At 58.4% G+C, this 269878-nt stretch overlaps 19 protein-coding genes, 4 long non-coding RNA genes and 1 other non-coding gene across 56 annotated transcripts in view; 11 read left to right on the forward strand and 13 right to left on the reverse strand.

Moving 5' to 3' along the window:
- Positions 1-817: 817 nt before the first annotated feature.
- On the reverse strand, positions 818-2463 carry Gdf15 (growth differentiation factor 15). Its single transcript, XM_005086122.4, has 2 exons — positions 2184-2463; positions 818-1592 (listed from the first exon to the last, which is right to left on the reverse strand). Exons 1-2 carry the CDS (start codon positions 2461-2463, stop codon positions 961-963), a joined length of 912 nt encoding a protein of 303 aa, XP_005086179.2. The 3' UTR covers positions 818-960.
- Positions 2464-29069: 26606 nt separating this feature from the next.
- Pgpep1 (pyroglutamyl-peptidase I) lies at positions 29070-37919 on the reverse strand. Of its 4 annotated transcripts, none has more exons than XM_040742088.1 (5): positions 37876-37919; positions 35623-35675; positions 31677-31793; positions 30142-30374; positions 29070-29733 (listed from the first exon to the last, which is right to left on the reverse strand). In XM_040742088.1, the coding sequence occupies exons 4-5, from the start codon at positions 30345-30347 to the stop codon at positions 29541-29543; spliced, it is 399 nt and encodes a 132-aa protein (XP_040598022.1). In that variant the 5' UTR covers positions 30348-30374; positions 31677-31793; positions 35623-35675; positions 37876-37919; the 3' UTR covers positions 29070-29540. The 4 variants fall into 4 exon arrangements, with proteins under 4 accessions (XP_040598022.1, XP_040598021.1, XP_040598020.1 ...); XM_040742087.1 differs by lacking the exon at positions 37876-37919 and adding an exon at positions 37771-37867; XM_040742086.1 differs by lacking the exon at positions 37876-37919 and adding an exon at positions 37342-37452 and having other exon boundaries at positions 30142-30260.
- Positions 37920-45609: 7690 nt separating this feature from the next.
- Lsm4 (LSM4 homolog, U6 small nuclear RNA and mRNA degradation associated) lies at positions 45610-49973 on the forward strand. 2 transcript variants are annotated; one of them, XM_040742089.1, is made up of 5 exons: positions 45610-46052; positions 47902-47943; positions 49153-49251; positions 49323-49503; positions 49710-49973. In XM_040742089.1, the coding sequence occupies exons 1-5, from the start codon at positions 45900-45902 to the stop codon at positions 49799-49801; spliced, it is 567 nt and encodes a 188-aa protein (XP_040598023.1). In that variant the 5' UTR covers positions 45610-45899; the 3' UTR covers positions 49802-49973. The 2 variants fall into 2 exon arrangements, with proteins under 2 accessions (XP_040598023.1, XP_040598024.1); XM_040742090.1 differs by lacking the exon at positions 45610-46052 and adding an exon at positions 47738-47761.
- A 19516-nt stretch (positions 49974-69489) lies between these two features.
- Jund (JunD proto-oncogene, AP-1 transcription factor subunit) lies at positions 69490-71474 on the forward strand. Its single transcript, XM_040742091.1, has one exon. The coding sequence runs from the start codon at positions 69913-69915 to the stop codon at positions 70936-70938; it is 1026 nt and encodes a 341-aa protein (XP_040598025.1). The 5' UTR covers positions 69490-69912; the 3' UTR covers positions 70939-71474.
- Positions 71475-75143: 3669 nt separating this feature from the next.
- Positions 75144-90924, forward strand: Iqcn (IQ motif containing N). Its single transcript, XM_005086176.2, is given in 5 exon segments — positions 75144-75349; positions 80697-80817; positions 81130-83061; positions 83064-84560; positions 89889-90924. Coding segments are annotated over 3 exon segments (4374 nt in total). The 5' UTR covers positions 75144-75349; positions 80697-80817; positions 81130-81150; the 3' UTR covers positions 90855-90924.
- A 932-nt stretch (positions 90925-91856) lies between these two features.
- Positions 91857-95956, forward strand: LOC110339312 (proline-rich receptor-like protein kinase PERK1). The gene is made up of 4 exons (XM_040742092.1): positions 91857-91982; positions 93536-93973; positions 95118-95278; positions 95373-95956. The coding sequence occupies exons 1-4, from the start codon at positions 91898-91900 to the stop codon at positions 95418-95420; spliced, it is 732 nt and encodes a 243-aa protein (XP_040598026.1). The 5' UTR covers positions 91857-91897; the 3' UTR covers positions 95421-95956.
- A 7271-nt stretch (positions 95957-103227) lies between these two features.
- On the forward strand, positions 103228-115578 carry Pde4c (phosphodiesterase 4C). Its single transcript, XM_040742274.1, is given in 18 exon segments — positions 103228-104218; positions 107699-108244; positions 108359-108606; positions 109309-109516; positions 109930-109966; positions 110055-110116; positions 110245-110294; positions 110296-110582; positions 110680-110840; positions 110993-111242; positions 111338-111436; positions 111754-111918; positions 111997-112096; positions 112284-112437; positions 112990-113113; positions 113441-113566; positions 113569-113625; positions 114139-115578. Coding segments are annotated over 18 exon segments (3084 nt in total). The 5' UTR covers positions 103228-104060; the 3' UTR covers positions 114391-115578.
- Positions 115579-119073: 3495 nt separating this feature from the next.
- On the forward strand, positions 119074-123256 carry Rab3a (RAB3A, member RAS oncogene family). Its single transcript, XM_005086118.3, is given in 6 exon segments — positions 119074-119225; positions 120136-120363; positions 121265-121315; positions 121317-121384; positions 121952-122076; positions 122583-123256. Coding segments are annotated over 5 exon segments (663 nt in total). The 5' UTR covers positions 119074-119225; the 3' UTR covers positions 122774-123256.
- Positions 123257-123303: 47 nt separating this feature from the next.
- Mpv17l2 (MPV17 mitochondrial inner membrane protein like 2) lies at positions 123304-125400 on the reverse strand. Its single transcript, XM_040742093.1, has 5 exons — positions 125181-125400; positions 124930-125100; positions 123975-124051; positions 123737-123865; positions 123304-123651 (listed from the first exon to the last, which is right to left on the reverse strand). Exons 1-5 carry the CDS (start codon positions 125365-125367, stop codon positions 123613-123615), a joined length of 603 nt encoding a protein of 200 aa, XP_040598027.1. The 5' UTR covers positions 125368-125400; the 3' UTR covers positions 123304-123612.
- A 1809-nt stretch (positions 125401-127209) lies between these two features.
- Ifi30 (IFI30 lysosomal thiol reductase) lies at positions 127210-131746 on the reverse strand. Its single transcript, XM_005086117.4, has 8 exons — positions 131644-131746; positions 130973-131131; positions 129686-129868; positions 129490-129564; positions 129314-129406; positions 128641-128793; positions 127568-127621; positions 127210-127483 (listed from the first exon to the last, which is right to left on the reverse strand). Exons 1-8 carry the CDS (start codon positions 131695-131697, stop codon positions 127418-127420), a joined length of 837 nt encoding a protein of 278 aa, XP_005086174.2. The 5' UTR covers positions 131698-131746; the 3' UTR covers positions 127210-127417.
- On the forward strand, positions 131198-132816 carry LOC121139124. The gene is made up of 2 exons (XR_005875978.1): positions 131198-131290; positions 131668-132816. It is a non-coding gene; the product is annotated as an uncharacterized LOC121139124 (long non-coding RNA).
- Pik3r2 (phosphoinositide-3-kinase regulatory subunit 2) lies at positions 132773-141985 on the reverse strand. Of its 3 annotated transcripts, XM_013125326.3 has the most exons (17): positions 141224-141985; positions 139252-139949; positions 138288-138353; positions 137156-137248; positions 136911-136961; positions 136700-136831; positions 136427-136628; positions 135869-135954; positions 135649-135757; positions 135384-135482; positions 135128-135308; positions 134923-135048; positions 134571-134713; positions 134159-134335; positions 133904-133975; positions 133592-133762; positions 132773-133448 (listed from the first exon to the last, which is right to left on the reverse strand). In XM_013125326.3, exons 2-17 carry the CDS (start codon positions 139571-139573, stop codon positions 133244-133246), a joined length of 2235 nt encoding a protein of 744 aa, XP_012980780.1. In that variant the 5' UTR covers positions 139574-139949; positions 141224-141985; the 3' UTR covers positions 132773-133243. The 3 variants fall into 3 exon arrangements, with proteins under 3 accessions (XP_012980780.1, XP_005086173.1, XP_012980781.1); XM_005086116.4 differs by lacking the exon at positions 138288-138353 and having other exon boundaries at positions 141224-141984; XM_013125327.3 differs by lacking the exons at positions 138288-138353; positions 139252-139949; positions 141224-141985 and adding an exon at positions 137975-138190.
- A 1286-nt stretch (positions 141986-143271) lies between these two features.
- Mast3 (microtubule associated serine/threonine kinase 3) lies at positions 143272-168874 on the reverse strand. Of its 10 annotated transcripts, none has more exons than XM_040742097.1 (27): positions 161702-161849; positions 161516-161605; positions 153830-153918; positions 153687-153756; positions 153182-153260; positions 152854-153014; positions 152710-152785; positions 152190-152399; positions 151935-152036; positions 151727-151859; positions 151385-151443; positions 150958-151043; positions 150677-150885; positions 150287-150425; positions 149181-149313; positions 148641-148806; positions 148363-148464; positions 148001-148123; positions 147780-147889; positions 147505-147641; positions 146940-147175; positions 146522-146740; positions 146207-146424; positions 145894-146016; positions 145637-145773; positions 145355-145536; positions 143272-144992 (listed from the first exon to the last, which is right to left on the reverse strand). In XM_040742097.1, the coding sequence occupies exons 1-27, from the start codon at positions 161746-161748 to the stop codon at positions 144469-144471; spliced, it is 3960 nt and encodes a 1319-aa protein (XP_040598031.1). In that variant the 5' UTR covers positions 161749-161849; the 3' UTR covers positions 143272-144468. The 10 variants fall into 10 exon arrangements, with proteins under 10 accessions (XP_040598031.1, XP_040598029.1, XP_040598032.1 ...); XM_040742095.1 differs by having other exon boundaries at positions 153687-153759; XM_040742098.1 differs by lacking the exons at positions 161516-161605; positions 161702-161849 and adding an exon at positions 156470-156666.
- Positions 149313-153519, forward strand: LOC121139123. The gene is made up of 4 exons (XR_005875977.1): positions 149313-150067; positions 150558-150762; positions 151183-152414; positions 152765-153519. It is a non-coding gene; the product is annotated as an uncharacterized LOC121139123 (long non-coding RNA).
- Positions 162092-185295, forward strand: Il12rb1 (interleukin 12 receptor subunit beta 1). Of its 9 annotated transcripts, XM_040742100.1 has the most exons (20): positions 162092-162550; positions 163026-163091; positions 165628-165712; positions 171895-172067; positions 173073-173221; positions 174823-174885; positions 175748-175859; positions 176211-176401; positions 177344-177480; positions 178385-178451; positions 178839-178964; positions 179380-179462; positions 179769-180006; positions 180724-180903; positions 181460-181594; positions 181919-182074; positions 182807-182941; positions 183349-183445; positions 183647-183728; positions 184367-185295. In XM_040742100.1, the coding sequence occupies exons 4-20, from the start codon at positions 172021-172023 to the stop codon at positions 184718-184720; spliced, it is 2352 nt and encodes a 783-aa protein (XP_040598034.1). In that variant the 5' UTR covers positions 162092-162550; positions 163026-163091; positions 165628-165712; positions 171895-172020; the 3' UTR covers positions 184721-185295. The 9 variants fall into 9 exon arrangements, with proteins under 9 accessions (XP_040598034.1, XP_040598035.1, XP_040598036.1 ...); XM_040742101.1 differs by lacking the exon at positions 165628-165712; XM_040742102.1 differs by lacking the exons at positions 162092-162550; positions 163026-163091 and having other exon boundaries at positions 164033-165712; positions 175748-175853.
- A 12629-nt stretch (positions 185296-197924) lies between these two features.
- On the reverse strand, positions 197925-201495 carry Arrdc2 (arrestin domain containing 2). Its single transcript, XM_013125270.3, has 8 exons — positions 201098-201495; positions 200955-201021; positions 200715-200862; positions 200104-200206; positions 199768-200024; positions 199536-199692; positions 198911-199068; positions 197925-198662 (listed from the first exon to the last, which is right to left on the reverse strand). Exons 1-8 carry the CDS (start codon positions 201369-201371, stop codon positions 198609-198611), a joined length of 1218 nt encoding a protein of 405 aa, XP_012980724.2. The 5' UTR covers positions 201372-201495; the 3' UTR covers positions 197925-198608.
- Positions 201496-202036: 541 nt separating this feature from the next.
- LOC106022526 lies at positions 202037-205282 on the forward strand. Of its 2 annotated transcripts, XR_001197483.3 has the most exons (3): positions 202045-202790; positions 203212-203407; positions 204879-205282. It is a non-coding gene; the product is annotated as an uncharacterized LOC106022526 (long non-coding RNA). The 2 variants fall into 2 exon arrangements; XR_005875979.1 differs by having other exon boundaries at positions 202037-203407.
- Positions 204431-223323, reverse strand: Kcnn1 (potassium calcium-activated channel subfamily N member 1). 5 transcript variants are annotated; one of them, XM_013125295.3, is made up of 11 exons: positions 222858-223323; positions 221373-221452; positions 215458-215927; positions 215029-215124; positions 213615-214033; positions 212419-212560; positions 210456-210566; positions 208923-209050; positions 207719-207727; positions 207479-207548; positions 204431-204911 (listed from the first exon to the last, which is right to left on the reverse strand). In XM_013125295.3, exons 3-11 carry the CDS (start codon positions 215845-215847, stop codon positions 204666-204668), a joined length of 1611 nt encoding a protein of 536 aa, XP_012980749.1. In that variant the 5' UTR covers positions 215848-215927; positions 221373-221452; positions 222858-223323; the 3' UTR covers positions 204431-204665. The 5 variants fall into 5 exon arrangements, with proteins under 5 accessions (XP_012980749.1, XP_012980748.1, XP_005086171.1 ...); XM_013125294.3 differs by lacking the exons at positions 221373-221452; positions 222858-223323 and adding an exon at positions 217013-217165; XM_005086114.3 differs by lacking the exons at positions 221373-221452; positions 222858-223323 and adding an exon at positions 216872-217000.
- A 3563-nt stretch (positions 223324-226886) lies between these two features.
- Ccdc124 (coiled-coil domain containing 124) lies at positions 226887-231758 on the reverse strand. 2 transcript variants are annotated; one of them, XM_040742111.1, is made up of 5 exons: positions 231706-231758; positions 228523-228692; positions 227579-227753; positions 227381-227495; positions 226887-227279 (listed from the first exon to the last, which is right to left on the reverse strand). In XM_040742111.1, the coding sequence occupies exons 2-5, from the start codon at positions 228679-228681 to the stop codon at positions 227075-227077; spliced, it is 654 nt and encodes a 217-aa protein (XP_040598045.1). In that variant the 5' UTR covers positions 228682-228692; positions 231706-231758; the 3' UTR covers positions 226887-227074. The 2 variants fall into 2 exon arrangements, with proteins under 2 accessions (XP_040598045.1, XP_040598044.1); XM_040742110.1 differs by lacking the exon at positions 231706-231758 and adding an exon at positions 231374-231393.
- Positions 231759-241253: 9495 nt separating this feature from the next.
- Slc5a5 (solute carrier family 5 member 5) lies at positions 241254-250221 on the reverse strand. 3 transcript variants are annotated; one of them, XM_040742113.1, is made up of 15 exons: positions 249785-250221; positions 249163-249228; positions 248822-248873; positions 248645-248712; positions 247797-247951; positions 247377-247517; positions 247163-247208; positions 246722-246810; positions 246403-246515; positions 246261-246331; positions 245832-245918; positions 245572-245753; positions 244268-244392; positions 243220-243335; positions 241254-242425 (listed from the first exon to the last, which is right to left on the reverse strand). In XM_040742113.1, the coding sequence occupies exons 1-15, from the start codon at positions 250139-250141 to the stop codon at positions 242321-242323; spliced, it is 1773 nt and encodes a 590-aa protein (XP_040598047.1). In that variant the 5' UTR covers positions 250142-250221; the 3' UTR covers positions 241254-242320. The 3 variants fall into 3 exon arrangements, with proteins under 3 accessions (XP_040598047.1, XP_005086170.1, XP_040598046.1); XM_005086113.4 differs by having other exon boundaries at positions 247163-247292; XM_040742112.1 differs by having other exon boundaries at positions 241254-242947; positions 247163-247292.
- A 2893-nt stretch (positions 250222-253114) lies between these two features.
- Rpl18a (ribosomal protein L18a) lies at positions 253115-254782 on the reverse strand. Its single transcript, XM_040742114.1, has 4 exons — positions 254632-254782; positions 253671-253980; positions 253334-253443; positions 253115-253244 (listed from the first exon to the last, which is right to left on the reverse strand). Exons 1-4 carry the CDS (start codon positions 254647-254649, stop codon positions 253152-253154), a joined length of 531 nt encoding a protein of 176 aa, XP_040598048.1. The 5' UTR covers positions 254650-254782; the 3' UTR covers positions 253115-253151.
- On the reverse strand, positions 253499-253629 carry LOC121139176. Its single transcript, XR_005876022.1, has one exon. It is a non-coding gene; the product is annotated as a small nucleolar RNA SNORA68 (small nucleolar RNA).
- A 5599-nt stretch (positions 254783-260381) lies between the features above and the next one.
- On the reverse strand, positions 260382-263635 carry LOC121139125. Its single transcript, XR_005875980.1, has 2 exons — positions 263312-263635; positions 260382-262942 (listed from the first exon to the last, which is right to left on the reverse strand). It is a non-coding gene; the product is annotated as an uncharacterized LOC121139125 (long non-coding RNA).
- Map1s (microtubule associated protein 1S) overlaps positions 263570-269878 on the forward strand; it is an 8293-nt gene continuing 1984 nt past the window's right edge. For both annotated transcript variants that reach the window (XM_021223091.2, XM_005086112.4), the window contains exons 1-5: positions 263570-263727; positions 265443-265547; positions 266313-266395; positions 266976-267116; positions 267313-269419. In XM_021223091.2, the coding sequence (XP_021078750.1) occupies positions 263604-263727; positions 265443-265547; positions 266313-266395; positions 266976-267116; positions 267313-269419 (2560 nt within the window). In that variant the 5' untranslated portion in view covers positions 263570-263603. The remainder of the gene's footprint in view (positions 263728-265442; positions 265548-266312; positions 266396-266975; positions 267117-267312; positions 269420-269878) is intronic.

Below are 269878 nucleotides of genomic sequence, written 5' to 3' on the forward strand. Positions count from 1 at the left end.
GTTTGAAAAGGTAACACCTCCCACCCTGCTATACCGGAAGGGTCACTGGGAGAGTGACTAAGGTGGAGCCAGGTACTGTCCCTGTGACAAATACATGGACAATTACAGAGCACAGTCCAAGACATGCCACAACTCTTTTAAAAGATTTTTAAAAGCTGGGCAGTGGTGGCCACGCCTTTAGTCCCAGCACTCAGGAGGCAGAGGCAGGCAGATCTCTGTGAGTCCAAAGCCACACAGAGAAACCCTGTTTCAGAAAAAAAGATAAAAAACCCTTTATTTTATAAGCTTTGGTGTGGAGGTGTCAGAATCCTTGAAACCAGAGTTACAGACAGTTGTGAACTGCCATGTGGGTGCTGGGAATTGAACCCGAGTCTTCTGGAAGAACAGTCAGTGCTCTTAACCACTGAGCCATCTCTCCAGCCCTTAAAAGGTTTTTTTTATTGCATTGTATGTGTGCCTGTGTTTGAGAGAGAGAGAAAGAAACAGAGAGACACAGAAAGAGAAACACAGAGAGACAGAGACATAGAGACAGAGACAGAGAGAGAGACAGAGACAGACAGAGAGAGAGAGAGAGAGACCGCGCATACGGAGATCAGAGGACAACAGCTTTCAGGATTCATTTCCACTATGTGACCAAGTGAGTCCCTGGAATTGAACACAGGTCATCAGGATTGGGTGCAGACCCCTTTACTCATGGAGTTATTTCAGGAGCCTGACACCTCATCCATCTCACGCACTCATCCCTTCAGCGGCTGTCTTGGGGAAACCGAAGCTAGGGATGGGGGCATCTTTCCAAGGTCACCGTCTCAGACCCCCATAGAAACCAGTCTCACGTTTATTACAGAGCTTTAAATAAATACACAATCCACCCACCCAGCCATACCCCAATAAATTAATAATATTAATAAATACAAATATAAATAGCAGGGTGGAGTGCAGGTGAGGGGCGCAGCCCGGCGCTCAGGCGCAGTGACAGCCCCGGGCCACCAGGTCGTCGTAGGTCTGCAATGACACGCCGCTATCCGTCTGGTGCATGAGAACCACCGGGGTGTAGCTGGAGGGAACGCAGCAGGGGGCGGGCACCCGGTCGGGCTGCAGGCCGTGGAGGCGCGCCTTGATCTGCGCGTGCGTGCTGGCCGAGCGGTAGAGGTGCGGACACTCGCCCACGCACATGCTCAGTTGCAGCTGGCGCGGGGACAGAACCCAATCGCTCCAGCCCAGGTCCTCGAGGGTCGCCTGCACAGTCTGCAGGTGACAGCAGCGCCCGGGACCCAGCGGGCAGGAGTCTCGGAGGCGCGCGTGCGCGCTGCGGCGCCCCCTGGCGGCGGCCGGCCGCAGGTGCAGTTCCAGGCGCGCGCCGCTAGAGGGCGTCGCGGCCAGGTCGGGGGGCAGCGCCAGGCGCAGGCGCAGTGTGCGGTTGCCGGGTCCCCCGAGGATTAGCGCGCGCTGCAGGGTCGCGGTGACGTCCCAGGGCCGCGCCGACGGCGTCAGCAGGAGCAGCGCTCGGTGCACGCGGTAGGCTTCGGGGAGACCCCGGGCCAGCGACGCCCGGCGCACGCGGAGCAGCAGGTGGCCGCGCGGCCCCAGTCGCACTGCAGAAGGAAGGAAAAGCCGTGAGCCCTGGCGCTCGCCGTGTAGACCAGGCTGGCCGCCCTCGCCCCGCCCGGCTAGAGCCGACGAGACTCGGTGGCTGACACCTGTCATCTCTGCACTTGGGAAGCGGAGGCAGGAGGATTGCCCCGAGCTTGAGGATCATCCGCCTTGCTGCAAAAGTCTTTATCTCAGAAAGAAAAATTCAAACTTGGGGCAGGTTCTCACTACGTGGCCCCAGCGGGCTCTGAACTCATGGCAAGCCTCCTGCCTCGACCTCTGGGGTGGCCGGCGCGCGCCGCCGCCGCGGTAACCAGGGAGACGCGGCTGGGGAGGGCGTGGCCCAGCCTGCCCGGCCCCGCCCCCGCCGCCGGGGCGACTCTCCCGTGTGACGGTCGGGATTGCATCAGATGCCCGTGTGGTCCCCGCAGGTTCTGCCCGTGGCCCCGTCCCGGCCGCCCCCTCCCCCGCCCGCGGGGCCCCGACCCCAGCCCCGCCCGAGCGCTGTGGCTCCGGGGGCGGCCCCGACGTCTCTGCAGGGCGCGGCGGGGAAGCGGGGAGACGGGGAGCGCGGCCCAGGTGCGCCCGCTCACCTTCTGGAGTGAGGACGCGGACGGTCGGGCCCCGGGCGAGCCCCGAGCTCTCGCCCTCCCGGCTCCGGTTGGCGTGCAGCCGGCTCAGCAGGTCCTGGACGCGACCCCGCAGCTCGCGGGCGTCCAGCCGGGGCTCGGCGTCGGGGCTTCGGGGCTCGGGCAGCGCCAGCGCGTCCCCGGGCGACGGCCACGACACGAGCAGGAGCAGTAGCAGCAGGAGCAGCAGGAACCTCAGCTGCGAGCCGCCTGGAGGCTGCGCCCCGGGCGCGGGCGGGGCCATGGCGCGGAAGCCTGCGAGCGGTCCCGAGCGCGCGCCTCCACCGCCTTTATAGCCCCGGACCCGGCCGCCCCGCCCCGCCCCGCGCCCCCCCCCCGTGACCCGAGCGGGAGCCCCGAGAGCTGGGCGGGGGTGGCCGTCCCACAGGGCACGTGACGCGGCCACACTCGGGTCCAAGTGGACTCTTCCCTCCGGTGCCCCGCGCTCCCGCCCCGCCCCCTCGAAGGAGCCCGACGGGCAAGTTCGGGCAAGCCGCCCTTCGCCTGCCTCAGTGTCCCCGAGCTGCCGCCCACAGATCGGCCTGGGTGCGCGCGCCCGGGTCCCCGCGGGGTCCGCCCCGTTACGCTGCGTCCACGCCGGAGGCTGCAGCCCTGGGGACCTGGGGGCCAGGGCGGCGGCGGCACCAGCGCACCCGCCGGGCTCGGGGCGCCCGGGGCCCCCGCTGCCGTATGCACACGCTACCCGCCCCCCCCCGCTGACCGGGACCCAGATGCCCAGGCCCCAAGGCCGCCCGTACCCCAGGGCCCTTTCCCCAAACGTGGATCAGTGTGGACGGAGTCTTGAGGTCACTGCATCCGTGGGAGGGGCGGCCTGGGGTCTCCCTGCGAGGGGCGCTCTGGGATTGTTTCCACCCCTGACGTCTGCCCCTCTGGAGGAGCCGGCCTGGCCACACTGCGGCCCTCCGCTCCCCGACGGCGGAGCCTCAGTTTCCCTTTCTGAGAGGCTGCAAGCCTGCTCCCTGGGCCTCGAGCGTGCGCACCCACCAAGGAGGCACGGTCCCCGCGTGACAGCTTCCGCAGCCCGCGTCCCAGCAGAGGCCCGCGGGTGTGGGCGGCCGTGGGAGGAGGGCCCGCGGGGCTCGCGGGGCCTGGAGACGCCTCCCCGCCTTAGGTGGCGGCTGTGGGGGGGTCGAGACGCCGCTTGCCATGCTCTCCTCGGCTGCTCGGCCGCTCCCCGCAGCTCAACCCGACTTGGGTTGCCGGGCGCCACCTGGCGGCCGCGGCCGGAACGTCAGCAGAGCGGCCGCTGGGATCCGCGGGGACAGGCCCGGGCGGCGGCTCCGGAGCGGGGACAGGCCCGGGCGGCCATTCTCGGCGCCTCCGTACCCAGCCTGACCCTGCAGCATCCCCAGGTAGCCCAGGCTGCCTGTCTGGCTCAGCGGCACACGGCTTCCCTAACAACTTCGGCCCTGGGTTCCATCTCACCCTTTCGGAAAAAGACGGGGTGCCAGCAACGGTTCCCCAGGCTACCCCCCCCCCCCCCCGCTCTGATGCGTGTGACCAGCTAAGCCTCCAGCTTCCTCCCGGGGTTACCACAGGCTGGGTGACCCGCGTACACAGTAGGCACTCAGCAAAGGCACCGGGGCACTCTGATGCCATCCAAACTGGAGCAGGTGCAGGCTGTCGTCCCCAGAGAAACACGCCTGTCACAGGCCAGCCCAAGGGAAGTTCCTCCAGCCCCAGTGCCCTCTCTGGGTGACTCCAAAGCCACAATCCTCCTGCCTCGCTCCTGAGTGCGAGCCACCCGCCCTCTTCCGTGCTGTATACTATCCCATCCTCCCGACCCAGAGTGGCGCCCTCCCGAGAACGAGCCCTGTCTCTTTAAGACCAGGATCAGTCAGCCGTTCACTGTGTTCATGGAATGTTCTCCAAGGGCTCCGGAGCAGCAGGGCTCCGTGGGGTCCCCCGTCCCCCGATAAGCATCGTCACGACTCCCCACCCCCAAGAGATTTCTGGTTCAGGAAACTCTGGAACGTGGCATCCTGCCAACTTGGCTTCCCTTCCCCAAAATCCTGAGTCGATGACCTCATCACCGGTTCCGGGGCCATGCAGAGGAGCAGGGTGGCCCGTTTATGGGCAGCCGGCCAGCCATTACCTCAGCGGGGTAGGACCCTGACTTCCTCGCCAGAAAAGCGTCGCTGGGTCCCGAGGCCGCACACTGGGGCAGAGGTGAGCTGCCCACGCCAGGCAGCCCCACCTGTGTCAACACATGAAAGCACCGGCCCTCTCGTGATCCACCAGATCATTGCAAATGTCATCACCAGAGGACAGGGTGACCCGCTGTCCCCAGTCCTTGATGACCTTGGGGAGTCAGGGTGGCCCTGGGTCACCTGGGACATCGCTTTAGTGGAGCCGCAAACCAATGCTCACTAAGACACAATCAAATTCTCAGCGATGATGTCAGCTTCAGCCAGTCAGAACTCAGAAATGCTCCGGCAAACTTCAGGTTGAGCTCCTCTGCATCTCTTAAACCCCACATTCGAGCAGGGCGGTGGTGGTGCCCACCTTTAATCCCAGCACTCGGGAGGCAGAGGCAGGCAGATCTCGTGGGTTCGAGGCCAGCTTGGTCTACAAAGCTACACAGAGAAACCCTGTCTCAAAAAATTAAAAAACAAAACCCCCACTTTCAGGGCTGGAGAGATGGTTCAGAGGTTAAGAGAGCACTGGCTGCTCTTCCAGAGGTCCTGAGTTCAGTTCCCAGCACCCCCACACAGCTCACAACCGTCTGTAATGAGATCTGTCTGGTGCCCTCTTTCAGTCTGCAGGCAGAACACTATACATAAAATAAATAGATCTTTAAAAAAAAAAAACCTTTCAGCCCCGTATTTCCTATATAAGCCTTGAGAGCCTGTTCCATGAATCCTGACCTCTCAGATGTGGGGTGTCTGGGGTTCCAGGGCAGCACTTTTTCTAGGAGTTTGAGACAGGTCTGCCTAACCCTCGTCAGCCTGATTGCTGGAGGACCGGATGCCTGTCCCATATAACATTTATAGCCCCATCATGTGAGCTTTGCAGAACGCAATCTGAGCCTGCAGAAGCAGCCTTGTCAAGGTCACCACCAGGAACCAGTGGGACAAAGGCTGCTGCAACCCCTTGCTGTCTTCCCCAGGGTGGGGACAGGAAGCCAGACCTCCCCTTGCTGGCTGTCACAGTCTGATCGGTGAGCAAAGACCGTTGAGGATCACAGGGCCTTCTGTAACTGGCCGTCTGTCCGTTGTCCAGTCATTCATCCATGAGCTCCCCAGTCTGCTTCTGTGCTGGAATGGCACCCAGACGCCCCTCTGCTCCTGACCCCATCCCTCTAACACCCTGAGCCTCCACATGTTGAACTGTATTTACTTATGGAAATGGTTTTATTTCTAAAGCACACACGACATAAATGTACTATTTTATGTAATACAAATATCTCCGCTCCTGGGTTCTAGAGCATTCTTTTTTCAATTTTTTTATTTTTTAACAATCATGAGTTTGGGGAGTTTTCTTTTTTTTTCTTTTATTATTTTTTCTTTTTTTATTTCTTGGTTTTTCGAGACAGGGTTTCTCTGTGGCTTTGGAGGGTGTCCTGGAACTCGCTCTGTAGACCAGGCTGGCCTCGAACTCACAGAGATCCGCCTGCCTCTGCCTCCCGAGTGCTGGGATTAAAGGCGTGCACCACCAACGCCCGGCTCTTTTTTTTTTTTTAAGATTTTATTTATTCATTATGACTACAACATCCTGCCTCCATGTATGTCTGCACACCAGAAGAGGGCACCAGATCTCATTATGGATGGTTGTGAGCCACCGTGTGGTTGCTGGGAATTGAACTCAGGACCTGTGGAAGAGCAGCCAGTGCTCTCAACCTCTGAGCCATCTCTCCAGCCCGGGGAGTTTTCTTTTGGGGTGGTTGTTTGTTTTTTTGGTTTTGATTCTTGTTATTACATTTCTAGATTTTCTTTTTTAATTTATTTATCTTTACGTTATGTACAATGGTGTTTTGCCATGGGTGTCAGGTCCCCTAGAGCTGGAGTTACAGACAGTTGTGAGCTGCCACGTGGATGCTGGGAATTGGACCCCGATGCTCTGGAAGACCAGCCACTGCTCTTATCCACTGAGTCATTACCATTCTATTCCAAAGAAAATGCAAACATTGTCACCATGGCGGCCCCCACTCCAGGCCAGGCTCTTCCAGAGCCTGTGTCCTCATCCTGCGATGTGTGCAGGTCCCCAGAGGGGTGTGGAACACTAGCTTGGCCTTTCTCCAGACACTTCCACAAGTGTGAGCCTGCTCCATAAGTGTGAGCCTTCTACCTGAGTGTGAGCCCGCCCCATGAGTGTGAGCCTGCTCCGTGAGTGTGAGCCCGCCCCATGAGTGTGAGCCTGCTCCCTGAGTGTGAGCCTGCTCCCTGAGTGTGAGCCTTCTCCATGAGTGTGAGCCTGCTCCAGAGTGTGAGCCCGCTCCAGAGTGTGAGCCTGCTCCAGAGTGTGAGCCTGCTCCATGAGTGTGAGCCTGCTCCGTGAGTGTGAGCCTTCTCCATGAGTGTGAGCCTGCTCCATGAGTGTGAGCCTGCTCCGTGAGTGTGAGCCTTCTCCCATGAGTGTGAGCCCGCTCCATGAGTGTGAGCCCGCTCCATGAGTGTGAGCCTGCTCCAGAGTGTGAGCCCGCTCCATGAGTGTGAGCCCGCTCCATGAGTGTGAGCCCGCCCCATGAGTGTGAGCCTGCTCCGTGAGTGTGGGCCTGCTCCGTGAGTGTGAGCCTGCTCCAGAGTGTGAGCCTGCTCCAGAGTATGAGCCTGCTCCCTGAGTGTGAGCCTGCTCCAGAGTGTGAGCCCGCTCCAGAGTGTGAGCCTGCTCCAGAGTGTGAGCCTGCTCCATGAGTGTGAGCCTGCTCCATGAGTGTGAGCCCGCTCCATGAGAGTGGGCCTGCTCCAGAGTGTGAGCCTGCTCCATGAGAGTGAGCCTGCTCCCTGAGTGTGAGCCCGCTCCCTGAGTGTGAGCCTGCTCCATGAGTGTGAGCCCGCTCCCTGAGTGTGAGCCTGCTCCATGAGTGTGAGCCCGCTCCCTGAGTGTGAGCCTGCTCCCTGAGTGTGAGCCTGCTCCATGAGTGTGAGCCCGCTCCATGAGTGTGAGCCTGCTCCATGAGAGTGGGCCTGCTCCCTGAGTGTGAGCCCGCTCCCTGAGTGTGAGCCTGCTCCATGAGTGTGAGCCCGCTCCCTGAGTGTGAGCCTGCTCCCTGAGTGTGAGCCTGCTCCGTGAGTGTGAGCCTGCTCCATGAGTGTGAGCCCGCTCCTGCTATGTTGGATGCAGTAAGGGGGAAAATGCTGTGTCATGATGTGACTGAGGAATTTCTGCTGCTATTGAGTAAGCGCCCAGGCATGCAGAAAAGAACAGTGACTGAGAAACAGCCCCTAGGAAGTGAGCCAGGAGGACGGGGCTCAGTCAGGGTCTCCCAATGTTGGGCAAGTCACAACATCCTGGCTCAAAAGGGAGACTGGGAGACTGGAGCTGGCTCCATTGGTAGTGAGCCTAGAGCTCAGGTGGTAGTGTGATTGTAGCTCAGTGTGATTGTAGCTCAGTGTGATTGTAGCTCAGTGTGATTGTAGCTCAGTGTGATTGTAGCTCAGTGTGATTGTAGCTCAGTGTGATTGTAACTCAGTGTGATTGTAGCTCAGTGTGATTGTAACTCAGTGTGATTGTGACTCAGTGTGATTGTGACTCAGTGTGATTGTAACTCAGTGTGATTGTAGCTCAGTGTGATTGTGACTCAGTGTGATTGTAACTCAGTGTGATTGTGACTCAGTGTGATTGTAACTCAGTGTGATTGTGACTCAGTGTGATTGTGACTCAGTGTGATTGTAACTCAGTGTGATTGTGACTCAGTGTGATTGTGACTCAGTGTGATTGTAGCTCAGTGTGATTGTCACTCAGTGTGATTGTGACTCAGTGTGATTGTAGCTCAGTGTGATTGTGACTCAGTGTGATTGTGACTCAGTGATTGTAACTCAGTGTGATTGTGACTCAGTGTGATTGTAACTCAGTGTGATTGTAGCTCAGTGTGATTGTGACTCAGTGTGATTGTAGCTCAGTGTGATTGTGACTCAGTGTGATTGTAGCTCAGTGTGATTGTGACTCAGTGTGATTGTGACTCAGTGTGATTGTGACTCAGTGTGATTGTAGCTCAGTGTGATTGTGACTCAGTGTGATTGTAGCTCAGTGTGATTGTGACTCAGTGTGATTGTGACTCAGTGTGATTGTAACTCAGTGTGATTGTAGCTCAGTGTGATTGTGACTCAGTGTGATTGTGACTCAGTGTGATTGTGACTCAGTGTGATTGTGACTCAGTGTGATTGTAACTCAGTGTGATTGTGACTCAGTGTGATTGTAACTCAGTGTGATTGTAGCTCAGTGTGATTGTGACTCAGTGTGATTGTAGCTCAGTGTGATTGTGGCTCAGTGTGATTGTAACTCAGTGTGATTGTAGCTCAGTGTGATTGTGACTCAGTGTGATTGTAGCTCAGTGTGATTGTGACTCAGTGTGATTGTAGCTCAGTGTGATTGTGACTCAGTGTGATTGTGACTCAGTGTGATTGTAGCTCAGTGTGATTGTGACTCAGTGTGATTGTAGCTCAGTGTGATTGTGACTCAGTGTGATTGTGACTCAGTGTGATTGTAACTCAGTGTGATTGTAGCTCAGTGTGATTGTGACTCAGTGTGATTGTGACTCAGTGTGATTGTGACTCAGTGTGATTGTGACTCAGTGTGATTGTAACTCAGTGTGATTGTGACTCAGTGTGATTGTAACTCAGTGTGATTGTAGCTCAGTGTGATTGTGACTCAGTGTGATTGTAGCTCAGTGTGATTGTGGCTCAGTGTGATTGTAGCTCAGTGTGATTGTGACTCAGTGTGATTGTGACTCAGTGTGATTGTGACTCAGTGTGATTGTGACTCAGTGTGATTGTGACTCAGTGTGATTGTGACTCAGTGTGATTGTGACTCAGTGTGATTGTGACTCAGTGTGATTGTGACTCAGTGTGATTGTGACTCAGTGTGATTGTGACTCAGTGTGATTGTGACTCAGTGTGATTGTGACTCAGTGTGATTGTGACTCAGTGTGATTGTAGCTCAGTGTGATTGTGACTCAGTGTGATTGTGACTCAGTGTGATTGTGACTCAGTGTGATTGTGACTCAGTGTGATTGTGACTCAGTGTGATTGTGACTCAGTGTGATTGTGGCTCAGTGTGATTGTGACTCAGTGTGATTGTAACTCAGTGTGATTGTAGCTCAGTGTGATTGTGACTCAGTGTGATTGTAGCTCAGTGTGATTGTAACTCAGTGTGATTGTAACTCAGTGTGATTGTAACTCAGTGTTATTGTGACTCAGTGTGATTGTAACTCAGTGTGATTGTAGCTCAGTGTGATTGTAACTCAGTGTGATTGTAGCTCAGTGTGATTGTGACTCAGTGTGATTGTAGCTCAGTGTGATTGTAACTCAGTGTGATTGTAGCTCAGTGTGATTGTAGCTCAGTGTGATTGTAACTCAGTGTGATTGTAGCTCAGTGTGATTGTGACTCAGTGTGATTGTGACTCAGTGTGATTGTGACTCAGTGTGATTGTGACTCAGTGTGATTGTGACTCAGTGTGATTGTAGCTCAGTGTGATTGTGACTCAGTGTGATTGTAACTCAGTGTGATTGTGACTCAGTGTGATTGTGACTCAGTGTGATTGTAACTCAGTGTGGTTGTGACTCAGTGTGATTGTAACTCAGTGTGATTGTAGCTCAGTGTGATTGTAACTCAGTGTGATTGTAGCTCAGTGTGATTGTGACTCAGTGTGATTGTGACTCAGTGTGATTGTAACTCAGTGTGATTGTAGCTCAGTGTGATTGTAGCTCAGCAGTGTGGTTGTAACTCAGTGTGGTTGTAACTCAGGGAGATTGTAGCTCAGGAAGATTGTAGCTCAGGGTGATTGTAGCTCAGGGAGAATGTAACTCAGTGTGATTGTAGCTCAGTGTGATTGTAGCTCAGTGTGGTTGTAGCTCAGTGTGATTGTAGCTCAGGGAGATTGTAACTCAGGGAGATTGCGACTCAGTGTGGTTGTAGCTCAGTGTGGTTGTAGCTCAGTGTGGTTGTAGCTCAGTGTAGTTGTAACTCAGTGTGGTTGTAACTCAGTGTGATTGTAGCTCATGGTGATTGTAGCTCAGGGAGATTGTAACTTAGGCTGATTGTAGCTCAGGGAGATTGGAACTCAGAGTGGTTGTAGCTCAGGGAGATTGGAACTCCGGGAGATTGTAGCTCAGGGTGATTGTAGCTCAGTGAGACTGTAGCTCAGCATGATTATAGCTCAGGGTGATTGTAGCTCAGGGTAATTGTAGCTCAGGGGGATTGCAGGTCAGGGTAATTGTAGCTCAGGGTGATGATTGTAGCTCAGGGTGATTGTAGCTCAGGGTGATGATTGTAGTTCAGGGAGATTGTAAATCAGGGAGATTGTAACTCAGTGTGATTGTAACTCAGGGAGATTGTAACTCAGGGAGATTGTAACTTAGGCTGATTGTAGCTCAGGGTGATTGTAGCTCAGGGAGATTGGAACTCAGAGTGGTTGTAGCTCAGGGAGAGTGTAACTCAGGGAGATTGGAACTCAGGGTGATTGTAGCTCAGGGTAATTGCAGCTCAGGGTGATTGCAGCTCAGGGTGATTGCAGCTCAGGGAGACTGTAGTTCAGCATGATTGTAGCTCAGGGTGATTGTAGCTCAGGGTGATGATTGTAGCTCAGGGAGATTGTAAATCAGGGAGATTGTAACTCAGTGTGATTGTAACTCAGGGAGATTGTAACTCAGGGAGATTGTAGCTCAGGGAGACTGTAACTCAGGGAGATTGTAGCTCAGGGTGATTGTAGCTCAGGGTGATTGTAGCTCAGGGAGATTGTAGCTCAGGGAGACTGTAACTCAGGGTGATTGTAGCTCAGGGAGATTGTAGCTCAGGGAGACTGTAACTCAGGGAGATTGTAGCTCAGGTGGCTGGGATTAAAGGTATGCACCACCCCCTCCCGGCTTTGTTTTTCTTTTTATAGCATCTGGCATTTGAGGAAATTTTCTATGAAAACATTAACAGACCCAGAGAAAGGGCAGAGTTCCAAAGACAGCCAGGCAGGACCTCTTCTGTCCTGGAAGTGTGTCTGCAAAATTGGACATCACATCTTGGAAACAACAGAGCAAACAGAAGGCTCACCTGGACTGCACCTCACAGCTAGGCTCAGCCTGGGGCCTGCATGGTGGAAAGAAAGGCAGATCTCTGCAAGTAGTTCTCTGACCCCTTACCCATGGTGGGTTTACCCCAGACCAAACAAAGGTAAGGAAAAGTTTTTAAGTTGTAAGTAGTGTGCACACTGTCATCCAAAGGACCCCAGAGAGACGGAGGGCAGGGACAAGGGGACAAAGACAGGAGACAGAGGACAAGGGAGAAGGGGAAGGAGGGACAGAGGACTGCCTCTGGGTAGAGGGGGACAGATGTGGCCCATAGAAAAATGGAGGTTTATAAAGGGAAAGGGGGAGACCCTGTTTTAGGATGAGGTATTTAATTTTAATTAGACATGTTAATTACGGTAGCCAAAGGGGCCTTCTGATTGCTGGACCTTGGGAGAAAACCTCAGGAGGAAGAAGTGGCCAGATATGGGACAGACTTTGGTGGCGACTTTAGGAGTGTAATCTAACAGTTTTTAGCACACAAGGTCTGTCAGAGCCACGTTTGCCTTGCCCAGCCTGCCAGAGTCCTTCAGTCATCCAGCAGGATCACGGGACATGCTAAGGGCTGGAGCAGTTAAGGGAACTGGTTGTTCCTACAGAGGACAAAAACTCAGTTCCCAGCTCCCATGTCAAGCGACTCAGAACCCCCAGGAACTCCAGCTCCAGGAGATCCCACATCTCTGGCCTCTGAGGACACCTGATCTCATGCCTCAGGTGCTGTGGAATATTCCTGTGTGAAGATATGTCACTGAGACTGGTTTAATAAAAAGCCAAACAGCCAATGGCTAGGCAGGATTTTCAGGGCAGAAGGGTAGAGACTCAGAGTCACCAGACATACAGAGAGGAAGCAGCACAGATACACAGACTGAAGGTAACCGACCACATAAAAGAGCGCAGATGAAAAGACATGGGTTAGTTTAAGTTATAAGAACTAGTCAGGAACAAGCCTAAGCTATTGGCTGAGCTTTCCTAATGAATAGTAAGTCTCTGTGTGGTTATTTGGGAGCTGGCAGGTAGGACAGAGAAAGACTGAGCTACACTTATGTGTACAAGTCTACACAAACAAAACAAATCCACAGAATTAAAATAAACAAATTAAACAGGCAGGCGTGATCAACATGCCCTTCTACAGACAGCACACAGCCCTGAAGACAGAACGGGACTGCACTCACGCCACGGGCGCCACTTCTAAACTGACATGGGTCTCACTCTGTGGACCAGGCTCAGTCTCACAGAGATCTGCCTGCCTCCGCTCCAGGTGCTAGAATGCACCTTGATGCCTGGTTTTTCTGTTGTTTGGGGTTTATTATTGTTTTTGTTTTTCTGAGACAAGATTCTCAATATACAGTCCAAGCTGGGTTCAAGTTCACCATCCTCCTGCCTCAGCATCTTGGGATGACAGGTGTGCCTCCATGCTCAACAGTGAATCAGTTGCTTTTTTAACCTTTATGTATCTGCTGTGTGTTTACTCCACACACCCCAGGGCACGTGTGTGGTGTCAGAGGACGCCCTGAAGGCCTTGGTTCCTTCCCTGCACCACAGGGCTCAGAGCTGGGCTGGGGTGGTCACAGCCTTGCCCAGCAGCCTGAAGCCCTGGACTCTACTCTCAGTGGTGAAGAGGAGACCATGGACACCCAGTCGGAAGCAGGAGGCACAGATGGTCCTGTACTCAGGGCAAGCACTAGGGGACTGGGAATGCTAAACACACAGGCTGGTTCCTTCAAAGAAAGGGATGTGGAACCTGCCCAGAAGGGTGGGAGCAGATGTAGTTAATATCCTGGTGATCTTTGCAATATCTGTGTGGCTGAGACCACAGTGAATCCTCCCCTAGACCCTTACTGTGTGTTTCTCTGCTGATCTGTAGAACCCAGACCCTTACTGTGTGTTTCTCTGTCGATCTGTAGAACCCAGACCCTTACTGTGTGTTTCTCTGTCGATCTGTAGAACCCAGACCCTTACTGTGTGTTTCTCTGCTGATCTGTAGAACCTAGACCCTTACTGTGTGTTTCTCTGCTGATCTGTAGAACCCAGACCCTTACTGTGTGTTTCTCTGCTGATCTGTAGAACCCAGACCCTTACTGTGTGTTTCTCTGCTGATCTGTAGAACCCAGACCCTTACTGTGTGTTTCTCTGTCGATCTGCAGAACCCAGACCCTTACTGTGTGTTTCTCTGCTGATCTGTAGAACCTAGACCCTTACTGTGTGTTTCTCTGCTGATCTGTAGAACCCAGACCCTTACTGTGTGTTTCTCTGCTGATCTGTAGAACCCAGACCCTTACTGTGTGTTTCTCTGCTGATCTGTAGAACCCAGACCCTTACTGTGTGTTTCTCTGTCGATCTGCAGAACCCAGACCCTTACTGTGTGTTTCTCTGCTGATCTGCAGAACCCAGACCCTTACTGTGTGTTTCTCTGCTGATCTGTAGAACCCAGACCCTTACTGTGTGTTTCTCTGCTGATCTGTAGAACCCAGACCCTTACTGTGTGTTTCTCTGCTGATCTGTAGAACCCAGACCCTTACTGTGTGTTTCTCTGCTGATCTGTAGAACCCAGACCCTTACTGTGTGTTTCTCTGCTGATCTGCAGAACCCAGACCCTTACTGTGTGTTTCTCTGCTGATCTGTAGAACCCAGACCCTTACTGTGTGTTTCTCTGCTGATCTGTAGAACCCAGACCCTTACTGTGTGTTTCTCTGCTGATCTGTAGAACCCAGACCCTTACTGTGTGTTTCTCTGCTGATCTGTAGAACCCAGACCCTTACTGTGTGTTTCTCTGCTGATCTGTAGAACCCAGACCCTTACTGTGTGTTTCTCTGCTGATCTGTAGAACCCAGACCCTTACTGTGTGTTTCTCTGCTGATCTGCAGAACCCAGACCCTTACTGTGTGTTTCTCTGCTGATCTGTAGAACCCAGACCCTTACTGTGTGTTTCTCTGCTGATCTGTAGAACCCAGACCCTTACTGCTGTTTCTCTGTCAATCTGTAGAACCCAGACCCTTACTGTGTGTTTCTCTGTCGATCTGTAGAACCCAGACCCTTACTGTGTGTTTCTCTGTCGATCTGTAGAACCCAGACCCTTACTGTGTGTTTCTCTGCTGATCTGTAGAACCCAGACCCTTACTGTGTGTTTCTCTGCTGATCTGTAGAACCCAGACCCTTACTGTGTGTTTCTCTGCTGATCTGTAGAACCCAGACCCTTACTGTGTGTTTCTCTGCTGATCTGCAGAACCCAGACCCTTACTGTGTGTTTCTCTGCTGATCTGTAGAACCCAGACCCTTACTGTGTGTTTCTCTGCTGATCTGTAGAACCCAGACCCTTACTGTGTGTTTCTCTGCTGATCTGTAGAACCCAGACCCTTACTGTGTGTTTCTCTGTCGATCTCTAGAACCCAGACCCTTACTGTGTGTTTCTCTGTCGATCTGTAGAACCCAGACCCTTACTGTGTGTTTCTCTGTCGATCTCTAGAACCCAGACCCTTACTGTGTGTTTCTCTGTCGATCTGTAGAACCCAGACCCTTACTGTGTGTTTCTCTGTCGATCTCTAGAACCCAGACCCTTACTGTGTGTTTCTCTGTCGATCTCTAGAACCCAGACCCTTACTGTGTGTTTCTCTGTCGATCTGTAGAACCCAGACCCTTACTGCTGTTTCTCTGTCAATCTGTAGAACCTAGACCCTTACTGTGTGTTTCTCTGTCGATCTGTAGAACCCAGACCCTTACTGTGTGTTTCTCTGCTGATCTGTAGAACCTAGACCCTTACTGCTGTTTCTCTGCTCTGCGATTTGTGTCCACACAGGATTGAGTTATTATCGCCAGGAAAGATTTCACCAAATTGGCCTGTTCTTAAATATGCCCAAAATAAACTACTTGGGGCCAGACTCCCCAAGTTTGAACCAACATTGGCTACTGAGTTCTTTGAACCACACTGCCTTCTTGCCTCCTGAAGATTGTCACTGTGCTGGCTATGGTGGCTGGAGACCCCCTCCCCAACCAGTTAGCAAGATGAGAGTTGACACGCCTCCAGAATGTTCCGTCTGGCAACGAGGAACACTTTACCAGGGCATACAGGACACTATGCAGGGGCAACCATGAGTTAGGCCACAAAACAAGTCCTAATAAATAAAATAGCAAAACCACAGGAAACACAACCTTCAGTTTCAACTGAACGAAACTAGCAACAGGCGTGAGGGCACACGCACTTCCGGGTGAAGGCAGATCTGGTCTTCCTCAGCTACATAAGGAGTTTGAAGCCAGCCTGGGCTACATGAGAACCTGTCTCAGCAAAAGTAACATTGCACAAACCTGCGTCACATGTGACATCTGAACAGCAGATCTACAGACATCACTCGGTGAATTGGAAAGGTCTTAGCCATGAATGAAAACAAAACCAGTCCAGGTGTGGTGGTGCACACCTTTAGCCTTTAGTCCTTGGAGAGGCAGAGGCGGGAGGGTCTGTGAGAGTCCTTGGAGAGGCAGGAGGGTCTGTGAGTTTGAGGCCAGCCTGGTGTACGTAGGAAGTTTCAGGACAGCCAGGCTACACAGAGAGACCCTGTTTCAAAAATGGCAGCAACAAACTAGTAAACCACCAAAGATGGGTGTCATTAGGTGTCATGAGTGTCGTCAGTGTCACGGGTGTCACAGGTGTCTTGGGTGTCACAGGGCATACATGGCTCCCATGCAGACTGCAGGGCAGACATCAAAGATCTGAAGTCTGTAGCCTGACCTGCCATATAGAGGAAGCAGGAGGAGAGGAGTGAGGAGGGGAGCTGTAAAGATAAGATACAGCCCCACCAAGCCCACAGTCAAGGCTATAAATGCCCAGGAGTCAGCTCCTGGGACTCCAGGCTCAGAAGGTGACTCTCATATCCATAGTGACAGGGGCCAATCTGGGCTTCATCAGACCCTAGCTCAAACAAACAAACAAAAACCCAAACAGCAAACAGTAAATACTGAGGAAAAGGAGAATTTGCAATATAAACGACAACTAGAATCAACAGGCCGTGAACCAGCGCTACTGACACTACAGTAAGAACAGCCTGAGGGAACCCTAAGCCGCCAGGAGACACCCAGGGAAACACCGTTGTTAGCTAACAGGACTCAGGGAAACCTCTCAAGAAACCTCTAACCAGTGAAGATCTGGGATCACAAACCAAGATTCTAAAGTCACTCAGGGCCACACAGCCCAGCACCGGGAGGCAGAAGCAGGTGGATGGAGGGATGTCAGCCTGGTCTACAGAGCATTCCAGGCCAGTGAGGGCTACACAGAGAGCCTCCAAACAAACAAAACTTAAATCTCAAGATCTATGTAGACCTACAACAAATAAAGCCTGGCACTGCTGATCAAGACCCTGAACTCTGGGCTGGGAATAACGAAGCCGGTGAGGGACCAAGTCCAGTCCCCAGCCCTGCCCGCCTGAGTGCAGTGCTCTGTTAGCTACACAGCAAGTTCAAGTCCTGTGCTACGGGAGACCCTGTCTCAGAAAACAAAACGTCAATTTTAAAAAGGGGGTATTTGCCAGGCGGTGGTGGTGCACACCTTTAATCCCAGCACTTGGGAGGCAGAGGCAGGCGGATATCTGTGAGTTCAAGACCAGCCTGGTCTACAGAGAGAGATCCAGGACAGCCTCCAAAGCAATACAGAGAAACCCTGTCTCGAAAAACCAAAAAAGAAAAAAGAAAAACAAGAAAGAAAAAAAAAAGGATACATTCAGCAGGAAAAAGAAGAAATCCCGTCCACAGCAGAAAGGCCATTTATGTCACCTGGTGATATTAACAGTGATTCTCCACGGCAGTCAGGGAAAGGGAATTGGGATTGGGGCTGAGCTCACTTAGCAGAGTGCTTGTAGCTCTGTGGGAAGGGTGTGGTAGCTCAGTTATCACAGTGCCGATGACTCGGGGTAGAGTGATTGTCTGCACTAAGCCCTGAGTTGTAATTGAACTTTCCTTTGGACAGCCAGCTCCCAAATAATGACATGGAGACTTACTAATTATGAAAGCTTGGCCTTCGCTTAGGCCTTTTCACAACTATAACTTAACCTGTCTCTGTTAATCCACGTCCCGCCACAAGGCTGAGTCACGGCTCCTTTCTACCGTGTGGCAGACTTATTCGGTGTCTTGCTGGCATCTCCCAAGCACCTAGATTTACCCTGAGTTCCTCTCTCTGCCCAGAAGTCCCACCTATACCTCCTACCTAGCGATTGGCCGCCTAGTTCTTTATTAACCCAGTCACAGCGACACACCTTCGCACAATGTAAACGAATATTCCGCAACACTGGATTCCATCCCTATCTGAGAAACCTGTCATGCTGAGCATACTTGTCACCCCAGCACTTGAAAGGTGGGGTGACAGGAGGGTCAGCAGCTCCCGGTCACCCTCAGCAACAGAGTGTGGCCATCTAGGGTGACATGAGACCCTGTCAGAAGGAAAACAGACTCAGGGAGGCCATAAAGGACAAGCAGGGCTGCTTCCCACTTGATGGAGGAGGGCGGGTCGTGACTCTCCTCTTCCCACTCACATAGAGGTTGCTGACGAAGCACCTGCAAAGGAAGACTCAACAGAAGCGAGCAGACTGGAAGGGGCGGCTCAGGCTCCACCCCAGACTGGAAACCCCAGAGAACCCTCAATGGAAGCAGAGATTACTTACAAGTCACAGGCTGGGAAGGTTTAGATTATGGATTACTTGAACGTGCAGCTCCGGAGGGCAAAAGACACCCACGGTCCAGCCTGCCTGAAACACCCAGGTGACTGCCAGCACCCTAAGGCACCAGACAGCTGGTGCCAATATGATGAGCAACTCTATGGTGAGGAAACGGGAAAAAGAGGCGGAAATGGACCCGGGTGATAGTGGCGCAGCCTTTAATCCCAGCACTGGGGAGGCAGAGGCAGGCCGATCTCTGTGAGTTTGAGGCCAGCCTGGTCTACAGAGAGAGTGCCAGGACAGCCAAGGCTACGCAGAGAAACCCTGTATGAAGAAAACGTGGAATGGTCTGTGCTGTGGAGGAAACTCTGAAGGAGCGAGTGAGGGCGGTGAGGGATGAGCTGATGTTGGGCCTGCTGGCCTCCAGGGGGATGTCCAGGCCTGGGTGTGGGACAGCCAGGGCCATGTTGATCTTAGTAGCCTGTGCTGCCACCCAGGGGCCATGACGACATCGGGCCTGGGCTGCTGTCTGAGACTCGGCCTGAGACCATGTTCCCACCAGAGTCAGGGTCTGCGATTGCTCCAGCCTGTGGTGCCACCAAAGGCCACACAGACGCCTGGGATCTAGGTGCATTCTGTGGCCATTTTGGTCTCCAAGGGCTGTGCTGCCACTGGGGCCATGGTGTCCTCTGTCCAGGGCTGCTGCCGCGTCTGGGTCTGTGGTCCCTCCACAGCCAGGGTCGGTGTTGATGTCCATGGTTCCTTTTTTTTTTTTTTTTTTTTTTTTTTTTTTTTGGTTTTTCAAGACAGGGTTTCTCTGTGGCTTTGGAGGCTGTCCTGGAACTCGCTCTGTAGACCAGGCTGGCCTCGAACTCACAGAGATCCGCCTGCCTCCGCCTCCCGAGTGCTGGGATTGCAGGCGGCTCTGCTGATGTCCGTCTTATCTGTCCCTCTTGTCCGTTTGTCTTGCTGTTGTCTCGCTGTTTCATTCGTCTTCATCTGGCGTCTCTCTTGTGCCATTCTTTTCCCGTCAGCTTTGTTTCCTGTGTTGGTCTCTGACTTGTTTTGTGCTTTGAGATTGTGGCACAAATTCCCTCACCATCTCTCACACCACAGCGCTTCAAAAGGAAGAGAAAAAGAAATGGGTTGCTCCCGAAGGACAGCACCTTGCTTCCTGGAAGAGGAGGCTGGTGCCCATGACTTGGGGCCGGTGGGCATCCACTCCACTACAACACTGTGGGGATTGGAATCTGAAGCCCCCCTCCCCCAACTACAGCTGGAGGAAGTGGGGAAGGTCTTTCTGTCTGTTGGATGCATGTCTGTGCTGGCTGGTCTTGAGTGTGAGTTTCCTGTGCTCTGCGTGACTTGGCTACAGCTCAGCTCCTGTCCAGACTCAGACCATCGGCTCTGATGTAATAGGGATGCAATGCCAGCTGGGTATGGTGACATTGAAGCTGTTTGTGCTGCTCCGCTCTGGAGCTGGGTTGGGGCCCCACCCCTTGTTAGACCCAGACTTTTATGTCTCCGCATCCGGGGTCAAAAATTGAAGGGCAGAAGAGGCGAGAGCAGCGCAGATGAGAAATTTCGGCTGCACAGTATGGATAAAAATCTGTACATTTGTATCATAATTGAGTTAACCCTTTAGCACTGGGTTAATAATACATAGGTAATCGTAAAACTAAGACCTAATCCAGCCATCGATGTCTGCAGTTCTGGGAAACTGTCAAATGTGCTAACCTTGCCTCTAACCCCTTTAGGTCTGCCTCAGACTGTTTTTGTTAATTAACTTATGTCAACCCCAAGACATGCTTTTGTTTTGTTTTGTTTCTCAAGACAGAGTTTCTCTGTATTGCTTTGGAGGCTGTCCTGGAACTCACTCTGTAAACCAGGCTGGTCTCGAACTCACAAAGATCTGCCTGCCTTTGCCTCCCGAGTGCTGGGATTAAAGGCGTGGGCCACCAACGCCCTGCTCAAAACAAGGTTTTTATGCTTAAAAGTTCACCTTGAGAGAAGCTCGGTTACACTGGAACCCTGAACACCCGGAGTGGTCACTGGCCAACAAAGTTAGTTCCCCAACTACTAAGCAACAGATACTGGGATATTTCTGTCTTCTGGTGTAATAAGATAATGACCTTAAACAGTCTGGTAAAGAATTTGGAGCTGTTTCTCAACCTCAAGACCCTTTGGGGGTCAAAAGACGTTTCTTACAGGAGTAATCTAGGGTTGCCTGAAAGAATAGGAAAGTTCCCAGTGTCTTTGTACACTAGGTTTATGAGTTAAAAGTCTTATTTGATACTGAAAGTCCTTGGATTCAGAATGGTTACTTCTATTATGAACTGTTAAAGATGATTAAGCCACCCTGTCTCGAAAAAAACAAACAAACAAAAAAGATGATTAAGCCTTGAGATGTTCAGAACTATTCTTATAAATCTAGCCTCTTATGTTTTCAAGGGTTAACATAACATAAATAACTAAAAAACAAACAAGTTGAGCAGTGATGGAGCACGTTTTTAATCCCAGCACTCAGGAGGCAGAGGCAGGCAGATCTCTGTGAGTTCGAAGTCAACCTGGTCTACAAAACTACACAGAGAAACTCTGCCTCAAAAAACCAAAATAAATAAATAAATCAAATAAATACAAACAAGAGTTGTTTGACTTAAGTCCTCAAACTGTCAGAGATTTTAAGAAACTTACTCGACAGAGACTCTTAGATTCTAACAGTGACTCCCAAGTTCTCTCAGAAGACAATGGGCACGGCAAAGGACACCTCCACCTGACTGTGTACTGCTGAGCAGCTGACCCCTGGACAAGACCGCCCAATGCCTTGCCTCCCGCCATCGCTCAGGCCAAACTGTGGGCAAGCAGGACACCAGGGAGATGATGCCCACTTTGCCTGGGCAAGGTGAGGCCAGCCTCCCCACGTCCTCCACGGGACAGCCCAGGCACGTTTCTGCCTCGCTCCTAAGTTCACCTGTTTCTCCGTATCTACCGTTAACCTTGGGGCTTTTCGCCTTTCTTCTGTCTGTCTTACTTCTGCTTCTCTGGTCTGCCTGGCAGCTCCGGGCGTCTCCCCCATTCTCTCCTCCTCTCCCTGGAGCGTGGACTCCTCCTCCTGTTTGTTCTCCCCCTGGCAGCCCCACCTGTCCCTCCTCTGCCGAGCTCTGGGTCATTCAGCTTCTCATTAGAGCAGTCAGGTGCCTTAGGCAGGGGAGGTGAACCGAAGGCTTTCTTTACATAGTTAAACAAATGCGGCACACACGGAAGCAACACACCTTCACACACTCATCTGCAGCACAAGCAGAGGTGAAATAGTGTTCCACAGTACTTGACAGGACAGCTGGTCTTAGACATCAATCTTACACACGCTGTATGACTTGCAAACTTCACTTAAAGTTATTGATACACTGTTTTCAGAAGTTCAGAGTTTTAACATTAATAAATGAAATCTGAGTAAACTGAGGGAGCACTGAGTACTCACTATTCAGTCATAAGCTCAAGATTTTTAGTTTCCTCTGGTTGTCTTCTAAGTACAGACTTAAAAGATGTTTTCCATCAGGCTAACCCAAAGCCATAGCTTTTGCTGTGTCTCCTTGGTGTAAATCTACCCCAACTGCTTAACAGACAAAGAAACTGCTTCTTCTACAATATGGGTTTCAATACAGTGGGAGTGCTAATATATTTAGAACTCTTGTCTCCTCCTGGCGCACAGCCCTGTCCCGAGTCTGATAGGTCCCCTCACGGATCTGCTCCTTGTTCTCCTCTTTGCCCGTTATCAAGGCCACTGCACACTTTTTCAAGATGGGGTAGGTGCTAAGATTCTAAGGGTGGGACTGGAGAGACAGCTCAGCGGTGGTTAAGAGCTGCTCTTACAGAGGTCCTGAGTTCAATTCCCCGCAACCACTTAGTGGCTCACAGCCATCTGTAATGGGATCTGGCGCCCTCTTGTGGTGTGATTGAAAACAAAGCATTCATATACATAAAATAAACATTCATATACATAAAATATTTTTAAAAAAGATTCTAAGGACACAGCACAACCCCTTATTCGAGCCCCTAGAAGATTTGTCTCATTAGTCACAGACAGGAGGAATGAAGGGAGCAGGCAGTAGCATCCTGCGATAGAGCCATGCCCCAGCCCCTCACTGGGGACCTCTAGGCAGGGCTCCACCTCTGAGCCACGCCCCAGCCCCATTTTTGGAAGATTTGTTTTGTTTTTAGAGACAACGTTTCTCTGTGTAGTCTTGGCTGTCCCAGAAATTGTTCTGTAGACCAGGCTGGCCTGGAACTCACAGAGATCCGCCTGCCTCTGCCTCCCGAGTGCTGGGATTAAAGGCGAGCGCCACCCCACCCAGCTCCATTTTCGGCAAATACACTATTTATCCCCATCTCTATATTTTGTTTATTCCCCTTTTTTAAGGATTTTAAGGATTTATTTATTTTGTTTACAGTGTTCTACATGTATGTCTGCGGGCCAGAAGAAGGCACCAGGTCTCATTATAGATTGTTGTGAGCCACCATGTGGTTGCTGGGAATCAAACTCTGGACCTCTGGAAGAGCAGCCAGTGCTTTTAACCTCTGAGCCATCTCTCCATCCCCCCCTTTGTTCTAATAAATTCCTTGAAGACTGTGTTCTGGGGTCTTCCTGGGCATTCGGCAGCTTGCTTTGTCCAGGGCTGTATGTGCTTATCAAGGGTGCAAACACTCAACTCTATCGGAGTCTGGGTGGGACTGAGTTCTCCAGCAGGAAGGGCACTGCGGGGGTGGCGGCTGCGGGTGACTCAGCCAGGACTCTGGGAAGAAAGTGTTAGCTGCACCCTTGTGGGGGAGGCCATGAGGGGGCTGATCAGCTGACCCTGCCGGTCGTGTGTGCCTCCTGCGGGCTCTCTCATCAAAGCTGCTCCCAGCGACGGGGAGGGGGGGCGGCGGGGGGGGGCTGCTGCTTCCCAAGCTCACCCAGGACTCTTGCTGGGAAGGGCCGGCTGGATGTTGAGCTCTGGCTGCACCCAGATATGTAATGCAACAGGCAGCGTGTGTTCAGCCCTTCCCCGGGGAAACTGAGGCCCACAGCAGTACAGACCCTTACCTGGGTCACCCAACATCCCACATCCAAGGTTGACTAGCCAGGGCTCTCTCTGCCCCATGGTGCCCTCATGTTTAAATAATCAGGCTGGGTGGTGATGGTGCATGCCTTTAATCCCAGCACTCAAGAGGCAGAGGCAGGCGGATCTCTGTGAGTTCGAGACCAGCCTGATCTACAGAGTAAATTCCTGGACAGCTAGGGCTACACAGAGAAACCCTGTCTCTAAAACCAAAATATACAAATAAATAAATAGACCAGGAGCTGGAGAGATGACTCGGTGTCGCCCCCTTTGGCCTCTAAGGTTACTGCATGTACACAATGCATATACCTATGCAGGCAAAACACCAGTACACATAAAATAAAGTCAATTTAAAAAAGAATGATGAGCCGGGCAGTGGTGGCGCACGCCTTTAATCCCAGCACTCAAGAGGCAGAGGCAGGCGGATCTTTGTGCGTTCGAGGCCAGGCTGGACCGATAGCCTCCGAAACAATACAGAGAAACCCTGACTCGTAAAAACCAAAAAAAAAAAAAAAAAGAATGATGAAACCCAGAAGATAAACGTCTAGAACTTCCCACTTCCTCCCTCCACGTCCCCTCCTCTGACTCCGTCTCTATCGTGGTTCCCCATTCCCTTATCAGTTCCACACAGGGAGAAGCCAGGGCTGTCTGCACCCTTCCTGGTTCTGGGGAACCTGGGACATGTCCGGGCAGGTCTGAGGCACCTGTAAAACAGGCTGCCAGAGCCAGCGGGAGACCTGAAAGTGGGCAGCACAGAGGAGAAGCTGTTCAAGCTGAGGGAGCAATGTTTGGCCCCCTCAACCCATTCAACCCCATCACACCAAGCAAGTTCCCGGTGGGACCCTTTCCGTCCTAAACTCGGGCTTTTGAGTGACATATAGAATTTTTTTTGTTTTTTTTTTTGTTTTTTTTTTTTTTTTTGAGACAGGGTTTCTCTGTGGCTTTGGAGGCTGTCCTGGAACTCGCTTGGTAGTCCAGGCTGGTCTCGAACTCACAGAGATCCGCCTGCCTCTGCCTCCCGAGTGCTGGGATTAAAAGCGTGGCCACCAACACCCGGCTCACTTTTCTCCTTCTACCTGTGAGTCACCAGGGATTGAACTCAAGAGTCTCAGGCTTGGCAGCAGTCTCCATTACTGCTGAGCCATCTCACTGGCCCAAGATTTATTCCATAATTAAACAAAGAGGTCCAGGGCACCCCAAGACTTAGGGTTCAACACAGATGGAGCGTGCGGGACCACCCACACCTCAGCTCCAGTGGCCCCGCAAGGTGGTCTGACAGGAAGTTGGAACTGTGGGATCTTTGTCAGAGGTAAAGTGAAGTTCCAGTTTGGCTGCTCCAGGGATTCAGACTTCTCCTCGCAGCATGAGAACCCGGGGAAGTTCTGATGTGTTGGGGTCCCTTGATTAAATATTCTGATAGACAGGGGGGTGTCCTTTAGAACTGCGTTTCTAGCCAGGTGCTACCCCGTTGGGTTTTAGTTTTGGCCTGTGCCTGCTGGCCCGCAGGTGGGAAGGTCACCAGGGCCCCTGGGAACCCATCACTGGAACCACATCCTGTGTCCCCACCACTGTACTTTATGATTTTCTGTGACTATAAAAGTTTGTGGCTCGTGACAGTCAGGGTGACAGGCGTTCCCAGGCCAGAGTCACATGCCCTGGCTTGGCAGGGATCCCACACCCATCTCTTCCTCCTTGCCAAACTGGCTTCTTATTTGACCAGAGAAATTGTTGACCAAGCAACCAACCGCAGAGCTGTGGGCAGTGAGTGGGGGGCGTGGGGGCCCCTAGGAGAGAGAAAAGCTGAGCCCTGGACTCTCCAGACCCTCAGAATGTTCACGGCCCTGGGCGAGGCTGGTGGTCCTATAAGAAACTGCATGTCTGCTTCAAACCTTTGGCCCCAGACCCAGAAAGGCTGAGGCAGGAGGTTGGCGTCAGCCTGGAAGCTGAAGGCTGGCCCCAGTGCCATAGCAAGCCCCCAGCTGTTTGAGCCCGGTGACATCAGACACACAATGACATGTTTCAACAACTTTATTGGTTTCTGGGTAAAATGTGTGAGGCCTCCCAGAGCACAGCCTGGCAGACCGTTCTCTTCTGGATCCCAGACACTGGGGCGAGGAGCTCTAGGGTCAAAGAGAAGGCACACTGGGCTAGAGGCTGGAGGACAGAAGAGCCCCCAGGGGATAAGGAAGCCGTGAGATATCTTCCCACAAACAAGCCAGGGCCCTCGGGCAGGCCAAAGGGAAGCACTTTACAAGGTGTGGCCGAGGCCTCCCTGGGCAAAGCCACCCCAAGCCTTGGGTGTGAGTGGCCTCATGCCACCCAGCGTCAGTTCAACCTCTTAGAAGTAAAAGACAAACTAACAGGGCACAGCGCTCAGGCCTGCCCTCCCGCCACTCCAGAGGCACAAACCAGGAGCTCACAGAGGCTTCAAGGGCTACAGACTAGAACCACGAAAACACAGCTCTCTGAGTCCCAGACATGGCTGGGGTGTGAAATCCTGAACCCGTGTGACAGGGAGCTGGCCGCAGCGAGGCAGGTCCCAGTGCCAAGCCATGCACGCCGGTGTCCCACCAGCGGGAGAGCTGGGCACCTGTGAGCTTCCCACAGCAGCTGAGGGAGCAGTGTTCTGGAAACACCTGTCTCTCTTGTTACTTTTCAAGATGATTTTACTTTTGACTCTGTCTGTGAGAGTCCGGTGTCTCAGGACCAAATGGAAGCGTTTCGGTGAGACAGTACTGACTTCACTCATGAACATCCTGCCGGCCCCTTCTGCCCTCTCTGCTTTCAGACAAAGTCTCATGCAGCCTCTGACGGACTGCACTGGGGAGGCGACCTTGAAATCCTCATTCTCCTCCTCACCCCCACTGCCTGGATGATGAAACCCTTACAGCCTGGAAATCCCAAGTCTGAGCTTGTGACTAACACTCCGGAAACCAGGCACAGGCGCCACTGACAGGCGTGTTCAGCAGCCACTCAGGGAGGTTTTGACTTTTCAAACCCATTGAGTTGGGTTCATTCCATACTACTTGATAAACACGTGAGAGACATGTGCCCCCCTCCTGCCAACGCTGCTTTGGGGGGACATTTTACCTGACCCAGAATAAAGCCCCCCTTTCGCTCCCTTCAGCCTGTGGATGCAGAGGGGGGTGGGTTGTAGGAGCCAACCCCGTCTGTATTGGGGATGCCATCAGCACCCCACAGGGACTGTGCTCTCTTAGGCTGAGACTGAAGAAACCAGGCTTTGTCTTTTCATTCCCGGAGGGCACCTCTGGACTCAGACTCTCCAAGGGGTAGGGAGATCAAAGGTGAGCTGTCTGGGGGGGCAGCGTGGAGGCACTTTCCTTGCACACACTGAGGTCACCCACCGGGCGAGGGCACAAGCAGCCTGTTGTGGAAACTAGAAAACGACACATACACTCTCGGGTTGACCAGGCCTGTCTCTGAGAGGTGCATGGTGCTCCCAGCACATGACACTGAAGGGTGGAGACATGGGTTTATGGGTTTGGGTGCAAAGGCCAAAGCCTCCCCATCCCTCCTGCCTCTACCTCCTCACACACACACACTCACACCACACACACACACCACATACACACACACTCACACCACACACACTCACACCACACACACTCACACCACACACACTCACACCACACACACACCACACACACACTCACACCACACACACACTCACACCCACACCACATACACACACTCACACCACACACACACCACACACTCACCACACACACACACTCACACCACACACACTCACCACATACACACACACCACACACACTCACACCACACACACCACACACACACACCACGCACTCACACCACACACACACACCACACACTCACCACACACACACTCACACCACACACACCACACACACTCACCACACACACACACACCACAGACACTCACACCACACACACACTCACACCACACACACCACATACACACACACCACACACACTCACACCACACACACACTCACACACTCATACCACACACACTCACCACATACACACACACACCACACACACCACACACACCACATACACACACACCACACACACACACCACACATACACTCACACCACACACACTCACCACATACACACCACACACACTCACACCACACACACCACATACACACACACCACACACACTCACCACATACACACACACCACACACACTCACACCACATACACACATACCACACACACTCACACCACATACACACACACACCACACACACCACACACACACACCACACACACTCACCACATACACACACACCACACACACACACCACACACACACACCACAGACACTCACACCACACACACTCACCACATACACACACACCACACACACTCACACCACACACACTCACACCACACACACTCACACCACACACACCACATACACACACCACACACACACACTCACACACCACACACACAGATACACACCACACACACAGATACACACCACACACACATACCACACACACACCACACACACACACCACACACACACATACCACACACACACTCACACACCCACAGACACACCACACACACACTCACACACCCAGACACACCACACACCACCCCTATCCAGGGTCCTGCCTGAACCTTTGAGGAATCTGAGAGTGGAATGCAGCCTGGAGCCCAGCTGAAGACTTGACAGGAGCTGGGTACATCTGAGGCAGGATTGCCACAGTTGGAGGGCCAGGCTGAGCTACAGAGTTCAGGTAGAAAAAACATGCTTCAAAATACAAAAAGTCACTGGGCACAGAAACCAGAGGCAGTGGTGTCTCTGTCACCTCAGGGGGGGGGGCTGAGGCAGGAGGCTCAGAAGTCCGAGGCCAGCATGGTCTATACGGTGCCCCAAAGTGTCCTGAGGGGATCCTTGCTTATGATTCCCCCGGGAGAGAGTGCGACACAGGGCAGGCAGGCAGCAGAGCCAGGACCGTCTAAATCCACGGCTGTCTTTGTGGGGACAGCAAGTCTCCCAGGGTTCTCCCCGAGACTTGAAGGAGAGCCTGGTGCCCCGATCTCTGCCTGGGGACGGGAGGCTCGAGAGGCAGCCTGAGGAAACGACACTGGACCGTGACGTCTGAGTGAGAGGTAGCCAGGCCTAGCGTGCACGCCATCAGCCCAGCTCAGGGCAGGCTGAGGCAGCGGGCCAGTTCCAGGTCAGCCTGTTATCCATCTAAGTTGGAGGCAGCCTCAGTGACCTGTCCCAAACCACAGTAAAAAGGCACAGGGGTCCAGACCCAACCAATCACACCAGGAGGCAGCGAGCGCCCCCACCCGTTCCTCCATAAAACGGCAGGCAGAAACCAAAATGCCTGCGGCCTCTGGTGGCAGGAACTCCACTTTGTCACGAGTCACATCCAGCCCCTCCTCCAGGCTGGAAATGTAGTCAGCGGAAGACAGCTGCTGGCTGGAGTCCCAGGAACACTTCCAGTGTTCACCGATGTCCCTGTGCATGGCAGAACATGCAGGGCCATGCCTGGGCACCGAGGCCTCTGGTCCCAGGGGACACTAGAAGCCATCCATCTCAAGACAGAGAAAATCCCCAGTCAGCCACTGTTCTGGTCCCCGCTGAGGCAGGAGGATCGGGAGTCCAACTGAGACTAGCTTGAATTACACTGTAAATTCAAATGGGCAGCCTGGGCTACCTGAGACCCTGACTCAAAAAAAAAAAAGACAACAAACAAACACCCTCTAAAAAATGAAATAAGAAAGGTCATGGCAGGGTCAGTGTGACCCAGGCCCTTGGTGTCGGCAGCCTGATCTGAGCGGAGGGGACAACTATGGGAACCCAAATTATGACGCCATTTTCAGGCCTCACGCCCCAGGGGAAGAAAAGACACGTGTTGGTCTATTTATTAACAACGGGATATAAATTACTCTGCTCCCTAATCTAGCACTGGAGAAGTGGGGGAGAAGAGAGCAGGAAGAGAGGGTGGGGTGTGGGGTAGGGGTGACAGGACAGAAAAGGCAGCCAAGTTCCAGGTGGCTTTGCCGGGAACCATCGAGGGTTTGGGATGCTGTCGTGAGACCCAGGCGGACACAGGGCTCTGACTCTCGGCCCGTGGCCCTGGCGCTGCGAGCGGAGTGTTTCGGGTCAAGGCAGTGGCATGGCAGGTGTGCAGGCCACCAGCCTGTGGCCATCTCACCCTGGCCTCGGCCTCTGAGCACAGCCGTGTCCCGGGCACAGGACAATGCCAGAAAGAGGTCTCTCCATCCACCAAGAGGGGCAGACACGACCAGGGCCTCCCATGGGCCCAGCTGTGTCTCCTCTCACGGCATTTGGGGGTGCGTGGCCGTCAGTGCTGGTGGCAACAACCGATGTCCCCCTCCGCCTGCTCCAGGACACCCAGCATCTCCTCGATGATGGCCCGCAGTGCCCGGCCTAGCTGGTCGGCATTGTAGGGCTTGCCCAGCGGGGGCACATGGACGAAGGCTGACCGGCCGCGGCCCTGGTAGAGTGAGGTATAATAGGTGAAGTCACACAGGTACCTGAGTCGGGCGAAGGAGACACCAGGGTTACAGAGTAGTCAGCTCCAGGCCAAGGCCACACCCACCCCCTGGGACGTCCCCATGAGTCGGGAGGTAGTGGACAGTCAGGGGTCAGAAGAATTTGGGGGACCTTGGCAGCCTTCTCTCCATTTTCTAAAACTTTTATTCTGCTGGGCATTGGTGGCGCACACCTTTAATCCCAGCCCTCGGGAGGCAGGGGCAGGCGGATCTCTAAGTTTAGGCCAGCCTGGTCTACAGGGAGAGTTTTAGGCCAGCCTGGTGTACAGAGTGAGAGAGACCCTGTCTCAGAAACTGCGGTGGAGAGGAAGAGGACACTTGCTGTCGGCCCCCAGGCTCACCGCTGGAGGGGAAACCCTGCCGCCCACCCCTCCGGTACCCAGACCCCACCTTCCAGCATCCTGGGAGATGGTGACAGACACATCAAGCCCCAGCGTGGTCACCCTTTTGCACACGGCGTCCATGTCGATGATGGAATCGATGCTCTCAGGACCGTCCTCCACACAGCACTGGGAGCCAGGGCAGAAGCGGCAATTATCCAGGCCCCTGTAGCCCTTGTTGTGGCCACACTTCTCCAGTGTCACCGCGGTAGCCATGCCCGACACCCCGACGTGCACCACAAGCTGGGACAGAAGGGTGGGGCTTAACAGGGGCACACCCACCCACACAGAGGGAAGGAAGCAGTAAAATTGCTTATCATGTAGCTTTTTTTAAGTGGCTTTATCCTGTCGGGGTTTCTCTGTGTAGTCCTGGTTGTCCTGGAACTATGTAGACCAAGTTAGCCTTGAACTCACAGAGATCCACCTGCCTCTGCCTCCTGAGTACTGGGATTAAAGGCGTGCACCACCACTGCCTGGCATATTATGTAACTGTTTAAAAAGCCCAGGGCAGCAGGGCATGGTGGCACACTCGGGAGGCAGAGGCAGGAGGACCTGAGTTCTAGGCCAGCCTGGCCTACAGAGGGAGCTCCAGGACAGCCAGGGCTGCACAGAGAAGTCCTGTGGGGCGCTAAGAGGGAAGCCCAAGGCAGGCTTTTGTCTTGCTTTTGAGACAAGGTCTGATACAGCCTAGGCCGGTCTCAGTCTCTTATGTAGTTAGTCCAGGTGCTCCCTGAATCCGACTGTAACGTGAGTTCTAATAGATCTTAATAATAAAAACCCAGAGTCAGATACAGGGGAAATGCCGAGGGATCAGAGAGAAGGAGCAAGGCAAAGCTGTCTTTGCCTCACTAGCTTCCTAGTGGAGAAGAGAGCAAGTTCCTGTTTCCTCCCGCCCATACTCCTTCCTCTGCCTGGCTACCTCACTTCCTGTCTGTCTGTACAGTTCTCCAGACCTCTATGGTTAGCTAGTGGCGAGCTCCACCCTCTGATCTTCAGATAGGCTTTATTTGTACAAACGGGATACCACCACACCTGACTGCCAAGGTGACAAGTGTCGGCCATCCCTGTGCCTGGCTTGTGGTGTGTTTTGCAAGTCATTAATTTATTAATTCCTTTGGTGGTGCTGGGGGGAAGCCAGGGCCTGGCACTCATATTTAACTGTAACTTGCTCAAACCCTTCCTGGCTGTCACACAGAGGGCAGCAAGGCCCTGTGAGGACCCCAGTTGCTGCCTTCCGCCTCCCTTCCATGGAGTTCAAGGTGGTGCTGGGGTTTGAATACGAGTGGCCCCCCACAGGTTCAAATGTTTAGTCACCAGGACAAGGCACTGTTTGGGAAGGACTGGGAGGTGTGGTCTCGATGGAGGAGGTATCACTGGGTGTGGCTGCTGCCCCATGTTGGCCCTGGAGAAACCCTCTGGAGTTGTGAGCTTGCCTCCAGTTGGATGCTGGCTTTTGTGAGCCGTCTGGTCATGGTGTGCCTCCTCACGGGACAGAACAGTGACTGCGGCGGGGGACTTTCGGGGGTGCCCCTGCGCACCACTCACCTGGGGACTGTGTTTCTCCCACAGTGCAGGGATGAGTCTTTGTACAGTCTGGTATTCCACAGGGATCTCATACACATGCAGGTCCACGCTGTCCCCGAGGCCCAGCTTCTCCAGTTCCTGGGAGAGAGGACGCCTGTGAGGAGGGGGGCGCTGCAAGGAGGCTTCCTGTCTTCAGACACTAGGCAGCTGAACTGCGGGCGAGGCAGGCCTGCCATCCTAGCACTTGGAGGATGGAGGCAGGATCAAGAGTTCAAGGCCACCCTCCTATACACAGAAGACTGGAGGCAGCCTGGTCTACAGGGGAACTTGCTCCCCTCAGGAAAAGCAGGGGCCAGAGCAGCAGCTCCCCCTTGTGACCATGACTCCCTCGGAGCTGCCTGGAAAAGCCTGGCTGCTGGAGCCCAGAAAAAATCAGGAACTGGAGTCAGATATCACTGTCACATTGCTGAGGACTGTCTTCTGTCTTGAGAAGCGGAGGCAGGAGGATGGTTGCTAGACTAATTTCAGCCTCCTCCAGGGCTACATGGTGAACCTGTCTCTCACAACAAACTGAACAACAAGGGTTGGGGCTGTTGAGAGTCCTGGCAGCTCAGCTGCTCCTGGGCTTGGAGCTCGTTAGACCGCTCAGCTAGCATGCGGGGAGGCCTGGGGTCCACCCCCAGCTCCAGGTATGGCGTCACCCCGTCAGCCCAAACACTTGGGGGGCAGGTAGGGGGTCCAGGAGTTCGAGGAGACCCTGTCTCAACAAACACCCTAAACTCAAACAAAAAACCTGAAAGAATGAAAAACTCAACTGTGCTGGGACAGGGGTGTGTGACACCTACTGGGCAAGCTGCAGGGGAAAGCAAAGGGCAAGCATCACCATGGCAACTGGATTTGATGGCCTTTCAACTTCACTGGTTAACAAAATAGAAAAGCAAAATAAACCACCCATAGTTGGCGGAGCAAGACGTGTACCTGTCCCTCAGCACTCAGAGGCTGAGGCAGGAGGATTACAGTGAGTTTCGGGAAAACCTAGGCTACACTGAGCCCCTGTCCTGAAGCCTGAACCGGGCTGGAGAGGGCTCAGAAGGTAGGAGTCCTTGATTGCTCCTCTTCCGGGGGCTGAGCTCAGGGCCCACACCCACATCAGGTGCTCACATCTGCAAGGGACCCCAGGCTTCGGGCATCTGGAGGCATCTGCACACACACGTGATTAAAATAAATCTATCTTTAAAAATTCAAAACAAAAGGACAGGCTTGGTGTCACATGTCTGTCACCCTCTCTCCCCTACCCCCCACTAAGGAGGTGGAGGCAGGAGGATCAGGAGTTCAAGGTCAGCCTGGGACACCTAGTAGTGAACTGAAGGCCATCCTAAGCTACATGAGCCTGTCTCAAAAAAAAGAAAAAGTCAGATGTGGTGGTGCACGCCTTTGATATCAGGACTCGGGAGGCAGAAGCAGGAGGAATCTCTGAGTTCAGAGCCAGCTTGGTCTACAGAGTGAGTTCCAGGACCGTCAGGGCAACACAGAGAAACCCTGTCTCAAAAAAACCAGACTAAAGAAACCCCACACAAGCTGGGGGCTGGTGACGAACGTTTATAATCCCAGCACTCAGGAGGCAGAGGCAGGCGGATCTCTGTGAGTTCAAGACCAGCCTGGTCTACAAAGGGAAGTCCAGGACAGCCTCCAAAACAATACAGTCTCAAAACAACAACAACAAAAAAAAGAAACCCCACACACACAAAAATGAATGGCTGGTGTTTGCCTACGCGCCTGTCCTCGCTTCCTTCCCAACCTCTTGGGTGGCAAGGACTCATATATGGCCGGGATAAGCAGTCTGCAGCAGAAAGCTTCACCTAGGAAATCTGTGGGTACAAGCAGGTGTTCAAAGTCCCTATGAAAGCTGTGAGCCCCCATCCCTCAGTAATGACACTCTGTCTGGCTTGACAAAGGACAACATACTGTCACAGATACGTAGTGTCACTCTTCATCCGACTCTTGCCTTTTGCCCCTGACACCTGGCTCCAGTCCTCCTGGAAGAAGGAGCCATGAACCCCAAATCCCACCCCTGTATCTTGGCTACATGCTCAGCACCCTGGAAAGCACCAGGTAGGTGGGTGCAGTTGTGGCATTGTCCCTGGTCGGCTGCCTGAAAAGACCCTGTCATAAAATCAGACAAGGCTGCAGGGTGCATCTGACTGAGTCTTTGGACCTCGTCACAAAGCCCCTCTTTGTTTGCTGGTACTATTCCTCAGAGGGTCTGTCTAGATTCTGGTGGCAGCAATTATCCCAGGATGCCACCGAGTACCGTGGCCCGCTCAGGAACAGACTTGGAAGTAACAAGTCAGAGGCTTCCTGGCTCTTGACAGTCACCTGCGTCTCCAGGAACATGTGCAGCCTGCCACCCCAGACCTGAGGGGAGAAGGAAGCAAAAGCTGGCAGTGAGGGTGTCCCCACACTTGGGAAACGGAGGCAAGAGAATCACCTTGAGTTTGAGGCTAGACAAGACTGCAGAGTGAGGTCCTGCCTGAAAATCGATCAATTAATCAATCAGTCAAAAGAGCCAGGCATGACGGCACACACATGCCGTTCCAGCACTGGGGAGACTGAGGCAGGAGTTTGGAGTTAGCCAGGATGAGACCTTGTCTCAAAGCTTAAGAAGAGAAAGGGCAGTGTGTCTGGGAGGGTGACTCAACAGGTGACAGGGCTTGTCACCCAGGTTCAGTCCCGAGGACCTATGCAGTGCCCTCTGACCTCCTGTGTGCCTTTCCACCCGCACAATAGACAAATGCATAAATAAATGAATTCTTTCAAGGAATAAGATGAGAAACAGTCTGGGTTTCTGTACAAATGGAAGTTTCCCCTCGGAGCCCCAAAGCTCCAAGGGAATTCCCAAAGATTGTTTACTTGATTTTCCTTCCTATTTACATGCAGATGGTGGCGTCTGGGGCCCAGGAATCCAGACACTGGCTTTGTGTCCACTCAGCCCGTGAAGCCTCCTGTCTGCAATTCACACAAAGCCAGACACACAAGTCTTCAGAGACACACTGGTTCTTTTTGTCTGGGGCTCTGGGGAGTGGGCATGCACGCAGGGACCCCGGCCACACTCCCATCTACAAGGTCCTGGAAATCCGGGGTCCTCCGTGTGCTTGCGGAGTGCAGGTGGCAGAGGAGGGGTGGTGGCAAGGCAGCCGAGACGTCTGAGGTGGGAGGGACGACAAGCTGTTGGCAGGGGTCGCGGCAGTCTTGGGTGGGGAGAGGGAGCCCTTAAATCACACAGCTAATGGGCTAAGATTAATCCGCGTCCGGCGGCCGTCTCTGCCAGCTGATTTATCTAAGAATCAAACGTCTGTCTGTCTCCACTCAATTGTTCTAGCCTGTCTGTCTGAATGCCCCATCTGGCAAGGAAACACAAGTTAGTGGAGTCGCTCCTTGGATGGACTCTGGGAAGAGACACCCTCCTGAGGGTCCCAGTGCAGACACTGAGGGTCACCGCCCTCCTTCCCAAGGGGTTAAGCTCTTGCCCAAATCCCATCTGTTGTCCACCAGCACAGACCGGGGCAGACCCAGCCTTCTCAAGTCAGGTTTTGTTTTGTTTGCCAGGTTCTTGCTATGTAGCCCTGGCTGTTCTGGAACTCACTCTGTAAACCAGGCTGGCCTCGAACTCAGAGATCTGTCAGCCTCTGCCTCCCAAGTGCTGGGATTAAAGGTGTGCTCCACAGCCCCAGGCCAATGGAAAAGGTTTTCAATCGATCAGGTTCTAGTACTTAGGAGGCTGAGGCAGGAGGATCATGACTTAGCCTGGGCTATACAATTAATAAAAAACCAAACCAAAAAACCAAGTGAAAATAAGCGCTCAAGACACATGAGCTGGATTGAGTGCCATCGGGAGATTTACACCGTACTTAAAGGCACAGAAAGACACTCAGCTCTGGACTAGGCTCCTCCCCCAGTCCAGAGTTACCTGGACAGCAATCCAGCTGGCGTTCACAGTGTGCTCCCCAAAAGGGCCAAACCCTGAAAACAGGAAAAGCAATGTTACTCTCTCTTCCCACCTAAGAGTTCTGAGGTCTCCTCTCCCCCTCCTCGACACACCCCCAAACTACTTTATCACCCAGCCAACCCTTCCCAGTACAGCCCACCCATGGGCGGGGCCCCATGGATGCCAGGCTGCAGTCCTGTTTCCTCCGCCTGCTGAGCGCTGGGACCACAGGCACGGGCTGGCTCCCTTGTCCCTGTCAGGACCTGCCACCTGGGAGGAGTAGGCCTTTCCTGTACTGCCTTCTCCAGGCAGGATGTAACCGTGGCTACTTTCTGATTGTGTGTGTCTGGCTGTCTTCCCTGGGAGCCCAGGGCTGTGTGTCCCCACTAATCAGGTCACCCTCTACTTGAGGATTTGCTCAGGGGCTGTGGGGTCTCTGCAGACCAGGCTACGGACACCCACCACTGCTGATCACTTCCCCTCCAGGCCCGTCTCTGACCAACACAGACTGAGGTGTTGTCACATTGGGTGTCTCCCCCTCTCCATGGGTTTCCCTAATCACCGTGAGCAAGGGTTGGAGCAGAGAGACACTAACTCACTGAAGTCACCCTGCTGCAGAGTGAAATGGGGGATTCAGATCTACACTGGTGAGCGGGCCTGAGTGCCTCCCAAATGAGAGACACTTTCTCAAAACCCCAACGGGATAGAGCCCGAGGAGTCACACCACTGCATGCTCCAGCAAGCACATGCACGCACACAAACACAAGCTCCTCCCAAGAACCTGGGTTAGTGTAACTCGGGTGGTAAGGTGCCTACCCGCTGCCATCGTTAAGAGATGGCCACCATACCTCAGGAGGGCATGTAGAGGCTACGCTCTGGGGGCACTTCCAAATGGTGGCATGCCCTGCTCATCTCATCATTTGTGAGGTTAAACGCCCACCCAGAGTTTGTAGCCAGCCTGGGTCACAGAGTAAGTTCCAGGCCCATGGGCCAGAGCAATAGAATCTCTCAATAAATCAACCAGTCAAATAAACCACACACACACACACACACACACACACACACACACACACACACACACACACACGCCCGCCCACCAGAATGCTCCAAGTGATCGGGACACAGCCACTGACACCTGTCCAGCAGGGAAGTAGCTCCCTCCGCTTTCGAGGAATTACAGCCATAACCTTCCTCAGTCACCAAACACCTGTGGAGTTTTCCCTGCTGAGTGCCCTCCTCCACGGCCCGCGGAGCTGACTCCACCGAGAGGCCCCAGGCTGAGTTTCAGGAAATAAGTACAGTTAGCTTCCGGGGGTGTTGGAGACAGTAGGAACTGTGCTCAGGAGTCCCTGGGTCATTCTGGGGCCAGGTTGACTCAGGCCCTCAACTGCCCCAACCCGGGTCGCAGGGCCCCAAACAACGCGGGGTGTTGAGCGGACCGTGTGTCACCTGGGCCTTTCCTGGCTGTAAACCCGCCTTTGTCCCCAGGCCAGGGAGTGGGGACAGGCCGGGGCTCCGAGGGGCTGCAGCGCGCGAGGGTCCTGGCTGCACGCCGTCGCCACGCACCCCGGCCCCGGCCGCAGGACCTCGGGACTCTTCAGGTCACCAGGGCCGAACGGTGCTGTCGCGGGCGGCGACAACTGCAAAGCTGTGGCAACCGCGAGCAGCACCTGCCCCGCCGCCCCCGGCCCGGCCACCTACCGGTCACCACCACCGCCTTCCGCGGCTGCTCCATGGCGGGACAACCTCACGGGAGCCGCAGCGGCGGAGACTGGAGCGAACGCGGCCCCGCGAGCCCCGCCCGGCCGCCCGGCCCCGCCCCCGAGCGCTGGGCTTGCGCGGCCACGCCCCGGCCACGCCCCCAGTCAGCTGTGCGCGGCCCCGCGGGTGCCGCCGAGCCCCTAGCTACTCCCTTGACCCAGAGCCCGGGTCAAGCCTTTCCCTGACCACGCCCCTTAGAAGCCACACCCCTACCCAACCCCGCCCCCGAGCCTTCCAAAGCCCCACCTCCAAATCCTGCCTGGGATCCGGCACGCCCCCAGCCTCGCCCCCTTCCCCAGCACCACCACGCCCCGAGCCGAGCAAAGCTTCTCTCCAGCCGCCCCGACTCCCAAGCCACACCCTACCCACCCTTGCGCCCGCCAGGCTCAGGTCACGTGCCCTCGTGTCCACCCCAGCGCAGCTCCGCCTGAGCCCCAAAGGCCCTAGGTTCAGCGCTGTCCCTGCCGCACGCACCTACGACCCCGGCTCTCCCGGGCTCAGGCCACGCCCACGCTCTTCACGCCTCTGAATTCTAGACTCCGCCCTGAGCCCCGCCCTAAGCCCGCCCTCGCTCTTTCAGCCGCCGAAATGTAGGCGGGGCTACCTGGTCCCCATCTAGGCCCCGCCCCAAGCACCGCCCGGCCCTGCCCAGCCCAACGCTTCCCCGTGCCTGGCCACGCCCATCGTCTTGAGCCAGCTCCGCCCCAAGCCCCGCCTCCAACGCTTAAGGGGGCAATGGGAAGGAGCCCCTCTCACTTCCCTGCCTCAGTTTCCTGTCCTGTAAGAAGGGGACGTTTACTTCGTAGGGTGTAGCCCCTTGCAAGCTCCCCCTAGGGCCACCTCGCGGACGGCGGGGCTGATCCTTTATCTTGTCCCCGTTCCTTAAGCGTGGACTGTGAGCGGACGTCTCAGACGGGCCTGGGCATGGGGAGCCGGGAAACCCTTAGATTCTGTTCTCACCACAGTTTACCAGCACTGGCGTGGATCAGCGCTCTCTCGGCGAGGCCACTCCGGCGAGGCTGAGGGAGGTGCAGCAGGAAGACCCACCAGGGCCTCGGCTCACTACCTGCCCGGGACAGCTACCTCCCCTGCGGCTCTGGGGCACGGGCCACCCAGGGCCTTGGCGCAGCCGACGCCTGGCTGTTCTCAGTCTAGCCTGCCTCCTCCTTCTCCCACCGTCACCTCCATTAAAGAAAGCTTCCTTCCCACCCCACCCCACCCAGACCTCCCCTGGCTGTCGCCTCCCGCAGAGTTCCTGTTCCTCTATTGTCTGCCCACCGGTTCTCTCCCAGAAGCCCCAATTCAACAGCTTTTTTTTTTTTAAATCTTATTCGTTACTGTGGTGGTCCACTTCTTCTGTCTCACGGGTTAGCCTGGTTTGCACGGACGTCCTGCTGGAGGGTAGTTTGACCACACCACCATCACTGGGCACACAGGGCTGTCCTCCCTGCCAGCCCTTGTCTATTGTGATTTCTTCAAAAACAGCCAGAAAAGGAAAACAGGGCCCCCTAGCGGTGTCCCGAGAGGCAAGGCTGTGCCTTGTGAGCACAAACATCAAATTCCAAGCAGTTGTGACCCCCACATCCCAGGACCCTGGAGAGGGAGCTGGGCCCACATCCCAGGACCCTGGAGGGGGAGCTGGGCCCACATCCCAGGACCCTGGAGGGGGAGCTGGGCCCACATCCCAGGACCCTGGAGGGGGAGCTGGGCCCACATCCCAGGACCCTGGAGGGGGAGCTGGGCCCACATCCCAGGACCCACGCATGCTTTCCCTGTCATATCTACTGACAGCACTGCTGCTCCACGGTATGTCCTCGGAGGGAGGGAGGGGAGAGGGAGGGAGGCAGGCAGGGAGGGAGGCAGGCAGGGAGGGAGGGAGGAAGGATGGACTTGAATGAGGGAGCCAGCAGGTAGCCATATGTCCCTACTGCTAGCCTTAGGGAAAAGACTCTTTTTGGTAGAGGGCCTCCAGCTTCACAAGTTCCCAAGGGACTTTGCTTTTATCTAACTTCCAGAAACCCTCCTTTTCTGGACATTTGGAAGGCTGTTGGCATTTGGAGAGTTTCCCGTGGGGCTGACGTGGGGGAGTCCACTGTGCAAGCCCAAGCCGGAGGCCCCACGACACACAGCTATTTGGGCTCTGGCAGCCTCAGGGGCACTCAGAACACTCGAAAGCTCACCCAAGGCCTGGGCCAAGCATACCTTACCCTAAAGACGTGGGGGGGTCCTCATAACCCTGGGGTACTCAGAGGGCCTCCAACCAACAGTGGAGCAAAACTCCCCAAGGGGCAGGTATGAGAGAGATAGCTCAGGTAAGTGCCCCCCAGGTGAGGGCCTGAGTTTGAATTCCCAGAACTTACATAAACAGCCATGTGTGGCTGTGCACAGCTGTAACACCAGCACCAGGGGTGGGTACCAGAGGATCCCTGGGACTTGCCAGCCAGCCAGCCCAGACACTTGGAGAGCTCTGCACTCACAGAGACTGTGCCTCAAAAACTGAGGTGGGGACCATAAGGAAGACCCTGTATGGTTTCTGGCCTCCTTGTGCACACGCGCAAAATTACCCTACCAGGGGGAGCGCAAAGAGAGGGTCCACGGAGGCCCAGGGACCTGAGGGTCTGCAGGCAGTTTGTGGCTGCTGGGGTAGAGGCTTACCCTCAGGGTGACAGCCACAGGACCAGTGCCTGTGCTCCCACACAGACCTGATTAACTAGCGGGTCACGGAAGAACAAACAAAAGGAGAAAAGGAAAGAGAGACGAGGAGGGAGGGAAGGCAGCCAGCATAGGTGGGTGCCGGCACACCCAGCGGGGACAGCCCTGGAGGACTGGGGAAGGGGAGCTCCTCCCCAGCATCCCACTGCTTGCCCAGGCCCTGGGCTCCAACAAGCCAAAGAAAGAAAGACCGGGCTGCGGCTCAGTGTCGCTATATGAGACCTCATCTCAAAGCAGCAACAACAATAAAAACAATTTTGTGAATTGTTATATCTGATTTGTAAATCCAGGTGCCAAGGGGTGGGAATGAGAAACTGTGACTTACGCTGGCCTGAGTGGCACCCTGTCCCATCGTCCGCTGATGACAGACTACCCTGTCCAGCGTGGGGTTGCTTGGTGACTCTGAGCCCCCTCTCCTAGTCTGGCCTGCTTGCTTGGTGTGTCACCCTCTTGGAAACACTCAGTGGAGACCGGGACCACACAGAAGCATCAGGTGAGGTTTTCTGGAGGCCCCTATGGCCTCCTGGTCAAAGGCCCCCTGATGCAGCCAGCCCCGGGGCCACCTGTGCCGTTCTGAGCCTTTGCCCTCCATACTAAACCTGAGAAATTCATGCCTAGGACAGCACATTCCTCGGGCAGGGGCCAAAGGACACTTGTCTGGGGGTGGAGCAGACTGCAGCTAAGGCTCCTGTGTTTTCTTTTTTGTTTGATTGTTTTTACTGAGATAGGATTTCATGTAGCCCAGGCTAGCCTCAAGCTCATCTTCCTGAATCTGAGATGAGAGGTGCATCGCCATGCCCAGGGCACCCTGCATGCCAGGTCACACCTCTCCAGTGCTCTCCCCCGTAGCTGTACTCCAAGCTCCATGATGCGTGACCTTTTAGCAGGTTCCTCTGTCCCCACCTCCCATCTCAGCACACGGTGCTGGGGTTACAGATGAGCGATTCCGGATCTGGCTTTTACATGTGTCCTGGGATTTGAACTCAGGTCTTCAGACTTTCACGTCTGTCCTCTGAGCCATCCCCGTCTGCCCGTGTCCCCCGACACACACTTCTAAACAATGCTGGCATGGACCTTTAATTATATATCTGTGGGAGAGTTCCTGCAGATGCCTGAGGCCAAAACATGGCATCGACTCTCACCCCCAAGTGAAGTTAGCACAGGTGGCTGTGAGCCATCATGCGGGTGCTGGGAATCGAACCCACATCCTGTAGAAGAGCATCCAGTGCTCTAAACCCCTGAACCATCTCTCCTCCCCAAGTAGGTTTAGGGGTGTTCTGTGTGCAGCTGTCCAACACCCTGTTTTCAACACCTGGGTGTGGAGTAGACATAGGTGTCCTGGTGGGTTGATAGCACATGCTTTAAGTTCATCATCTCCCTGGAAACAAGCATCGAGTTGGGGCTGTTTGACATCCTGCTTGGCATCAGTGAGACCCTCCCTGGAGGCCTGGAGCAAAAGGAACGCCAGGCCACACCCCCACCATCACCCACCATGCGGAACACTCTGAACACCCTGAGGAAACAGCCTGTAGCTCCGGCCTGAGACAGTCTGTGACAGATCACAAGCCTTGTTGAGAACCAAGGCCACACCTTCACTCCCTCCGTTCCTGGCTGGCCCAGAGGGCCTTTACCCTCTCGGCCACCTCACAGGCTGGCCTCGAACTCAGAACTCACAGATCCACCCAGCTCTGCCTCTCAAGTGTTGGTATTAAAGCGGCAGCCACCACTCCCCTCCCCTCCCCTCCCCTTCCCTTTCTTCCTCCCTTCCCTCTCTGTTTTCAGAACTATACAGCCCAGGTTAGCCCCTTGGAGCGATGCCCCTGCCCTGCTTCAAAGGCTGGGTAACAGGAATGCGCCCCCACCCAGGCATCCAGACCTGTTGGTTGGTTTGTTACTTTTGGCTCTGGTAATGCTGAGGCACTCTCGCCTATGAGACTGCCTCTCTCCTGTGCGCTGGGATTAGGTGTGTTAGCATGTGTTCACCGAAGATGGGACCTTTCTGACACTCCTCTGACACACGCCCGCCCGCAGGCTCCTTCTCTTCCCCACTCCCTCTCCCCTGTCTCCTCCCAGGCCAACCTGTCCTCTTATATTCATGTCATTCATGTGCCTCCTCCCCCTCCCTCCCTCCCTCCCTCCCTCTCTTACCCCTCCCCTCCCTCCCTCTCTTCCCCTCCCCTCCCCTCCCTCTTACCCCTCCTCTCCCTCCCTCTCCTCCCCTCCCTCTCTTCCCCTCCCCTCCCTCCCTCTTTTCCCCTCCCCTCCCTCCCTCTCTTACCCCTCTCCTCCCTCTCTTCCCCTCCCCTCCCTCCCTCTCTTCCCCTCCCCTTCCCTCCCTCCCTCTCCCCCTCTCCTTGCCTCCTTCCTTTTTTTCTTTCCTGGGATTCACTGAGTATACGCCTCCATAAATCTTAATGTAAGGCACTTTCCTTCCTTCCTTCCTTTCTTCCTTCCTTCCTTCCTTTTTCTTGAGACAGAGTTTCTATGTGCAGCCCTGGCAGTCATAGAACTCGCTTTGTAGACCAGGCTGGCCTCGAACTCACAGAGATCCACCTGCCTCTGCCTCCCGAATGTCGGGATTAAAGGCGTGCGCCACCAACGCCCGGCCAGTTCTCCTTTTATTTCGTGGTGCACTCGGAGTGTGGAACCCTCCCTCTCCCCTCAGAAGAAGCGAAGTGAACCTCGTCATCTGCAGCAGCCAGGCGCACTTGGAGTGTCCTCGGCACTCTCTTCTGATGCTCTTTCCCGTCTGTGAGCTGCAGGTGCATAGAGGTGGGGTGTGCGGAGCGTTTATTGAGGCTGTGGCTAGGTTCTCCTGATCATCAGGTGCACAGGCCCCAGGTCAGAGAACGCCCCTGTGGCCTCTCTAAAGGCAACTTGTGAGAAACTCAAGAGGTCAGGACAGGGGCTGGGGGCGTGGCTCGGGAGTAGAGTGACAGCTTAGAATCCCCTTAGGAAAGGGCTGGGGGCCTGCCTTCGTGAGGCCCTCGGTTTCATCCAGGTTGTCAAGGAAAAAACAGAACAGAAAAAAGGGGAATTATGCCGGGCATTGGTGGTGCAGCCTTTAATCCCAGCACTCAGGAGGCAGAGGCAGGTGGATCTCTGTGAGTTCGAGGCCAGCCTGGTCTACAGAGCGAGTTCCAGGACAGTCAAGGCTACAGAGAGAAACCCTGTCTAGAAAAACAAAACAACAAAAAGGGGGGATTATCTAACCAAAGCTGAAGTGACGCAGTTACGCCACACGGGGCGCCCAAGCCGAGGTTTCAAGTTTGAAAGAAAGGGAGTTTTGGAAATGGGCAAAGAAGACTGCTCAGAGAAAAGTCTAGAATGGGCTCAAGGAGAGGCACAGCCCGCGACTCCCTCCCCACTTCCTCCGCCACACCGAGGCGCTGTCCTTTGTAGCCATCGGGCAGCTTCCCAGCGGCGCCTCCGGTTCAAGGCTCACTCTGAGGAGCTTGGGCTCGCCGAGCTCCCCGCCAACGCTGACGTCAACATTGCGGGGATTCGCCCGTCTTGCTGTTGGGGGTGCTCGGCCCCCATCGTGGGCGTTCCTCCCCTGGGTGTCTCGGATCCTCAGCCCACAGGCGACGTCTCAGAGCAGGAATCTGGGCTGCCAGGGCACCCACACCCTAAGACACGCTTCTGCGCACAGTCACGGAGACCAGGCGATTCGTGAGCGCCGTGTGTAGCCCAGGATGGCCTCCATCACCTCCTCAGTGCCGAGATCCTGCACCACGGTGCTGTCTTCTCCAGTATTTGCTGGGTTTATTTACTTTATGGCGGTGCGCGGTCCCGGTGCAGGCTGACGTCATCACAGAGCCCTGGGTAGGGGTCGGCGGGGGATGCCATCACTCAGATGCTGCACTGGAGCCTTTCATCAGCTTGGTAAAGCAGCTGCCCTGGTCGGAAGCTCAGGGGGAGCCCCACTTCATCCCAGCAGCCAGAAAATGAAAACAGGCAACAGAGGGCTGCGGGGGGGGGGACAACGCGGGGGGGCTCGCTGGCAAGCCCGAGAACCTGAGTTCCCAAGAAGACTCAAGGTGCGGTGTGCTGGGCCTGCGGGCGCATGTCTCCAATCCCAGCGCTCCTGAGGTAGAGGCAGGGGGATGTCTGTGAGTTCCCAGCCAGCCTGGACAGCCAGGGCTGCACAGGGAAACCTGTCTGCAAAACCCAAAGGCAACAGCAGTGGCCTGGGCAGGAAGGTAGATACGATATACACACACGTAGACACACGCACGCACACACTTACATACATACATACACACACGCACACACATTTACATACATACATGCACACAGACACACACGCACACACACACTTACATACATACATACACGCACGTGCTGAGGGCCGTCACACAAGGCCCACAATCTACCCTAACCTAGGTCTCCGAGGCCGCTCTCTTGGGCCTGGAGTCTCGGCTGCATCCTGCAGGGTCAGGACCTGGGGAGGCGCTGTGGCCACAGGGAGTCGAGGTCGCCGTCTGGGTGCAGAGCCGAGCACTGCCCAGCGGCTGTCATGGGGGCTGAGCTGGCCTGCGGGGCGCCCCTGCTTCCTGCACTACTTTGCGCGTCTGAAAGACGTTTCTACCGTGCTCATTGCAAGCAGCTGACGCAGAGCGGCTGAGCGTTCATGCCGAGCCCGGCCCGTCTCAAAGCACAGCTGCAGCCATTTCAGTCTGCGCCCCTGCGGCGGGGGGCAGCCGCACCCGCCGTCCGCGCTCAAGGACCGCTTCCGGCGTAGCACAGGCCGGGAGAGGCGGAGGGGAGGCGGAGGCCAGGAGCGCCAAGGTGGGCAGCCGGCGGCGGCCCCGCCCCACGCGCCTCACGCGCACTCACCGCCTTCGCCCACGGGGTGGCGCCGCACCACACTCAGCGGCGCACGTCTGCGCAGGCGCCATCTCCCAGCAGGCACCGGGAGCCGGCACGAGGCTCGCCGCGGCCTTTTGCGTCTCTCCAGCCGCACTTTACGGCCGCCCCGTCACTCCCACGGTGCGCCCGGCCGTCGCGCTGCACAGGCTCCGCCCTACTCCACGCCAATTGGGTGAGCGTCCCTCGAGCCCCTCTCTGATTGGTCGCAGTCCCTGTCGGTCCCGTCAGGCCAGTGGCGCGCGGCGGGCCGCCGGGGGAGCGCAAGAGGCTGCGCGGCGGCGGAAGTGTCTCCAAAGCAAGATGGTGAGGGCCGCGGGGCGGGTGGGCGCGCGCGCTGCGGCGGGAGACACTGAGGCCGCGGCGCCCGGGGCCTCTCCGGGGCCCCGGCCCGTGGCCGCTGGGGACGTGTCTCGGGATGGACACGTTTTTCCCGAACGGAAGAGGGACAGCGATCGCTTCCGGGATCCGTCGGCGTCATTGCTGGGAACGCCGCACTTCCGGGGGCGGGCGGGGCTGAGCTGCCGCCGGCTCCTGCGGCCGGCCTGTCGCCCGCCGGGTGTCTGTGCCCCCGCCACCCAGAGCGACGCCCTGCAGGGCGGCCGGGGGCGGGCGGGGCGGCCAGGGGCGGGCGGGTCTCCCATCCCCCCAGTTCTTGACGCTCGCACGTTCGGTTCTGTCTTCTATGGGTGCGCATCATGTAGCCCAGGCTAGCCTCAAACTCACGCTCCTCCGTCGTCAGGGTCTGGGGTGTGGGGAAGACACGTGCACACCGCCACACCCGTCTCAGGAGGGGAGGCAGGGTCTCCCCTCGCCCACACTGGCCCTGAGCCCCCTGTGTAGGCGAGGCTGGCCGACCCCGAGTTTCTGATCCCGCTGCCCTCCAGAGTGCGGAGTTGGCAGGTGGAGGGGGCACCATGCCTGGTCTGTGTGCTGCGGGACCCAGAGGCTCGGCCTGTGCCCACCACGTAGCACCCATCCAGCCGAGCCCTGGCCTTCCTGGAAGGGTTGCCACCCACCGCTCCAGTCAGACGGCCTGGGACGGGGTGCTCCCGCTGAGCATCGCTGAGGTCAGCCCTGGGCTTTGGGCCCCCACCCACCTCATCTGCACAGGGCCCGGGGTCTGGAGGACGGCCAGGCTGGGGCTTCCTTTGCTGAAGCACCCTGCCGTCTCACTGTGAGCTGTGTGGGGTGTCCTTGCCCAGGCCTTCCCAGCCACAACACTGACTCATCGCGAGCCCCACTCTTACCCCTGTCTCCCCAGGGTCCCCGCAGCCTTTCAGGGTGGAGGCTGAGGGCGGCGTCCTGCACACCTCGCTTACCTGTGGGGTGCACCCGTGTGTTTACTGCCCCTCAGCCACAGCAGAGCCCACGCCCACGCTCATCTCCTGTCTAGCCGGGGAGACTGGTGGTAATCACCCGGTAATTACAGAGCGGCCTCTGCTGTGCCGGGTGGAAACAGGGTGGCCATTAGGGCCCGGCCAGAGGAAGGGACATGCTCAGCATCACTCGGCAAGGACAGTCTGAGGAAGCGCTCCTAGGAGGTAGTGGGCGCCCTGGCTGGCGGGACAAGAGTTCAACAACAGAAGGATGGGCTTCACGAGCAGCCAGCTCCCAGCCTGAACTGGGCCACAGCATCTCCAAGAGAGCTGTGTGTGTGTCTGTGAGTGTGGGTGGTGTGTGTGTGTCTGTGTCTGTGGTGTGTGTGTGTGTGTGTGTCTGTGAGTGTGGGTGGTGTGTGTGTGTGTGTGTCTGTGAGTGTGGGTGGTGTGTGTGTCGCAGTGTTGGCCCCTGAGCCCCTGCCATCCCTTGTATTTGGGGATTTGACTGTTCTGTGTGCCCTTTATTGAGACAGAGTCCTCATAAGTCCCAGGCTGGCTTCACACTGTAGCCAGGAATGACGGTGCCTGTCTCCTTGGAGCCTATCCACAGGCTGCCATGCTGCAGCTCTTGTATATTTATGTGAGGATCAGCCTGGACACCCTTGTCACTGACTGCCAAAGCCTCTTGCCCTTCCAGGAAGTGGGCTCCAGTCTCACTTCCTACTACCAGGCCTCCCCAGCTCTTCTCAAGGGCCGTGGGCTGCAGGGTCCACAGTCCTCTCATGACCCAAAGTTACTGTGCTGGACATGGTGGCTCCTGAGGGGTCTGGGGCTCTTGTCTGTTTTTGTTTGTTTTGAGCCGAGGACTCGGTATATAGCCCTGGCCGGCCTTGAGCTCATAGAGATCCACCTGCCTCTGCTTCTCAATGCTAGAATTAAGCATATGTACCCCCGTGTGTTTTGGTTTAGTTTTGGAGACAGGTTTCATGTAGCCCAGACTGACCTCAAACTGTGTCTGAGGATAATTCAGACACACTGATCCTCCTGCCTCAGCCCTCTTGGTGCTAAGGGTGACAAGTGTATAGTATAGCTCCTGGTTTATGTTGGTTTTTGTGGGGTTAGCTGCTCTGTCACAATGTCCTTCCCCAGCCCTCAGCCCTTCTACCTGGGCCCCAGCCCATCCCTTCTAGAAGCACAGGGACAGGGCGTCCTTTGTCTTTTCAGGGATTCCTTCCCCACTGGCCTTATTCCCAGCACCATGGAAGCAGAAATCCCAGGCACTAGTGCAGCCCTGGGGTTCAGAAGGCTGCAGCCTACCCACACTGTGTAGTAAGACTTTCCCAAGAATCTGGCTAGTTAAATCACGTTCTCGGGTGCTCCCTCTAGATGTGGAGGACCACACTCCATCCTGTGGTTTAGGTGGCAGGAGTCGTGGAGAAATGACCAACATGGTCCAGGCAAGTCTGGGTGGTTGCCACCTGCAGGAGGGGACAGTGTGAGGTGCCTGGTGACTTCACAGAGTCATGTGCGATGGGTAGCTTTGCCCATGGAATCGCCCCTGCTTCAGGGGACACTGACACTGATGTTTGCCTTCTAGCTTCCCTTGTCGCTGCTCAAGACAGCACAGAATCACCCCATGGTAAGCACGCCCACACCGGGCCACCTCCCTTCATGTGTCCACACCCCAGTCCCTTGCAATTCGTGCTGGGAGGACTGGAGATCCTCAGTGCTTAAAGGTGCTTGTTGCCCAGCGTAAAGACCTGAGTTCAATCCCCACATAGTCTGTCTCTCTCTCTCTCTCTCTCTCTCTCTCTCTCTCTCTCTCTCTCTCTCTCTCTCTCTCTCTCTCTCTCTCTCTCACACACACACACACACCAGAATTGTTCTCAGCCCTCCACACTCACCATCCCTGAACACAGACAAAATGACAAAAAATGACAAATGTAATAAGATGAATAAAAGCCAGGCGGTGGTGGCGCACGCCTTCAACCCCAGCATTTGGGAGGCAGAGGCAGGATGATCTCTGTGAGTTCCAGGCCAGTCTGGTCTACAAAGTGAGTTCCAGGACCAGCTCCAAAAACAATACAGAGAAACCCTGTCTCGGAAAAAAAAAAAAGGTAAAAGGCATTGGGCATGCATGTGCCTGGCGTGGCTCTGCCCTCAGTGTCACAGCACAGAGTAGCACAGCACCTGTCATGCCAGCTGCCAGGGAGGCTACAGCAGGGGGATTGCCATGGGTGAAGGCCAACATGGGCGCATGTGAGACTCAGTTTGTTGAAAAAGAGAGGAATGTGACTGCATGGACTGTGGCCCAGCATGGTACAGACCTGGGTTCTGTCCCCAGTACCCTAAGAGGAATGCTGCCTCTGACCTGTGGTTTACAGGTTTTCACAGCCAGAGCTCAGCCTGTCTCATTGCAGAGCACTCACCTCAGCATTGGTCCTGAGTTCTCCCCACCCCTGCCCGCCTTTGCACCCTGAGGGCATTTCTGAGTGAGCAACAGTTCTGAGGGCATCCCCTTTTCTTGGCTGTGTGATACTCCTTGTTCAGATGACCAGACTGGGCTTGTCTGTTGTCTCCTTACTGTCCTCCTGCCTCAGCCTCCGAAGTCCTGGGACGACAGGTGTGTGCCACCATGCCCAGCTAGTAAGGAATTTTAATTTGTCCACTCTGCACGGTGGGAGACCCTGGGGCTCCTCTTGGTCGTCACAGCACTTCCAGTGAGGGATGCCCCAGCCCCTGAGGGCTAAGCTTAGCTGTGCAGAAGGCTAGCTTGAGAACAAGAAGGCCTGCGGGCAGGGCTGCGGGGGCGGGGCTGCCGGGCCGGGCTGAGCTGAGTCTCCTGCAGCTGGTGGAGCTGAAGAATGGGGAGACGTACAACGGGCACCTGGTGAGCTGTGACAACTGGATGAACATCAACCTTCGAGAGGTGATCTGTACATCCAGGGTGAGTGGCCGTACGGGAGGGTGCACCGCTGGCCTGGAGGACTGTGCAGTCTGTGACAGCTCTCTCCGCAGGACGGCGACAAGTTCTGGCGAATGCCCGAGTGCTACATCCGGGGCAGCACCATCAAGTACCTGCGCATCCCTGATGAGATCATCGACATGGTGCGGGAAGAGGCTGCCAAGGGCCGTGGGCGAGGGGGACCACAGCAGCAAAAGCAGCAGAAAGGCAGAGGCATGGGCGGCGCTGGCCGAGGTGGGATCCTGATGAGGTCTGAGGGACTCCTTGGAGAGCCGCTCTCTGCACCCTGCCTAGTTTCCATGAGGCTGTGGGCTCCCGTGGGAAGATGGGGACATGGGGATCCCAGCCTGGGGCCTTCCTCCGCCTGTCGTGGCCTCTGTGTCAGGACGCTCGTGACCCTGCAGGGAAGCTGTTGTCTCAGCCTCTTCTCTCACCCGCAGGTGTGTTTGGTGGCCGGGGCCGGGGTGGCATCCCAGGTGCGGGCCGAGGTCAGCCCGAGAAGAAGCCAGGACGGCAAGCAGGCAAGCAGTGAGGGGCATGGCCTGAGCCCTGGATGGTGGGCTAGCCTCCGCCGCCTTCTCCTGACTCCCACGGACTCGGTTTCATGTTGGAGCTGCAGGCTCAGCACACGTTGGGTTGGCCTGTCCCTCCCCAGCCTACCCCGTCCCTCTTGTGTTACGAAAATAAAGGAAGTGTCACTGACAGAGCCAGCCCTGCCCTCCATCAGAGCAGCAATTCCATGAGCACGTGGTGTGTGCTATCTGTCCGTCTGTCTCCTGGCCCTGCTAGCAGACCCCGCCCTTACCAGGATTAAGTAGGAGGAACAGGAGTTCCAGGCCAGCCTGGACTACATGACACTCAAAAGAGCCGGGTCCATGACTGCAGCACTGTGAAAGCTGAGGCAGGGGCATGATGAGGTCAGGGCTGGCAAGTTGCTCACATGTTGAAACAGAAGCCTGTAACCCAAGCTCATGCCCCAGAGCAGAACACACTAGGGGTTAAACATTCCTTTTCTTACATTTATTTTTCTCTCTGTGTGGTATCTATATGTATACGTACCACACGCATGCCAGTGCCCATGAAGACCAGAAGATGTTGGAGCCCCAGGAAATGGTGTTCCAGCCTGGGGTGCTGGGGATGGAGCTCAGGGCTCCGTGAACACTTGGCAAGTGCCTACTGACCAGTGGGCTCTGTCTTCAGCTCCCACAGCCGTGCTCAGGACCCATTGGTCCACAGTGATGACAAACATGTTAGCACGCCTTTAATCCCAGCACTCGGGAGGCAGGGGCAGGAGGATCTCTGTGAGTTGGAGGCCAGCCTGGTCTACAGAGCGAGTTCCAGGACAGCCAGGGCTGCACAGAGAAGTCCTGTTTTGAAAAAAAATCTTTTTTTCAAGCCAAATAACTGTGAAGGTCTGTGCTGTCCTGTGCCCCCTCCCAGCTAGAGCCCGAGTGCCAAGCTGCAAGGCAGTGCCATTGTGGCTTGGTCTTGATGCAATCTTACCACAGCTCCCCCCCCCCCCAGCCCTTAGCTGGGTCCCCTGAGATACCCTGCCTAGACAGCGCTCTGAGGGCGTGCATTGTGGCAGGCGGGTCACCACGTTGAGACCTGCCCAGAGGTAAGGACTGGCAGGGATAGCTCAGCCCATGGGTCCTTTCTGTCTTCACACTTTAGATCTGTGAGTCTGGCCTGGTATGGCACGGGCAGGAGGACTGCTGAGTTTCAGACTGTCCTTAGCAGCTGAGTAAGGCCATGCCTCAGACACTACAGAGAATCTAGTGTGGGGTTGCCTCACTGTGTAGACCAGGCTGGCCTAGAGCTCAGATCTGCCTGCGTCTGATTCCTTGGTGCTGGGATTGCAGGCCTGCGCTGCTTACTATGCAGGGCTATGATGTGTGCCCTAGCCCCGCCCCCGAAGCCTCTCTTGCTCCAGTGTCTCAGTTTACTGACCTTAAGGGCCACAGTCCTCCCTGTCCTGGCCCTGCGGCCGAAGCCCTGGGCCCTGTGTCCATCACATTCCTGTCGTGTGTGTCAGCCCCCCCCCTCCATTACCCCTCAGCCGCCCTGCTCTGTAGCCATGAGCCCTGCCTCAGGTGCGCCAGGGCTCTGTTCTTCCCAGTGAGTTCCAGGAACCGCTGGCCTCAGCCCCTCCGCCGAAAAAAGGAAACCAGAAGCCAGGCCTAGTTCCTGAAGTCTGGCTTCCAGATCTTTCTGTCTAAACCAAGCCTGCTGGGCTGGTGTCCACACCCATCACCTGACCTCAGCTGCTCTCCTGTGGGCGGTCCCTCCCACAGCACTCTGCCTGCGGTCCCCTTTGTTGCTGGGGCCTGAGCCACAGGATGACTCACCCAGGTCCAGGGACTGCAGAGGGGCCACCTTGCATGACAGGTGGCTTCCCACTGTGTTGTCCCCATCACCCTCCTGGCTCCTCACGGGCAGACCTCAGTATTGTGCAGCTCAGGGGCACCGGGTGCATGGCCACACACCTTGTGGTCACAAGGACGTCCCACAGTGGCCCCAAGGCTGGCCAAGCGTGCGGGGACTGGCCCCCAGCCAACACGGTGACTCCTGGGCCCTGCAGCCCTGCCCTTCCCCAGGGGAAACGGGTGAGAGGCCAGCCAGCTGAAGAGGCCACCAGGGTAGGGGTCAGGTGACATTCAAGACTAGAAAAAGGGGTGCCCCGCCAAGCCTGACACCCTGAGTCTGATTTCCAGGACCCACTCGGGCAATGGGAGAATCAGTTACCAAGTCGAACTCTGACCCCCAGGTGCCATGAAGAGTCCTGCACACTTCGGGTGCACAAAGTCCTGGGTTTGATCCTGAGCACTAGGACTTGGGGATAGGAGACAGGCCTGCAGGGCCAGTCACCTAGAGTTAGTGTTTCAGGCCCCATGACCAGCAAAACTGCGCTGAGGAGGAGAGGCTGGGGCTCCACTAGGGTGGAGGCTGGGGAGTCCCCGCCCCCCAGTAGGAAGGAAGAGTGAGCCAGCTGCCCTGCACCTGTTGGCGTGCCCGAGGGTGGGAGCCAGAGAGAAGCGGGTGCTTCAAGCTGCTGCTGGCCGCCCAGGGGCTCTTCCCTGGCCACTGTCCCTCATGAGGGACCTAGGCTGGGCCGGTCCTGCCTGCGTTCCAGGCCCGCTCAGCTCCATAGCTGATTCCAACTCCACTCCTCCCTGGGACTGCAGATGGACAGGTGACTCCAGGGTGACAGCCATGTGTCCCCAGCACATTGCCCAGGCTTCCAGGACCACCCCCAGAGGGCTCCTTGTTTACCGTCCAGAAGCAGACATGGACAGGCACATGCTTTAATCCCAGCCCTGCAGGCAGGCAGATTTCTGTGAGTACAAGGCGAGCCTGGGCTACACACAGACGCTGTCTCCAGAAAAATAACAACCACACACACACACACACACTGCCACCATCACCACCAACAAAAACCAGAGTGGGTGGTGACCTGGCTTCCCTCTCTTGCCTCCCAGAACTTGAGGTTCCCGGTGACCTCTGGGCTCAGCTTCAAGGGCCAAACACAGAGCCAAGAGCTGGTGAGGCCCAGGTCTCCCAAGCTTCCATTCCTCAGAGCTCCGCCTGCATGGGGGCTGCTGGGCTTCTCAGGGACACATTTGCAAAAAATAAAATCCTCCCCTGGGAAGGGGTGTGGCTCCCTCAGCCTGTGGGGAGGCCTGGGGTTCCCTCCCCTGCAATGCACAACAAAACAAGCCCTCTTGGCCTAGCAACTGAAGCCACACAGGCCTGGAGGCATTGGGTAAGGTGCCTGGGCCACTTCAACCTAGTAAGTGTTCAATAAATATATACATGATGTTTCAATCATCCTGCGGTCAGCCTGGTATGCAGCAGGTGACCAGTAAGTGCACAGTGAGGGTAAACCACTGGCCTAGTATCCAGAAATTGTGTGGCACAATGGCCATCACCCCTAGTACCCGCCTGGTATGCAGCAAGTGCTGAGTAATTGTGTGGTGGGAATAAATGCACAGCACAGTGATCGCCCTACAGTCAGCCTGGCATGAAGTGGGCACTAAGCAGTCAATAAACGCAGAGTGGCGTCTTCGGGAACATTCCTGCTATCTAGATCTTACTTCTTTTTTTTAACCCCTGGCTGTCCTGGAACTCGCACTGTAGACCAGGCTGGCCTTGAACTCAGAGATGCACCTGTCTCTGCCTCCCGAGTGCTGGGGTTCAAGGCGTGCGCCACACTGCCCAGACCTTACTTTCTACAAGCTATGGAGTGGGTGGAGACAACTTGTGGTCCACTGGTGACCCAGAAAATTTTCCCATTAGGCTGAGCCTCACTGGGGGCAGCACCAGGCATTGCTTCCCCGTGAGGCTCACACAGCAAGCTCCCTCCTGGCCCGGCCGCCTCCAAAGCCACCAGGCAGTGACTCATGGCCTCCATCCCATCCCGCCTCTGCTGGAACCAGGCTCCAAAACAGCCGCCCAGCCTGCTCTGGGAGGGGCCATGGACATGCTTCAGAGCTTCGTTCAGTGCCTAAAAATACTGGTGTCCTGCAGCCTCTCCATGAGCTGCTCTCCCTGCCCCAGAGCCTCTCCATCCCCTGGAGCAGCCCTGTGTGATGGGGCTCTTCTGAACCCCGTGACCTTGTTCTTAGAGACCTCTCAGAGCCAGCTGAGGCAGGAGGGCTGGCAGTGTTCAGCCTTCTGGGGTCAATGGAGCCCCAAGAATCCCCGAAATGGGCCTGTCTGTTCTCACTAGTTAAGCCCTGGATCTTTCTGGCGGCCTAAGAAAGGCACACAGGGTTGGGGGTAGAGTGGGGACAGTGCAGAGACTCTGTGCTCTGCTCTATGGTGGGTCCCGGCAGGCACAGACCCAGGCGCTCCTGCCAGCCAGAGCAGCACGTGCAAAGGCCCCGGGGCCAACACCAGCCAGCTGGGTGCTGGCCTCAGCCACCACTCAGCAGGTGCTCCATCGGGGCAGGCAATGCCCTGCCCCACCTGCTTCTCCCTGAGGGAGGGTGAATCACCCCAGACAGTCTAGTTCAAGGAGCTGGCCTCCCTGACCCCAGGTTCTTAGCAGGTACAGGTTTGTTTCGCTTGCTTTCTGTACTCAGTGAATCTTGTTCCTTGATACGTCTTTTTCTGTGTATCACTGTGTGCGCGTGCATACTGAAGTCACGGGCAGTCTCTGGTTCATGCCTCAGGAGGCATCCACCTTAGGTTTTCAAAAGTTGTTTATTTCCCTATCCACTTATTTATTTATTTATCTATTTATTTATTTATGGGATTTGTGCCCACAAGCATAGTGTACATGTGTGGAGGTCAGAGGACACCTGTGTGCAAGCATGCATGCATGTGTGTGCCTGTGCATGTGCGTGTGTGTGTGTGTGTGTGTGTGTGTGTGTGTGTGTGATCAGAAGACAGTTTGCAGGAGTCCATTCACTCCCTCCACCATGTGGGCACCGGGGGACTGAACCCATGTTGTCAGGCTTGGTGGCAGTCACCTCTAACTCCTAAGCCATATCTCCTCTCCACTAGCTTGTTTTTCTTTGATGGACATTCTCCTACTGCTCTATGGTTTCCCAAGTAGGGTGGCCTGGCCGAAGTCCTGAGGACTCATCTGTCTCCCCTTCCCCATTGCTGGGGTAACCCAGCAGGTTAGGATCAAATTCAGTTACGAAAGGGTCTCTCTGTAGCCCTGGCTGGTCTTGAACTCATGGAGATACCCCTGCCTCCACCTCCTGAGCGCTGGGACTAATAGGTGTGCACTGCCAGGTCTGCTCACATTTTTATGCATTGACCCTCTTGTTTCGGGCTGTTGTTTTGAGACAGTGTCACTGTGGAGCCCAGGGTGCTAGGCCTCAGCCTGCCGGACACCATCTCCTAGGACGATGCTCTGAAGTGAGGAGAAGACAGACAAAGCCAAGGACGACACCCAGAAGAAGAACTGGAGAACTGGGGTGCAAAGGCCCTGGGTGACATGGCTGCTGCGCGGGTGGAGCTGGATGAGGAGCAGGCGCTATCTTAGCCAGACCCTCGTCCTCAGGGTGACGACCGTGTGCCCAGGCATTAGTGCACAGTTGCGCTCTGCAAAACGTGAGATGAGCTGGGCGGTGGTGGCACACGCCTTTAATCCCAGCACTTGGGAGGCAGAGGCAGGCGGATCTCTGTGAGTTCGAGGCAGGGCTAGACCGATAGCCTCCAAAACAATACAGAGAAACCCTGTCTCGAAAAACCAAAAAAAAAAAAAATGTGAGGGATGGACAGAGAGGACAGGTGGGTGCGTCTGTGTGCACCCCAGTCACGGGTCGTAGAAACCACACATGTATCATCTTCCTGCTGTGACGGCAGTGTCTGTCCTGCAGCCTGCAGCCTGCCTGTGTGTTCCTGTGTGTTCTCCTGGCCCCCACAGCCACTAGCAACCCTGGTCCCAGCAGAGGCTGCAGGGTGGGTGCTGGGCAGGATGCCAGCTGCTGGCCAGGCAGAGGCGGGTAGCCGGGTACCAGACACTGCTACCTGCCTCTGCCTCTGAGTCAGCATCACCATGGCAACCGGCTCTGCCGGATGCTCCCGGGGCTCAACATCGTCACTGCAACCCAGCCACCGTCATAGCTGCCTCCCTGGCAGGGGGCACAGATATTTTTAGCAGATTTCGGGCATCACCGGAGACAGGAAGTCTAACTTCTCAACTGCCGCGTCCAGCTCAGGCCTTCAGCCTCCTGGGCAGGGGCATGTTTCCGGGGCTGGGTGACCACGTTAGCACAACTGACCCTGATGGGTTACAACCGGAGGTGATCCCAGGCCTTTCTCGGGGAATGCGCTGGTGGGGAAACTGAGGAAAGAAGTTATGGGTTGGTAAAGAATCAACCTCTTGCCGGGCGGTGGTGGCGCACGCCTTTAATCCCAGCACTTGGGAGGCAGAGGCAGGAGGATCTCTGTGAGTTCGAGGCCAGCCTGGTCTACAGAGTGAGCTCCAGGACAGCTTCCAAAGCCACAGAGAAACCCTGTCTGGAAAAACAAACAAACAACAGCAACAAAAAATCAACCTCACACCCTGGCCGATGAGGCTCTGGGGACCCCCAAGGGTCAGTCACCTTTCCCCTCATTGAAAGCTGTACCATTCCTCATGCTCTGACCCCATGACCTTCGCTCAGGAATACCTTTCCTTGAGACTTCTGGAACCATCTATCCAACAATGAATGTTATGAACCCCGGAAAGCTCCGTCCCATGCTGTGATTTTCACCACCCAACTCTATGGCCCCCGTTTGTCTGCTAACTATTTCTCCTCCCAGGGTGTGAGGCCCCTGGCTGAGCTTTCCAGGACCTAGCCAGCACCCTGCTCTGCCCTTGCCCCCCGGGAGCTTTAGCCAAGGCCAGGAGAGGAGGCAGGAGCCCCAGAGGCCCTGGCCAGTCAGAGGCTTAATGACAGCAGGCACACGGGTAAGAAGTAACTCCCTGGGCAGAGTTTCACTGGGTGGTCCTGGCACTCGCTCTGTAGACCAGGCTGGACCCAAACTCACAGAGATCCGCCTGCCTCTGCCTCCCGGGTGCTGGGATTAAAGGCTACGCCACCACTGCCTGGCTCCCTGAGCAGAATTTTGCTGAAGCTTCCTCCACGGTGTGTCCAGCTCTGAAATGACCTATAAGGACAGATGGCCACACATGCTGAGCATCTCAGGAAAGTGGAGTCCCTGCCTGCCCCCCCACACCCATACAAGCCTGTCCATCTTTTAAAGACAAGAGAGCCCCTTGTGGAGAGACAGCTTAGCAGTTAAAAGCACTTGCTACTCTCTCAAGGACCCAGGTTCGATTCCCAGCACCGACATGGAGGTTCACAACTGTTTGTAACTCAAGTTCCAGGGGATTCAGCACCCTCTTCTAACATCAAAGGACACCAAGAACACACATGGTGCCATGGTGCACAGGCATGCATACCGCACACGCACACACATACGCGCGCACACACACACACACACACACACACACACACACACACACACACACACACGTAGTTGTTTATCACCAGATGATGGTCTCAGGTTTTGAGCAAGGCATCGGTGTCATGGTTGCCGGTGAATCAGCACAGGGCCATGGCCACTGCCTCCACCTTACCCTTCTCTCTGGCTGAGAGTGGGCACCAAAGGACAAAGAAAGGGTCCAGGAGGCAGCGGCCGCTGACAGCCCGGATCCCAGAGAAGCTTTAGAACGTGTGTTGCGTTTGGCCGGACAGGCACACGCACATCACACCTACCTGGCAGTAGAGACTGGCGTCCCCACTCACCTGGTTTACCCACATTCTTTGCTGGGCAATTGCTGCTTCTGGAGGGCTCTGGGCTGGGCCTCTAATGGGTACCTAGAGTCAGGACTCGAGCTGTGACCGTGTGCAGCAGGGCCGCCTCCCACTGTGTGGCCAGTCTGCTCCCGCGCTGACCTTCTTCCTTCGAGAGGGCACTGGAAACGTTTGTGTCTGGGGCTGTCCCTCCAGCATGACACAGTCTCCAGTGTTTCCAGCTAAAATCATGTCTGATGCTAATCCTTTTTCCGGGTCTGCCTTCCTGGTGGCCGTGACACCCACAGACTGCTGCTGCTGTAGGAAAGACAGTAGCTGCTTCTGAAGTGGCGGTGGGACCAGGCAGATGGGCCAGAAAACTCACGCTAGCAGCTGTCTGCGCTGGTGCTGATGTGAACACGAGCGCCAGACCGGCTCCAACAGGGACGCGGTTAGACGTTGGGCTCCGGGTGCATTTGGGGCTCCCAGGATGCTCCTATAGCAACCACATATATGTGGGAGTCAGGTGAGTCCCTTGGAGCTGAGGGCTCCTCTTTTTGTGGGAGGGGACTTGAGGCCTGAAGGGATGTCTGGATGTCGGAGTTGAAGGGACACGATGGTCAGTGGAAAATGTCACTACAGGAGCTTCTGGGTCCCACCAGACAGCTGCTCATTCGATCACTGCGGTGGCTGTGTGGTCATTTCTTTGCAGGATTTTTTAGGGACTTTAGCCCCAAGGTTCATTTTGGTGGTGATGGAATTTAGGGTTACCTTGCAAGGCGTGTCCCCTCTTTGGTGAAATTGCCAGTGTGGGTCAAACACTTGGCATCCTGGCCTCCAGAGGCCAGTCTGTTCAGCCTCGCTGGTTGGAAAGTATCTCGTCCACAATTCTGATGCAGTTTTGTCAAGACAGGGTTTCCTTTGTGTACACCAGGCTGGCCTCGAACTTACAGACATGCACCTGCCTCTGCCTCCCGAGTGCTGGGATTAAAGGTGTGCACCGCCACCACCCGGTGTATTGTCTCTTGCTAATCTGTGTCCCATAGTCAATTTGTCAACTCAAGACACTGAGAGGGCCATGGCTTTGAATGCCCACAGGCGTGGCGGCCAGTCTGGGGTGACAAAGTCAAATGGTAAGCATGTACTAGATGGTTCCATGACCCCTACCGTGATGCTGGCACTACTTTCATACATGCATAGAAAGCAGGGCTTGGGCATGTCCCAGGCTGGGTGTGGCTGACCTGGCATGGTGCTGAGGAAACCAGTTTTGGGCCAACAACCGGTTTTCCCTCCAAGCCAAGTTAACACTGTCCTCAGGATAGGTGAAAACCAAGGAACATGACATTTTCTTGACAGATTTGTTCCCTTTCACCTGACGCCTTGTAGACAGTCTCCCGTTGGTCCTAGCTCTGGACCTTCTCTTGGGCGCAGCCCAGGGCACCCTAAAGGACTGTCTTTAGCCCACATCCTAGGCACATCTCAGGGAAGCTCAGCTCTCCACAGTGGCCACTCTGCCATTCTAGAAACTTCTTGGAGGACAGTGAGGGCTGTGATTCCTCCTTTTGGTTCCCCCAGGTCAGGGCAGACTGCTCATAGGGGTCAAAATTTACTTGGGTTCTAGTGTTCCCACGGTCCCGACCCACGAGAGCCACAGTGTTCAGGGGCACAGTTATTTGGGAAGGACTTCACAGCCACCAAGCATGCCTTGTGGACACAGTAAGAAAGGGACACCAGCCTAGTTAGCCATGACTTGTCTGTAGGAGAGAAGCCCCACGGGTTGAGTTACGCAGAGTACTCTGTCCTGGTAAATGCCATGATGCCAGCAGGTTGGTCCCCAACAGTCACCCTGGTCATGGGCCCCTGGGCTTAGGCTGCTGTGTGTGCTACAGTTTCCCAGGGGCCCACCAACTTCATATTCAGAGCTTGGAGCACCCTGAACCACCCAGCACAGCCCTGCTGTCCCAAGTCTGGTGGTTGGCCTTCAGGGACCTCAGTCTTGTGGTGGTGGCTTTGGTGGCAGTGAGCATTGGTCATTGCAGCCTCACCTCTGAACAAGGCAGTTAGTCCTTCCGGTCAGGTCCTGGCCCGGCTCCGGCCCGCCAGGCACCTCCCTGGGAGTGGTGCAGCTAATCCTAGGGGTGCTGGCAGACCTGTTCCCCTCCACCCCTCCGTCTTCTGAGGTCGGCTCCAGGCCTTGGTTAGAGGAGCATTGATGTAGCCTGTTCTAGTGGCTGGCACTGACTCCAGAGAAGTCATCGGACCCACAGATGTCTCCCTGGGGCTGACTGACAAAGGATGAATTACCCATGCGCTGATTCCAAGCTGCTCCTAAGCTGAAGGGGATGTAAATCACTCAGGCTCTGTGGGTCTCTAGGGCACCTGAGGCCTTCCTGTGTTCAAGGCCTCTCTCCAACCTTCCTCTTGGTGGCCAGGCACTCAGGAGGCAGAGGCAGGTGGATCTCTGAGTTTGAGGCCAGATGGTCTACAGAACAAGCTCCAGGACTGTTAGGGCTACACAGTGAAACACTCTCAAAAAACAAAACCAAAACAGCCGTCATTAGGGTTCTGGCAAGGGTCCTCAGGAGAACTAGTTCTGGGCATAAGCCTGGGTATCCACTGCCCCTGCCTGGCAGCGCGCCAACCATTCCAAAGCAGCCTGAACAACTCATGATGCCCTTCAGTGTCCAACCGTCAGGAGAGGCTGGCGACAGGGGCTCAGGACGGGCTGCATTGCATCGGCCAGAGCTCGGTGCTTGGGGGAGACCGACACATGGATATGAGCTGGACCCCTGCACCTGGCTGTCAAGACAGGGACCCGAGCTTCTCCAAATGGCATTTGCAAGACACTCTGGCATGTGTAAGAGATGGGGTTAGGACAGGCATCTGTCGGGGTCCAGGGCTCTCAGTGGCTCTAGGAGGGGTGTGGGTGGCCTCCAGCAGCAACAGGTGCAGGGACCCAGTGGGGAGTCTCCCCCTCCCCAGACAGAGTCTCCCCCTCCCCAGACAGAGGGGGCATCTTGGATCTTCGTTTTTATGAGGGTGTCACCAGGCCCACTACAATTTTACAGTTCTCTTTCAGACAGGCCTCCTGGCACAGTGGCCAAGAGAGGAACATTATCTTGCCAGTGGCCCATGTAGCAGGTCTGTAAGGCTGTCCTGGATCCCCAGGACACTAAAAACTCTTAACTAGATTTTATTTAGAGCCTCCTTGGGGGCTGCCCCAACCAGATGGAGTCAACAATGCATGTCCCTAACATACATTCATGAAACTTGGTATTTTTAAACTTTATTTTTGCATGCACATCTGTGTGCCATGTGTGTGCGGTGCCTGTGGAGGCCGGAGAGGTCGTTGGATTGCCTGGAACTGGAGTTGCAGAAGGTGTGAGCAGCCACGTTGGTGCTGGGAACCGAACCCTCATTGTCTGGGAGAGCAAGCGCCCCTAACCACAGAGCTGTCTGTGCTGCTGTGCTTTTCATGGTGCTATTCACACTCCATAGGGTGGGTTTCCACCCCTGGCCACCAGCATGGCTCTTTCAAAGACAGACCCACAAGCATGCACCTGCCCGGCTCCAACCGTCCTCCCGAGTCCTTATCTCAGTGTTTGCTGGGGCCGTGTGGACCCCAGTGTTAGGCCCTCTAAGCTGTCCGGGCCTCACTGCGGATCCCTGGTCAAGCTAGGACCTTCCCGCTGTTACTGCATTCACAGTCCAGACACGCACACAGCCCCGCGGTGCCTCGGTTTCCCCTGTGAGACCAGATGGCAGCTGTGCGACAGCTCAAGTCTCTCAGGGGCGGGTTCATCAGTGCCCGCCCAGTAGGCCTGAGCTGGTTCCTGGGCCTCCCTGGCATTTTTGTCCTGCTCACCAGGAGAGCTAAGCCTTTGCAGATCAACTGGTCCGGTGGTGGACGGTGCCGGGGGAGGTCAGCTTTCCCGGTGTCCCAGGGTTCAGACCCCAGTGACAACGGAGGTGAACTCAGTCTGCTTCCCAGATAGGAGCTCGCCCAGGAAATGCTGCAGGACTTTGAGAACAGAGATGCCAAGAAGTAGAGTTTATTCACACCAAGGACCAAGCCAGAGTGCCAAAGGGCGGAGCCCTTCCTAGCCTCCTGGTCTCCCTCTCACAAGCTCACCCCGTTGTCCCTGCACACTCCCACTCACGCAGGCGCACGAGGATGTGACCGGGCCATGCTGCCTTCCCTGTCCTGGGGCTCTTGTCACAGGGTACCCCTTTTTACTGAGGAATGTGCACTGATGCTGTCTCTCCAGGAAGCAGAGATCACGAAGAACCTGTGGACTGGGCCTCAGCCCTTCCTGTCGTGAGGCCGCTCCTCCCTCCACCCTCCCGCCCAGATTCCACACAGGGGGTACCAGCCAAAGGCACATTTGGAAACAGAGGCCCAGACCCTTCTAGGCCCTTCTGGTACCTGGAAGCCTGGACTGGCTCAATGGCTCATCTCTTCTGGTTCCCACCTTCTAAAGGGCCTTCTCTACAGTCCTCAGGGGAATTTCCCTTTGGTCTCATGAGATCTTTGTTTAATATTCTATGAAGTCCAAATACTGAGTAATTTTTTTCTTTTCTTTCTTTCTTTTTCTTTTTTTGAGACAGGGTTTCTCTGTGGGTTTGGACCCTGTTCTGGAACTCACTCTGTAGACCAGGCTGACCTCGAACTCACAGAGATCCACCTGCCTCTGCCTCCAGAGTGCTGAGATTAAAGGTGTGCGCCACCATTGCCCAGTTTGGCTTTCTTTAAGCCTTAAGACCTCCATTTTAAAAACTAAACTGAAGCACAGTGGTCACACTTTAATCCTAGCACTCAACAATCAATCAATCAAGCCAAAACAAACAAACAAATCCTTAAACTGCAGTCCGGGCATGGCGGCGCACACCTTTAGTCAGAGGCGGGATGATCTCTGACAGTTTGGGACTAACCTGATGCCCATAAATAAAGTGAGCCAGGTCAGCCAGGGCTAAATACCCTGCCCTCCCAACCCAGAGACTGGTCACGTCACACTCAGGTAGTCTGTGGTGTGACACCTCAGGTGTCCCTGAGCCTCTCCCCACCCAGGGCAGCTGTCAACCCAGCCCACAGGCTAATTTTCTGATTTCTTTTGTTAAGTGTGGTAGAGAACGAATGCACTCTAGATGACAGCAGGGGTGCAGGGGTGCGGGGGTGTCTGCTGGGCAGTGTACTGCAGGGCCACCCCACACTGGGCAGCCCCAGGAGGGGGTGTGGGTTGGACAGGGGCCTGCAGTCCTGTGGCTATCATTCCTTTGAGAACCTTGTGTGGGACATTCTCGATTGTGCTGTCTCTTACTGAATCAGAGGGCCATGTTGGGCTGGCTTGACAGAGGGGCTGTCCTCATGGACGACCAAGTCCACAGGAGGGGCTGCAGAATGATTTGTGTTCTCCAGTCTGCCTTCATGACTAACTTTAAGTTCTGTTCTGTTCTGTTTTGTTTTTTTCAGGACAGGGTTTCGCTTTGTGGGAACTGACTTTGTAGACCAGGCTGTGCACACCACCACCTGGCCTTTAATTTGCTTGTTTTGTGGTTTCTTTTAAGATTTTGTTGTTTTTGGCCGGGCGTTGATGGTGCACGCCTTTAATCCCAGCACTGGGGAGGCAGAGGCAGGCGGATCTCTGTGAGTTCGAGGCCAGCCTGGTCTATAAAGTGAGTTCCAGTACAGCCTCCAAAGCTACAGAGAAACCCTGTCTCGAAAAACCAAAAAAAAAAAAAATTTGTTGTTTTTGGTTGTTTTTCGAGACAGGGTTTCTCTGTATTGTTTTGGAGGCTGTCCTGGAACTCGCTCTGTAGACCAGGCTGGCCTCAAACTCAGAGATCCACCTGCCTCTGCCTCCCGAGTGGTGGGATCAAAGGCATTCGGTACCAGATACCATCATTCAGCTATGATTTATGATTTTTATTATGTATGCATGTGTATGTGTGCATGCATGCATGCCTGCGTGTGTGTGTGTGTGTGTGTGTGTGTGTGTGCCTATAGAGGCCAGAGGCCTAGGATCCCCTAGAGCAAGAGTTACAGATGGTGGAGAGCCGCCATGTGGGTGCTGGGAACCGAACCTGGGTCCTCTCTGAGAGCATAGGAAGGAAGGAAGGAAGGAAGGAAGGAAGGAAGGAAGGAAGGAAGGAAGGAAGGACGGAAGGAAGGACGGACAAATCGCCATGCGGGTCCTACAGTGTTGCGGGAAAGCATTGGGGCGCCTGTGGTCTCTGGTTCTCTCCAGCATACCAGGCCCAGGCGCGCCGAGCCACGCTCACCTGGCTGTGCACTGTGGCCCTGCTTGCTGGTGGGGTCCTCTGCGGGCCAAGCAGAGAGGGCTGCCTCCAGGGACAGCTCCGGGCAGGGTCTGGGACCGGGGACCCGGACTCTAAGGTCAGGCTCAAGCGACTCAGTCTCAAAAGCAGCCTCAAGATTTGCGCGGGATTAGCTGCTCCGAGGGAAGGCGGGAAAGGAGGACAAAGGGGTGCAGGGAGGAGGGGCAGACGGAGGGAGGGGCAGGGAGGAGGGGCGGACGGAGGGAGGGGCAGGGAGGAGGTTGAAGAGCTGGCGCAGGGAGGAGGGGCTGCCTGCTGGCGGCCGGGTCAGGAGTTCAGATGCGCGACCTTGGGGATCTGGTTTGTGTTCAGGCTCACGCGGGTCAGACGGACTGACGACCAGGGTCCCCGCACCACCCGTGTCGCGCGCACCTCTCGGGCCTCCCTCCCCGTTTCTCTGCAACGCCCCTCCCCCAGCGGCGGTGGAGGCAGGGGGCTGCCGCCTGCTGTAGGCTGACTCTTCCCCTCTCCAGGCTGTGCGCGGCACCCGCCACTGTGCAGCAAGGGAAACTGAGGTAAAGGCCACACACGGGTGGATGCATCTGCACCCTGAACACACCCCAAATCCCCCCAAACACACAAGGAAGCCCCAGAGAACCGGCGGTGGTGGCGCATGTCTTTAATCCCAGCACTCCACTCCCTTTGTGAGTTCGAGGCCAGCTTGGTCTACTGGGTTCCAGGACACCCTCCAAAGCTACAGAGAAACCCTACCTCGAAGAAAAAACAAACAAGAAGAAATCCCCTAAAGAACCCAAGGACCTGGGGCAGGGCGGGGCCATGTGCCTCGGCTTCCCGACTGCAGGTCTCTGAAGTTAACCTGGCCGGTGTTCCCAGCCTGTGGCTGGCATGTTGGTCCCCAAGTTCCTGGGGTTCCCATTCTGCTCAGTACTGGGCCCCTTCCTGTTTCTTTTTGTAGCCCAGGCTGTGCTCCCTCATGGCCTCCTGGGAAGACAGTCTTGAGATGTAGCACTAGGCCAGTTTCTCCATCTCTCCCTGTGTCCAGGTCTGCCCTGGGGGACGGTGGCCCCAGAGCTGGGCTCTGCAAACACCTGCCTCCCGGTTCCCCAAAGACAGGAGGCCTGTGTGCGGGGCTGCCTCCGTTTGCCCCCTCGCGGGGTGCACACAGCACAGGGAGACTGTCACTGCCTTCAGGGTCGTGGGGGACACTCCTGGTGCCTCTAGGCTGAGGGGGGACTTCCTTTCTCCAGTGGGGTCCTTAGACCCTGCAGCCCAGAAATGGGGTTTGTGTCAGGTGGAGGCATCACCCTGGAGGATGGACTCTCAGGTTCAAGACCAAGCAATGACTCAGACAGCAAACGTGCCGGCTGTGAGCCAGTCCCATACACCTGAGGTGGGAGGAGACCAGAGCACCTGCCGAGTTTTCATGGCTGGGGCCTCCCTGCCTTGAATACCCCCCCCCCCCCCGTGAGGTCCCCGAGCCTGACAGCCTAGCCCAGGTGTCACTTCGCAGGGTCCCCAAGTCCTTCCCCTACCCAAAGGGCACTCTGAAGCAAGAGCAGGAGACAGGGGCTTCAAAGAGAGCCGGCTTGGTGGTCCATCCTTTTAACCCAGCACTCTGGAGGCAGAGGCAGGCATTCTGAGTTCAGTGCCAGCCTGGGCTACAGAAGGAGTTCCAGGACAGCCAGGGTTACATAGCGAGACCCTGTCTGTAAGAAAGAAGGTGCTTACTACAGAACACGTCATTTCTTTATTCGTTTATTCTTATTTTTGTTTTGTATTTTGAGGCGGGGACTCCTGTAGCCCAGGCTACCCTCAGACTTTATCTAGCTGAGGCTGGCTCTCCACTCCTCATGACAGTCTGCCCCATGCTAGGCTGAGAAAGCCCTCTAGTAAGACTTATTCTCTAGGCTGGCTGTGAGTGTCTCAGAGATAAAGGTACTTGCCACCAAGACTGAGTTCAGGCCCCAGGATCCACATGACAGAAGGCAGAATCCATCAGCTGCCACACTTGCCCTCTGACCCACATGTGAGCTGTGGCATGAGCAAATACATACATGGATAAATGTAATGTTTAAGAACTTGTCTTCCAGCCTGGCAATGGTGGCGCACACCTTTAATCCCAGTGCTTGGGAGGCAGAGGCAGGCGGATCTCTGTGAGTTGGAAACCAGCCTGATCTACAGAGTGAGTTCCAGAACAGGCTCTAAAGCTACACAGAGAAACCCTGTCTAGAAAAACCAAAACCAAAAAAACCCAAAACACATGTCTTCCCTGGGCAGTGGCGCACACCTTTAATCCCAGAGCTTGGGAGGCAGAGGCAGGCGGATCTCTGTGAGTTTGAAGCCAGCCTGGTCTACAGCGTGAGCTCCGGGATAGCCAGGGACTACACAGAGAAACACTGTCTCTAAAAACAAAAACAACAAAAGAACCTGTCCTCTGTGAAAAGCCTAGAGACAAATCAGCTAGCCCCCACCCTGCTTCAGCACTGAGAGAGCGACAAAACGAAGCCCCGGACAGGCCAAACTTGGCTGCGCCAGGCCTGGGTAGACAGCAGGTGCATCTTAGTGCTCGCCGGGGCTGGCCAGCATCCTGCGGGAAGCTTTTCCCTGGTTCTGAGTGGGCAGTGACCAACAGCAGCCGTCCCAGGACTCTGTGCCCTTGAGGAAGCTGAGGTGCGTTCATTTCCGCCTTCTTAAAGGTCTCATGAGGCTGGAAGGAGCTGGCAGCAACCCAGGAAACAGGACGTGGTCCCTGCGCCGAGGCTGCGCAAACACCTGCGGTCGCGTCCCCGGCGCCGGCGGAAGCGGCGAAGGAGGGGTGGGAGGCCGCGGTCTTCCCGGTAACCCGACCCTCAGGAATGCGGCCGCCCGCGGGCCCAGACACCTGGGGACCGCGCTCTGCCCCCACACGCCGGGCAGTCCCCTGCCTCAGCTCCTCCCAGGGGCCCCCTTCGGGTCTTCCCGTTTATGACGCCGATGATCGGTTTCCGTTCAAGTAAAGACTGTCAGCGTAGAAAAGTCAAGTTTATCTTCGAACTGGGGCCGTGCCCGAGAGCCTGGGGATTCGAACCCAGGCCCAGAGGCATCAGGTTGCATGTGGGGGCCTGGGCTGTGGCCCCTGGGCGGGTCACTTCCTCCCCAGACCCTGCCCAGGGAAGAGCGGAGGACTGGAGCCCCGGTCTGCAGTCAGTCCCGTGCCCACCCGAGGCTCGCTGACCCTCCTCGTCTCTCTGAAGTGTTCAGGGTTGAGTAGGAGTATTTCCAGAGACTAAGTTTCTCCAGATAACAACGAAATTAAACAATGGCGAGAGGCCAAGCTGGAGAACCTGGGCCCAGTCCGCAGGGCCCACACAGTGCAGGCGGCCCCTCAGATGCTGCCCCTATGCAATGCAACAGAAATATTTAGCCGAGCCGGGCAGTGGAGGCCAGCCTGGTCTACAGAGCGCGTTCAGGCCAGCCAGGGCCATCTCAGAAAACAAGAAAATACTCAACCCTTACTATTCCTCACAGTCTCCAAGTAACACAAAATGCTCCCCGTAGTTAGTAGGAAAACAGGCTCACAGGAAGGTCCCCAGCCGCAGGGCGGTGGTGGTGCACACCAGCCCTCGAGAGCCAGGAGGATCGGAGTTCGAGGCCAGCCAGAGCAAGAGAGCGAGTTCCAGGACAGCCAGGGCTACAGAGAGAAACCCTGTCTCCAAACAAAGAAACAGAACAAAAAAACAAGAAAGGAAGAAAGAGAGAGAGAGAAAGGTCCCCAACCAGCTCAAACCAGCAGAGGGGCCAGCCCATCCCCCACCTGCCAAGGCCAAGGCCCAAGGTCAGGGCGGAGTCTCCGCAGCCCGAGCTCCGCACCAGCCCCGGGGAGAGGCGGGACTGGCGCTCCGGGCCGGCTGGCTGCTAGCCAGCTCTAGCTGGCTCGAGCCTCTGGGGGCCCAGGCTGGGATCTGGCCTGCAAAGCGAAACCCCACGTGTGTGGAAGAGGAGTCCTGGGAGGGGAGGAGGCCACCCTTCGTTCAGGCTGAATCTTTAGCTACAAAAGGGACAGAAACCTGGGGGTGGGGCTCCCTAAGGCGACAACTGTGCAAGTCTAGGGGGTGGCACCAGATGGAGGCTCCGGTGGCCCTGAGGTGCGGAGGAGCCGGGCCGGCCACCGGTGCGTCCAGTGGGTGAGGTCAGCGGCCGTGGTGAGGGTGGGACGCTCCCCCACTCCCAGCAAGCCCTGCCTGTCAGTCCTGGAGGGCATAATTAAGGGGGTAGCTGTTAGCCTGGATTCTTGTCTCACCGGCTCCAGAATCAGGGCTAAGAATGCGGCTCACCACGGCCGTCCAGACCCAAGCGGCAGTGCTCAGGTGGGGTCAGGCTGTGTGGGCACGCCTGCTCCCACTCAGAAGGGAGAGGCAGGGGTCAGTCATGAGGTCCCCCCCTGAGCTGCAGGAGATTCTGGCTCAAAACAAACTCAAAAGCAAAACAAAAAACCACAAACACCACCAACCGTCATGCGGTGCGCGGCGGCGAGGTGACCAGGTTGTCACTCCAGTACCTGATAAACGGAGGCAGACAGATCGCCACTAATCAGAGGCCAGACTGGGAATACATACCCAGCACTTTCCAGGCCCTATCTCTGTAAATTCCATGCCAGCCAGGCCTGTAAAGTGAGACCATTTCTCAAACTCAAGACCCAGCACTCAGGCTGTGATGAGGTGACTGGGCCTGTCATTCCAGCAGCTGAGGCAGGGGGTTGCCTTGAGTTCTTGGTCCACTAGGGTACAGTCAAAATCAGATACATATCAGAAACATGGCTCAGTGTCATACTGTCATCATCCAGGACCCGAGAGGCTGAGGTAGACTGTTGGATGTTCAAGGAGTGAGATCCTGTCTCAAAATCGCCCCAAACAGGCCGTGGGTGTGGCTGGGCGGGCAAAGGTGCCTGCACAGAAACCTGAGACCCTGCGCCGGCCACCAGGGATCACGGGGAAGAGGAGTCTCCTCCCTCGAGCTGGCCTCTGGCCTCCACACAGAGTACATGTGAAACAAAACCCTAACCTTCTGGTAGTTGCCAAGTGGCCCGGGCTTGGGGCAGGGAGACTGCAGTGAGTTATGGTTAGTGAGGTTACAGGATGAGACCCTGTCTTAAAGCAAAGACTTCTTTTTTCACAGGGACTAAAAAAGCCACAAACACTGGCGGCTGCCTAGAGCCCACCCTCAGTTTCCCCTGCGGACGACAGGAGGTCAGGTTTCGGGCATCTGAGCTCCACTCTGAACCCGACAGACAAGGCACTTCCAGCAGGTTCTGGGGACTCTCCGCAGGACCCTCCTCGGCCCTCCCCAGCCCGCCCCGCACCTGGCAGCCCAGCCCCGCCAAAGTCGCCCCGGTTGCCGCCCAGCCCCCTCCACGAGGGCGTGGTTTCGTTTGGGCGTGGGGGCGTGGCTTCACAGAAGGCGTGGCTCCTTGGGGCCTGGCCCATCACGCCACAGGAGTAGGGGAGAGACTAGGATGAGAGCGGGTCAGAGAGTCGCCGCGAGGAGAGAGGAAGAGAGGGAGGCAGAGAGAGAGACAGAGAGAGTGAGAGAGAGAGAGGCGGAGAGAGAGAGAGAGGAGGGAGAGAGGAGGGGCATGGTTGGGGGACGAGGAGAGAGGAGGGACAGAGGAAGACAGGATGGAGAGAGAGAAGGAACGGACAGAATGGGGGAGCTGGGGGGGAGCGAGGAGGGACAGAGCCAGAGCCCCGCACTCCAAGCTGGGCGTGGTGACCCGGGCAGGCCGCGTTCTGCCCCACCTCCATGACGTCAACCCACAATGCTGCGCGCTGTTGTGCCTTGTAGCGAGCGTCGCCCCTGGCAACAGCGGCCGAAGCAGCCACGGAGCGAGGGCGTCCCGGCCCGCCCCTTTATGCAAATCTACGACGTCACCTCGGGCCAATGGCGAACGGGGGCGGTGAGCTCATCGTGGGGGCCGAAGCTATAAGGGTGCGCGCGGGCGTCGCGGGGCAGAGCGGCCGGCAGTGTAGCCGGGCAGCGCGGGCAGCGGACTGGGGGGCGCACGGGGCCCCCCGGGGAGGCCGCGGCCACTCCCCCCGCCCCGGGGCCCAGCGCGGCGGGGGAGGCGGGGATGGAAACGCCCTTCTACGGCGAGGAGGCGCTGAGCGGCCTGTCTGCGGGTGCGTCGAACGTCGCCGGTACTGCTGGGGCCCCCGGCGGTGGTGGCTTCGCGCCCCCGGGCCGCGCGTTCCCCGGGGCGCCCCCCACGAGCAGCATGCTGAAGAAAGACGCGCTGACGCTCAGCCTGGCGGAGCAGGGAGCGGCAGGATTGAAGCCCGGGTCGGCCACTGCACCTTCCGCGCTGCGCCCCGACGGCGCTCCCGACGGGCTGCTGGCGTCGCCGGACCTTGGGCTGCTGAAGCTCGCGTCGCCGGAGCTGGAGAGGCTGATCATCCAATCCAACGGGCTGGTGACCACCACTCCGACCAGCACGCAGTTCCTCTACCCGAAGGTGGCGGCCAGCGAGGAGCAGGAGTTCGCCGAGGGCTTCGTCAAGGCGCTGGAGGACCTACACAAGCAGAGCCAGCTGGGCGCGGCCACCGCGGCCACATCAGGGGCCCCCGCGCCCCCCGCGCCCGGGGACCTGGCAGCCACTCCTGGAGCCACGGAGACTCCCGTCTACGCCAACCTGAGCAGCTTCGCGGGTGGCGCCGGGCCCCCCGGGGGCGCGGCCACCGTGGCCTTCGCCGCGGAGCCAGTGCCCTTCCCGCCGCCCCCGGGCGCGCTCGGGCCGCCGCCACCTCCGCACCCCCCGCGCCTGGCCGCGCTCAAGGACGAGCCGCAGACCGTGCCGGACGTCCCGAGCTTCGGCGACAGCCCTCCGCTGTCGCCCATCGACATGGACACGCAGGAACGCATCAAGGCGGAGCGAAAGAGGCTGCGCAACCGTATCGCCGCCTCCAAGTGCCGCAAGCGCAAGCTGGAGCGGATCTCGCGCCTGGAGGAGAAAGTCAAGACCCTCAAAAGCCAAAACACCGAGCTGGCGTCCACCGCCAGCCTGCTGCGCGAGCAGGTGGCGCAGCTCAAACAGAAAGTCCTCAGCCACGTCAACAGCGGCTGCCAGCTGCTGCCCCAGCACCAGGTCCCCGCGTACTGAGCCGGACTTGGGGCGCATGCGCGAACTCGCTGCGGTGGGGGGGCGCCCCGGACTCTTCCGAGACTCGGCGCCCCCGGACTCGACAAGCTGGACCCCCCTTGACTCCGGGTGGGGACCCCGAGCGCACGACCCCCGCCCTCGCGCCACCTCTTTCCCCAGCCCCGCGCGTGTTGCACAAGCCCCTTTGTGCCGCCGAGGGGGCTCCTAGGGGCGCGCAGCCTCACGCTCTGCCTTTTTTTTTTTTTTTTTTTTTGCCTTTTGGAAGAGAGAACGGAGTGTCCGATTCCGCCCTATTTATGTTTCTACTCGGGAACAAACGTTGGTTGCGTGTTGCGTGTGTGTTTCCTTGTGTTGGTTTTTTAAAGAAACGGGAAGAAGAAAAAACTCCTCCCCCTTCCCCTCCCCCTCCGCGCTCCCTCCCTCCCCTCGACGCTATCCTCGTTTTGTTTGGTTTTGTTTTGCTACGAGTCCACATTCCTGTTCCGTAATCCTTGGTTCGCCGGTTTTGTGTTTTCAGTAAAGTCTTCGTTACGCCAGCTTGGCTGTCCGCCTCCTTCTTACCCCCGGGGCTGGGGTGGGCGGGGCCTGGCCCTCTCCCATCCCCCTCCTCCAGCCCCGTCCTCCCACCCCCACTCCCAGGCGAGGCGGGAGCGCGGCGTGGGCGCCGGCCGGGACTGCACATCCGCGCGGCGAGCGCCACCTATGTGCAGGCTGTCGGCTCTGGTCCAGGCGGCCCCCGGACTGCGGGCTTCGGGGCTGTGCAGCTTAGCTGGTCGATCCTTTTGGGAAGAGGGTGACGAAATGGGAAGAGGGAGGAAGGGGCGCATGCCTGCTCGCCTAACCCTTGGGGTCTTGGTTCCCCCGATCTTCAGCCTCCATTGGGGTGTTTGGGAGGCAGAGAGTTGCTGCTTGCAGTCTGTGCTCAGTGGGAGCTTTTATTGTTTTTGTTGGTTTCGGGAGTACCTCAGGGTACCAAGACCAGCGGGAGAGTGGCCACCTAGAATCATGGAGGTGCATTTAAACATCTCCCTGGCACGTCCCTTCCCCAGCACCTTTCCCGCTTGAGGAGGGTATTCAGCGATGTTGAGCACTTGGACAGGGCCATTCTATGTGGTCTTGGCTGTCCTGGCACCTGCTATGTAGACCAAGCAGGCCTGGAAGTGACAAGAGGTTCTCCTGCCTCTGCCTCCTGAATGCCAGGGTTAAAGGCGTGCCAGCATTCCCTGGGAATATTTGCCGTTCTGGAGTTGGAGCGCCTCGGACCTACGGCTCCCATTAGGCACGGTCCTTCAATTCAGTCCCAGCCTTCTGTCTTGCAGAGGGGCACTGCCAATCAGTGACATTTGGAGAGGGGCACTGCCAATCAGGGACATTTGGAGAGGGGCACTGCCAATCAGTGACATTTGGAGAGGGGCACTGCCAATCAGGGACATTTGGAGAGGAGCACTGCCAATCAGGGACATTTGGCCCTGGGGCTCCACCTGCCCAGGTGGGCACTTTGCTGTCAGCCCTGGCCATTGCTGTTGAGACCCCTGTCAGGTTCTGATCCCTTCAGGGTGTCAGCATGGGTGCTAAGGTCACATGGTAAGTCCTAGTTGCGGGTATGAGTCTGAAGACTGCCCTGCAAACCACTGGGTACAGAAGAGGGGGGCTTTCTCCCTGACCACGCTGAGCAGAACTGTTTTGTAAGACCAGATTGTGATGCTGGCCTGTCATCCAGCATTTCCCAAGCTGAGGCAGGGAACTCTTCAGGCCTGTGCAGCCTGGGCTGTAGAATGAGACCCTGTCTAGAAAATCGAAGGCAGTTGCAATAGAGAAGCTGCTGGGATGACAAGCTGGATAGATGTAGTGGGAATGGAACCCGGGGCTTTGTCCACGCCGGGCAGGCGTTCTCCTGAGCTCCAGACACTTGAGTGCCAGCTTGGGTACCACAGCACAGTTTCGCAATAGTCACATATGCTCCCTTGTGGGCCTCTATCTTGTGTGCTGTGAAATGGGAGTGGCCTGGTCTAGGTTCTGCCTTCCCCTTCAGAATTGACCAGGACTGGTGACCCTATTACAGAGAAGGGAGGCTTGAAGACCTTTCTCACACACAGCATACACAACACAGAATCTGAACTCTCCCTTGGCCTTTGGAGTTCTGGGATGTGACTCTGTTTGCCTGCTTTTGTAGTGCTGGATGGAATTTGGGTCTTTATAAAGATCGGTCCTGTTGAGACAAGGTGTCACTCTGTAGACAAGGCTGGGCTGGAACTCATGACCCTCTGCCCCCGCCTCTTTGAGTGCTGGGATTAAGGGTGTGGGACAGCACTGCAGCAGATGAGGTTTTGTTGATGCTGGGAGTATCTTTTCTGGTCAGCTGATCTGAGCCAGGCTGGGCACCGCAGCCTGTGATTCGAGTGCCCAGGACTCAGACGAAGGAAGAACGTGACTTCCAGGCCAGCCAGGGCTGCACAAAGAAGCCCTATCGCAAAACACCGAGGCCTGGGTACCTGGGCTCAGGCTTCTGTTCCCCAGGACGGAGGCTGGTTCTGCAGTTCAGGTACATAGCTCTCTCTGAAGTCACACAGGCTTCCAAGGAGACATAATGGGCTCACCAGAAACGGTTAAAGAGAGCAGTAAAGGTCAGAGGGAGGCAGGGTCAGCGGCAGGGTCTGCTCCTTAGAGGTTGGACAGCCCTGCAGTCCTGGCTCTGGCAGCCCCTTGGCCAGGCTGAGTGGTTCTGCTTAAGCTGCCGTGCTCCGGCCAAGGTGTGTGTCAGCCTTGGCCGGTGCAGCTGTGACTCATGTTGGGTGCTAGCCCAGACTGGGGAGGCGGCCCAGAATCTTGACCTCACTCCCTTACCCCTCCAGAGCCATGGATCACAGTCCATGCCCACTTTCTTGGGTTTTGTTTGGTTTGGGTTTTTCATTTTGTCTCTACACAGGGTCTCCCTATGTAGCCCTGGAACGGGGTTTGTAGACTACTGGCCTGAAACTCACTGGCACAAACTCCCGGGTGCTGGTGACTGCTGCACGTATGCCTTTCATGCCCCACAGAGATGTCTCTAGAATATCCTGTGGGCCCAGCAGATGCGGGGGGGGGGGTGACCTCTGTTTAGACACAGGCTGGGGGTCGCCTCTGTGCTGAGCCCTAAGTTTTGGAGTAGGTTATGGGCACCAGGAGAGCTCAGAGCCCCAGTTCTATGTTCTAGAACCCTCCTCACGCTCTGCTGGGGATTGGTCGGAACTTTGGCGTGAGTCATAAAGACATCTGGGTACCAGGGTCCCAGTGCCGGCCAGAGGGGCTGGTGGCTTCAGCTTTGGGGACAGGTGAGTGGTTTGGTGGGGTGTCACTCTTGTCTGTCACCCTGTTCTTGCCAACAATGTCTGTGTCCTCTGGGCTGTGGTAACTCAGTCCCTCAGAGACAGTTTGGGGTCCCCCAAATCTTGATGGTACTTTGTCTCTTGGGCACCAACCCTGGTGACATAAAGTGTGTTTGCCCTGTGTAACTAACAGGAAGACACTGCTCCCAGATGTGCTGGCAACTGTCCCCAGCCTGCCCTGATGCCTTCACCCCACCCCTGATCTGCTCCTCCTGAACTGTCTCCAAGTCTTAGATCTTAGATCACATACAGGCTTTTTTTTTTTAGATAGGGTCTCGTGTAGCTCAGGCTAGCCTTGAATTCAGTACATAGGTGAGGTGAGACTGAGCATGAATTTCTCTCTTTTTTTTTCTTTCAAGACAGGGTTTCACTGTGTAGCCCTAGGTGTCCTGGAGCTCACTCTGTAGACCAGGCTGGCATCAAACTCACAGAGATCCGCCTGTCTCTGCCTCCCGAGTGCTGGGATTAAAGGCGTGCACCACAACCGCCCACCTGGGCATGAATTTCTTTTCCTCCTGCCTCCACCTCCTGGGTTGGACTGACAGGTGTGTACCACCAGCACACCCAGCTTCATAGCCCAAGCTGTCCTGGAACTCCCAACAATCCTCCTGCCTCAGACACCAATATGCCTGATTGTATGGGCTAGAGACGGACCATGTAACCTCATACACTCATCAAGGCTCTGCCACCGAGGCCCTGTCCTGGCTCCTGCTCCCCAGTCCCAGTCCTTGACCCTGCTCTCCCTGTGCAGCTGTGACATGCATCTCACCTGCTGTGGTGACAATTACTGATTGTGAGTCTGCTGACAGCCCCTCCCAGCATGCTGGGGCTGTCTCCCGGGTGTCCTTGCACAGGTGAGTGTTCTGGGGTTTGGATAAAGAAGATAGTTTGGGCTTTAGAGAGAATGGGGGCTCAGCGGCTGACCCCAGGCTGGCTTGGTGTTGACGCCAGGGGGTGTCTCGAGGGCCTGGAGGGACTGGTGGTCACCCTTACTGACTGGACTCAGTGAGCCGGCTCTGCTGTGGCTCCCGTGGTGACCGGGACAGGTAACTCCATTCTTTGACTCAGTTTCTCTGCTTTGCTTTTGTAAGACAGGGTACCACTATGTTGGCCGGCCACGCTGAGCTCCAACTCACAGAAATCTGCTGGTCTCTGCCTCCTAAGTTCAGGGATCAAAGGCATGTATCATCAAATGTGTGGCCCCTTATTGTTTTTAAGATAGGATTTCACTGGCCTGCAGCTCACTGGTTTATCAAGGCAGGGTGGCCAGCCAGTCCTAGGGACCCCGCCCGAGTCTCCTCCCCAGCACTGGGTTATAAACAGGGGCCTTGACAGCTGTCTGTTTGTTCTGTTGGTTTTGAGACAGGGCTGTCTTGGAACTTGCTCTGTAACCCAGGCTGGCCCCAGACTCACTGAGACATACCTGACTCCACACACCTGACATTAGCCTAGGCTGGCCCCAGACTCACTGAGATGCACCTGCCTCCTCACACCTGACGTTAGCCTAGGCTGGCCCCAGACTCACTGAGATGCCTCCACACACCTGGCCTTTTTAACTCGTGTTCTCAGGATGATGAGGTGTTTTTGCAGCAGCAAGCACCGTATGGAACGCTGTTCTGTTCCCCAGCTCTGTCTGTCTAACAGTCGTGAGGGCCTTTGAAAGCCCCTCTGCAGCTGACACTTGGGGCTTGAGAGAGGACCCGGGTGGTCCCAGCTCCCACAGCAGGTGGCTCACAACTGTGGTGACCCAGGCTCAGGTTCTCTCCCATCTTCCAATATTTTATGGCCTGGCATTGGCAGCGCACACCATTAATCCCAGCACTCAGGAAGCAGAGGCAGGCGGATCTCTGAGTTCAAAGCCAGCCTGGTCTACAGAGCGAGTTCCAGGACAGCCTCCAAAACAATACAGAGAAACTCTGTCTTGAAAAACCAAAAACATAATATAGCCACACATGGTGGTGCACTCATTTAACCCCAGTACTTGGGAGGCAGAGGCAGGCGGATCTGTGATAAATACCATGACTAACGCAGCTGGGGAGGAAAGGGTGTGTTTGGCTTGGGCTTCCATATCATTGATCATCATGGAAGGAGTCAGGCAGGAGCTCACACAGGGCAGGAACCTGGAGGCAGGAGCTGATGCAGAGGCCGTGGAGGGAGCTGCTTACCGGCTGGCTCCTTATAGCTGGCTTGCAGCACCCAGGACCACCAGCCCAGGGGTGTCCCCACTCCACCATCAATGACTAATTAAGAAAATGCCAAGGGCTGGGGAGATGGCTCAGTGGGTAAGAGCTCTGGCTGCTCTTCCAGAGGACCAGGGTTCAATTCCCAGCACCCACATGGCGGCTCACAACTGTCTGTAACACCTGTTCCAGGGTATCCAATGCCCTCTTAACAGATACATCTGCAGGCAGAACACCTATGCACATAAAATTAAAAATAAAGAAAGAAAATGCCCACAGGCTTGCCTACAGCCTGATCTCATGGGACACTTTCTCAGTTGAGGCTCCCTCCTCTCGAAGGACTTAAGTTTGTGTCTAGTGGACATAAATTATCCAGGACACATACATAAATAACACTAAAAATAATCTTTTTTTTTCTTTTTTGGTTTTTCGAGACAGGGTTTCTCTGTGGCTTTTTGGAGGCTGTCCTGGAACTCGCTTGGTAGTCCAGGCTGGTCTCGAACTCACAGAGATCCGCCTGCCTCTGCCTCCCGAGTGCTGGGATTAAAGGCGTGCGCCACCAACGCCCGGCCTAAAAATAATCTTTATTGACATCAAATGATAAAATGGGCTGAAGTGACAATTCAACAGCTAAGAGCACTGACTGCTTTCCCAGAGGACCCAGATTCGACTCCCGGCACCCACACGGAGGCTTACTGCCGTCTCTAACCCCCACCCTGGGTATCTGATGCCCTCTTCTGGTCTCCACAGGCACTGCACACACATAGTGCGCAGACACACACACAGGGAAAGCACTCATACATATGAAATACATTGTAAAAACTAAAACAGCAGAAGGCAGGGGGCTGTTAGTGGTTAAGAGAAATTACTCCTCAGTCATGGAAACCAGCCTGGGCCCAGCACCCACAGAACAGCCTGAGCGATTGATGCCTGTAACTGGAGCACACACAGGCATCACACATGCACACGCCTGTAACTGGAGCACACACAGGCGTCACACATGCACATGACTGTAACTGGAGCATGCACATGCAAAACACATGCACAAGTGTAAAAGAATACTTTAAAAAAATTATAGCCACACAAGGTGGCGTACGCCTTTAACCCCAGCACCTGGGAGGCAGAAGAAGGAGAGTCTCTGTGAGTTCGAGGCCAGCCTGGTCTGCAGGGTGAGTTCCAGGACAGCCAGGGCTACACAGAGAAACCCTCCTGCAGCTGTGATTATGGATTAGTCTGCCTGTGTTTTTCGTCCTGCTGGTTGGCATTCTGTGTAGGTTTTCTGCTAGGTGTGAGTGTGTCTATTGTCACTTGCTCTTCTGATTGGGTCTCTTCTGTGCACATGAGTCCCTCAGGCTGGGACACAGCTGTGATGCCCTTTGCTTGGTAATATTTGTCTCTGCTCATGCACACTCAACACTCCTAGGTCTGTGCCTATTTGGGGGCTGGAGAGTGCTTGCCGCTCCTCCAGAAGATCCAAGTTCAGTTCCCAGCACCCACGCGGCAGCTCACAACTGCCTGTAACTCCAAGATCTGACACCCTTCCACAGACATACGTGCAAGCAAAACCAATGCCAATAAAATAAAAATAATAAATTGTAGCCAGGCAGTGGAGTTCCAGAACAGTCAAAACTACACAGAAACCCTGTCTCAAAAATATGTAAAAAATAAATAAACAAATAAAATTTAAAAGGTGCAAGCCGGGCGGTGGTGGCGCACACCTTTAATCCCAGCACTCAGGAGGCAGAGGCAGGCGGATCTCTGTGAGTTTGTGAGTTTGAGGCCAGCCTGATCTACAGAGTGAGTTCCAGGACAGCCTCCAAAGCCAATGAGAAACCCTGTCTTAACCCCTCCCCCAAATTTAAAGGTGCATATTTGGTATTAAAATTAAATTAGGATCATTTGAATATCATTTATCTGTGTAGACAGAGGCTTATTCTGCAGACCAGGCTGGTCTTAAACTTGCAGCACTCCGCCGGCCTCTGTCTCCTGGGTGCTGGGACTGAAGGTGTGCACTGTCAGGACTGGTCTAGTGTTTGGTTGTGGTTTGCGTTCCTTTAGACACAGGTGTTTCCTTTAGACACAGGTGTTTCCTTTAGACACAGGTGTTTCCTTTAGACACACAGGTGTTTCCTTTAGACACACAGGTGTTTCCTTTAGACACACAGGTGTTTCCTTTAGACACACAGGTGTTTCCTTTAGACACACAGGTGTTTCCTTTAGACACACAGGTGTTTCCTTTAGACACACAGGTGTTTCCTTTAGACACACAGGTGTTTCCTTTAGACACAGGTGTTTCCTTTAGACACACAGGTGTTTCCTTTAGACACACAGGTGTTTCCTTTAGACACAGGTGTTTCCTTTAGACACACAGGTGTTTCCTTTAGACACAGGTGTTTCCTTTAGACACACAGGTGTTTCCTTTAGACACAGGTGTTTCCTTTAGACACACAGGTGTTTCCTTTAGACACACAGGTGTTTCCTTTAGACACACAGGTGTTTCCTTTAGACACAGGTGTTTCCTTTAGACAGGTGTTTCCTTTAGACACAGGTGTTTCCTTTAGACACACAGGTGTTTCCTTTAGACACACAGGTGTTTCCTTTAGACACACAGGTGTTTCCTTTAGACACAGGTGTTTCCTTTAGACACAGGTGTTTCCTTTAGACACACAGGTGTTTCCTTTAGACACACAGGTGTTTCCTTTAGACACACAGGTGTTTCCTTTAGACACACAGGTGTTTCCTTTAGACACACAGGTGTTTCCTTTAGACACACAGGTGTTTCCTTTAGACACACAGGTGTTTCCTTTAGACACACAGGTGTTTCCTTTAGACACACAGGTGTTTCCTTTAGACACACAGGTGTTTCCTTTAGACACAGGTGTTTCCTTTAGACACACAGGTGTTTCCTTTAGACACACAGGTGTTTCCTTTAGACACAGGTGTTTCCTTTAGACACACAGGTGTTTCCTTTAGACACAGGTGTTTCCTTTAGACACACAGGTGTTTCCTTTAGACACACAGGTGTTTCCTTTAGACACACAGGTGTTTCCTTTAGACACACAGGTGTTTCCTTTAGACACACGGGTGTTTCCTTTAGACACAGGTGTTTCCTTTAGACACACAGGTGTTTCCTTTAGACACACAGGTGTTTCCTTTAGACACACAGGTGTTTCCTTTAGACACAGGTGTTTCCTTTAGACACACAGGTGTTTCCTTTAGACACACAGGTGTTTCCTTTAGACACACAGGTGTTTCCTTTAGACACACAGGTGTTTCCTTTAGACACACAGGTGTTTCCTTTAGACACAGGTGTTTCCTTTAGACACAGGTGTTTCCTTTAGACACACAGGTGTTTCCTTTAGACACAGGTGTTTCCTTTAGACACAGGTGTTTCCTTTAGACACACAGGTGTTTCCTTTAGACACAGGTGTTTCCTTTAGACACAGGTGTTTCCTTTAGACACACAGGTGTTTCCTTTAGACACAGGTGTTTCCTTTAGACACAGGTGTTTCCTTTAGACACAGGTGCTTCCTTTAGACACAGGTGCTTTCCTTTAGATGCACAGGTGCTTTCTCTGTCTGCACGCACGTCTGTGTGCCGCATGTGTGCCTGGTGCCTGTTGAAGCCAGAAGGGGCATCGTATCTGCTGAGACGGGTTTCACACCGTTGTGAATCGTCTTGTGGGTGCTGGGAACCAAACCCAAGTCCTCTGCAAGAGCCATGAGTGCTGTTAGCCCCGGAGCCATCTGTCCAGCCCTGGCCTGTTTTTAAAGTGACATGCGCTGATCGTGCATGGGGGGCGTGTGCCATGTGCCCTGCAGAAGTTGGCATCTCCTCCACTCTTCAGGCTCAGGGGCTTGAACGTGGGTCACAGTCGCTTCCCACAGTGAGCTCCTGTGGACTGCGCTTCTGGCTGGAAGTGTGCATGTGTCCCAGATGTGTGGCTCTGTTCTCACCCTTCTAGACAATAAGATCCCTTGGGACCCTCATAATCCCTGTTATATAACTGCAGGTGTTAGCTACCAAGTACTGCCCAGGAGCCCCTTCCTGTGGGTGTCTGTGTCCTGTCCCAGGGTCCTGAGCTCACTCCTGCAGGGTGCCCTCCATCCTGCCCCCTGTCCTGCCCACCCCACGGTCCTCCTCATCCTGTCCTCCCCACCGCACCCTCCCAGGCCTGAGCCCATAGTCCTCCTCCCATTGGTATCTCTGACAGCCAGACCAGAACGCTGCTGTGCATGTTTGGCATGAAGAACTGAAGACAGGATCTTCTCTACAGACCGGCTTCCAGGGTTACACCTTCTTCTGCTCCGTTTCCAACTCTATGACCCTCCAAGGTAAGAGGATGGCCAGACCTGCCGTGAGGGTGCCTCTGCCACACAGGAACATTATGTCCACGTTATAGGTCTAAGCACTGCTGGGCGTTGTCCCCATTCTCTGTCCCCGCTGTCCTGCAGACACCCATGGATATGTCCAGACTGTGCTCCTCAGTCTTCTCCCTCTCAGTGACCCACCCATCCTTCTACCACCCCTCCACACGCACCCAACCCCCGCCCTCTCTCCATCCATCCCCCCATCTCTGCCGCCCCTGCCCGTGAGCCTGTCTGTCCATCCCCTCTACCCACCAGACCCTATGCTGTCACCCCCAGGCTCTGCCACCCTGCTCAGGAATGGCAACAATGCAACCGGCAGCTCCTCTCCAGTTTCCAAACATCGTGCCGCCGAGTGGACTGTGTGTCCCCCCGCCAACCCCTGTCCATCAAGAGAAAGTGGCCAGGCCGTGTCCTCAGACCCAGAGTGATTGCTGCCCACCCAAGGACGCAGCGGTGCCGCCGTCACGGCAGGTGCCCCGCCTGCGGGCTGTGGTGGAGAGCCAGGCCTTCAAGAACATCCTGGTGGACGAGATGGACATGATGGTCTCACGGGCGGCCACTGTCATCCAAGCCAACTGGAAGGGTTACCGGCTGCGGCAGAAGCTTATCTCACAGATGACAGCAGCCAAGGCCATCCAGGAGGCCTGGCGTCGCTTCAGCACACGCAGGCTGATGCGCTCCAACAAGCTGTCCGTAAAGAAAGCTAAGAGGGAGGAGGAGGGTGACATCCCCTACCACCCCCCACAGCAGGTTCGCTTTCATGCCCCGGAGGACCAACTGCCAGTCATGGTGAGCAAGGAGACGCAGTTCCCATCCTCCGACAACCTGGTCCCTTCACACACCACGGCAGCCCCGGGTCCCTGTGCCAGCGGCGCCTACAGGGGTGGCCTCCTGCCACAGCAGTCTGTGACCGGCCGGCTCATGGGTCCCAAGTATCCACCCTGCATGTTGACCAAGACTGTCAGGAGCTCCTGCCTCATCAGACACTTGGAAGGGGACAGTGTGAAGAGCAGACAAGTAGCTTCCAAGACCATCAGATCAGGGGTCCCAGAGTCAGCAGCATCGGGGAGATATGGCCAGGCCGTCCATGGATCCCTGAAGACCCAGACCCCGGTCCACACTGAAGCAGATGTCCCCAAGGTCCCACCGCATATGTATCCAGTCAACAAGACCCCTACCAAGGTGTGTCCAGGGGTCTGCGCCCCTAAGTCCCCAGCCACAGTGACCACAGCACCGAAAGGTGCGCTACAGATGTACCCCACGTCCCCAGCCACAGTCATGAAGATGCAATCACCAACTTGCCCAACTTCCCCGGTGACCAGGCCCCTGGCTCACGTGCGACCCAACCCTTCATTGTCTAACACCACGCCGCAGATGCGCTCTGTGATCCCCACGGCCAGAGCACAGCCCCCGGGATGTGCTGTCACCTCCACAGTCAAGACTTCACCACGCCCAGGGGCTCCAGTCAGTAAGGGCCCACTACAGACTGGCTCTGGTCCGGTGACGACAAAGACTTCACCCCAGATGCGTCCAGCGGCCAGAAGTCAAGCTCAGACATGCGCTGCGCCTACTTCATCCAAAACCTCCTCCCAGTCGAGTCCCACAGCCAAGCCCTCACCTCAGACCCGCCTGGCAGCTATGATAACCAAGACCCCAGCTCAGATACGCTCGGTGGCTGCTGTGCTCAGGACTCTGTGTCTGGTCCCTGCCGTGGCAGCCTCAAGTCCCAGGGGCTCACCCCAAACTCACGTGGTTGCTGGCATGCCCAACATCCCATCCCAGGTCCACCTGAACAGCCCAAAGGCCAAGGTCACCGTGAGCACCAAGCAGGCCACCGCAGTGGTCAAGGTGGCCTCTCACTCATACCTGGCAGAGGGCAAGGGCAGGTGTGGACCCCATGGACATCTAGACACTGTGGTTCCTAAACCCCCAGCCAAGTCTTCATTGGAAGCAGAAAAGATGAAGCCTGGGCCCCCTAAGGCCATCAAGAAGGAAGCAGCTCCCAAAACTACTGCGGCCATTATGACCAGGGCCCTATCTTGGACAAAAGTGACAGAGGACAGGGACAAACCCTTGACTCAGGTCCAGCAGAGGGCGGAGGTGGTGAAGATTCACTCAAGGGTGTACATGCCTGAGGAGACCACAGTGGCCCTGTCCCAGGCCCAGCTGGCTGTCCCCCTGACCAAGGCCTCCACCCAAGCCCAGCCGCCCCCCCAGCCACCCCCGCCCCCCCGCCAGCCTCACCCTTCTCTAAAGCCGTATCGCAGTCTCACACGCCATCCGTGCTGGCCACCGGCTTACCTGAGGGACGACGTCCACCTGGAGGTCCCTCTGCCGTTCTGCCCTCCTCGCCACTGGCCGCGCACCTGATGTCACTCACAGCCCAGCTCCAACCTGCTGGTGAGCAGACCAGACCGGTCCCTCAAGCTCATCTGGCCAAGGCATGCGCAGCCACAGCCTCCCCGCAGGCACGCTCCCTGGGGATGGCCTTCCTGTCTTCTGAAGGGTACCAAAGCACATGTCCCCTCACCCCCACGCTGCAGCATCACACGCCCTCTCACTCGACGAAAAGCTCGCTGCAGCTGCGCCTACCTGCTGAGCATGCCAAGACCGCCAACACCAAGGGCACCAAGGCCACGTGCCAGGTCTGTCCACCCACTAAGCTCAGCAAGGCCCCGTCCCTGGCCCAGCTCATCACATGTCTGGCCAAGGCTCCATCACAGGCCCATCTGCCTGTGGGGGCGGCGAAGGCCCAGTCTCAGGCCCAGCTGACCTCCGAAACGGCCAAGTGCCTCCTGACGGCTCATCCTGCCACCGACCTCAGTAGCAAGACCCAGTCCCAGCCACTCCTGAGCACGTCCAAGGCATCTGTCCAGTTCTGGCAACATTTCGGGACACTTAACACTGGCCCCCGTGCCAAGCCAGATGACAGAAGCGTGACCCAGCCTCAGCTCCATAGCCATACACAAAACAAGGCCGTGCAGAGCCCGCGCTCGGTGGCCACAGACACCCAGAGCACGCTGGTGCCTCTGCTGACTCCCTCTGGACACACTGCGTGCAATGCAGACTCCTGGGCTGACAGTGGACGGGCGCGAACCCCACCCCCGCCCCCTGTGCCAAGCCAGGCAGTGTCCTGCCACGAAGACCTCGCGGCCTCCATCGCCTCCCTGTGCGCAGACCTGGTGGCCATGCTGGGCTCCCCCGAGGACCTGCGGGCACTCCTGGCCAAGACACTTTCTCAGGGGGAAGTACGGACCGCGCTCAGCCAGGCTCTGTCCCGGGAAGTCTTGGGGCCCTCTGTGGTCAAGGCCCTGCCACAAGGCATGCTGGGAATGGCACTGATGAAGGCACTGTCATGGGGTGAGCTGGGCATCTCCCTGTCCCGAGCCCTGTCCCGTGGGGAGCTGCGTCCAGAACTCAGCAAGGCCACGCAGGGCAAGCTGGCTGAGGTCCTGTGCAAGGCCTTGACGGAAGATGAGCGGGCCACGCTCAGCCAGGCGCTGTGCCAGGGAGAGCTGGGTGCTGTTTTCACTCAGTCCTTGGCCCAAATGGCCCAGAGGACAGGCGCCTTCCTCCCCAAGGCCACCTCGAAAACGGTGGGAAGCCGGATGACCACGGCGCCTGCCCCAGTGGAGGTGACCTGCAGCGGGAGCCTGTCGGTGGCCTGGGGACCTGCACTGGGTCCCGTACAAGCACGGTGTAGCAAGGTCAGGCCACCATGGAAGGGCTTGCCCTGGGGACAGCTTGACGGGATCCTGTGGGGAAAAGGGGATGGGGCTGCCTTGGAGGGGTCACCCTGCTTGCCACAGTCCCCCTTAGGCTCCTTTTCTGGAGGGATGGTCACCAACACTTACCAGTGTCCCCTCCTCACAGTACCCACACTGTCCTGGGAGAGGGGTCTGGGGTTCTGTTCTGGTCTGTACCTGAGACCCTTGGATCTTGACCCCATGGCATGTGGTGAGGGTCCCCATGTCCCCAAGAGACCTGCCCAGCAGCCACCTCCTTGTCCGTGGCAGCCGCTTGTCACCAATGGTGCAGGCCCAAGCAGTAACCAGCCACCGGTGACTAGCACCACTGCCCCAAGCTCCCACCAGCCACCAGTGGCCAGCAGGGTGTCCTACCCATGGGTGTCATACCGAGAGGGCAACATGGCATCCAGCAAGCATTCCAGTGTCGCGGGTGGCGGGAAGAGCCCCGTGTCTCAGCAGCCCTCCACCACCTGCCAGGGCAATGTGTGTCAGTGCGGCAACCCGGGGGCACGCAGGATGTCTCCCTGTGACCGCTGCTCCTCGCCCAGGCAGACGAGTAGGCAGGTCCCCCCAACGGGTCATAGGCTGGCATCACCGCTGGACAACGCGGAGGTGGTCACCGTGGTGAGGAGCTTAGGGGACGAGCAGCCCAGTGGCCAGTCATCGCCAGTGTTCCTAACTCCCAGGCTGCAAAGAGTCTCTCGCACATCCACCCTGAATCAGGAGAGGCATCCCCCGGCGTCCTCAACCCCGTCTCGGCCCTGGGGTCAGGCCACTGGCCGCCACATGTCCCTTCTGGATGAGTTACTAGCCACATTACCGCAGCACCCACAGATCGTGTTAGCAAAGAGCTATCCCAGGGGTTCAGATGTCCACTGCCAGAGCAGTAGCGACTCCCACAGTTCCCTGCAGAGTAGCACCTCAGCCTGTCCCTCCACACCATCCAGCTTGATGCCTTCAGAGCTTCTGGAAGGTTCCAAGGAGGGTGACTTACAGGAGGATTCCCAGCCATTGCTGAAGGAGTCCATGGAGACCATGCACAGGCCGCAGGGGCAGCTGGGAAAGCCATGGACAGAGGGTTCTCAGAGCACAGTCTCCCAAGCACAACGGCCGCCCCTGGAGGTGGAGTCTCTCCTCCTCCATAGCACCAGCCTGGCTCTGAATGTGCACTGGGACTCAGATAGCGCAGATAGTGGGTCTGACTACAGCGCAGGGGACCCGACACAGGGACTGTCCCAGGACAGGACTGCACCCTGGCATAGGAGGAGCCAGGGCCATGCTGGAGGCCTGCAGCCAAATGGGGTCACTCGGCTGGATTCTGCCCTACCCCACGACATACTGGCTGATGGGGGAGCCCCAGGCCCTGGCCAGGCACCTGAGGCCAGTGAGGCATCAACAGGCCTAAGTCAACCATTAGAGGCCATGGGACTGTGTCTAAGCTCATCTCAGCCTGCAGGGATTAGTTATGAGTCACCAAGCCTGGCCCAGCCATCCATGGACACTGGGGTGACCCCAAGCCTGCCCCATCCATCCGTGGCCACTAGGGAATTCCCAACTTTAGCCCAGCCATCCATGGACACCGGGGTGTCCCCAACACTGACAGAAACATTGATGTATTATGGGTTACCTTCAAATTTTAGTCGGCCATTTCTGTACTATGGAGGGTCCCCAATCTATACCCAGCCACATATTGCTTCTGGGGTGCCCTCAAACTTTACCCAGAAGTCTGGTACTGGTATGGTGGCCTTAAGCAACCAGGCAGTGAGCACTGGGTTAGCTTCAAGCCAGGCCCAGCCGTGTGCGTCTACCCACGCAGCTTCTGTGAACAGCTGGCCCCCACCTGGCTCCTCTCCCATGCCCACACAGGGTTCAGGGCATCCAGACTCAGCTCAGGCATCTGCAGCCACCGGAGTGTCCCCTAACTTTTTCCAACCATTTGTGCCCTACAGCATGCCGTCAGCTTTCACCCGACCTTGCATGGCGACACTTGTAACCCCAAACTTTGTGCAGCCAACTGTGAGCCCCAGCATGTCTCCAAGCCTAGCCCAGCCTTTTGTGGTCAGCGTTATGTCCCCGACCCTGGCCCATGCGTCTGTGGCCAACAGGGCATCCCCAAGCCTCAGCCAGCCAGCCACAAGCAGCACTGTGGTCCCTGGAGGGCTCCAGGCGCCCCTGTCCAGCAGGGTGCCCCCCAGTCTGAGCTCCCCACTTGTGGCTCCCAGGGTGTGCTCTACCCTTACCCAGCCCTCTGTGGCCACCTTGGGAGCCCTGAGCCTCCTGCCGCCCACTGTGGTGTGCGGTGTGGGTCGAGGGAGCAGCAAGCCAGCTCTGGTCCCACAGCAGCATGCGCTCGAGGACACCAGTACAGCCCGGCAGAGCCCGCCCTCCATGCTTACCCTAGACGGGTCCTATCCGGGTGTGATGGGTAGGTCAGGCCAGCCATCTCCGGGAGTCTGCGGCAGCCCAGGGGACAAACTCATGATAGGTGCCGGGACCCAGTCCATCCCTCAGGACCCTACTGTCTGCTCTGAGCCGAAACGGGTCAGCAAGGGGCCCCCGGGTCCCGATACGCAGTCCATGATGTCTGCAGAAGACAGTGGCTTGGCCTTAGGGGCCAGTGTCCCGTGTCAGAGTTGGTTCAGGGGCATAGTTCCAGCGACACCCCAGGGGCCTGTGGCTACTGGACTGTTCCTAAGTGTGTGTCAGGGGGCTAACCCACCCCCCATGACTGCCTGGACCTTGCCAACAGATGTCCCCTGGACTCAAGAGCAGGCTGTTGTGACGACAGGTGTGGGCCAGGGCCCATGCCCAGCTGTGATACCCAGTATGCAGGTCCCGTCCGAGTTCTTCCCAAACCAGCTGGGCACCAGCATCCCTCAGACATGTGCCCCTCTTCCTGTTACACTAGAGCCCCGGCTCCTCTCTGTGGCCACCATGGTCCCACCCAGTTGCCGATATGCTGGCATGGTCATTCCAGGTACAGCAGGGGGCGCTGTGAGTGGAGGTTTGGTCCAGGGCTCTGTAGATGGACAAGTACCCTCGGTACTGGTGCCCAAGCCTGTGGTTGAAAGTGAGACTCTGAACCTTCCTCAAGGATCTGTAATCAGGGGCGTAGGAAAGAGTGTCCCCCCAGAGTCCATGGTGGATAGCGTGACCAAGCGTGTCCCCCCAGAGCCCATGGTGGATAGCGTGACCAAGCGTGTCCCCCCAGAGCCCATGGAGGATAGCGTGACCAAGCGTGTCCCCCCAGAGCCCATGGAGGATAGCGTGACCAAGCGTGTCCCCCCAGAGCCCATGGTGGATAGCGTGACCAAGCGTGTCCCCCCAGAGTCCATAGTGGATGGCATGGCTCAGAGTGTCCCCCCAGAGTCCATGGTGGATGGCATGGCTCAGAGTGTCCCCCCAGAGTCCATGGTGGATAGCGTGACCAAGCGTGTCCCCCCAGAGCCCATGGTGGATAGCGTGACCAAGTCTGTCCCCCCAGAGTCCATAGTGGATGGCATGGCTCAGAGTGTCCCCCGAGAGTCCATGGTGGACGGCATGGCTCAGAGTGTCCCCCCAGAGTCCATGGTAGGTGTCAAGGCTCAGGACCTATCTCCAGAATCAATGGTCCCTCAGCAAGACCCTGTGGCCAGTGACATGCCCCTCAGCCTCCCTCCAGGTTCTGTGGGCAGCAGTGTGGCTCCCAGTCACCCTCCGGAGACTGGGGGGGGTAAGAAGCTGAGCCCAGCTGTAGAATCCTTGCCAAGCCCCCATTCCCCAGGCCCACGCCCAGGGTTTGTGGCCAGCGGGACAGGTCCTAGCGTGCCTCTGGGTTCTGTGGCGAGTAGTGTGTCTGCAGCGTCCATGCTGGTAGGACTCAGTCCACGTCCCTATCAGGCAGCACAGCCTGGGAAGGGCTCCCGGGTCCCCTTCCTGGCACCCCAAGTCACCTGCCTGGCTAATGCCCACTCACCAGCCCCAGCAGTCCAGGGAGTGGCCCAGGACCGAGAACACTTGCCCACAGTTTTGTCAAGTGCCTCACAATTTAACCAATGCTCTGGGCTGACAAAACTTGTGAGTGTTGATAGTCTGACCTTGCTGAAACCAAGACAAATGGATGACAGAGTGTCCTCAACACTGGAGTGTGGCTCAGACCCTGTCAAGTCTGAAGGCCTTAAGGCCATCCGGTGGACAGATCTCAGTGCCATGGGAGGTGAGAATCATGAACAGGAGACCCTGGCAGGTGAAAATATTCTCAAAAACCAAGTGACCTTGTTGTCAGAAGAGGCTCCCAGTGAAGCCTGTGGCGTCACCCCTGTGCCTGTACAAGCCCTAAGGTTAGGTGAGCACGCTACAGCCAATAGCGTCACCCCTGCTCAGCCCTTACCCTCAGAAAGCAACGGCAGTGCCCCCTGCCTGCACCCTGCCCCTGGGGTTCCCAGCCTGCAGGAGGACCCTGCGGCTGGCAGTGCAAGCCAACCCCCAGCTTGTAACGCAGTCACAGTGTCACCACAGCTGAGTGCTCGCATTGCTGGAACTGCCAAGCTGTCTCTGGGGTCGGAGGAAGCGCCTCAGAGCTGCACCAAGGGTAGCCACCAAGAGCCCCTCACTGCTAAAAAGTCCTACCGCTCCATTCAAGGCAACCTTGTCTCAGAACTTCTAGAAGGTTCTATGGACAGGCTGCTGCCCTTCAGTCGTCCACTGAAGCCGCTGTCTCAGGCCTCATCGGACAGTCACAAGCAGTCCTCAGGGACACCCACAGTGGGAGATGGGAGTGGACAGAGAGCGCCCTCAGGAGTTCGAGAGTTAACCCTGGCCTATGAGTCACCCCCAAGGGGCCCCCAGAGACCCCTTCTTGTTGAGCCTGCTCACCACACCAGACACACTGGCCAGCCAAGAACAGTGCGGGCCCTCACTGCACAACTAGACCTGAGGTCCTCTTCGGTCACCAGCCCTGAAACCGGCTATGACGGGGGCGCCCGAATCCACCCGGCATCTCACGGCCACAAACGCCAGCGTGTCTCAGTCCCTAAAACTAGTTTCGATGAGGGTCCCCCAAGAGCCCCTACCATGCTCTATGGCCACAGACTTCAGCATGTCACGATGCCTAAAACAAGCCTTGATGGGAATTCCCAGGTCCCTACCACACCCCACGACCAGAAACCCCATCATGTCCCGGGCCTCAAAAGTAGCTTTGGTAGGGTCTCCCAGGTGTACACTACACCCCACAGCCTGAAACCCCATCTTGTTACACACCCTAAAACTGGCCATAATAAGATATCCCCACCCCCTGCTATACCCCAGGGCCCTGTGGATGCCGGCCTGGCTGCTGGCCAGTCATGGAATTCCAAAGTCCCCAACGTATCGCTCAGAGCCACAGCACGTGCTGGGGCACCCCAAGGCACATGGCACCCTAGCAGAGGCCACAGGCCGTGGGACCCCTCAGGGGCAGAGGCAGCGCTGGACCGCAAGCCCTCAGCTGAGTTGCTGGTGTCAGTGCGTGCCATGGAGAAAGTTGTCGTCCAGGCTGTCATCACCATCCAGGCGTGTGCGCGTGGTTACTTGGTGCGCCGCACCGTGAAGGTGTGGCATCAGTGGGCCACCATCATCCAAGCTACGTGGCGTGGCTACCGCGTGCGACGGAACCTGGCAAGGCTTCTCAGGGCCACCACCATCATCCAGGCTGCCTGGCGCGGCTACTGCATTCGCCGGGACCGGGCCCATCAGGTGCTGCTCCCCGCCACGTGGCCGGAGCACAGTGGCAGAGCCCAGGGCAACTCTGACACCAGGAGCAGCTCTGAGCACCGCTGCTTCCTGTCCTGCCAGCCCGACGTCTGCAGCGTCTGCCAGTCCTTGGGTCCCCGGGTAGAGAGTCCTCCCAGCGTCGTGATGCTCGTGGGATCCCAGCCCCGCACCTGCCACGTGTGTGGCCACACACTGTCCACGCGTGTGGTGCAGGGCTTCGGCCAGGGCGTCTCGGGCCAGCCCGGTTCTCGCTGGGCTGCAGCACCCCAGCACTGTGCCCTGCTCAAGCGGCAGCACAGGGCAGCCACTGTCATCCAGGCGGCCTGGAAAGGCTACAGGACCCGCCGCCTGCTCAACCAGCAGCAGTCTGCAGCCAAGACGGTCCAGGCCACGTGGAGGGGACACTATACCCGGAGCTGCCTCACCACAGACGCACTTTTGGGAACAGGAGGCCCGTGGAGCATCTCCAGGGACACTTCACGCCGTTCTTCAAGGGCTTACTCTTTACACTGGCCTGGAGTCTAGGCCCGTCTGTGGGCAAGACACCGTGGCCCACGTGGTCTCGTGGGTCTTGTGAATAAAGTGCACGACAGCCTGCCTCTGGTCAAGTGTCTTGAGTTCAGGGACAAGGGGAATTCCAGACCCTGCCAGTGGCAATGAGCCCCAGCGGCTCCAGCCCATGGGTAGCCAGGGGTGAGGAACCTTAATCATTTACCAGGGGCCACGGGTCACTAGTGTATCTCGTGTGTCACATGATACACGACGACTTATCTAGGGCTATCGAGATGACTCAGCTGCTGGAGGTGGCTAAGCCTGTATGCTTGATCATTGGAACACATGATGGGGGCACCGAACCCCACAATTTACCTCCTGACCTCCCTGAGTACATGTGCACACACATACACGTGCATATACATACATAAGCGCACACAGCACACACAAACACACACGCACAGCACACATGCATACATACATACACACATACACATACACACATGTGCACACACAGACACACACACCTGTGTCTGGCTGGGTGTGGCGGCACACACCTATCATCTCAGCATTGGGTGGCTGAGGCAGGAGACTCAACAGGAGTTTTTGGCCAGCCTGGGCTACATGATGAGGCCTTATCTCAGAAACAAGGATTAACAGCAAAAAAGTGAGAACCTGCCTGGCCCGGTCCAGCCCACTTTGACTTCAGCACGAGAGTACTTCCTTCCAAAAAAACGCCAGAATATTCTAGTTGCATCCATAGGTGGGGTGAGCTGGAGAGGCGGCATCCTCAGCCCTGCTTGGAGAATCCTGGCAGACAGAGACACGATTATTCAGCTCAGGTTGGGGGTGGCCATAGGAGGGGCGTCCCAGAGTGGCTGGGGACGGGTGTGTCCCGAGGGCAGCGTTTAGAAGCTTCGGGAGCATGCTGGCCGATCCTGAGGAGGCTCTGGGGTCCAGTGGAGGGAGGGTGGGAAGGGAACCCAGCGCCCTGTGCACCCAGCGCTCGCCGGCAGGGGGCGTGCGCGGCGAGCTGCCACCTGGCGACACACCTGCGGCCAGGGCCGTCCTCGGGAATGGCGGGAATGGCGGGTTCCCAGCTACTGCCCCTGGCGCTGGCCCTTCTGCTGCTAGTGAGACCCGGCGACTCTCTGTTCTCAGGTAAGCTGGTGGAGGGAAACGGCGTGGCTCCGGGCACAGCGGGGCTGGGGACACAGGACCCAGACCCTACTCGCCCCATCCCTCCCAGACACCTTAGGGCCACCTGAGCTGGCACAGAGACCAGTGACCTCCCTGACACTTCAGGGGCTCCAAGCACAGCCCAGTCCCATCCAGAAGGTGGTGGGGACTCCTCCCCCGGTCGTGGGAAGGGGCAGGGACCCGAGTCACGTCCACCACCCTGGCTTCCATTAGAAGTTGGTGGCTTGTGAGACAGCTGAGTTTACTGTAGGTGACGACTTCATTCCAGAAGTCCCACGTTTATCCCTGGAAGCCCAGCTGGCTCCAGTCTGTGGACAATTTTGTTGTTGTTGTTTTTTGAGCCAGGGTTTTTCTGTGTAGTTTTGGAACTGGCTCTATAGACCAGACTGGTCTGGAACTCGCAGAGATCCTCCTGCCTCTGCCTCCCGAGTGCTGGGATTAAAGGTGTGCACCACCGGGCCCTGGACAGTCTTATTAGGGCAGATTGACAGGGCTTGGCAGCTGCCAGCCTCCATCATGGAGACCAAGGGAAAGTCCAGTGGTAGGCACATTGCCAAAACCACCTCTCTTTCCCTTTCTGTTCAACTCTCCAGGAAATCCTGAGGGCCTACTCAGTGCTAGGTACTTAGTAGGGTTGGTGTTTGCCACCTCCTGTTTCACCTTAGAGCCTTAACTTACTCCAAAGTTCTGGCTTGGCTTGGGGTCCCCTACGGCACCTGAGTCAGGTTCACATCCCCAGGACTTTCTCAGAGTGTGGACACGACATTCCTAGATGCTCTGCTGAAGGTCCTGGGTGGCTGAGGGACGGGAGGGGTCAGCTCAGCACACCCTCCCTGCACCCAGAAGGTGTTTCCTCATATCTGCCGTGTGGGGTGAGGCTAGGAGGAAGCAGAGCGATCACTCCTGGGCAGAGAGGACGTGGGTGGGGCAAGGGGCTGGTGAGTGACCCTGTGCCCGCACACCTGGCTGGAGACACCTGGATCTGGGGAGGAAGTCGTAGTAATAGACCAGGAACTATGTGTGTGCACAGCCTCCGAACTCCTCTAGGGATGGGACATGAACCAGGGAGCCTGGAGGGACGGTGTGTGTGACTCACAGACTGAATCCTGGACTGCAGAGGCTGGGGCGTGCCTCCGTGGCAGAGTGTGGCCAGCAGTGGGGGCAGAGTTCAAATCCTAATGTAGATCATGGCTCCGCAGTTCTCAGGGTTCTAGAAACCTCCAGATGGGGTGGTACTGCTCCTGAGGAACAGAGCTGAGTAATGCAGCAGCTTCCCGAGACTCAGTTTCCCTCCTCTGTAAAGGGGGGGTCACAGAGAGTCAGTGCCTGAGCCATAACAGGTGGCGCTCAGCCCCAGGATGAGTGTCAGGCAGGGCTGCGTTAGGTGTCCAGAGCGCAGTTCAGAACGCTCTTGTTCAGACACAGGTAAGAAAGCAAGGCCTTGATATGCCGGGCAGGGGCGAGATCCAGCTCTGAGCAGCTTCATAAACACACATCCCTATCTTCTTTTCCAGGTGTTGCTAAAACAGAATTCAGGGAAAGTATAGCAGTACTGGCTATCAACCAAGAGTACTCAAATTCAGACACAATCCTTTCCCCCACCTCCCTAAGTACAGTCACAACCCCTTCCCCCACCTCCCCAAGTTCAGACATAACCTCTTCCCCCACCTCCCTAAGTACAGTCACAACTCCTTCCCCCACCTCCCCAAGTTCAGACACAACCCCTTCCCCCACCTCCTCTACAGTAACCCCTACTCCCACCTCCCCAAGTTCAGAAGCGACCCCCACTTTAGACTCCAGCTCCACAGGAACAAACCCAGGCTCAGCCTCTCCAGAGCCAGAAACAGCCTCGCTCCCCAGCCCTGGACCCCCAGACCCCGAGTTGACCACCATGTCCCAGTCCACGAACGTGGTTCCGCAAGAGTCACCCACTGTGTCCAGCCCTGACCAAGGTGAGTGTAAGCACTGGAGGGGTTGGGGGGGAATGTTGGCAGGAACCTGGCTGCAGTTCTGGAACCAGTCAGCAGGGGGCGAAACAGACCTGGGAGTGTGTGGGCCAGCTTCAATCCACAAGCCGGTTACCCTACTGTTAATGCCCTTACTAACTTGCTAGTGTGTGCTGACTTCTAAGGACACAGCTATGTTGTATTATCTTTTTTTCCCCACACACACAGGATTTCTCTGTGTAATTTTGGAGGCTGTAGACCAGGCTGTCCTCAAACTCACAGCGACCCACCTGCCTCTGCCTCCCAAGTGCTGGGATTAAAGGTGTGCACCACCACCGCCCGGTGATCTAGTTGTAGCTGTGTGTGGTGGCCCAGTGCTGTTTCCCTAACACCAGGAGGAGGCAGCCAGAAGGTTACCTCAAGTTTGAGACCAACCGGGTCACATGTTGGGTCCCCAGCTTAAAAAAAGAAATGCAGGGGCTGGAGAGATGGCTCAGAGGTTAAGAGCACTGACTGCTCTTCCAGAGGTCCTGAGTTCAATTCCTAGCACCCACATAGCAGCTCACAACTGTCTGTAACTCCATTTCCAAGGGACCTGACACCCACGACAAGACACCAGTGCACACAAAATAAAAATGAATTAAGAACAAACGAGCCGGGCGTTGGTGGCGCACGCCTTTAATTCCAGCACTCGGGAGGCAGAGGCAGGCGGATCTCGGTGAATTCCAGACCAGCCTGGACTACCAAGTGAGTTTCCAGGACAGCCTCCAAAGCCACAGAGAAACCCTGTCTTGAAAAACCAAAAAAAAAAAAAAAAAAAAAAAAAAAAGAGAACAAACGAAGTCCACATGAAAGTATATACTTGTTTATAAAATAACAACAGAGAAGCCGGGCATTGGTGGCGCACGCCTTTAATCCCAGCACTTGGGAGGCAGAGGCAGGCGGATCTCTGTGAGTTCGAGACCAGCCTGGTCTACAAGAGCTAGTTCCAGGACAGCCTCCAAAGCCACAGAGAAACCCTGTCTCGAAAAACCAAAAAAAAAAAAAAAAAAAATAACAACAGAGGCCCTGGAGTGTGGCTCAGGAGTGGAGCCCTGCCTGGAATCCCCCAGTGAGGGCTAGCCTGGGCTGAGCCCCTTCCTCTCCCCAGATGCAGGCAGCCTGTGGATCCCCACATCACACAGGAACCCGGGCGTGGTGATCGCTGTGTGTCTGCTCCTGTCCGCCGTGCTCATCGGCTCCCTGCTCACTGCTGTGAGACGCTGTGGTCGAGGAGGGCCGGCTTTTCATAATCTGGATACGGTGTCCATGGTGAGCTGGGCCAGTGCGGGGCAGCGGCCTTCGTATCAGACTCCGCTAAAGCCCTGTGCCGTTCAATGCTGACCCGTGCGTGCTTCTCTTCCAGGCCAGCGTGACCCAGCAGCTGCCGTTTGCTGACCACCTCCAGTCCTGACTCCCAGAGGCCTAGACCTGGGGTGGGCTTGGGGCTAACATCCAGGAAAAACAGTTGCTGAAAAAGTCCTCACGGTATTGACCTGGAGATGAATTTGTGGCAGGAGGCTGGCTGGAGCCCAGGGGTTCGGACCACTCATCTGGAACTCAACTCAAAAATCAAGTCAATCCAGGATGATGACGCACACCTGTCATTCCAGCACTTGGGATATAGACAGGAGGGTCAGGTGTTCAAGTCCACCCTGGGCTACATAGGGGGTTTGAGGCCAGCCTGGACTACATGAGACTGTCTTTGAAAAAGAAAAGAAGGGAGGGGCTGGAGAGACGGCTCAGCAGTTGAGAGTACTGGCTGCTCTTCCAGAAGAGCTGGGGTCAAGTCCCGGCACCCACGTGACCCCGGTTCCCGGGATCTGACACTCCTTTTGGTCTCTGCAGTCGCCAGGCTTGCGGGTGACAGGTACACAGACACACATTCAGGAAAAACACATAAAAAATAACATTAAGTAAGCACTAAATAAATAGTCCTGAGTGTTCTTAGAGGCTTCCTGAGATGTGCACTCATATGACCAGCAGTAATTAAGCACCCATGTACCTTATGCCCGAGTCACACTAGTGACCCTGTGTCTGCTCTCGTGGGGACGACAGCTGGAGAGTGGGGCCACAGGGCAGAAGGGAGGGTGCCCTCCTCGCCCCAAGCACCTGTGTGACCCAGTGTCCTGGCCGGACAGAGGCTACTCTCTAAGGAGGTAGATGACCTAACCCTAATGGGAAGCCACAACCTCGAATCAATGTAAAAAGCCCAGGCAGTACGAGCAGAGGCCCTGTGGTAGGAGAGGCACGGGCTTGTTTGTCATGGACGAGCAGAGGCCTAAGTGGACGTGAAGGGAAGAAAGGAGCTTCCAACTGTGGAAGGAGGAGGAGTTTCCTAGGACTGGAGGTGGCGTTGGCCTGCCCACGCACGCACAGGTCGGCAGAAGCTCTCTCTGCACATCCTTTCCTCCTCTGCTGAGGGCTCAGGCCTGTGGCTGGGGACACTCCAGACAGTCAGCTTTTCCAAGGTTCCACTGGAGTCCTGAGCAGAGGGTGCCGCAGGCTCTGTTTCACTGCGGGTGGGGGGTGTCTCCCTGGCTACAGTGAGGCTCTTTGTCAGCACACGGAAGAACCCCCCCCCCGTCATGCTTTGGTGACTGCTGGAGTTGATGGAGTAGGTGGTCTGAGGGGGGTAGGGTGGAATATCAACTTGCCTCAGAGACACAGACCAGAGTGGCCTCGAGTTCCCCTATGCCCGAGCCACAGCCCCTCTTAGGCCACAGCTCCCCCTGGGTTCCCCACCTCCGACTGCAGCTCTGGCTGGGCCAAGGTTAACCAGAGAAGGTCATTAACCGCCTGGGGCAGCACAGCGTAGAAGAATAGCTTTCCTAAAGGCTGGGGTGCCTTGATTGGTACCCAAAACACTGAGGTAAAGACGCTAATTCCCACGAGAGCAGCTTGCAGTGAGAACCAGGTCTGTGTCACTGCGACCGGCCTCTGCATCCGGGGACTGGGGTCTGGAACCCCCAAGGACCAGAGTCCTGCCCACCTGGCTGGAGCTGCTGAGGAGGGTGGGTGTCTGCAGCAATCTCTCCAGGCTCCCGGGTGGGGCGGGGCTGACTGCCAGCCACTCAGGGTCTCTCTGTCGCCCCCTCATCTAGAGAAACCTGCATCCTGAGGCGGGGTGGCACCGCACTGGCCTTCCTGCTAAGTGAGGTGAGAACATTGGTCTGGGCTCTGTGGGGGCGCCGGGGCCTGAAGCCCCTGCTCTGAAAGGCCCAGAGTTGCCCCATATGAGTTCACTTGGGTATAGAGAGGCTACCTGGCCTGAGTGCAAGATATTCCTCATTCATTAATTTTTTAAAAATTTCCTGTATATACGGTTCTGCCTAATGTAAGTCTGTCCCACATGGGTGCAGTGCCTCCTGAGACCAAGAGAGGGCGATAGTTAAATTATCTATTTATTTTTGAGGCAGGCTCTTCTTATAGCCCTGGCTGGCCTTGAACTTGCTGTGTAGATCAGGCTAGCCTCAAATTCACCAACCTCCACCTGCCTCTGTCTCCCTGGGGGAATACAGTCTTATGCCACCATGCCCAGCCTCTTTAAAAAATGACATGTAGCTGAGTGTTGGTGGCACACGCCTTTAATCCCAGCACTAGGGAGGCAGAGGCAGATTTCTGAGGTTGAGGCCAGCCTGGTCTACAGGGTAAGTTCCAGAACAGTCTCCAAAGCCAAGCCACAGAGAAACCCTGTCTCAGAAAACAAAAACAAAAAAAGGAAGAAAGAAGAAAAAAAAAAAAAAGGACTAGCACACCACACCAGGATCTGATGAAAGTCAGGCTTTTCCCTCCTACCCAGGCTGTTCCCACCTGAGCCTGTCCTCACCCCAGGCTGTTCCCACCTGAGCCTGTCCTCACCCCAGGCTGATCCCACCTGAGCCTGTCCTCACCCCAGGCTGATCCCACCTGAGCCTGTCCTCACCCCAGGCTGTTCCCACCTGAGCCTGTCCTCACCCCAAGCTGTTCCCACCTGAGCCTGTCCTCACCCCAGGCTGATCCCACCTGAGCCTGTCCTCACCCCAGGCTGATCCCCATCCAGGCCAGAGCAGACTCTGCGTGGGGCCTTGCACCCTCTCCAGCTGCTGGGCTAGACCTGGTCAAAACTTGCTGCCTGGTTTCCCCTGTGCTGCAGACCCCACCTCTGGCCTGGCCTCTCCAACGGGCAGAACTGCAGATGGAACTTGACCTCACACGTTTCCTGAAGCCCTGTCACCCAAGGTCTGCTCCATGCTACCCAACTCAGGTCTCCAAAAACTGTTGGCGAATGAGTTCTCACTCATCATAAGTCCTGATCACACTTGACTCTGCTCTCCCTCTCACCACCGTCTCCTTCTTCAAACCACATTCTACAGGTCTGCAGGGGGAGCTCTGGAGAGCACACCCCGGCCCTGGGCTCCATTATCAGCAAAACAGAAAGTCTAAGGAACCCAGAGAGTGTGGGAACACCAGACCTTGAGCAGAGACCCACTTCCCCTTCTGCCTGGGAGTAGGCAGCTGTAAGACAATGTTTAGTAAAAACATGTTTACAATAAGTTCCTGGAAAAGGCCTGCCCACAGAAACCGCCCTGACCTCGACCTTGTCCAAAGACTAACCGCACCTTCAAAACCCACACACATCCACCTCTGGGGTCAGAGCAGAACCAGCCAGGGTAGAGGAGAGAGCAGAAGCTTCTCTGGTGGGAGCCTTTCTTAGGAAGTTTTCTTGAGCCTTTTTGGGGCCTGCTTAAAGTTTTCTTTACATCATTGAACAAGTCTCTGTGTTGTCAATCCCCGACACCCTCCGCACATTCTCGGACACAGGCCGCGCAGCAGACGTGACAAGAGAGTTCGAGGTCACACCCTCCAAGGAACATCTTAGGGGGTGTTTTGCGTCTAGTGTCTATAAGGCTCTGTACAACACACACACACACACACACGCACACACAAATCCCCGAATAAAATATTCCCTGAATTAAATACAGAACCTGAGCCCTGCCCCAAGACCCTGCCTGAGCCCCACACCCAACTTTTCTATGAGCCCCGCCCAGCCCCGTCCCTGAGCCCCACTCCAACTTTTCCCTGCCCCACCCTCGCTCTCAGCTGAGAATGGGGAGGACTTTCTATACTGGTGAGTATTATAGTGAGTCCTACAAAGTTCAGACCGGGACAGAAGGCAGAGAGAGGATCAGTTCCGCCGGGTATCCTGCGCCCCGCCCACGTGCAGGCTCAGCCTTCCCCACCCGTGGACCCACTCTGGTCCTGAGGCTGTGAGTTTCCCCACTTACTCTTCCTTCTGATGCCCGAGACAGGCCTTTGCGAAGCTCAGGAAAGAGAGGCAAAGTTTGGGCCATCCTCTGGTCCTCATTGCTCACATCCTTCCCAAAAGGCTCATTTTGTGCGGCCCGCTGAGGTCAGCACTGGACAGCTCCTGGCCATCCCCAATTCCACCCCAGAGGCTGTTTTTTGTTTTTGTTTTTGATTTTTTCAAGTCAGGGTTTCTCTGTGGCTTTGGAGGCTGTCCTGGAACTCACTCTGTAGACCAGGCTGGTCTCAAACTCACAGAGATCCGCCTGCCTCTGCCTCCCCAGTGCTGGGATTAAAGGCGAGTGCCACCATCACTCTGCCAAAGATTTTTTTTTTAAGAATAGGGTTGAAGAGATAGCTCAGCAAGTGCCTGCCTGCCTGAGTTCAGTCCTGGGGTCCTCAGGCTGGAAGGACAGAACCAACCCTTGGTAGTTTCCCTCTCACCTGGATGTGTACGCCATGGCGTGTGTGTGCTCCTCACAGATAAATCGATAAAAAATTAACTGCAATAAAACCATAACACACACACGCGCGCACGCACGCACGCACGCACGCACGCATGCACACACGTCGCCTGAGGCCCACGGGGCCGAGCACCAGGGAAGCTGGGCAGAGGCACGGTCCTCAGTGCTGGTCCTGGTCTGGATGCTCAGGGTCCCCGGGAGACAGCCCCGCACAAGAGGCTTGCTAAGCACCTCTTGCTGTCTTTCCAGCGAGTCCGGGGACCGGTGGATTCTGGAGCAGGCCCTGCCGACCCCCTAGGTGGGGGCGTGACCAGAGACGTTTCTCAGGGGCTCTACTGCTGCCTCCATTGTCCTGCCGCCTCGGGTCCGCAGGGGAGGCAGAGTCTGGTGCCCACTTGGTTTTCACCATTGAAAAGGGACAGAGAGAAGCCCGGGCCCAGCAGGTGAGGAGCCAGGTGAGCCACAGGAGGCAGAGTGCCAGCCCCCAAGTTAGTTTGGGACAGCAGGGGTTTCTTACTGTGCTCCAGGGACACCCTGGGCTGCGGAAAAGGCAGCCACGCTCGGGTGACAGCAGAAGTTAGTCAAGGCATGCCAGATAAACGGGCCTGCAGGCGGTACAGAACATTCTAGAGCAGTTTGGGAGGCAGGGGATGGATGTCACAAGACCTCTAGGGGTACAGTTGGTGGGACATTTTAGGGCGACAGTTTGACCATACGGGCATTTTAAAAGATCTCCAGGCCAGATGGGCACGGTTGCTCAGGTCTGTACTCTGGAGAGACTGAAGCTGGAAAACGGTGAGTTGCTATCAAGCTTGGCAGCAAACACGTCTCTGGGCTGGCAAGGTGGCTCAGTGGGTAAAGGTGTATGCTACCAAGCCTGACTACCTGAGTTCAATCCCCGGGCCCACATAGTGGAAGCAGAGAACCAATCCTCACAAATTGTCCTTTGACCTATTCATGTAGATCCAACCCTCACACCTGTGGCATGCACGTCTGCTGCTTGCCCCATTCACACACTAAATAAATAAATAAATAAATGCCATTTAAAAATTTAAACCCTGTCTTAATGCTGTGACGAAACACCATGGCCAGCGCTGTTCATCGTGGAAGGCGTCAGGCAGGAGCTCACACAGGGCAGGTGCCTCCAGGCAGGAGCCGATGCAGAGGCCATGAGGGCGCTGCTTACTGGCTTGCTTCCTGTGGCTTACTCAACTGCTTTCTTATAGAACCCAGGACCACCAGCCCAGGGGTGGGCCCTCCCCCATCAGTCACTAATTAAGAAAGTGTCCCAGCCGGGCGGTGGTGGCGCACACCTTTAATCCCAGCACTCGGGAGGCAGAGGCTGTGAGTTTGAGGCTGGGCTGGACCGACAGCCTTGAAAACAATACAGAGAAACCCTGTCTCGAAAAACCAAAAAAATAAAAAATAAAAAAAAAGAAAGTGTCCCACAGGCTTGCCTACAGTCTGATCTTTTTTTTTTTTTTTTCCGAGACAGGGTTTCTCTGTGTAGCTTTGTAGACCAGGCTGGCCTTGAACTCACAGAGATCTGCTGCCTCTGCCTCTGCTGGGATCAAAGGTGTGCACCACCACCACCCATCTCTGCAGCCCAATCTTAAAGAGCTTTTTCTCAACTGAGGCTCCCTCCTCTCAGATGACTCCAGCTTGTGTCAAGTTGACACAAACCACCCAGGGCAGAGTGGTGAAGGCCTTGAGTTCAGGTGGTGAAGGTTTGTATAGCGCGTATGAAGCTGGCGCCGTATAAACCAGGGGTGCTGAAGGCAGAGGGGCAAGAGCTCAGGCTCAGCTGGGCAGGACTGACCGTCAGGATGGGGTGCAGACAGACTGGGGGCAGCTGGGCAGGACTGACAGTCAGGCTGGGGGCAGACAGAGGGGCAGCTGGGCAGGACTGACCGTCAGGCTGGGGTGCAGACAGACTGGGGTCAGCTGGGCAGGACTGACCATCAGGCTGGGGTGCAGACAGAAGGGCAGCTGGGCAGGACTGACCGTCAGGCTGGGGTGCAGACTGGGGTCACCTGGGCAGGACTGACCGTCAGGCTGGGGGCAGACAGAGGGGCAGCTGGGCAGGACTGACCGTCAGGCTGGGGTGCAGACAGACTGGGGGCAGCTGGGCAGGACTAACCGTCAGGCTGGGGTGCAGACTGGGGGCAGCTGGGCAGGACTGACCGTCAGGCTGGGGGCAGACAGAGGCTCAGCTGGGCAGGACTGACCGTCAGGCTGGGGTGCAGACAGACTGGGGTCAGCTGGGCAGGACTGACCGTCAGGCTGGGTGCAGACAGACTGGGGTCAGCTGGGCAGGACTGACCGTCAGGCTGAGGTGCAGACTGGGGGCAGCTGGGCAGGACTGACCGTCAGGCTGGGGTGCAGACTGGGGGCAGCTGGACAGGACTGACCGTCAGGCTGGGGTGCAGACAGAGGGTCAGCTGGGCAGGACTGACCGTCAGGCTGGGGTGCAGACAGAGGGTCAGCTGGGCAGGACTGACCGTCAGGCTGGGGTGCAGACAGAGGGTCAGCTGGGCAGGACTGACCGTCAGGCTGGGGTGCAGACAGAGGGTCAGCTGGGCAGGACTGACCGTCAGGCTGGGGTGCAGACTGGGAGAGTCGGGTAGTGGTGCACAGCTTTAATCCCATCGCCTCAAGAGCAGAGGCAGGAGGATGTCTGAGTTCCAGACCAGCCTGAGTTACAAGGTGAGATCCTTAGTCACAGTTCCATTGCTGAGAAGACACACCATGACCAAAGTAACTTATAAAAGACCACATTTCATCTGTGGCTCACAGTCCTGGGTAATCTGTGACCACCTAGCTGGGGAGCATGGCGGCCAGGCCTGGCGCTGGAGCAGAAGCTGAGAGCTCACACCTGACCCTCAGGCAGGGGACAGACAGATGGAGAGAGACTGGGGGGCTGGGCTTTTTGTTTCTTTTGTTCTGTTTTCCTAGACAGGATTTCTCTGTGTAACAGCTCTGGCTGCCCTCAGACTCACAGAGATCCGCCGGCCTCTGCCTCTAGTGCTGGGATTAAAGGCACGCGCTGCTGTGCCAGGCTGGCCTGGGCTTTTGAAACCTCAAAGCCCATCTCAGTGGCTCCCCTCCTCCAAGGCCACACCCCCTAATCCTTCCCAAGCAGTTCCATCAGCTGGGGACCAAGCGCTGAAGCTTACAGCATACGAGCCTGTGAGGGCAGTTCTCACTCAGACCCTACACACCCTGTCAGAGAGGGGGGAGCAGAGAGGGGAGAAAGGAGAGAGAGCACAAGACAGAGAGAGGAAGGGGGAGAGAGGGGAGAGCGAGACAGAGAGAGGAAGGGGGAGAGAGAGAGCGAGAGATTTTCTTTCTTTCACCATGTGGGTCTCAGGGACCAAGCTCAGGCCCTCAGGCTTGGTGGCAAGTGCCTGCATAGACCAAGCCTCCGGCTCCTCCCCCCATGTCTTCAGTCTGGCGACAGGGACAGTGCTGGCTTCCTTGTCGCATACTCTCATAACAGCTCCTGCACCGTTCTTGCCAGTTCCTTCCCAGCACAGCGCCCCAGGCCTGAAGCAAGGCAGTGTCGCCGTCTCCTCCCGCTCCACGCCCGGCCGGCCCGTGCTGTCTACACTTCTGCTAATTAAGACGGAAAATGTCCTCGCAGCTCTCCGCCACTCTCGGGAAGCTCCCCCGAGACTAGGAGGGGTGGTGATTGGGATCCTGAGTTTTCTAGAACTGGGAGGGGTGAGACAAGCTGGAGGTTTGAGGCCGGAATCTTGGTTGCAAGGTGGAGCCCTGGGGTGCCTTGGGGGCCATGTCCTGCCAGGGTGTGAGGCTATAAAACCCGGGGGTGTCTGCTGTGTGCCGCTGGCTGCTGCGAGCTCACAGCAAAGTGGGTCTTCGGTCTAGCTCTTTAACTCGGTGGGGTGGGGTGGGGTCTCAGCACAGCACGGATGCTCCTGAGAAGTGGCTGGCTTCCCTCTGTCCCCTGCCCTTAGCTCTTGGGATCTCTGGCCTGCGACTGTGCACGTCTGGGCGGGGCTACTCCCAATCGCCGTGCTTCTGAGCCCCCTCTTCTGCTAGCTGAGGCCCGACCTTCGAGCCTGCCTCTCTGGGTGCGCTGAAAAGCCTGCCGTGCGTCCCGGGGACCGGTCCCTGAGTCTAGGCTCCAGTGCCGGGAGCGTCGGGGACCGGTGGGCGCAGCCTCACGTCGGAGTCCTGCGAACTTCCCCTCCTGGCTCCGTGGGGTGGGTCCCGGCTCTGTGCACGGCCTCCCCGGGGCCTCCCAGTCTCTCTTTCCTTTCATTGGCTTCGGGGGGCCGCGCATGGAGACCTCGGGTGTCAGCCGGGCCCCGAACCACCTGTGGGGACAGCCACGGCGCCCCATCCGCATCCAGCGGCGCTTCCACTCGGACCCGGAGCCCAGCGAGCGGCCCGCGCTCGTCAAGTCCCGGCGCTCATGGCCCAGCTCCTTCTACCGCCGGTAGGTGGTGGGGCGGGGCCTGTCTGAAAGGCGGGGCATGGGGCGGGGCCAGTTGAGGGGATGACAGCTATTGAGGGGGCGCGACCTTGAGCGAGTGGGCGAGACTTACACGGTTTGCTTGAGGGAGAGCAGCCTAGTTGCGTAAGAAAGTGGGCGGGGCCTGGGGAGATAGGTGGGGCCTGTCTGAAGTGGGCGTGGTCTGTAGTGGGAGGGGCAGTGTCAGAGTTGGGAGAGACACGTTGGGCTGGGAGAGGGAAGGCAGGGTCAGTGGGGGCCCTGGAAGAGACCGGGCGAGGCATAAGGGCACGGTCTGCAGGCGGCTGAGGGCGACGAGCGCATGGAGCGGGGCGCGTCGGCTGGGGCAGAAGCATCCCGATCTCTCCGGGGCAGGGCGGGGAGGAGCCTGGGGTTTGCGGGAGCGGTCAGTGGGCTGGGGTCTGAGATGAGTAGTCCACGCGGCTGTTTAAGTGTCCCGGCTCCTGCGTAGATGGGGTGTGGGCGTGGCCTGGAGGTGACGGAGCATGTTGTGGAGGGCTGTGGGGCAGGGTCTACGGTGAGCGGATGCGGGGCGGGGCGCGGCTCCTAGGGACCACTTGGGGAGCCTTTGGTATGAGAAGGGCACCTTGCAGGAAAACCTGTCTAGGAGAAGTGGCCTTGGAAGTGGTGGTGGTGCATGGTTTACTCTGGGTCTGGGTGACTCAGGGTGCCCAGTACCGTGGGCTCCTGGTGTGTCTGTGGCACCTCCGGGTAACAGTGCCCCACCGCCTGCTGCAAGTCTGTGGGTCTCCACTCCGAGTGTGTCACTCCAAGTTGTGTACCTGGCTGAGTTTCCTTTTGGGTGGCCATGGGTGTGTGGGCAGCTGGGTGGGGCTGTCCTTGCCAGTCCTCTGCTGGGCTTCAGAGGGGAGGGCTGCTCTGGGATGTTTGAAGGTGGCCTGGAGGCCTTGCAAAGCCTTCCCAGCATCTGGGTGGCCTTAGGTTGCTAAGGAAGGACAGGACCCCAGCTATAGAGCTGGGAAGCAATTCACCGGTGGCCTGCACTTGCCCCACCCAGTCTTGAGGGCCAGAGCACAGTCAGTTCCTGCATTTAAGGATTTGGGGGTGCGGGGGGTGTGGTGGTGCACGCCTTTAGTCCCAGCACTCGGGAGGCAGAAGCAGGCGGGTCTCTGTGAGTTCGAGGCCAGCCTGGTCTACAGAGTGAGTTCCAGGACAGTCAAGGCTACACAGAGAAAGCATTTTGAAAAACAAGACAAACAAAAACTTAAAAAGGAAGGAGCAGGAACTGAGCCTCTGGCTGCATTGGGAGATCGCTCACCTGCGGAGCTCGCAGCCCTGGGTTCCACGCACCTTCCTCCTGGCACTGGGACTGGAGGCAAGAGCATCACCACAGCCATTCGCAGCTGCATAGCCAGCTGAGGCCAGCCTGGGCTACGTGGAACCCTGTCTAAGAAGGAAAAAGCAAGCAGTAGGGCTTATAAACTGCTTTTAGGTCAAGGCATGCGGGGTAAGAAACGGGAGACCCCACTGCAGTGACAGCGCACAAGTATGCTTGTGCACGCGTGTGCGCACGTGAGTGTGTGTCTGTGTGTGTGCGAGTGTGTGTCTGTGTGTGAGTGTGTGTCTGTGTGTGCGTGAGTGTGTGTGCCTGTGTGTGTGCTTATCTCCAGCTGTGGCTATGTCCCCAGGACCGGGCACAGCCACCCAGAAGTCATCAAGTCCTTGGCGGGTCTGGGAAAGCAGCCCTTGAACAGAACAAGCTCTCAGGTTGAAGTCCAGCCTGGGAACCTAGACCGCATTCCTCTCCTGTGACACAGCTGTGTTCATGGGGCACCACGCACCTCAGCCTGGACCCGGCCTCTAGCACCGGGCGTGCCTGCCCCGGTGACCAGCAGGGCCTGCTGCACCCCTTCCAGTGACTCACCGAAGATTTCCCATTTTCAGCGGCGCTTCCTCTGGTGTGCGCGCACCACATAGCCATGGGCAGGGGAGGGGAGGGGCTCACCCCATGGAGGTCAAGGCCAAGGCTGGGAGCCAGAGGCTCTGTTCCGTTTGAGCCCCTCACACCACAGGAAGGTCAGGACACCTTGTTCGGAAAGCATTTATAAAGCGCCTGCTGTTTACCAAGAATGGCTTGAGAAACTACAAAGAGCGCCCTGCTCACAGGTTGCTCGGTGGGAGTCCTAGGGTGTGGGTCAGTGGTGTGAGCATGGGGTGCTCAGCAGAGGCGTGGACAGGCGACCGAGGTGTGCTCAACGTGGGGCGCACACGCTGCAGAGCCTCAGATGGAAGGGTGTGGCTGCACCAGATGGAGACGCAGGACACGGCAGAGTCGGGCTGAGGCTGGCGGAGAGCCACAGGGAGGAGGAGGGCGCCTCTGCTCTGCTCCCGATGATTCTGGGCCTCCTGGTAACGGAGGAGAAAAGTGCTCGTCTTGGGGGGGCCGGCATCCTCACAGAAATGAAGGCAGTGGAGGGTCGGCACCAGAGACTCTGGGCGCTCCCTGAAGTCACACAGCAATGCAGGTTCAGAACAGGACGAGGGCCCCTCACCGAACAGGACTGCAGCTCTTGAAGCTCACGGGGACAGACTTGGAATGTCCAGCCCAGGCTGTGTGGCTTCTTTGTGGTCATTCCTCTGTATTAAAAGCTACTAGTAAGACGTGACTGTTGGAGCCATTAATAAAATACAAATTTGACTCTGAATAAAGCAGTCATCCCACAGCCATTAATAAAGCGAAACGCTAGGCCGGCTGGGGGGACTGCAGAGGGAGGACAATTAGTCAGTGAATTAGATGCAAGAGGCTCGGACACCAGTTCGCTGACATGGGATCCTGCCAACTCACCCTGTCATTCATAGCTAGCTGTGTGACCTCAGGCAAGGGGCTCAACCTCTCTGTCCCGGCCCCACACAGACCTCACCCGTCTTCACTTTCTGTTTTCCAGGATTTGGGGGTGGAACTGAAGTGATCTCCCCCTTAGGCCTGGAGTGAGGTCAGGGCTCCCTGGGGAATGGCTGTAATCAACTGGCGCCCGCAGCCACAGACGGTGTTTTCATCACTAAGTCCGTTCCCAGCAGGAGTCAGGTTGGGGTCGCAGGGCTGGAAGGGTTTCCTGTGTCTGAGCCTCCCCACGCAGGGGCGCATGACCCCCGAGCACCTCAGATCTCCAGGGTGACTGGAAACCTGGGCACCATCTTCCTGGGGACACGGAGGGCAAGGGCCGGGCTGCAGGGTGTGTGCGTCCTCCGTTGGGCATTCTGCGACATGCATGAGCCTCAGTTTCCCCTTGTCGAGTGCGACTAGATCCTGAGACTCCTGGAGACTTCACAGACCCTGGCCTTGAGGTCCTCCTGCGGGCGGGGGAGGGAGCGGGGGCGGGGCCTCGGGGGCGGGGCCTGAAGGTCGCGGCGCGGGGGCGGTGCAGGGCGCGCGGGGCGGGGCCTCAGGGGCGGGGCGGAGCCGCGGGGGCGGGGGCGGTGCAGGGCGCGCGAGGGCGGAGCCGCAGGGGCGGTGCGGGGGCGAGGCCGCAGGGGCGGGGGCGGAGCCGCAGGGGCGGGGCGGGGCCACAGGGGCGGGGGCGCGGACGCCGGGAGCAGCCCCTGGCGGGCGGGCGCCACCGACGGCACCCCGCACCCAGGCGGCTTGGTGACCCGCGAGCAGTCGCCGCCAGGGTGCGAAGGGGGGCGCCCCGCCTGGTACCGAAGAGTGAGCCTGAGGACCGGCGGCGGGTCTGGGATCCCGCGGCGGCTCGGTGCCTCAGTTTACCCGTCCGGCCACGCGCCGTTCCCACAGCCAGAACCCGCACCTCTCCCCGCTGTTCGCACATGGAACCGCCGCCTGACCCCGCCAACCCCGGCTAAGTTTAGAGCAGAAAAACCAGCTTCCCGGCCCCAAGGAGTCGCCAGCCTTCAACCCCCACGCCCGAGGCCTGGATTCGAACCCAGCACCCTGTGGTTGCCCCTGCTTCAGCTTTTCCAGTCGTCCCAAGGGGACGGGGCCGGGGGCCGCCACCCGCGGGCACTGGGACGGCGAGTTTGAGGTACTCGAGGGGACCCCAGGGCGCCCCTGAGCCGAGGCACGGCGAAGACGGCGAAGCCCCGCCCGCGGTGACGTCACCGCTCCTGTCCTGCCCCCCCCACGAGGGAACCTGACGGAAAAGGACGAACGCAGCCGCGCTCACCCGAGGATGCACGAACCGTCCGAAGCCGTCCAGGCGTCGTCGGAAACAGTCGAATGCAGCCGAGCTCATCTGGGTCATCTGGCCAGGACCCGGACGGGACCTTTCGGTCCCCGCGGACGATCCCGTGGCCGCACGTCGGGCCCGCCGGCCGCGGACCTGTGACTCGCGGGCCCCAGCCCCGCCCGGGTCAACCCCTCGGTCTTCGGAAACGTTTGTCTGTTTCACGCGTGTGCGTGCCCGGGTGGGAAGCGAGTGACCGTGGAGTCGCGGTCGTGGGCCGCCTTGTGGGAAGCGGACCCCGTCCTGTGCAGAGCAACCGAGTTCTTTTTTTTTTTTTTTTTTTTTTGGTTTTTCAAGACAGAGTTTCTCTGTGGCTTTGGAGGCTGTCCTGGAACTAGCTCTTGTAGACCAGGCTGGCCTCGAACTCACAGAGATCCGCCTGCCTCTGCCTCTGCTGGGATTAAAGGCGTGCGCCACCAACGCCCGGCTGCAACCGAGTTCTTAATGGCCAAGCCGGCCCTCCCTCCCGCACCCCGAGGGAGCCCCCCCCCCTTCGGGGGCGGGGGCGGAGCCGGGGCTGGCGGGCTCGGGGGCGGAGCCGGGGCTGCGGGCGGGGCTACGGGCGGGGCTGGGGCCTGGGGGCGGGTCTGGGAGCGGAGGGGTGGCTGGGGGCGGTGCCGGGGCTGGGGGCGCGGTGGGGCGGGTCTGGCTCGGGGGCTGTGGTCTGGGGGCGGGGCCGGGGCTGGGGGCGGGGCTGGAGGGGCCCGGGGGCGGGGCGGGGGCGGGGCTAATTTCCCAGGCTGCGGTTTAGCGGTCTCTGCCCGCTGTGTACACTGTCAGGGAGAACCCCAGGTGGACGCGCGGCTCGGAGGTGGGAGGGTGCGGCCGGCGAGCCGACGTCCCCTGCCCCCTGACGCCTCCGTTGTGTTCCCGCCCCCAGCTTTGACCTGGAAAACGGGTTTGCGGACGGCAGGGGCCCTCTGGACCCTCAGTGTGGCCGGGTCCTCCAGCCCCCGGGGCAGCACGGCCTGCGGCGTGAGTCCTTCCTGTACCGCTCCGACAGCGACCATGAGCCTTCCCCCAGGGCCGTGTCCCGGAACCCCTCCGTGGCCAGAGACCTGTGAGGCCCCTTCCTCCTCGTAGCACGTTCTTCCAGGGAGCCCTTTAAGAGAGGTTTTGATGTGGGAGCAGGCGTTCCCGGAGCGCCACGGTTTGTGTCTAACATGCAGCAAACACCAACCGTCTGTTGGGGACACAGTGACACATTAATCCGTGAACCCTAATGCCAGTCGGCAACGGACAAATACTTCTTTTGAGCTCCCTGGTAGCTGTGATGAAAGTTCTGTCCTGACTCTTAAGACTCCTTACTGTCCTTAGGACTCAGTTTCCCCGTTTCAGATGTGGATAAGGGGGGGAGGGGTTGGAGAGGCTGTGGTTTTCTCGGGGGTTTCCAGAGACAGAAGGCCCGAGGCAGGCATCCTGAGGGAAGGGCTCTCTGAAGCCAGCAGTGCCTCAGTGGTGGCCTCCCCGCAGGCATGGAGAAGACATGATTGTCACGCCCTTTGCCCAGGTGGGTGTCCCCCAGCCCTTCTGCGCGCCAACACGCGGGCGGGGCGAGCTGGGCCTCCTCTGCCGGCTGAGCACCGCCCTCGCCACAGGTCCTGGCCACTCTCAGGACCGTTCGCAGCAACGTGGCCGCCCTTGCCCTCGTCCCGGGCAGGTACTGAGCGGAAGGGCCTGGAGGCGTGGGGAGCTTGGGGGGAGGTGCGGGGTGGGGCCGTGGGGGACTGGGGGGCTGACGGCTTGGAAGGGCCTGGCGAGGTTAGCCTCTCTGGTCCCTGCCCGCAGGCAGCTCCTGGAGAGCCCGCCCTGTGGCAGCCCGCCCGCCGGCCCCACGGGTAAGCACCCTCTCCCACCCTGACAACCAGAGAGCACAGAGGGCCCGTCGGGGCCACGCGGCCACGCGCAGGAGGCCGGGAACTGTGGCCCTGGGCCCCGGGGGGTTGAGGTGCGGAGATGGGAACCGCACAGGCTCCCCACTGGGGGTCCCGCCCTCACCCGCCTGGCCTGCAGAGGACGCCGGGCGACAGCTGGCACGGGAGAAGCTGGAGGAGCTGGACTGGTGCCTGCAGTAGCTGGAGACGCTGCAGACGCGCCGCTCTGTGGGCGAGATGGCGTCCAACAAGGCGAGGACTCGGCACAGTGCCCCTGCTCATCCTCCTCCCTGCCCGCCCTCCTCCCTGCCCGCCCTCCTCCCTGCCCACGCTCCTCCCTGCCCCACAGTTCAAGCGTATGCTCAGCCGTGAGTTGACCCATCTGTCGGAAACCGGCCGCTCAGGGAACCAGGTGTCGGAGTACATCTCGAAGACCTTCCTGTGTGAGCCGCCTGGGCAACCTCCATTATGTGGAGGAGAGGAGGTCTTACCCAGCAGCACTGGAGGAAAGTGATCAACAGGGAGCCTTTGGGGAGAGGACCTGGCAGGTAGCATTTTGAGGCATGGGTAGGAGTTCGGGGACCATGTGAGTTCAGCCACACAGCAAAGCTTACAGATGAGCAGCTGACGAAGGGGCCCAGCGACAGGGGATAACAGGAGGGAGGGAATTGGTGGGCCTGGGGTGCAGCCAGAACCACCACCCGAGCGGGAGGCTCTCCAGTGGTGGGCCGGAGTGTGAGCCACCGCCCCCTGCGGACCGGCCGGGGGAGGAGGAGCTTCCCAGACTGCCCACTAGACGCAAGGCTGGTGACCCAGATCAGTGCGCTGCGCGGTCCTGGCCCCAGCAGCCTCCCCACAGCTGTGGTCCCCCGCTTCGGGGTCCAGACAGACCAGGAGGGGCAGCTGGCTAAGGTGGGTCTCCCCGGAGCTATGGGCCTCAGTTTCCCTCTCTGGGCACAGGGCAGCCAGCGGCAGCGGAGCCACTGATGCTGCCTGGTCACTCGTAGGAACTTGAAGACACCAACAAATGGGGACTTGATGTGTTCAAAGTAGCCGAGCTGAGCGGAAACCAGCCTCTCACGGTCGTCATGTTCCGCGTCCTCCAGGTCCGTCACCCTCCCTCCCCCACCCTGGGGTGCTCAGTTCCTCCCTGAAACGCAAGTGCGGCCATTTAAACTGGGTGTGGAAGCACGAATAGGAATTTGGGTTTAATAGCTATTTTAGACACGGCCCAGGGCTGTCCTGGCCTTGAAAAGACCTGGATTGGGACAGCAGCCCCTGAGCATGTAGTGGGGATCTTTAGAAGGAATTCAGGGTGGCAGTGGCATCCTGGAGGAAGGGGCATTGGACGATGGATAGGAGGGGTGAGGGGGCTGAATGAAGCCCAAAGCCAAAGCCTGGGCGGGGGTCTGTGTCGCTGCAGGAGCGGGACCTGCTCAAGACATTCCGGATTCCGGCAGACACGCTGCTGACGTACCTGATGACGCTGGAGGGTCACTACCACGCCGACGTGGCATACCACAACAGTGTGCATGCTGCGGACGTGGTGCAGTCCGCCCACGTGCTGCTGGGCACCCCTGCCCTGGAGGTACCCAGCCCAGCCGGGGACAATGGGTGGCACGGGTGAGGGTGACCACGCCAGCCCTGACGCCCCGCACCTGCCCAGGCCGTGTTCACAGACCTGGAAGTCTTGGCGACTGTCTTTGCATGTGCTATCCACGACGTGGACCACCCGGGGGTCTCCAACCAGTTTCTCATCAACACCAGTGAATGAAGTGACCGGAGACAGCTGCCCAAAGTCTAGCGCGCAGGCTCGGAGGCGTGTCCCGGGCTTCTGCATGAAGGGGCATTGGATTTTGGGCTTCACAGTATACTTAGGATTTGGCTGGTGACATCCCCTCCCCAGCTGTCTTTGGGTGGAGTGAGGTCTCGAGGCCCCGGCTGTTCCCACAGACTCAGAGCTGGCCCTGATGTACAATGACTTGTCGGTGTTGGAGAACCATCACCTCGCGGTGGGCTTCAAGCTCCTGCAGGCAGAAAACTGCGACGTCTTCCGGAACCTCAGCACCAAGCAGCGACTGAGTCTGCGCAGGATGGTTATAGACATGATGCTGTCACGGCGTGGGGCGGGACCTCTTTCACACAGTGTGGCCTCGGGCTTGGTGTTTCCCATGGACCCACTTGATTATCCTGCTCAGTGGGTTGTTGGGGTTCCGGCTCTCAGATTTCACCTGTAAATCCAACAGACTTTATTAGGTGCCTGCTGTTTACCTGGGCCCTTTAGGTTGTCTTCTGTTATTGTTTGTGTTTTTGGAATTCATAATCTCCCTGCCTCTACTTCTGTACCACAGGCAGGAGGCTTCAGCTAACAGCTGTGTCTGTGGGTCCTGATAGCTCTGGGCAAGTGTCCCTGGGGGGGTGACCTTCCCCCCACCCCGTGTGTCCCCGGGCAGGGTGACTCCCCCATGTGTCCGCGGCACACCTGGTGTCCCTGCAGATGTAGATTGGATCCCACCTCAGCTCTAAGCACAGCTCCCTGTGCTCAGCTGTGCTCCTGGCAGCCCCTGGGCCTTTCATACCTCAGCCTTTCCGTCCTCCCTCTCACAGCTGGGGACACTGAGGCCCGGAAGCACAGCATCCACGACTTCATGTCTCCCCAGGTGCTGGCCACAGACATGTGCAAACACATGAGTCTCCTGGCCGATCTCAAGACCATGGTAGAGACAAAGAAGGTGACCAGCCTCGGGGTCCTTCTCCTAGACAACTACTCCGACCGCATCCAGGTGCGTACGTGGGCCCAGAGCTCCATATCCACTTTAGTCTTCCGAGATAGTCTGTGACTCTGCAGCCCAGCCTGCCTGGGAACTCGTCATCCTCCTGCATCAGCCTCCAGAGTGCTGAGATTAAAGGCGTGCACCCCCATGCCTGGCTCAGCGCCCTCATTTTCCAGTTGACCGTATTTGTGGAGTGATGACTGTTTCTGCCCCTTGAACTATCTGGTGGGATGCCTTTGCCTTAGCCAGTCCCCCTAGGCCTCAGTTTCCCCACCTGAAAGATGGGGTGTGGTGAGGTGGGGGTGTGGCTGGCCCTCCTGAGCCCCTCCCCCACAGGTCCTCCAGAGTCTGGTGCACTGTGCGGACCTCAGCAACCCCACCAAGCCGCTTCTGCTCTACCGCCAGTGGACCGACCCCATCATGGCCGAGTTCTTCCAGCAGGGCGACAGGGAACGAGAGAGTTGGGCCTGGACATCAGCCCTATGTGTGACAGGCACACTGCCTCGGTGGAGAAATCCCAGGTGCGTGGGGGGTGTCCAGCTGGAGGGTGGGAGATGGGGAGCCCTGGGTGGCCGTGACCCCATGAGTGTCCTTACTGGGATGGGGCCTGTGCTGCAAAACGGTGGATTCTTTCGTCTTTGTTTTTCGAGACAGGGTTTCCTTGCGCAGCCCTGGCTGTCCTGAAACTCGCTCTGTAGACCAGGCTGGCCTTGAACTCAGAGATCCACCTGCCTCTGCCTCCCAAGTGCTGGCATTAAAGGCGAGTGCACCACCCCCTGCCAGGGCAGATTATTGGTTTGTGGTTTTGATGACAGTCTCCCTTTGTCACAAACCTGGCATAGAACTCACTGGCTTGAGGCCAGCCTGCCTCAGCCTCCCGCCTGTTGAGTCTTGATGAGTTCTTTCAAGAGGATTTTGAAGGATGAATAGCGCGGAGTGGGCATTCCAGGCAGAGGACACCTTGCAGCTGACTGTGAGGCTGGGTCACTGTGCACTGGGACTTACGAGGCTCCCCCTCCTCTGATCACCCGAAGGTGGGATTCATTGACTACATTGCCCACCCACTGTGGGAAACTTGGGCTGATCTGGTGCACCCTGATGCTCAGGAGCTGTTGGACACCTTGGAAGACAACAGAGAATGGTATCAGAGACGGATACCCTGCAGCCCCGCCCACGCCATGGGCCCTGACCGGTTCCAGTTTGAGCTAACCCTGGAGGAGGCAGAGGAGGAGGATGCTGAAAGCTCAACGCTGGACATCCTGTCCTCAGAGTCGCCTGGCACTTAGCTCCTGTCCTCCAGGACTGGCCCAGAGCGCAGGCTCTGCCCATCCAACAACAAGACTTTGGGCCAGCCTGTGATGGACCATGAAGGCAGGGTGGGGTCCTTTGGGCACCTGTAGGCTCTGGTGACTCCTGAGGTGACTCCTGGTGGTCCGCTCGCTCTGACCACGGGCGGGCTGGGCTGGAGCGGTGCTGCCGTCTGTCTCCGCTTCAGTCTGCACTCACTAGGGCGTGTGCTCGCTGCTCTTTCATTTGTCTGTTTGGCTTCTTTTTGATGCTGAAGATGGAATTCCCGCATGCTCTGTGAGCAGAGTGCCCAGCCCAACTGTCTTCGTCAGAACTAGGGAGGATGCCTTTTGTAAATAGACCACTCCCCAGTGAAGTCTAGGGTCTCCTGACACCAGAGGCTGTGCAAGACCTGGAGATTCGGAGTACCAGACAGTTCTGCAGTGAAAGCCTTCATGGATAAGACCAACTTTCAAGCCAGTGTGTAGGGCCTCAGCATACTCGGCTGTGGCTCCGAGCATACGAGCTGCTCCACAAAAGGCTGGGGGCATGGCTTAGGGGTGGAGCTCCTGCCTAGAATCCCCCAGTGAGGGCCTGGGGGCATGGCTCTAAATTAGTAGAGCTATAGCTGCAAAATTAGAACAGATCTAGCTAGGTCCGTTTACTTTTAGGGAAACTGAGGCACAGCCATCCTCATGCCTACTCAAAGCTTCCATGCAGAAAGTGGGCCCTGGTTTATGGCGACCTTTGGGTACCTTATGGCTGGTTCCCTGTTTATTGTTATTTTCTGGCTTTTTGAGACAAGGTTCTGAAGTTCACCTCACTGTGGCAGAGAAAGGCCCTGAAGTGTTTTTCTTGCCTCCCTTCCCAAACGCTCGACTCTTGACAAGCATTCATCACAGCGCTGCCCCCCCCCCAGGCCTGTAACTCAGCACCTGACCAGGCCCTCCAAGGAGCCAAAGAACCAGGGTGGTAGGCAATTTCCTCTGTAAATATTATGGTTCCAACTATTCATCCTGGGGAGACATAAGAAGCCATCCGGAATCACGGAATGTTCCCTTCTTCCTTCCAAATGCTTTAGAGATGACCCTTAGAGATTTCCTGTTAAACAAAGTAATATGTGCTCATTGCCGGAAAATCTGGAAGTCATACAAATGTGTAAAGAAAATAAACTATTGGGCCAGCAAGGCAGGGAGCTTGCCTCCAAGCCGGGCGACCTACGTTCAGTCCCGTGTGGTGCCAGGAGAGGACCAACTCCCTCGAGCTGTCCTCGGACCCTCCCCCCACCTCCCACACGAATAAATGATTATTAAAAGACGTGACAAGCTGAGCAGTAGCACCCTGGAGGCAGAGGCTGGCAGATCTCTGAGTTCAAGACCAGCCTGGTCTATAGATCGAATTCCAGGACAGCTAAGGCTACACAGAGAAACCCTGCCTTCAAAAACAAAAAAGATGTGACAAATACTCATGTTTCCCTCTGCCTGTCCTTTCATTTTCCTAGGTTTTACACACACACACACACGCACGCACGCACGCACGCACGCACGCACGCACGCACGCACACAGAGTCTCTGAGACAGTATCTGTGTAGCCCTGGCTGTCCTGGAGCTTACTATATAGACCTGCCTGCCTGTGCTTCCCAAGTGCTGCTGGGATTAAGTTTCTGCCAGCATGATGGCTGTTTTGAATATATTTATATTATGAGACAAAGTCTGGCTTTGTGGTCCAGGATGGTGATGAACTCACTACGATCTTCCTCAGCCTACCATGTGCTCAGATGGTAAAGTGTGTCACCTTGCCACCAACTGAGCTACAAGCCCTCTGCTCACTGAGCCTCAGCCCCTATTTTTATTTTGAAATAAAAAGGCGGCGGAGGCGGCTCACAGCTCCTTCCAGACTTTATCCCTCGGGAGTAAATCCAAGCAGGCTAGGGGCGGCACAAGGTCCTCCTGCACCCTCAGTCCTGGTCCCCACCCTAGCCTTCGCGTGGGCGGGGCGCTGGCGACGTCACATATTGATGGTCATTTTGTGTCTGTTGCTCTGCGTCCCCCTGCTCCCTGGTGCGCATGGGGCGCAGATAAATAAGGTTCTCCCGTGGCCCTGGAGCGAGCGGAGCGTCTCAGGTTCCTCGCGGGGGTTGCTGAGCATCCTGGCGACGAGTTATTCTGGTCCTTCGGCGCCTCCGCAGCTGGCCAGCTGGTGGTGCATCTATAAACGGGTCCAGGTCGCGTCCCCAGTTCTGCTTCCTGCGGAATAGAGGCGATGAGGATCCTACCGGGCCAAACGGGGAGGGACAACAGGACACCCAGGACAGGGCCGCTGCTCCCCTACCTTGGCCCAAAGATTTGCAGGAATGCTTTGTTTCATCATAGCCCGGAAGTCTGCATTTCTGCGCCCAGCTTCCCGGGACACGGGGTCGCCTGGGTCCCAGTGTGCACCCGTGAAGGGCACGGAGTGGCCTGAACCGTCTTTGCTTCCTGAGTATTTTTTTTTTTTTGCAATTTTGGGACCCAGGGGTCAGGACCCTTCTGAGCCCTAAATGAGCAAGGGGTTCTCTGAAGACCCATCCTTTGTTTTCTTTGCTCAGAACCGGACTCTGTCTCTTTGAGACACGGTTTTATGTAGCCCAAGCAGGCCTCAAGACACATGTAGCTGAGGATGACCTTGGACGTCTGTTCCTTTCTCCCCTTCCAATGTGAGACGACAGGCCGATGTACCCCCGTTATGCTGTGCTAGGGATCGAACCTAGGGTGTTGTACTGCTGTGTAGACTTCCCATAAGCTGAAAAATATCCTAGCCCCATTACAAAAAGAGACTTATTTGGGGCAGTGGTGGCGCACGTCTTTAATCTCAGCATGTGGGAAGCAGAGGCAGGTGGATCTCTGTGAGTTCCGGTTCAGCCAGGGCTACACACAGAAACCTTGTCTTTTTGTTTTGCTTTTAGAGACAGGGTTTCTCTGTGGCTTTGGAGGCTGTCCTGGAACTAGCTCTTGTAGACCAAGTTGGTGTCAAATTCACAGATTCTCCTGCCTCTGCCTCCCGAGTGCTGGGACAAAAGGTGTGCCACACCACCACCGGGCTCGAAACCTTGTCTTGAAAACAAAAGGAGAGTTTTTTATTTTATGCGTATGGGTGTTTTTTTTTTTGTTTTTTGTTTTTTTTTGTTTTTCGAGACAGGGTTTCTCTGTGGCTTTGGAGGCTGTCCTGGAACTCACTTGGTAGTCCAGGCTGGTCTCAAACTCACAAAGATCCGCCTGCCTCTGCCTCCCGAGTGCTGGGATTAAAGGCGTGCGCCACCAACACCCGGCTGCGTATGGGTGTTTTGCCTGTGTGTCCGTTTGTGGACTTATGCATGCCTGGAACCATCTCTCCAGCCCCTCAGCTCATTTTTTCTTCCATCATTTTTATTTATTTTACATACCAACCACAGTTTCCCCTCCCTCCATTCCTCCTGCCCCCCCCTCCCCACCACCCTCACCCACTCCTCTGTCTCCACTCAGATGGGGTAAGGTCTCCCTCCCTCGGGAATCAGCAAGGCATGGCGCACCAAGCTGCTGAACAAGGCATCCAGGTTCCAAAGAGCCAGTCCAGGAGCTCAGCCCAGTGCCTGACTGTGGATCTCTGCATCTGCTTGCACTGGGTACTGGATAAGGTCTCTGTGGTGACAACTAGGGCAGTCCCCAATCTGGGTACAGAGGAAGGCCAGTCTCCACTATTGCCGAGTCATCCCTGTGGTCTCCCAGGAGCCTCCCAGGCACCTGGTTTCTCTCCAACCCCTCTATCAAGCTATGCCCCATCAGTCTCCTGCCTGTGTTGCCCACAACTGGACCACCCTGATCCCTCACGTCCCCTCAGCCCATTTAATCTAGAGAGGATTTCTTGTAGCACAGGTTGACCTGGAGCTAACTTTGTAGCCAAGGACGATCGTGAAACTTGCCACCATGCCTTGCTTGGTGGTGGCTCTCTGGGCCTATTCTCTATTGCAACTACAGACAGCAGAAGATGGGGCGGGGCCTCCCCAGCCCAGCTCCGTGGTAGGATGCAAAGGGGCTCCCTCACAACAACGATGGGCAGATGCCCTGTCTTTCACTCCTCTTTTTATGTTTTGTTTTTGAGACAAGGTCTGACTGTGTATCCCTCCTTATGTAGCTGCACCAGGCTGGCGTGGAACTCCAGAGGTCCGCCCGCCTCTGCCTTCAGAGAACCGGGTTTAAAGTCTGTCTTTTCTTCTTCAGTGGGTCTTTTGAGCAGTGAAATGTGGTAAGCGAGGTGTATGCCTGCCATCCCAACACTTGGGAGGTCAGCCTCTGCTACCAGACTGAGACCCTTTCTCAAAACAAAACTAAGCCCCTTGGTACGGCTAGCACGAGTGATGCGCGTTTCTAAAGCAGGTGCTAAGGACTTCAGACCACTTTCGCGACTGGGGTTGGGTCCTGGCCTCAGCCTCTCCGATCTTCGAACACCTGGCAGTCACCATTGGGCCGCCAAGACGTAAGAGAGTGCTGATTGGGTAGCGGATCCGTCGCTCCGGATCATTCACCAATGAGACCTCCATGTCTCCTTGGAGCTCCGCCCCCAGACGCTCACAGGCCCCGCCCCCAGAGCCTGCGCTGGCCAGTGGGACCCCTTGGCTGCCTGCTCGGCCCCTCCTTCTGACGGCACAGACTCGTTTGCATAGAAGTCCCGCCCCTGGCTTTGCAGGACGTCAGCGAGGACTGCAGGGGCCCGAGCCTCCGCCGCCGCCTGCAGCCCCGCAACCGCTCGTGGGGCCCGGTCTCCAGCGCAGTCGCCAGGGTCTCCGCCGTCAGCGTCGTCTCAGCTCGGAGCGGTCAAGGTGAGCGCATCTCGGCCACACACAGAGCAGCCCGCGTTTGAGTGACAGCTGGGGAAGAAGCGGGTGCGCGACTCGGGTGTGGTGGCTGTGGGTCTCGCATCGGCGTCCCGCTTCAGACACCCTGTAACCTTAATCCTTCACCCGGTGCTGGGGCCCGGGCTCTGCGGCAGGGGGGGAAGGGAAGGCCGGGCCTTGCGGGAGGCTAGTGCGTGCTCGTGCTCGTGGGGTGAACACGCGTGTGCGCGCCCGCTGGGCATGGATAGGCTCGCGTGAACTCAGGACGTGCACCGTGCACGGTTGTGGAGGCTTGTGTGTGCATGGTGCGCGTGCGCGGCGTGCGTGGGTCCTGGTTCAAGTATGCGCTCACACGCGTGTGGAGCTATGCTCGTGCGGGGTATGTCCTCGCCAACGGCCAGGTGCACACTCGCACACTGGCTGGTGTTGGGGCATCTGTGTGTGCAGCTGTGCATGGATGCAAGGAGCTGTGCGCATGCCTAGGCCTGCAGACATCACGCGCGTTTGCTTGCTTCTCTTGCTAGCCCCGCGCTTGTGCACACGGCAGGAGTTTGGGTCAGCCTGCCTTGGATGCTTCATTGTGTGCATGCGCGAGGGAATTTGTGCATGTGAGTCTGTGGTTACCCGTCTGTCACGTGATGCGGCTATCTCAGGGCCCCAATTCTTCAGGAGAGCACTGGGGATCCTCGTGTACTCCCGTGCTCCCGCTCAGGGTGCCGGGGACCTGCAGGGGTGCTCCTGTCACAGCCTCCTTGAAACCTTGGGCCTGCCAAGGTGGCAGCGGGAGGGCCCATGTGACATTGGGGGTCCTGGTGGAAAGAGGGTGTCCCCGGCTGCCGCCGCCCGTGTCCTGATGCACCTCACAGGCCCTCTGCGCCCCGCCCCGCCCCCGCAGATGGCGTCGGCCACAGATTCGCGCTATGGGCAGAAGGAGTCCTCCGACCAGAACTTCGACTATATGTTCAAGATCCTGATCATCGGGAACAGCAGCGTGGGCAAAACCTCCTTCCTCTTCCGCTATGCTGACGACTCCTTCACACCGGCCTTCGTCAGCACGGTTGGCATAGACTTCAAGGTCAAAACCATCTACCGCAACGACAAGAGGATCAAACTGCAGATCTGGGTGCGCAGGGCCTGAGGGGAGAATCTTCCCGGGGCTGCCTGCTGTGTGCGGGCGGGGCTCAGACATGAGGTGTTCTCAAGTCCTTCTCTGGGCTCCAGTGTGAGGAGGCAGCGGGCTAGCCCAGGATGACCCTGAACTCCTGACCCCCCCTGTCTCCACCTCGCCAAGCCCGGGATGGCAGACTTCCCATCAAGGAGTAATCTTTTGAGTAGGGTCTTTCTGTGCAGTCCTGGACACGCTCTGTAGACCAGGCTGGCCTTGACCTCCCGCCCAGCCACAGCAGACCTGGGCAGCGTCTGGCTTCTGTCACTCCTGCCGATATTGGCCTTTTCAAGCTTCACTGTGCTCTCCACAAGGGCTTGGGGTTACTTGTTCACCTTCTTTGGAGGGCAGGGGGTTGAGACAGGGGTTCTCTATGTAGTTCTGGCTGTCCTGGAATTTACTCTGTAGATCAGGTTGACCTCGAACTCAGAGATCCACCTGCCTCTGCTGGGAATAAAGGTGTGCACCAACCACCCCCACCCCCACCCCCCAGCAGTTTGTTCTTTTTTGAGACAGGGTTTCTCTATGGCTTTGGAGCCTGTCCAGGCTACCCTCGAACTCACCTGCCTCTGCCTCCCGAGTGCTGGGATTAAAGGCGTGCACCGCCAACGCCGGCTGCTGCTGCTTCTTTTTTTTAACAGTCCTGTGAACCCCCCTTCTGGCACAGGACATTTGGGCAGCACCCAGTTTGTATTCGTTGAATGAATGAGTGATTTTGCTACGACCCATCTGGCACGAAGGCCACCCAGCCTTGTTTTCCTGGTCCACTGTCTCTGGACCTCAAAGGGGCTGCTTGGTCAGCCTCCAAACACACTTCTCCTCAGAGGGCCCCTCTGACCACCATCTCTTCCTTCCCCAGGACACAGCAGGGCAAGAGCGGTACCGCACCATCACCACAGCCTACTACCGGGGGCGCCATGGGGTTCATCTTAATGTATGACATCACCAACGAGGAGTCCTTCAATGCCGTGCAGGACTGGTGAGCCGCTCACCCGCTCACAACGGTGGATCTGGGGACTGGAGGCAGCAGGAGCAGTGACTCAGTTTGGGAGTGCCTGCCTGGCCTGGATGGCCTTGAGTCCTGTCCCGAGCACGTCCAAAGACAGCAAGGAACAGTCGGGGACAACATGTGGCTGTTTCCTGGGGTTGTGGAAGGGACACGGGGTGACCAATATGCTGGGCAAGCGCTCCCACTGACGTGCTGCGTTTAAACGCTCTGTCCAGCCAGGAGTGGGAGGTCAGGTCTGCAGCCAGGCTACTTGGGAAGCAGAGGCAGGAGGATCAGGTGAGCTCACCTGCCCCTGGCTGAGCAGCTGCCCAGCAGGTGTGAGAACCTGGATCGCACCCACAGCATCAACCCCAGTTCCGTCAATCTCTACAGTCAGTGTGACAGAGCATCAGATGCCACCCAACATTTGGGAAACGGGCAGGGAGGTCCAGGACAACCCGGGCTCATGAAGAAACCCAGCTCAGCTACCCAGGGGCAGGGGAGTCAGTGTGAGGGCCGGGTCCTACTCCCTCCTCAGCCTCTGGTTGTCTCCTGCAGGTCGACGCAGATTAAAACTTACTCGTGGGACAACGCCCAGGTGCTGCTGGTGGGGAACAAGTGTGACATGGAGGACGACCGGGTGGTGTCGTCGGAACGTGGCCGGCAGCTTGCGGACCACTTGGGTGAGTCCCCAGCAGGGCTGCAGCCCTCATCGGACTGGTCCAGCGACCCTGACCCCCTCATGGGGCTGGTCCAGGGACCCTGATCCCCTCATCGGGCTGGTCCAGCGACCTTGACCCCCTCATCGGGCTGGTCCAGCGACCCTGACCCCCTCATCGGGCTGCTCCAGGGACCCTGACCCCCTCATCGGGCTGCTCCAGGGACCCTGACCCCCTCATCGGGCTGCTCCAGGGACCCTGACCCCCTCATCGGGCTGCTCCAGGGACCCTGACCTCCATACTCACACGCCCCACAGATCAGGGACAAGCGTGAACCCGGTGGTTCATACTTGTGAAAGCTAGCCGCTGTGACCGTGGAGCGTGGCTGCCCCCTAGAGTAAATGCTGAAACCACGCAGGTCTGAGTGCTGGAGGAGGCTGGCTGGGCGGTCACTGAAGACTCACCCTCATATGGCCTCCCTGGGACCCCGAGAATGTGGCTCTGTTGTCACCCCTCCATTCCCAACACAGGGTTTGAGTTTTTCGAGGCCAGCGCCAAGGACAACATTAATGTCAAGCAGACCTTTGAGCGCCTGGTGGACGTGATCTGTGAGAAGATGTCCGAGTCGCTGGACACGGCTGACCCTGCGGTCACAGGCGCCAAGCAGGGTCCACAGCTCACCGACCAACAGGCACCTCCTCACCAGGACTGCGCCTGCTGAGCCGCACCCCACGAGGGGCAAGCCCCCACCCCATCACCCTATTTATTATTGTAGCTATCTATTTATTTATTTATTTATTAAGGACTCCCCTGGTCGCGTCCCCTCCCTCCCCGTCCATACCCACTCCCGCTCGGCTGTGGTGTGTTGTGCTCACCGCTCTGCACCCTGAGACCTCCCCCTTTTAGTTTTGTGAACCACCCCACGCAGTTGTCACTGTAAAGAGGGACCAGGCATCACTTGGGAGCAGGCTGAAGGGAGACGGCGGGGCCTGCCGGGGCCAAGGCTGGTAGATGCCATGTGGGCCGCCGGCTTCATACAGGCTGGCACCTGCTAGCCTGAGCCTTCCACCCCACCCTACTGATCTTTGGGTAGATGGGGTGGGGACATTCCCAAACCTGTTTTGACGTCCTGAGTGTCAAACGTAACCCCCACTTCCCTAGAAGTTATGAAGACTACACAGTTCAATAAAGCTAGTGGACCGTGCTGCGTCTCTGCTGGCCCCGCCCGGCCCCCTACACCGGCAGCCAGACTAGAAATTTAAAGACATTTAATGAAATTTCCACATGGCCGCCCAACTTCAAATGACCCCACTCCATGGGGCATGTCCTTGCCTTTGTCACCTGGGATCCAGGGACCCTCAGAGCCGACACTTGCAGGCTCACAGGACTTCTTGGTCCGATTGAAAAGCCTGGCGGTGGCAGCGGCGCTGGAGGCAGTTTCACACGGGGCCCTGTCTCCATGGTGGACTCCGAAGCGATGGCTGGTCCAGTCTGTCAGCCTGTTCCAGAACCTCCTGTGGGAATGCGCCCATCGGCCGACTCACGCGCAGCACTGGAAGCTCAGTTCACGCAGCCCGGAGTGGGCAGCGGTTCAGGGGCCTGTGCACAGCAGAGGAGGTCAGGTCACACCAGGCGGGGCCGAGCCAGCACCACGGAGCCCCGCTCACCCTGGGGCTGGGCTCACCCAGTACTTCAGGTAGGACAGATAGGTGTCCCAGCCCAGGGTCAGCCCGTTGATGTAGGTGACTCGGAATTGCGACGGGATGAAGAGGAAGTTCACCAGTTGAGCGGCAGGCCAGACGCACCAGTCAGCCTGCAGGAAGGCAGACCGGCCACCGTCAGGGGCGGGGCTATGGTGGGCGGGGCCTGGAAGGCCGAACGGGGGTGGAGCCCCAGTAAGGGGCCGGCCTGGTCACGCCCACCTTGTAGAAGTCCCAGAATTTGGCCCGCAGCTCCTGGCAGCTCTCCTCCAGCGTCTGGCCTTCCAGACTGCCAAGGCCTGGGAAGAAGAATGTAAAGGCTGAGGTGGCTTCGGGGCAATAACACTGGCAGGGCTGGGTGTGGCTGCGGGGCCGGGCAGGGTCAGGGGAAATGCGCAGCTGCTGTCGGCGAGGGGGCAATGGCCGGAGTCACACGTGCTTCAGCAGGTCATCCCGGGACACCAGGGCCACCTCACCCATCAATCCAGTCCCCACCGACCCTCAGGGTCCGTTCTCCTCCCCACAGCCCACAGCTGGCCTCTGCGGAGCCCTCGTGCTGCCCCGACCCCACACAGTCCTACCCATCCCAGGGCACTCCCTAAGAGCCATACAAAAGCGCAGGACGGCTGCGAGCTCAGCCTAACATGGCAGATGAGCGTCTCCAGGGACGTCTACACGGTGGCCTGTGGTATGTCGGTATAGACGTAACTGATGTGGGAACCCAGCCCGCTGTGGGCTTCACCACTGCCGAGGCGGGGGGACTGGAGGGATAATGACGCTGAGCACAGCCAGGCAGACATACAGTTGTCCCACTCCGGCTGCGACACGTTCCTGCCTTCCTCTCCCCACCACTGTACTGAACCGCTCGGGGCTCCTCCGGGTGCGGGTATCTTAAAAGCTGGGCGTGGCGGCGCACGCCCAGGCAGTACCAGCACCCGGGAGGCAGAGGCAGGCGGATCTCTGCGAGTTCAAGGCCAGCCTGGTCTACACGGCAGAGGCAGGCGGATCTCTGCGAGTTCAAGGCCAGCCTGGTCTACACAGCGAGCTCCAGGACAGCCAGGGCTGCACAGGGAAACCCTGTCTCGAAAAAACAAAAATAAAGAAACAGACGAAAAAGAGAAAGAGTAGGGCCCGCGAGCACCCCGGGCACGACCCAGTCTCCGCGACCGCTTCTTACCCAGGAAGTACCAGGCGCCCAGGACGGGCGAGGCCACCAGCTGGTCCACCAGGACCTTCTTCACCACGCTCGGAAGGCTGCGGAGCCCCGAGGCGGGCAGGAGGCGGTCCAGCCACAGGTACCAGAAATGCAGGAAGGGGCCCATGCTGCACCCCACCGCGAACATGCTGGCTGGGGGGGGGGGGAGTCAGGGTGAGCGCCCGCCCGCCCGCCCGCGCGCCCGCCCGCCCCGCCGGGCCGGTCCCGCGCACCTGAGCGCCGCGCGCTGAACCTCTGTCCCGGCCGCGCGCGCACCTCCCAGGCCTGCCGCGCGCCGTCGCCCGCGGCCATGAGCATGCCGCAGCCCAGCGTGTTGGTGACGAGCAGCGCGCGGCCCTGGAACAGCGGCCGACCCGCGGCCAGCGCCTTCCGAGCCCAGCGCCAGCCGCCGGGAGCCATGGACGCTCACACGACAGAGCCCCGGCCCCGCCCCCGGCGCGGACCCACCACGCGCCGCGGCGCCGGCCACGCACGCCCGACCAATCATATGCCGCGCCGTAGACCCGCCCCGCTCGACTCGGACCAATCAGAAACGCCGCCTCGGCTTTACCTGCTCTCCGCTGACCCATAGACCTGCGCTGGCCAATGGCGGAGCGGGGTCTCGCCGGCTACCCGCGGTTTCCCGCCCCCTGAGCCGAACTGACCAATCGTGGGTCCTGCGTCTCCGGCTGCGCAGGGGCGGGGGCGGGCCTCCCGTAACGTCACTTGCTTCTCATCCACAGAGCCTCCTGGGAGTGGGCGGGGCGAGGAGCTTCTGCACAGCGGCCGCCGAGGGTGACCTTGGCGTGACCGCTCCCGAAGAAGATGCCCGGGTACAGTTCGCGGACGCCGGTCCCACCCCGGCCTTCTGTTGCCATGTAGCCCGGGATGGCCTTGAACCCCGGCCTCCACCGCTGTGCCACGTGCCTGGGTTTTGAAGACTGACTAATCGTGCATTCATGAATCCGTGCGTGCTCTTGACAGCAACTTTGTGTCGCTGCAGAAGCAAACGCCCTTACCTCCCTCATTCTTTGCTTTTAACTGCTCCACAATCCATCATGCTTTCTTCAGACGCCCGCGCTGGGACTCTAGCTCCCGATTATCCCGCCGGCCCCACTGTCCCCTTTCCTGGAACAGTGAACAAATTCTCCCGGATGAGGTCTCTGCCCCATCCTGGGGCGTGAAAGGCTAGAGACGAATCCATGAGTTGTGTCCAATTTACAGCCCACCCTCCCGGCCCTCACCCCCACCCACCGGGTCCGTCCGCCCTCCATCGAATGAGGGACGAGTTTGGTTCTGCGTTTCCGGGTAGGGGATTGCCAGCAACTGACCTTGTCATTCAAGGAAGGTGTGACATCAATACTGTCACTCACACAGGGTCTAGAGCCACCTTGGTGACAGGCTTGGGCCGTGAGGCTCTCAACTTCCTAACAGTACATTTCTTCATGTTGTCGTGACCATAAAATTATTTCATTGCTACTTCATAACTAATCTTACTGCTGTCATGAATGGTGATGTATATCTGATACATGAGTCTAAGGGGTCATGACCCGCGGCTGTTCTGGAAGAACTAGAAAGGAAAGTGGGCAGAGTCTGACTGTGGGTGCTGCCTGGCCTCAGCTTTGCCCCAGGATGGACTACACTGGGTGATCCGGCACAGTCCCTTCCTTAAGTGGCTTCTGTATTTTGTCACACAATGAGAAAGTAACTCATAGAGTCTGGCACTTGGGGGCTTTTCAGATGAGGCATGAACTCCAGAGTCCCTGGGGCACAGCCCAGGGACAGACTGTGAGCTGAGCACCTGTGGAGTCCCGGGCTACAGCTCAGGGACAGACTGTGAGCTACACACCCACATTCAAAACAAAAACACGCCGGGAGGTGGTGGTGCTTGCTTTTAATGCCAGTACTTGGAAAGCAAGGACAGGCAGATTTCTGTGAGTTCAAGGCCGCCTGATCTGCTGACTGTGTTCCAGGACAGCCTCAGACAGCCTCCAAAGCTTGAAAAACCAAAACCAACCAAACAAACAAACAAAAAACACCAAATGGCACTAGTGGCAACACGCCTTTAGTCCAGCACTCAGGAGGCAGAGGCAGGCGGATCTCTGTGAGTTCTAGGCCAGCCTGGTCTACAAAGTGAGTTCCAGGACAGCCTCCCAAACAATACAGAGAAGCCCTGTCTCGAAAAACCAAAAACCCAAAACCCAAACCAAAAACTAAACAACCAAACAAAACCTCACAAACTAAAACTCCAGGAAAAATGAGTCACAGCAATCTATTTATTCAATCAATTTAAATTTAGCACCGTTTGAGAGCAAGGCAAGGCTCTTGAACATGTGGAAGAGTTCTGAGTCTGTTTTGTGGGATTTGTGCCATGTGTACAAGTTTGCTTGTTGATGGACGGTATCTCTTGAGGGCTCCGGATTTGAAAAGGCTGAGCACCTGGCTCTTGTTTTTCTTGTGACAATGACCTTCACTTGTAGCAAACCTCCCTGGGGGGGTCTGCCACGGAGGAGCAGATGTCTGGTTTCTCCAATCCCTGGAAGGGGCGAAAAGCTAGGAGTTGGGACCCTTCCGGGAGACGCCGCTCCTCCCCACCTCCCCCCTTTTCCGTCCAGCTCACCTGGTATAACTGACAGACCGAGCTCAGGAGCTGGCTGGGGTCCTTCAGAGGTTTCTGCAAGCCACAGAAGACATATTAAGCACATAGGACACATGAGCTTGGGAGCACAGTACTGAGTGCTGAGGCAGGAGGATCACTGGTAGTTCCCGGGCAATCTCAGCTGTGCTGAACAGGCAAGGAGGCTGATTTGTCACTCTGGTATCAGGGTATAACACTTGTGTGAGCAGAGACCAGAGCTCAGTGCTCAATATGGGTGTCTTCTTTTTCTTTTCTTTTTTTTTTTTGGTTTTTGAAGTTTTATTTCCTAATTATCAAATTATCTTTAGCAGGATGGTGGCGGCACACGCCTTTAATCCCAGCACTTGGGAGGCAAAGGTAGGCGGATCTCTGTGAACTGGAGGCCAGTCTGGTCTAGAGCCAGTTCCAGGACAGCTAGGGCTGTCACACAGAGAAAACAGCAACAACAACAACAGTATTATTTTTAGTTTCATCTTATTTCATGTGTAGAGGTGTTTTGCCAGCATGGTCTGGGCACCATGTTTGTGCAGGACCAAAGGAGGCCAGAAGAGGGCGCTGGATCCCCAGGGACTGGAGTTACAGATGTGAGCCACCGTGTGGTGCTGGTGGTAATAAAACCAGGGTCCTCTGCAAGAGCAGCACTGTTTTTTAATTTCATTTATTTTTTGGTTTTCCAAGGTTTCTCTGCATTGTTTTGGAGGCTGTCCTGGAACTCGCTCTGTAGACCAGGCTGGCCTCGAACTCACAGAGATTCACCTGCCTCTGCGTGCCTGGCCGAGCAGCAGCTCTCTGAACTACTGAGCCGGCTCTCCAAGTCCCTCATTTGTTTTTAACTGAGGATGTCTGTATGTGTGAGCACAGGCGCTGCGTGATGAGGGCGCTGGGAACTGAACTTGGAAAGGTAACTCATGTGGCAGCTGCGTCCCCAGGGAGCCAGGAGGATTTCCTGTGCTGGGATAACACGCACACCCAACTTTTTTACATGGGCATGGGGATTTGAACTCAGAGCTTGGAGCTCGCAGGACACTTTACTGATTGTGCAAAGGAGCACTTACCTCATTGACTAGGACCCAGGGCACATACTCATGGGGCGGCTGCAGGGCCTCGGTGAGCTGGGCGTTGGCGTGCATGAGCTGCGTGCCGCGCTCCCCCGTGGCACACTCCATGATGCTGTCTGCGGACACCTCCGGAGCATACACCTGCAGGCACTGAGGAGGGGAGACTGACTCAGTTCCCCGGGTTACCTCACCAGCAGTCCCCGGGCCCCACACAAGCCACTTCCTCATGCCCAGAGTCGGTTGATGGGTGGGGCTTTGATGCTGGGGCCCCCGGCTCGCTGGCTCCCTGTGACTCCAGCCGGGCCCTGCTGTCTCCTTACCTCGGAGCCTTCGTACACGCTGTTCCCTCTGCTCCTCCCCAGTGTCTCCCCCTCCAGTGTCTCCCCCTCCAGCCCCACTACTGGAGCAGGGCTGGAGGCTCCCGGAGGCTTGGGTGCCTGGGGCCCTGAATCACCCTTGCAAGTTATTGCTCACAATGCCCCGGGAAGTAAGCGGCTTCTCCTATCATGTTATCTGTGTCCACAGAGTGAAGGTCCCAGGGTCCGCTCACAGCCCTAAGGTTTCCCATGCTAGAGGTACAAGCTCGCAGGAGGGTGTGGTGTGGGTGGAGACCCTGGGGATCCCCTCCCCGCCCCCCAGCCCCGTGGCTCGCCTCTCCCCTGCCGCTCACCGGCTCTAATTTCTTCTCCATGTCCTCCATCTCTTCCACACAGACGATGGTCAGCAACGCTGCCTCCTTTCCCAGTTTGTCCAGCAGGCAGGCCTTGGAGAGGCAGGCGAGGGTGGGCACAACGTTCGTCCTCCTCCGTGTCCGCCCCTCCCTCCCTCCACCTCACGGACGCTCACCTCAACCTTGTTCAGCCTGCACTCCAGCTCCCCGTGCTGACACGTGAACTCCCACGTGCCGCTGACATTTCTTTCCTGCAAGGCATCAAGAGTCCAGGCTCAAGAGTCCAGATGTCCCCGACCCGGGCAGCCCTCCTGCCTCGGTTTCCCCGACCCCGGCACCCCTCCTGCCTCGGTTTCCCCACTTCCCGCTCACCTGCGCGTTCCCGTAGGGCACCAGCGTGATGTTCATAATTTCCATAGCCATCAACCAGGTTGGGAACAGATCTCGGACCAAGAAGTATCGACAGCCTCCGCAAAGGGATTCATAATAGAGGCTGACATTGACCGGCGGAGCAGGGGGCAACGGGCGCGGCCCGAGCAGGCACAGGTCGTGGGCCTGGAGGGAGAAAGGTGCAGTGAGGTGCACTTATGGCTGCTCAGTGTAGGGCCACAGGGGACCAGACCCAGGGCTGTCATTTGCACATTCTCGGTGTGCGGTCTCCCGCTGGGCCACGCCCAGGGTCCTCTGTGGCTCGCTGGAGTCTACCTCGCATTCCGCAATCACAGTTTATCTGCAAAACGGAAACTGGCTGGCTGGAGGTCCTCAGCAAATGCACAGTCCTCGCTAGTTAAGTCAGCGCCAAGACAGGCACACTTCCAGCTGTACATGGTGGCTCATGACTTTAATCACAGCACTAGAGAGGCAGAGGCAGGAGTTTGAGGCCAGCCTGGTTTACAGAATGAGTTTCAGGACAGCCAGGGCTACTGTGAAACCCTGGCTCTCCAAAAACAAAAACGGAAACCAAAACCAAAACAACAAAGAAAAAGAAAGTAAATGAAAAATAAGACATACATATTTCTAGTTACTGCTCTCAGCCCTGTTAGGCAGCGCACAGCCTGAAGCTAATGCATGCTCATTTTTTTTTTATTTTTGTAATTTGCGCACCGAAGCTGAGCTGAGGCCTTCCACCCGTGCGAACTATTCCTGCTCTCCAGTGACCCAGGGCAACTTCACCCTGTCCGAGGCCCAACTAGACACAGGAGGTGCTTAATGCGTGCAGACTTCCGCTTTCAGGGGGGTCGGGGCCGTCGGAGTTTAGGCAAGGTGCTCGGCGTGTGGGGCATGTGTTTGTTCCGGGTCAGAAGCAGTCAGCCCTCCCTTCCCCGGCTGGAACGCACACAGTAAGCAACAAGCATTGCGTGAGGGTGGAGACCGCCCAGTGGCCCAACAGGTCCGGAGCAGAAACCACCCCCTCCCGCCTACCCCGCAACTCTTGGCTCAGACGTATACCGTAGGTGGTTGATAAGCGCTCAGGCGAGGTGTCTCAGACCTGTGGCAGTGAAGCGAAACGACTCGGCCCTGCCAGTCCCCAGAAGGGGGTTGGGGATGGTCCTGAGCGTGACAGCGTTCCTCGGGTAGCTTGGGTTTCCCCGAATGAGTTCACGGAGAGCGGAGAAGTCACCTGACCCTCGGGCCCCTCCAGCTTGTCGCCGTCCCTACCTTGCAGGCGGCCGCAACCTGGGAGGACGCTTGCAGCGGAGACACTCTGGCTGCTTTGGGGGCCTCAGGTAAAAGCAGCAGCAGAAGGGGCAGCAATGGCAGGAACGGAGACCGGGGCATGGCCGTGGAGGAAGGGGTTGGCAGGACTGCTGGCTGGGCCTTGGAGGCGGGAGACTTTAAGCAGGCACAGGCCCCGCCCCCTGAGACCACGCCCCGCCCAGGCTCCTTTCCAGCAGGTTCTACCCCAGCCCGGTGTTGCCCCCACAGGGCCCTGTCCACTCTCCCTCCTCCTGGGGCCAGCATGTGCTGTCACATCACGTGAGGCTTTGGACCAGGGACCGAAGGGGAGGGTCTCCAGACTCGCACGGTGGAGGGACAGGAGGCAGAGGCCTCGCCTCCTTCCCTGCAGCTCAGCTGAGGTGGGGGGTGACACCCTCGCCATTAATTCCTGCCCCCACCACCCCGGGCGGGGTCAAATCAGCCCCACAACCCCCACCTCGGCTGACTCAGGCTAGACCGCAGGACAAGCCAGCTCAGGCAGGCCAACTTCCCGTCCCTAAGGTCCCGGTCCTGGCTTGGGTGGGGGTCACCCAAGTACTTTCTAGAAGCAGCCATACGGGCAAGGCCCCTGGCACTGCAGAGCCTCGCGGGGAGAGTGGGCGGGGACGCACCTGGGCTCTGCCTCTTCCCACCAGATTCTGTAAAATGGGCCACGAGTCACACATGGCCGGCGGTAGAGCCACCAGAAGGGCCGAGGTAACCGAGGTTGGGACTGGGGCCTCTGCACCAGATGGAATTGGACACGGGGACCTCGGGGCAATGACAGGCCACGGAACAGCAGCAGGAAACGTTCCAACCCGTTGGTAACTGAAGCGCCAGGCTGGGGCCGGGGACTCAGGGCAGGGTCTGGTGCAGTTCTGGGGAGACCCTGGTTTCCCCAGCGGGAGGGGGCAGCAGGGAGGTAATGGCGACTCGCTGGGAAGCGGTCACTCTCTGACCAGGACTGGGCCTTCTTGAACCTCAGTCTGGGCAGGGGCTCCACCGCCGAGCCACGCCCCCAGCCCCTCACTGGGAGATTCTAGAGAAGGGCTCTGCAGGAACCAGGCGCAAAGCACAGGTAACATCTCTTTCCTCTTAGGCAAGCTCGTCATGCTCCTGCCTCAGCTTGACTGGCTCAGGTATCATAGACAGGATGCTGTTTCCCTTACGTTGCTGCCTGGAAAACCTCTGGGGCTGTGTCGGAAACGGGCTGGCGTTCACTTGTCCTAGCTGAACCCCAAGGTGCTCTTGGACACCTGGACACAGGCTGGGCAGAGTACCCTGGCCGCTCGCCTCGATGTGTTCCCACCCCAGGGCAGAGCTATCGGGGCTTAGCGCTCGCTAATGAGCACAGGCCCTTAGGACTTGTTTAACAGGTGTGCAGAGGGCCAGCTCCTGGCCTCACCTCATCACTCAGGGAGATGGGGACATGAGACACCCTCCTCGATGGCCCGAGAGGCTGTTGACAGTCTTTCCCAACAAGGAAGTGAAGCGTGTGGGTGTGGCCAGGCACAGCTGGTACCTGCTTGACCAGCAAACCTCCGGGGACAGCAGCCTGGAGCAGTGACACTCGGGGAGGGGCTGTTCTTGGGTCTGGGGTCCCCAGGATGGGGCACAGACTGAGTGGCAGCGCTGTGCTCTGTGGCCCTGGGCAGGGTCTTAGCCTCTCTGGTGAGTTCAGTGTTTGTAACCACAAAGGTCGGGGCTTGCAGGGGGCCCCAGGCAGGGCCGAGAATCCCAGTCCCCAAAGACACGCAGCCAACAGGTACAATGTTTCATATTCGCAATAAACGTACCGTACAAAACCCGCTGCCCGTCAGTACCGGGCAGGTGTGGGGTCCAAGGGCAGTGACACCCAGGGTCCTTGTCCCAGAGGAGGGGAGATTGCACAGTCGGGAGAACAGCGCAGGGCCTGGGCGGCCAGGCGGTGGCTGGAGTTCTATTCTGCCTTCCGGGGTGGGGTGGGGGACTCGGCAGCTGCGGGGTAACCCCCGGCCGCCGGTTTCACTTCAGCCTTTACAGGGGAAGTTGGGGTCCGTGGGGCGGGTCCCGCCCGGCCCCCCGAGTGTCCAGGCTGAGTTCCTGGAAACAACCCAGCGGAGTTCCTTCCTGCCCCGGCCCCAGAGCTATGGCTTAAAAATCCTCGGGGCGCCCGGACGCAGGCCCCCACCCCAGCGTCTGTAAACACTGCAGGCACAGTCGGGGCCGGGGCATGGGCGAGGCGGGGGGCTCTCAGCGGGCGGCGGGCGGCCCGGGCCCAGGGGCACGCACAGGGTGCGCCAGGGTGACGGTGAGCGCGTCGTTGTGCTGCACGAGCGAGGCGTGCTGGTAATGCAGTACCAGCTCCTTGAGCGACGCGTACAGGTTGTAGGGCTCCGCGAAGCCGAAGCCTGTGGCCGTGCGGTAGATGACACAGTGCTTGGTGTCGCCGTCCACCCTGCAGGCCAGACAGTGTCAGCGGGGAGGCCGGGCCCGCCCTCCATTCCCTCCTGCCCCGCCCCCCCAGGTAGGGCCCAGCACACAGTGGGTGGTCAGTGCACACTATGTGAATGCCCCACGGGACCCCGACCGGGCACTTACACCACGGAGCATGCGTAACAGCCTCGCTGGCTGCTCTCCCGGATGAGGAAGGTCCCGTCCCGTCTGCCACTCAGCATCTCTTCTGCCTGTGTGCGGTTGATCTTGCCCACGTACCACGTGCGCTCCTCGTGGTGGGGGAGGGCGTCCTCATCCTCCATCAGGGAGTACTGGCTGTGGGGTGAAGCAGGGGAGGGGCCCGGCTACTCATCCACCAGTGCCACAGCCCGGCAAGCCCCTTGCATCCTCCACTGCCCAAGGCAAATGCCCCTCCCCTTTATGGAGTCCCCCTCGCCCCTGCAGGGTGTCACTCACTCCTCAGTCTCGTTCTTTATTCCCAGCCACTCGTTGATCTTCCTCTGCCGGGCACCTTTCTGGGTGAGCCACCTGGCAGGAGAGAGGCAGGTGAGCGCGCGCAGAGGAAAGCAAGGTAAACGAGTGGGCTGAGCGCAGTATCTGCGGCGGCCGCAGGGGGCGTGGGACCCGGAGCTTTCCCAGCACCGGAGCAGGGGCAGCAACGGAGCGCGGGCGCCCCCTGGTGCGCAGGAGCGGGAGCGCGACGCCACTCACACGAGATACTGGTCCCGGATCTTGCGCAGCTGCATGAGGTCGGGCTTGAGGCTGTTCATGCGCTTGTCGATCTCGCGGTTGTCCGAGGCCTGCGCCCGCAGGTCCTGTTCCAGCTTCGTGCGGCTCTCATGGATCTCCGCGATGCGGGACTTGAGCCGCTCAGAGTTGAGCAAGATCCTGAGCAGAGGGGCCTATAAACTCCTACACTCCCTCCAAAGCCCACCCCACTTTCTCTCCCTCCTGCAGTGCCTAGCGCAGGGGGCACCGGAGTCCACGTTCCTCTGCATCTCCTCCTCGCCGCCCCTCACCCACACCCCTGCATCTCCTCGCCGCCCCTCACCCTCACCCCTGCATCTCCTCCTCGCTGCCCTCACCCACACCCCTGCATCTCCTCGCTGCCCCTCACCCACACCTCTGCATCTCCTTCTCGTTGCCCTCCCGCCGGAAGCGCTCCAAATACTCCTTGCTGCACTTCTCCTGCGTCTGGCCCTGCTCCTCGAAGATCTTGATGGTCTCATTGAAGGCCTCTATGGCCGTGCGCTTCATCTGAAGCTCCTGGGGATGGCGGCGTGTCAGTGGCTCGCAGCAGGACGACTGCCCCCGCTGCCTCCTCACGCCGGCTGCCTGCGCTAGATGACCTCCCTCTCCAAACCCATGCTCCGTGCAGTCCTTTTCTGGACCCGAGCACACTGGGAGGCGACGGCATGTAGCCCGGTCGCACGGGGCGCCCCCCACCCGCAGCCCCACGCGTGCAGACCAGGGACCTGAGATGTCCGTGTGTACTCCTCGTACAGCTGGTCGTACTCGCGGCTCTTGTCCTGGTACTGCTGGTGGTACACCTTGAGCTGGGCGCCCACAGCCTCCACGCTGTCCTCCTTCACCACCTGGTCCTGGGGCAGGGCACGCCGTCAGGGCTTCCGCGCCAAGCCCGGGCCCCGCCCACCCATGCTGCCCCACGGCAGAGGGCACCTGCTGGTACTTGGACACAGGGTAGAGCAGGCGCGTGTCCAGCTTGGCGTTGTACTGGGCCAGCGACTCGTGGCGGTAGTGGCAGATGAGCTCCACCACGGAGCAGAAGGTGAGCGGCTCCGAAAAGCCGTAGTGGCCATCCCGGTGGAAGACTTTGATCAGCTTGTTGTTCCCGCCTTTCCTGCATGTGGGGTGGGGTCAACACCATGGGTGGCCCCCAACCCCTGGCCCCCCACGGGCTGGGCACCGGCCCCACCTGAGGGTGAGTGTGTACTCTCCTTGGATCTTGCTGGATGCATCTCGGACCAAGAATGTGCCATCGGGCGTGTCCCGGAGCCTCTCGTTCACCTCTTCCCTGAGGGACACCGCATGTTGTCGCTGACCCGGCCTGGCCACCCCCGACAGACGCGGCCCCCTCCACACGCAGCCCCCGACAGACGCGGCCCACCCCCCCCACAGATGCAGCTCCCCCGCGGCCCCCCACATGCAGCCCCCCAGCCCCCCCCCACGCAGCAAACTACCTGGAGATATCCCCCCAGTACCACTCGGCATCCTGAAGCGAGGGCGGGTTCCCTCCATTGGCCAGCGCCGTGGAGGCCGGCTTTGCCTTAGAGGGCTTGGGTGGCAGTGCTGGGGACAGGAAAGCACGCGCGTGTTACTCACCACGTGCACGATGCACCGCAGAGAACACGCGCGCGCTAAGCCTAGCCGAAGGGAGCCGAGGGCAGGGGAGGCCGTCACCTGGGGGGGCGGCGTCCTGCTCATCCACGTGTTCCTGCAGCAGCCGCTCCAACAGCAGCACTGGGAAGTCCGGCCCAGGCTCGCTCCTGGGGAGAAGTGGAGGCGTCAGGCCGGGAGTGACAGCCACCCCACACGTACGCACAGACATGGCAGGCGTGGAGGGGGCAATGGCGGTGTGGAAGGCAGTGTGGCGAGCATGGGTACTAGGTACTCCGCATGTGCTCACCACGAGAGAACGAGGGAACACCGCAGCTGATGGAGCAGGAGATTGAAGCGCAGCTGATGGAGCAGGAGATTGATGCTAGGCTTGCAGCCCCTCACTCCAGCCCGGGCCCCGCTCCCCCACCCAGTAGGGCTTCACCCCAGAGAAAGTCCTGGCCATCTAGAGACCTGCACCCCTTTACTGAAGCAAACCCGCCTACACTCAGGCCTCAGCCCTCCTCTTTGGCTCAACCCCAAAAGCGGTTTTCCCGCTCCCCGCCCACCCAGAGCCACACCTACCCAGAGCCTTTGACCACACCCACCACGCCCCCTGCTGTCCAGGCCCAGTTCACTCACCCATCAGGGTCACCCCCCGGCGGAGGTGCAGTGCGCAGGAGGAGCGGCCCGAAGGCGCTGGCCAGCGAGTGGACAGCGGTGGCCTGCACGGGTGCTCTGCGGGCCACACGGCCCAGGTGCTGCAGCAGGAACCGAAGCGTGAGTGCCTGGTGCAGCGGCAGCATCGGGGGCTCCAGCGCTGGCCCCACGGGCCCTGCAGCCTCTGCAGGCAGACCCCGGTCAGCCAGGCCAGTGGCTACCCACCCCCTCCCCGTCCCGCCTCCCGGGCTTTACCCCGCAGTGCCCGGTGCGCCTCTGCCGCAGCCTCAGGGGTCACCACGGCTGTGGGCAATGCCAGCAGGAAGCCCTTAACAGCATCGCAAAGGGTGGTGCGGTCCCACTGCTCCAGGTCGCTTAGGGACCAGTCTGCAGGCGAGACGAGGCATCAGACTGGTGCATGTGCCCACGCTTCCCATCACCAGAGGCAGCAAGCGGAACCCCTCACCTGTCCGGGGTGCGGGCAGCTCCGGCCTACTGTAGCAATCACTGTCCAGCCCTGGGGAGAGGGGACCCATGAGACTGACCGACCAAGCCACATGGGTCCCAGGCCACCTCCCCACCGGGTCTCACCCCTCCCCACAGCATCCAGGCTCAGCCTGCTCTCGTGCGTAGACCAGGATGGCCCTGGGTAAGCACGGGCTTCTACCTCAGACACACAGGACGCTGGGCCACAGTCAGCCTGCACCTCACCTGCTTGCTCAACGGCCGCTACCAACTTCACCAGAAGGGGCGGGGCAGGGTCAGGAGGGGAGAACTGCTCCGCCAGGTCAGCCAGCGCCAGGCCTGCAAGGAGGGGACAGGACATGAGCCCCCATGCCTGCAGGAAGGAGTCAGCGTGGGTGGCTGCAGACCCGGAGGCCCAGCTGGTGAACCTGGGCCACAAGGAAGGCGGAATTAGTGGGCGACGATTTCTCAAGTTACCACAAGGAATCTCACCAGGAACAGTTGGTGACCCCCCCATGTGGGTAAGGCGAGGGGCAGACATGCAGCACTCAGTTGTCAACGGCAGAAAGGCCAGCTCCAAGTTAGCCTGGGCTACACACGCGCTTCCCCCAAACAAAAAGGTGGTGACAGAGTTCCCGCACTCTAGCTGGGAAGCAGAGACTCCACCACTTGAAATGCCTCTAGAAACTCGTATGGTTGGCCTGTGTGGTTCCGCAGCGACTGTGACAGCCACTGGAACTATGCTGGAGCCCACTGTGCAACCCTAAGGGCAGAGCTAACTGACCCTCGCTTCTGAGACAAGGTCTCGATACACAGACCAGGGTGGCCCGCAACTCAGACATGACTGCCTTAGTCTCCCAGAAGGCTCGGTACAAAGGCCTGGGTCACCACATCTGACTCTTCCTGTTTGGAAGGAGGGTCCTACTAGGTAGCTCTCCTGGGTCTCCCCAGGGCCGGGATGGCAGGCACCCCACCCTGGCTTCCTACCCTCCCCCACGGCAACCAAGCTGGGCCTCCCGCCCAGTTCCCTCCCCAGTTCCCTCCCCAGTTCCCTCCCAGGAGCACCTGGGTCCCGCAGGGCCCTTTGTGTACAGGTGTCCCGCCTCGGCAAGGATCTGCCTGCTCCTACCATCTGGGTTGGCTCTGGCCCTCGGCAGGGACGCCCTGGCATGAAGCAGAGACAAGCCAGGGCCTGCGGGGCCTCTCTGAGTGGAGCTGGCCAGCTGTATGGAAAATGAAAGAACAACCCTCCCCCAACAGGCGGGCGGGCGGGCAGGGAGAGGGGGGCAGCACCCTCCCCACAGCGAAGGAGGGGCACGGTAGCTCAGGACCCCGGCTCAAAATGGGGAGGCACACCCCCTTTGAGTAAAGGCCTCACCCCCTCTGAGAGACGCAGGGCAGGCTGAGAGAGCTGGCTGAGCACTTCCAGGTGGTTCTTTAGGGCCTGAAAGTGGAACCTTTGCTGGTAGGGAAACTGAGGCTACAGAGAGCTGAGCTCAGCCCTGAAGGTTTGAGGGTAGGGCGGGGCATGTGAGGTGGCTGGACCTTGGCCAGCCTGAGAGGGAGGTGGCTGTTACTGGGGCAGCCACAGGCTCTGGCTGTGAGCCCGGATGGGCTGGGGCCCTGCCGCTCTCAGGGCCAGGCCTGGGCTCTGGGGACGCCAGATGCTGCGTGGCCTGAGCCAACCTCCCAGGGCTCAGCTGTGCTGCAGATCCTCCCCAAGCAAGGGGCTCAGGCCATGCTGTTTGCACGGGACACGAGTTCTCCACAAGTAGCCCCAGAACTCTCCACGACCCCCTGCCTCAGTCTCCCCAGTGCAGGGATTACTGGCAGGTGCCACCAGGTTTGGCTACCTGAGTGTCTTCAACAGGCCTGTGGGGTCCTTGTTTTCCACTGTGCCCTACACCGTGACCAGACTCCCGCCTTCCCTGGGATTCACCGTGACCAGACTCCCGCCTTCCCTGGGATTCACCGTGACCAGACTCCTGCCTTCCCTGGAATTCACCCTGACCAGACTCCCGCCTTCCCTGGGATTATGGCCGCTTCTGAGGCTGAGTAAAAGCAGGGGGGAGGCTCCCACGGAGAACCCTGTCTGATGTGAAGGAGGCCTCTGCGTGCCACAGAACGCACGCTCACTCCCCTCAAGTTCTCTTCTCTCCCTTGGCTGCTAGTGAAGCTGCCTCAGCTGTGCCCGCTGCCTGAGGGAGGCCTCCAGCCTCAGCAGCTCACAGGGCTGTCACTTCTTGAACAAGAGCCTGACCACAGCCTTCCCACCAATTGACTGCAGAGAAGGAACCCTACGGTCCGAGGGGACAGGGTCCCTTTCTACGGTGTCTGCTCACCTGAGTCGGAGGGCCCATCCAAAGGCCTGGCGGGCAATGGGCGGGGGCCTCGTGGGCGAGGTCCTGGGCGAGCCAGAGCCACGGGCCCTAGGAACTCCACATATGTCCCAGGGAAGTCCCCTCGCTGCCGGGTGCGCTCATTGAAGCCGGGCATCCAGCCGACGTTGTGTGGACAGCGCTCCCCTCCGTCTGCCACGCCCAGTGCCTGCAGGGCCACCCGGCTCACCACCAGCAGGTCTCCAGGCAGCAGCTCCAGGTCCTCGGGCCGCTCCCGGCGGAACGGGTACACAGCCCTGTACTGGAAGCCCTCGCTGCCCGCCATGGCGGGGCCTGATGGGGTCTGGACAGTCACGTGGCTCCCGGGGGCTCCTGAGGCCCCATGGGCTGGAGCAGTCGGGGTGGTAGGCTTGAGACCTCACTTCCAGAAGTCACAGGCGACCTCAGGGGCCGCTCATGCCTAACCGGCCATTAAAAGCCACTTGTCACGGAGTCCACCATTTAGTCGCCTGTTTGAGGTGTCCCTGGTCTCAAATCACTCAGCTTGTGCACACATCAGATGGCCAGGCCTGGGCAGGTAGATCACTCTGTCCCGAGTCGGGGCATGGGTGCCCAAGCTTGCTGGCTCTTCAGCGTGTGCCCAACACCAGATGAGGAAACCCAGACCACAGGCCGTTACCATGCTCAGCCAGGGACACCACCTAAAGGACATGGACAAGGCAGAGTGAGCCCTGCCAGAGTTCCCCAGCCACCGTGGGCTGGTCCCTGCGCCCCCATCTGTAGAGGGCACACTAACATGCTTCCCTGGAGGCTGCCGGGAGCTGAGTGCTCCTCTGTCCCACTAGACGGGGACACAGTTAGCGCTCTCTGGAGGACCCCACTGACGCTAAGGTTCAGCCGCAGATGCCCAAGCTCCAGATCAAGGTAGGAACAAAGGAGAGACCACATGATTTGTTAGACTCAGGCAAAGAATGGTGCCCTAAGGGCTAGTGGGAATTTGGGGGACCCCAAAGAGGGGTTGGGCCAGCTGAGCAGTGGACATGGGCTGAGGCCTGGGTGTGCCTCCAAAGAAGCAGAGGCCTCAGTTCCCTGCAGGGGAGGATAGCAGGGAGCCGGGGTGTCCCGCTTGCCTTAACTGGGGGCCCTCTGGAGATTCGAGAGAGAGGAGGTCCCAGGAAGAACCGTGGGCACCGTAGTGCCACGGCAGGGTGGGGACACGGGAGCCGGGCACCAACCACCATGGCAGGTTGCAGGGTGGTGACACTCCCCAGCTGTCCTAGCCTGGGTCCCCATTCCAGCCTGCAGTTCGGTCCTCTGTGCATCCTCCCGGGGGACTGAGGTGACAGGTCCTCGTACGGGGACAGGGCAGTCCATGCACAGACAGCCTGGTCCCTGCAAGGGCCGGCCGGTGGGAGCCTCCTGCCTAGGATGCACAGAGGCTTCCAGAAAAGTGCCATCCAACAGGCGCCTATTGTGCCAAGGGGAGAGTCTGGGCTTCGTCCCCAAATCTTGGGGACCAGGGGCAGGTGTCCTAGCGAGGTTCAGGGCTGAATGGTCCCAGGTACCCTGCGTGACTCACTGACCCTTGTGGGAGGGAAACTGAGGGTCGGAGAGGCCTCTCCTAAGGCAGCCTCTCGTCCGCCCCCGCGCCAAGCGCGTCTGCACACGATGGGGGGGGCTGTACCGCGGGACCCCAAATACAAAAGGTTGGGCCCAGCGTGCACGCAGTCTGCGTGCTCACGCACAAGAGTGGCTAGACCCCCGTGCACCCCGAAGGCCCCCGGGACGCCGGAAGCAGCCGGACCGCGGGTCTCGCCCCGAAGCTCCTCGCTCCCCGCCCCGGTGCGGGTGGGGACCTCCCGGCCTGGGAGACACCGTCTCCACCCCGCAGGCTACGCCGCTACACGTTCGGCTTGGAGCCCGGTTCTGCGCGTCCCCCAAGCTCCTCGTGTCCCCGCCGCCGCCATCGACTCACCCAGTCGCGGCCGCCGTCGCCACCGCCACCGCCGCCGTCGCCGCAGCCGCGGGATCCCTGCGTCAGCCGCCGTCGCTGCCGAGGTTCCAAGTCGCCGGGCCCGCCCCCGGGCGGAAATAGCCGAGCGCATTCGGGCCGGGAGGGCGGCCCTTCCCCCACCCCATACCGAGGCGGAGCCCGAGGACCGAGGGACGCGGGTGTGCTTCCGGAGGCAGCCGAACGTACTCCCGCGGGAATGGACGGCTGCCGTTAGCGACGAGACAGCCGAGCGTGGCCGGAAATAGCCGAGAGCAGCCGAGTCTAGGGAGAGGGGCTGCGGGGCTAGCAGGCGGGCGGTCGAGGGTCGGGAACGATTGGCTCCGAAGCTGGAGGGCCGGCCTCAGCCGGACTGAGACTCCGGAGCCATTCGGAGGGGACGAACTGCTACACCGCGGTGGTTTTTATGAAGTTGCGAGCTTCGTAAAACCGCGGAGCGCGTCTGGGAGACCCGAATGGTCTCACATCCAGGTCTTAGGAGTTGGCACGCGGAGGCCGCCGACAGCTTCCGGAAACTGCCGAAGGTCGCCCGGTAATCGGACGAGTCAGGCGGCCGGTGGAAGGCGAAGGCGTTCCCATGGCAACCATCGGCGTCCGGAAACAGCCGAAGTGTCTCCGGCCCAACACGCGCGAGAACGCGGCTGACCGAAGCCCGGAAGCACGATTGTTTCCGGAAACGGCGACAGGTGCTGGCAGCTGGCGTGGCTGAGAGCGGTTATTAGCGGGAGCGCCGGAAATGGCCGAGCTTGTTGGGCTCGTTTCAGAAAGAGCGCCGTGTTCTAGCCCCGCGCGGTGGCCGGGGTTGCGGCGAGAGCTCGGCGGCTAAGGGTGCTCGCTGCCCTTGCAGAGGAGCTAGGCTCAGTACGGCGGGACAGCGCCCTCGTGGGGTGTCTCTGGGACTTAAGAGAAAATGCAGAAAGATGAACTTACTAATTGAAGAATTAAATTAGTTGTGTTTTTTAGACAGGGTCTCTCACTGTGTAATGCGGAACTAGAGACGAGTGCTACCACGGCTTCTTCACTTCTTTGTTTTTTTGGAGACAGTGTCTCTCTGTGTAGCCCTGGCTGTGTGGGCCAGGCTGGAACTCGCTCTGTGGACCAGGCTGGTCTCGAACTCACAGATCCACCTGCCTCTGCCTCCCCAGTGCTGGGATTAAAGGCGTGCGCCACCAATGCCCAGCTCTAGCTGTTTTGGGGTGTGGGTGTGTGATCTGCAGCTCTGGGCGATGAAGCATGAACCACAAAACTAAACAAACTCACATGGAGTTTATTGGGAAAGCTAGCCGAGGGAGGGGTAGGTGTTGGCCAACCGAGATGGAAGGGGTAAGGAAAAGAGGTAAAGACAGGACAGGAGAGGGAGGAAGGAAAAGCCCGGTCTGCCCCAGGGGAACTACAGGACAGAGAGCGGAAAGGCGAGGGGCGGAGGGAGCATTAAGTGGACGGACTCTCTTAAAGGGTGCTTTGCACCCGCGTGCAGACTGTGGACCCCTGGGCCGAGTGCGCTCTGCCAGGTGACAGGTCTCAGTGCCTGAACCCTTAGCGTTGCTTCGTTTTCTTTTGCGCCTGCGTGTTTTGCTTGCATGTCTGTCTGTGCACCGTGAGTACCTGGTGCCAGTGGACGTCAGAAGAGGGCGACAGACCCTGGAATTGTCACACGTGGCTGGCCACGTGTGGGTGATGGGAATCAAACTGGTCCTCTCCGAGAGCAGCCAAGTGCTTCTAACCACTCAGCCATCTCTTGCTAATGAGCCCAGGATGCACCTGCGCTCTGACCTTCCGCTTCAGCCAGCCGAGTGTTAGGATTGAGGGGTATGCTGCCATGCCTGGAAACACTGTATCGTGTTTAGTGTTATTGTAGAGTTGGGGTTTTTGCCCCCATTGTTCTGGCTGGTGTGGAACTCAGCCTTCTAGGTAGCTGGGGTGCAGCCTGCAGAAACTACCTCAGTTACTGTTCCAACCGATGTTCCCGATACCCTGCCTGCTTCCCAGCGGCTCACCAACGCACACAATGGTTTGATGTCATCATGAGTTTTTATTCAGTGCCAGCTCCAGGATGGGCGGAGGGCTAGTCATGCACAGCCTTGGTCTCCCAGCAGGCAGGGCTGGCTGGGAGTCAGGGAGGGTGCAGAGCAGGTTCGCGTGCCTGGAAACCCCTTCACAGTGGGTAGAGCTGCAACCTACTGGATCACACAGCATCGTGAGGGATAACCTGGGCTACCCCATGACCATGCTCTCAGCAGGGACAGGCCACTGTGGGACAGGCCTCTGGCCTCAGCTGCTTGGGTCACACAAAAAGCTGGGGGATCCAGCAGCGCTCAGTGCTCAAGTCACGGGTTAGGTTAGTCTTGTAAACACAGCAGCCCAGGCACAGGATGGGAAAGACATTCCCCCAGAAGCACACAGCAAAGCTGAAGTCGCCTTAGGCCTCTAGAGTGGCAGGAGGCTGTGACAACCAGGGAGATTTCGTGGGCCTGGGTCGCCATGGTGGTACCCTGTTGGTGTTGCAGGGGTCGGGCGTGGTCCTCACCTGCTAGGCAAGCGCTGCTCAGGCCCTGCAGGGGTCACATTTCTTCCCCATCTTGATGGTGCCCTTAGATTTGTCAGTTATGTCTTCCAGAGTGCATGGGCTGTTCCACCTCATCCAGTGACTGCTATTCGTCCATCAAACCCCCGCCTCCCACACCTCCTCTAAGCCCAAGCATGCAGGGTCAGAGGCAGAGTGTAGTAAGACAGTCTGGGCTGCTCACACGGAGGATGCAGCCCCCAATGGAACTGTGGTCCTGTTTCAGCCTCCACAGTTCTGGGATCACAAGCATGTGCCAACACACCCAGCTCCCAAATCCTGTTCAAACTGGGCTGGGACTAAGAAGGGGCCACACACATACACTTGGAAAGGTCAGGGGACACACTAGAAAACACAGACGTTGCCCAGAGGGCTCTGCCTTGGCCCAGAGAACAGGGTCTGCAGGCTGTGCCCCAGGGGCAGAGGCCAAGACAGCCAGCCACCTCCCCCAGGGCGGCCAGCCTGGATATTGCTTATAAAAAGTAATAAATTAGTTGAGAGGACCTGCTACTTACAAGTCACTGACACCCCGTCCCAGCTCTTCTGGGGAGGGAGCACACTCCAGCCCTGTGTCTCAGGCTGATGGTCGCCCCCATTCAGGTGACTTTGTGGAAATGACAGGTCCGTGAGGAACCAGGGATGGCGGTCAGTCTCTTGTGGCTGGCCCTGGGGTGCCAGGAGTGGCCTCCGCACCCTGCACAGCAATCTTGGGGACGGCTCGAGGCGGTCCAGGCTCGTCGTCGAAGCTCACCTCCTGTACTGCTTCCTGCTTTTTGAAGGAGTCCCTGCGCTCAGAGAGGTGCAACCTCCTCATGACAACCAGCTCGGACTCGGCGCCCCGGCCACGCCATCCTCCCTCCCCCTCCAGCGGCTCACTGGTGCCCAGGCCCAGCTTGTCGGCCGACTGGCCCCTGCGCAGCCTAGGGGACCTCGCAGGTACGGGGATGTGGCCTGGTAGGGGCGATGGCGAGCGTGGCGGAGGCGTGGGCACTGGTGGGCAGGCCAGTGGGGATGGGGGGATGCTGCTGGTGGACTTGCGGCGGCCGCTCTTGTGACGAGGTGGCCCAAGCTTGGCTGCCAGGCCGTGCAGGGAGCTGGGACGGGTGTGGCCGGTGGCAGGGGAAGCCGGGCTGCTGGAGCTTGGGGACACACTGGGTGGGGACGCTGTGTCTGTGGGCAACAGCACCTGCTCAGTGTCCACCTCCAAACCGGCGAGAGCCCGTGCCCTCCACCATTACCCCCCCAGGGGCGTGCCCTTGACCTACGGCTAGAGAACTCCTACTCATCCATCAAAGCCAGGCCTCATTTAACCCCCCACCCAGAAGCCTCCTTTGCCTCCTCTTGACCTGACCTCCTCAGTTGTTTGTGGACAATCCACGGGAGTCCTTCCCACCACCCCTCAGCTCAAGCACACCCCCAGGCTCCCTGCTGATCCCTGTCACATGTGGACATGCTTGTGTCCTGAGAGCTGGCATGATGACCAACCGCCAGCAGGCCGTGATAACTGCCTCTCTGGCTGAGAGGCCGCCCACCTGCGGGGGTGTCGGGCGCAGGGCTGCGGCAGGGCGTGGTGGGGCTGGGGGACAGGCTGTGAGTGGGCGATCCAGGGAGGCTCTCGCTGGAGGACAGAGAGTGGTGGAGGCCTGACGAGAAGCTTCGGCTGGTGTGGAGCACAGAGGATGGCTTGGAGATCCTCTTAAACAGAGACTTCCGCCTGGGGACACGCATGGTGAACGGTGAGGGAGGCCGAGCCAGCTGTGAGAGTTTGGGGCCACCGCTCGCCCTGCTCACCGCTCGCCGCTCGCCCTGCTCACCGGTCCTGGGTCTCGCGCCGGCGGCTGCGCTTGCTCCTGCGGGCCATGCGGCCCTTGGCCGTGTTCTTCCGCGCCGGGCCCACCTTGATGGAGGTGTTCTCCAGGGCCGTGGTGCGTAGGGAGATCTTGTTGCCACTCTGTGTGAGGGACACCAGTCACCCGAGCGCCTCCCAGGGACGGGCACCTGCGGCTGCAGGAGCCCCGTGGGGTGGGGGCTGCAGGCAGGCGCGGGCTTGGGCGGGGTCCGCGGGTCGCACCTTCAGCAGCAGCTCCACCACGTCCATGTGCACCAGGCCCAGAACCGACTCCCCGTTGACGTGCGTGATGAGGTCGCCTGCACGCAGTCCCGCCTCCTGCGCAGGGCTCCCCTCCTCCACACTCTGCAAGCAGGCACCACACAGCTGGTCAGGACCCCTGCACCTGTGCTGCTAAGCCTCAGTTTCCCCGAGGTACGGAGCAGGCCGGGCCCAGTCGGACAAGGAGAACATGCTGGTTCCCACGGCCAGGACCGCAGTGGGGCTCTGCAGGGTTAGTCCGGGATCAGGCCGGGCCAGCGGAATGAAACCTCACCCAGACCACATGGTGCACCGTGTACACGTCGCTGTCGCCCATGTAGACACGGATGGCACGCAGGCTGAAGCCGTACTTCTTGCCCGAGCTGTGGATGACGATGGGGGGCTGCAGGCTGCCATACACGGGCGATGGGTCCCGGCTGGGTGACGAGTCTCGGGAGGAGGGGTTGGAGGACAGCGAGCGGGGTGACAGGGGACTCATGAGGGGACCCCCCGCTGCCATCATCTGTGGGGGCAGCAGGGACACTGGGCTGGCATCTCTGTCCTTCCACACCAGCCCCCCCGGCCCCCCCCCCGTCACGAAGCCAGGCACTACCTGCTGTGATAATGAGGGATAAGGCAGACACCGAGGCGGACTTGGGCACTCGGCCACCGCCACCGCCACCAGCAGAGGCCCGGGGCTTCTCAGGCCCGGGGTCTCTGGGGCCGCCCAGGCGGCGACCTCTGCCCCCATCCAGAGGCCGAGGCGTAGAGTGCCGGGCACCCGTGCTGTTACTTCGAAGGCGGGCGTGGCTGAGGACAGCAGTATCAGCTGAGGGGACAAATGGGGTGAGTTTGACACCTCTCCATCTCTCCTCCCCACAACTGCAGGAAGCTAGACTTAAGTAAGGTCCTGCGAGTGTGGGGCCGCCTTATTATAAATGTCTGTGATTTCTGGAGAAACTTCTATTCCTGTTTCAAAACCCATCTCAAACATTCCCCACTCTAGAGATTTCCCTGGGGGCACCTACCAGAAAGGTTGCAGGGCTTGGGTGCCACTGGGGTGGCGGAGGGTGGAGGGTCAGGCTCCCCCAGAATGAAGACAGGTTTCTTGGGGTCAGCAGGCCCTGAACCTGCTCCCTCATCTTCAGATGAGAAGGCAAATTTGGGCATCGTGTCCAAGCTGATGGTGTTGAGGAGAGACGGGCTGGGCCCCCGGTCAGGTAGCGGGGAGGATGGCAGACAAGAGGGAGCCCAGGACCGCAGCCTGTTTAAGGGAGGAGCCAGGCCGCTCAGCCACACCTGCTGGGGACTCCTCTCACCCCTGAAAGCCCAGTTCTCAATTCCCACCCTCTGCCAGCACTGTTTCCGTTGAGTCTGGAACTTAAAGGATGGAGTTTGCTACTCAAGCGCGTTCTGAGTAGAAGGGGCCCCAGGGCTGAGCTGTTGTGGAACACAGCAGTCTTAGGAGTACCAGGCATAGGGAGTCGAACTGTCAGACGCCGCCCACACCGCATCCTTGTCTCCTGGCCAGTGGGTAGTCCTTCAACATCAGACTTCACCATCTGGCTCTCCCTGGCTCTCCTGCCCACCTACCGGAGGTCGGCGCTCAGCCGCCGCCCACTGCCCCCGTCGCTGCTCCGTTCCCAGCCTTCCTCTCGGTCCGCACTGAAGCTCCTCTCGGCACACGGCGGGGTGGGCTGGACGGCCAGGAACTCAGAGCTGCTGTACACCTGCGAGGGTTGCGTTTCAACGGCAGCGACAGGGAGACTAGGGGCACACTCACCCCGGCGCCCAGGAAGGTGGGCGGCAGAGAAACCCCCGTCCCAAACACAAACCAAACTCAGAGTGCGAGCCGCCGCCAGCCCTACCTTGCTGAAGCGGTGGGAACAGGAGGAAAACTGTGGGATCTCCGTGGAAGACTCCTCATCATTGGTCTCGTCGTCCTCAGAGCCCAAGTGTCGGTAACGTTCAGAGCGCGCTGTAGGGGTGAAGGGAGCGGCTGGGTACACCTGGGAGAACCCCCGACAAGCGAAGGCAGGGTGGGCGGGGCGTGAGGTGCTGGCTTTCACCCCGGGTGAAGGTGCCTTACTGTCAAAGTAGCTGGTGTCATCCTCAGCTTCGAGTTGTGGGACAAACTCTGCCTTGTGTCTCAGAAGCCCCGCCCAGTCCAAGGCCAGGAAGAAGGGGTGCTGCTTCACCTCGTGGGTACCCCCTGTAGACAGGTCAGCTGAGCCCTGTGTGACCCCGCTCCCTACCTCCCTCTCCCCTGGATGGGGCCAGAATAGACCCAGGAGCACAGCCAAGAACGGCGAGCACCAGCCAGACCCAGCTACTTCAGAGGCTTATACCTGTTTCTAGTTAACTCCTATGCACTCTTCAAAACCCCAGCTCCAAGCTCCCTCCTCCACACAGCCTGGTAAGCCCGCCTTGAGTGGACCCCAACCGAATTACCAGTTCCCAGCCTCTCCATCGGGCTCTGGCGCAGAAGCCTCGTGATGAGATCCTGGGCATCGGCAGGAAGCGCCTCGTCCCCCTCAGGCCACACGATCTCATCTGAGGAGGGAGGAGTGACACGATGCCCTTGCTAGCACCTTCCAACAAGTCCCCCCAAATGCCTGCAGCTCTGGGCCGCCGCCTCCCGGTGTGAGACCCCTGCGGCCGCCGCCTCCCGGTATGAGACCCCTGCGGCCGCCTCCCGGTCGGTGTCAGACCCCTCGCTTTAGACGCACCGCTGACCACCTGTCCAAACAGCTCCTCAGGCGTGTCCCCGAAGAACGGCACGCAGCCCACCAGGAACTCGTACAGGATGATGCCCATGGCCCACCAGTCCACCGGCTTCCCGTAGCCCTGGCGGAAGATCACCTCAGGCGCGATGTACTCCGGGGTCCCACACACCTGCGAGGAACGGGGGTGAGGCTCTCCCGGGGAGGAAGGGGGGGTGAGGCTCTCCCGAGAGGAACGGGGGGGGGGGTGAGGCTCTCCCGGGGAGGAACGGGGGGTGGGTGAGGCTCTCCCGGGGAGGAACGGGGGTGAGGCTCTCCCGGGGAGGGACGGGGCGGGCTGAGGCTCTCCCGGGGAGGAACGGGGGGTGAGGCTCTCCCGGGGAGGAACGGGGGTGAGGCTCTCCCGGGAGGAACGGGGGGGGGTGAGGCTCTCCCGGGAGGAACTGGGGGGAGTGAGGCTCTCCCGGGGAGTAACGGGGGGGGGTGAGGCTCTCCCGGGGAGGCTGGCAAGGAAGGCTTGAGCCCTGCCCCTGGGCTGGGCCGCACCTGCTTATCCACAAACTCGCGGGCATCCTTCTCGATGTGACCTTCATACAGGTTGGTGGCCATGCTCATGAGGCCGATCTTGGACAGGCCGAAGTCCGTCAGCTTGATGTGGCCAAGGGAGGTGATGAGCAGGCTGTGGGCGGGGCCAGGACACTCAGCTGGTAGGGAGGCCAGAGCCTGGATGGTTGTCAGGACTGTATGGCTGAAGTCCCCACTGTACAACTGGTTTTGTTTTGAGACTGGTTTTCATTAGACAGCCCATGTCCCCATGCGTAGGCTTTAAAAAATCTTTTTCCCCCCCAATGTGGCCAAAGGTAGCTTCAAACTCACTAGGTAGCGCAGGCTAGCCTTAAATTCCTAAACCTCTCCTCAGTCTCCTGAGTACTAGAACAATACATGTGTGCCACCATGTCCCGCTAAGACCTTATATTCTTATGCATTTTGTGAATAACATTTACTGCTTAAAAATAAAATCCCCTGGCCAGGCGGTGCTGGCTCACACCTTTAATCCCAGCACTCGGGAGGCAGAGGCAGGCGATCTCTGTGAGTTCGAGGCCAGCCTGGTCTAGAGAGAAGTTCCAGGACAGCCTCCAAAGCCACAGAGAAACCCTGTCTGCAGCCCCCCTCGGCCCCCCGAGTTCACTTTCTTCACTCATGTATGTCTGGGCTACATGAAGAAGCGCTTGTGACTACTGCGTGTGCACTGGGCTACTGGACATCGAGCACCGAGGTGAGCGCCCGTGCCACACACACCGGCTGAGCTGAGTGCAAACGGCCCAGGTTCTGAAGGCTTCTGCTCACATCTCCACGTGGCAAATGCTGAGACACCGGCAATTCCCGCTCACTACAGACGGCACTGAATACCAGCGGCACTCACTTCCCACAGAGTAGGTGCTCAAAGTGTCTGCCCTGCAGGGTCTCTGTGACAGTCAAGTCCTCAACTGAGCTGTCACTACTGAGCTGTTCTGGCAGCCTCCCCAGAGCCCCGCCCTCAGCCTCCCCAGAGCCCCGCCCCAGCGGTGCTCGTGCCCGCAGCCTCCCCAGAGCCCCGCCCAACCACCCAGAGCCCCGCCCAGCGGCGCCCGCGCCCCCACTCCGGCTCCTACTTGTCAGGCTTGAGGTCGCGGTGCACGATGCCGTAGTTGTGCAGATACTCCAGCGCCAGCACCGTCTCCGCGAAGTACATGCGCGCCATGTCCACAGGCAGCGGGCCCATGTTCTTCAGAAGCGTGGCACAGTCGCCGCCTGCACGGGGACCTGGGTCAGGCTTGGGCCCCGCCCAGGCCGCCGAGGTCGTCTGGGGAGGCTGGGCTGAGCTCTACTGTGGCCCTGCGCGCACAGCCGGTGCCTACTAACAGCAAGCTCTTCCCTTGCCAGTGGCCTTCGTACCGGAAGCTCCGTCCCCCGCCCCGGGGCCATCATCCTGAGCCCTCCAGGGACCCCAACAGCTGTGCCCGGGGCGGGGCGGGGCGGGCGCGGCAGCCCGGGGGCCGCACCTTCCACATACTCCATGACCATGCAGAGGTGGCGGCGGGTCTCAAAGGAGCAGAACATGCCGACCACGAAGGGGTTCTCCGCGAAGGTGAGGATGTCACGCTCCACGAACACCTGCTGGATCTGGTTGCGCAGGACCAGATTCTGCTTGTTGATCTTCTTGATGGCGAAGCGCTGCCGCGTGCCCCGATGGCGCACCAGGTAGACCGCCCTGCGCGCAGGAGCCGGAGGCTGAGCAGCTGTGGGTCCCCAGGCCCACACCGCACCAGGGGACCCAACTCACCCATAGGCTCCATTGCTGATGAGCTTGATGGTCTCAAAGTCGCTCTCACACGGCTTCCTCCGGGATGGACCACCCAGGTCTCGGCTCTATACAAAGGAGAGCTCAGCTCTCACTAGAGCTGTCCCCTGGGCTCAGCGGCTGTCTCACTGACCACCGCTCCTCACTCTTCCTCCAAACTTGGCAAACCAGTGTGGAAGTTTCTTAGTTTTTTTTTTTTCTTTGCAGAGGCTGCTTCCAGGCAAACTCCTATACATCCTTCAAGACCCACCTTTTTAGTGCCCTTTCCAGCCCACACCATACATGGGAGACCTCTATGATGGGGCAGTTCCGCTGCAGCCACACCCCCGAAATCACACCTGTTTATCAAGCATCTACTTCCAGCCACCCAGGAAAGGGAAAAACATGGCTACCTCAGCTTGTAGCTCACCTCAGGGTATCCAGGAGCTGGGGGCTGGTCTTCATCAAGGTCATTCAGGGGCTGGATCTCTGTCAAAGGATGCAAGATTTATTTCTTTTTAAACAGGATTTCACTATGCAGCCCAATAGCAAGAACTATAGAATCTTCTAGAAAGGCCATGATTTGGGATTTTAATGCTCCGGATGGATGTTCCTCCACCCCAATATGTCCTTGCTCTAGGGGATGGCAGACAGCAGGCTCCAGTGAGTCTCAGTGTGCGTTAGTTACTCACGGTGGCAGGGCCAGTGTCTTGGGGACAAGGACCCTGGGTTCGAGTCCAGGCCCGCCGTGCCCTGGGCGCCCGTGACTCACCTTCCAGCGGGTCCTTGGCCAGGCCCAGCTGGCGGATGATGTAGCGTGGCAGGTCGGCCTTCACGCCCTGATCCTCGCGGGCCTGGCCCTCAGCGGCCTCCAGCAGATGGTAGAATTCCTCGGGGTCGAACTCCTGGAAGGAGAGGCCGTGAGCCCCCGCCCCTCACGGCGCCCCCCGAGCCCCAGGACTCCCGGGGCGGCGGCCCACCAGGCACTCGAGCAGCCGCGCCGGCCTGGAGATGATGATGAGCAGCTTGCGGACCAGCTGTACGATGAAGCCCACCTCGGCACTGTCAGACCGCTCGTGAGCCTGTGGGGCACATGGGATGAGGCCACGCCCGCCGGTGAGGCCCCGCCCGCTGGTGAGGCCACGCCTGCTGAGGGAGCCCAGCCACCAGCGGGCGGGGCCGTACCCACATTCCCCCCCCCAGGCGTGGTCCTCTGCCGGCCCCGCCCCACGCACATCCTGCAGCAGGCGCTCCAGCTTGTCCTGCATCTCCAGGAAGTAGCGGGAGGTGACCAGGGCCTCGCCCGACTTGGCTAGGCAGTCCCGCGCCAGCTCCACAATCTGGTGGTGGATGAAGCCCAGGACCCCGTCAGCCAGCGCCAGGCGGCTGCCAGGGGCGAACGCTGCCAGGAAGTCCTGCAGCCGGCCCTCCATCTGTGCGGTGGCCTGTGGAGGACGGAGGTGAGGGGCGGGGCAGCGGGGGCGGTGGGGGGCAGACGGGCGCAGGGTGACACGGGGGTGTGACGGGGCAACTGACAGACACAGATGTGGGGCTGGTAGGGGGCTGGGCCGCAGGGTCATTCGGTAGCCGGGTTGGGGTGACCAAGGAGAGGAAATGCCTCTGCAGGGGCCGCGTGGGCGGGGCCGGGACTGGTAGAGGGCGGGGCCGGGCCCTGGCAGAGGGCGGGGCCCTGGCAGAGGGCGGGGCCGGGACTGACAGTGGGCGGCAGCTGCGGTGCGGGCGGGTGCAGCACACCTTGGGGAAGCGCTCCCGGTACACGTGGTTCATCATCACGATCTCATTGTCGAAGGCTCCCGACGTTCGTCCAGGGCTGAAAGAGTGACAGGAGGGTGAGGGCGCTGAAGGCACGGCCTGTGCAGAGGGCCCCGCCCAGCCTACCTGAGGCTGCGGGAGCGTGGGCGCAGGCGCGGGGACCGGCCTCCTGCGTCCTCGTCCACCACGCTCTCCGAGCTGCGGAAGTGCTTGGACAGGAAGCGCAGCTCGTCCGCTGTGGGCTGGAAGGGAAGCTGGTGGAGACGCTCTCGGGAAGATGAGCTTGACTGCCGAAAGGAAGGCCAGGGTCACAGCGGGCTTAGCGCGCACCCTGCCAGGCACCGCCGAGGACGCCCCAGCCCACTGTTGAGCCCTCCCGGCCAGAGAGGGACCCCACACCCACACGCCGCCAAAGGGCATGGCCGGCCCGTCTACCCCATCCACCTGCCCGTACCGACACGGTGGAGCTGGGCGTGTTGGTCCCATAGCCGGAGGATGGGAGAGAAGCAAGCGACCATCTTCTGCCATCAGCCCTGGAGAGAGACAGGGGCAGATGGAAAGGCAGCCTGGCTGTGCTGGGCGGGATTTGCAGCAGGCTGCGCTGGTGCATTCCCAGTTTCTGGATCAAGGACCCCGCTGACAGCCAGGTCCAATGCTTGTATTCTTCAAACATTGCCTCCAGGGAGCTCTCCCTGATGCCTGCACCCACCCAAGCTTTGGCCTGTCAGTTGCTGATTTGGGGATCCCTGTGCCCAGGCCCTAGGCACATCATGTCAGCTCTTGGTTAGTGAACAGTGTGGCTGACAGAGTTAGTGATTTCTGAGTATGGCTGTAACCCCTTTTCCTTCACAGGCCTCCGAAATGCCTGTCACTGTTGGAAAAGTGGCTGTGGAGGGCCGTGTGTTTGCCAGGGCAGAAGCCACAGGGGAGACGCCCCTGTGACAGGCCAGGACACTCACCTCCGGGCAAAGGGGAAGTTGATGGCTGCTGCAGCAGAGAAGTTGCGAGGGCTGTCCAAGGGGCTGTTACCTGCTGAGAGAAGGGGAAGGCGGAGTCAGGGTGGAGCTAGGACCCAGCCACCCGCCTGTGTCTCCCCACTCACCTGTTGGGACAGATAATGGTGACAGAGGCCTGGAGACAGTGGGTGAGGGTGTCCCCACAACAAGGCTCTTCCGGTTTCCACTGCGACAGCTGTGGAGGGAATGACAAGCTACATGGTCAGCTCCAGGACCAGGGAAACACGTGCCCGGCTGCGAGTGTGCCCGGCTGCGAGTGTGCTCAGGCTGCGAGTGTGCCCGGCTGCGAGTGTGCTCAGGCTGCGAGTGTGCCCGGCTGCGAGTGTGCTCAGGCTGCGAGTGTGCCCAGGCTGGATGCAGTTGGGTTACAACTACCGCTGCCTCCCCTCAGGGGGTCCCTTTAAGGGTCTTTAGCAGGTGGTTCTGAGATCCACTGGGGTCCTAAGCAAACTTCCCTTTTTGTTTTGGGAAAAGGGTTTGTATGTGTAGCTCTGGCTGCCCTAGAACTCGTTCTGTAGGCCAGGCTGGGCTTGAACTCAGATATCAGCCTGCCTCCTGAATTTGGGATCAAAGGAGTGTGCACCACAACCAGCTCAAGCATCTCACTCAGCAGCGGCTGGACTCAGAGGTGACTCAATGCCTCTCTCCTGGGATGACACGGGGGACTCAACCTGCCTCAATGTTCTCTTCCATCCTTGTTACCACTGGTACCATGCTGGGAGGACGCCCGTCTAGCCTCCTGGGGACACTGGCACATGACCAGGACACACTGAACTTGACCCTCACACGATCATCCCTGCCAGGCACACTGAGTTTCAGGGAGAGACAGGTGGCGCCCTTGAGCCCATGGCTGTAGGAAGCAGGTATTTCCTATGTTCCTGAAGCCCATGTCCCCACCTTCCCAAGATCCCACCAAACAGCTTCCTGGTGTGGTGGCACACTCCTTTTTTTTTCCTGAGACAGGGTTTCTCTGTAGCTTTGGAGTCTGTCCTGGCACTTGCTCTGTAGGCCAGACTGGCTTTGAACTCACAGAGATCCTCCTGCCTCTGCCTCCCGAGTGCTGGGATTAAAGGCGTGTGCCACCAATGCCCAGCTACACTCCTTTTTTTTTGTTTTGTTTTGTTTTTCGAGACAGGGTTTCTCTGTGGCTTTGGAGGCTGTCCTGGAACTCGCTCTGTAGACCAGGCTGGCCTCAAACTCACAGAAATCCTCCTGCCTCTGCCTCCTGAGTGCTGGGATTAAAGGTGTGCACCACCACCGCCTGGCCTACACTCCTTCTTTTAATCCCAAATTCTTTGTGAGTTGGAGACCAGCCTGAGCTACAAACAACAAAAAGCTAATTTGGCCCAATGAAAAACCCAAAGTCAGCAGCATGGTGACTCTCGGGCTGAATTTTCCTGTTCTAACCTCTGCCCCCCCTTCCCTCCTAGGATCCCATGTCCCTTTGGCCACCTGCCCTGACCCCCACACACACTCCCACCCAGGCCTCTGGCCCCTCCTGCCCCCTGGGCCTCCATGTTGTCACAGGTGGAGCCCCTGGGTCCCTGCCCTCTTCCCCACCCCCTCCAGTCACCCAGCAACAGCGGCGCTGACTGACAAGGAGAGCGGCCCACACAGCCCTCCGCCAACACAGCGCTGTAGAAGTGTCAGAGAGGGAGCACAGGGGCCTCTGAAGGAGGCAGGGAGGGTTTTGGGTAATGAGGGGCACAGCTGCGGGCCGAAGCGGCAAAGGGCAGAGGCAAGAGAGTGCCAGGGAGCGGAGCCCAGCTGCTGTGCCTCTGTTTCCCTACCGGACACCCAGAAGGTGCACAAAACCAGCACGCCCTGTGTAACAAGCCTTCAGGGGACTTACACTCTCAGAGCCTGATGCAGGAGGCCACGCCCCCAGAGTCGGCTACGCCACAGGTGTGGAGGCAGCAGTAGCGGCCAGCCCTGAGTTGGGGGACCCACCAACTGTGCCTGCTCCCTACGCGGGGACGCCAGGACTGCGGGTATCAAGCGTGGGAGGGATTGCCCCCTAGGCTGAGGTGTGGGTGCAGAAGCGGAACCCACAGGTCCCTAAAGGACTTCCTGCGCCCCCCCTCTGCACACGACACACACAGGCAGCCACACCCTCTCCCTGCCCCCGGCTGCCCCCACGTCCTGCAACGGTGGCCAATGAGATTGCTTGGTTCCTCTCCCTCGGGCTTACAGGCGAGGCCTTGAAAACAACCATGTTGGACACCTCGGCGAACCTGGGATCATCCCGCTTGAGCACACATTAAATGCCAACTGTTTACACAGCTCCTGGTATGCCAGCTCTAACAGGCCTGCAAGCCATGCAGGGCCCTGTAATATCTCCGGGCAGCACTCAGGGTTCTCGCAACCCAGACTCTGCCTATCTAGACAAACGTAAACACAGAGAAACCAGCGCACAGAGATGCTGGGAAACTGCTTGGGGGTCACACAGCATGGTACTAGCTCCCTGCAATTTGAACCTGGGTCTGGTTGAGGCAACACCTCACTAGGCCTCTGTACCTTGTAGAGGAGGACCTGGGTCTTGGCTACAAACCCACCACCCACTCGTCAGCCAGGGCCACAAGTATTTGCATCTGCGCCAATGTTTCCACTGAGCGCCCAGCACAGAGCGCTTCATTCTTCCCAAATTCCTCGCTTTGCGCAGCCAGAGTCCAGGGTTCGAATCCCGGGGGTGTCCAGCTCGACCCTGCACTCCGAGCCGCCCCTACCTTTTGGAACGTTGTAGCAGCGCACCCTTAGCCAAGCGGCTGCGGTGTCCTGGAGCCGCCACCGCCGTCCAGTAGCTGGGGTCCGACATGCTGCCGCCCCCCGCGCGCCGGGGCCTCGGCCGGATCGGCTGGATTCGGCCTGAGCCCCGTGGAGCGGCCCGGCGGCCGCCGGCTACCAGGAGCGCGCGGGGAGGCGAGGAGGAAGCGCCGCCGGAGCCCCGCCCAGCCGTGGGGCGGAGCAACAGGGGCGTGGCGTCGCTATGGAGGAGTGGCGTTGCCAGGGCCCGCCACTAAGGAGCCTCCGTTACTATGGCTCTGCCGGAAACGCTGGGATGGAGCTCAGTTAGAACCCGCATGTGGCGCCGGGCGTCGTGAGGGCCTTGACGGATGGCGCCCGGCGTTGCTAGGGCTCTGGAGCTAATGTGGACGTTGCTATGGACCCCAGCATCATAGGCAGGATTTTGCTAGGATTCTGAGCAGAGGGGGCGGGGTTACCTGGCCGTTGCTAGGGCTTGCGTAGCGAGGGCAGGACGTTGCTATGGACCTCAGCAGGCCTGGCAGGGCGTTGCTACGGCTCTAGGCACGGGGGAGAGGGACTCTAGGATGAGGGTAGGACGTTGCTATGGACCTCAGCAGCACAGGCAGGACGTTGCTAGGGTTCTGAGTAGAAGGGGCGGGGTTACTCTCTGGGAGGTGAGGGCGGGGCTTCGCTAGGCCGGGTGCAATCACCGGGGCGTTGCTTTGGTATTTACCAGGGGAAGCGGGGCGTTGCTGGGGCCTGGATGGCGGGGTGGGTCGGCGGCGGCACTTGGGCTGGTGCGGCGGGTCTGTCCCTCTCCCTGGGCTATCAACCCTGCCCGGCGCTGCCCCCTTCCTTCCGGGTCTGTAAAATGCCCGGGGTGAACGCGGCGTGGAGGCAACAAACCTTGCGTACAGAGCCACGAAAGCCATTACCAAAGGCGAAAAGTCACAAACACTTAGATACCAAAGGAATAAGTCCTTCTCCCCCAGGTCCTAGTGGCGGTCGTTCCGACAGCACTGGGCTCCCGCCCGGACCATTAGACATTTCGTATACCGGCCTTGCTGGGATTTGAAGCCCAAACCCCATGTCTGGGATAAGAAGACAGTCAAGGAAACTGAGGCACAGGTCCCCAGGATGTCCCCATTCCATTTCTCTTCTCAAGTCACCCCCAGACACTGGACATCAGGTGTCCTCCTCCCTTGCTGGCTGGAGCACAAACCATATACTCGATAAACATTTACTGAACACCTACAGTTTGCCTGCCTCTGGGACACCTAGGGGTGGCCTCAAGGGGGTGGTCCTTAGCCTCAGATGGGAAACAGAATAAACAGGAAACAATGGAGAATTTCAAAGAGTAACTTCAAAGAAAGAGGGATGTAGTCCAGCTGGGAGAGTGCTTGCCCAGCATGGAGGAGGCCCTGGCTCCATGCCCAGCATCTCATTGGAATTGTGGGCACACACCTGTCATCGCAGGACTTGGGAAGGAGGACTAGAGCTAACCACACAGGCTGCATTAAGGTTCAGGTTTATTGAAAGAGCAATAGGGAGTCATGGATGGTGTTTGAGATTACCTGCCCCATGTCTGTCCTGAGAAGCAAAGACCTTTAGAAGTTGGGGTGGAGGTTGAAGACTCCAATGAGAAGCTGGGTGGCTTCCAGTAACATCATGGTAGGCCCCGAGAGAAGAGATGCGCGGATGGGCTGGGGAGGGGTCCAGGCGTGACAGAGGATTACAATGGCTACTTGTGATTCTGGGTGTCAGGTCTGAGTCCCTCACAAAAGGCTCAAAGCCTCCTGACTCTGGGGACCCAAATGGGGATAGAGCCCTGGATTTCATAGACACAGCTCATTCACCGCTATTCCCTCACCCCTGACCTCAGTCCCAAAGCCCTGACCACTCCACACCCCCACTGACCTGGCACCCCATCTCCCAGCCCCTGGCCTCAGTTTCCCACTGTGGAGAACTTGGCCATGCTGACACAGGGTGCCTGCCTAGAGGGGGGGCTGAGTGTACAGGAAACCCTGCTCACACTCCTAGTCCGCTCCCTATTGCTGGCCCAGCAAAGCTCCTGTCCTGGGGGCGGGGCCTAATGCCTTCTGTGACCAGCTCTGGGACTCTGGCATGGCCCGTCTGCTGCTGCACCTTAAATGGCAAGGGTCTAGGTGCATCTTACCCAGACCATCCACCCTGTCGCCTCTTCCTGCATGCCACAGGGCTCGACCACTGTCCCTCAGCCCCAAATCCTGTGTTCCACGGTAAATCTGCATTCCACCGGGGGCAGTCTCTGTGTCCTAGAGGCCAACTCGAGGTGGCCTTCACCCTGAAGGACAACAGAGCCCCTACCAGTTCCCATTCATTCACACCAGACCCGCATTCCTGCCCTGAGCATACAGTGCGAGCAGAAAGATTCAGGTCAGGTCTTTGAGGGTCTCAAAATTCTGAAGGAAATGAACACTCAGATATCACACAGGAAGATGAGAGCTCACTTGACAGCCACAAACACTGGCTGAGGCAGGAGGATTACAAAAGTTTGAGACCAGGCTAGCCTCCTACCTAAGGTGTATAAAAACAAACAAACAAACAAACAAAATAAAAACCAGTCTCACTCAGTGGTGGTGGCGCACACCATTAATCCCAGCGCTCAGGAGGCAGAGGCGGGTGGATCTCTGTAGTCCAGCCTAGTCTATACAATGAGTCCCAGGACAGGCTCAAAAGCTACAGAAACGCTGTCTCAAAAAGCAAAATGAAAAAAAAAAGTCTCAAAATAATAAAAAAACAGCAAACAAAACAAAACAAACCCTCTGTTTTGCACTCCTTTAAACCCAGCACTTGGGCCAGGCGGTGGTGGCGCCCGCCTTTAATCCCAGCACTCGGGAGGCAGAGGCAGGCGGATCTCTGTGAGTTCGAGGCCAGGCTGGACCGACAGCCTCCAAAACAATACAGAGAAACCCTGTCTTCTAAAACCAAAACCAAAACCAAACAAAATCCCAGCACTTGGGAGGCAGAGGCAGCCAGATCTCTGTGAGTTCCAGACCAGTGTGATCTACAAGAGCTACTTCCAGGACAGTCTCCAAAGTCACAGAGAAACCCTGTCTCAAAAAAACAAACAACAACAACAAAACAACAACAAAACCCTCTGCCTCAAAAAAACCAAGGACCGGAGGTGTGCCTCAAGGGTAGAGCCCTACCTAGAATCCCCCAGTAAGGGGGTGGGGTGTGGCTCAAAGGTGGAGCCTTTGCCTAGTACCTAAAAAATGAAAAAACGAAACAAAACGAAAAACCATGGAAGTCAGTCCTAATGAGATCCGTTTAGGGGGCGTGGAAGGCTGGAGTACATGTGGAAAGCATCCATTCTTCGGATGTGACGGAGGCCTTCACACAAGAAGTGTGTGTCGGGGGAGCTCACAGGGAGATGGCTCAGAGGTTAAGAGCACTGGCTGCTCTTCCAGGCTTCAATTCCCAGCAACCACATGGTGGCTCACACCCATCTGTAATGAGATCTGGTGCCCTCTTCTGGCCTGCAGGCATACATGCAGGCAGACACTGTATACATAATAAATAAATCTGTTTTTAGAGACAAGGTTTCTCTGTAGCTTTGGAGGCTGTCCTGGAACTCACTCTGTAGACCAGACAGGTCTCAAACTCACAGAGATCCTCCTGCCTCTGCCTCCCCAGTGCTGGTAAATAATCTTTAAGAAAAAAAACCATCAGAACTCTCTGAACAGAGCAGTGACAAGTGCGGAGAGATGGATGGGTTGCACATGATCTGGGACCTTAGGGATTGTGGGACACAGGAGGACTGTCTTCCTATAGTTCCTGGATCAAAGGGGCTCTTTCATACTGAGGTGTAAATGGTTGCCAAACAAATTAGATCCATCCTGTTCAAGTACAGGGAAGTGAAACGGACCTGTGTGGCTGCAGGAAAGATGGTTCTGCTGCCCTCTAGTGGTGACTGTGGGGACTGTGGCTACAGGCCTCCGTCTCCTCCAGGTAAAATCTGTTCAGGCACAAGTATCCCCCACCCAGGGTCCCTCTCCCTCCTTTGCCCTCCCCTGGGTTTGAGCCAAGGACTCAGAGATGCGTCTGGCTTCACACTGCCTCCCAGGGTGCCCCTGGGCCTCTTCCACCTACTCTACAATGAGTGGTGACAGCATTCCCTGCCTCCCACTGGGCAAACCCGACCAGTTCTGGGCACAGATTTCCTCCAGATGCCCCAGCCGCACAAGGCCTTGCCCCACCCCGCCCAGGACCAGTGCACACTCAGGCCTAGCTGTCCGGGGTAATCGTGACCTAGCTCTGCTCCCACCTCCAATCCACAGTCCCCTGCCCGAGGGACCAGCGTTGAACATGTCTCATTAGCTACTCGCGTGTTCCCTGGCCCCTTCTCCAGCCAGCTGGAGCCCTCTGAGGGGCAGGCTGGGGGCGTTTTACCTGGCACGCTGGTAGGTGCCTAGAAAATGTTTGCTGAGTGAATAAGGGTAACCCTGTTAATTGTCTGGACTTGAGTGTGGACTCCATAGTATTTATTGTGTGTCTTCCCCATTCAGAATCTAGAGACTGCTGAACAGCTTGCTTATCCTAAGGTGTAAATGGCTCCCAGGGAAGTCAGGAAGACTTTCAGAGGGGTTAGCCTGCCGGTAATCAGAGGGTGGTGTGGTGGCCAGGCTGGCCCCCAGACTGACGGCGTCATACCAGCCTGCCTCTGAGCCTCAGTTTCCTCCTCTGGGAAACGCGGTCAGGTGGAGCCGGCCTCGGGGGCGGCCTGTGTTTAGTGCAGCCTGGTTGGCCTTGTGTGTGACCAGAGGGAGGCGTTCCCAGCGGTCCCCGAGGTCACAGCCTAGCAGGGCCTTGGGAATCCAGCACCTGTCTCGGGAAGTCGCTGGGCTCAAGTTCTGGCGTCGCCTTGGACACTTGCCCAGCTCCACGGGGTCGGAGCCGGGGAGGGGGAGACACTGAAGCCTGGGGCGGCCAGGGGGCGTGAGAGGCCCGGGCGGAGGGCGCGCGTGCGGGGCGGCGCCACTCACCTCCAGGGCTGCAGGCCCAGTGACGGGCTGCACGGGCTGCACGGGCTGCCGGGGCTCAGCAGGCATGGGCTCTGGCTGCTCGGTGACAGACTGCAAGACAGAGGCTGGCGGTGACCCCGCGGCGACCCGGCGTGACCCCGCGGGCGCCCGGGGACCACGCCGCGGGGCTCGGACCACGGTACTCACTCGAGCGTCAGCGCGGGGATCAGCAATTTCTCCCTGCGGGACTTCATGGCGGCGCCGCGGGAACCGACGCGGGGTAGGACCGGGCGCCAGCGGACGCGCAGGGACTACGGACAGAGGGACGCGCACACCGAGGCTGCCAGGGGCGGGGCCATGCGCCGAGGGGCGGGGATGTGGGCGGGGCGGCAGGTGGGCTGAGGGGAGGGGCCATCGGCGGGACAATGATGTTGCTGGGTGGGACTAAAGGTCAGGGAGGAGCCGGCGGGGGGCGGGGTTACAATGTGTGGGCGGGCCCATAGATTGGGGGCGGGCCGTGGGAGGGGCTACCGGTGAGGAGCCGAGGTATGGGAGCGGGGCGGGACAGTTGTTGTGTAGGTACGGGTGAGGGGCGGGGCTATGTGGTGTCGGTGGGGCTTCCGGGAGAGAAGCGCACTCTGAAGACGGCGGGGCCGAGCTTCGCATAGCTGGGTATGGCTTGCGGCCTGTGGGTCCGGGCCTCACTTTGCGTGCGATGAGCACGGTGCCCGGAAGCAATTTGAGGGACTCGAGGCAGGGGCCTCTGAGTGGGCGTGGCCTCCATACAGGACGCCACTGAACTGTTTTGAGAGTGGGGACAGAGGCGGAGCCTCTCTCGGAGGGGCGGAGCTGAGCAACAAGTGGCTTCGTGCGTGGGCAATCGGGCCCACGGGACAGCGAGCTAACGGGGACTGCAGCCCCACCCTCCTTGGCCGGGTCCTGTGCCGCGTCGGAAGGGAAGGCGACCTGGACCCTGCGGACCGGGACCTCCCGCCGGATCACATCGGCGGCGTATCGCCTCCCATCGCTACCCACAGACGCCCAGGGCCGCGCGAGGTACAGCACGCGAAGCAGCGCGGCCGGCTTCCCGAGGACTCGGGCCCCCCCACTTCGCCCTTGAGATCCGTGCACCGCCCTCCTCTCGCCCCCGGCCCCTCACAACGCACGCAGGGCAAGGTCCGGCCCCGCCCCAGCCCATCCACAGTGCGCATGACTTGGGGTCACTGAGACCTCGCTCTCAGACCCCATATCCTCCTCTACCTCACCCGGTTCCCCCTCCACTGCCAAGGCTGGTAGCACCCCAGCACCTTTGCGGGTCCCTCTGGGATGCTATTGTCTTCACATTGGCCACCCCGCCCCTCTGCTCGTCCTCTGCTAGATGAAACCTCACCTCCTCCAAGTGACCCCCAGCGCCTCTCTGTCTCTTTCTGTTTAACTTCCCCTGAGCACACACATTTCACGGTCTCTGTCCCCATTAAGAACCCGAGCTGCCGCGGGACTGAACTGTCTCCTTCCCCTGTTTCTCCAACAGGGAGGGCCCAGTCCAAAATACACGGTACTTCTCAGCCTCCAACCGAGGCACACGCAGTCTGTCAAGGTAAGGTGTCCGGGGCTGTTGCTGTCAGTGAGCATGAGGCAAGGTCCACCCCGGGTTTTGTTTATCCGTCTGTAAACCAGGGACGCACAGAACAAAATGTTCTCTGAGCCCCGGATCTCCCCAGATGGTGCCAGCCCTGCCACGGGGTATGCAAGCCCATCCCAATGTACTTGGGTTAGAATAACTTTACCCCAGTGCTGAGGAGCAAATCTTCTCTCTTTTTCTACATTTACTTATCTAGTGAAAGGGATTTCGTCTCTGAACACACACCCGGAGGTCAGAGGACGAATTGTGGGACTGCGCTTGGGTGCGGAGCAAGACAGCAGTTGCCTTACCCACTGAGCAAACTCCAGAGCCTAGGACTCTCGAATCTGCGACAGTGCAGTTACACCTCGCAGATCACGGCTCTTTAATTTTTATTTATTTATTATTATTTATTTATTTTAAGGCAGGGTCTCATGTGGCCTAGGCCAACTTGGAACTGTCAACCTTTGCGTTTAGCCTCCAGGATGTGGCTTGGATCACAGGCAGGTGCCACCACACTATGCTTGGCCTGGATCCCAAGCTGGGAAGCATTCTTTTAAAAGAAAAAAGGAGAGGAGATGCTGGATAGAGGCTCCGTGGCTAAAGCGATTGCTGTGCAGGATTCGAGCGTTCCGAGTTCGGATCCCTAGAGGCCATGGGTGCTGGAGGCCTACCTGTAATCCCAGCCTAGGAAGACAGAGATGGCAGATTCCCAGAGCACAGGGCCGTGCTTCAGGTTTGATTGAGAGCCCTGCCCCAAAGAATCCGGTGGAAAACCACTTTTTGTTTGTTCGGTTGGTTTTTGTCTTGTGAGCACACACATATGAAAATTGCAAAAGAAAAGGCAATGTTATAGTTGTATTAATCATTGAATAACTTACTCACCCGCGTCCCCGGCGAGGGAGACTCAACTCCTTCTGAAATGAGACAAAGAAAGTGGGGTTAGCCCAGGAAGTTTCCACCCACTGCATACCAACATCAGTCTCTCAAGATCCAGCCACACCAACCCCTGCCTCCACTCAGTGTCTTAGGGTCCTCACACCAAAGGTGGCCTGACACACACTGTCCACAGCTTAGTCCTCCCTCTCATCTGAGTATCCCTCACAGACTGTTTAAAATATACATGAAGCCAGCAAAATGACTCAGCGGTAAAGGCACCAAACCTCACCACCGGAGTTCAATCCCCAGGACCCACACAGAGGAGGGAGAGAACCGAGTCCTGAATTCCTCAGATCTCCAAAGGTGTTTGTGCACACACACACACACACACACACACAGACACACAGACACAGACACAGACACAGACACACACACGATAAATGAATAAATGTAATGAACACAAGTAATGAAAAGAGCAGGAAGCCGGGAGGCGGAGGCAGGAGGATCTCTGTGAGTTCAAGGCCAGCCTGGTCTACAGCGTGAGTTCCAGGACAGCCAAGGCTACATGGAGAAACCTCAAAAAACAAACAAACAGAACTAGTCTGCACCAACCCTGGCCGCCTCCACTACATACAAGGCAGAAGAGAGCCCTGGCTAGGGTCCCTCCTGAGCACACACACAGAAAATCTGTGCTGTTTGTCCGTGTGTGTGTTTGTGTCATGGCACTTGTGTGACAACTTGCGAGGATGCATTTTCCTTTCTCAGTGTGGATGCCCGGGAAGGAGACGGCCTGCAGACCTCCTGACAGGTGGCTTGAGTGCCTGGGTCATGCTGACTCTGGCTTTGTTTTTGAGACAGACTGTATTGTAGCCCAGGGTGGCTTGGAACTTACGGTGATTCTCCTGCCTCGGCTTCTCAATCGTTGAGAACACAGGGTCCGCCACCAACTGCACATCAGGGAGGGTTTTTTCCTCCTTATTTTTGAGAGAACTGTTAAAGAGTCTGGTGACTCCCAGACCTTCATGAAGGCCTTGCTATCGCTCTAGAGAACGGTTTAGCACCAGGAAGGCGGCACTAATAACCAGGGGACGTTACTGTCAGCTGCCATGGCTCGTTACCAAAGCAGAAACTGCCCATACTGTGTCGCATTTACCGAGCATCTACTGTACAAGTTGGGAAACTGAGGCAGAGACATAGTGGGAGAGCTGGGAAATGGACTTTCCAGACGCCCCCAGTCCAACAGACAAATTCATTGGGGCGGCCACTTTGGGGACATGGACTATTTTTACAGTGGTGGGCTCCAAGCTACCCACATCCCAAGGCGGGAGTTTTCCATGGCAACCAGTGACGTCATCTGTCCCCACAGCCAATTGGAGGGGGGGCGGAAACTGCCAGGCGCTGGACCACTAAGCGGCCTGGGGTTGGCCTGCAGAGGGGAAGAGATGGGCCCTGGTTGTGCTCCGATCCCGTACATCTCTTCTCTGCATCGTCTCGCTCCCCCCCACTACCAAGCCAGAAACAGAATTTCAGCTCGGAGGTCCAGCCTCGTACTCCCCCAACCATGTCTGTTTTCTTCGGGTCTGGGATGCTGCTGTGTGGCGTCCCTCAACAGCCCAACCTCTCTGTGTCCCAGTTAACTCCTTTAGAAAACAGCGGGTCCCACAGAGCCAGGTGCCAGTATCCGCAGCGACGAAGGGAAGTTTAAACGCATCCCCAAGGTACAAAAGGACTCCAGGCGGGGGGGTGGGGTGGCGGGGGTGTGCCGGGCCCCGGAAGCTCCCAGGAAGTGGGCCCACGACATCCCGCGCCATCTGTTTCTCGCGGCCCCCTTGCCAGCTGCTCCCGCGCAGCAGCTCCCACACAGACGCCCCGGTACTGGCTGTTGTTTATTTTTCTTGAGGCCTCTCTCTGCAGCGCAGGCCCATGGCCTGGAACTCGCCATCCTCCTGCCTCAGCCTCCAGAGTGCTGGCATCACAGGCAGACGTCGCTTTTCTTGGCCCTCTGTGACTGCTGATTTTGTTGTTGTAGCCCTGGCTGGCCTCGAACTCCTGATCCTCCTGTCTCCTTCACCTCCTGAATGCTAGGATAGTGTGCACTACGCTTGGTTTAAGCAGTGCTTGGGATGCAGTCCAAGGGCTTCATGTACACTAGGCAAGCACCCTCCCCACTGAGCTGCACACCCTACCCACTGAGCTGCCACACCCTACCCACTGAGCTACCACACCCTCCCCACTGAGCTACACACCCTCCCCACTGAGCTACCACACCCTCCCCACTGAGCTGCAAGCTCTCTATGGGTCTGCCCTTTAAACACTGTGTTTAGGGTTCCTCGTGATTGGAGCGCTGTCTGCACAGTTTGGAGTAACCAGAGCTGGTCGTGGAGTGCGGGACCCAGGGACTGCACGGAGCTCAGGCTGCCCATTTTATATCTGGGAAAACTGGTCACCGTGAGCAGGACAGACAGGCCTGGGCTCGGGCCCACTGGGACCCCAGAGTCCACCCCCAGAAGTTTCCTGTCTGATGGGGATTTGGCTCCATAGCCCCTGCCGGCCTTAGAACTCGAGGCTATCCTCCTGCCTCAGCTTCCCAACTCCTGGGATGATAGGCATACACCATCACCATTAGCAAAGACTCAACTCAGGGCTAAGCAGGCCTGGGTCAGGGAAGCATGTGGGCTATCCTGTGTCACAGGAGGGCAAGAGCATTGCCTGCCTTCCAGTTGCCCCAGAGACTGCAGGGGGCCAGCCTGGCCTACACTGTGAGCAGCAGTAGCCGCCAGAGCACACAGCCTGTGGCTCTGTCCCAGCGTCATCGGCCAGGCTGTGTGCACTCGGAAGATGGAGACAAAACGACCAGGAGTGCAGGGCCAGCCTTGGCTACCAGAGGGGCTTCCGCCAGAACTCATGAAGGGACCCTTTGACTTGCAGCAGGGCTCAGCCTGCAAGCATTCTGATTGGCCGTCGTGGATGCCGCCTGCCCTCTGATTGGCTGAGGCTCTAGACAGTTAAGGCATGAAGTTCCGCTTACAGATGTGCACCTCTAGACAGTTAAGGCATGGAGTTCCGCTTACAGATGGGCACCTCCATGCCAACTTGTTTTCTTACTCACAGATGTCAGTCCACAGAGGGCGCCACCTTGCAGCCCAGGCTAGCCCAGAGCTGATTCTGTAGCCTAGCCTGGCGTTCTAGATAGAGTAGGGTTGTTAGTGTGTCCCACTCTGGCGGGATACACTAAACTTCCAGTGTCCTTCTGTCTCCTGGTAGCAGGCAGTCCCCTGCTCCAGCACCTGCCACAGCTCACCACCGTTTGCTCGTTTATTTACGGCGAGTGTGTGCTGAGTGTGTGCTGGCGTGCCTCCGCGCATGTGTGCACGTGGGAGGACAAATTGTGAAACACTGGGCTCTCCTACCATGCCCACTCCAGAGAGACACTAGACCCAGGTTGTCAGGCTTAGTTCAAGCACCTTTACCCTTGGAGCCTTATCGCCAGCCGGCTCACCCTCTCCTCTATCTGAGAAATGGGATTCTCGGGATCGTTTTGCTGTTTGTGTTTTTAAACTCAGGGTCTCATGGAGTCCCAGACCCTCCTGCCTCAGCCCGCCGAGGGCTGGCATTAAGGTGTGCAGCGCCCCGCCTGGTTGCAGACGGTGACCACTTACAGCACGCTCCCCGCACTGGGCCTTTGCACCGGCCGCGCGCTCTGCTCTGGTCGTCCCTGAAGCTCACCCACGGGCGCCTGGCCCTGAGAACCGCTATACTTCTCCGGGCCTCGGTTTTCCTGTGTATAACGTGGGACCCGTCATCTGGAAATATTTACCCCCCACGTGGAACAGGTCCCGCTTGTTGACGTCAGCCGCGCCCCCGTTTGCTCACCCGGAGGCGGCGTCTCTATTTTAAGAGGTTGAGGGCGGGCTCGCATCTAACTGGGGCCCGGGCGACACCCGCCGCGCAGCAGCCCCGCCCCCACTGCCGCCTTCCCGCCCGGGTCTCCGCTCCTAGGCTTCCTCCCGGGCCCCGCCCCTGCCCCTCTGAGCGGCTTCTCCTAATCTTCACTTCCCCAAACTCCCCTGCCCTGTGCCCGGCCTCCGTCCCGGGCCACCGCGTCCGACCTGCGCTAGCGTTGGGTCTAAGGCAGCTGAGCTGCGCACACAGCAGGCGCTCAATAGATGCAGGGCGATCGGTGGTGTGCGGTTCCCCACCGCAATCCTGTCGGCTGCTTAGGCGTGTCGTCCCAGCCTCAGGATCAACCGGCCAAACCTTTTTGAGTTTTGCAGATGTTACAGATGGGGAAACTGAGCCCCAGAGAGGCCAGGGGCGTCGTCTCCCTGAGTCTCCTAACCGCGAGGGCCCCGGACTCGCGTTCCTTCTTACTGCCCCGTGGCGCAAACGCGATGAATCGGGAACCTGGGGCTCCGCGAGGCAGCCACACTCACACACCCTGCAGACAGATCTGTGACCCTGGAGAGACGGACTCCCAGCTGGGCAGCCTCAGTTTCCCCATCGGTGGAAGAGACCGGGGGCAGGGGACTGGCTGCTGGCAGCGACCCTGGCCGGCGGCTGGGCTCTGTCCACCTCAGAGGCTGCACACTCGGGAGCTCGACGGCCCCCGGCGGGTGTGGTGCGAGGACCCTGGAGCTCCTTCTCCCCACTCCAGAGGCCTAACCTCAGTTTCCCCATCTGTCTAACAGAGACCCCTCCCTTCCCATAGCGGGCAAAGGGCGCAGTCTGACGCTCCCCGGCCTTCCTCGCTCCCTGCCTCAGTCTCCCCGCTCGGAAGGCACTGTCCGCGCTCCCGTCCGCGCCCGGACTCACCTGGAGCCCGCGGCGCCGCAGGAGGCTCGGCTCGTCCATCGTTGAGTGTCCCCCGCGGCTGGCCCCGCCTCCAGCCCCGCCCCCGTCCACTGGGCCCGCCCCCGAACGTCATTGGTCCTGTGGGTCAGCTGATGGCGGGTGGCCCAGCCCCTCGGGCCCTGGGCATTCTGCAGCTCCCAGAGGTGAAGCCGCGAGCTGAGTCCACACTTCGCACGGACGCTCACTTTGATACAAAAGCAATGCCCCAAGACTCCATCTTTAAGAAAAAGTTTTTATAAACTTATTTATCTTTAGGTTGTTTTTTTTTTTTGACAGTCTGGCTTCCCTACGTAGCCGCAGATGACTCTGAATTCCTGATCTCTCTTCCTCCCCGAGTGCTGGGATGACAGCTGCCGCCGCGACCGAATTTACCTGGTGCTGGGCTCGAACCCAGAGCTCCATGCATGCCAGGCCAGGGTGCGGGCAGCTCTAGGTCATTTTCCCTGCGTTGCTAGGCATAGAATCCCGCACCTCACACACACTAACTACATCGGCCCCTATCACGGCCCCTCCCCAACCCAACTATACGCGTTTTAAAGACCTGTGTGGAGCCTTCATCCCAGCACGGGAGGAGGCAGCAGCAGGACCAGAAACTTAGGTCATCCTCAGCTACATAGAGAGTTTCAGGCAAGCCTGGGCTACATGAGACCTTGTCTCAAAACAAATGAGACTTTATAGTATATTCATCACCACCTCCTAACTCTAGAATATTCCCCAAGGATCCCCATCACCACCAGCAGGCACTCCAGCCCCCGGCAGCCCTCTGGTCTGTGGATTTGATTGTGCTGACCATCTCCTGTGGGCGGTGCCTTTGGGTCCGCTGGCTGTCACTCAGTTTCACTCCTTTTGAACTCCACCCACCTCATATCGCTGTCCTTCTGTAAAGGCTGAGTAGTGTTCCTGCGCTGTGAGGCGCACGGGCTCACCTACCGAGGGCCACCGGCCACTCCTTGTAGCTATCCTGGAGTAGCTGCAATAAACGTTCCAGAACGAGGAATGTCTTTTTTGGCATATGTTTTCCCTCCTCCTGGATGTATACCTGCGAGTGGACTTCCCAGGACCATATGGCAGCGTTGTGCTTTCCAGGGTTGGTTTCTCAAAGCCCCCGCCCGCCAAGCAAACGTCAACAAACAGTGACTAAGTCCTCGGGCAAACGCTAGGTGCGACACACAGGCTGAAGTCTGGCTAAAAACTTAGTGTGCAGATCCTACCCAACCAGGAGCACTGGACAGCAAGGGAGCAGAACCGTGGACCTTGTCCCTGGGGAACAACTCTCCTGCCGTGTAGCCAGGCATCAGGGTCAGATGTTCAAGACCAGCCCAGACCCTGTCTCAAAAACCTAAACATAAAGACACAAACGCCTTAGAGCGCTGTATTTGAGTGACTTTTTAAATGTTCCGCCGGGCTTGCAGACAGGCCTCTGTGGGTTAGACACAGTGCAGGCAAACACCACACACATTAAATAAAAATAAAGAAAAACCTTTTAAATTGTTTTTATGTGTAAATGATGCTTGTGTGTTTGTTAAATGAGCAAGGTTTGTTCCTCGCAAACTCCTGTTCATCTTCAGGCTCTCTGAGCACAGGAAGTGATGTCACTCCCTCTTCACTGGTGACCATGGGGACATTCGGTGATTTCTTTTGATATGGTTTCCGGGCCTTGTGACCTGTTCCTTCCTGCTCACCACCCCCAAATGTGTAATGTCCCTGAAAGTGGGGCACCCCGGGCGCCTAGCTCCACTGGGCCTCCATGAGCAGCAGCTGGAAGGGGCCGAGGGGAAGGGGGAGGAGGATACGTGTGGGTGCCCATGCTGTGACCTCAATAAGGGAGCCCCAGCACTCCAGTGTGCCTGGGTCTCCCCTCTTCTCATTCCCCATGGCTTCCCACTCCTCCCCAACCAGGCAAGGCCCTCAGCTTGTCACTTGGAGAGGTGTGGCAAGGGCTGAGGACTGGGCGTGCCGCAAGCACTCGCCATAGGTGTCTGGTTGGTGCTCACTCAGCCTGGCCCAACTTCATATGCAGCCCATTGGGGAAACTGAGGCAGGCATGTGTGTGTGTGTCTGTGTGTGTGTGTCTGTGTGTGTGTGTCTGTGTGTGTGTGTGTGTGTGTGTGTGTGTGTGTCTGTGTGTGTGTGTCTGTGTGTATGTGTCTGTGTGTGTGTGTGTCTGTGTGTGTGTGTCTGTGTGTGTGTGTCTGTGTGTATGTGTCTGTGTGTGTGTGTGTGTCTGTGTGTGTGTGTCTGTGTGTGTGTCTGTGTGTGTGTGTCTGTGTGTGTGTCTGTGTGTGTGTCTTGTGTGCGTGTCTGTGTGTGTGTCTGTGTGTGTGTCTGTGTGTGTGTGTCTGTGTGTGTGTGTCTGTGTGTGTGTGTCTGTGTGTATGTGTCTGTGTGTGTGTGTGTCTGTGTGTGTGTCTGTGTGTGTGTCTGTGTGTGTGTGTCTGTGTGTGTGTGTCTGTGTGTGTGTCTCTGTGTGTGTGTGTCTGTGTGTGTGTCTGTGTCTGTGTCTGTGTGTCTGTGTGTGTGTCTGTGTGTGTGTGTCTGTGTGTGTGTCTGTGTGTGTGTCTGTGTGTGTGTGTCTGTGTGTGTGTGTCTGTGTGTGTGTGTCTGTGTGTATGTGTCTGTGTGTGTGTGTGTCTGTGTGTGTGTGTCTGTGTGTGTGTGTCTGTGTGTATGTGTCTGTGTGTGTGTCTGTGTGTGTGTGTCTGTGTGTGTGTCTGTGTGTATGTGTCTGTGTGTGTGTGTCTGTGTGTGTGTGTCTGTGTGTGTGTGTCTGTGTGTGTGTGTCTGTGTGTGTGTCTCTGTGTGTGTGTCTCTGTGTGTGTGTGTGTCTGTGTGTGTGTCTGTGTCTGTGTGTGTGTGTCTGTGTGTGTGTCTGTGTGTGTGTGTCTGTGTGTGTGTCTGTGTGTGTGTCTGTGTGTGTGTCTGTGTGTGTGTCTGTGTGTGTGTCTCTGTGTGTGTGTGTGTCTGTGTGTGTATGTGTAGGCAGCATTGGCAGGAACAGGGAAGGACAAAAGACCCATGTCTGTTCCTGAATACATCTCTTTGCTTCCAGCTGGGGCCTCTGGACTCAGTTTTCCTGTCTGTGATGTGGGCAAGCCATGGAGGCCTTCCTGAGACTATTCGAGACCATTAGGGGGTGAAGCCCAAGCCTCAGTCTTCTGAGAACTTCCCTCCCTTGATGGCTAGCCTGGAGCTCATGGCCATCCTGCTGCCTCAGCCTCCCAAGTATGTGGGAGCATGTGCTCTGCCTGCCTTTCTGCTCCATGTCTCTGGCTCTGCCCCTCCCCCACAGCCCCCTGCACCCTCCCTTCCAGTGCCATTGGAGTCAGTCTATGTGAGGTCACAGGGAGCGAGTGTCGCCGTGCCAGGGCCAAGACACTGCCTCATTGTCCCGCAGGCTCTGACCTCATAGCCTTCAGGAAGCTTGACCCCGGGCCAGGCGGGCCAGCTGTGCTGAGGACATGGCTCCTCCCCCAAGGGGCCCCTCCCCAGGCACCATGGGCTTCTCCACAAGGGCCTCAGGGTCTCCAAAAGATCTGCCTCCCTTGTTCGAGCCCTGAAAATCAGGAGACGTTAAACCCAAGACAGGGTTTCTCTGTGTAGCCCTGGCTGTCCTGCAACTCGCTCTGTAGACCAGGCTGGCCTCGAACTCACAGAGATCCACCTGCCTCTGTCTCCCGAGTGCTGGGGTTAAAGGCTGCACCACCACCACCTGACTGTGAAAACATCTTGGGAGAAATGTCACACCACGTAAAACTATTTCTTTTGAAACAGTCTATAGAGCATTGAGTGGCCACAAATCCATGGTCATCCCGCCTCAACCTTCTAGGTACTGGGAAAAGGATTTAAAATGTAACCTACAGGCTGTGGCTCAGTTTCTAGGCGTCTGCTTAGCATTCAGGAAGCCCTGGGCTCCATGCCCAGCGCCCCAGTAGACTACGTGTGGTGTCTGTGACATTTGTCACCCCAGCATTGGGGAGGTAGAGGCAACAGAATCAGGAGTTTAAGGCCAGCCTCAGCTGCATAGAGAGCTCAAGTCCAACCTGATCTGCATGAGACCCTGCCTCTAAAGACAAACAAAAACACCAGAAAGGACCCTGGGCTGACTAACTGGGGGTGGGCTGCAGTGGGGGACGAGGGGCTGGCTTCCTGGCCGTCACTTTCACTTTGACTGGCGGGGAGGCAGTGAGGTTTTTCTTCTCCCCCTTTTCATTTTCTTTCCTTTCTCAGTGTCAGCGTGTTCCGGGGTGGAGACAGGGCGGCCGGGCCCCTTCAGAGGTGCAGAAGTTCCCGGGGCTTCACAACTCCTGTGGACCTGATGGGGCTGCGGGGGACCAGCCAACCCATCGTCCTCGTCCTCCTGCTCTGCCGGCTGGGCGGTGAGTCCTCCCCAGTGCTCACCCCACATCTCCTGGGGAGGGAGGGAGGGACCCGCGGAGGGATGCAGGCTCCAGGTCTCTGGGTCGGCTGTCACATGGGGTCTCCGTGGCCGTGTTTGCAGGGGTCTCTGGTTTGAGTTCCTCCTCTACTGAGGATCCTGGTCCATTCCCATCCCCATCTTCTTAAATAAGAAGAGCTCAAGGAATCGCAGGCAGGCACATGTAAACTCGCATGTTCTGCGCACATTCTGCACACACTCACACAGGATTTACACAGGCAGGTTCTTGGACCCCTCGTGGACAAGGCTGGGATGCACCTCCGTCATGGCTGCTGTGTGACGCTGGGCAAATTCTATGCCTCTCTGTGCCTCTGCATTCCTCTGTAGGCCAGGGAGCCGCAGTTTGTTGGCCTCCCATTTCAGCTTGATGGAGGGAACAAATAGGGATGGCAATCAGAATGTCCCACCAAAAGGGTTGCAGGACCTCGGGGACACCATGTGTCACAGCAAGAGGCAGGGACCCCGGTTTCCTATGGAGGGCCACCATCAGAGAGAGCTGGCTGGCAGAGGGGAAGAGGGGACAGTATGGCCAGGAGAGACGGCTTCAGGTTGCGGGCTGGGTCACCAGAGAGAGCAGGATGCATGAAGGGCGCGCCTGTCACCCCAGAAGACTCCCAGAGCTCGGGTGGCCCTGGCTTGTGGGGTCCTACACCCTCACAGGGCAACCCTGGCCCCAAGCTCCACAGTGAATCTGCTCACAGGACATCACCATCTCCTGGGGACTGTCCCCCCCGACCCCCAGCCTCCCCCTGCCCTGAGGCGACCTAGGGCAGCACCTGCCCGTACTCGGTGCCCATTGCTGACCCTGGAGCGCAGGGACCTGAGGGAGCCTAGAATCTGGGGCAGTGAGAGGGTTGAGCACAGGACCAGCAGAGCTCTGGAGGGGTGGGGGATGGGTACGGGGGTCAAGTGGGGAGGTGGGGGTGGGGAAGGGGAGGTGTGTGTGGGTGAGTGGGTGTGGGGATCAGTGGGTTGGGGTTGGGGGTGTGTGGGGGTCAGTGGGTTGGGGGTCAGTGGGTTGGGGGGAGGTGTGTGTGGGTCAGTGGGTTGGGGGTCAGTGGGTTGGGGGTCAGTGGGTGGGGGTCAGTGGGTGGGGGTCAGTGGGTTGGGGGTCAGTGGGTTGGGGTCAGTGGGTGGGGGTCAGTGGGTGGGGGTCAGTGGGTGGGGGTTGGGGAGGTTGTGGGGGGCGGTGTGTGTGGGTCAAGTGGGGAGGTTGTGGGGGTTGGGGAGGTTGTGGGGGTCAGTGGGTGGGGGTTGGGGAGGTTGTGGGGGGCGGTGTGTGTGGGTCAAGTGGGGAGGTGGGGGTTGGGGAGGTTGTGGGGGTTGGGGAGGTTGTGGGGGTCAGTGGGTGGGGGTCAGTGGGTGGGGGTCAGTGGGTGGGGGTTGGGGGGAGGTGGGTGGGGGTCCGTGGGTGAGGGTCTTCGTCTGGATGTGTTGCTGGCAGACAGACAGACAGACAGACAGGAAGGGGGTGGGCAGGCGATGCTCACGGCTGTGCCCTCCCGGGGCTCACATGTCCCATGTCTGTGATTTTCTCTCCAGTCTCCTGCAGAGCTGACAGCTGCCTCTTTGAGAAGCCACCCCTGTCCCCGGATGGAGCCTCAGGTCTGGCACGGCCCCTCCTAGGCTGCCTGCCTCTCCTTGTCCCCAAGTGTAGTCCCATTGTCCTGCTGCCCAAGCCTGGGCGCCATTGCCAGCCCCCATCACAGCTGGCCGCCTGTCCCTTCCAGCCTCCATTCTGAGTAGGGTCCCCGCTGCCCCCCTTGTTATTCAAGTTCCTGTTGTTCTCATGGACCAGTGTTTGGGACAACCACCTGCTAGACATTCTCGCTCTGTCCCTGAGTGGGATATTTTTATTTATTAGCGAATTTCACAAAAGGAACTCCAAGAGACAGGTTCTAAATCCACTGTTTAAAAAAATTATGGGCGGTGGTGGCGCACACCGTTAATCTCAGCACTCGGGAGGCGGAGGCAGGTGGATCTCTGTGAGTTCGAGGCCAGCCTGGTCTACAAAGCGAGTTCCAGGACAGCTTCCAAGACAATACAGAGAAACCCTGTCTCAAAAAACCAACAAACAAACAAACAAACAAAAATTACAGGAAACCAACTGTGAAGATACATAGTCTCTTATCCCAGACACTTGAAGGCTGAGGCAGGGAATCAGGAATTTATATCCTTGGCTAATAAGGTTGAGATCAGCCTGGGCTTCATGAGACTCAAAAAAAAAGACAAAATCAGTATTTTTCTGCAAGGAACTGGGGTGCAGTTGCCCGAGTGGGTAGAAGCTGCTGGTGCCCAGTGTTGCCTGCGTAAGGGGTGGGTCTCATTCAACCCAGCAGGCGCAAAGGTTCCCGGGGACAGCTGTGAGGTCCAGAGACAGTGCTGCCAGCCAGCGCAGAGGAGGCCGAGTGGCAGGCGGGCTAGACAAGGCCACGCCCACTTCCCAGCCGGCTACCATCTCTTGCAGGCGCCTCAGGACCCAGGAACTTGAGTTGCTACAGGGTTTCCGGGGCAGACTACGAATGCTCCTGGCAGTATGACGGCTCTGAGGACAATGTCACTCACTTCCTGAGGTGCTGGTGAGAACCTGTCCCCACAAACCTCACTGGTCCCCCAAATCCCACAAGCCAAGAGCAACATGATCCCGCCAGTCTTTGTCATGTGAGATGCAACAACATGTCACTCCAAGGGGAGGAAAGACACCACGCGGCTTCCTAGCCTTTTTCTGTTCATGGTTTCTCTGTGGCCCTGGATGTCCTGTGTAGACCAGGCTGGCCTTGAATTCACAGGGACCGGCCTGAGCGCTGGGATTAAACATTTTCTAGTCTTCATCCTCAGACTCACCTTAATGTTCTCCGTCGCCCAGTCCTCCCGCCCACCCACCTACCACCCACCGCTCCACTGACTCATAGCTAACCCTCCTCCTGCAGCTTCAGTGGAGGGCGCTGCTGCTACTTCCCCGCGGGCCATTCCAGGACTGTGCAGTTCTCGGAACAGGCTGGCGTCCCTGTACTGTCTACCGTCACGTTCTGGGTGGAGTCTCGGCTCAGCAGCTGGACCATGAAGTCTCTGGAGATATCCCTGTGCCTGTCTGAGTGGAGTGAGCGCCCTTTCACCCCAGGTCCAGAACTGGACATTGCAGTGACAAGGAATAAATACCCTACCACTGGGCTCTCAGGCTGATCCTCTGCCCCCTCAGTCCTGGGAGCTCCTCCTGGGAGCCGTGTGTTTTCATGACTCAGCATGTCTTTGACAGAGTCCTGTCCTGAGTGTGCATGCGTGAGGATGTGGGTTGCGGGCAGGTTCAGGGACGGATGTGGGCAGGCTAGTGAGTAGGGCTGCGCACCCTTGCAGAGGCAGAATTAGCCAGGGCAGCAAAAGGTTCGTCTGTCAGTGGGAGCATTCATCCCGCAAGGTGTTTGTTTTGAGGGGATGCATACCTCTGAGGAGAGAACCACAGTTTTCTTCACGCTCTACCTGGACCCACGCCCCAGCCCCTCACTGGTGAATCCCAGGCAGGGCTCCGCCTCTTATCACGCCCCAGCGTGCTTTCTTTAAGTTTGTGTATTTTCATTTTACACATATATATGTTTCACCTGTGTGTCAGGATCCCCTGAAGCTGGACTTACAGACAGCTGTCAACGGCCATGTGGTCCTGGGAACTGAAGCTAGGTCCTCTCAGGTGCTCTTAACCCGAGTCATCTCTCCAGCCTCTTAATACAATCTGTTTTTTAAATTGTTGGACTGGGGGCATAGCCCACAGGTAGACACGAGCCTAGCATACAGGGAGCCGTAAGATTTCACCCCAGCACCACATTAATCAGTCATGGGGTGAACACTTGTCGTGCCTGCTCTTGGGAGGCAGGAGGACCATGCGTTCATCAGTGACAAGAGACCCTGGGCTGAAGAAACAAAAACAAAACCTGAGGAAAAATCCCTGCCCCCACTCTGGGCCTAGAATGCCAGCCTTAGCTGGGTGCGCGGGGTCTGTCAGTCTCATCGGGTGACCCCCGGGTGGCGCTGGGCATCTGCACAAGTCACAGGCGTGACCTCCTCCCCACAGTCAAGTTCAGCCCTCCCCTGGGGGACGTCAGAGTGTCTCGTACCGAAGGGCAGTTACGCCTGGATTGGAACATCACTGACGAGGGTCCAGCCGAGGTGCAGTTCAGGCGCCGGACGCCCACAGCAAACTGGACATTGGTGAGTTTGTTTCCCAGATCCAAGGTGACCTCAGCACCGTCAGGGTCACCCAGTCTCCATGCCCAGGGCTCCAAGTCCTCCGATCTGATGGCGACCTTCCTGCTTGAGCTTGCCCCCCCCCAGCTCCCCATTTCCCTCCCCGACACCCTGCCAGAGTCACGCTTCTTTGACAAGCGCTGGACTGCCTTTCTCTGTGGATCCCCGCAGCCCAGCCTCTTGCTTGAGTAAGTCAGTCTGCGTGAGGCCCCATCAGCCCACAGCCACCCAGGCACCACAGAGCAGCGTGAGGACCAGGCTAACCCAGTCGGCCCACACCCACCCAGGCACCACAGAGCAGCGTGAGGACCAGGCTAACCCAGTCGGCCCATACCCACCCAGGCACCACAGAGCAGCGTGAGGACCAGGCTAACCCAGTCGGCCCACACCCACCCAGGCACCACAGAACAGTGTGAGGACCAGGCTAACCCAGTCAGCCCACACCCACCCAGACACCACAGAACAGTGTGAGGACCAGGCTAACCCAGTCGGCCCACAGCCACCCAGGCACCACAGAGCAGCGTGAGGGCCACCTCTGCTACCCTCAGATCCGTTTTCTCCTTTCCTCCCTCCCTCTCCCCTGCTCTCCCTCCCCTGCCCATCCATTCCTAAGCCATTGCAGTCCCATGGTCCCCGCCCTTCTATGATCCTACCTGGACCTCAATTTTCCTCGAAGATAAACAGACAATGGGTCAGGGGAGCTGGGTCTGGCAGCACCCATCCCTCACCCTCACTCGGGAGGTCCTGGAGGGAGCGGCAGGCACCAGCTACCTATAAAATTCAGGCCCCAAGGGTGGAACAGAAACGCTCTGACAGCTCTTTCTGGACATCAAAGTTTAAGCCAGTCATACGCCCACTCTCTTTTTAGGGTGACTGTGGACCCCAGGATAACTCTGGCTTAGGTGTGATTGAGGACATTCATGATAGCATTTCTGGTAAGCATTTATTTTGTTTGGTTTTTCGAGACAGGGTTTCTCTGTATTGCTTTGGAGGCTGTCCTGGAACTCACTCTGTAGTCCAGGCTGGTCTCGAACTCACAGAGATCCGCCTGCCTCTGCCTCCTGAGTGCTGGGATTAAAGGCGTGCGCTACCACCACCTGGTGATAGCATTTCTGGTAAGCGTTAATGAGTCCCCTACTGCATGCAGGGCCCGTGACCTGCCCTGTGGCTCAGTATGGGTTTATTCCTAGTCTGCAAGCCACAGGGTGAGGTGTAAGAGGACCAGGGTGGCAGTGAGGAGTGACTAACCCAGGGACAGTCAGAGCACATACGCCGGTCAGTCCCTGTATGCTGACACCGTGACCCATGTCTGCTCTACCCAGAGTCCTGCCTCTGCCCTTCAGAGAACATGGCCCAGGAGTTCCAGATCCGGCGGCGAAGGCGGCTCTCCTCGGGGGCTCCCGGAGGCCCCTGGAGTAGCTGGAGTGCTTCTGTGTGTGCTCCACCTGGTGAGGGCGCTGGGCTACAGGGACTAGGAAGGGGTCCAGCCAAGTGTGACGCCAGTCATCCCAACGCCAGGAAAGCTGGGGCAGGAGGATTGTGGTTTTGAGGGTAGCCTGGCCTCTCAAAAGGAAAAGGGACGAGGTCTCTCTCAGCCATCCGGCTGAGGGCTTAGCCGCAGGGCCACCAGAGAAGCCTGCATGGCCTCCTGAACGGTGCCCTGGCTTCTGTCACTCTGTGAGGTCTCTGGGACAAAGCCACCTGCCTGGAGCAGGGTGCCATTTGTAGCTGAAGGCGGAGGGCCTGCGACTTCACACTTGAGCTCTGGAGAACACAGGAGGGGTGGCTACAGTCCCCAGCCTCGTCTTTCCCAGTGTCCTGAATATCGGGCTGCCTCAAGCTCTTTCTCCACTCCCCTTCCAGAACCCTTCCCCCAGCCTGAGGTCAAGTTTCTGGTGGAGCCACTGGGCCGAGGTGGAAGGCGGCGTCTGACCATGCAAGGCCAGGTGACTGGGCAGCCTGGGCTGCGGTTAGGGGAGGAGGCAGGAGGGGAGGAGAAAGAGGCAGATGGAGAGAGGCAGGGGTGGCGAGGCCACAGGTTGTGGGGTCAGCTCTGGAGACCGGCTGGGCGTGGCGGTCAGCACCTGTCACTCCAGCACAGGGGAGGTGGGCCAGCCTGGGTTACATGAGACCCCATCTCTGCTAGTAACAGGGAGCCATGGAGAGTGTGGGAGCGGGGAGGGCAGTGTCCCTGGTGTCCTGGGCTCTCCAGGCCGTGTCCTAGGTCCCCATGCCCGTCTCCTGCTCTGCAGTCTCTGCAGCCAGCTGTCCCCGAGGGCTGCGAGGGAGTCAGGCCCGGTGCGCAGGCGCGGTACTTGGTGCGCGTGCACATGCTGTCCTGCACGTGCCAGCTTCTGAGCAGGAAGACCGTGTCCCTGGGCAAGCCGCTGAGCCTGTCTGGGGCTGCCTACGACTTGGTCGTACTCACCAGGACTCGCTTCGGCCGCAGCCCCTACCTGACGTGGCACCTTCCTGCCCAAGAGCTCACAGGTGCCCGGGGCCCGGGGGCGGAACACGGGGGCGGCGGGTTCGAGGGCGGCGGGTCCACCCAGGCACATAGGATGTGTGGGGTCCGGGTCCCTTCCTCACACACAAAAGAATGAGATTAAGACGGTGTCCGAGAGAAGGGTGCATCAAAACTTCAGTCATGGAGGTGCGTGTTTAACGCGGGACTTTAAACACCCGAGCTGGGGCAGCAGAGCCGGCTTGGCGGCGCTCCAACCCCCAGCTCCAGCCCGGGGCGTCTGGCCTCAGTGGGAACTGCACACACGTGACAGTGTCGGGCAGCACGGCGCTCTGCACACAGCAGGCCGTTTGGTGCTGGCTTGATCAAGTCAGGGCTTCGATGGGTACGCACATGCCCGTGGCTCTGCCTCTGTGTGTGAAAAGGGCGTTGGTGGCCACGCCTTTAGTCCCAGCACTCGGGAGGCAGAGGCAGGCAGATCTCTGTGAGTTCAAGGCCAGCTTGGTCTACAGAGCGAGTTCCAGGACAGTCAGGGCTGCACAGAGAAACTCTGCCTCAAAAGACCAAACACGAACAAAAGACCAGAATCTCATTTGTAAACAGGTGGCATCTGTAAGGGATTAGCCTGGCATACAGCTGATGCTCAATAAGCGCTAGTTGACCTCCTCAGGGCAGGAGGATGAGTGTGGGTCTGTGACTCTCACCCACGTGCTGGTGACCCTTGGTTCCCATGTGACGCTCAGGGCTCCTTCCAGGGATGAGAACCTTGAATGTCAGCGTGGAAGGCAACGTGACATCCTTGCACTGGGCGGCCCAGGCCCCGGACACCACCTACTGCCTTGAGTGGCAGGCTCGGGGCCAGGGCGGGAACCACACCCACTGTACTCTGATTGCTCCAGGAGACGGGGACCCCGCTGGGAAGGGTATGTCACTCTCAGACAAATATGCTGTGATAGCACCTGGCTAGCTCCAGCCTCCAGGGTCTGTGCAGACAGGGCGTCTGAAGCCCAGAGAGGCAGCTTCACTACTCTTAGTCACACAGCAGCTGGTCCAGGAAGAGGCAAGAGCTCTGAGGCTTGGCATCTGCAGCTTTGTCGCTTCCTGGGCTGCTCCCTGGGCAGGTCACACCCTGGGCATAATGAAGCTCACATACTATGGGGATTTAAACACTCCCCATGCGCCAGGGAAGGTGACAAGTCACAGTTGCTAGTCAATGAGGCTGGAGGAGCCGGATGGTCCTGACAGTGTCTTGTTCTGAGACTTTCTGCCCTGGGCTTGGACTCTCCCCGCCGTGTGGAGGCTGAAGTATCTGAGGATCCAGGAGAGGAGGCTTCATAAGGACTTTGAAGCACGAGGGGGAGTTTTCTAGGCAGTGGGTCCCAGAAGACCTTAGCAGTCAGTCTGTGCAGAGCCGGCACAGACTGACTGCTAAGGGCAGTTTACTTAGTGACCCCGCTCTGGCTCTGCTGGTCCTTCCAGTGACCCACAGCTGGAGCTCCGAGCCTGCCCTGGACCAGGAGGAGTGTTACCGCATCACCGTCTTCGCCTCTAAGGATCCAGAGAACCCGGTGCTGTGGTACACGCTCCTGTCCGGTTACTACTTTGGGGGTAACGGTGAGTAGCTCGCATCTGTGAGTTTGTGTCCTTGGTGACCTTGGAGTGTTAGGGTGGGCAGATCAATGGCTGTGGGTGGAGCCAGGGCTGTGGGCGGAGCCAAGAATCGAGCAGGCAAAATGCTAGCGCTGTGGGTGGAGCCATGACAGCGGGTGTGGACAAGGCTACACTTAAACCCAGGCGGTAGTTAGGAAGGCGGGCGGAGCCAGGGCAGTGGGCGGGGTCATCTGGCGGGCGTGTCCTCTGTGGAGGAGGCGTGGCGCGGGGTGTGGTCGCGGTGGGCGGGGCCCCGGGGCAGCCTCACTGCTGACTTGTTTTGTGCAGCCTCGGTGGCTGGGACTCCGAACCACGTGTGGGTGAGGAACCACAGCGGAAACTCGGTGTCCGTGGAGTGGGCGCCGTCGCGGCTAAGTGCCTGCCCGGGGGTCCTGACGCGATACGTCGTGCGCTGCGAGGCTGAGGACAGCGAGTGGGTGTCAGGTGCGGCGGTCGCGTCGGCGGAAACTCGGCTGTGGACATGGGCAGAGGCAGGGCACACCCCGTCCTCCCCAGTCAACAGGAGGCCGAGAAGTTAGACGTCTGAGCCTGTGAGGGCCATTCTCATTCAAATCGCCGCTTTCGTTTTTCAACTACGTATTTATCGACTTGTTTACTATGTACGATAGCGAGGTGTCCACGGAGCACGCGTGTGCCACAGGACAGCTTGTGGGTCTGGCCCTGGGGTCGAACTCTCATCAGGCTGGGCAGTCAAGGCCTTCAGGGACGCCTTACCCAGCCTGCCTGCCTTTTTATTTTTTTATTTGTTTGAGACTCACTCTGTAGCCCAGGTTGGCCTTAAACCTACAGCAACACTTCTGTCTCAGCCTCCCCAGGAAACGGAGGTGAGACCCAGGATGTGCACTGAGCCAATGCCCTGTCCTTGACTATGTTGGTTCCCTCTTAACGCTCTGTGTGTCGGCTGACGGTTTTAGGTGTGCAGGTGGTGCCTGCATTTGTGTCTGTGAACCATGCCTGTGCCTGATGGCTGCAGATGCTGTCGGGACGGGAAATGGAGTCATCGACAATCGTGAGCTGCCTGGTGGGTGCTGGGAACCGAGCCAGGTTCTGATCTCACCCTCAAGCCAGGCTTGGACCCACAGGGCCGCCCCGAGTGTCAGGCTCGCCCCACGGGCCATGAAAGAATCCCTAACCCACATTGCCTGCCTCCAACAGAGTGGCTCGTGCCACCCACACAAACCCAAGTGACACTTGAGGGACTGCGCAGTGGCGTGGTGTACAAGGCACAGGTGCGAGCGGACACCGCGCGGCTCGTCGGCTCCTGGAGCCGCCCTCAGCGCTTCAGCTTCGGTGAGTGGGGACAGCTGCCAGCCGCCAGCCCAGCGTGCCCTTTCTGCCCTTCCCACAGGGACCTGCAGGTCCCGCGGTGGCCAAGATCCCTTCTGTGGCCTCCATGGGCCTCCGCAGAAACGACCAGTTGGAATTCCTCTTCTCCTCTAGCCTACCTGACCTGCCTGCCTGCAATATTTGATTTTTCCCACCCACTTGTCAAACTCCTATTCCTCCTCCAAAACCCAGCTGTAAAGCTCCCTCCTCCAGGAAGGTCTCCCTACCTGAGTCTGAGCCACAGCGCCAGAGGAACCGCCCTCTTGACTCCTTGGGTTGCTGTGCTTGGGTCGAGCTGTGTCCCCAGTCAGGCAGCTGGGGGGGGGGGAAGGAGGAGTGGGCACACCTCCCTCAAGTTGCCCCGCCCCCAGAGGTGCAGATTTCCCGGTTATCCATCATTTTCGCGTCTCTGGGGAGCTTCGCCAGCGTCCTCCTCGTGGGCGGCCTCGGGTACATCGGTTTGAACAGGTAACTCTCGCTAGGTCACTGTTGAGCCCAAAGTGTGTTTCTGCTCTGGCCTTATAGACGGGGAACTGGGGCTCAGGGCCGGGGCAGAAACGGGGCTGGACTTGAGTGCGCGGGAGTCGGCCCACAGCACCCCCTTCACAGCATAGTGGGGAGAAAAGGAGAGCTCAGAATCCCCTCTGATCTGCCGTCCCTTGTTCCCAGGGTGGCCTGGCACTTGTGCCCGCCCCTGCCCACCCCCTGCGCCAGCACAGCTGTGGAGTTCCCTGGCAGCCAGGGCAAGCAGGTAAATGTCCCCTTCCAGTTCCCGACTGTTTGATGCGTACGGAGGGTAGTGGATGTGGTCCAGTACGGCTCACCCAAGCCACCTCGGGGCGGGCTGGAAAGCCAGGCAGCCAGGGGAAGCTTCCAGGAGTCAGCATAGAAGCAGAAGCTTCGACGGAAGGGGAGTTTGGAAAACAGACGCAAGGCTGTGGGCTTCAGGCGTGGCTGGACCCAGGAACACAGGATCTCTGGGAGTAGCTCCTTCTGGGGGTGTCACCCTGGCCTGCTCTAGGGGACTTTCTGGCCTCTCCATTAGCTAACGCCCAAGTCTCAGAGCCAGCTCTGATCGGCCCACCTGGGTCACACGCTCAGTGGCTCTTGTGGCTAGAATGCTCTGATTGGCCAAAAGAGATGCGGGGTCTTGCGGGCTGGGCAAAGAGGAGAACTCTCCAGAGGGCTGGAGCGGGTCTACCCAATGACAGGGTCCTTCCACGCCTGTCCCACAGGCGCCCCGCCCACACAAGGTCACTCACCCTGGCTCCGCCCTCACGCCCCTCTTCACTCCGTCCTGGCCGCGCCCCCAGCCTTGGCCCCACCCACACACCCGCTGCTCTCGGTCCTGGCCGCGCCCGCAGTCCTGGCTGTGTCCCTCCTTTCAAGGCTTGGCAGTGGCGCAGCCCTGAGGACTTCCCGGAGGTGCTGTGCCCGCGAGAGACGCTGGTGGTGGAGAAGGCTCGGGACGCAGATGACCGGACGGAGCCGCCCCAGGCCGCCCCTGCGCTTGCCCTGGCCACCGCGCGGTCCTGGGAGGCCGGGAGTCAGGTGAACGGACGCCCCGAGGCCAAGGGCCTGGGCATGGGCAAGGACTGTCCCCGCGGCGGCCTGGCCCACGAGGAACTCCCGCTGCTCCTGGGGGATGTGACCCAGGGAGCCTCCGCGTTTGGCGACCTTTGGTGGGCCCCGAAGACCGAGGAGCCGGCACCATCCATCCGGCCTTCGGGACCAGAGCACTGACTGGATAGGAGACTCGATGGCGAGCTCAGCTGCTCCCTCCTCGGCCCCTGAGCCGCGGCAGCTGCGACCCAAAGGCTGCTCCATTTTATAGATGCGAATACTGAGGCTCCAAGAGGGTGAACCTCTCACCCGAGGCCACACGGAGTTGGCGAATCCAGGCCTGAGTGACAGTTGCCTTTCTCTCCTGCTGTAGAACCTGCTCCTTCTGCTCTCTCCAGGCCCTGTACCCACACAGCCTGCGAGGGGACCCTAGAAACGGCCAAGCAGGGGGAACTGCTTAGGCAGCTGGCCTTGGTGTCCTTAGGTCAAGGCTGGGCCCCATCACTGGTCTGTTTGGGGGTCCTTTAGTCTGAGGGGACCTGGCCACAGGCTCCAATTGGCTCCTGTGTCCTGAGCTGGGGTCCAATCCCAGGAGCACTGGACAGGGAGCCTGGATGCTTCTAGAGCACCATAGGATGGGCTCGGCACCGTGAGAGCGGTGGGCGTCATGGCCTGGACATCTGGGGAAGGTTACACATGCAGACTCAGCTTCCCTGTTGGAGTACGGAGCACTTGATAAATGGGCTGAGGCTGGCCACCCCGTGCATTCTGTCATCCAGCGCCAGGGGGCAGGGCAGGACTGCACAGCGACTTCCGGGGCAGCCTAGGCTGCGTGCGTCCCTGCGTGGAGGACAGTTGAGGCGAGAGACCTCGGTGTCCAGAACCCGTGCCTTGGTGGCCCCAGCGCCCTCCTCTGCGGCCGCTGCAGCCCCCGTGCACCCCGGGTCCCCTCCTTCCTGCTCAGCCGCCTGATAGACGCGCGTCCTTAGCTACTCCCGTGACCGCCAGGGGGCAGCAGCGGCGCGCGGCCCGGGCTCAGGCGGCGTCGCGCCCGAGTGAGGCCAGGAGCCCGGCCCGGAGTGCCCGCCCGCCCTGGCAGGGCCAGGCTTCCCGGGATTAGGGATCTGTTTCCCGGGGAAGCATCTAGCTGGGGAAGGACCCTTGGTCCCGTGGTCCAGCCGCACTGTGGTTCCTGTAGCCCAGGCTGGCTCAAACTCCCAATCATCCGAACTCAGCCCCTCCCGTTGTTGGGGACCCGGGGGGCGCTGAACAGAGGACACTGCTGCGCTTGGGAGAATTTTCCAGCATAAGTGGACTCAGCCCGGGGGCACAGGAGAAGTCAGACCAGACCTGGGCGTGGGGAGTCAGTCACCTGCATCCGGCCACGCAGGGTGACCAAAACTTTCCGTCCATTCCGTTTGATAGAAGCTAACAGGAAGTGACCCACAGGCTTGCTGCCCAAGAGAGCTCGGCCGGCCGTGGCTCAGGGGCACAGTGACGGCTTGGGACCCCCAGTGAGGGGCGTGGCTCAGGGCGGAGTGGTTCCAGCGGTCACTAGGGTGCTGCCTGTGCATCAGGCCCCGGCCTGCATGGCGTGGGATGTCTCACAGGCCGGTGCAGGCAAACGCAGATGCAGCCATCAGCCTGGACTACCAAGCGAGTTCCAGGACAGCCTCCAAAGCCACAGAGAAACCCTGTCTCGAACCCCCCCCCCAAAAAAAAGCTTGGCGACTGAGGTGGCGTCTTCCCTGTGAGCTGCAGCACGGTTAGTTCACCGCCACCTCAGCCTCCGGAGTGCAGGCCCCTGGCCCTGCCCTCACCGCTCTTACTGTCTGCATCTGTAGGTAGCGGGCGGGCATGGAGCCTGTCAAAAACAGACGCATGGGCTGCCTCGGTTTCCCTCCCCAGGCACCTCCCTGCCGCCTTTTCCAGGAGCCTCTGACTTTGCCCTCGGGCCAGGATGGGTGGATTGTCCCGGGCTCAGGGACACAGTGACCCGGTCACAGAGCAGCCCGGGGTGGCCGCCCTGGAGCTGTTTAATTTTAGTCACACTGGCTTCACACACCACACACTCGCTCACTTAAAGTGCACAATCCAGTAACATTTAGCACACTCCCTTGGTGTGCACAGAGTACTGCTAATTCCAGAACATTCCTTACCAAATGCCAGAGTTCTGTCCCGTGAGCGGCTCCTGTTTCCCGCTGTCACAGCTCCCAAGCCTCTGTCACGGGGGCTTGGCCTGTTCTAGACGCGCAAGATCCGCATGAGTCCGTGCCTTTCCTTCTCACAGCTGAGCAATACTCCACTGTGTGCCCGGAGCACATTTCGTTCCTCCGGCAGCCGCGCCTCCCGGCCACAGCGAGCCCTGCTGGCGAGGCCTGTGGGGCACCCAGGGTCTTGTTTCACCTGGAGCCTGGAGCCACACCTGCAGACCCTCACTGGGGGAGTCCAGGCAGGGACTGGAGTAGCAGAGTGGTCCCCGCCCCGCCCCTCACCGTGTGTCTCTGCCCCTCAGCCTCTCACACCCGACCCGCTGTCCCCGCATTGAGCATGGCAGCCCAGGAAGGAACTGAACCGTGGGGAGGAGGTGGGCGGCCTGGTCCCCACCTCAGTTTCCATGGAGGTGACTGCCATCTGTGCTCTGGCTGCTGTCCCCGCCCTGGGCTGACCCAGCATCGACCAGCAAAACAGTAGCTTTCTCCCCAGTGTCAGAGGAAGAGGTCATACAGTCAGTCAACAGACATCTCAAAGAGAGGACTCAGGCATGGCTTCCCTCAGTCTTGGTTTACATCAACACACTTGGGGTGTGAGAGGAGACGGGGTCAGGCAGAGGAGCCACCACTCAGTGCCACTGTGGTCCTGGGTAAGTCAGAGACCCTCGGTGTGGAGTGGGTTTCCGCCTACAGGTGCAGCAGTTAGCTCATGCCTGCCTGCCTACCTCACTCTGACCCTTCCGTCCTCTGGGTATCAGGACTCCAAGGAGTATCAAGTCACTCCAAGGAGGCCAGGCGTGGGTGGAGCCACAGAGAGCGTTGGGTGTCTCTCAGTGGCAGCCTTGGGTCCCATTCTTGACACTATTGCTCATGGACAAGCACTTCTGCTCTCTGAGCCTCAGTTTCCCCTCCCTGTAAAGAGCATCACTGTCTGTGTTGCTGCTCGCAGTAAAGGAGCCTGCCCACGGCTGAGCATAGCAGCCCTGACTGGCTAGGGAGAGCTGTGTCCACAAAGGTGGAGGTCACAGAGAAACCCGCATGCTGGCCTGGCACACACGCACGCGCACACACACGCACATGGACGCACATGCACACTCACACGCACACACGCACACACGCACGCACACATGCACGCACGCGCACGCGCACGCACGCACGCGCACGCACACTCACACACACGCACGCACACTCACACGTGCACACACTTGCACGCACGCGTGCTCGCACATGCACGCGCACGCACACGCACACACACGGACACTCACACGCACATGCATGCACACGCACACACACGCATGCACACAGACACGCACATGTGTATGCATGCGCACGCACACATGCACACACATGCACACACATGCCCGCACGCACACACGCACACCCCCCAGGACTGTCTCCCTGACCTTGTGCCCGCCCCTCCAGGCATCTCGGTAGCCCTGGCTCTCAGAGCTGTTGGCCTCCCTGTGAACAGGGTCACACAGCTGTCTCTTCGTTTTCTCGTCGCTCACCAGCTGATGACACTCCCAGCCACCAACCCCAGCCTGAGTACCTGAGGCCATTTACTGCTGTGACAACCGAGTGTCCCCCTGGCCCCCTCCTGAGTCAGATTCCAGTGTCTTTCTCACGCACATGTCCCAGCACAGGGAGTCTGAAATCTGTCCGTGGTGGCGCACAGTCAGGGTTTAAACAGTGTGATCAGTTGGGTGGTTTCTCTGCCACACGTCCTTACAGTCAGACGACGGGGCTTTAAGGGTCAGTAGATGAGGAGGGCTTCCGGGAGGAGGTGGCTTTGGGGCCAAGGCTGGGTACGTGGAGGGCAGCTGAGGACATCCCTGTGCTAAGGCCCTGTGGTAGGGGCGACTGTAGGCGTGGCCACAGGCGGGTGTGTAGGGCCGGGTGCCCCTCCCTGAGAGCCCAAGTTTGCCCTGGTGGGGTCTGGAGAGCCCAGGGCTTTTGGTTCCCCCTCCCCAGGGATGGGAGGGCTTCTGGGGATTATGAGAACTTCAGAAACTTCACAGGTGGGGAAACTAAGGCCCAGGGCCGATCCAGCCCTGCTAACCCGCCCATCTGCCACTCCCCCGAGCAGCCTGCCTGGGGACTTTCTCATGGGCGGAAACAGTGGCAGCCGGTTTCACAAGTGATTGCAGGCTGGTATCGGTTTGCAGATGGCACAGGGCTCACACCGCCTGGGGCGGCCAGGGGAGGCTGGCTTTGCCACTGTGCTGGAGGAATCGGGGTGTCAGGCCATGGCACGGGGACAGAGAGGAGGGAGCCTGGGACAGCACGAGCCCTCTTTCCCAGGAGCTCGGCCGGCTCCCCGGGCACTGCTGCCTCACTTGGTCCAGGCTGACCTAAACCACTATGTAGGCCAGGCTGGACTCAAACACTACACTAGACCCCCTGCCTCGACTGTGGCAGAAGCCCCTGCTGGTTCAGGCCACCAGGGCTGGGATCACTGCTCCCCTTACACACCAAGTCACAGCCACCTCGTTCTGGGGGTTGCTGGGCCTCGAACCGGCAGGGGGTGCGGCTCTCCCTGTTCAGGAGCAGGAAGGATGAGCCGCATTTCTCTCTGGGAACTCCGGGTAGTGGACTCAGAACCAAGGCAGAACTCAGGTGGGCTTTCTGAAGCCTCCAGCCTGTGCAAATGTCTTGAGTGAACCTGTGGGACACACTAGGAACACTGACTTGGAAACTTCCGCCAGTCAAATGGTGGGAACCTCTGCGTTGTCTGAAGCCTCCTTTTCCAGATCCTCAGGTCCGGCAGCTGTTTCCACACCATCTTCCCTTGGGTGTGAACGCCTGTGCTCTTGTGTGCAACATAAGAGTTCTTTATGTATGCTGTATACTGTTCCTTCATTGGCTGAAGACAATGTCCTGGATTTGCTTTCTGTTGCTGTCATGAACACCAGGACCAAAAGCAACTTAGGGAGGAAAGGGTTCATTTTATTGTCCCTCATGGAGGCAAGAGCTGATGCAGAGGCCTGGGGAGGGAGCTCCCCATGTCTTGCTCAGCCTGCTCTCTTAGAGGACCACCTGCCCAGGGATGGACACACCCACCATGGGCTGGGCCCTCCCCCTTCAATCATCAGTCAGGAAAATGCCCTGCAGGCCAATCTGGTGAGGCATCTTCTCAGTTGAGGTCCCTCTTCCCAAATGACTAGCTTGTCTCAAGTTGACAAAAACTAACTTGAAACAGATGCCCTCTGGCTTGTGGTGGGTTCACATCCTGACAAAACCATCTGAAGTTGAAAATATTAATGAAAACTGTACACAGAGCCTGGCTTGTCTCGGGATGCTTGCTGCTCTACAGAGGACCGGGTTCAGCTCCCGGTACCCACACAGCAGCTCACAATCCTCTGTGACTCCAGTCCAGAGGTTCTGGCGACCTCTTCTGGCCTCTTCGCACCGCGCACTCATGTGCACACAGAATTACAAAAACCGTGAGGCCCTCAGCTGGAGTGTCACAGCCACAGTAGGTGTTACTTTGCTCTCTATCTTTCCATTTTCTTCAAGACATCTTGTGGTGAGAAAAAAGCCCTGCTCTTTTAAAAATTATTTATGTCTGTTACCATGTGTGTAGCACTTATGTCTGTGGGCACGTGGAAGCCAGGGGTGGGAGTGGCGTCTTTCTCTGCAGCCCCAGCCTCCTCCTCCTTCTTTTTCTCCTTTTTTTCGAGACAGGGTTTCTCTGTATTGTTTTGGAGGCTGTCCTGGAACTCCCTCTGTAGACCAGGCTGGCCTCGAACTCACAGAGATCCGCCTGCCTCTGCCTCCTGAGTGCTGGGATTAAAGGCGTGCGCCACCACCGTCCAGTGCCAACCTTCCTTCTTATTGCATATTTACTAATCTGCTTGAGGGGCAAGTGCAGAGGTCAGAGGGCAACTTTCGGGAGTGGATTCTCTCCTGCCTCATGGGGCCTGGGGGTAGAACTCTGGCGGCCAGGGTTGGCAACCAAGTCTTTTACCCACTGAGCCACCTTGCCAGCCTCACCTGGGGACAATGCTTCTCACAGCACTGACTTCTGTGACCCTCCTGGTCTGCTCCCAGGGCTGGGGCTACAGACGCACCCAGCTTTTATTATTAGTATTTATGGTCTTTCAGGACCATATTTATTATTATTATTTAGGACCTGTGTGGACCTGGCTGTCCGGGAACTCCTAGGTAGACCAGGCTGGCCTCGAACTCAGAGATCCTCCTGTGTCCCATCACTGCCTGGCTTGTACCAGTTTTTGAGTATTGGGGATTTGAACTCAGGTCCTGATGCATTGCTCACTGTACTGCCTTCCCAGTCTTGCTATCCTTGTTCAAATTTGTGTATATTAATCTTTATTTTTTTATTTTTTTGGTTTTTCGAGACAGGGTTTCTCTGTGGCTTTGGAGGCTGTCCTGGAACTCACTTGGTAGTCCAGGCTGGTCTCAAACTCACAGAGATCCGCCTGCCTCTGCCTCCCGAGTGCTGGGATTAAAGGCGTGCGCCACCAACGCCTGGCTTAATCTTTATTTTTTTAAGATTTATTTTTTTTTCTGCAGTGTTTTTGAGACAGAGTTTCCTTCTAACAGCCTAGGCTGGTCTCAAACTCACCATCTTCCTGCTCCACTGAGTCCTGGGACTGTGAGCATTTGTCCTCACACTGGCCGAAGTCTCTCTGGGTGCTGGTGCCCTCCCCGTTGGGGCAGACCCTCTGTACCAGGAAGAATTCCTGAGTTGTGCAGGAGCTCTGTGGGCCTGGGCTCTGCTGCGTCTCTCGCTGTGGCGATCTCTCTGCCGCAGCCATGGCTCCCTGGGTCCAGTCGGACCAGTCTGGCCTCCTCACTCCTCCCAAGGCCCTGGGCCTCTCTCTGCTCCTGTTTGAGGCTCTTTATTGTTGTTGACACAGGGGCTTCCCATGACGTAGCCCAGGCTGGCCTCAAACTCACGGTGTAGCCCAGGGTGACTGAGCATCTGCCTCCAGGCTACCGAGGTGTCCACCATGCCAGTTTCTCACTGTTGTGTGACACAGGGTCTCACTCTGCAGTTCTCTGGCTGATCTGGAACTCATAGCTATCCCCCTGCCTCGGTCTCCCATGTCGGGACGGAACTCTTCCTGGCTTGATGATGGCTTTTTCTGGTGATGTCCCAGGCTGGCAATATGGCTGAGTGGGTAAAGGCATCGTTGCCCAAGGACCGAGGTGGATCCCAGGGACCCAGATGATGGGGGTGAAAGCTGACTTTAGAAACCTGTCCTTGACCAGGCGGTGGTGGCGCACGCCTTTAATCCCAGCACTCGGGAGGCAGAGGCAGGCGGATCTCTGTGAGTTCGAGGCTGGGCTGGACCGACAGCCTCCAAAACAATACAGAGAAACCCTGTCTCGTAAAAACCAAAAAAAAAAGAAAAAAAGAAAAAAAGAGCCCTGTCCTTGGCCTCAGCACGTGTGCCCTGCCTGCACTTCCCCACAAACAACACGTCAGAGTGTAACTACAACCTTTTGATGCTTTAACACTCCTGTCCCTTCTGCCCTGCTTTCACTCAGGAGCTTCCCAAAGGCCTCAGTTTCCCTCAGCCCTGCCACAGCCAGAGCCGCCCCAACACCTCCCGGCCTCCAGAGCAGAGAGTGGCCACAGGTCCCGGCCTCCGTGCGGGCAGGAGCAGGGCCGACCGTGAGCGCCCCTCCAGGCCACAGTGTCCAGTTGGGCAGGGCCACTGTGACCCCGCTGTGCTCCTGGTGTCTCTGGGGCAGACTCCGGTCTCCCTAGCCCAGCCCAACCAGGAACCTCAAGGTCATTCTGAACCTTTTGGAGTCACGGAAAATTCCAGACATGATCTGAAGCCCGGAACACACTCTGATCTACCAGCTACCGTGGCCTGGCTGCAGCCCTGCCACACCCATCACCACACCCCTCAGACTCTACACCTGTCATCCCAGCATGGGGGAGGAGGAGGCAGGAGGATCAGGAGTTCAATGTCACCCTCAGCTACATTGTGAGTCCCAGGCCAGCCTGGGATACGTGGGACAAACGGTGCTGGGGAAATGGGCCAGGGGCTGGAGGTCTGCTTTGGGAGGGCTCAGTGCGTACCCTGTCACTGGTGTTAAGCTGGGGGAGGTGGGTGCCCGCCTGTCACCCCAGCACAGAGGAGCCAAGGCAGGAGGACCCTCGCGCCCAGTGCTCATTTTGGCTGAATTGCTAAGGTCCCTGACACAGGCCCCCAAGGCATTCGTGGCCCAGGTGGGACTCTCCTCAACCCACTCTGTCGTCTCCCTGTCCTTGCCGGCAGCTCTGGTCACTGAGTAGCCCCAACCCTGCATCTGCCTGGGACCTGGGTCTCCAGGAGGCCATACTGAAGGCCTTACCCAGAAGAAGCAGACGGGATCTCTCCTGGCACCCCACAGCCTGGCCTGGAGTTTGCTCTGCTCCAAGACTGTTCTAGAGCATTGACAATCCCTGGGAGCTGACCGTGAGTGGCAGTGCTGGGACATGGCTGTCCATGCCGCCCTGATGATGCTCAGTGACAGTCTTCAGCAGAGGCACAGACACGGGCACTCTGGTGCCTCGGATCAGGTTAGAATAGGCGAGCATGGCAGGAAAATATGCTCCATCCATGCAGGCTTATTTGTCACAGCCTGAAGCATGGCAACAATACTTAGGTCTGAAGACTTGGGGGGCTGAGGCAGGAGGATTGCCGTGAGTTAGAATCCAACCTGGATTACATAGTGAGACTCTGTTGCAATAGTAATGATAAAAATTATCATTATTTAATCTCATTAATAAATTATTACTTAATCCTAGCACCCTGGAGGCAGAGGCAGGCCAATCTGTGAGTTTGAGGCCAGCCTGGTCTACATGAGAGACCCTGTCTCAAAACAAAAAGGTAACAAAACCCTAAACAACTAAGTGTGGCCATGGTGATACTGTAGCCAAGGCTTGTCTTCAGAGCCCTTCCCATCATGGCGTGACAGGCAGCTACTCATTTCTATATCCGGCAAGAGAAGAAGTAGGTTCAACATGGTCTGTTCAAATATGCAGGGCACTGAACAATACCAAGCCCAAGTGTGCTGGCCCCAACTTCACTACCCACCCGGTGTAGCCCAGAGACTTCATTGCCCCACGACGTGGATGTGGACACTGAGGCTCGCCCGGGCTCACACCCTCAGTCTGTGCCAGGAAGCATCGGGTTTCTGGGAGCTCTGCGCATGCTCTGTAGGCAGGTTAGGGTTGCTATGGAAAGGAGAAGAGACTGCTGACCGCGGCCTCCAGCTTGAGTTTCCTAACCATGAGGTTTTCCTTTTCACTTATTCATTTTGGGCTCAGTCGATGGAACCTGGGTGTCTGCCACCGAGCGCCACTGAGGCTGCACTCCCTAAGCCCTCCCGGCCTCTGCAACCCGACCTCTGCAGTGCCCCTGAGGGGAGCCCTGTTGCCCTTTGTCAACCCGACCTCTGCAGTGCCCCTGAGGGGAGTCCTGTCGCCCTTTGACAGTCAAGTTCTGAATGCTTCTAAAACATTCCATTATTTATTGTTCATTTTGTGCAGGGGTAGGGACTGCTCACGTGTGAGCCATAGGACAGATTGTGGGGTTGGTTCGGTTCCCTCCTTCCACCATGGGGGCCCAGGGATCGAACTCAGGTCACCAGGCTTGGCTGCGGAGCTGTTGATGGGAAACAACGTGCTTTGAGAGCACGGAAACGTCCTGGGATTGCAGAGACTGCAATGCCCCCAGCCACGCCATCTCCGCCAGGCACACCGTCTGCAAACTCTCACCTTGATCCAACGCGGCTGAGGCAGGGGGATTGGGAGTTTCACGTTAACGTGAGATGGAGCCAGTGGGAAACCAGCGTTTTGTGGGGTAGCCTCAACTCACATTCACATTTTAGCTAGAAAGCTGAGGCCCGTCAGACAGCAGACAAGGCTGGACCCAGACAGGGCACCACGGGCTTCCTGAGAAATGTCCTCTCCACCTGGACTTGGGCATCCAGCAGCCAACCTGGCTGTGCGGTGCCAGCAGCAGACGGGGTTTCACCATCGGCACAGGTGTCTGCTGCCTCTGCCGCCAGCCCCACTCTGGCTCACTCCCGTGACCTGGCTGCTGTCACTTGACGCTTGGTAAACATTGTCCCCACAGGGGCAGCTGCTACAGGTTCAAGTCGGGATGGGGCTTGTGCCAGGCCAGCGCCGGCCCCTCCCGCTGTGGCGACAGTGAAAGCAATTGTTGAGGGCAGTTACTCTCCAGTGTCTCTCAGGCAGACCAGTTCCCACAGTGACCCCAGAGCCCAGCTCTCTGCAGACTGAGGCAGGAGAATCACCGAGCTGCAGGCAAGCCTCCTGCCTCAGCAGACAAACAGCTAATTATGCAGAGGTCTGTGTGGTTAGTGTGTCTACAGGACCCAGCTAGGTAGGCACGTTTGGGACATGGGGTCCTATTGTCCTTTCTCTGTGGTCCCCTGGCAGGCCTCCGCCTTAGCGAGGATGGAAGAGCAACAATCCTCACAAGTCACAACACCTGAGCCTGAGGGGTTCCAGCCAGACTGGACAGAGGTGGGGCTGAGGGGAGGCAGGGAGGAAGCCACGCCCAGCGTAGAAGAGAAAGAGGTATGCATGGGGTTTTGAAGGGTGGGTAGAAGTTTGCCAGCAAGAATGAGGCATCCTGGCAGGCAGTGGTGGCCCACACTTTTATCTCAGCACTTGAGGCAGAGGCAGGCAGATCTCTGTGAGTTCAAGATCAGCCTGGTCTACAAAGCCAGTTCTAGGGCAGAATCCAAAGTTACACAGAGAAACCTGTCTCGAAAAAACAAAACAAAATAAAGATGGCAGGCCCTGGAAAGGGCCATGGCCCCACTGGATCTGGGGCCTGTGTTTAGGGCTGGCGGGGCCCCTGTATTACTAGGAACCAGCAGGGCCGCAGGGCCAGCCTTCTGAGCAGCCCCTGCCCTGCTCTTTATTTCGCCTACACAGGGAACAGCTTGTGCCTGGGAGGGGACTCTGGCATTCCTCCGGCAGTCTGGACCGGCAGGAACCCCGCTTCCTGACCCCCACTCCCACCTGGTCCAGTCCTGACCGCAGGGGCCCATGTGCTTGTTCAGGGGAGGGCAGGAGTCCAGCGCTGACCTCTGATCTTGCCATGGGTCAAAGGTGAGAAACACCAGCTCTTCGGGGCCTGCAGCTCCATCCCTGGGGGCTCCTGGGGCCACCTCCCCTTAGTCCCAATTCTGTTCACCCCCCCACGGCTGTCCCCAGCATCTTTGACTGCTGTTCCCTGCGACTGGAACGCCTTTCCTCGGCAAACTCCTCTTCATCCATCCAGACCCCAACGCCAATGTCCTCTCCTTCGAGTAGGACCCTCCAGACACAGCTCCTCCCATGGCTCCACCTTCGCTTTGCCTGGCGGGGACTCTGACCCCATGCAGGCGTCTGAGACTCCACCGCCTTAGTCACTGGGAAAAAGGCTCTGACACCCTGATTGCCTCTGCTGAGCCCCCAGTCCAACTGGCCCCGTGGAGTGGCTCCCGTGAGCCAATGGCTCTGCCTGACCCCACGGGGCTTCTCGGGCAGGGCTTGGAGTCCTTCTTTCCCACCCTGGCTGTTGGGAGCCCTGGACGTTTCCCTGCAGGGGGATGGCTCTCTTTAGGTCCCTCTCCTTCCTCGGGCGGCTTCCTCTCCCACAGTGGCCGCAACTGGCACCACCCGCCCCAGGCTAGTCACCGCTTCCTGCTCAGCTTTTTCTGGGACTTTCCTCAACATCACAAACTGGGCAGAGGGATCAGGGCTGGGACTCAGTGGGAAGAGTGCACACATAAACCACGCCCGCCTGTCAAGACAGGTGGAGGCAGGGGAACCATGAGTTCAGGACCAGCCTGGGCTACACGAGACTGACTCAAAAGCAAACAAAAACAAACAGGTCTGGAGGCCGAGGAGGCGCAGCAGCTGCGGTGGAGCGGGTGCAGAGGTCCTGGGGTTGGAGCAGAGGTCCTGGGGTTGGAGCAGAGGTCCTGGGGTTGGTGCAGAGGTCCTGGGGTTGGTGCAGAGGTCCTGGGGTTGGTGCCTCTCTGCCTCCTCCGGAAGAGGGAGCTGGGACCCTGGAGACTGTGCTCCAGGAGGTAGGGACAAGGTGTCCTGTAACCGGAGCCCAGCAGGGCACCCCAGGGTTCCCTGCTCCGGACAGAATGTGCCCCGGGAGACACAGGGAGACGGCAAGGGTGACCACGACCGTGGGTAGATTCCTGACCGGCCGCCCGGCCGGGCCAGCTGCCAACACGCAGAACAAGTGTCTGCGCCTGCGTGCCTGTCACCCAGGGCGGCAGAGAGAAGGGGGGACCTGGAGCTTGCACCAGGGAGCAGGTGCAGGGAGGGGACCCCAGAGTCCTGCAGGTAGGGCCTTGAGAAGGGAAAGCCGAGACAGTCCTGGCAGGGGGGCGGGGCCTGAAGCAGCGCGGCCCCGCTCCTCCGTCCAGGGACCGCGGAGCCAGCTCCTCCTTGCTCCTATCCCTACAGCACCCTGAAAACCCTCCTGCAGGGATCGGCTCAGGTGTCCCTGTCAGCTGGCCCGGCCCGAGGAACGGCCCTGAACTGTCCCTGTGTCCCATCCCAGGACAAACTGCAGCTCTGGAGCGAGGCTAGCAGCAGGATCTCACCCACAGGATGGCCTCCTGGGCTGCAGACCTGCGTTTGGGATCTGGTGAAGATTGCTCCCTTGCCACGCCCCGGACACCCCGGGGCTTCCATGGTTGTCCAGGGCTGCGGAACGTCTGTGCGACCCCAGGGCCACCTCCCGGGGCCTGGAACTCCCAGAGACCCTCCTGCCTCTGCTCCCCAGGGATGGGTCACGTAATAATTAGCGGAATCAATTATCAGTGTTATTATTGGTGTGAGGTAGCCTCCTGCCCAACCTCCTGAGTGCTCCGTTGTTTGGAACCATCTGTATTCACAGGCTATCACGTGCAGACACGCCACCCAGGACCGGAAATTAGTCTGAAAACCTTAGCTGTGCAAACACAGTAGGTGGCAAGAGGTCAGAGGTTAAGGGCGCTGATCACAGAGGGCCTGGTTTGGTCCCCAGCACCCAGGCGCAACTGTGGCTCTGGCTCCAGGGTCCACGCCCCCTTTCTGCCCCAAGGAGCACAAGTAACACAGCAAACATCTTAAAAGGCCCAACTGGCGGCCAGGGGTGGGAGGGTGAGGAGGGGACAGGTTCCAGTGACAGTCCCCGGACACGACTTTATTCATTTTTGGTGTACAAAGGTGATGGAGGACTCTTCAGATGTGGGGCGCATGGCTGTGAGGGGGCCCAGCTACCCCTGGCCGCTGTCTTCCCTTTGGTGTCCAGCCAGGCTACTGTGTCCTTGTCTGGGTCCTGACCCTGAGCAGCCTGGGGCTTCTTGTGGCAGATGTCACCACAGCTCCAAAGCTGGGACCTCTCGACCCTCAGGTCCCAGAGAGACTTGTGACGTTCCCCTTCCGTGTCTGTCCCTGGGCCCTCGGTCCCGCTGGCTTCACACTAGACGCCTGCAGGCGTGGGCTCCCAACCCTAAGATGGAGGTGGTGGGTGCTATGAGCTCTGGCCGTTTCCTGTCTACGTGCTGTGAGCTCCTGTTCAAACGTCAAAGCCTCATCTGAAATGCCCTCTGGAAGCTCTCTGCCTCCCCTCTGGTTCTGGCTTACCCTGAATTCATGTCTCCCAGACCGGAACCCTGTAGGGGAGCCTAGCACTGGTCAATCGCAGAGACCTGGAAGCCTGGGGAAGACACCAGTCCACAGAGGTCACGCCCTGCTCCTCAGTCCTGTGCAGTGTTGGGAGGCACCGGCCTCCCCAGACTGTGTTCCTAAAGCAGACAGCCGTGGCCAGGAACGTGAACCTGGTCCCGAGGTGTCGACTCACACATCAGCAGGTCATGCAGCGTGGCCGCCCAGTTTCCGAGGGTGGGTGGGGGTCCACCTGACAGACAGAGTCCAGTGAGCCACGCCGTCCACTCTGCCAAGCCCAGCTCCTACGTCAGCTCAGGGAAAGGCAGTCAGGGGTCACCAGGGGGTGCCTGACATGCACAATTCACTGTCTGTCTGAGACGGCCCTCCTAAGCAGCCCGGGCTGGCCTGGATCGCGGCTGGGACCGGCCCTGTCACCACACCCTGCGCAGGACAGCTTTATGACCCACCCCTGAAAGCTAGAGAGGGCGCAGGCAGTACCTCAGAGTACAGCGGGGGCGGCCGGTAGCGGAACTCCTGGAGGCAGGCGAAGTAGGGCCCCTCCAGGGTCACACCCGCGTCGCGCGGGACGGGGACGGGCCCCGGGGAGGCAGCGGGCAGCTGGCTCTCGCTCACCACCGCTGCGTACTCAGGAGGGGCTGGAAGGGAGAGACGGCGTGTGAGCCTCTGGGACTGGGTTTCCGGGGGGCCCAGGACTGTGCCGCGGTCATGACTGAGCCTTTTCCCCCTCGGGACAGCTTCCGGGGCCCAGGCTGCCCCTCAACTTGTAGCAATCCTCCTGCCTCAGCTGGGATCGCGGGCTCATTTTGGCTTTAGCTACTGCTTCATTTTGTTTTTGAAGCAGGGTCTCAGTGCAGAGCGGGCCGCCCTCAAGCGCACAGCGACAGGTCACCGGCGTGTGCCTCCGTTGGCTGGTGGCGTTAAAGGCTGTGGCTCGGTTTAGAGGCTGGGTCTCCTACACCGTGGCTGCTTCTGAATCGTTAAGTAGAGACTAGCCTCTCACTGTCCCCGCAGTGCTCGGTGCGCGGGGACACCCCTGGACCGGAGAGGCAGGGCGGGGCTGTGGCTCCGCCCACCCGCATCCTTGGGGCCCCGCTGAGCTCACCCTCCGGCGGTTCCATCCCTGGGCCCCAGTTCTGCAGGAGGCTGGCGCGGCTGCCCACACTGGCCGAGCGGCTGCCCAGGGGACGCAGGGGGACTGTGCCGATGACCAGCGGCAGCTCCAGCAGCAGCTTCGAAGAGCCTGGGATGTCCACACAGACCTGGGGGGAGAGCGGCGATGCGGACTGCGGCCCCCCTGGCCTGAGCAGCAGGGTGTCGGGAGCTTGCTGGGGTACCTTGAGCGAGTAGCCCACACTGAGCACGCGGCAGCGCAGGATGGATGGGCCCACCGGGGGGATGCGCAGCGCGCGACCGGGCCACAGTGCACGTCGCCCAGGGCCCACGGGCTCCCCGTCCACGCTGGCCACCACGGTCTGCTTCTGCTTGCAGGCGCCTCGGGCCATGAAGGTCTGCGTCTGTACCAGGGCGGCCCGGGGCTGCACGGCCCGCGTGCAGCCATTGCCAATCTCCGCGAACACAGGGATGACTTCGCCTGCAGCACGGGGCAGCTTGCCTCAGTTTCCCCATTGCCAGTTCTCCCCGCCCCAGCCACTTCCGACCCCACCTGCTACCTGGAGTGTAGCCCTTGCGGTCGATCTTGGCTGACAGGGACACCAGCCCATGGGTGCAGTACCAGGAGCGTGCCACCTTCTCCCGGGCTCCAGCCTGCGGCTCCTGTGGCAACACTAGGGGTCACCTCGTTTCTATGTCGGAGGGACTCTTGTCTCAAGGAGTAGCTGAGGCAGGGGGATTGGTGCCTGCTCTAGGCCAGTCATCCCTACAAAATATGTCCCTATCTCAAGAAACCAAAAGTTGAATAAAAACATTAAAAACAAGAGTAGGTGTGGTGGCTTACACCTTTGATGCTAGGCAGATCTCTGTGGGGTGATGCCAGCCAGGGTTACGCACATAGAGACCTTTGTAAAAATTAAAAGAGCACAGGACGAAAGAAACAACAACAAACGAATAAAACCCTCAAAACCAATTAAACAACAGCGACAAAAAGTTGCAAGCCCTGTTGTGTTTCCCAAATGGGGCTGGGGGGGGCAAGACACTTACCCGGAGCCACACCCACCCACCCAGAAGGTTCCACGGTCACCACTGACTCCTGGCTGCCCTGTTTCAGAGACCGCACCGGGCAGCCAGGCTGGACCCCCCTGCCCCGCACAGGGCGGCCGCCTACCAGCAGGGCGGGAGTGTTTATGTCCACGGGCTCAATGACGGTGAACACCTTCTGGGCGCGGCGCGCAGGGGCCCAGGGCCGGTGCAGGGTGGCCGTGATGGCGTAGCGGACGCTGCCGTGTTTGCCCTCGAAGGACGTCACCAGGGAGCTGGGATGGAGACAGAGGCACGCAAGTGGGCGTCCCGAGGCCTTAGGGTCCGGCGCGGCAGACGCCCCCGGGCGGGCGGCGGCGGCGCTTACATGGGCAGCTGGAAGCTGAAGGGGAACTCGTGGCGTCCGGCGGGCAGCGCGGCGACGTCCCCCGAGTCTAGGAGCAAGACACGGGGCTGAGTGGGGGCGGCGCGGGGGTCGCCTGCCCCGGGCGCCCCGGTCCCAGGCCATACCTGGCGCGAGCAGCGTGGCGCGGTGGCTCACGACCTCCACGCGCTCGCTGTAGCTCTGCGTGTACGCTGTGCTGGAGCCCGCGCTGCGGGACTCGGTCCAGTGCGCGCGCGCGCGGCCCCGGGCGCGCAGCCTGAGCGCGCCCACGCGCGCCGCGCCCGCCAGCTCCAGCAGCACGCGGCCCGCCACTGCCTGGCCCCCGTGGAACACCGGCTCGGCGCCCGCGCGCGCCCCGTCCAGCTGCACCGCGAACACCCTCACTTTGTCGAACAGCATCGCGCCGGCGGGCGCGAAGCCAGGAAGCAGGTCGCCCCGGGGCTCGAACCCGCGATGCGGGTCGCCGGGACGCCGGGAGCGCGGCAGGTGCGAGCCCCGGCCCGCGACCGCTGCCTACCCGCGCCGGCATCGCTCTTATATGGCGGGGCGGGGGCGGGGCCTGCGGAGAAAGCCCCGCCCACATGAGGAGGGTCCGTCAAACACGCAGCTAGGGGCGGGGCCTCACAGAGAAAGCTGCGCCCTTAGGAGAGGCTGGGCCAATCGCGCGGCTGAGGAATGGCCTGAGGAGAAAGCCGCGCCTCCCGGAAGAGGCCCCGCCAATAGCGCGGTGAGGAGGCGGAGCCTGAGGAGCCGAACTAGGCCAAAGGCTTCCCGAGGGCCGTGGCCTGGGAGAAAGCCGCGCCCCCTGGATTACGCCAATAGCATTGAGGGGCGTGGTCTGGAAGCCCGCCCCTTCGGCCGGCAGCTTTGAGGAAGCGTGGCCTTGGAGAAAGCCTCGCCTACCGGAACATTCCGCCAATAGCACGGAGGGGCGTGGCGCCTCGGGGCGGAGCCTCGGTGGGCGGTGTTGCAGCGAGGGCGGCTGCCGCGGGGGAGGGAAACTGAGGCCGGGAGACGGGCACTGGGCACGGTTGCTCTTGCGTATTTCGGGCGGGACTAGGGTTCACGGCGCATGCGCGGGCCGGCGGGGCTGCGGGTTGCAGCGCTCTGCGGAGCCCGCCCGGGACGCCGGGGACGTCCCCTGCCCACCGAGGCCGTCGCCGCGGGCTCGGGCGGTGCGCGCTGGCGGCGTGGGAGGCCTGCGTACCCTGCTCCGATCCCTGGGGACCGTGCGACCTTCTCGGTGCCTCAGTTTCCCCCCAGAGTGGCTGGCAGCGGTGCTCCCGGGGGCCCCTGCCCGGCGGTTGCGGGACGCGCGCCCCCCGGTGGCCGACTCACGCACTGCGGGGGCTTTCTCCCGCGGTCCCCCGCGTGGGGCACTCAGGATCCTGCCCGGCAGCCGGGCGCCGCACACACCGCCATCTCCAGCGCTGGGGGCGCGAGCAGCCCGTGGGAAGGGGCCGGGAGGGTAGAGCGGGGACGGGGTGCACCCCGCAGGGCGACGGCTCCGCACAGATGAGCCTGCAGAGGTCCGGAGAGGACCAGGCCTCCGCCCGAGGTCGCACAGGCGCCAGTGCCGAGGAAGCCGCCTCCGCTGCTGTGCCACCCATTTCACGGCCGGGCACACGGAGGCCTGGTTCAGCTGTGGGAGGGAGGGAGGGGCTGGAGCTCAGGCGACCTGCCCTGCACGCACAGCTGGCGCTGGGGACTCTCTAGCCCTACTCCAGGCTGGCTCGTGGGAGACATCCCGACCCTACCCACAAACGCCACCAGGCCTTCCCCGACTCCAGGGAAAGACCCGGAGTAGCACACTGCAAGGTAAACTGAGGCAGGGTTGGGTGCACAGAGATGAGGTCTTCCTTGAGAACTGGGACCCGCACACACCCAGGGGCTTCCTAGCCCACCAGGGGTTTTACAGCCCTGCATGGGGGCCAGAGCCCCACACTTTAGTTGGGGGTGTCCCGCCGTGTGACCTGCTGTCACAGGCCCGGGATGGGACACAATCCAAGCATGGACCTCACCCAGGAACGGTGGGCGTCCCTGTGGGAACCCCATCTCGGGAGCCCCTATGGATTTGTTTGTTTTTCCAGACAGGGTTTCCCTGTATTGTTTTGGAGGCTGTCCTGGAACTCTGTAGACCAGGCTGGCCTCGAACTCACAGAGATCCGCCTGCCTCTGCCTCCTGAGTGCTGGGATTAAAGGTGTGTGCCACCAACGCCCGCTTTGTTTTTTGTGACAGTCTATTGCAGCCCAGGATAGGCTCAAACTACCATGAACTGCCTGCCTGCCCCAGGCTCCCCTGCTGCGATGACAGATTACAACGGGGTTCCCATGTGCTGAGACAGGGTCCAGTCATGTAACTCCTGGCAATCCTCCTGCCTCGGCTTCCTGAGAGTCTACTGCTTACCCAGAAGCAACCCCTGCTGTCCTCACAGGTAGGTCTCGGCTGCGCTGAAGTCGCTGGCCACAGCGGTCATGCGTGCCCACCCGGCCGCGCGCCGCCAGCACGAGCGCGCGCTCTTGCACCCGCAGAGGCGCTGTCCCAGCAGCCTCTGTCTCCGCACAGCACGGGGCCCCGCATCACCGCGGCACACCCACCTCAGATCCTACCCTGAACCTTTGTACTTGCTGAGTCTGAGGGACTCTGTTGTCCTCCATCCCCAAGTGTCATCACCAAGGGGTCCCGGGTCCCCTCCAGACTTGTTTCTGCCACGACCCAGACTCACTGTGTAGCCAGGACTCAGCAACCCACCAAATGTTGGGATCAAAGCCCATCTCCCGTCTTGTTTATTTCCTGGGTTCTGGTGGCCGGGAGCTAACACGCTCGCAGAGGACAGGTCACATTCCCCAGGCCCTCTGGACCATCTCCGGAGGAGGCATTTATTGAGCAGCTACCCTGTGGCCTTGTGGAGGGTTGGGTTGGCCTGCTCTCCCTGATACAGACGCCCACCATGCCCCCCTGCGGCAGAGGAGCAGAGCCCAGTTTCCCCCCAACACTCCCTCCCCATTAACTTCTTGCTGTGGAGTCCGAGGCAGGCCTCTAGGCAGCCAACCACAGGTCCACCATCTCCTCATCAGACTGCACAGCTGTCCTGACCGGCCACCTCCCCGTCAGGGACCCCAGTGTTCCCCAAGCGGCCACACTCTGGGACCCAAGGCCTGGGAGGACCTGGCCACTCTGCTTGCCTGGTCTCCTACCACCTGCACGTCTGACCCCTCCCACACGCCCGCCCTCTGACCTCAGGACCGGCACGAGGGGTCTGTCCACCCTCGCCGCGTGGCAAGGCTCACCTGTGAGCCTGTATGTTACCCCAGCCAGATCGATCTGAAGAAAAGTCACTGTATACAACAGGCACTCAATGCATGTGCAGTGACCCCGCCATTCAGGAACCGTCAGGCTGGGGCATCCACCTCCTCTGGGGAGAAGCTCGGGGCCCCACCATGTAAACAGAAAGCGGTTGGTGTCTCCTGATTTACTAAGAAACGACAAGGGGCCCCTGCTGCCCTCTCTGCCCTCCTGGGGCTTAGGATAGCCAGGGGCCCAGCAAGCTCCCAGTCCAGTTCAGAGGGATGAATGCCAGGTGTCCCGGCTCAGCTCCTCCCACGCCTGAAAATCCAGCGGTCCAGAATGATGAGGAGCTAGCTGTGGCCACATGATGGCCAAGATTTAGCAGTCTGGTGACCAGCAGGCAGTCACCCGAAATCCGACCCCATGGCGGGCAGCCAGTGGCCCGGTGGGGTCTGGGTGGCTAGGGCCGCGTGGCCAGGCCCTGGCCATGGAGGTGGCAGAGGGCATATGGCTTGGGCGATGAGGCCTGGCAGGGCCTGCAGGGAGGCGCCCAGGGCGTCCAGGCGACCCTCCAGGGCCGTCAGGCGTGCTTCCAACTCCTCCTGCTGGGCCTGCAGCTCGGACACCACTTCGTACGCGATGCTTTGCGCCTGCAGAGATGGAGAGACTGACCGAGTGACAAAGGCAGGACCAAGGGAGGGCTAAGGACTCCAGTGGCCACCATGAAGATCAAAAGAGCACGGCACAGGAACAGTTTCTGTGAAAGGAGCAAGCCAGGCATGTGACTATGGCCTTGGTCAGCAGGGGGCGCCGGAGGTGCGCAGGAACCGCTGCAGGCGCCGCACTTACCGCCAGGGGGCGTGCGAACACCACCAGCTCAGCGGCAGGGCACTGAAGACTGACCCAGCCACCCACCGGCCTCTGGGCTGCCTCACTGTTTGCCCAGGCTGTACCTCACCTGTCCCCACTCCTAAAGAAACCAGGATGTAACATTTAAAGAAACCCATAACTGCAACTTTCAGATGGCTCAGAGCCCTCTCTGTTATTTTATTTTTATTTATTGAAACAGGGCATCACCATAGCTGTCCCGGATTCAATATATAGACCAGACTGGCCTCAAACTCCCAAACTCTGCCTCTCAGAAGCTGTGATTAAAGGTATGTACCACCAGACCCAACTTGACTTTTTATTTAGTTTTGGTTTTTCGAGACAGGATTTCTTTGGCTATCCTGAGACTCACACTGTAGACCAGGCTGGCCTCGAACTCATAGAGATCCGCCTGCCTCTGCCTCCTGAGTGCTGGGACTGAAGGTGTGCACCACCACACACAGCTTGACGTTTTATTTTTATTTATCTGTTCATATGTATATTGTGAGACACAGTCTGAAGGCCATCCTTGAGTTCAAAGCAATCATCCTACTGCACCTACTTAGTATTGGGATAAACAGTGTCTAACAAATCACTATGACCTTTCACTAACACCCCTGAACTCTAGAAACTGAGGCAGGAGGATCAGTAGTTCTAAGTTGTCCTTGGCTACAAAGTGAATTCCAGGACAGACTGGGTTACATAACACCCTGTCTCAAAAAACAACAAAAAGAATTTAATAACTTCAGAAAATCTTACTGGAAAGAACATGGCTGTGAGGTGGAACTCCTGACCAGCATTCCTCCAGCTAAGGGGCTGAGGGCGTGGCTCAGGGGTGGAGCCCTATCTAGAATATCCCAGGAGGGGCTGGGTGTAGGAAAAAGGACCAGCCAAAGAAACACACCTGAGCAGAGCCAAAGAAACACACTTTGGCCCTGCAACCAGAACCAAAGAAATGCACCCTGATCCTGAAACCAGTGCCAAAGGAACACACTTTGTCCCTGGAATCAGAGTCAGTGAAAGAAATGCACCCTGGCCCTAAAATTGGAGCCAAAAGGCTAAAAAGGACCAGAGAAAGAAACACACTTTGGCTATGAAATAAGAGTCAAATTAGACCTTAACCTGTGCAGAAAACCAACCAACCCCTGAGCAGATTTGGTCATCCTAAACTCAGGGACTGAAATCTGACGAATCCCCACCCTGGAAATCTCCCAGGAAAATCTTTACCCCTAAGACGCCCTACATAACCCTGTACCGTCTTGCGTTGGTGGTGTAGTGAGAGCACAGCTGCCTTCCATAAACCCTGTGTCTGCACAGCTTCTGGCTGCCCCGCTGCCCGGCTGTCCTCTTCCACCCTGGCAGGGGGCAGCCGCTCTCCTGGATTCTTCCCTCCCAATAAATCTCTTGAATGAGGTTTGGGTGAGACTTTCCTTAGTGGGAATAGAGCAGAGGAGAGAAGTAACAGCTTTTTGCCAGAGCAGAGCAGAGCAGAGCTGAGCTGAGCTGAGCTGAGCTGAGCTGAGCTGAGCTGAGCTGAGTGAGCTGAGCTGAGCTGAGTGAGCTGAGCTGAGCTGAGCTGAGCTGAGCTGAGTGAGCTAGCAGAGCAGGGCTGTGACACTTTCGCCAGGGAGAGCTTCCCCCAGCGAAGCAGAGTTGTTACACTACATACACTCCAGGACTGGAGCCGAACTGTAACAACTTTGTTGGGAAAACCCTGTCATGATGGAGCAGAGCTGTTACACTGGGGAAGCCTTTCCCTGGAGCAAGGCTGTAAGATGTTACACTTTCTGTGACCTGAGGTAGTCCTTGGCTCTGGAGTACCAGAATCCATTCCCATCCTATCTGAGCCACCGCAATGCTTACACTGGGTCGTGGCTCAGGAGCGCAGCCCTTGACTAGAATCCCCCAGTGAGGGGCTGTGGCTGTGGTGGGGTGGGGGGGTGAGGGGTGGAGCCCTTGACTAGAATCCCCCAGTGAGGGGCTGTGGCTGTGGCGGGGGTAGGGGGTGAGGGGTGGAGCCCTTGACTAGAATCCCCCAGTGAGGGGCTGTGGCTGTGGCGGGGGTGGGGGGTGGAGCCCTGACTAAAATCCTAGGCTGTCTATATATTCAACACTGGATCTCTATGTAGCCTAGGCTATTTCTGACCTCCCAGCCTCAAGGGATCCTCCTGCCTCAGCCTCTGGAGTCCCTGGCTTGTAGTCCTATGAGTGGAATATTAATTGTGAATTTAAACTCTAGAGGCAAGTTGCACAGAAACACTTGATGCTACACTGTGGGTTCCCACTCTCCTCTGAGGAGACTCTCCCCTCCCCTCCCCTCCCCTCCCTTCCCACCCTGCCCAATGCTCACCTTGGCAAGGTCGGCCAGCGTGTTGGCCTGATCGTTCACTTTCCCGTGTTCAATCTTCACACTCCGCAGCCTGGGGAAACAGGAGTGTGTGTGGTCAGGCTACGAGGGATGCGTCTGCAGGTCTGACTAGACCAGACCTGGACACTCCTCACCCTCGGGACGGACACAGTCTCTGCCCACTAGGCTGCCCTCCCCATGGGCAGCATGAGTTCCCAGTCTTCCAATCAGCTCAATACTTACTTCTGAGCCCTGGCGGGAGCCGGCAAATCAAAAAAAGAAACAGAGAGAAAGAAAAGACACAAAGCAATTTTAATCCCGTATAGCAACACGCCAAGTGTCCAGTCACCAGCACCGTCCCCAGGCCCTGCCTGTCATGCAGCCTGAGGGGCAGGTACAAGGTGCCTTGCCTCCAAGGGCAACTTGTTCAGAAAACATCCTGACAAGGAAACTGAGGCTGGCAGAGACAGCAGCACAGGGGTCAGCACACAGACAGGACTTGACCCCTTGGCGGTCAGTCAGGCATGTGCCCTTGACCCATGGAAGGCTGCTCTCCCAGAAGGGGCTTCCAGAGGGATCCCACTCTCCAAATCCCCACGGAGGGGGTGACCCTGGCTCCCACTGAGCATCATAGCACCACAGGCAAAAAGAAAAATAAGGAAAGAGAGGCGGGGTGGCAGACAGACACACAGAACCCATCCAGGACAGGGGGCCGTGAGGGTGGAGGGCGGGGATGCAGCCTCTGTGGCCAATGAGAACCAGAAAGATTCAGACCCACAAATCACACGTGCCCGCTGTGTGTTTTTCCAGGACTGCTCATTTCTTTGGTTTGTTTATTGGATTCCCCTGGAGCTCACACTAGTTCCATTGTGGGGCTCTCCTACTCAGCCCCCCTGCTCACGCTGGCTCCCGAATCTCCCTGCCTCAGCCTGGGATTTGTACCCTCCTCGGCATGGCTGCCCCTGCGATCCGGTCCATACTCCTCCCGCCTCTGAGCCCTAAGCCATTCTTTTGTTTTGTTTTGTTTTGGTTTTTTTGAGACAGGGTTTCTCTGTGGCCCTGGCTGTCCTGGAACTCACTTTGTAGACCAGGCTGGCCTCAAACTCACAGAGATCCACCTGCCTCTGCCTCCCGAGTGCTGGGATTAAAGACGTGCACCACCACCACCTAATCCAATCTTGTTTGGCTTCAATAACTGTTATAGCAGGTATTCAGGAAAACTCCACAGAGGCACAGGACTACTATGTCAGAGTCTCCGGTGCCCCAGGGCGCAGGTGACTCACAGAGAGACTCATCCTCCTGGACACACTACTCTCAGCACCCCCCCTTTCCTCTTCTGGAATCAATCATTCTAGCGCATCCCTTGGGGCATCTCTAGGGCACAGCCATGAGCGGCTGCCCGAGAGACAGGTGCACAGGGAAGGAGCCGTGAAGGAGCCACACTTACTGATGGATGGCTTGGAGGAACTTACGCTGGTGTTTCCGAACCCGGCCTTGGTCTGGCTTCTTCACTAGCCTGCTGTGTTTGTAGATGAGCCATGTCTCCCTGAGAACATTCGCAGCGGCATTTCTGACCTGGGAACAGAAGAGAACAGTTCCTCAGGGTTGTTATCAGATGACCCAAAACTTCTGCAAACTTCTAGAAACCTCTAGAAATTCAAGAACCACCTGTCAGGGTTCCCTACACTGTGAGCCAGAGGCATGTTCTCATGTCCGTATCTAATGTAACAGGGGTGCCAGACTGTCAAATACTCAAAATGGGATTGTAGCAACTCCACACATGCTAGCTTCTTTTACAGCAGTGGGTCTCAGTGTGTGGACTGCAACCCTTCGGGAGACACAAGTATTTACTTTCCTGTATTTATTTTATAATTCAGTAGCAAAATTATAGTTATGAAACAGCAACAAAAATAATTGCATGGTTGGGGGGGTCACCACAATTGATGAGGAACTCCCTTAAAGGGTTGCAGCAATAGGAAGATTGAAAACTACTGTTTTATAGGGTCTCATGTAGCCCAGGCTGGCCTGAAGCTCACTGTGAGGCTGAGGATAGCCTTGACTGCCTGCCTCTGCCTCTTGAGTGCTGGGATGACAGGCCTGGGCCACCATGCCTGGTTCATGTGGTGCTGGGTGGGGACCAGTGCTCTGTGCATGGTAGACAAGCTCTCTGGCAGCTGGGTTCCAGCGCCTCGTTCATTGTTAGACGCAAGCGGAGCACAGACAGGGCCCTGTGGCAATGCTGGAAGCTGGTACTCGTGGCCCTGTCTCCCTGAGCTGCAGACACTGGGATGTGGGAGCCTAGTCATTGTATCTACGGTAAACAAGAGAATGCAACAATGTTTCTCAGGGTATGGTAACAGTCAAGAGTATTGTGTTAGATCTTGAAGAGACCCTGTAGAGAGCAGTGGTTGTTTTCTATGCTTTATGGAGCTGCTTTTCTGAAGGGCTTTTCCATCGTTATATGACTTTGGTCACAAGATTCCCCAGGCACAGCCGGGCGTTGGTGGCGCACGCCTTTAATCCCAGCACTCGGGAGGCAGAGGCAGGCGGATCTCTGTGAGTTCGAGACCAGCCTGGACTACCGAGTGAGTTCCAGGACAGCCTCCAAAGCCACAGAGAAACCCTGTCTTGAAAAACCAAAAAAAAAAAAAAAAAAAAAGATTCCCCAGGCACAGTTGGGGGTCTTGCAAACAGCACAGAGTGAGGATGGAAGGCTGTGATCGCTTCCTTCAGAGAACACACAGCTAAGTCAAAGGGACTTAGGTATGAGGAACCTGTAGCCAACACAGGCTTTGTGTGAGTCAACAAGTCTCTTCTGAACAGAGGCAGTTCCTCCTGCTGCCAGGGTCTGAGGGACATTCTGTAGTGACAGTGACTCTCTTTGGACATGGGGGTGAGCTAGCACAGCTTTGGAATAGCTGCTGTGGTGACCACAGAGATGGGAGCGCGTCCACCCGGAGGCCTGCAGGGAGGGGCTCACCCGCTTGGTGAGCTGCGTGTCCATCATGAAGTTGTGCACGTGTTTCTCGGCCTTGCTGAGCTCCAACTTCCGGGCCACCACAGCCACCACCAGCGCGGTGCAGCCTGCTCCCTGTGTGGGATGAGGCATGTGAGTCCCCACGCCAGGCACACCTCCTCCAGGAAGCCCTCCCTGAGTCCTGCCCCTTCAGGAAAGAGAAGGGGCCCCGCCACAGAGAACACGGCCCTGCCGATACCCAAGGGCGCCATTGGCCCAGGAAGGAGGCAGGTGCTGAGCCCAGGCCGGGTGCAGAGATCGCCCAGGCGAGTCTGTCTCCTTCCTGGTCACGGTGAAGGACCTAGAAGCCTCTGTTGGGGAGAAGTCATACTGACGGGGTCACAGCTATTTTTGGAAAATTCTGTGTAGAATACTACAGAGCCAGGACAAAGGCAGGGAGAAGACACAGAGAAGCACATGGGAGAACACGGGAGCACACACAGGAGAACACGGGAGCACACACGGGAGCACACATGGGAGCACACACGGGAGAACACGGGAGAACACACGGGAGCACACACGGGAGCACACACGGGAGAACACACGGGAGCACACACGGGAGAACACACGGGAGCACACACGGGAGCACACACGGGAGAACACACGGGAGCACACACGGGAGCACACACGGGAGCATACACGGGAGCACACACGGGAGCACACACGGGAGCACACACAGGAGAACACAGGAGCACACACAGGAGAACACAGGAGCACACACGGGAGCACACACGGGAGCACACACGGGAGAACACACGGGAGCACACACGGGAGCACACACGGGAGCACACACGGGAGAACACACGGGAGCACACACGGGAGCACACACGGGAGCACACACGGGAGCACACACGGGAGCACACACGGGAGCACACACGGGAGCACACACGGGAGCACACGGGAGCACACACGGGAGCACACACGGGAGCACACACGGGAGAACACACGGGAGAACACACGGGAGAACACACGGGAGAACACACGGGAGCACACACGGGAGCACACACGGGAGCACACACGGGAGAACACACGGGAGAACACACGGGAGAACACACGGGAGAACACACGGGAGCACACACGGGAGCACACACGGGAGCACACGGGAGCACACACGGGAGCACACACGGGAGCACACGGGAGCACACACGGGAGCACACACGGGAGCACACACGGGAGCACACACGGGAGCACACACGGGAGCACACACGGGAGCACACACGGGAGCACACACGGGAGAACACACGGGAGAACACACGGGAGCACACACGGGAGAACACACGGGAGCACACACGGGAGCACACACGGGAGAACACACGGGAGCACACACGGGAGCACACATGGGAGCATACATGGGAGAACACACGGGAGCACACACGGGAGCACACAGGAGAACACACGGGAGCACACAGGAGAACACACAGGAGCACACACAGGAGCACACACGTGCACACGGGAGCACATGGGAGCACACACGAGCACACGGGAGCTCACACATGCACAGGGGAGCTCACACAGGAGAACACAGGAGCACGCAGGAGCACACGGGAGCACACACAGGAGCACACATGGGAGCACACACAGGAGAACACAGGAGCACACGGAAGCACACGGGAGCTCACACGTGCACAGGGGAGCTCACACAGGAGCACGCAGGAGCACACGGGAGCACACACGGGAGCTCACACGGGAGCTCACACGGGAGCACGCAGGAGCACACGGGAGCACACACGGGAGCACACGGGAGCACACACGAGCACACTGCCGTGGGTTGTGATCACTAGAGGCCAGGCAGGGCGGCATCACATTCAGGGAGAAAACGGCGGGTGCCGGATGAGAACACGGAAGTGGGACTGTCTGTGCCCAGAACGGAAAATGGTGGCAGCAGAGAGGAGCAGCAAGCCAGGCGCGCACGGCCCGGGTGACTTACCATGATGCCGGTGAGCAGACACACGCCCTTGCCACAGTAGGTGTGCGGCACCATGTCTCCGTAGCCGATGGACAGGAAGGTGATGGAGATGAGCCACATGGCTCCCAGGAAGTTGCTGGTCACTTCCTGCTTGTCATGGTACCTGGGGTTGGGGACAGACTGTCATCCACACCGCCCTTACCACCTTCATCCACCACATCCCAAACAAGGGGCAGAGCTTGGGGCTCATCTTTCCCTGGATGCTCAGGGAATGGGGTGGGGCTGGTGACAGAGACTCTGGTGCAGGCTGGGATAGGAGCACCACACCCCCTGCATGGACCTTCCAGACTCCCCCTGCCACGGCTGCCCTCCCTAACCCATGACAGCACCAAGTGACCCAAATGCACACAGCCACATAGGGAAGACAAGCATATAGGTTAGACACCAGGAAGCACTTCCCACAGCCTGTGAGGCCCGAGGAAAGAGGGCTCGGGAGACTGCAGACCCCACGCGGTTTTCACTTAAGGAGAGGGGACACGGGGTCCTGAGACACTGGAGAGCGGAGCTCCGCTGGAAAAGCTGCCTGAGGTCTCACCTAGGAGAGCTACAGAGATTGGTCACCCCACATGGGGCTGGCATGGCGGGATGCTGGCTCTGGGGTGCTGGCAAGGATTTAACCGCAATCCCGAGTTTTCCAGTGACCATTCTGATTTTTGTTTTTGCTTTTCAAGACAGGCTTTCTCCATGTAGCTTTGAAGCCTGAGCTGGGTGTGGCGGCGCACGCCTTTAATCCCAGCACTCAGGAGGCAGAGGCAGGAGGATCTCTGTGAGTTTGAGGCCAGCCTGGTCTCCAAAGCCTCCAAAGCCACAGAGAAACCCTGTCTCAAAAAACAAAATAAACCAAAAAACTTGAGCCTGTACCTGGTGGCCCCAGCCCCGAGTCCTATCCCAGACCCCCAGAAGGGCAGGGGCCAGGGGTGGGGGCCAGCTCTGCTGAGCTGACTTCAGAGGGCAGCGTGGGATGCCGGGAGAAGGTCAGGGCCGGAGCGATGGCTGGGTCTCCAGGAAAACCATGGAGGCTGAGGACACGGCCCTCAGTCAGACACGCTGAGGTCCACCCTGCAGGGTCACAGGACGGAGGTGGGGCCTTGGGGTCAGGGCTGGGGGATGCGAAGGCTATCTCAGTGTGGTGGGAGCCGGCGCCTGGATTCAGTCACCTCTCACACACGCGCACTGTCCAGGCAGCGACGATCCAGGAGGAGATGCTGAAGACCAACAGCACGGTGCCCGGGCAGATGGTCATGAGGGTCTTGGTGACAAAACGCGTGTTGAAGGTGACGCGGTTGAGGGCCCCGATGCTGCGGCTGGACGCGTCCGTGAAGATGCGACTGTGCAGGAGCATGACCCGCGCCAGCAGGTAGAGGCGCAGGAACATGGGGACCGACAGAAGCACGTCCAGGTCCGCCTCGGCCGCCGACGGCACCAGGGAGAAGGCCAGCCGCGCCGTCCACGTGAAGCGGTAGTGGCCGGGCACCGGGTGGATGGCGCACACGGCCAGCTCCAGAGAGATCAGGGACACTCGCTCCCACGTCATCGCGATCCGCCAGTCATCAGCACCATTGTCCACCAGGAACAGCTGCGGGAGGCGGTCGCTGGGGCGGTCTCCCGAGCACGGGGCCACCCCTCGACTGGCCGAGGCCTCACCCAGCTCAGGATTTTGGACAGAGATTTTTTTGTTTGTGTATTTTTTTGAGAGAGGGACTCATGTAGCCCAGGCTGGCCCTGAAGTCCTGATCTCATACATCAGCTGCAAAATGCTGGGGTGACAGCTGGAGAACACCCCACCTGGCCAGTTTGTTTTGCCTTTTGGAGACAGGGTCTTATCTTGGGCTAGCCTTGAACCATCAGCAATTCTCCTGCCTCAGTCTCCAAAGTTCTAGGATGATGGGGTATGTGTCAAACTTAGTTGGTTTCTCAGGTCTAGTCCTAACTCAAAGCTAACCAAAGGTGCTCGCTGGCAAGCCTGAGGAGGTCAAGTCCTGAAACCCGAAGAAATGACTGACACATGTGCATACCCACAAAATGAAAAAAAAAAAAAAAGGCGTGGAGGAGAGGGCTGCTCCCTACCCTGGGTCTGAGCACTGGAACCATAGAGTACCTTTATGATTTTAATTCCACCGTGCCCTGACCTTGTCTGCAGAGGCAGTGCCGAGGGCAATGCACAGGCAGCCTCCCTGCAGTCCTGAGGAAACAGCCCCACACTCTGCAGGCTGCTGCTGACCCTGTCTGTGGGTGACAGGCTGACAGGGTGCGAGCCTGGTGACACTTCCTTCCTCCATTGCCCATGTGACGACCACTGACCTCACCACTGTTAGCTCTCACCCTGACTCCCTGTTCTGGAACCTTCTCAGCAATGCAGAGCTACACCTGTGGCTTTGGGGCCTCCCTCAGCCTCGGTCTCCCCACCTTGGGTCAGAACGCTGCAGGTGGAAGGCTTCGCGGGCGTCACTCAGCAAAAGGGGGTGACTGGAGGGGAAACAGGTCTCAGCTGGGCATGCGTTGTCACCCCGGAGATGGGGTGCTATCCCACAGGGCCCCTGTCCTGACCCCGGCACGCCTCCCAGTACCAACCTGGATCTCGTGGGCATGGTAGAGGATGACAAGGCCAAGCAAGACGAGAGTGGACAGGCTGATGAGGCATTTCAGCGCAAATGAGAACAGAGACCCCTGCACAGAGAGGACACCCACAGTGCACAGCGCTGCCACCCAGGCCTCGGCCAAGCTGTGGCAACCGCAGGGGACACTGCAGACGGTACGGCTTCGCAAGCCCGCCCCGTTAGGCTGGGACAACTGCCCCCCCCCAGTGGTCCCCAACCAAAGTCTTCTTGGGCTACCTTGTAAGAGACCTGGCAGTGGCCAGGATGTCCCAGTGTCACACATCCGTGCCTATTCACACAGCAGCGTCCCACAAGCTCACCCCCCCCTCCAGGCCCCTCCTGGCTCAGGTGCCCATCTGGGGCCCCAACCCCAGGCTGAGCAGATGGGAGGGGCAGTGCCTACCTTGGTGTACACACCCCAGGACAGCTCTGTTTCTGTCACCATGACGACAATCCCAAACATGCCAAAGATAAGAGCATAATCACTGAGGCGTTTGCGCTTCTCGAAGAGGGCCCTGCGGTGGCCCAGGCGATGGCTGACCGTAGGGGGCTTCCTAGAACCCAGTCGGGAAGCATCTTCCTCCTCTTCTTCCTCCTCCTGCTCCTGGGGATGGCCCCTGGGGCCACCAGGTGACAATGGAGCAGGCCGGCCCTTGGCCACCATCTGCAGGCCTCGACCTTGGGCAGGATGCAGGGGGCAGCCTGCCTCAGGGTCCAGAGGCTCCCAGCCCAGGGATTCAGGTCCACTGCCCAGAGGTCGCCCCACACTGCCATTGTGGCTGCGGCTACTCATGGCCACCGGCCTCCCTGGGCTGGGCTTGCGGCAGGCCTGCGGGGGCCCGGCATGGCTCAGCAGGGGCCACCAGAACAGACCTGTGGAGACAGAAAACAGTGAACATCACCATGGCCATTCCAGAGCAAGCCAAGGCCTCAGAGGACGCAGAATGCACTGACCATCTGGAAAGCGCTGTCAGACACCAGCATGCCCTGTGCCCACCCGGCCCACCTACCCTCCAGCCGCTGATCTGGCAGCTGGAAGCAGTGGCCTGTGAGTCCGGAAGGCCTCTGCACACCACTCCCCACACTGCAGGCGTGAAGAGGCAGTTTGGGGCTCTGACTGGGCACCCGACACTCATGCCAAGTGCAGCCCAGGAGCTGCCACGCTCGCTCCTGAGACAGCTCCCTCCTAGGCACAGGGGGCGGTCCACAGCGGGCAGAAGGTGGCCCACCAGTCCTGAGCCTCCAGGTAGAAGGACATCTGTTGACCCAGCACAGCGGGAACTCCTGCTCCCCATTTATAAAGCTAAGGGAGGTCGGCCGGGCCGTGCTAACAGCCGGGCTAACCGGCATGGCTACAATGGGCACCACCAGGTGGTGGCCCGGGTAAGACCCACAGCTGTGAGAGGAAACCAGCTCGGTCCATCTCTTCCTGCCCCTCCCCCACTGCGATTTCATTCACTCACTCACTTACTTTAGAGATAGGCTCTCACTCTATAGCCCAGCATGGCCTTGAGCTTGTACCACACACCAAGAGCTGGGATGACAGGTGTGGGCACCGTGCCAGGTTTGGCGATACATACCCACCACCTAAGCTCTGAACTTCAAGGCCAGCTGGGGCTACATGAGACCTTCTCAAAATAAAACACAGTAAAATCGGATCGATAGGTGTCCTTGCTTTAGGACTCAAGGAGGGACCCACCTCCCGCACCCCTACACACGAACCGCGGAGAGAATGACCCATGATGGAAACTCCAGGACCCCAGCGCTCCCCGCAGGCTCACCGGCTCCCCTTGCCCTCTGCCCACCAGGGAGCTTACCGGGCCAGGCACTGTCACCGAGAACCCCGCTCAGGTCGCCATCTGCGCCACGTCCACCCTTGGGCACCGACTTTGTGGACTCATCATCTCCCACTCTTCCCTCACCGGGGACACGCGCACCCGCTTCCCTGCGTCCCTTACCCTGACCCCGCGGCTACACCATCCCAGCCGCGTCCCCAGCCGCGTGGTCCAGGCACTCGCGGTTGCCGGGCTCCTGCTCCCCACGCCGGTGCCCGCGGGCGACCGCGGAGACCGGGACCCGCGTGCCAGCGCGTCCGCGCCTCGGCCGCCCGGGGTGGGGGGCAGCGCCCGCCCCCGAGGAGCGGCGCCTTGGATTGGCTGAGCACGTCAGGCCCCGCCCCCGTGACCCCGCAGGCCCCACCCACACTTAAAGCTCCCTCCTGGGTGCTCGGCGAGGATGGGAACCCAGGCGATGGACAGCTGTGCCCGGGTTGCCCGCTGTTGCAGGGAATCCTGCACACTGGAGACCTCGTCTCTGGGGACAGACAATCCCGCTCACTTCGGGGATCCCCCAGTCCTGAACCCCAACAGCCTTGCATGCAGGAGGAGCTCCGGGGATCTGGAGTCATCAGGTCTGGGGGACCCCTACACCTACTGTCTCCCCATTGCCAAGCCAGCCCTGATGGGCTCCCTCATGCAAGTTTTGTTTTAAATTGGGGTCTCATGTAGCCCAGGCTGTCCTAGAACTTACCAGACAGCCCAGGTCAGTCAACTGGCTTTGTAGCCAAGGATGACCTAGAACTCCTGATCCTTCTCTCTCCACCCCCTGGATGCCATCACGGACAGACTTGGGCCACCCTACCCAGCTGGTGCAGTTTTTATGGTCTGTTTTTCCTCAGCCTTCCCCCTAGGGTGCTGAAGTGACAGGTGTCTCCTAAGACACCTTAGGGATGAAGGGATGACTCCATTCCTTTCCCCCTGCCCCCAAACCACGCCATTGCTGACAGGCTGGGCGACTCTGGAGCCTTGGTCTCGGTATAACCCTTCCCTCCGGTCCGGCAGTGCAGCTCAGAGCCTGCAGGTTCGTGGCCAGGACCTGGTGACAGCGCTGAGTGCCAACAGAGCTGTCACCCACATCTCATCAGCCACGTCCTATGGGGACCAGATGACACAGTGGCGTCCAGGTGTAGAGGTGGCTGCCACACCTGTTCTATCCACACAGGTAGAGCCAGATAGGACTATCCCAGATGACAGACGTAAGTGGGTTCCAAGAGACACCACAGAGCGACAGGCCTTCGCAACCTGGTGGGCCCCAGGAGCACCATGCTGTCTCTAGCCTCTGAACCTCCTGCCCCCCGGGCTCCTCACCCTCGGGACCACAGACTTGTCACTGTCACCTTTTTTTTTCCCCTTGAGAAAGGGAACCGTGTATCTGAGGCCAGGCTAAGACTCACTGTGTAGCTGAGAAGGACCGATCCTGAGCTTCTGGTCCTGCTGTCTTTACCTCCTGTCCTGGGATGACAGGCATGTGCCGTCACACCCCACTTACGCAGCAGCGTCAATGATGGGACCAGGGGAGCCGTCTCCCAGCTGAGCCCAGCAGCATAGACGCCAGGGGAGCCGTCTACACCAGGGCTTCACAGACACCAGGGAGGTCTCCCAGCTGAGCCCAGTAAGCTCTACTCATCCAACCAGGCAAGCTGCAGCTTCAGCCTCTTTAACGAACACTGACTGACCAGGCTACCTACTGCTCCCAGGGACGGGTACATGTCCCTGTTTGTCACGGCCCACGTAGCCCTGCTCCGGGTCCTATCGCACCATGCATCTCATGGTGCCCTGGCCAACCGTGGCTGCTGGCGCTAACTGCCATTCACACTCAGATCCAAAGGAACCCAGAGCCTGAGCAGCCACTTCTGCCAGAGCGCACCCACCGCCTTTCCTCTCGGGGCCACCTGCAGGCAGCCTCAAGAGAGGGTCCTAGCAACCGTTTGGGCCGGCCCTGAGGCCTGCAGGAGCCTCAGCCCTGGGGACCCATCAGGTGGTGGTGGCAATGTCCCCTTGGGCTCCAAGGGGACAAGGTGGGCAGGAAGGGAGGGGAGGAGCCACAGGGACACATGACAGGCACTTAGACACCACTGAGACCCCTGGCACAGGAAACAGCCTCTGGAGACCGCTGCACAGGAGGCCCCTCCCTGGGGCCTGAGGGCGGGCCTGGAGCACCGAGACAGGGCTCAGAGGCCACGAGCTCCCCTGCTCCCTCCACTCCCCGCCAGACACACCACTATCCAAAGGGCCAGAATCTTCCCTACACTCACAGAAGCCATCCTGGACTACAGCCCTGTCCAAAGGAAAACAGCAGTGGCGAGAGAGCTGGCCGTAGCCACACTGAGGCAGAGCATGCAAAGGCCCTGGGGCCAGAGCGTCACTACGGGGATGCTTCCTGGGGAGCTGACTGGGCTGTCTGGGCTCAGAGGTCTTGGATTTGCCCATCAGTGTGCCTTGGCCCCCTACATATAGAGCTTTACTCTCAGGGACGAAGGAGGCAACAAACCAGACCTCAAGAGAGAGAGGACAGCCGGGCGGTGGCGCAGCCTTTAACCCCAGCACTCGGGAGGCAGAGGCAGGCGGATCTCTGTGAGTTCAAGGCCAGCCTGGTCTACAGAGCGAGTTCCAGGACAGCCTCCAAAGCCACAGAGAAGCCCTGTCTCGAAAAACCAAAAAAAAAAAAAAGAGAGAGAGAGAGAGAGAGAGAGAGAGAGAGAGAGAGAGAGAGAGAGAGAGAGAGAGAGAGAGAGAGAGAGAGAGAGAACGGGCCCTGGGAAGGGACAGGAGGCCAGTGACCGGGAGCAGTGCTCCCCAGGGGGCAGCCCCCAGTCATAAGCGAGGCGTAGCCGTGATGTACCTGAGGCGGCTGTAGAAGCAGCCAGCAGGGACTCCCTCTGTCCCCACATGATGCTGAGACCACCGACGGCTTCCCACAGCTCTGTGAACCTCAGCTTCCCTGGGAAAGCCCAGCCAGTTTCACCAGCGACCGTGTGCAAACCTGCATTTCTGCCCCCGAACTTCACCATGAGACCTCACTCAGAGGCAGAACTTGATTTTCTTTTGCTTTAAGACAAGGTCTCAGTTTGTGCTGTGTCACAGTGCCCAGCGTAGGACCACATGTATAGTGACAGCTACACAGTGTTTGTTGACTGACTAATACTGATCCCACAGACAGCTCAGGGCAGACCTTAGATGTCAGTCAGGAGTGGAGACTCCACCCACCAGGCTGTGTGACCCTGAGCAGGTCACCAGCCTCTCTGAACTGTCTGTCCACTCCTGCTGAGAGGCCAGAAGCAGACGCCGGCTCCTGCCACCGCTGTCGTCACTGCTTTAACTGTTTCTCAGGCCTCGTCCCTTTTACAGCTGTCTTATAGGGTTATCGGTGTTTTTCTTCCTTCGTTTTGTTGTTATTTGGGGGGGGACAGGATCTCACTATGTAACCCAGACTGTCCTGAGACTCTCTCTGTAGACCAGGCTGACCTCGAACTCACAGACATCCTCCTGCCTCTGCCTCCCGAGTGCTGGGATCAAAGGCGTGGCCACCACTGCCCAGCCCTTGTTTCATGTTTCAGGACAAGGTCTTGTGAAGCCCAGGCTGGCCTCAAATTCACAATGTAGCCCTGGATAACCTTGAACTTCAGCCCTTCCTGGTTCCTTCTCCTACAGGACTAGTTTTTGTTTTTTTGTTTTGTTTTCAGTACTGGGAATGGAAGGCAGGGTTTCCTGTGGATCAGGTAAACACTCTACCAAATGAGCAGCAATTCAGCCATTTTAAAATATCTAATCGAGGATGGGGTGGTGGTGGTGCACACCTTTAGTCCCAGCACACGGGGAGGCAGACGCGGGCGGACCTCTGTGAGTTCAAGGCCACCCTGGTCTACAGAGCGAGTTCCAGGACAGTCAGAGCTGTTACACAGAGAAGCCCTTTCTCAACCCCCTCCAAATTAACTGAGAGAGCTGATGCCCAGAGGGCATCTCACAAGTAGGCGCAACTCTAACTCCAGGGGATCCACTGCTCTTTCGTGGCCCCCTAGGGCAGCACCGCACACATGATGCACAGACACCCATGCACTCAAACACATAAAAGGAAACAAACTCTTAAAATTGTGTTGTTGTTTGGTTTTTTTGAGACAGGGTTTCTTTGTGTAGCCCTAGCTGTCCTGGAACTTGCTCTTATAGACCATACTGGCCTCGAACTCACAAGATTCACCTGCCTCTGCCTCCCAAGTGCTGGGACTAAAGGCTTGCGTCACACCCTACTCTTCCCATGCGTGCTGTGGCTAGGATCTACTCCGCTCTCTTCACCTGAGTGACTTCCTCCTGTCTTTGCTTTTCTGTTGCAGTTTTTGAGACAAACTATCAGTCTGTAGCCCAGGCTGGCCTCCCACGTGCTGACCCCTACTCTCAGGCCCGGCAGTCATCAACTCTCATACCCCAAGGAGTAACCAGGCTGGCAAATCACCCTGGGGCTCAGGGGACTCTCGAAGCCACCAACCTGAGGCCTGTGTTCTTCAGTACCTCGAAGATGTCCCTCAGGAGCGGGCAGCTCTGCCTGTGGCTCCTTTCCTTCTGCACCTGTAAGGACCAGACATGGGGACCAGATGGGACGGGACCGCAGCGTCCTTTTTTGTTTTATTATGTTTTCGTTGTTCGAGACAGGGTTTCTCTGTGTAGCCCTGGCTGATATAGAACTCGCTCTGTAGACCAGGCTGACCTCGAACTGCCTTGCCTCCCGAGTGCTGGGATTAAAGGTGTGCGCCACCACTGCCCAGCTAAAGCCCTACTGTCCCCTGAGTTCTTTAAAATAAGTGGCTTTAGCCAAGTGTGGAGACCACAATGTGAGGCAGGAAGATGTCAGGTTTCAGAGCAGCCTGGGTGTCCCAGTAAAATATTGTATTTAAAAAGTCAAAGAAACAAAAACATCAAGTCAGTGTAACAAAAAAGCCCCAAGCGGGACAAGGTGGCCCACCCTTTTAATTCCAGCACTGAGATAGGCACAGAAAGGTCAATCCAGCTACGCCGTGAGACTTTCTCCCAAAATACATGAAATGCTTCATTTGTCAAAGAGGCCGAGGGTGTCCCCAGGGCTACCTGAGACCCAAGCTGCAGGCCTCTGTCTTCCCCAGCCTGGGCTCTGCATACTGCCTGTTCTCCCTTCCCGCGCACCTCCTGCGTCCTCCTTAGCTGCTTGGAACTGCAAAGTGACACTTCCCCCTTCCTAGGACAAAGGCAAGGGGCAGCCGAGGTCAGCGCCCCACCCCTCAGAGACACCTGCCTTGGGGCTTTTCCCTGCCAAGGTTTCTGACAGCCTGCAAGCGCCTTCGAGGTCAAGTCTGGGGACTCTGACTTAATGCCCCTGATTCTTAGGAACCAGGATGCGAGGCTTCATGTCCCACGGTTAGGGGTGAGAGTAGGACACACAGGCTCAGGACTGCTCCGACCCGCTGCCTTGCTGGGTGACCTTGGGTAAGTACTAGCCTTCTCTGGACCTCCCAGCTACCCACTGCAGGGGGCTGACAGCCAGACAGTCAGAGGAAGTCCTGTGTGTCTGTCATCCCGAGGCTCCCACCCGCCACACACAGGGCCAGTGCCGGAGGAAGAGGCCACGGAGCGTCTCCAGGACGGCCTCGCTGGGTGACTGGCAGTCCCCAGCCTCACCCAGAGCTCAGCCCCGTCACCCCACTCCCGCTTCTGTCTGTAACTCACCAGCAGTCTCGGCCTCAGCTGCTGGAGCCCCTGCGTCCCAGCCGGGGAGCAAAAGCAAGTCAACAGCCGGCCAGACAAGGGCGTGAGAACTGAGACGCTGCGCGCGGCCGGAGCGCGGACCCCCGCCCCCTCCGGCCCGCTGGGGACGGCCGGGTGTCCCCCTCCGGGCGCCCAGCGCGCTCCCGCCACCCAGGACACTCCAAGGGCTGGGGCGACCTTAAAGCACGCAGTTTGCAGACGAGGGACGACAGGACAGGAGAGCCCCGGCCCTCACCTCAGTCGGGCGCTGCAGCCGTCGCCTCCCGCAGGGACGGCTCGTCAGGGAGTAGCGGAGCCCGAGAGCAGCGGGGACGGCGCCCGGGGGCAGGCGCGGGTCACCTGGAGACCCCCGCAGCTGGTGGCCCAGGCTGGAAGCTCGGGTCAGGAGCGGTGTGGGGTCTGAGTGGCCAGAGAGGCCGCGGGGGAAACTTCTGGGTCCCCGCGTCCGCCTGGGAGGCGCCGCCCACACAGCCGGGGTCCCCCCCCCTGCGCCCCTAACGGCGGAGGTCGGGGTGGCGGGGCCGTGAAGGTCAAACTACGCGGAGAGAACAAAGCGTCTCCTGGGGTCCGGAGTGCGCCAGGCGCCAGCACGCGGAGCCCGGCTGGGGAGAGGCCGGGGACCTCTGCGGCGATCCCGACCAGACCCCAGCCTCAGTTTCCCCGGCCCAGCTCCGGGGTGGCGCGGAGCTGAGATGCGGACCGCGGTCTGTGCCTTGCTTTGTCCTCTGAGTCGTTCCTCCTCCCCATACACCCTCGTAGCCCCTCCCTCCAGGCCCCACCCCTGAGCACCCACCCACCTTCTGCCACGGTCTGAGGCAGGGGGATTTCCTCCCGGGAGCCCTGAGATCTCTAAGGGCTTCCCTCATTTTTCGTTGCTGTTGTTTTGGCTTTTGTATTTTTTCCTTTCCTTTTCTCCCAAGTGTTGTAAAAATAGCCGTTCCCCTGTCGCGGGTGCCCGGCCCGCAGCTGCTCGTGAGCTGCGCGGCTCCGGGCGGCGGGGATTCCTCGGGCGGGCGGGAAGCGACGGGGACGGAGGACTCCCGCCGCTGAGTGGAGCCTTGCTACGATTCCCGCCTGGGGCTCGCCTCGTCGGTCACCTTCCTGTCCCGCACACCTCCCTCCCCCAGCCGGCGAGAGGCGACCCCAGTTCTCCCGGTGCCATTGTCTTCCCCCGGCCCCAGGGCGGCCCTGACCCCCCCAGCGCCCCTCGGGACTCAGCTCCGCCCTGCGCCCCCACCCGCCTCGCACGGCCTCAAGGTGACCGCCCCACGGGCGCCCGTGCCGGCCGGCTCGCTGGGGCTCTCCCGGCACACCCATCCTCCCTCCTTCGTGCCTTCTGCAGGCGTCCCCAGACTTGAGTGACCCGGTGGGGCTGCCCCGCCGCGGGAACAATGACGGCTGAGGGGGGCTGGGAGGAAGAAGATGGCAAAGGCGCAGGAGAGCGACAGGGGACTGTGCGTGCCGCCCTCCGCGCGCAGATGCGCCTGCCTGGGGCGTGGGGGGGGCGCGGCCCGGGCGGGGCCGGGGAGGGGGCGCGGGCTAACGGGGAGGGGAGATCCTGAGGCGCGCAGCACGGGGGAGACGCGCGTGGGGCGAGGCTGGGGACTCTTTCCAGCCTCCATGACGCGACAGGCGGGCGCCACCCTGCAGGCCCGCGGGACCAGGACGCCCGGCTCCGCTGCAGCAGCGCGCGGGCCCCTCGGTCCCGGTCCCTTCCCCGCGCGCAGGGAACCCCTGCTCCGCGGCACATGCGCGCTCCGGCTCGGCAGCCCCCCGCGCGGTTGCCATGGCGACCGCGAGGGCAGGAACGCGGGGAAGACCCCGCTGGCAGCCCGCCCCCGCCGCCCTCGCGGGGAGCGCCACTCTGGTTCGAGCCGGTTTCCCCGCACTGCGTGGGCGCGGCGGCGGCGGAGGATTCCCCCAGTCCCCGGGGACGCGCAGCGGATGGCGCATGCGCGCAGGGCACGTTCGACCCCCCCCACACACACACGGGGAAAGCCCAGGTGAGGGGGAACACACACACACTCCGCGCATGCGCGGCGCGTGAGAAGACCGGCTAGTCTCCTTGGCAACCACTGGAACTCCCCTCTCACCCCTGCGAGAGCGGGGATTCCCCGCTGCTAGCGCGCAGGCGCGGCCGGGATTCCGGGAGCTGCGGCTTTCCCAGAGAACAAAGGCCGCCTGCTCTCCCGGGTCCGCACCATCACTTTCATCCTGACACAGCGACTCTGTATTTGGCCCCGCAGGCCTAGAACTTGCAGTAATGCTCCTGCCTCAGACTGGCGAGGGCCACCACACCCTCGCCCGCGTGGCTCCGCTGCCGTGAGGGCGTCCCCCGCCCCGCCCCGCCCCAACCGCGCCGCCCTCCCCAGTCTCCAGCCCTGCTCCGCCGAGACTCTGGAAGCGGGGTGTGACGGCATCGTGGGAGCCCCGCAGTAGGGACGTAGAGGGCAGTTTAGGGCCAGCCTTGGTCAATCAGACCTTCAGCGTTTGTGTGTATGTTTGTCCGGGCACACGCATGGCTGTGTGACATCCGTGTGAGCCGCGTGTGTCCCTGGTGCCCCGGGAGAGCTCAGGTTCTCGGGCTCCAGGCACTGGAGTTACTGTTGTGAGCCGCCATGTGGGTGCTGGGATCGAACTCAGCCCTCAGCAAGGGCAGTAAGTGCTCTAACCTACTGAGCTAACTCTCTAGCTTCCTGCATTTTTTTTTTTGGCGAGGTCTCTGTAGCCCAGGTTGGCCTTGAACTCTTGGAAATCCTCCTGCTCCAGCCACCCGAGAGCACGGCCAGGATAATCTTGCCTAAGATCTTAGATGCAGCCCAGGTGGATGCGCACGCCTTTTTACGGAGAGCTACCGAGCCCAGTTTGTAGTTGAGGCACCAGAAGCCAAAAGCAAGGTGGGCGTTTAAGTCCCAGTAACTTTGCCACTGAGGGGTGGATACCGCCCAGGGGTGCAGGGGACAAGTGGCACCTTCCCTTTCCCTCCCTAACCCTCACCAAGGCTTGCCCAAGGCTTTTCCAGAGCTGTCACACCGTCCGGGGCTCACCCACACACCCTCCAGGGCTCACCCACACACCGTCCAGGGCCGCCCCTTGGTGAGCCGCCTTCCTCGTTCAGCCGTTGTGTGGCACTCCCTACCATAACCAATTTAGAATCTCGTAGCGCAAACTGGCACTGCAGCACCAGAGTCAAGATAACCGTGAACGCTGCCTTGAGTGCTGGGATGGCAGGCGTGCACCCCCACGCCCTGTTTAGGATTTCTGTTTTCCTATTCTGGGGCTGGAGCCCAGGGCTGCCAATCCTGTCCCTGACGATCCATTTTCCAGCTGTATCCATTTATCAACGCCCTCTCCCTTTCCTTTCACATGGTGTCAATGGTTTTCTGTCTTAATGGGGTGCAGAAAGCCTCACTTCATGAGACTAACATTCGATCAAAACCAAGCCCCTGGCCGGGCGTTAGTGGCGCACACCTTTAACACCAGCACTCGGGAGGCAGAGGCAGGAGGAACTCTGTGAGTTTGAGGCCAGCCTGGTCTACAGAGCGAGTTCCAGGACAGCTTCCAAAACAATAGAGAAATCCTGTCTTGAAAAAACAAAAGAAAACAAAACAAAACCCCAGCCCCCTTCATCAAAGCCCGGGGAGACACTTTTGGGGACCTCAATCCTTTTTGGCACACGAAACTGACAGGTCTTGGGGTGACACACTTGCTATGCAGGGAGAATCCAAGAGAAACCCGGGCTGAGAAAAGAGCAGGTGGCAGTGATGACCGTGCCTGAGTGGGTGCCGGCACCGCAGGACCTAACGCACCGCACCGTCCCCCTGGGGCCAGGAGCACAGCAGTTCAATGCCACCTCCGCAGCCCTGGAGTTCCAACCATTCAGGAGTGATGCTGACTGACGACCGTGTCTGCCCAACACACTTCCCATCCAACCATTTTCAGAGAGGGAAGTCAGCCTTTCACACACTGGCATGCAGTCCGCACTGTCTACACAGGCTTGGTGCAGCCGGAGAAAGCAGTTCTGGGTTCTAATCTCTTCCCCCTCGTGGCCAATCCCTCCACCTGTCCGCCTCAGCTGCCCCAGTGCCCTCATTCCCTGCCGGTCAGCCGGGAGAAGCCTGCCTCAGACCCCGGGCTCTGGCTCCCCCTGCTGCTGTCCTGGGGGCGAGCAGGTCTGGACCAGTGGTTGGTTCGGACATGGTCATCACACAGCCCCTCGCTTCCCCAGCGGTCCCCACCACACATGTGGACACGGCCTCAGGCAGCCTCTCCACAGCCTTTATTGGGCAGCTGCTCAGCCGGGCTCCATAGGGCGCCCGAGGCTGGGTGTCGCTCAGAGCGGGCACCCTCTGGATTGCCCAGGGTAACCGATGGTGCAGCCAGGAGGGCCCCAGGCCGGCCTGGCTGGGGGAGGACGCTGGAGCTGGACAGGCTGGACTCGGGCTCCCTCCATCACTTGGGCGCGTTGAAGGGCAACACGCGCTGGTTCATGGGGTTGTCCGGGGAGCGCAGCCACTCTTTCTTCAACAGCTGCTTCAGCTGCGACAGCCGCATGTTGGGGTTCTCCTGCTTCAGCCGCGGCAGCTGTACCTCCTCGAACGCGGTGAAGGCTGCGCGCATACGGCGCTCGGGGTGCCGGTCTGCGTCCTCTGCCACACTGTGGGGCCAGGAGTCAGTGCCCAGCGCCCAAGCCTAGGCCCCGCCCATGCCTGCACAGGCCCCGCCCCATCCATGCCTCCTGCCGCAGGCCCCGCCCACCTGAGCACGGCTATGGCATCCTCTACAGTGCGCGCTTCCAGGCTGCCCTCCTCCTGCACGCGCCGGTTCAGGTTCTCCTCCAGCGGCAGCTCCAGGTGGGTCTTGGCCTTCTCCGCTGCAGAGGGACAGGGGCGGGATGTGAGCACGCGGCAGGGTGCCAAGCCCTTGGGGATGCGCCACCCTTGGCCCAGTGCACACCTGGCTCGGCACGCTGCTCTCTGCGCAGGGAGTCCTCAATCTGCGCGCGCGTGACCTTGGGGGGTGCCACACGAGGGGCCTTGCCACCCTTGAGCCGTGAGCCCTCCTCCTCCAGCAGGCGCTGCGTCTCCTTCTTGCGCTCCAACTGCTCCAGGCGTCGCTTCTCCTTCTCCTCCTATGGCAGCAACAGGGTCACCGCGGGAGGCCACATCTAGAAGCCACCTGAGGCCCAAGGGTGGCACCCAAGTGGGTGCTGATCCCTCTCCAGGGCACCCTTGTGCAGCTGGACCCCAAACGTTGGGCAGGAGAGCCTGTCTGGGTTCGCAGTCAAAGGTATTTGAGGGCAACTACTGAAGTCTGCCTCAGTTTCTCCCTAAGCGAGAGGCAGCAGCATCCTGAGGCTGCCATGCCCTCAGCCAGGTCCCTCCACAGGTTCTGAAGACCCGGTCTTGGATCTCTTCCGTCCCGAGAGCAGAGGGCCTGGGCCCAACTGTGTGCCCGTAGATCCCAGCCCCAAAGAAGGAACAGTTCCTGGAAAGTTCCGAGAGCCCGGGATCAAGTGGTCATCAGTACTGAGCAAGACACACTAGGAACTGGTGGCCATGGGTGGTGTGAGCTGGAGGAAGCCGCGGCAGGAGTGGCTGAGCGCAGTCCAGCCTGCGTCGCGGAGACCTGGCCCACAAACCCCGAAGGCAAAAGACACTGGTACTGGCATTTCACCAACCCAGCTGGTTAAACCTGCAGAGGGGGCGGGGTCTCTGCTGCCACCTAGTGGGCTAAGCCGTCAGCACCGCCCCGAGCCAGGTTGGCACCCGGGTTCAAAGGTAGCCGTCTGTCAGGAAAGGGGACACAACTGGGCTGGGGACAAAGCTGGTCCACTCCACTAGCCCAGCATCTGCGGCCCTCCGTGGCTACCTACAGCGGCCCGGGAGCCGCCCACCCACCTTGCGTTGCTCCTTCCGCATCACGTGTTTGTCGTCATCCTTCCAGTAAGCATCTTCCAGCTCCTTCTGTTTCTTGGCATCAGCTGCCGCCTTGGCCTCGGCCCTCCGCGCTCGGGCAGCTGCCGACTTGCTGTTCTCGCCCTGGAACTTCTTGGGCATCCCTCAGCAGGCTGCAGGGAGGACACCGTCGGGGAGTTGGCCGGCGGCCAGCACCCACCCATGCCTTACAGCCATTTCTTTTTTTTTTTTTTTTTTGGTTTTTCGAGACAGGGTTTCTCTGTGGCTTTGGAGGCTGTCCTGGAACTCGATTGGTAGTCCAGGCTGGTCTCGAACTCACAGAGATCCGCCTGCCTCTGCCTCCCGAGTGCTGGGATTAAAGGCGTGCGCCACCAACGCCCGGCTACAGCCATTTCTTAAAAGACAGGGTCTCGCCATATAGCCCAGGCTGGCAGGACAACACAGTCCTCTCTGAACCTTGGCAGCCACTGGGGTGGCAAGGGGGCGCACATGTCCCGCCTTTCCTCTAACTCTAGGATCTGTACCCTCGGCCCACACAACCTTTGCAGAGGCTCCACCCCTGAGCCACGCCCCCAGCCCCTCACTGTCAGATTCTAGGCAGGGGCTCCACTGCTGAATCTGTCGCGAGCCTTTTGAAATTTTTTTTAGTTTTTTGAGGCAGGGTTTCTCTGTGTTTCTCTCGCTGTCCTGGGACTTACTCTGATGACCAGGCTGACCTTGAACTCACAAAGATACACCTGCCTCTGCCTCCCAAGTACTGGGATTAAAGGCATGCCACAACACCACGGGACTTGAATTTTTTTTAACAATTACAATGTTGCACAGACTGCCATTGCCTCCTCCAGAGGACCTCATATCTACCAGCAGTCACTTCTGCTCCCTGCCCCAACCCCTGAGCTACTCTCCATCTCCGACTTTGTCCCTGGGGACAGATTATACACCATGTGGGCTCTGGCTGGCTGGTGTCACTCAGCATCGTTGTTTTGGTGTCCAAGCCTCATCCATGTGCCTTGTGATGTTCTACAGGGTACGTGTAACTGATCACCCCTGGTGTCACCCCGTGGTGAAGCCCGCACAGCACCTCCCACTGTCATCCGGGAACCCTATTTTAGACTCTCCATGTGTGAGTTCCTTCACTCTGGCCCCGCTCAGAAGTCTGTGCGGAACTTCACCCGGATCCCACCAGATGAAAGGACACACAGGTGCCTTGGGGTGGCCATGTACGGAGACTGGCTGAACTCTAGGGGCCCAGAACCTTATGGTGAGGACGGTCAGTCACCCCCGAGTGCCCAAGTTGGGGAGTCTGGCCCGGGAGGGCTTCCTGCTGGGGTACCAGGAGCACCCCTCTTTCTGTCAGGAGGCTGAAGCATGGGGCTCACCCATTTAAGGCCAGCTTGGCTTTCAATGAGCCCATATCAAAAGGCAATCAGGAAGCTGGGCGTTGGTGGCACACACCTTTAATCCCAGCTCTCGGGAGGCAGAGGCAGGCGGATCTCTGTGAGTTCAAGGCCAGCCTGATCTACAGAGCGAGTTCCAGGACAGCCTCCAAAGCCACAGAGAAACCCATCTCAAAAAGGAAGAAAAACAAAAAAGCAACCATGGCCAAAATACCCCCACCCCAAAACCCACCTGCCCAAAGCCTAGAGCACGCTGGGCCTCAGAGTTCCCCACTGCATAGTGCCCTCATCTGGATCATTCTCTGCCTTACAATGAGTAACAGCACTGTGGCCCAGGACACCCAGGATATTAGCCACCTTCAAGCCCTCTTTGTGTAAAGTCCCCCTTTCTGGCCCTCCTGGAAACCTTGTGCATCCATAGCCACGGAACGCGGAGGCCCTGTGGCAGGGGTGAGGCTGTAAGTCAGTGTACAGGAGAGCGGAGCCGGCAGCGCCCGGGACACTTCTGTCTGGCTTATGGAATTCTGTTGGCCGCCGTGGGTTAGTGAGGGCTGGGCTAGCCACTGTGGGTGGTCCTGAGAGTCGGCTGCATGGTCAAAACCCATTGCTAGAGTAGTGAGGGCCCTGACCTACTGGCCAGAGGGAGCCCGAGAGGGTGACGGAAGGACAGGTTCGGGGGTGGTGGCGTGCAGCGTGGGCCAGAGCAGCGTGGGTGCCCTCTCTGGCTCTGTCCCGTGGGCCTCGGTCTCCTCATCAGGGACACTGGATTCTGACAGACACAGCCCGCCATGGGGCAGGCAACAGGGCCCCAGCCTGCACAGGACACCCCAGCTGGACCCCAAACAGCCCCCAAAACACTGAGCCGGCAGAAAACGGTGAGCAGCGAAGGCGCTCTGGACTCCCGGGAACACGGACCCGGCGGGCAGAGGCCCCCGACTCCGCTCCGCGGTGTCCCGCGGCAGCCACACCTGCCTCCGTTTGAGTCTTCAGACACCGCCGGCCCCGGGCCTCAGAGCCTCCCCTCTTCCTGCCTCCGGCGGCTGGGGGCCAGGCCAGGCTTCTCTTATGCCCAGTAAATGCCAGGGTGGGCGTGGTGGCCCATCTGAGTTCCAGGCCGCCTGGGCTGCACAGACCTGCCCCAAAGGTGCGGGCACCGCGAGAACGCCAGCAGGAAATGTCTCTGTGAGGCGGTGCTGGGAGGCTTTTTCTGCTCCCAAGCCCGATGTCTCCCTGGAACGCACCCCGTCCCCTGAAGGTTGGGCGCACAAAGGGGGCCGCGTGCAAAGGGCCTCACCGGGAACCAGACCCAGCCCGCACCGCCACCTCGGTTTCCCGACCTGGAAGCGACAACCACCAGGAAGGACGTCCCCAGGCCGGGCACCGCGGCGCACGCCTGGGGTCCCAGCACTTGGCAAAGCGGAGGCAGGAGGACTAACCCGAGTTCCAGGCAGCCCAGGCTACAGACCGAGCCCGGGGTCCAGATGATCCCCCTCAAAGAGCGCCCGCGCGGTTCCCCGCGACTGCCCGGGGTGCGGCAGGGAAAGGAGCCGCGGGAAACGCCGCCGCCTCCAGGAAGCCCTCCAGGCTCGGGCCGGGCCCGGGAACGAGCCCCGCTCCCCGCGATCTGCCACGCCTGCGCGCCGGGAGCGCCCACCACTGGGCACCCCATCTCCGGTCCTGCCTTCCCGGCGGGAGGACCCCAAGGCCGCGCCGCGCCCGCCCAGCGAGCCCCGCAGCCCGGCTCCGCCCGCGCCGCAGCCGCTCCTACCTCTTCCCCCGGCACCAGCCCGGTCGCGTGTCGGTGACGTCGCCGCGCCTGCGCACTCACCTGCCGATGGCGCGCGGCTCGTGACGTCGTCCGGTGCCGCCATGTTGGTAGAGGGTGTAGCGACGAGCTCGCTCTCCGCCAAGCCAAGGTTTAACACATGTTGCCAACTTCTCTCCCTTCTTTCTAAGCAGAATATGTCCCGAAAGGCCATGCTACAGTCTCGTTCAGGCGGTGATGAACAAGGACGGAAGAGAACGCTGCAGCCTCCAACAGGGACCCTACCAAGCTGGCCGCTGCCCGCAGTAAAGATGGCGCCGCTGGCGTCCCGTTGGGCCTTTCGCGGCCCGGCCGCCAGGGGGCGTCCGTGGCCCACGCGGGGATGCGGCCCGGCCTTTCCTAGGCTCTTGGCCAAGCCAGTGGCTACCCCGCTCGGAGACCAGCACTTGTGCGCCGCCCTGGTGGGGGGCCCGAGGGTCGCAGGGGCAGAACTGACTTAGGCTGCAGCGCGGCCCACGTAGCAGGGCGTGGCTTCCGCACAGGGCCTGAAGCGGGGCGGCGAGCGAGCCGGTGGCCGCCCCGGGAATAAAAGAAGTAACCGCAGAAACGCAGCTACTCGGTCGCCGCCGCCAGCCTCTCCCTGGCTGACGAAGCCGGCTGCCGCGTTCATTCCTTCTATTTCACCCCTCGGTGTGGCCCTGTAGGCAGAGCCCCGCCTGCCTTCCCGGGGTCTCTCTTGACTCGCCCACCACGCCTAGTTCTCTTCTGACCGCGATTACGACCATCTTGGGCTGCCGGGCAGGTTCAGGGGGGGCTCAGTTTCGTTCCCCCGAGGCGGGAAGCGTGTGGCACGCTTCAGGCAGGTCCACGGGGGACGTGGAGTCACCCTTCCAAACGGGATCCTCCGCCCGCTGCGGGCCCGGAGTCACCAGCGACCTCCCCTGCCTGCTCTGGCCCCCGCCGTGGCTCCCACGGCCCGCAGGCCCCTCCTCCACCGCCCGCTCACTGTGCCGGCCCCGTTCACTGTCCGCCCAACCCTGCAGCCTCTGCCGAGCTCCAAGCCTGCCCTGCCTGACTCAGCTCCCCCAGTGACGAACTGGAAACACAGGCCTGCGGGCACTGGGGTGTTGTTCGGCATCCGGAAAGCGGGGACGCACAAGGAGCCGGGGCATCCCCGCGCCCCGGGGCGGCATCCAGCCCCACACCCACTGCCCCCCGTCGTCCCCCAAAGCTGCTGGGAATTTGCTTAGGTGAAGGCCTGATGCGGCCTGTCCGGATGGAAAAGGTGCAGAGTGACTAAGAGAGGTTCCGGAGGCAAGGCCACCTGGGGCGCGGGCGCGGGCTTCCAGGAAAAGACCTTCAAAGTTTTCAAAGATCCATATTCCTTGCGGAGTGCGCGCGTCGCCTCCCGGCCTGGGGGGGGGGTGTCGGAGGACACCTAGCTTGTCCCCTCATCTTGAAAAAGACAGGATGTGGCAAAGGCGGAAGCAGGAGCTGCCGGGGCTATGCCCACCCTATAAATGGGAAATGACTAGAAAATTTCAGGTTTCCAGGCGGGGAGGGAGGGGCTTGAGCATTAGAAACTAACTGTCGGGGTCCCTGCTCAGCCAGGTCCCTGGGGGACGGACGGCTCCCCTCCACACCAGGTTCCCATGGTTTGCACCCCATTCTGCCTCGGGTACGGGCGCAGAGACCAGATGGCACCTTGCAGGAAGATGCTGACCTCAGGGTTCCTCTTTAGGCTTTCGAGGAGATCAGTGTAGGCCAGACTGGCCTGGAACTCACAGAAATCCACCTGCCTCACCACCAGCAGTGATTGCAGGTGTGGGCCACCACACCTGGCCTTGGTTGCTTATTGGGAGAGCGCTATGTGGCCCAGGCTGGACTAGAGCTCACTATGGAGCCACTGGTGTCCCAGAACTGACGCACAGGCCTCCGCTCCCTGTCAGGTTAGCCCGTGTGTAAAGAACCGGTCAGGTTGTCCCATTCCGAGGTGTCTGTTGCCATAGAGGCTTTAAAGACGGAACAGGGTAGGAAAGACGGCCCAGTGGGAGAAGGCGCTGCACCCCAACATCCAGAGCTGGTCCCCCATCCTGTGGGGTAAGTTGAGAAGGACCGGAAGGAAAGAGACACAGTTGTTAACATGTGACGCCTAAGTCTGCTTTCCCAGGCACTTTCGAGATAGATGACATCGTCGGCAGTGATGGGATGATCCCCAGATGAGGACGGCCTCCTCCTGGACCAGGCCCTGCATGGCCTCTGTTGCCTGAAGAGAACCACAGCGTATGGTATTCAGAGGAAATTAGCCAAAGAACACCAGGTGTGAGAGCGCAAATCCACCATGTCAGCACTAGGAAGGCTTGGGCAGGAGAATTACCATGAGTCTGAGATCAGCCTGAGCTACATAGTAAGACATTTCAAAAAAAGTGGTTCTCCCGGGGCTGGAGAGATGGCTCAGAGGTTAAGAGCACTGGCTGCTCTTCCAGGGGTTCTGAATTCAATTCCCAGCAACCACATGGTGGCTCACAACCATCTGCAATTCAATCTGATGTCCTCTTCTGTCATGTAGGCAGAACACTATATGTGATAAATAAATAAATCTTTAAAAAAAGTGGTTCTGGGGCTCAGTGGGTAGGGTGTGGTAGCTCAGTGGATAGGGTGCTTGCGTGGACAAAGTTTGAGTCTATAAGCTGGATCTATGGTGGCACCATCTGTCACCCCGGGAGAGGAGGGAGGATCAGGAGTTCAAAGCTAATCTTAAATTTGAGGCCAGAGTGGGTTACAGGAGACCCTGACCCCTCCTCCCAAAAAAAGGAAAAGAAAAAAAAGCCTGGCAGTGCTTTTAACCCCAGCACTTAGGAGGCAGAGGCAGGCGGATCTCTGAGTTTGAGGTCAGTCAGGACTACAGAGGGAAAAAAAATCCTCTAAAAAGTGCTGTTTCTGCTTCCTCAAGTGACAGACAAGGCCGGTTGGCCTCCAGTGAATGACAACATCACTTTGGTGCCTCTGGGGAAATGCAAACGTTTGTTCTGATAAAGTCATCGCCTGTGTTTGCTATTAAACCTCTTAATTTTATCTAAGTGGCAAAGTTCACACATGACATTGCTTTGATACGATGATAAATTTACAGTTTGTTTGGAGACAGAAACTCAAGCGACTGGGGTGACCTCCTTTGGTCGCTGTTGAGACGGGATCTCTCTGTGTAGAGCTGGCTGGTCTCAAGCTAAGAGATTCTCCAGCCTTGGCCTCCTGCGTGGTGTCGGTGGAGGGTGAGCACTCCGCACCCCGGTTATGTGCGGCTGGAACCCAGCGCGTGCCGCGCATGCGCTCTGCGCACCGAGCTACCACACCAGTCACTGCCGTGTTTTGTGAAGTCAGCTCTGCTGTGAGGTGAAGCTGTCCTCACACCCCGACGTTTCACCTGCCCGTGTAGGAGGTGACAGGAGCAGGGATCACACCCAGTTCACAATCAGTCATGCACTTCCAGTCAAACACAGACTGATCAGGCTCAAGTTTCCTCCCGGTCTGGGGTGGGACGTTGGTGTCGCCAGCACAGAGGCCCCTTGTAGCACAAACAGCAATTCACAGTGGGAATTATGGGTCCCCTAGACCACAGCGCATCCGGGGAACAGTCCCAACTCAGGGTGCCCCAGTGGCCCTGCGCTGGCCCAGCATGACCACAACTGGACTGGGACCACAGAACCTCAAGCGCCGGAGAGGGAGAGGAAGCCGGCCGGGGAGGAGGGGTCCTAACGTCCCCGCCTTAAGCCGCCTTCCCTGACCCGGCACCTTGGAAAACACCTTGTAGAATCTATATGCTCCTCCCAGAAGGTACATTTTTCTCAGACTTGCGAAATTCATCTACTTGGAATCGGGCCTTAATCTTCTGCGCATGCAACACTGCTGAGGTCACGCTGCCCGGGTCAGTGGAGTCGTCCACAGCCAGAGCAAACTGGGTTATCTTCGCACAGCCAGCGGGGTCCAGAGGCCCAGGACGCAGTGCGGAGAGGTGGGGTGCAGGTGAGGCGCACCTAGGATCCCCCCTTGGGGCTGGATCTGTTCCCAGTTTCATCCCAAGTGAGGGACAAAGAAGAAAATCCGGAGAGGATGGAGTTAGTTCAGCTAAAATGAGTCGTGAGCTCCAAACCAGCACTGGTAAAGGCAGAGGGGCCCCGGGCGGCAGCTTTGTCACAGGAAGCTTCACCGTACCACAGGGACCCCCTCCGGGGTCTCCTCACAGGGGCTGGGACGCCCCCTCAGGTGAGAAGGAAGCAGCTTCCCGTTTCCTTCTTTCCTGTTGGAATTCAGGGTCCTAGCAGCGTTAATCGCTGTGCTTTGCTGTCTTGTTTGTTAGGGTCAGGTCTCTCACTGCAGCCCAGGCTGGCCTGGAACTCATGCCAGCCCTGCCTCAATGTCTCCATTGCTGAGATGACTTTGTGCACCAAGTTGGCCTTGGTTTTATTTTTGTTCTTATAGTTTTCTTATTTTTTGTGTTTTGGAGACCAGGCTGGCCTCGAACTCCGAGTGCTGGGATTAAAGGCGTGCACCACCACCGCCCGGAATTGTTTTTGGTTTTCAAGACAGGGTTTCTCTGTGTAGCCCTGGCTGTCCTGGAACCCGCTCTGTAGACCAGGCTGGCCTTGAACTCACAGAGATCCACCTGCCTCTGCCTCCCAAGTGTTGGGATCAAAGGCGTGCGCCACCACCACCACCTGGCTGTTGCTGTTTTCTATTGCATTTCTAAGTTATTTGTTTGTTCCTTTTGTGTGTGAGAAGCCCAGAGGTTGGCTCTGGATGACTCCTTCCCCTCTGCCTCCTTCTTTTGAGGCAGGCTCTCTCACTGAACCTGGAGTTCACAATTTATCTAGACTGGCTGGTGGTAAGCCCCAGAGGGACTTCTTGTCTCTCTCTATGTCCCCATGCTGGGATGACAGCGGCACACCTGGCATATTTTATTTATTTATTTATTTATTTATTTATTTATTTATTTATTGGTTTTTCGAGACAGGGTTTCTCTGTAGCTTTGGAGACTGTCCTGGAACTCACTCTGTAGACCAGGCTAGCCTTGAACTCAAGAGATCCGCCTGTCTCTGCCTCCTGAGTGCTGGGATTGTTGTTAAAATGTCTAGGTTTACCCAGTAACAGACACAAACTGTGAGTCAAGGATCCCTCGTGGAGTTTTATTGGTGGACAGGGGGTGAGGGGTAACAACCCGTGGAGAGCTGAGAGAGAGAGAGAGAGATAAGATACGAGAGACAGAGAAAAGGAAGAGAGAGAAAAAGAAGAGGAAGACGAGAGTAAGAGAGAGCATAAGCGGGCAGGGGTCAGTCTTTAAAGGGGTCCTTTGCACCTGCGTGGTTCTCACGGAACTCTGGGCTGGCCAGAGAGCTGCCTGAGTGCATCCTGCCAGGTAACAGGGCAGGCCAGCGTACCGCCTGAACCTTTCAGGGATTAAAGGCATGCGCCACCACTACCCCGCCCTTCTGTTTTTTAAATGTTGTGTGTATGACTGTTGTGTCTGCATGTCTGTCTGTGAACATTCATTCGGTGCCCACATTGGCGAGAAGAGGGCATTAGATCCTCTCAACTGGAGTCCCAGATGGTTGTGAGCCACCATGAGGGTCGCCCGAGGAGCAGCAGCGCTGTTAGCTGCTAGGCCGTCTCTCCTGCCCCAGGTCGGTGCGTTTAACTGAAGCCGATGTAAAATGAAACTTAGCGTGGTGTCCAGTCTACAGGAACTTGGCATCTTCTCTTCTAAGGTCCCCCACCCCTGCCAAGTCCCAAAATCTTCCACTGCCAAACTGTTGGCAGTCACCCCAGCCCTGGCCTGTGCCAGTCCAGTGGAGTCACTCACTCTGAGGACATCTGTGCCCGGCTGTCACCCACGGTCTTATGTGTCAGTTTCCGCCCAGAGCCCAGAATGGGAATCCCTGCAGAGTCCTGGCCCCCTGGCCCAACCCTGCGCCTTGTCTGGTCCTCCTCAGTGACCCCAGATTCTCATCTGCCCCTGGGGCCCGTCAGCTGCAGCCCTGCCTGCCCTCTCCTGGCTGCCCTGGCTGTGACTCACCTGCAGGCATCTTGTCTCAAAACAAATGTTTGAGAAAGGACCAGATCCAGCAGCCACCCTGGAGCCTGAGGTGAGGTGGGCTGGATGGGCATGAAGCCCAGCATGTGACGGCCCCTGGGGACACAATGGGAGGCCAAGGGCCTGTTTGCTTTCTGGGGTTGACCCCTCTTCTCCTGTCCAGCTGCAATCTGCTCCACTGGATAACACGGGCCGTGTGCTTGCTGATATGGTGACAATCTGCAGACTCTGTGCCACCAAATGTGGGCCACCAGCAACCTGTGGGGTTCTCTTGTTACAGGCACAGCTCCAGGGGCAGAACCTGGGGAGACCCCAAAACAACCCCACATCTTACATCCATTTTCTTTTCTTCCTTGCCCCCTTTCTTTCTTTTTGTTTTGAGACAGGGTGTCTCTGTATTGTTTTGGAGGTTGTCCTGAAACTCACTCTGTAGACCAGGCTGGCCTTGAACTCACAGAGATCCGCCTGCCTCTGCCTCCCGAGAGCTGGGATTAAAGGCGTGTGACACCATCGCCCAGCATAAATCTTGTTCACTTTGAAAGCTTTTTTTTCTTTTTTTAAAAGTTGTGTTTCTTTTAAAAATGTTTATTTTGTTGTGTTTTAGTATGTGCACTTGTGTGCCGGGTGCAGAAGCGGTATTGGATGCCCTGGAGCTGTGAGGCACCTTGTGGGCGCTGGGAGCCGAACCTGGGTCCTCTGTGTTCTGTGGCACTTCAGGCCGACTTCCCGGGGGCGGCTCTCTGGAGCTGCACAGTCAAGGCTCTGCTGCCACAATGGAGGCAGTAGGATGGCAGCCATCTTCTCTTCTGCTCAGGAGCCTAGCAGCTGCTCTGCAGCTGAGCCTTGCTCCCCTCTGAAGGATGCTGGGTTTTTAGAAGAGCACAAAGCAGGGTCTGGTCAGGCTTTGCATTCCCATGGTAACTGTATTTCAACTCCTGCTGAGTAACCATGGTCTGGTCAGGTCTCGGTGGAAACTGTGGAAAACCAGAGAAGTACAGCCACAGGCCACAGGTCACACAGCAACCTCAGCGGGATTCTACTGGATGACATCGTGTGCGGGGAGCCCCAGTTCTGAGGGAGGACCCCAATACTCCCTCCACCATGAGGCTCGACTGTGGGCAGGTCTTGAACCTTGAATTTGTTTGGGAGTTGAGACAGTCTCGGGTAGCCCAGGCTGGCTCTATATTCGCCAGGAAGCCCACGATGACACCTTCAGCTTCTGCCCTCCCGCGTCCGCTGGGTGGTCCTTGGATTTCTGCATTACAGGTGTCCTAGAGCCAGTCAAGCCTGGGTCGATGCCGCGGAAGAACCTAACTGCTTCCTGTCTGCTGCGACCCTGTCTCCTCTGTCCCCGTCCCCCCTCTCCCACACCCCATCTGCTGTGGCCCCTCCATCCTGGCTTCCTGACAGCGCCCCTGCTGCCCCAGAGCCGACAGGAATGTTGACAGACTCTTGGCCTCAGCCTTGGATGCCAGATCGGCAGGGGAGGGCCCCACCTGGCCCTTTGGTCCAACAGAGTGGGAGCATGAGCGGGGGAGGTCAGGGCTCAGTGCTCTGGCCTGGAGGGCAACAGGCAGTTCTGCAGGGGTCACCAGGGTCTGGTGAGTCAGCAGGTGGACCTTCTAGAATTTCTACCCAAATGAGCAGAGTTGTGCAGAACAACCAGGGGCCTGTGCGTGCAGAAATGCTAAAAACAATATTAAGAGATTGAAGCCAGCTGTGAAGGACACTGGACAGGGGCGAACGGAGCTTCATGCCAGGGACCGGGGGACCCTGGAGCGCTAAGGGCCTGGATCATTCAAACCCAAGAAGAGGAAAATTCCCCAAGAGCAGCGCCCCATGCTAAGGAGCCGATAACATCCCACAGCCCTCCCGAGACTTAAAGCCTGGTGCTAAAGGAGGAACTGGAGAAATCGGGCCGACGGAAGCCGGGAAGAGGATCTGGTCGCCGGCCTGAGGTCAGGTGACTGAAGGACGGACATGATATATTCCAGGTGTGGCAGGGCTGCAGCCACCCTGGCTGGCAGTAAAAGCTGCTTGGGGATGTTGCCACTGAGATAAGAAAGAATCAAGGCCAGGGTGAAACAGAAAGGAGGGCCACAGATAGGGCTCAGTGGGTAGAGGAGGTTGCTGCCAAGCCTGAGAACAGGGTTTGCTCCTCCAGCTGCACATGGAGGAAGGAGTCGGCCAACCCCTGCGAGCTGTCCTCTGGACTGCACTGCCCCGCATTGCGGTGTGTTTGTGTACACGCAGATAACGGCAACACCTTTTATTTACTTATCTGTTTATTTATTTAGGTTTTTTTTTTCCAGAAAACACCTTTAAAAAAAACATAAGGGAAGTGGTGGCGCACACCTTTAATCCCAGCACTGGGAAGGCAGAGGCAGGTGGATCTCTGTGAGTTCGAGGCCAGCCTGGTCTACAGAGAAGGTTCCAGCACAGCCAGAGCTACACAGGGAAACCCTGTCTCAGAAAACCAATAGGTGGATGGACGGACAGACAGATGGTATAAGGAAGGTGGGTCCTGGAGGAGGGGGTGTGGGAAGCCCCTGAACTTCTTGCTTGACAAAATGAACACTGGGGAGGTGGAGGGAAGATCAGGTGTTCAAGGTCATCCAGAGCTATACAGCAAGTGAGAGGCTAGCCTGGGCTACATAGGACTTTGTCTTAGTCTTGCCCCCCAGATTAAACATGCCACTGCCATAGGAGCCAGCCAGGTCATGGTCACCCAAGAAACAAGTTCCTCAGAAGAAGTCAAAGTACAGTGACCTGAGGGCTTCCAGGATGCGTTACCTGCTCAGGCCACACATGGTGTTTGTACAGAGCCCTGGTGCAGCCTTGTGGAATACCCCTTTACACCGTGTGAGTGTGTGTCACTGTGACTGTTTGATAAGGAAGCTGGCTGCCCTGTGGCTGGACAGGATGAGGTTAGGAGGAGAACCAGACAAGAGAATGCTGGGACGGAGTCTGAGGATGCGAGAGGCGTGCTCACAGATGCTCACAGGTGAGGTGAATGAGCCTTGGGGCAGCACCCAGGTTAAGAGAAATAATTTAAACTGTAAGAGCTTGCAGGAGACAAGCTCAGCTGCTGGCTGAGCATCTGTAATTAGTAGTAAGTCTCTGTGTGGTTGTTTGGGAGTGGCTGCCGAGACAGTGTTGTGGACTTGCTGTCCCATGCTGGGACAGCCTCTGGTACACGGCAAACCTTTCCCAGGCCATGACGTCAGCTGCCCACTTACTTGCTTGTTGCCCCGGTTTTGTTTTTTTGAGTCTGGAACTCAAAGTACCCCTTCTGCCTCAGCTTTTGGGGGCTGGGATCTCAGGTGTGTGTCACTGTACCCGGTCTGCACCCGTAGGTTCCCTAACTTAGAGTGGAGATTAGGCTCTCTGTAGATACTTCCTACACTATTTGTCTAGGGACTCAGGACCCCAAAAGAAGACCATATATGTTCAATAAGAAAATAAATTGTCTTTTTAAATTTTTTAATCTATGGGTTCCATACTGATACCAATAGCCAACTGATTATGTCACACCACTGTACAGGAAAACCCACAGCAATTTTATTCATTGTAGATGAAAGCTGGAAAAAATCAAGCTATCCTGCTGGGCACGAGTGAAACACTGTGGTATGTCCATACAATGGAGTACTACTCGGCATTGAAAAAGAGTGGAATATTGATATACACAAAAGCATGGGGAGATAACTAGACATCAGCCAGACTTCCTTAAGACCCTGTGTCAAAAAAAGGAGGTTCAGGTATGCAGTCCAGTGATAGAGCACTTGCCTAGCATGTACCCAGGTGAAGGTGGAGAGCTTGGGAGGTGCCATATACCGGGAATCTGTAAGGAATTAGCAGAGGCTGGGTGACTGATTACAGAGAAACATGTTCCACAAACTGTAAGTTCACACTCAAGTTGTCACCACGTCTGCGTGTCTCTTGTGAAGGCTCTGAGAATCCGTCCCTGGGCATCTCCAGGAGTCTGGGGCTCTGCGTGCTGGAGACACCTCACTCCCCTTGATTTCCCTGCCCAGTGTCTGTCACTTCTTCCTGGGGTGGGGATGGGACCCTGGGCCTACTGTGTGCTGGGCAAGCCCTTTACTGCCGAGCATGGGGCCAGCCCAGGTTATCTGTATTTGTTTTGGGACAGGGTGTCCTGTAGTCCAGGCTGATCTCAAATACACTGTGCAGCTGAGGATGACCTTGAATTTCTGAACCTCCCCAGTGTCTGGGTGACAGCCCTCAGTTTCTCTGCATGTTAAATGGGCCTGGGTGGCTCAGTCGGCAAACCTCAGTCTGGAGCAGCTGGGCTTTCTCGGCCACTGAGCCCAGCTCTACAAGGTCCCGAAGGTTCCAGACCTTTCCTTTGCGGGTGGAGAACCATCCCTCTTCGTTTGGGTGCGGGTAGGACACGGGGACCCGGGGAGGGGACGCAGCCTGTGACAGCCAAGCTTCTCAACACGCTCCCGACCAGCCAATCAGAGAGGAGCCTGCTGGCCCGCGGCTCGCGATTGGCCTTCCGGGGCCCCGCCCTCAGAGGTTGGTCTCGAGATCGCGCCCGGGGGACAGCGGGTGGGCCTCGTCGCCTGGCAGGAAGCCAGGGGGCTTTTTGGTCGCAGCAGGGGTGTCTTCCGGACCCTGGGAGAAAGCGGAGGACATCACATACCCTGGCCAGATGGGCTCCCCGAGGACCAGGTCGGCCACGCCCAGGGTGGGCCACGCCCCGCTCAGTCTCCCGCCCTCCACTGCCCTGCTGTCTCAGGCGGCCGTGAGACAGGGTCTCACTCCGTGTCCCAGGGGAGCCTCACACTTACAGTGATCCCCCAGCCCCAGTGCTGAGCCACGGCCATGCCCGCACCCAGACTCCCGACACTATTACGATTTCGTTTTTGTGTTGTGGGTATGGGCGCTTGGCCGGAAGGGGGTGTGGGACCCGGCAGCCGCAGACGTGAGTGCTGGGCTGGGACCACGCCCCATCCCTTCACTTGAGGCAGCTCTCAGGGCCGGCAGGCAAGCCTCCCACCGCAAGTCCTGTCGGGTGTCGCCGCTGGGTGTCACTCCGGTCTCTCAGGAGGTGACAGCGTCTCCCACGTTTGGGGCACCGGCTCTGCAGTCCTCTGACTCTGCTCCAGCCCAGCGCCCCCAGGTTCTTATGTAATTCTGAATTAAGTAATGTTATCTTAAGAATATTCTTCAGCAGTGTCTCTCTCTCTCTCTCACTCTCTCTCTCTCTCGAGGGGAAACCAGTTTCCCCCGCCACAGGCAGGAAATAATTGTTTAAAAAAACAGACATGATAAAAATAGACAACGCTCACGTGTGTCAACCCTGGGAAAGGGACGCTTGACAGCGGAGAGGGCCCTGCCCAGCCCCTGGGGCTGCCCCCGCTGGGTCCCCACGGCCCTGGAGCCCAGAGACCCGAGCTGGATCTGACCTTCACCAGGCTGTCCTCCAGGGTGGCTGTGTCCTCCTTCGGGGCCACAGACGCGGTCTGCCGCGCGAGGTCCCACCACAGCAGTCCAGGGCCCAGGGAGCTGCGCTTGGTGGGGCCTGAGGGCCAAGGGACAGGGACTCAACGTTGGGTGCCCGTCCAGCCCCGGCTCCACCCATGGCTGCCCGCTGGTGAGGGGTTCAGTTGTCATTTTTCTCTTCTGAGACAGGGCCTCCAGTTTGTCTGGGAACTCATGGCAATCCTCCTGCCTCTGCCTCTGGAGTGTGAGCATCACAGGTAGGCACTAGAGAATGTCCAGCGTTCTGTCCATTCGCTGTTTCAACCCTGGTGTCTGGAAGTTCCGCAAAGGCCTGAGGGCGTCAACTCGCTCTGTCCGAGGCGCAACCCAGGCTGGGGCTGGGGCCGGCCAGCAATGGCCTGGAAGCTCAGTGGTTGCTGTGGTGCACCAGAGAGCCCGAGCTTCCGTCCCCAGAGCACATAAACCAGGTGTGGCAGTTCATGCTCTCATGAGGGTCCTAAGCTCAAGGTCTGCCTCAGCTACACAAGGAATTCCAGGCTAGCCTGGGCTACATGAGAGCCTGTCTCAAAAGGAAGTATGTGGATGAAGAAAAGTATAGCATGGTTGAGTGTGGTGATGTACACTCACCATCCAAGCACTCTGGAAGCTGAGGGTCGGCCTGAGCTACAGATGAGACCCCTCCCCCATCTCAAATCCAAGCAAACAGAATTCTGTGGGGCCCGGGAGCCCCACAACGAGATGTGGCTTCAGGACCGCGGACAGCGCCCCTCTTAGCCCGGTCTCCCCTGGAGGAACCGGCCTCAGTTCCCACATCTGTAAAATAGAACCGGCCTCGCACCGCACAGGGTGCCTCGGGGGCGCCAGGCCACGGCCGATGGGGGCCCCTTCGGGGGTGGGGGCGGAATCAGGATGGACTGCCTCGGGGGCACCAGGTCACGGCCGATGGGGGCCCCTTCGGGGGTGGGGGCGGAATCAGGATGGACGGCACCTGATGGAAGCCGCTGCACTTACCTGTCAGGTAGCTGATGACGGCACCACACAGCATGGTGGTCAGCGTGCCCAGAGCCCCGTAGTAGAGATAGGAGATGGCATAGAAGGTGTCCGCGAGGGCGGGGCGGCTGGCCTCCGTTCCAGAGCTAGGGTGGCAGAGGGGACACGAGGTGCTGTCTGCCCGCACCCACTCCACCACTGAGTCGGCTCAGACCTGTGCGGGAATCTCCCCGCCCACCACGGCTCCCCACTGATCTCGGAATTCAATGAAATGGAATGCCTAGGAAAAAACCCTTCTGGTCAACTTCCATAGACCTCTGAAGCAGAGGTGCTCACTGAAAAAGGTGCCACCTGACCAAGCTTGGAAGGGCTTGGAGCATTTTCTCTTTTTATTGTTCTAGAAGGAAAAATGCTCATCCACTGAGCTACATCCTAGCCTGCCCTCCTTTTGAGACGAGGTCTAGCTAAGTTGTCAAAGAAGGCCTTGAAGCCACGGCCTCCAGAGAGCTGGAGAAGCCTATGCACACTTGGCTTTGCACACAATGGCTTATTGAAGTTCTGTTCGCAACAGCCCCAACCCGGACTACCCACATGTCCATTAACTGATGAGCAGTTACACACTTGTGGTATATCCATTCAATGGAATATTACTCAGCCATGAAAAGGAGAGATGCAATGGTATATCCTTCACTCACTTTCAAAACAACTTGAGACACAAAATCCCACATATTCTAAGATTTTGTTTATATGAAAGCCTTAAAGAGGTAAATCCACAGACACAAAACATTGATCCTCCAAGAAGTTGGGAGAATTAAAAATGTTAATTTATTAATGTAGCCCAAATTGTCCTCAAACTCGCTCTACAGCCCAGGATGACCTATGGTCTTCTCTGTTGCCTCCACCCACCCAGCTAACCCTGAGTTGTTATGGCTACTTCTATAGGATGCTAATTGCACCCCCAAAGATCATTAAAAAAGGAAGAAAAAGTAGCCAGATACGTTGGGGCAACCTGCCATCTTAGTGTGCAGCATATGCTAAAAGGATCGGGGTCTGTTCATTGTCATCTTTGGCTGCATAGAGAGTTCTAGGGCCAGTCTTGGCTACATGAGACTCTGTTGCAAACTACTAAAATGCAAATAAAGCCAAAAGCCAGCCGATTCCTTTGCCTTTGACCCCTCCTGTCAAGCCCAGCCCACATGGCTGTAGCCTCCAGAACCTGAACGTGGCCCCAGGGCCTTTGCCCAGACTGTTTTTGTCCCGGGCTCCCAGTCCCTTCCCGTTGACACCCTGACATCACAGCCTAGACCCCAATCTGGGCCGCTCACCTGGGGACCCTGCTGGAGGTGTTGGCAGCTCCGGTTGGGCCCATGAGGACCGAGGCATTGGTGCAGCCGGCTGCTGAGGTGGGCAGCACCCCCATGATCTGCTCTCCGGGCGGATAAAGTGTGGCCCCCACGGCCACCCACAGGGATACCGTCAAGCCTGCAGCGAGCCCAGACAGGACGCCCTGGGGGCGAGGCCACCGTGAGGGGCGGTGCTTCTTGACCACGCCCCCTCAGACCACGCCCACACCCTCCCCACTCACGGGCGTATTGCAGGCTGGGAGCAGCATCCCCAGCGTGAAGGCGCCTAGCAGAGGTCCACTGATGACGCCCATCACAGTGAAGGAGCCCTGGGAGGCAGGTGAAGGAGGACTGGGCTTAGCCACCGTCTCTCGAGACTCAGTTTACCCAATGGAATCCCACTGCAGGCCTAGAGACCGCTCTGCACCCGTTTCTCCACTCTTTCTCAACAAAGGCTGGTAGACAATAACGGTGATGGGTCTCAGGTATGCCCTCGACCTCTCTATGTAGCTAAGGCTACCTCTGTCATCTTCCTGCGTCAGCCTCTGGGATGACAGGTGCTCACTCTGCCAAGCCCTGCTCCTCCAGTGTCCCCAACGGCCTGGGCATCTCCCTGAGCCGCGGCTGGGACTCATGATGGGGGTGCAGGGCAGGTGGGGCTGGGGTCTCACCTGGAGGACACCGCCTCCCAGCATCGAGGACAGAGCAGCCACCGTGAGGCAGGCCGAGCCATAGATGAGGGCTGCAGGGAAGGGTTGTCACGGTCAGTGTGGAGTACCACCCTGGGCCCACACCCAGGGCCCCCAAACTCACAGAGCCCTTTAGAGACGAGGACGAGCTTCCGAGGCGCCAGGCCAGGCATCCGCGGCTTGATGAGGTCCTCCACGGTGACCGCTGCCATGGCATTGATACTGGTGGATGCCGTACTGCCAGCGAGACACAAAGGCGGAGCCTCAGGGACAGCGCAGCTGCCTCAGCGCGGGGTCAGACAGTCCTGCCGCAGCCCCTCTCAGGCCCGCCTCCATAACCAACGGACAGGGTCAGAACTTAGCACCCTCAAGGAGGTGGCGGTCAGTATGGATCAGAGCCCTGGGAGGCTGAGTCATGGCTGAGGGGTGAACAGGACGGTCACCTGAGGGTGCCACTGTAGGCACAGGCCAGGAAAAGCCCAGGGACTCCAGGCAGGTCCTCAAAAATGTCCAACACGAGCAGCGGCATGTACTGCGGGGAGACAGAGGCTGTCACACAGGACATGGGTGGGTGTTTTCTCTTTGCTGTACTGGGCAGGCTAGCCTCAGCTACACGGTGGGTCAGGCCAGTCTGAGCTGCCTGAGACCGGTCAACAGTCCAGCTGCTATTACTGTCATGCTGGCCTGAGGTCTCCTCTCCTCTTGATGTCCTCGGGCGTCTTTGCGACTCTTCCTTGGCATGGTCCCCTGGCCTGCTCACACACCCACCATGGCTGCCCACTGCCCCTGGTTCACCTCGCTCTCCTCCACCACTCTCCTGACCCTGTCTCAAGATGTCTGCACAGACTGTGTCCTCTGGAGGGCATTGTTTTTCCTGCGCTCACCTGGTCCGGTGCCGAGATGCGCTGGGTGAGCAGGGGGTCACAGTCTCTGTAGAAGACGAACATGACGATGCCACAGCAAGCAGCGCTGGCCACGATCAGAAAGAGGCCTAGCTGGTTGACAACCAGGGCCCTGAGGGGGTGGGGCAGCCTTAGGAGTGTGTGGGGGGCGGCTCGCCCCAGGACCTCTGCGTGGCTCCCTCACCTGCGTACTCACAGCTTGGCTTTCCTCTCCGTCCGGCAGGCCACGTAACGCTGTACCTGGGCCTGGTTCACACCGTACATGGACAGCCACACCAACGTGCCGCCCACCAGGAAAGTCCAGAAGGTGTAGCGGCTGCGAGGGTCCGCGTCAAAGCTGAGTAGGGAATGGGGCGGGTTAGGGACCATGTGTGTGAAGCTACCCCGCTCCCCAGATCACCCATGGCTATTCTGGACCCTAAGGGGACGTTCGCAGTTAGTTTTGAAGTGTGAGTGGGAGTTTTCTATGTTGAGTTTTGTTCCCCTCTGAGACACCTGTGGGGGGACGGGGAGCAGGGACAACTCAAAAACTAACATCCCATCATCGCAGTGCTGGGGAGGCTGAGGCATAGATGCGAGGCTAGCCTGGGCTAAGGAGTACAGCCCTGTGTCTCACTCCATCAGGTTGATCCGGGAATGGTTCTGGGCAAGACTGAGCACGTTCCAGGGGCCCCCCGTGAGCATGGCGCCACGGGCCAGGATCACCCAGAAACCGCTGAGCATCACCACCACCTGGAACACATCTGTCCAGACCACGGCCTTCATTCCACCCTGTGCATGAAAGGGGACACGGTCACCGGCCTGCCCAGGGCTGCGCGCTTCCAGCTCCACCCCGCCTGCCTTCCTGTGGGTCAGGGAACCGAGGCAAGGCCCCCTTGGGTTTCCCACCTGTAAAGTAAGGATATTCTACCTTCCTGCGGCTGGTTGGAGGATTAAGCAAGATAATGGGTGAAAAAGACGCAATTGCACTGTACGCCCCAGCAAACACTCCAATGTCTATTGTAATTACCCTGTTTTTAAGGCGTTTGTAGCCCAGGCTGGCTTAGAACTTACAAGCCTCCCATCTCAGCCTCCCCAGAGCTGCTGTGACAGCAACAGCAGCTACCTCTATTTCTGCACACTGTCATTCTCCCTGCAAGTCTCCCACACCAGAAACATGCCAGCCCCTCAGGGGGCGCAGCCAAGACGTGGGACCCAGAGGAGAGCAGGCCAGCCCCTCAGCCAGCTCACTCTGGAAAGGCAGAGGTCACAGCTCAGGGACCAGGGAACCCAGGGCAAGGCAAAGCCCCTCAGAGCGGCTAGATCCAGCCTCAATGATGAGCCCGCCCAGTAGACTCCCAGTGCTTAGGCGGGAAAGACTGTGGGAGCCCAGTTTAGGCAGAGGCTAGCTCCGGAGAGGGGCGTGGGAGGTGCTGCCTGCCTGGGGTCGCCCATAAGACCACGCAGCGGCCACGGCCCACTCACCACCGTCGTGTACAAGGTGCAGATGACTCCCGTGGACAGAAGCGACGCCCAGATGTCCAGCCCGGTCACTGCAAAACACCTCCAGTCAGGCCTCCAGCTTTCTTCCCGCTCACGGGAGGTCCAGCCTGGGCTCCTGACCTGCCCGCCCCTCCCCGCCCGCCCGCCCGCCAGTCGGACCTTGGTTCAGGATGAGCGCGGGCGCGTAGATCACGATGCCTGTGTACAGCATCTGCGGGTGGGGAGGCAAGGAGCGGGAAACAGGGCGGGGTCGGACAGGAGGGGCGGAGCCGGGTTAAAAGAGGGCGGTGTTAGGCGGGATTGGGGTGGAGCTGAGTAGGAGGGTGTCTCCCGGCAGGATGAGGGCGGAGTTGTGGGTGTGGTCCCGTTAGGTCCCAGGGAAGCAGAGCTCCTGCAGGGCAGGGGCGGGGCCATGCAAGGTGGGGCGTGGCGCGAGGTCAGGTTGGGGCGGGCGGGCTGAGTGGCTGGTGTGGGCGTGGTCGGGCGGGCAGCTGGCTCACCGTGGCCACCAGGTACTGCAGCGTCCCGCAGAGTCGCACAGCTCGGCTGAAACGAAGCTCTAAGTACTGCGGAGGGAGCCAGCGCTGGAGGTCACCGGCCAGATGACCTCAGCCACCCCCACTGCTCTCACTCTCTCCCGGGTGCCCAGGGGTCTCTGTGTAAACCAAGCTGCCTTGGAACTCGAGGCAATCCTGCTGCCCGAGGTTCTCTCGGCCTTCAGATTGTCACGACCCTTGTTGGACGGCTGCAGGGTGCCCAGCTGCGCCCGCAGATTTGCGACTGGGGTTTCCCCAGTGAGTCTAGGCTGGCCTGGAACTCAGGGCAATTCTCCTGCCTCAGCCTCCCCAATGCTGAGTCCACAGGCAGGCGCCATCCCGTTTTCACTACGCGTTGAACGGTTGGGAAATCCTGCGGGGCCCTGTGCCTCGCTGCAGGCGTTTGAACCGTGTGCGGGCGCGGGTGGGGGGCCCGGTTCGGGCTCCCGCGGGGACAGGTGTCAACGGGAAGCCACCGCTCGAGGCTGCTTCGAGGTGTGGGACCCGACTCCCTCTTCCTTCTTCCTGGCCCTGCCCGACGCCCGCGGCATCTTCCCGGAACCTTCCCGCGGGACGGGTCCCCTACCTGGTAGGTGCTGGTGAGGCCCAGGCGGTAGAAAACCGGCAAGAAGAGCGCGCCGGTGAGCAGCGAGTTGAGCAGCTGGCCCGCGCACATCCACAGGAACTTGAGGCCGTAGCGCGCTGCCTCGGCGGGGACCCCGAGCACCTGCACTGCCGACATGAAGCTGGCGGCCAGCGACAGCCCCACGGGCACGGCTGCCAGCTGCCGGCCCCCGGTGAAGAAGTCATCGGCGCTGCGCTGGCCGCCGCGGGCCAGGCCGACCCACAGCCCGATGCCCGTGGACACCAGCAGCATGGCTGCGAACACGCCGTAGTCCCAGGGGCCGAAGGTGGCCCTCGCCCCGGCCTGTGCACCCTCCATGGGGACGGGAGACTCGGTTGGGGAAGGATGCGGAGATGGCAGGGACCCTGGGTCAGAGCGTGAGTGCCGGTGCGAGTCCCCGCGGTGCCGTCGGTCCCCTCGCGCCGTGCGCCGCGCATTTATTGGGCTCCGGGGTCAGCGCGGCTCCGCCCCCAGCCTGGGAGGCGGACGCGACCCGCACCCTTTCCGCCCTGGGGCGAGCGGGCCTGCTGGGGTGCGGGCAGCGGCGGGGAGGCTCCTCGCGACTCTCGTCTCCTGACACTGTCTCCCACACCCAGGGCTGTGGACAGACAGGTCAATGGAGGCTCCGACCCGCGCTCGCACAGCCGCCGGGCTTTGGTACCTGGAGCCACGGGGAGCCAGGCATTGGGGTTCCCTTTCGCGGGGGCTCCCGGGCTCCGGGAGGAAAGCGCGCGACCCCAGCGGGCATCTGCGTTTCTTCGCAGTGTGGGACAGAGATCTGTCCGACCTTGCCCTCCAGCCAACCCCGGTGGGACTCAGTTTCCCCAAAGGGCAGTCTGCACCTGTCTCTCCCTCCCCCGTGTGCGCGCGCGTTTGCTCTGCACCTGCCTGGTCCTCGCCTGCCTGCCTTCCTTCCCACAGGCTGACTTCTAAGCTGTGGCAATCCTGCCTGCCTCGGCTTCCCTGGCGCTGGGATGGCAAGTGTGGACCTCCTGCCCGCACAAAGCTCCTTTGCTCGTTCTTTTTTTTTTTTTTTTTTTCTTTGCTCGTTCTTGGGGCGACCATTCTTGCAGTTGTTGGTACTTTGGCTTAGAAGCTGGTGGTGGATCGAGGCCTTGATCCGGACTTGGGGCTGGGGACGATGCAGCCAGAGGCTCCGGAGCTGTCACCATTGGACCCTTCCCGGATGATTGGTGGGGAATCTGGGGTGTCCCAGGTTGATACGCTGTCGAGCCCCTCACGTTTCGGGCAACCGAGCAGGTGGGAGGCCTGCGGCACGCGCCCCTGGCTGCCTCAGGCTGTAAACCAGCTCGAAAGGCCCTGTACCCCATAGATCGTGGCGCCGCCTCAATCAGAGGCGAATCTCCAGGCAGGGCCCCTCCGCAGCAAGGGGCCTGGGGCGGAAGGAGCTGGATCGGCTAGAGTTGTCTCTCAAGCCTTGGTGTTGAGGGCGCTAGTGCCGGGGGGGGGGGGGGGGTGTCCTCTGAAGACTTTGAACCCAGGGCTTCCAGGTTTTCGAATGGGCAGAGCTAGGGGACAGTCATGAGGCATTCAGGAGTCAAGGGACTGGAGTGAGCCGGGAGAGAAGAACCTCCCGGAATCTGGACTGCTGTTCTGCAGAGGCCGAGACGCTGCAGGTGTTGGACAGGCTCCTGGGGACCCACTAACGGCCACACCAAGCGAGCAGCGATGTCTAGTACCCAGTGTTTTAACATCAGAGCTGTAGCTGATTGCGCTCCCGTCCAATGCTTACAGTCCTAAACATTTAGCTTTTCCAGACCAGGTGTCTGTACACCAGCCTGGCCTGGAACTCCGCCTGCCTGCCGCGAGTGCTGGGATTACATGATCGAGCCGCCACTGCCCGGCCCTCTGGTCTTCAACTCAGATCCACCTGCGGTCCGCTTGCGCCCGTGTTAACAATGCCGGCTGCCCTGGGCTTTGTGGAGCAGGGTGGACTCTTCCTCCCAAGCACTGGGATTAAAGGCCATTCAGGAGGCAGAGGTAGGTGAATCTGAGCCAGGCGAGCCCGAGCGACTAGTATGTAACCTGCTATGTCCGAGTGACCAGTATGTAACCCTGACAACTATGCCTAACTACGGGCTAGGTGTGTGGGAATGCGGGCACCTGCAGCGGATGGCATCACAGATGTGGGCTAATTAGGTGCTGGGGACCTACCCAGGTCCTCTGTAAGAGCTGCAGTGGCGCTATGTGATTTCCCCAAGGGTCCAAAGCATTGAGCGGCACTCCGGCCCAGGTACCAACTCTTGTCCAGAGAACATGCCAAGCATGAGGACACGGAGAGCTGGAGAGGGCGCCTTGTCCTTATTAGGTGGTCAAGTGGAGGATAATGGAGCAAAGTGACTAGACAAAATGTCTGCTCTTGAGGGAGTCTCAGCACCCACAAATCTCATCTCCGGGACACCAGACGCCCTCCTCTGGCGGCCAAAGGTAAGGACAGGGTGTTAAAACTCGATACCAGCCGGGCGGTGGTGGCGCCCTCAATCCCAGCACTCGGGAGGCAGAGGCAGGCGGATATTTGTGCGTTCGAGGCCAGGCTGGACCGATAGCCTCCGAAACAATACAGTGAAACCCTGTCTCGTAAAAACCAAAAAAAAAAAAAAAAAAAAAAAACCAAAAAAAAAAAAAAAAAACCAAACTCGATACCATACTTCTAGTGCTCTATTCTTTAGCCAGCAGGAAACTTTTTGGTTTCTCTGTAGCGTTGGAGGGTGTCCTGAAGTAGCTCTTGTAGACCAGGCTGGCCTTAAACTCTGCGTGCTCCACCACCACCCAGCAAACCGCAACACCATTATTTCCAGGAGGCAGCAGAGTGGTCCCCAGTGACTGGCACCCCTTCAACTCCAGCCTGGCCATGATAGCCCTGGTCACACCTAGCCAAAAGGAGCCCCATGCCACCACCTGCCTAGTCAGTAGTAGCCGAGGCACTCAGTGACATTTCCCAGACGCAGCCGAGGCCCAGGTCCCTGGCTGGCCTCATTCCCACCAGCAGGACAAGGGCTCAGTCGGTCCTGGGGGTGGATTAAGTTCATGCCTGGAATTCTCAGGCCTGAGCCAGCACCCTGGAGACTGCAGAAGGCCACCTCAGTGTCACGCACAGGGCCTCAGGTAGCGAGGGCTCAGCACACACCCCTCCAGGAGGGCCGAGTTACCGTGGTAGCACTCAGCTGTACAGAAGAGGCCCAAGAATGGCCACTGAGCTAAGGCTGTCAGGTGGGGCTAGCCTGAGCTTTGGGGGCCCGGGGACCTCTTCAGGGACACAGAAGCAACGAGCCAGGCAGAAACTGTTTTATTCAGTGGATCTCTGGGTCTAGAAGAAGGTGTTAGGCCTCTTGGTGGTGAAGCGTGGCTTGTGCTGGCGCCGTAACACACGGTGAGGCAACGGGAACTTGATCTTGGAGTCCTGTGGAGAGGGAGGGATGAACACCCAGGGCTCACCAGGTGGAACCACCCCCCGCAGGCCCGCGTCAGCCCCCACTCAGGGTCACTCACGTGGAACTGCTTGACGGCCGGCCGGCGGCATTTGCCAGCTGCGATCTCCTCCACCTTCATGATCTGGATGGAGTGAGCTCGGGCACGGTGCCGGGCACCCATGTCCCGGTCTGCGGAGGGAGGAGGAAGTCAGCCCCAGCCACACCCCTGCGCGCCTGCCCCCGGGACTGTAGAACCTCTTGATTCACTCTGGGGGGCACCACGCAGCCCCCCAAAGGCGACAAAGCCCCTTTGCTGTGTGCACCACTGTTTAAACAGCCGCTACAGGCAGCGGCAGTCCTTGGGTCGGGTGCAGGAGGGGGGGTGCAGGAGGGGGGGGGCGGGCGGGGACACTCACAGCACTGCGTGACGGCGCCGGCGGTGGTCAGGTCCCGGTACTCGCGGTACATGTTGTGCGTGCCGCTGCGGGAGTCGTAGCGCAGCCAGATGCCGAAGTTCTTCACTCGCAGTGGAGACTTCTCAAACACCTGCCCGCAGTACACGATCTCCCCGGACGACTTCTTCATCTTCTTCAGCTGGGACACGAAATACCAGAAGCGGGACTTGGCCACCACGTGGTTGGGCGCGAAGATGCGCATCCGGTACAGCGGTGGCGTGTGGCACTTCGGGGTGGGCAGGCAGCGCCCCACCACCTTGTACTCGCGGAGCTGGAAGGGAGGGGAGGGTCACACACAGCCCTGTCTTCCCACCCAAGCACCCGGGACAACGCTCCCGCCCCCCGAGCGGCGGTGACAGGCAGGCAGGCCATCGCGGCCTGCAGCCCGGGGACGGCTCGGCCGACTCAGCCCCTGCCCCGTGCCTCCACCGCGCAGGCTCGGGGACAGCAGGCGACCCGGGCCGGGGGGCCCAGCGCACGCCGGGCAGCGCCGCAGACGCCTCCCTGCCCCGGCCGGCGACCCCGGGGTCCTGCCTCGCCCTCGCCGCCTCCCGAGCGCCACATCGCCGCCGCCCGCGTCTTTCCTTCACGGGGGGGGGGGCAGGGGCTTTTCCCACTGGAACTCGCGGCAATCCTCCTGCCTCAGCTTCCCAGGGGCTGCTGTCACAGGAGCGCGACACTGCCGGGCACTTTCCAGACGGTAAGATCTCGGTCCGCAGCCCCGCGCGCGCTCCCGACCGCCCCGGCCTCCGCTCCGCACGCGGCGGCCGCCATGTTGCGGCGGAGCCTGCGCCTCGCCGAGGGCGGCCCGGGGCTGGAGAGCGGGTCTCGGCCCCCGCGCACGGCGGCGCCCAGGCCCGCAGCCACCCCGAGCGGCCCCGCCGCCCCCGCCGCGCCTCCAGCCCGACGGCGGCCCCCTTACCGTGCCTGAGGCCTTCATGGCGGTCCGTCCTCGCTCGCCGCCAGCCACGAAAGGAAGTGATGCTTTCCGCGCAGGCTCTCACCATGTCCCTAACGGAAGTCCCGCCCTACCCGATGCCGTGCGTCCATTGGATACCTATGCTAGCGCTCTAAAACCTTAGCTTTTTTATTGGCTACAGATCAGTGACGTACAAGCCCCGCCTCTCTCATGCAGGGACTACAATTCCCAGGAGGCAGAGCGACGAGCTTTTGCAAGTTCCTCCGGAGCTACGACAGAACCTCTGCGCGCGGGAGATGCTGGGAGTCGTAGGCGTAATGGTCTCGATTGTGAATCCAGAGGTTTTCTTCCTTTCTTTCCTTCCTCTCCTTCCTTCCTTCCTCCCTCACTCCCTTCCTTCTTTCCTTCCTTTTCATTTTTACGCCATCTAGCCATCTTTTGTTTGTTTGTTTCTTTTTGTTTTTCGAGACAGGGCTTCACTGTGCAGCCCTGGCTGTCCTGGAACTCGCTCTGTAGACCAGGCTGGCCTTGAACTCAAAGAGATCCTCCTGCTTCTGCCTCCCGAGTGCTGGGATTAAAGGCGTGCGCCACCAACGCCCGGCCTATCCATCCTTTTTGGATTAATTCTTATTTTAGGTGTGTGCATTTATTTCCTGCAGGTATGTCTGCATCACCTGCGTGCCTGGTGCCTGCGAGGCCAGAAATGGTGTCGGTTCCCCTGGGACGGAGTTAAATGGTTGTGAGCCATCCTGTGGGTGCTGGGACCCGAACCCCGGTCAGTGCTCTTGGTTGCTGAGCTATCTCTATCTCTAGCCCCATCGATCTTTTTATATGGAATCAATTCTTTTACTGTTTGTTGAGACAGGATTTGTGTGCCAAGGCCAGCCTGTAACTCCCTCTAATTCTCCTGCCTCAGGTCCTGATTCCTGGGATGCAGGAGTGTGCCAGCCCACATAGCTGCTCTCTGTCTCTGTCTCTGTCTATGTGTCTTTCTGTGTCTGTCTGTGTCTCTGTCTCCCTGTCTCTCTGTTTCTCCCACAGAGACCCGCCTGCCCCTGCCTCCCGAGTGCTGGGATTGGACGCTGTTTCTTGGTAGAATTTTCTCTCTTAGCTTTCTTTTCCTGGCCGCCTTAACTGTAGGGAGACAGGAGGCACTATCCGCAGTGTGTTTTCGCTAGCGGCCGCTAGGTGGCGCGCGCCTCCCTTTGGCTCCACAGCAAGCAAGGCCGAGCGAGCTGGGTCTGTCTGGCTGCTTGCTGGTCTTGGAGCTGCCCCATTGATCTCGGGAATATACGACTGTGGGGCCTCACTTTTCCCCGCTCTCTGAGGAAACCACTAACACGCTCCGGCCCATAGGATAGTTGTAAGATTCAGAGATTGGGCGTGGTGGCACACGCCTGTGATCTTACTGAGTGAGGCAGGAAGATGCCGGCCAAGGTGTGCAGTGGCCAGGCTAGGACAGTGTCTCCCTCTGCTGGAACACACTGGCCCCTGCCTCTGTTCTGCAGGCTGCTCAAGTGGGGTAGACACTGGGTCAGAGGCAGACAGAACCTGGGGTGCAGCCTATACCCTGGGGGTCACAGGCAGGAAATGAGATGCCGAAGAGGGAGAAGTCGGTATGCACAGGCCGGCCTTAGCCTTGGGCCCGGCCTTCGCGAGAATTCCCAGTCTACAAGGCCTGTGCTCAGGGTCCAGAGCTGAGGTGTGCTGGGAATGTGCCCCTGAGCCTCTCCTAACAATGGGCTCCAGTCCTGACACCTCTCACTCTGTGGGGCTTCTAGCTGGGGGTGAAGAACCCAGCAGGGCCACCTGGCTGTCCTCCCACAGTGCACCCGGCTAATCTGGGGCTTCAGACCACTCCACTCTGATCCCTTAGTCACCAAGCAGAGCGGTTCCCTCCCTTCTCCTCCAGTCCCTGTGCCCCTAAAATGCCCTCAGGCTTACTGTCCGGCCCGCGGGATTCCCGTGCCTGCAAAGGGACCATGGGAACGGCCTGGGAGTCCACACAGGACACACCCAGAGAGCACATTCTCAGCACTAAGGAGATGTGCTACCCAGAGGGACAGGTGTCTGCACATGGGGTTCTTTGTTTTTTGGGAGTGGTTTTCGAGGCAGGGTTTCTCTGTATTGTTTTGGAGGCTGCCCTGGAACTCGCTCTGTAGACCAGGCTGGTCTTGAACTCACAGAGATCCACCTGCCTCTGCCTCCCGAGTGCTGGGATTAAAGGCGTGCGCCACCAACGCCCGGTGCAGATTGGGTTCTTAAGGAGAAAACGGGAGTCTGTGCTAGGGTGAGTTGGTAAATCCCAATTGGACAGGTTAGCCAAATAATGAGTTTTGATTGCTAGAACTCAGAGTTGTTTGACAGTTGGACCTTGGAGTTTTAGTCAGGCATAAAGAAGTGGCCAAATAAGGAATGAACCTTGGGGCCAGCTTTAGGATGTAATCTAACAGCTCTTGGCAAGGCAGAGGTGTTAAGGGAAGCTTTTTCTTTGAGAGGAGCCTTCCCGCCCGCCTGGTTCTAGATCCGCATGAGTCCCAAATAAACACACAGGAGGCTATATTAATTATGAAGCTGTTGGCCTTGCTTGTCTCTTACTGGCTAGCTCTGCCTTAAGTAATTACCCCATAATTGTTAATCTAAGTATGTCTCTTACCGGAGAATAGTTCCAGGCTTCCTACCCCCAATGGCGTTACATGTTGACTCTCTTGTGTTTCCCCTTCCCAGAATCCTCCTCGACTCCTAGTCCCTCCTATCTAGGTTTTCTATAGGCTCAACAGTGCTTTATTGACAAATAACAGGACTTCCCCAACACAGAGGGGTGGGGGAGAAAGGCCAGACCTGTCTTGCAGTGTTGGAGACATTCACCGTGTGCTCTGGGTGAGGGCTGCACTGCCGGGGTCTGCTCTCCTCCCCTCCTGCCTCAGCCTCCGAGTGCTGGGGCACACACACCACCACATTTATCAGAAAGATGTTTTTGTTGATAGCTTTTTAATATAAGGCTAGAAATTTTTCTTTTTTTAAGATTTATTTATTGCATATGCAGTGTTCTGTCAGAAGAGGGCAGCAGATTGACTTGTAGATGGTTGTGAGCCATGGTTTCTGGGAATAAAGAGCAGGGACTCCGGATGGTCAGTGCTCTTAACCTCTGAGCCACCTCTCCAGTCCTAGAAAAATTTCTAAATCTTGGCCCACCTTGTTCCTGTGACAACATGCTTTTTTGTTTGTTTGTTTTTATAAGCCCAGGCCACCCGTGCCTTCACCATGTAGTCACCAATATCCCTGAACTCCCGGAGTCTCCCGAGTCAGCCTCCCCAGGGCTGAGACGGCAGGCATGTGCCACTACGTCCCGTCACAAACGACACTTTAATTGGTTACTAAGTGTTGTTATTTTGGGGGCTGGAGAGATGGCTCGGAGGTTAAGAGCACTGACTGCTCTTCCAGAGGTCATGAGTTCAATTCCCAGCAACCACATGGTGGCTCACAACCATCTGTACTGAGATCTGGTGCCCTCTGCTGGTGTGTAGACGTACATGGGGGCAGGGTGTTGTGTTCATAATAAATAAATAAATCTTAAAAAAAAAAGTGTTGTTATTTTGGGACAGGGTCTCACTCTGTGGACCAAACTGGTCTCACACTCAGGGATCTACCTGCCTCTGCCTTCCCAGTGCTTTTATGAGAAAAGGCGTGCCACACACGGCAGCTCACTCAGGATGTTTAAAAATGACTTATGCGGACGTATGCATGGGTGTGCGCCAATTGAGTGCCTGGGGCCCAGGAGGCTGGGAGGGCCCTTTAGCCAAACTCATCACTTCTCTTAAATAAAGTTTGTCTCCCTCTGGATGTCAGTGATTGCCGTCCCTGGGAATATTCTATTTGTTTTCTGTGCTCATGGGGTCACGGGGTTCACAGCACTCATAGGATTACAGGGTTCACCGACATTTACCACTGATCAGTTTGAGGCCAATTCTGAGCCCTGGGGCTGCTTAGGACTCTCCCAGAGGCTCAGCTAACTCCCAGCTGAGGACCTGCTGGCCCTGGGCTCCTCTGCAGCCCCTCAAACTCCATTCTTTCTGCTTTCAGTGCCCCTGCTCAGTGGCTTTAACTTCTCCATGACTTCCCTGGGTCTCCGTGTTACCCAGTGAAGCCCACACAGGTAAGGGGAGAAGGGTGTGGCATGGCTCACCTGTCATCCCAACATGAGAAAGGCTGAGGTCAGAGATCAGGAGTTCAAGGTCAGCCTGAACCCATGAAACAGGGCCTCAAAAAACAAGACAAAACAAAACAAAACACAAGCAATCAAAAAGATGGCCGGAGGATGGCTCAGCTGGCAGAGGAGATGTGCTTGCGACAAAGTCTGGGGACCTGGTGGGCCACTGGGTCCCATAATGATGGAACTTACTTCTACAAGTTGTGTTGTCACAAACACACAGTCACAAGCACTTGTGTGCTTGTACACGCACACACACACATGCACACACAGGAGCGCGCGCGCACACACACACACACACTCAGAGTCTATTTACTCAGGTAGGGACCTCACTCTTGACATCCCAGGCACTCGAAGAATCAGATGGGACGACTGCAAGTCAGACACGGTAGACTCTGAGATGTCACAAAGCTCACTCCAACAAAAATTCCTAAGTTGGGGGGGTGGCTCAATGGTTAGGGGCACTGGCTGCTCTTCCAGATACCCAGGTTTAGTTCCCAGCACCAATGTAGCAGCTCACAGCTGTCTGTAACTCCAGCTCCAGGGGTCTACTTAGGCACCAGGCACACATTTGGTGCACAGACATACACACCCTTACACTGCAATTAAAACTGAAAGGTGCATGTGAGCAGGCTGGCAAGCTGGCTCTGTGGATAAAAGTGACAGCCTGTGTTCGATCCCCGGGACCCACCTTTGAAAGGAGAGAACTGACTCCTGAAAGCTCTCAACCTCCAATGCCCAGTTGTGACAGATGTGACATGTCCTCTCCCCAATTTATGTTAAACTCAGCAGCCCAGGCCAGGTGGGGGGGCATCTAATCCCAGCCCTAGGGAGGCAGAGGCAGGCAGACGCTTCTGTTCAGTTTGAGGCTAGCCTGGGCTACAGAGTGAGCACAAGGACAGTTGCAGGCTCTACACTGAAAAACCCGTCTTGTAACCCCCAAACAAAACAAACAAACAAGCAAACAATCTCAGCCCCGTTGAAGGTGACTCCCTCACAAGTGGCTCACTGTACCCTCTCCTGATGTTGACACATAACTGTTCCTCACAGGTGGCTCACTGTACCCTCCCCTAAGACACTCTCAGGCGCGAGGGCCATGAGTGTGCAGTTCAATCACTTAGCACTAGCTGGATTGAAAAGCACACCCAGGAGGAGCAAGTAATCAACCGCACCAGTCAAGGTGGGGAGGGAAACAGAAATAAAGGGGAATGCGGGCGGTGGGGAGGTCTGACTGGGCTGTGGGAACCCTGGGGCAACTCAGGAGGGCTGGAAGGGGCAGCTGGGAGGGGCAGCCAGGGCGCAGGTCCGACTGGCATGTTAGGAAGCGGGAGGCACCTTGTAAGTGCCCACATTTACTTATGGACTGCCATGAGGTTAGAGGGCCGAGAGGCCACGGCAAGACTGAGCCTGTGACAGTTTTACTGAGAGCAATTAGACCACCCCCACCCCCCCACCCCGGCCCCCACAAGCTGAGGACCAAACCCAGGGCCTTGTGCTTAGGCAAGCGCTCTCCCACTGAGCGAAATCCCCAGCCCCACAATCGGACTTTTTATACTTTAATCAGAAACAGAGTATAGTGGCGATGGTAGCATCAATACAGTTGTCGTTGCTGGGATACAGTGATGTTTGCAAGTCGTACAGGGCACACAAGATGAATGCCTAAGAGCAACTGTCCTGTCCGGTTTACATGCCTCCTTGACTTCTAAAGGAACATGCAGAGAAACACAAGCCAGCCTGGATGCTTCACTGCCCGAGGGAGTGCGGCCTCTCTCAGGAACACAGAAACACTGAAGGTGCTGTTTGTGAAGGCGGTGAGGTCAGGCCAAAGCCGTGAGTTCCTGCAGCTCCCGATTGGTGCAGACTGAGGGGGGCGTGGCCTCGGGCTCAGCCGGCAATTCTTCCAGCGGCCGGCAGGGGGCGACATGAAGCTGGTGGTGATGGGATTGGAAAAGCGTGGGACGTGGACTCCGGGAATAAAGAAAGCTGTGGTCGCTGTCACAGTGATAGCAATTGCTTCCAAAGCTCAGCAGGGTTGAGCTTGGTGTCCCATATCTGCCAGCCCATCTTTGGGAGATGGAGGCGGGAACATTTTAAGTTCCAGGGAAGCCTGATCCATGGATGACGAAAACCCTCTTTGGAGGTGCTGGGGGCATGGGTCAGGGGTAGAGTGACAGCCTGTGATCCCAGGGGGAGGGGCTGGGGGCGTGGCTCAGAAGCTGACACGTGGTCCTGTGGAGGCTGGGACCTGTCTGTCCGCTGAGGTGGAGAGTGACTGAACTACTTGTTGCAGACAGAATGTCTGCCCGAGGGCTCAGAGTTTCCTCGGTCGCTCGCTCCCCTCCCCCAACCCCCTCCCCGGCTGACCCATTAGTTAGCTGCATCTAGATGTGGACAGAGGTGAGGGTGTGACCTCAGTTCCAAAGTTTAGGATTTCAGGACTGACCAGCGATTCATCGTCTCTCGAAGAGCCTTGCACTCCCCACGCCTGGACCCCGAACTCCAGGGACAGAAAAACTCAAGGACACAAGGCTTATTTTGAGAGTTTTACAGAAGACTCGAGCCATTGGTCTGCAAAGTTAATGAGGGCCTTTCCCCAGCTGACTCCTGGTGGAGATGTTCTGAGCGAGCGGCTTGGGGATCAGAACATCAGCACTCACCACAGGTGCGAAGCCCCGGGCCTGCCTCGCCCAAAGCCGGAAGGCTGAGGCAGGAGACTCGACGGTTTGAGCAGAGAAAGAAGGGAAACAAAGGGCCCTTGGGCATCTGGAAGAGTGCAAACTTCAGCTCCTGGGTTCAAATCCCGAGGGACTGGTGACGTAGGAAGAGCTGGAACAAACGGAACGGGCTGCTGGGTCCGTGCTGCAAACTTTCCCTGTGTCCCCTGCACGGGACAGAAGCATCGAAAAGCTGCTGGTTTTCAGCGCTTCTCCAGCTCCCTGGTTTTTTGGTGGGGTCGCCCTGTAGCCTTAAATGGCTGGGGATTTTCTTTGTAGTCCAGGCTGACCAGAAAATCTGCCTTCCTCTGCCCCCCCATGTGCTAGGAAATAAAGGCGAGCCAACGTAGCCGTCTCTTTGAGTTTTGCTTTAAAGAAGTCTTAGTATGCGCAGCCATGAAGGACAGAAGCGGCGGTAGATTCCTTGGAGCGGGCGTTCCAGGCAGTTGGGACCTGCGATGTGGGGGCTGGGATTAACTCGGGTCTCTGCAAGAGCATTAAGAGTTCTTAGCTGCTGAGCCATCTGTGTTGGTTTCAAAGGATTACCACAGGCTGGCCTGGGACCCTCTCCACTCCGGATGACTTCCTACACAGCCCAGGCTATCCTTCGGCTTGCTCTATAGCCTGACATGGCCTCAGACTCTCCACAATGCCCCTACCTCAGTCTTCTGTGAGGAGTCTGGGGTGACCGGATGCACCATCAAGTCCAGTTCTGTTTCTGTTAAAACAGAGGAAGTTACAGGCTGAGCAGCCACAGGAGGAGTCAGGATCTGGGAAGCACACAGAGCCAAAAAGACAAGGAAATTGGTATCCAGGAGCCCCGGACCATGGCATGAGGCCATGGCTGTTGCTACACACTGACCAAGGAGGAAGTTGGCTTAGACAAGGCCGGACAGGACATCAGCAGGGGCCTGGCTCCGCCTCCTAGACCTCTTCTCCTCAGCCCTGATTTGCATTTTGCTTATTTTTTGTTTGTTTTGAAATATTCTCTGCAGCCCTGGCCGTCCTGGCACTCGATCTGTAGACCAGGCTGGCCTCAAACTCACAGAGATCCGCCTGCCTCTGCCTCCCGAGTGCTGGGATTAAAGAATGAGTTTGTCTTTTTTGATTGTTTCTTTTTGATGCAGAGACTGATGTAGCCCGTATTTGCTAGGTAACTGAGGCTGACTGTGACCTTCTGGTCCCCCTGCCTCAGCCTCCTTGGGAATGCCCAAGCACAGAGACAGGGGCTCACTGGCGAGGGCAGCCCCTGGCATTCTTGGTCTGCACAGCAGTTTAGACATTTGACATGGGGTGGACGATTGGAGTGAGGCTGTTCCAGGCGCCGTGGGTGGGAGTCGCACAGTCCAAGGGGAACCCAAGCTTTCTGCAGTGATGTCTGCGGCCCAGCCTGTGGGAAGAGTGCGGGCAGGAGGGTCGTTAGTTCGATGAAGGCCGAGAGGCAAACTTAGTTGGAGTCAGATGGACGCTAACACTTAACAGGCCTGCTGATTTAACACCTCCAAAATGTCCTTTCCCCTAAAATGACAGGAACAGTGTCCCCCTGACTTCAATACCTCTCATACTGTAGCGTCTGCCTCACTTGGTCCTGGCCCACCACACAGACACACACACAGACACACAGACAGACACAGACACACACACAGACATACACAGACAGACAGACAGACAGACAGACACACACACACACACTCTCTGAGCAAACTCCTACACATCCCTCAAAGCCCTATGTGTCGGAATCCTAGGGAGCTGCTAGTACATCTCAGACTCCGGTTCTGTGTGGAACCGCTGCTACAGGAGGACTTTGCGGGACAGAACGTCGGGAAGTGTCCCTGGAAGGATGAATGAGCGCATGAATGAATGAATGGAATTTTGGCAGGGCTTCAGCTCCTCAGGACGGGGCGTCTCCGCTCTCTGCTGTCTCCCGGAGGGCGTTGATAGGGTGGACAGGAGGGGGCGCTTCCGGCCGGGGTCTCTGGGGCTTCCGGTACGCTCGGTGAAGGGGCGTGGTCAGCGGGGCGGGGCGCTGGAAGCGTCGGGGCGGCGCGAAGATGGCGGCGGCGATGGCAGCGCCCGAGGCTGTGGCGGCGCCGAGCTCGCTGCTGCTGCTGGTGGTGGGCGGCGAGTGCGGCTGCCCGGGGCTGCTGGCCTACGTCCTGGAGGAGCTGGAACGAGGTCGGGCCGCGGGGGCCGGGGGCCGGGCGGCGGGGCGTCCGGGTGGGGCCGGGGTTCCGGCCCGCTGCGGGCCGGGGTCCGGGTGGGGCGCGGCGCCCGCGGACGCATCGTTCCGGCGGGCCGCCTGGGGTCCGGCGCCGCCTGGGGTCCGCGCGAGGCTGGCGGCCGCCTGCGCACTTCCCGGCGGCGCGGGTCACTGCGGCCGGGTGGGGCGCGGCGGCCTGGGCTCCGCGTGGGGCCTGGCGGACGGGCGCCGGATCCCGGGGGCGACCTGGGGCTCGGGTGGGCGCCGCGTCCGCGGCTCCGGGGTTCCGGCGGGTGCGGCCTCGCTCTTCTGGCCCCGCCCCTGCCCGGCTCGCACCCTCCCTGGGCGCCCCGGGGCCTGCTTTTCCCGATGCTAATTGGCGCGTGGGTGGCGCGGCCGCCCCGGGGGAGCTTGGCACCGGGGAGCTGACTCGGGCGCACCTGTCACACTGGGGCACCGGGCGGGGCTGCGTCGCCTGCAACGGGGCTGCGAGTGCGATGCAGGCACCGGTCACCCTTGCGCTGGGGAGCTGAGGCCAGAGGCGCACTGCTAGTTCCAGGATAGCCTGGGGTGCAGGACTGCTTTCTTGAAAGCAAGTGCTGGGGCTCATCGGTAGAGTCGTTGCCTGACTCGCTCGAGACCCAGCCCCAACCCCAGAATCCTTCTCTGGAGGTCGCATCACTTCTGAGATGGAGGCAGGATTAGGGGTTTGTGCTTAGCTAGGGGCATTATAGGGAATTTGCGCCCATCCTGGACCATGTGAAATACTGTCTCAAAAAACCCTCAAATCCCCAGAAGAACATAGAACGCCCATCTGAATTCGTGGCATGAAGAGTGTCCCTGACTAAGTGTGACATCTCAACACAGGCACGGGCTTGGATTGACACCCGTGCCAGTCCTCACCTTGTGGGTCTCGACACCTTTGGGGTGGATCGACCCTTTCACAGAGGTCGCATATCAGATATTTACAAATCATAACAGTACCCAAGTTACAGCTGTGAAGTAGCAGCAAAATAATTTCATGGTTGGGGTCAGCACAGCAAAGGGTCACAGCGTGAGCAAGGTCGAGAACCACTGGCTCAGAGGGAACCTTAGAGTCCGAGGGGAGGGGAGGGGAAGGGAGGGGTCTGGTCCCAGCCCAGGGGAGCTCACAGCACGTGGAGTCGGAGGCAGCTCCCACAAACGCAGTGGCTGAGATGGCTGAGTGGAAGGTGCAGACGCCCCGAGACGCCGTCAGAGCTGAGCAGTGTGTGCCTGTGGTCCCAGCTCTGATCTGGAGACTGAGACAGGGCCTGTTCACTGGCAGCCAGCCTCACCAGGTGACGACCTGAAGATTCAGTGAGGGACTCTGCTCCAGACATAAGATGCAGAAGGATCACACACACACACACACACACACACACACACACACACACACACACACACAGAGTCACACTCACACACGGTCACACTCACACACATGCGCTCTCTCTCTCTCTCTCTCTCTCTCTCTCTCTCTCTCTCTCTCTCTCTCTCTCTCTCAAGTTCAGGGTCCTAGCAGGAAAGCAGGGGACCTAGGGCAGATGACCAGCCAGCCAGGCTACCAGTCAGTGAAAGGCTGAGGCCTGCCTGAGTCTCTCGGCTCTGCCCCGGGCCGGGGCAGGTGGGCAGGAGGGTGCCGGAGCTGAGCTGTGTCTCTTGTGACCTGCAGGGGTTCGCTCGTGGGAGGATGTGGACCCTAGCATCTGCAGCCTGGATGAGCAGCTCAAGGTCTTTGTGTCCCGGCACTCAGCTACCTTCTCCAGCATTGTGAAAGGTGATCTGTCCCAGGGTTCCTCTGCCCATTCACTAGATGCCAAGCTGCTGAGTGACAGTGCATGGTGGGCGTGGCTTGGGGCACCACGAGGCCTGTGCAGTGCTACCCCTAAGATGGGAATGCTGCCTCAGCTTTGGGACAGTAGGAGCAGGGCCTGTGCACACAAGGGCACAGCGACGACTCTAGGGAGGGACCTTTGGGGCGGAGAACCTGCAGGGTGCTCTCAGTCAATGGGAAGCAGAGATGGGGTGCAGGGCAAGCTCCCCGGGGACCCCAGGATGGCAGAGCGGCCACTGGCTGCTTTGTGGGTGTTGCTTGTAGCTATCTCCTGCCCAGTGGCTGAGTCACCTACAGCTGCTGGAGGGGAAGGAAGTGTCTGTCTGATTGTCGCTTTGAGTCACAGTGCTGGACTGGAGACGGAGCTGGAAATGCCATATGCTGTGTGACCCGTGGGCCACAGCCCCTCGGAAAAGCCCTCTGGGCGGTGGCCCAGCTGCAGCTGAGTCTGCCGGGCTCCACAAGCAGCCTGGCGGGGGTGGGGCGGAGCTGCTTTGTCCCCCTTCCTGCTGAGCTGAGAGGTGCCATGGCGGCCATCGCGGCTGCGTGTCTGGGCTGTCTCCACTTGAGCCCGGGTGTCTTTGGCTTTCCAGTTGCCCTCATCAGAGTGTGGCGCCCTTGTGTGGGTTCTGGGGCTTGCAGACTTGAGGGTCCCTTGCTGGTGGCAGGATTTGCCATCAGACCAGCTGATCCTCAGTCATCCCTCAGGTCAGCGGAGCCTGCACCACCGTGGAGAGACCCTGGAGACGCTGGTCCTGTTGAACCCTTCAGACAAATCCCTCTGTGATGAGGTAGGAGCAGGTGACCTGGGGTCTGCCCTGTCCCCTGCTCACACCTGCCCCAGAGCACGAGCTTGGTCCTTCCTGCCTTAGCTTCCTCTCCCTAGTAGGGCGGGACAGGAAGGCTGGAGCCTTGCAAGGGGAGGGGCTGTGCTGGGTCTAGCTGGAGGCCTTGGGAGTCACAAGGTTCTCCTGGAGGCTGACTGACCTAGGAGCTGTCCCAGGTGCCCAGGAGCCTCGGCTTTGGCTAGTCCGTACCTGTTACAGCCGGCAGAGGTCAGACGCTGCCCGGCTGGCCGCTAGTTGATCCCTTCGGCATCTTTTTTTCTGGGATTGCTGCCAGGGACCTCTTCCCGTGGGGGAAGGCTGAAGCAGGCTGAAGAGGTGATGGCTAACCTGTGCTTTCATAGAGGAACCTTGCCATAAGAAAGCTAGGCGGTTCTGCCTGAAGCAGTCTCTGCTAGACTAGCGAGAGCTCTGCTAGTGATATCAGCCACTGCGGGAGAGAGGCTGCGGGGAAGGGACTGCTGTGTCCACGGCTGAGTTCAGGGCTGGGCAGCCTGGGCACTGCTCAGAGAGCACTCACCCACAGCTCCGGAACCTCCTGATGGACCCCGCTCCACACAAGCTGCTGGTGCTGGCAGGACCCTGCCTGGAGGAGACCGGGGAGCTGCTGCTGCAGACCGGGGGGTTCTCAGCCCAGCACTTCCTGCAGGTGCTGGGGGACAAAGAGGTGAGCTGTCCCCCTGCACTGCCCTGGGGCGGGAAAGGACCCCAAAACTGCTCACAGACCGTGCAGTGAGGGGGGGCGCAGACAGCGGGCCATGGGCCAGGAAGGTGAGGCCAGGAGGCCCGGGATGCAGAGCTGGGGACTAGGGGGAGTGGTGCCCAAGTCCTTGGGTCTAGGCGACCCTGTGCTGGTCCTATAGGTCCAGGATGCGCTGGCCTCGGCACCCACTGCCCCACCGGCCCTCACCCTGTCCTGTCCGACCTTTGGGGACTGGACGCTACTGGGCCCCACGCCTGGGCTGCGACTGCGACTGAACCCACCCGCGCTGCTGCCGGCCTCCGAGGGCCTGCGTGCCTTTCTGGAGTATGTGGCCGAGTCGCTGGAGCCGCCGTCGCCCTTCGAGCTGCTGGAGCCGCCGGCCGCGGGCGGCTTCCTGCGCCTGGCGCGGCCCTGCTGCTATGTGTTCCCAGGCGGCCTGGGCGATGCCGCCTTCTTTGCAGTCAACGGCTTCACTGTGCTGGTGAATGGCGGTTCCAACCCCAAGTCGAGCTTCTGGAAGCTGGTGCGCCACCTGGACCGTGTGGACGCAGTGCTGGTGACCCACGCAGGCGCGGACAGCCTGCCCGGCCTCAATAGCCTGCTGCGTCGCAAGCTGGCAGAACGTGAGGCGGCCGCGGGGCCGCAGGGACCACGCGAGGAGATGCTGCGCCGCCTTCTGTCTCCCGCCCTGGGTGTCGTATTCCTCAATGCTCGAGAGGCGACGTCTCGGCTGCGTGGGGGAGAGGACGAGGCGGTGTGCGCGCGGGGCCTGCTGCAGAGCCTGGGCATCGCACCGCTGCCCCTGCAGCGAGGCCCGCAGCCCGCGCGCCCCACTGTCCTCTTTGAGAAACTGGGTGTTGGCCGCCTTGAGCTCTTTGTACTGCACCCGCCCCCCGGGGACCCCGCAGCGCCCGCCTGCGCCCTCCTGGTGTGGCAGCCCGCGGTGCCCAGCGACAAGGTGGTTCGTGTGCTGTTCCCTGGGCGCACGCCGCCCACGCGCCTGCTGGACGGGCTGCAGCGCCTGCAGCACCTGCCGTGTCTGCGCCGCCCGGTGGTCACCGCGCGGGATTTGGATGCTCCCGCGAGGGCTGACAGCCAGGACAGCTTGGCCTCGCGGGACAGCTCGCGCAAAGAGCCTGTCCGGAGCGCCATTGGCAGCTCCAGCAGGAGCACAGTGCGAAGACAGCCGGCTCCGCCCTCGCGCGACCTCAAGAAGGATGCAAAACCTGGGCCCACACGGCCTGCAGTCCGCGACGTGCGCCGATCCGGGCCAGGTGTCGCCAACACGAAGCCTCGCACGGCACAGAACGGTCCTCGAGCCCTGGTTCCCTCAGGGCCGCCTATGGCTCGTTTGCCTGAGAGCCCGGGAGAGGCAGGGAGCAGCCTGGAGCCCGAGCGGCCACCTGCCCCGTCCCCAACCCTGTCTCCAGCTCGGTCCCCACCACCTAGTGTCCCTGGCAACAGCCCTGAGCGCCTGTCTCTCAGCCCGCTTCGCCCAGAACCTGCGCTGGACGCATCACCCTCAGCCACGACACCCACAGCCACGACACCCACTCTGACCACGCCCTCGCTGCCTGCGGAGCTGGGCTCACCGCACTCTACTGAGGTAGATGAGTCTCTGTCCGTGTCCTTCGAGCAGGTTCTGCCAGCGGGTGACCCGGGGCTGAGCCTGCCCCTGCGCCTTGCCCGCCGCTCCACATCCCCACACGATGTAGACCTGTGCCTCGTGTCACCTTGTGAGTTTGCGCACCGCAAGCCGCCCCTTCCCGCATCTCCGGGCAGCTCGGACAGCAGCGCCCGTTCGCAGGAGCGGCCACCCGAGACGCCGCCCACGTCAGTGAGTGAGTCGCTGCCCACGCTGTCTGACTCTGACCCTGTGCCGGCCGCAGACTCCGACGACGACGCGGGTAGTGAGGGCGCGGCCAGGGACCCGCTGCCCACACCCCGTGTGCCACCACCCCTTCCCGACGTCCCCGGCATCTGCATGGTGGACCCCGAGGCCCTGCCGCCCCGTACCAGGCAGCCGCCCAACCTCGCCAATCCCGGTCGCAGCCGCAAGGCCCCCCCAAGGCCGAGCTCCTCCTCCTCCGCTGCCCCCAGAGCTGCATCTGTGGCTGCCAAGACCAAGGGCCCTGCCGGGGACAGGGCACGGCCACTAAGTGCCCGCAGTGAGCCTGCAGACAAGCCAGGCCGTGTGCCGCTCACCAGGAAGCCCTCAGTCCCCAAGACTGTCCCCAAAGTGGCACCTGCCACGAGGACCTCCTCTGGTGAGTCCCATCCCACCTTCCCCCTGGCACTCCAGCCACTCTGCTCTCTGGCCTCACTCCAGTTCAGGGGCTGGCCCGCGGCCCCCCATCCCCCCCAACCCCCCCCCCCCCCCCGTGCCAGCCGCGCCTACCTGCTCCCGCCCTTTAGATCCCCAGAGAGGACTCCTGGGCTGGGTCTCGTGTTTTGCTGTCTAGGAAATTCAGCCAGGTCCTGGGCTAGCACGGGCTTTCCTGTTTGTAGTCTTGTTCCCGTTTTGGGATGGCCTTACTTTGGGACCCTGTGCCTACAGAGGCAGAGAGGCCATGGTGTCTGTCACATTTAGCTTTTTCAGTTTTCTGAGAGGGTTTTGTCAGGCGTGGTAGCTCAGCCTTTAATCCCAGTACTTGGGAGGCAGAGATGGGCAGATCTCTGTGACTTTGAGGCCAGCCTGGACTACGTGTCAAGAAAGACCCTATCTC

This window comes from Mesocricetus auratus, unplaced genomic scaffold (assembly GCF_017639785.1).
Source record: "Mesocricetus auratus isolate SY011 unplaced genomic scaffold, BCM_Maur_2.0 Super-Scaffold_6731, whole genome shotgun sequence".
NCBI lineage: Eukaryota > Metazoa > Chordata > Mammalia > Rodentia > Cricetidae > Mesocricetus > Mesocricetus auratus.

Bases quoted from the DNA above. Each gene is read 5' to 3' on its own strand.
- Gdf15 (XM_005086122.4), bottom strand. From the start codon at position 2,463: ATGGCCCCGCCCGCGCCCGGGGCGCAGCCTCCAGGCGGCTCGCAGCTG. The intron at 1,593-2,183 runs GTGAGCGGGCGC...TTCCTTCTGCAG, and splicing joins CCGCGTCCTCACTCCAGAAG to TGCGACTGGGGCCGCGCGGC.
- Pgpep1 (XM_040742084.1), bottom strand. From the start codon at position 37,375: ATGGAGCAGCCGCGGAAGGCGGTGGTGGTGACCG. The intron at 30,375-31,676 runs GTGAGTGGTGCG...CTTCTGTCCCAG, and splicing joins GGGAGAAACACAGTCCCCAG to CTTGTGGTGCACGTCGGGGT. The intron at 29,734-30,141 runs GTGGGGTCTGGG...CGCCCGACTCAG, and splicing joins ATCTCCCAGGATGCTGGAAG to GTACCTGTGTGACTTCACCT.
- Lsm4 (XM_040742089.1), top strand. From the start codon at position 45,900: ATGCCTGGTCTGTGTGCTGCGGGACCCAGAGGCTCGGCCTGTGCCCAC. The intron at 46,053-47,901 runs GTCAGCCCTGGG...TTTGCCTTCTAG, and splicing joins TCCCGCTGAGCATCGCTGAG to CTTCCCTTGTCGCTGCTCAA. The intron at 47,944-49,152 runs GTAAGCACGCCC...AGTCTCCTGCAG, and splicing joins CAGCACAGAATCACCCCATG to CTGGTGGAGCTGAAGAATGG.
- Jund (XM_040742091.1), top strand. From the start codon at position 69,913: ATGGAAACGCCCTTCTACGGCGAGGAGGCGCTGAGCGGCCTGTCTGCG.
- LOC110339312 (XM_040742092.1), top strand. From the start codon at position 91,898: ATGGCGGGAATGGCGGGTTCCCAGCTACTGCCCCTGGCGCTGGCCCTT. The intron at 91,983-93,535 runs GTAAGCTGGTGG...CTTCTTTTCCAG, and splicing joins CGGCGACTCTCTGTTCTCAG to GTGTTGCTAAAACAGAATTC. The intron at 93,974-95,117 runs GTGAGTGTAAGC...TCCTCTCCCCAG, and splicing joins TGTGTCCAGCCCTGACCAAG to ATGCAGGCAGCCTGTGGATC.
- Mpv17l2 (XM_040742093.1), bottom strand. From the start codon at position 125,367: ATGGCTCCCGGCGGCTGGCGCTGGGCTCGGAAGGCGCTGGCCGCGGGT. The intron at 125,101-125,180 runs GTGCGCGGGACC...CCCCCCCCCCAG, and splicing joins GTTCAGCGCGCGGCGCTCAG to CCAGCATGTTCGCGGTGGGG. The intron at 123,652-123,736 runs GTGAGCCCAGCC...TGCTGTGCACAG, and splicing joins TGTCCTACCTGAAGTACTGG to GCCCCTGAACCGCTGCCCAC.
- Ifi30 (XM_005086117.4), bottom strand. From the start codon at position 131,697: ATGTGTGACTCGTGGCCCATTTTACAGAATCTGGTGGGAAGAGGCAGA. The intron at 128,794-129,313 runs GTGAGCGGCAGG...TCCCCTCCTCAG, and splicing joins TGGAGAAGAAATTAGAGCCG to TGCCTGCAGGTGTATGCTCC. The intron at 127,622-128,640 runs GTAAGTGCTCCT...TGTGGCTTGCAG, and splicing joins CCTGGGTCCTAGTCAATGAG to AAACCTCTGAAGGACCCCAG.
- Pik3r2 (XM_013125326.3), bottom strand. From the start codon at position 139,573: ATGGCGGGCAGCGAGGGCTTCCAGTACAGGGCTGTGTACCCGTTCCGC. The intron at 135,309-135,383 runs GTGGGGCCGGTG...CCCCACATGCAG, and splicing joins GAGTACACACTCACCCTCAG to GAAAGGCGGGAACAACAAGC. The intron at 134,336-134,570 runs GTGTGGGTGAGG...CCCTCTGCTCAG, and splicing joins AACGAGAAGGAGATGCAGAG to GATCTTGCTCAACTCTGAGC.
- Mast3 (XM_040742095.1), bottom strand. From the start codon at position 161,748: ATGAAGTCCCGCAGGGAGAAATTGCTGATCCCCGCGCTGACGCTCGA. The intron at 161,606-161,701 runs GTGAGTACCGTG...TCTGTCTTGCAG, and splicing joins ATCCCCGCGCTGACGCTCGA to TCTGTCACCGAGCAGCCAGA. The intron at 145,774-145,893 runs GTGCGACCCGCG...TCCCTCACACAG, and splicing joins TGGTGGAGCTGCTGCTGAAG to AGTGGCAACAAGATCTCCCT.
- Il12rb1 (XM_040742100.1), top strand. From the start codon at position 172,021: ATGGCTAGCCTGGAGCTCATGGCCATCCTGCTGCCTCAGCCTCCCAA. The intron at 174,886-175,747 runs GTCTGGCACGGC...CATCTCTTGCAG, and splicing joins GTCCCCGGATGGAGCCTCAG to GCGCCTCAGGACCCAGGAAC. The intron at 177,481-178,384 runs GTGAGTTTGTTT...CTCTCTTTTTAG, and splicing joins CCACAGCAAACTGGACATTG to GGTGACTGTGGACCCCAGGA.
- Arrdc2 (XM_013125270.3), bottom strand. From the start codon at position 201,371: ATGCTGTTCGACAAAGTGAGGGTGTTCGCGGTGCAGCTGGACGGGGCG. The intron at 200,025-200,103 runs GTAGCAGGTGGG...CCCGTGCTGCAG, and splicing joins CCGCAAGGGCTACACTCCAG to GCGAAGTCATCCCTGTGTTC. The intron at 199,693-199,767 runs GTACCCCAGCAA...CTCTCCCCCCAG, and splicing joins GTGTGGGCTACTCGCTCAAG to GTCTGTGTGGACATCCCAGG.
- Kcnn1 (XM_013125295.3), bottom strand. From the start codon at position 215,847: ATGAGTAGCCGCAGCCACAATGGCAGTGTGGGGCGACCTCTGGGCAGT. The intron at 210,567-212,418 runs GTAAGTCACCCG...CATCCCACACAG, and splicing joins GTCTGCTCACCGGCATCATG to GGAGCAGGCTGCACCGCGCT. The intron at 209,051-210,455 runs GTGAGCCCCTCC...TTCTGTTCCCAG, and splicing joins ACACGCAGCTCACCAAGCGG to GTCAGAAATGCCGCTGCGAA.
- Ccdc124 (XM_040742111.1), bottom strand. From the start codon at position 228,681: ATGCCCAAGAAGTTCCAGGGCGAGAACAGCAAGTCGGCAGCTGCCCGA. The intron at 227,754-228,522 runs GTGGGTGGGCGG...TTGCTGCCATAG, and splicing joins TGCGGAAGGAGCAACGCAAG to GAGGAGAAGGAGAAGCGACG. The intron at 227,280-227,380 runs GTGGGCGGGGCC...CTGGCCCCACAG, and splicing joins GATGCCATAGCCGTGCTCAG to TGTGGCAGAGGACGCAGACC.
- Slc5a5 (XM_005086113.4), bottom strand. From the start codon at position 250,141: ATGGAGGGTGCACAGGCCGGGGCGAGGGCCACCTTCGGCCCCTGGGAC. The intron at 248,713-248,821 runs GTCCGACTGGCG...GGTGTTTTGCAG, and splicing joins CGCGCTCATCCTGAACCAAG to TGACCGGGCTGGACATCTGG. The intron at 245,754-245,831 runs GTGAGTGGGGAG...CCTCGCCCCCAG, and splicing joins TCCCAGCCTGCAATACGCCC to GGCGTCCTGTCTGGGCTCGC.
- Rpl18a (XM_040742114.1), bottom strand. The intron at 253,444-253,670 runs GTGAGTGTCCCC...CTCCCTCCGCAG, and splicing joins CGGCGCCGTCACGCAGTGCT to ACCGGGACATGGGTGCCCGG. The intron at 253,245-253,333 runs GTGAGTGACCCT...CCCTCTCCACAG, and splicing joins CGGCCGTCAAGCAGTTCCAC to GACTCCAAGATCAAGTTCCC.